The sequence below is a fragment of the Microtus oregoni genome, unplaced genomic scaffold, assembly GCF_018167655.1.
Source record: "Microtus oregoni isolate MIOR12 unplaced genomic scaffold, Mior012 000018F_ref0000195, whole genome shotgun sequence".
In the NCBI taxonomy this organism is placed as follows: Eukaryota; Metazoa; Chordata; class Mammalia; order Rodentia; family Cricetidae; genus Microtus; species Microtus oregoni.
Window position 1 is genome coordinate 12,395,139 of NW_024543077.1, and position 288,358 is coordinate 12,683,496.

Below are 288,358 nucleotides of genomic sequence, written 5' to 3' on the forward strand. Positions count from 1 at the left end.
ATATGAAATGCTTTCCTTATGCTATTCTTTAAACTTATCCATAATCAAGACAAGACAAAAACTAAGCGATATCTCAAATGTATTTTTTGTTTTTGGTAGTTTGTTGCTCTTTATTTTTATGCCATTTTGGTAATTTTCCTTAAAAATAGTGATGATCAAAGAAAATTTTCTCATCTAGAGAAATATATATGATTTCTAAAGATGGAAACTAAATATTTTCTATGATTATTATTTAAAATATTTACATATAAATAATTATGGTTTTTAGTAATTTTTAAGAGAGCCTACAAAATGATGAGATTATTTAGCATAGCATCTTCTATAATTTATATTTTCTGGAAAATTTCATAAACTCCCAATTCTCAGAGTAAGATGTACTTTATATCTCATTCCGTCCGAGTGAGAAGAATGTAGGCTTAGAAAACAGACATAAAGACTCTCTTAGCACTTTTGGTTAGAAAAGCTTTGGGGATGATTGGTTTCTCTCAACAATTCAAAGATGGGTGTCTACGCAACAGAATGTAACTAATTTAAGACCTATGACCTTGTTCTAAAGGAAGGGTTTAGTCAATAGGAAATAATCTAATCTCATTTTTCAAACTGGCTCCTATTTTCGCAGAGGAAGAAAATCCTATTGACTGACCCTTGACTCCAACTAGGGTGTAGGAAAGAACTCAGGCATTTTAATGACATGCCCAAAAAAACACAATTCAGAAGTAATAGAGGGACTCCACACTTTCTGCAATCATTGATGCCTGGTAAAAGCAAAAAAACTTAAGATCATCCTTATTTCCACCACTATTCGCTAATTGGAGGAGAGTGATAAGAATTACTCTCATTTTAAGTGACATGCCAGACAGGTCCTTTAAAACTGTAATCATAAATGCTTTCAACCTGGGCAGATATTGGAGATCTTCTAACTTGTAAATGTTTTTAAAAGAAGACTTTAAAAAGCTCCATCTTCATGTAATTTTTATTATGTCTTCAATTTACTAGATTTTCATTTCTCAGTAAGATCTGTGAATTTTAAAATATAGACTTCATATCCTCAGTTTACCCATCCATACTTCTCAATTTCATACATATTGAACTTTCCTGGAAAATATTTTAGCATTCCCTGTTAAGGAAATGCTATACTAACACTTTTATGAATGAAACCTGACAGAGAGAAAGTAAGCGGTTTGCCCTTAATCTGTGAGTGTCTATTCCTAGAATAGTTTTCAAGCCGTGTTTCCAAGAGAACTTTTCCACTACACTACACACGAGATGAGCATTGCTAAGCATTTGAGTCCCTCTATTGCTCTAAAGTGCAAAACATTTCTTCATAATTTAATGAAAATTTTTATTTATACAAATAAATGGAAGCAGAAAAGGTTTTATTTTCCTTGTACCTGTGTTTATCTATATTTACAAATACAAATATACACTTGTATATAAATAAATTTACTTAAAGGAATTTGAATCTAATATTTATCCACTATGGAAATGGAATCAGATATTGACTGAAGACTCTTTGGTGAAAATATACTTGCTGCTAATCAAAGTAAACATCTCTGTAAGATGCAGGGTCTGCTGGTGTTCCATAGGAATGGTCAGCTGTGAAAGTGCTGTTGGAACACTTGGCTAAGCAAACAAGACCAGAGAGCAACTGCAACAGATAAAGACTGAGCCCGAGGGACAATTAATAACATATTTATGCAGAAGACATTTGAACTTTCTTTTGGAGATCTCTTTAATTATGTAGCAAATTAAATTGTAAACAAAATTTTTACCAATCAGAAGATAATATAAAATCCACCAAAATCTTATTTTTCCTATTATTAGGGATTGACTTTAAAACCAAGAGAAATTTTTGTGAATTTAATTATCTCACACAGACTTATTGTCAAGTTTAATTGGAAAGGGATGTAGTTATTAGAGTTGTTGTAGAAATAAGTTTCAATTGAGTATCATAAACTATGCTCTAGGAAATAAAATTTCCATTTGTAGAATTCCAAGTTCCTAAAACCTGAGAGCAAGCAACAAGGGGAAGCCAGCTTCCGGCCCTCCCCTCTCATCCCTCCCTTAAACAGTTTCTCCTCTCCTTGCTGCTAAGGTTTCCCTTCAACAAATTCTATTTTATTGCCCAGCTATGTGTACCTCTTAAGTGTTTAGCCTTTAAATATTCCAAAACTTTCTTTTGGAATAATTAATTATTCAGCCCTATGAAGAGTCAGTATTAAGGAGACCCGTTGGTGTGAGCCATGAGACTGTAAGCTAAGAGCAAGTAAAACCCACCCACACAGCTGTCTGTATTCAGTGTATTGAGGGTTCTTCGGAGCTCTGTGAGGAAAGGGGATCCGTATTTATACCACTGTCCTCATAAACAGTGACCACAAAGAAACAGAGAATTGATATTTTATTTCTTGTGAACAATGGGTGACCACTAAACATAGTTTACATTGTCTTATTTAGCAAAATATATCATGCTTAAAATCCAAGTGCTTAATACATAGGGTTAACAGCTGTGTACATAGCAGTGGCTCTCAGCCATCTTAATGCTGCATCCCTCTAACAGTTCCTCATATGGTGGTGACCCTCAACCATAACTTTATTTTGTTACTCCTCCATAACTGTCATTTTGTACTGTTATGTATCATGATGTAAATATCTGATGCATGACTCCCAAGAGGGTCATGACCCACAGGTTCAGTGCCAGAGTATTGGTCTACCATTTGCAGGACCCTGGGTTTCAGTGATGGGGAAGGAGGAGGAAAAAGAGGGCAGCCAGGCAGGAAGCAGATGGCTGCTAGGGCAAGGGGTTAGTAGGCATAAACTGCGTACTGCCCAAGCACGAGCACCTTAGTCCCATCTCAGAAACCTACAGTGAGAGTCACATTTAGGGACACACATTTGTCACCCACTGGTTTAGAGGACTGAAGAGTTTCCCAGGAGACAAGATCCTGGTCAGTAAGCCCAGGACACCACAAAGCACATTGAAATGGTTTTTCAACTCTCACTGAACATAGGAAATATAAGATAAGGAAGGAGACAACAGAATCATTATGTCGATCTGAAGGGAGACAAGGTTTGTTTACTGCCCTGCATTAAACATATTGTTGGTGATTTTTTTTTATGTATTTTTACCAACACTAAATTTTTTTTAATTATTTGAGAATTTCATACAATGTATCCCATCCCAGTTGCTTCCCATCCCTCCCATGCCAAGTCACCCATCCTTGTTCTTTTCCCAATAAAGGAGAAAAAATACCAGTCCATTTGTATAGCCCTTGTACTCAAAGGAGCATAGTCAACAACTGCCCTGTGGCCATTCCCTTAAAAAATACTGAATCCTTCCCACCCATTCCATCCCTGCCAGAAACTATCAACTATGAAGAGTTACACTGCTGCATCTTTATCACAATTTTAAAGGAATTTCTTGAATGGCTCCTGTCTAAACTGTTTCTTTTTCAGGTGTGGGGGGAGACAGTAATGGTGGAGGGGTTGCCACAAAAGCCTTCAATGGCTCTCATTCTATATTATCAGACTGCAGTCCTCGATTCCACTGCAAAAGAAGCTTCTCTACCCATCACGGCAAGCAGCAGCACAGATCATGGACCTCCACATGGTTTTCACTGGCAGCACGGACCACAATCATCCAGAATACGGACCCCAACACTCTCCCTGGTGGCAGCACAGACCACAGACATCAGCCAGGTGTGCTGCCCCCTAAGACTATGTTGATGATATTCATGGTCCTTGTTACTCCCTGAAGACACACGGATGAATGTGATCTGAGTTGCTACCTGAGGACATTTTGGCCACATCTTTTAAATCCACTGGAACTCAGAGACCCTTGATGCCAGGTCCTTTCCATCTCTCTGCTTTTCTTAATTCGTGTAGCCCAGTCCCCTCTTAATGTACAGACATCCTGAAGACAGGTCTTGTTTCAGGATCCGTCTTTAAGAATTTCTTCTTTTTCTGTTTGTTAAAACTTCTAATAGTTCTTCTAAGATTATACTGAGAGCAAAAGGAACTTTGCTGCCACCCCCTCTAATTCTCGCATGCATACATTTTGAAATGATTTTTTCAGCAAATATTTTGACCAAAAAAAAGTGTCTCAGAGGGCAAAAGAACTTGTGTTGCAAGTCTGACAGCTTGAGTTAATCCCACATAAAAAGTCAGATGCTATGGTCTGCATCTGTATCTCTAGCACTGCTGTATGGAGACAGGAGAATTGCCTGGAAGCAGGCCGGCCAACTGGACTGGAGTACAGAGTGTAGCAGAATTAGCAAGAGAGACCCTGCCAAACCAAGCCTCCAAAGTCCTCTGAACCACAATCATGCCGCTATGTGCCGGCCTCCACTCACACTTCTCTCTCTCCCTGTCATGCACACACTGTCATTGAATGCGTATTAGGAATCCAGTATGTGTCAAGATTATTTAGACCTGGGCAACAGATAATCCAATGAATAAAGCAACAACCAAAAATTCATACATGAACCTGCAAACAAATATGTACAGAATTACCTTGCATTATTGGTTATAGTACTGTTCTATAAAGTCATAGTGAACATTGTATTAATAATGAACCATGGCTGTTGGGTGACATAGGGTTAGGTTTATGGAATTTTTAGTAATAGTAAAGCACTTTTGCCAGTCAGTCAATATATTTTAATTTATGTCTTTATTTAATGTATTAACTAATTTATATTATTTTTGTTAACCTTGGACACTTAGAAGCATGATATGCCAAAACAAACTTATCTATTTAGGCACAACTAATTGGGAAAGTGTTGTGAGAATTGATTTGGGTGATACAATTAAATTTCAATAAGTAGATCAATTCTCAAATGCAAACCCCACAAATAACAAGGATTCATTATAACTCACTTAAAAATATTTTGTGTGAAGAAGAGAAAATCTCTAAGGATGATGTCTGAAGAGTTTAGGGACGAATTCACAAAAAAAGACAATACTAACTCGTTTGAGACCATAAGAGGTGTTTCTGACAGCCAAACACAGGCACTAAGCAATCCAAATGTAAGAAAGATCACATGTACAGTGGGGGCATTGATAAAAGGGAACGTCATGCATTCTCATCATGAAGGATGTGGCCAAAAAGAATTCTGACTCTCATGATTATTGTAGTACCATTTATAACAACAAATGCATGACATCACTCCGTGTCTATAATGTGTAAATAGAAATGTGGTGTGTGTACATAATATGAAGGTGTTCTGCCTTTAAAAAAGTCAACCACTTGTGACAACATACATAAGCCTAATGGGTATTGTGCTGATGGTGAAAATAGGGGACACAGACAGACAAATTCTGCACAATACCATTTATAAATGAGATATAGAAAAGCCAACTCCATAGAAGCAGAGAGTAGAATATTGTTACTAGATGTTTGGGTAAAGTGGAAATTTAATGAGAGAAAAAAATAGTGAGATAGGAGGATAGGAAAATAATTTCAAGAGAACTATTATACAACATGGTGGCTATAGTTAATAATAATGTATTATATATTTGAAAATAGTACTTAGATTTTAAATGTTGCCAACATAGGAAAAACATGCCTGAGAGGTAATGGGTATGAAAATTTAGTTTGTTTTAGCCATTCAGTGTTGTATACACACATAATCTAAGTCAGGTTGTATATTATAAATATATAGTGATTTATTTTGTTTCAAACTGTAAATAACTCCTTACAACAAACAGACATGTTTGATTCAATTCAGCTGTAAAATTCATTGAGTTTGCCCGGTGGTGGTGGCGCACGCCTTTAATCCCAGCTCTAGGGAGGCAGAGGCAGGCAGATCTCTGGGAGTTCGAGGCCAGCCTGGGAGTTCGAGGCAAGCCTGGTCTACAAGAGCTTGTTCCGGGACAGGCACCAAAGCTACAGAGAAACCATGTCTTGAAAAACCAAAAAAAAAAAAAAAAATTGATTTGGAGATAACAGTCTTCAGTTTGGGAGGTGGGACCAAAATAATAGTGAGCAAAATATCTCTGCTGTACATGTTCTCTATGGTTTGAGGAATGCAGAGAAGAAAAATGTACAGTAATGTGTAGGGGCTTCACCTTGGAAATATAAGATTGCAGAGGCTGTAATCAGAGGATTAGTCAGTGATGCTGAAAATGAGAACGTTCACATGGCTAAAATGGATGACTTCAAGACCATGAGCAGACAGCCTAAAATTCCAAGGCATGTTTTGAATAATTGAGAATACATTTAGGTATAATACAGGTCAAGGGGAAGTTGAAAAATCAGCACCTGGCAGATTTTTCATTACTTTGGGGGGATGAAAAATGAATCGTATTTGTGTTTTAAAATTCTAATGAGAAATAGAAGAGTCTTTGCCCTCTTTTTAAAATCGCCACATTTTTAATCTTGGACATGCCTAAGCCTGGCTTCTAAACGGGACGGAAAGCTCCTTGTCACAGGTGCTTGTACCACTCTTTCTTACCGTGTTCTCAAGATTCAGGAATCACAGCTGTTGTTCTTTTTTTAAAAAATGCTCCAAGATCCCATCGGCAGTAGGCAGCAGAAATGCTATAGGTCCCAAATGGTGGCAGCGGGCCATGTGGTGGCAGGCAGTGGACTCTGGGAGCAGCCAGTCCCAGGCAGAAATGGCTACCGGTCCCAGAGTGGTAGCCTGAGAGGTGGCGGCGGGCCATGTGGCGGCAGACAGCAGGCCCTGGGAGCAGCCAGTCCCAGGCAGAGACATCTGCTGGTCCCAGAGCAGTGGTGGCAGGCCATGTGGCAGCAGGCAGTGGGCCCCAGGCAGAGACGGGTGCTGGTCCCCGAGCAATGGCTGGTTCCAGGCAGGGAGATACATGGCGGGCGGGCAGAAGACAGAAACATGGATAGACACGACATGCAGGGTGAGGTTGAATGTTTATTCAGGGGGTTATGGAGGAGGAAGGGTGAAGGGGGGGGGGGACAGAGAGAGAGAGGGAGAGAGAGAGAAAGAGAGAGAGAGAGAGAGAGAAGAGAAGAAAGAGACAGAGAAGGGGGAAGAGAGAAGTGGGGAGAGAGGCAGAAGCAAAGCTGCCTCTCCGAGAGGAAGATGGAAAAGAGAGCAAGCTCAGGCTGGAAGCTGAAGATCAGCCTGCCTCAGCGGATGGGGAGGGGGAATGGGTGTGGCTTGTCTCTTAAAGGGACCAAAACCATAACAACAGCTATAAATAAGTAGAGTTTTTACTAAAATAAAGACATTGTGCAGGAAATAAAATCAGCTTTTGGGAATTCCTCACGATGTCTTAGTTCAGTTGTTCTGAAACAACAAAGACTCTTTTCTAAGAAGGGAGAGTTCCAAGTTTCTGGATGCGCTCATGTGAAAGCAGGATGCACCACACTGAGACGCCTAGAGTCTCCCTTGGTAATTCGCCTGTGGACAATCTGACCTCCTCTTCCTCCCCACCGTGCTGATGGAGAGAGTATGACAGTGAGGACACTCCAGTAGCGCTGGGGGATACCATGGAAAGCTTCACACTCTGGCAAAGCTGGTCAACGTGAAATTTATCAACTCCCCCCCCCCCCCCCCCCGTGCAGTCTCCATCCACTCAGGGGAGTGAAATCTCTACACAGATGCTCCCAAATGGAAATTAGCTGGAGAAATTCCTTAGACAAAACTGGTTCTTTGCATTGTTTGTCTTGTGACTCACTGTGTGTTGATCATGTCTCTCCAAATGCCACTCATTACACCCTTCTTTGCCTTATGATCTGAACACTTGAAGTTTCCCCTTCTTTCTTGTGAAGGTTACCAATATCATGTTCACAGGTTAGTACATTTAACGGCTAACTGATTCAGGGCTTTTGACCATCTCTCTTTCTTAGACTCCCTTTGAAAGTAAATCTTAATCAGAAGGATGTATTATTTGAACCAACACATTTTAGGGGTACCTTTTACATTTGTGAGTACCTTATAAGAGGTCATATTGGTGATGGTTTAGGCCCACAATTGGAATGGATATAGCTTTGGTTAAAAAACAAAGAAGGGAGGCAGAGAGATGTCTCTGATGTTTAGAGCACTTGTTGCGCTTTCAGAGGGCCTAATTCTATACCTGGCAACAATATCAGAATTTTAAAAGAGAATTTGATACCCAAAGGTTGGTATTTGGGGAGAGAAACATTCATGACTAAGTAGAATAACTTTAAGGCCCTTTCTTCTAAGCAAACAAAATAATTATAAAGCATTGGAGGCACCATTTACTAAAATGGTCCAAAGAAACACATCTGCAAATTAAAAATAAAGCAATCTTTTTTTAAATTTTTTTTATTGAGAAAAGGAAAAAAAAGTTTCCCCCTCCTCCCAGCCTCCCATTTCTTTCCCCCTCCTCCCAGCCTCCCATTTCCCTCCCCCTCCTCCTACCCTTCTCCCCGTCCCCCCACTCCTCTCCCCCTCCCTCTCCAGTCCAAAGAGCAGTCAGGGTTCCCTGCCCTGTGGAAAGTCCAAGGTCCTCCCCCCTCCATCCATGTCTAGGAAGGTGAACATCCAAACTGGCTAGGCTCCCACAAAGCCAGAACATGAAGTAGGATCAAAACCCCGTGCCATTGTCCTTGGCTTCTAATCAGCCCTCATTGTTCGCCATGTTCAGTGAGACTGATTTTATCCCAATAAAGCAATCTTTCAAGTTTTATCTTAGCTAGAAATATTACCCTTGTTGTATTAATTGCGTGGACAGGTTATGCTTTGATATTCCTTAGGTCATGGTTGAATTCTTTGAGGAACTAGAAACAAGCATCCATCTAACAGTGATAAAAGAGAGAGGTATGATTGTCTGCCATCTGTGCCCATGGCTATAGACTTCTTGCCTTCAATACACTCGCCAACCCTATAATGTGCATTTGAGAGTGAATCATTTGATTCACACTTTGGCTTTACCTATTCTTTCTTCATCTTCTGGCAGTGGGCAATTACTTCAGCTGCCATGTCCAAAAAACACATTTTATAAAGTTCATCATTGACAACTGTACAGTTCAGCACAAAAAAAATTAAAAATATCACAATGTTTTAATTAAGTTTACAAATTTGCATTTGGCCAAACTCGTGGACATTCTCTGTCAAGTCTTTGGGTTAAAAGTTGAACATGGTTGCCAAAGTAGAATCTGTATCCATTGAAGCTAAATCAAACTTGGAACAACTTTTCATTATCTGAAGAAGTGCTAGATTCTCATATTTATTATGTATTCACGTCAGTCTGAGAATTGAGAACTCCATTTGAAGCCTTTATATTCTCCCTCATTGTCTTTAGTCCTTCTTTAGCTTTGACTTCTGTTGATTGTCTTAAATGTCATCTCTTTTTTTCATCAATTCATCTTCTTGTCCCTGTTCCCTTCCTCTACTCTCAAGATTTTACTTCTCCTGGAATTCTTGTTATGTTAAACAAAACAACACCTATTAGATGTGATCATATTATGTGTGTGTTTATAATATGGCAATGCAACTAATTACCTTCAGTAGATGTAATCATATTCAATTATGATAAGCTTTAGAGAACAAATGTCTTATTTTCCTCCAAATTCTCTATATACTGAAAACCTGTTTCCATCATGAAGACATTTCAGTGTGGGATCTTTGAGAGATGATTAAGTTCATGACAACGTATCTTTAATGAAGAGGCCCAATACTTTTATAAAGAGGCCTGAGAGATCCTTTGCCCCACTTCATATTATTCACAGGAAGAATATTGGTGCCAATGAGCAAGGACACCTGCCACTACTGGACAAGAGATATGCTGGCACTTTTGAGTTGGGCCTTTTCATTCTGCAGAAGTGTGAGAGTTTACTGTGAATTGTTTGCCAGCAGTAGAGTTCATAGAATCTTATTATTGAGAAGCCAAATGAAGTAAGAAAGGATGTACAAACACAATGAATAACTTGTTGGGCATTTGGAAGCTGCTAAATTGTGGAGAAACAGCCAGAAAAGATACTGTGGAGTGGGTATGTGTTAGAAGAAACCAACAGGGATCAGATGGGAAAATGATACCAAAAAGTTGGAGTGAAACCTTTTTCAAGTTCTGATTCCAGATCTGAACAAAGAAGCAATTTCTAATCCTTTCCCTGAGCGGATCCATTCATCGGCTCACATACACACAAAGCAGAACAGATCAGAATGGTGAACAAACCCTTTCTGTAGACATGCCACATAGCCCTCTATACAGTTTAGAGCTGAGATCTGCACTGGAGCAGATTGTTGGCCTATGGGAAGGAGGTCTAGTTCATTGTCTTGGATGTCTTCACTTCTGAAGAAATGTGGGAACATTCCACAGACAGGTCCAAGGGGAAAGTGGAAACATAATTTAATATACTTATCTATGGCTTTGCTCAGTTTCTAATAACAGATGATTGTAAAGAACATTAATTCACAATATGTGCATTTAATACATTCTTTGTAAATAAAACAATGATGGAGAGAATTTGCAAAAAAAGACAAAAATGATGATGAAAAATTGCCGCATGTCCCCCTACTAGGGATTCATCATTGTAACATTACCAGTAGCCATCTTTATAGCACTTCTTTCTCGAGTTTTGCTCTAGTAAGTCAGTCTCAGAACAAGGCATTCCCTCAAGTCCATTGCTTTAAAAATACTCATTACATGAAATGCCTGACACTTTCTTATGAAATACACTTTCCCGTGTGTAATCAGTTGAATTCTTCCTGTCCTGTACCTCAGTCAGATAGGAAAACACACATGAACATGTGCATAGTGCTCTTGAGAAAGGCACAGCCTGTTCCCACTGATGGCACTGCTGACAAGCATCCTGATTAGAAACTTGGCTTCCGGGACAGAACGTGATCTATGCCTAGCCTGAGAATGGAATCAAGTTTTCCAAGCCTCCAGCAGAGGTATTCTATATAATACGCCTTAAAGTAGAATCATAATTCATTTAACGTCTGCAGTTACTATTACTCTTTATTCTAGTCACAAGAGCAATAACTTTTAACTAACAGACTATCTCAGAGTTGGCAAGGAACCTTTATTTAATATTTATTTGATATTAACTCTGGTTAGCACAATTGATCTTATTTGCAGAAAATAATGTTAAACAAAAGCTACTAAATGTTTAAGAGAATGGCTGCAACTTCACATATGAAATTGAAATTTGACCAGCATATTAACAAATTTTTAAAAATATTTTAGCTGGTGTCATAACTATTACCCTGTAAACACCATTCCTTGTATTCTAAATCTATGAGAATGAAATGGTACAGAAAATCATTGAATTGTATATACATAGAGGGGATGAACATTTATTATTCCAGAGTTAAAGAAGCTGATGTGGGAGATAACTTCTCCTGTAAAAAAATATAAATAAAATAAAATACTTGTGTGTGAGAGTTTTGTTTTTTGTTTTGTCAATTCGATACAAACTAGAGTCATCTGAGAACACAGATGTAACTTCAATTCAGAAATTAAATCCATAAGACTGGCCCGTAAATATTGATGTCTGAGTATCCAGGGTGTTGGGTGCTGCCATTCCTGGATCGGTGGTTTGGAAACCAAAAGAAAGCATCCCAAGCATGGCAGGAGGGGCAATCCTTTGATTATTATTCCTCCATGGCTTCTTCTTTAGTTACTGCCCTCAGGTTCCTGCCTTTAATTCCTGCCCTGACTTGCATTAGTGAAAGTTCATAATCTGGGAGTTGTTTCATCAAGTTTCTTTTAGTCATAATATTTATCACAGCAATATGAAGAAAACAAATGCAAGAGTCAAATATAAGCACATGCTACAACTAAAAAGGTGTATGAGTGTCTACATTTGTCACCTCATAGTCAATCTAAGCACATCTTCTACCTGGATTGATTTAGTATACATGTTTGTCTGGCAGAGAAGTTAAGAATCGTCCTTGAGCTGGTGGTGGCGATGATAAGGAAGGTGATGATGAAGGTGATGATAATGGTGGTGATGATGAAGTTGATGAGAATAAAGATGGTGAAGATGTTGATGATGGTTCATTGCTGGTATCGGGTGATGATGATTGTTCATTGCTGGAATCTGGATGAGTTTTTCTAGGCTTTCATATTTTACTGAAAACCAGAGAAATTCAAGGTTTTCAAGCTCAGATTTAGACTGCCTATGTACCAAACACATGGACAGAGTAAACAGCAGGTTCATGGCTTTTCTAGTGTGACATACACAGGTGGGATATTCTAACTGTGGAAGCTCCCAGTCTCAAAGATTGGGCAGTTATCTTCCAGCTTCTCAGGTGTAATTCAGCAATTGTTTTTATTTCAATATGCATACAATTGTGCATAATGTATATATAAACTAATGTATTGCATGCATTTAATTTGTTTGTGTGTTTTATTCTCCAGAGAACATGACCATTACAATGTAATAACCATATTTTACTTATTCATTCATCAGTTAAAAGGAATTTAAGTTATATTTATGATTTTGGGCTTTTGTTGTGAATAATGTCAAAGTAATTGTTTAAATTATTATAGTATTTGTGGGCTTTTTGGCAAGCATTATTTTGAAATTATTATTAGTTCCCACTTTTATTCTAGTATGTTTTCTATGTGTTTACATTTTATTCATAGTTTTAGGCAAAAGAAATTCTCTCATCAACTTATTCTAATAAAACTTATTTAAATAAACGTTAAGTCAATTGCATAAGTTACTAATATTTTACTCTTCTCACAATTTATTTCATTGAATCCTATTCATGTATATTGTTTCTTTTTTTACTCTTACTTTTTTTGCAATTTAATATATTATAATTTTCAGTTCAGTTTTTTTTTTGTTTGTTTGTTTTGTTTTGTTTTTTTTTTGTTTTCGAGACAGGGTTTCTCTGTGGTTTTGGAGCCTGTCCTGGAACTAGCTCTTGTAGACCAGGCTGGTCTCGAACTCACAGAGATCCGACTGCCTCTGCCTCCCAAGTGCTGGGATTAAAGGCGTGCGCCACCACCGCCCGGCTTCAGTTCAGTATTTTTAAGGGACTCCTGAGTATGGGAATGAGTGGGTCTCTGATTCTCGTGTCTCCTTCTGTTAGTAGCTTTGTCCAACCTTCATGTGATGATTTTTCTTCTATTTTATGATATTTTTGTCTTTATATTAAAAAGCTTCTGACTTGAATATGTATTGTTTATAACATTTTCTAATTTATATTTTTAAATATTTGCTTTTTATTAAATTATTCTTCAAATTTGTTACATAAACTCTGCTTTTAAATGTTGACATTTAATTATACATATTTCTTAATGATTGTTTAAGAATCAGAGATATATAGAAAACTAATATATGTCTTCCAAAAGTAAAACTTTAAACTATTTTTAACACTCTCTAATTTGTATTACTTTATAGTAAGAAATATAATCTGTAGATTTAATCTTCGACATTTTTAGAATTTTCTCTATAGGTTAATATGTTATAAACTTTTTCAAATCTTTTTTGTGTACTTGAATATCATCTGTTTTTGTTATAGTGACATGTTATGTTATGTTCTTGACAGTATTCTGTATTTATTTTATGCTGTAGCAACACTCCTATGTTTAAAGTGCTCTTCTAGCTAACAAAAATTATAATCAACCTATTTTTCTTGAAATTTACCAGTTTTTCTGTGATCCTATGAAATATACTTTATATAATTATGAAATATGTGTTTGTATCTCTATCGTTATTCACAAATTTAATACCACTGTTTTTACTTACAAAACATTTAAAACATCATCACTAGGAAAAATTTTCAAAAAAGTAGAGAATGAATCAGAACTATATAAAAGCTGTTCAATCATTATATAGACAGTCAATTGTTTCAAACATGGTCCCTATATGCAAGACTGAACTGACCAAGCTATGTCTAGCCAAAGCTGCAATGCTAATACAAGATTTTAATTTCCTTTTTACTTACTTTCTATACATAATTAATCATTTCATCACCACCATCATCATTATTATTATTTTGTCTATCTCTTGCTGTCGTCACTCCTTCAGGTAAACTTGTGTAGGCCCCTTGGCTACTGGATTTGGTTCCAATGCCAGATGATTGTTGATCACTACTCTTTCTGTGAGTTTACCCCCTAATAAATAAATCTTTGTTGTATTCCATTCTGGGCTAGTGTGGAACTCTTTTGTAGGCAACAGTTTGGCACCCGTGTGGCCAGAGTCCACAACATTGCCGGGACCTACCCAAAAGGTCTGTGGCTTTCTCCCACTGTACCCAGCTGAACATTAATGGAAAAGAAAGAACAGCAGCAGAGAGACATTGGATAATAGAAAAAAAAAAAACTTCTGAATTAAATCATTTGGTGTATTTCAAGGATGTGGGGAACTCAGAATGGAAGCCAGAAGCTGTTCTACATTGGGGAAGGGGTTTCACTTTTGTTTCCACAAGAGAAGAAAAGAACGGATACCATCTAAATTAATGAAGATTCCGTTGGCTAGGCGGTGGTGGCACACGCCTTTAATCCCAGCACTCGGGAGGCAGAGGCAGGAGGATCTCTGTGAGTTCTAGACCAGCCTGGTCTACAAGAGCTAGTTCCAGGACAGGCTCCAAAACCACCAAAACCACAGAGAAACCCTGTCTCGAAAAACCAAAAAAAAAAAAAAAAAAAAAAAAAAAAAAAAGATTCCGTTTGAAAAAAAGAAATGTCTTAAGAAAGAGAAATTACAATGCTACAGGTTTTAAGGAAATTGCATAAATGTTGGGGCAGGGTTCTGTTCTTGTCCTTGCAGGAAAATACCCATCTTCAAAAATTCAAGAGACCTTGGATATCTAGAAGCCTAAAGAAGAAAAGATAGCTATCCAGAAAGACTCACCAAACAAAGAAAAGTCTGACTTATGGCACCCATATCTTTTACAGAGTAAAATTTCACTACCTAAACATACATACATATCTCCTTCCTCTCAGTATAATGATAGTCAGGATTCACTTAAAAATCAAAGCAGAAAAAAAAAAAATCAAAGCAGACTTGGAGTTGGAGAGTGGCGTTCCTTCTTTTCTAAATCCAAACATGTTGTTAAAAGAAAAATTCACAGTTTCTGTCCAATCTCAGGAGCCAATTGGTATGGAAGAGAAAAAGGAAAAAAAATAGGAAAAAATTTATTTCTCCAAATACCTATTTTTCTCTCTATGGTACCTTTCGTTGAATGTATGTCTATATAAACAATGCTTAAGTTTTCAACAATTAACACTAAATTTTCCTGGAGTTAATCATTGAAGTTTCCAGGAAGAGCCACAATTCCACCTGGTTGATATGATGTCATGATGCCGATAGCACCACTTTAAGATCGGTTTTCGGTTGCAAACAGCTCAAGATCATTCCCATTTGACTAGCTGACGTGATACACCTTCTTACAATGTTCTGGCTAGAACTTCAAATAAGAGCTTCAGAAAAGAAAAAAAAAAAAACACTTGACTACTACTCAGAGACTTTCTTCAATTGTACCAAACAGTAATCTTGAAACTTAACCATCATTTTAGTTTTTAAAGGACCCCATAATAATAACATTGTCCCCATGACAGCTGGAAGTAATTCTAGAAGACAACGTCTCTTCTCCCAACAAAGTTTGTCCTCAGGGTGAGGGATATCTATTAGGGTTTGATTATACATGGTGTGGGCTTGGAGGTGGAAATTAAGTAGACTCGTGGATCTCTTTTGAAAAAAAAAAAGAGATTGAATGTGATAGTGGGTAGCTTTATAATAACTCTTTCGTATGGCAACAATCTCTTACACATAATTTCTCACTGTCATTTTTAAATCCTATTCGGAACTCTTCATTTTTTAATTGATGAATGTATATTTCTTAAGTTTGTTATAAATAACATTTTAGACCACACTTACATTGTTTTATTTAATATTTAACACAAAATATTTTTTGTTTCTGCTCTTTTTTATTTTCTTAATTTTCCTTGAATAAAAGCCATTTTCTTCTGTTGTTCTAAGAGCTGTTTTGTATTGCCTTTAAGATACATTGCCCTATGTATTCACTGTCCTTGTTTCTCTACACACATTAACATCTGCCTTTGCTCACCAGTTTAATTTCATTTCTTTGGTTCCCTATAATCTATTACATTATCATTTTTATATTGTCTCATGAAGTGTCTTTGGGGTGGATAGGTAGGGACAACTTAGAACCTTACCTGTTTGCTGAGCTGGTATGAGATTCCAGAATTGGTTCTCTACAGGCTTTGCGATCCTCTGGTGAGATTAACTCAGAAACAAAGATGAATTGTTTAAGCACGTGCAGTGTGAAGCTCCTTCTTTCCCTTACAGGTACACTCAACAAATCATGCATAAGTTTTAATATATTGGAACATTAGAACGTAATAATTTTTATGTTTTTTATAAAGTAGTACTTATAATGTATATACTAAACAGTGCTTTACAAATAGGTTCAAATATTTAAGAAATATTAAATGTGAAAGTTTGAATTATTTTGCTTGTTGTTTTGTCCTTATAGAATTACAAATTATAAGAGATCCAAGGTTTGTGAATAAATAGGATTGCTCATTTCTACATGAGACTCAAAAGCTTATTTTTGCTTATTGTCAAGATGCAGGAGTAAGATTTAGTTCAAAGTAAAGTCAAACTTTCTCATGATAATATTTCACATTAGGTCTTACTGAAATAATGTACATTAATAGTTCATAGTGAGTGAAATGTACTGTATTTTTTACTATTTAACCTGGAAAATATGCAAATATGAACAATAAGCCCAATTCAATTATATTTTTGAGACAGCATAAATGCAAGAAAAAATGCATGAGAAATAGTGCTACAGAGATTTAGCTGACTCTCCTTCAGAACTGTAATTCAAAGACCAGTTTAATACTTATCTCTGAAGAAAATGCTATAACCCAAGACATAAAGTGACCTTAAGATAGACAAGGGAAGTTGCGGACATTTCATCAGTTCAGATAGAGTTTATAGTCAGAACATCATCCTAGATAATGAAGTCCAAGGTAAGACAATAAAAGAAAAGGTGGTAAAGGCCACCTGCCATAGAACAGAAGTAAACAGATACCATAGAGGTGGGCACACTGGGAAAGAGAAAACTGGATTGGCAGACCTTTTATTCCTTCTACTACTTATTGAAATAAAATTCCTCCAGAGTGACATGGGTCCTTACTACAAAACAGAATCTTTTTTACATAGACTACAAACTTTTAATATTGTTTAGGTTTGCCTAGCGTTCTCTTAGAAGTTGCTGTGTGCCACAGAACTCGAGAAGCATCTGGGGTAGAAAGAAATAGTAACTAAATGTGTGTGTGTTTACATCGGCTTCCCTTTCAGCTTTCTTAGCTTCAAGCAGGGAAGGGGATTCTGATTCCACCTACTGTCATCAGCTCACTTTGAAAACAGCTGAAACCCCTTGACCTTCTTCCGTTTTTAATCTTGAGATGAACTGCAAGCAAGCCGTGTGTACTTAACACTTACTGCAAGCTCAGTTTTATCTAGGAAGGAAAGGCAATGGTTGAATACAAAGAAAAGACAAATTGGAAAATTTTCCACTGTAGCATTTGGAATCTGTCTGCTTTTGTAACTTTCTGACTTTAGCTATACTAACAAGCCCAACATCATCACATATCTGCAGGTTTTTTGGAGGAGGAAATTGGGGGCGGGGGGGGAATAAAACACATTTCTTATTAAGAGGACACTTACTTTTTCTATTTTCTTTTTATCCACAAATACATCCTATTTATTTTTACTATTTGTTCTTGGACTAGTCTTCTTTTCATTGTAAAACAGAATTTTCTCTTTAATACAAGAAATCCCTTCTTTCCTAGTTGAAACACTAGAGTAAGACACGTACTATTCATGTATGTAGCAGGCGCTACTGATCACTGACCAGGTCATTTGTGTCAGGGGTACAGGCGTACTAAATTCATATATTCCAAATGGTGCCTGGGAACCAGATGGCTGCAATGACTTCTCATTCTCTCTCTTTCTGCTTAGCATCCCCACTTAGTTCTATTTGAAACTTATGTGCCCTTGAAGGTAAATCAAACCAGAGAATACTAGGGCAAAAAAGAAAACAATTCAAATTTTAAACAAGGATTGTCAGAAAATATCTATCAGAACTTGATGTGCCATGAATTTCAAGCTATAGAGCCTCCTTCAAAGACTGCTTTTATTAAGCGCCTGTGTATAAAGAAAAATCCATTACATATGATATGCACCTTGTGTCTATCAGTTTGAAGGTTGTTTATAGCGCCGAGCCCACCTGAATCAAAGGGGAGAACACAGAGAAGACAACGAGACCATTTTATAATTGTTCTCTTTAGAACAGATGAACGCTTCAAATAAAAATGGACTTTCATCAATTTACCAATTTGATTTAAGAAGGAGCACATGCGGGAGGAATTTTAGAAAATGCTTCCATTTGGTGGATTTTTTTTCTTAGTCATTTCTTAAATTATGAATCCTAATACTATTGAAGAAATCCCTTTGTTGCTTGCCTCATGGTTCAATTGCTGTTTGTTGCTAGAAATTGAAGTAGATATCTAAAGAAGAGACATCATCTCTAAGAATTTCGGTTTCTGTGACTTGAAAAAGAAAGGAAAACTCATACATTTTAAGCACTTTTATCCATTTCTGGAAAGTAAATGACTAACCTGAAGATGTGCTGTAATTTAGGGCTCGTTTTGACCATTGACAGTTTGTTTCCTATTTGCTTCTGTTCAGTGGGCTCATTATTACACTGTTTATTTTATCTAGAAACCAAAAACAACAGAACAATCTTGACTTTCTATACCGTGAACACCAAATCCATAAATCACAGTCTCTTAGCACCCGTCTTTACATTTCAGACTTAAGAGTCCATGACCTCCCGTCCCTAACAAGTTTTCCTACTGTGTTTCCTGTTATTTGTAAGTGAAACAGTGATAACATGGAAATCGTGGAGTCATTTTCACCATTTTGTTCTTATTTCTTGTAGGGATTGATAAAATTCTTTACACCATGTGCAAAAAAAAATACCAATATTTCTTTATCTATTGAATTGTATTAAATGTAGCCTTAGACAATTCTTAAGCAAACTGTTGCCCTATAGCTTGGTTCTCTGTAATTTCAACACATGAATGAAGAGCTCTTATCCTCAAATCTAACTTTTCCTCTGGCCACCGCGAATGTCTGCAACACTATAGCAAACACAGATCACCATGAAGGAGGCATAGTTTTTATTTATTTTTTAATAGCAAAACAACCAATAAGAGAGGGACGTAATTATAATATAATTAAATAATTGGAGATAATTGCCCAGTGGTAATTTGTTTCCACATATTAGAAGGTTAGCAGTATGTGGGCAGGAAATAACCCCCTTCCTGATTCTCGACAAGTACTTCCCATGTGGTAAACTGGTTTTAGTTTCTTCTTACATTGCAACACGTGTCCTGAGTATATGAGCTTATACAATGTGTTCAGCTGTGTAAACCTCTTACCAACAGGACCCAAGAACATAGAAAATTGACAAAGCACAAATTTTAGGATATTTGGCAAAGTCCTACACGTAGAATGCTTACTGTGACTTAGAATGAAGCAACGTCGAATCCTTCCTTAAGAATAGAATGATCTAAAAAACCACTTAGAGATATTTAGCAAAACACTGATATGGTTTTTCATCCCTTGAGTTACATTAAGAGCACGGATTGTGTTATATATTTACTATGCAAGTCAGGGAAATGTTATTCTACTTTTTAACATCAGCCTTGATTCTAAAATCTGCCAACTCATCGTTATGATTCTTACAGCATATTAAATGTGTAGTCCTGGATTTTTCCTGCCTTAAGCATTTGCATTCACAGTAGGGTGATACCTAGGAAAAGGCTTCATCCCTCGGGCTGGATTACTGATGTCACTGGGGTCCCAACTGACACACATCTAAAATAGCCAAATGTCAGAGGGAAATTCTGTGTTGGAAGAATAACTCAAGTTTCAAGGTCATGTTTCCAAAACCATGGCTGCAATACAAGCATTCCTGCATGAGCTTCTTTCCTCTCTTTCCTTTTCTCGAACATTCTATAGAATTTTCTGTGGAGGGATTGGTACCTTTATTGACGTTTTACCTCTTATCTACCATTTGTCTGTCTCTATTCTTATTACATATATCATCTATTTTCTTTTATGAGCTATTCAAATACATAAAATTGTGTTCAGAATACGTTTTCATCCAATAGTCAATGTAGTCAAGTTTCAGCATTTCAGTGTGTTGAATTTTGACATGTTTTAAGAAATTAAATGTTCCTGAAAACATAGCTTCCCATATTCTTATCCTCTGCTTTGCATCTTAGTGGAAACCCTGGCTTGATTTAAGTGTTGAACTTCACCAGAAACGTTTTATATGTTTACTACTTACCATATGAATATTTATATATGAGTGCAAACATTCATAAGCAGTATCATTTGCTTTTTTAAACTTGATAAATATTGTAAAATTCTGTTTGCATTCCTGAAATGTTTGAGTTTTTTTTCCTTTGAAGTTATGTTTCTGAGATCTTTCTGTTGATACACAGCACGTCTTATTTAAACGCCTGTATCCACTGTGAGACTGAACTTCAATTTATATGTTCTGTTTGACATGAGCATCAGGATTTTCCTCTCCTTGTTCTTATAATTAATCCTGCAGTATACATTCTTGAAAATATCCTCCATCCATTCCCCTACATGGAGCAATTATATATTACATGCAAAAATTCAGTCCTAAGATGATTTGCATTTTCATCCATGAACAAGATATGTGTTAAGAACTGATGCATACTGATATAAGTATATGAGCTCCTGTACTAATGGGAGGACCTTTTATTTATAGCTTTCTCTTCTGGGCAGGGGGTTCTCAATGGATTGTGGCACGTGGTACAAGCAGCAGATGCTCTGAAAGAATTTTCCATTCTCCATCTAATTCTACACTCTAGATTCTTCTTGTTAGAGAGTAGTCAAATATCTTCATGATCCAAACAGTCAACACTGCTTTTTCTCAATTCTTCACCATGGATTTTAATTATAACAATGATGTATAAATAGGACCAGGAGACCTGTTACACAGCAAATGTTACCTTCAGCCTGAACTCAGCTTAGATATTAAAATTCTAACCCTAAATCGATGGTATTATGAAGAAGCAAACACTGTGGTTAACTCATGAGTGACACGTTTATATAATCTTTATTAATAAAAACTCAGGAGTCAGATATCAGGGTAAGCACCTGATAGATCTGAGAAGAGGTGGAGCAGCCACCAGTGACTTTCCACTTCTTCCTTTCCTTCTTCCAGATGGAGTGAGATCCTCTCTAAGCCCTGCTTTACTATTTCCTAGGTCGTCTAAAACCTCTATGGTTAATTTTAGTCAGCTAATGGCCAGTTTTGCACTCTAATTCAAAACAAATTTTATGTTCAAAATGTAATCAAGATATCACATAACACATGCATGTAGGGTCTTGATAACTGAATTTGTGCCCTTTTAAAAATAGACCAAAGGGTTTGTTTGCCTCTTCCATCACATGAGAATACAATGGAAAGGCACAGAGGCCCTTGCCAGGCACAGGATCTACTAGTATCTTAAATGACGAAGACTTTCCACCACCTGGCCCCTGAGAAAAATTTCTTAGCTAACAAGCTACCTCATTTATGGTAGTTTGTTTCATATAGACTAAGTCAAAGGTCCTACCAATTATTTGTTACTATTAACTCGTTTGAATTTTTCAGGACCTTTGCAAAATTTATACTTTTCCATATAGTATAGCTAGATGTTTGTAGGAATATGGTACAATCATCTACTTGCAAAAATAAAATGCAATTTCTGAGTATGCCAAGTTGAAAATAAATCTGAAAAACTATAGTAAAGTCTCATCTTAACTTCTTTGATAAATATACTAATATAAAACTATATTGACTCACAGATGTCATTTTTATACTTTTACTTGTAGAATACCAGTTACTTCTGGTAATTTTGCTCCCTTTAGAAAAAATAATCTAAATATGTAGTAATAAAGTTTATAAAATTGTGTCAAGTGGGAGAGACAAGTTTTGTTGTTTTACAGATGATATTGTTGCATACTTACAGTTAAAATACCTAATAAAAACTCTCAGGAATATCTTCTCCTATTTTGTTTAATTCAATTTATTATAGAAAATCTGCTTGCCATATTTGGAGTTATGAAAAAAACATTCATACACAAAACACTGTTTATAATAATAGAACAAACACTAAAGCCTATGTTTTATTATAATACAAACAAAATATACATTTCATAATTTTAATTATCTTATACTACAAGACTACATTTTTTTAAAGTAGAAAGATTCAAAATTGATTACTAACCACTGACAATGTTAAAATTAAAATTAACTGTGGATTCTGAAAAGCTAATGTTTCTTTCCCAAAAAGTGATGTTTCAAGCTTTTCACAAATATTTTATATTACAAAATAATTAATCCAGAGTTACAAAGACTGTGTATTTTTCTGTACTTAAATTTCTGATTTGCAGAATCTGGGAATTTTAAATTGTATGCCTTTTTAACCTCACATACCAACTGAAAATTGTAATTTGTGATCATCTACTATGAGAAAATATATATTTCTTTCTATATAAAAAAGCCTATCATCCACACCGAAGATCTTTCAGTGAAAACACCCCGTGACAGCTAAGGCACTGCGAAGGTGACAAATGGGGCCGCAGATGTTATCCTTTGAAGACAGGGGCTTCCCAAGGCCACTTGCATCTGTCTTGGTGAAATGTGTGAGATACACCTTAGATACATGTGTAAGAAAAATCACAGTTTGCCGAGTGGTCTTGTTTAACTTTATGTTTTCATGTGAATGAAATGACACTGGCTGTCCTGGGAACTCAGTCTGGGTTGAGTTATTCCAGCAAGCAGTCATTCCTGCTCTTCTCTACCTGAAGCCCCCAGATTGGGAGGAATAGAATGTAAGAATATACAAGGAGTCACGCTATAGAAGACAGGAAAGCTCCCAATGTGTGGCCATATCACAGAGAGCATTTTGGAAGTAAATCTTACTGATTCTGGAATTCTGAAGGATACCTGGAGAATTCTTGTGGTTTCTCCAAATTGCTCAATTTTTCCTATAACTTTCTGCATTTTAAGTAGTCTGACTGTTTCTCCTGAAACAATTCACTCAATGACCTGAATGTAGGATTCTGAGCTCTTTGGGAAAGAAAAAAAAAAAGGTATTTTACATAAAATTATTTTTTAGATTATTCATTTCTAAACAAACTCTTAAAATTCCTAATAAATTAAATGCAAATGAGTTCAGCTGGGCACAGTTACATTTAGCAGCACAAAAGATTGGAATAAAAATTCAGCAAAACACACACAAGAAAATTAAAGACATGTATTGAATATATATATATATATATATTCAATACCTAGGTTGTTCTAGAGTCTCTTCTGAAATATCTGGTATCTTTGAATATTCAAAATGTGAGCAATAGTCTGCTCTTTCTTCACTTCAATAAGGGTTCTATTTCTGATGTTAAGGAGGTAAACATTGTATTTGTCAGTTTATATATTTACACTCTTCTAAGGGTTCTGGACAAGTAATAAAATGTCGTTTTTATTTTATAACCTTATCTTATGTAATCTTACTAGTAGGTTATATAATATATTTTATTCATCATTAGTAGTTTTGTATTCAAAGCAGCAAAAATTTTATTTTAAACCAAGGGTATAAAATAGATTTACAGAATGTTGATAGGAAACAATTACATTTGAGCTAAGTAATTAGCAAATGGTTTCAATATTCTTATCTAGATAAAATTAATTTTCAGAGGTCAGTACAAATATTAGAACATTGTATAATTCCATATTTGAGAATTACTTTTTGAAACACAACAATCTGAAAGTAATTTTTAAATGAAGCACGACCCCTCGGACTTGCTTTGAGTTTGCCATCAGTTTGTAGGATTCACAGTAAATTAATAAATAAACTCCCTTGTGTGGTATTTGATTACTAGTCTAACCATGGCACAAGAATTTGTATGTATTTCTTCTGGAGATGCAATTCATTCTGGTACACTTATTAAGACAGTTCCTTCACTTTTCCTCATCCTTAGTGTAAAACGTCTACAGATATTCATTATTATACCAGTCCCTCACAGCTGACTGGGAAGCCTTTGAGATAGGAGCCCAATGCAGATTAAATGAATAGAAGATCCTGATTCTGCATTGGACAAAGAGATTGACTCCCTAACACTGGTCTTTAATCACACAGGCTTCTCACAGACTTTTTTCAGAGCGTGTAGAATGCATGAGAAACAAGTAAGGTCTGTCGGTTTTCTAAAAAGCCACATTCTTTCTGAGGAAGTGGCTAATTGTTCATTTCACACTATAAGGAGTGTGAAAAGGCCAAACAGAGGAAGGCTACAGTCTTTGTGCTCGAGGAAGGAAAGGTGAGTTCTGCAGAGACTGGCAGGGAAGCAATGTTCAGAGGGAACATTGAATTTGAAACGTGCTAACAAAATACAAGTGGTATTCACATTAATGCTGTTCATTTTCTTTACAGACTTGCTTTGTAAAACTGCTAAAACAACACTGCTTGAACTCTAATGTATCACCCCAGAAATCCAGAAAATTTGTGTCAAGAAAAGGATGTCAAAGAGTTATGTTAACCCTTCCCGTCATCAAAATTCTTCACTTATCTATTCATTCAACAAATATATAGTCCCACTCCCCCTGTTGGTCATCTACTTAATTATCTCTGCATGTATTACATATTGTTTACTCCTGTTTACTCAAATACAACCAAATAACGATATAAATGCAAACAATATACAGCATATGATAAATACGTAGAAAAAGAGAACACAGAAATACATTGATTATAAATAAAATAGTGTCATCCCATAATTCTTTACAATTTTTACTTTCACTTGAGGTTTTGCTTACAGTTTGTTATAATCTAGACTCTTTTTTTAATGGCTACATTACAAGTTGGGAGATAGCTATGCTCCAGTGGAAAGAGTTCCGTTACATTCTATCTAGTTTGTTTCTGGCTTCCTTCCTTTTTGTGTAATATAAGTTTTCCCCAAAGTCAGCATTTATGGCTATCTTACTGTCTGCCTAAGAAGTCCCTTCTGTAATATAGTGCACACATCATGCCACGCTTACTATATATAAAATATTTCTCCATGTTATTAAAATGGAAATTGTGCATTCTGCATTCTAGAACACAACATTAACCATTAGGTTCTGTCTGTGAACCTGTTTCTCTTGACCAATCACAAGGACTCTTGTTCGGATCATTAATACCCTTTCATATAATCACTATTGCAGTGCACTAGATGTAGCCGGTGGCCTGAAAGAAGGGACATACTTTTCTAAGTTCTCATACCTGACTCCAAGTGTGGACTGATGGTTCCTTGTCACTAGCATAAGATGTTTTAATTCGTACCTCTCTTCCAATTCCTACAAGATCACCCGTTCTAGAATGGAATGATTTAGCTGCTCATCAAAACATAGCCAACTGCACTATAAACTCCATGTTTAATGGGCATGCTTAGGAATAAAGCACCTTCCACTGGACCGGATGATGTTCAGTTAGCTTACTTCTATATATGACTTAAAATTCAAATATAAAACATTTACAAATGTAAGGCTCCAAATTTGAGGACAATGCTTGACTTTGCTGATAAAAAGTTTTGTTCTCAGAAAACTAGTCCAGATGAATTCCTATCTACCACAGAGTCTCATTAAGATGAAACTCCATAGAAGGCATGCATGGATTGGCAATGAGGGATGTACAAAACAGAAGACAGTATTTTTCAGTCCGGAAAATAATTTTCTCTTTAAATTAAATAGAGAACTATGTAGCCATGGCTCTGTGGAGCTCCTCCAGGTCTCTGTGATGTCTTCGGTTTCGTTTCTTCTTTATTTCCTGCATGTGCTTCCATTTCGGGCCGCCCTTGTTGCGTTGTCTCCGCTTCTCCCTGTACCACATCTGTTCGCAGTACTGATCCAGGCTGAAGTTTGGGCTGCTAAGGATTTGGATGTAGTCTTTGTATCTCAACCGTGACTCAGCCAATAGATCCTTGACCTGCCCCTCCTGGTGTTCTGCCCTTTGGGTATTTTCCATCTGTTCATTCTCAATGACATTTAAAGTCAGCTTCACTATGGTGTGGACAAAAGTGTGTTCTTGTGCTTTGCAGTAATACATCCCAGAGTCCTTCTTCTGCAGGCTTCGGATCAGTAGCCCATAGTCCGTTTTGATGATCCTTTCATCGGGTTTCAACTGCAGGTTGGGAAAAAAAAAATGTAGGTAATAAATTAGAAACAGAGAGCCACAAGCAAATGAAAACAGACCACGTAGTTTTACTTAGATGAACCTAAAAGATATATTCTTCAACTTTCTGTCATCAAACATTGTCAGCTGTAGCTGAAGATTGTTTAAAAAAAAATAGCAAAAATAGTAGCCCCCAAGCCATACCCTGAATTCTGTATGTTTGTATGTTATCACATTCAAATGAACTTTGAGATACTGTTCATTTTTCTCTCCAGTGTAGAAATCAGAATGAAATGTGCTTGGAAACAATGAAGCGGAAGTGGTGCTATCAAATAACCTGTCCAGATATTCCAGATGGAAGTCAGTGCCTAAGCTCACAAACAGTTTCAAGGGAGACTTACAGAGTCCCTGTTAACTAGAAGAACTCAGAGTGTTTACCACCTATGGTAGAGAGGAGAACAATGTATTAGCTCTGCCTTCTACATATCACCATACAAATGATCTGCAGAGTCTGCGAGAATGAGAACCTGAATTGCAAAAACATGCCTAAGGCTTTGGGCTGTCACTGAGCAGGCCTGTACTGAGAGAGCTAGCCTCATTTAAAGCTAATTTCCCAATCATCATTGACTTGTTTAAGTGGTACTTTGGGGTGGTGTATTTGTGGAAATTATCACCATAGTTTGGAATACTCTGTCTAGCACAGTAATGTGATTTAAAGTGTGAGAAAGCACAATGAATAAAACAAACCTCCCCTGAAATGTGAAGCTCAACTTTTTGAAGGGGTGATAGTGAGAGACAATTCAAATGTTAAGCTTGCCTGCCTCGCAAAGGGTGGGAATAATGAACTATCTTCAATGTAGCAGGGGGATGTTCATCAACACAAGGGCCTTGTTGAAATACGGTGTATTGTTGGGTGGCTAGGCATGAGGTAGAACAACAACAATAACAACAACAACAACAACAACAACAACAACAAAGAGACCTGGAAGATTTCCCAGCTCACACATCTGTCCCGGAACTGCAGACTTTTGGCTGATGGCAACGAAAGAGACATAAAGACAGCTAAATTAAATTTATTCACAGTGGGTGGACTATACTTCGCATTCTTATGTGAAAAGTATGTAGGAGGAAAAAAAAACCTCTCTTATTCTGGAAATATGAGAAAAGGGAAAGAAACATCTTTGGCTACCAGCCCAGTCAACTAACAAGTATATGGCAAACCACCCTGGGTGCCAGAGAAGAGCAGCTGGCTGAAAACCAGTTGAGGCCAAAGGCAGGTCACAGCTCAGATTCGTGGTTAATGAGGCTGAATCAGGTCTGCCTTGCACTGTACTGAGCCTGCACCATCCAGGCTTTTGCTCGGTTACCTGGCTGTGTCCTTTCCCTGGACCTTTTGGCGAGCTGGATGTGTTTTCTTTTCCCGCTAGATACAATCACAAAGCCACAGCATCTTAAACTGCTATTTTAATACAAACTAACTAACCTCAAATTAATTTCCATTTTCAAACCATAGAAGCCTCCTGCCCAAAATAAATGTGTATATATGTTCGTAGACTTCTAAAGGGAAGCTGAACAGCAACAGCTGTCTCATATTTAACACAGAACATATTTGCCTTCCTTTTAAATACTTTTATTATAATTGTTTAAAAATAAAAATACAGCTTAGATCTCAAAAGGCTGGCTCAGTATATTTGAATGCTGGTTTCTCATCTGATCGTTCCTACTTCGATTAACTTATCTTCCCCAGTGTTCTCCCGCCAGTCAGTTCCTGGACAGCACATGGTGAGTTTGGAAGTAAAAAGCGTTATAGCTGCCATGATGGAGGAAAAGTTTAATTTCTGCAGTTTCTGTAGTTCTCATCACTGAAAGTGCCCTGAGGCCATCAGCATGAAACTGCAATTGTCGTTCATCTCTCCACATCACAGACCTCTCTTCAGTCTGTGTCTGATGTCGCTTAGGCTACACTCAATGTGACCATTAGACACCATCACAGTTTTGCTGGGTGCTGTCTCTTGTTTTCTTTAATCTTCCAGAAGGAGGAAATTATGACTGTAGCTTCAAGAGCACTGGATAACACCCCAGTGCTGCTGTGTCCTTCTCTTTCTGTATGCTATTTAGGAAGCTTTTTCCTGAGACTGACTGAGATCCCTGCCCCCTTTTCATGTTAGCTCAATCCTATAGGACTTTTCACTTCATAGACACCTGGGATTCCATTACTAGGGGAAGATCCTTCACCTTTCTTACCATCTATGGAATACTAAATGTTCTTTCGATTTTTTACCAATTGTTATAAAATGTGCTTTATTTTATGTTTTTGTTTTTGAGCTAGATGGATTTATCCAAAGTCTATCAGGTTGCTTAATGAATTTTTGTTTCTTTTCCAAAATTTCCAAATAAAGCTTACTGCAGTGGAATCATTAGTAGAAGAGATTTCTATTTCATACATTTGAGAAAATTCTTACAATTTATGGATAAAAATCTGTGATGCAGAAGTTAAGTAGTAGATTGGCTTTCACTGCTTTCCATTATTTCTCTATAATGCTTTCTTTCTCTGCTGGGACAGGACACATACTCAGCCTGTGACCCGGAGAGAAAAGGCATCACAAACAGCTGAGAAAATTGAGCCTCTCTTAAAGAGATCATTTCTGGCCACTGATGCACAAATTCATGGAATTTTCTCCAGTCTAGAAGTGCTAAGCACAAGTGACCCTAATGCGAAGAACCCAAACCATTCTTCTATTGGAGACAGCTATCCATTTGCCTAATGTGAGCAAGGATTATATGCTTGCTGTTGTTACCTAAAGCTTCTTAGTGAAAGACAATTCATTTCAAATGAGAAGAACAAAGACACAGTGAAGGTCATTTAGATACTAAATAGCAGGTGAAGATGAGAGGTGCTCCATTCTTTATTAAGAGCAGCTGGAAGGTCTAATGCATTCCTGGTGTCTTGGAAGAAATTACAACTTCAGGAATATTCTTTTCTCCAGAAAACATTGCCAGAGGGGAACTGGTATCAAATAAGGAAGAAAACCCTCATCATTAAAAGTATGAAAACCTATAAGCCTGTTTTAAAAAAAAATGTGTTTGTATTTAAGAAAAAAAAACACTAAATACTTTTCTAATTTAATATTGTAGAAAGCAAAAAATATTGTAAGAAAAAATATATGCATATTTTTAGGTTTTTCCAATTATGCTTCTAAATGCTACATAGTAAAACATTTATTAAAATAACAGAAAACCAATAATCATCTTAGGCAAAAAGCAAAAGAAAAATATTACTAAAATAACTGTTTTTTTCGTTAAAGAAATGAAATTTATACCTAACTGTTAGAATAACTTTTTATCTTTAAAAAATATAAACATAAAAATATAAGGTATAGGTATAAATTAATGTGGGAAATCATTGGTGCCTTATTATAGAAGAAGTTCCTAAGCAGAAGAGTTAGGAAATTGTGTACTTAGAAATAAGTAGATTTACCTTATTCAAATATAACACTTTCGTAGAAAAGTTAGAACTATTAGAAACAAAAGATATATAATTAAGTTAATTAGAATGTGTTACTGTTAAATTATTGATTTCTGTAATGTAGAGATGACTTGAGAAAAGCTTTTTTTTTTCCTTTTGGTTTTTTTGAGACAGGGTTTCTCTGTAGCTTTGGAGCCTTTCCTGGAATTAGCTGTTGTAGACGAGGTTGGCCTCGAACTCACAAAGATCTGCCTGCCTCTGCCTCCCAAGTGCTGGGATTAAAGGTGTACACCACCACCTGGCGAGGAAAGTATTTTTAAGTGAATCTGCTAACAACTTCCCAAATGATGGACCCCCTAAGATATGTTACTGAGATAATTAATGTAGGCACAGAGCTAAGAAACTTGAGAACATTTGCTCACACCTCTTATTATTGAAGGATGTAAATGTTAACACGTGTGTGTGTGTTTTCCAGATTGCTGAAAGCTTCTTAGATCTTATGTATAGTAGCTTTTTTCTGTGAGGTGCACATACCTCAAAATGGTGGCACTGATGGATAATCAAACAGTATAATGGCCAATGTCTCCAAGTTTTATTTTACTTTTCAGTAATTTGTCCGAGCTAAATAGAAAAATAAATATCTAGATATAAAGGCAACCTTTTTTATTACTAGAAAACATGATTTAAAGAGCGTCTATTTATTCCTGTGGATTCTGTGTGGATGAAAGAGAGACAATGGTCTGATGTTTATTTACAGGAGGAAGCAGGGAAAGTACTCCCAGGGTGGTGATGAGTACCGAAACTGAATAAACCCAAAATATCACTCATGCTTATCTGCACTAAGTGGTATCATGATTCTCTCTGTGTTGTTACAAGTTTAAAAGCATTTATTTGCTTTCATAACAAAAACAAAATGAAAGGGAAACAGAGCGCTACAGATGGAAAAGGCAGACGCTGGAAGATGCTTTAGAAACGTTCAGCTCCATCAAGAAAAAACAGTATGGCAAATGGCATGAAGGATCACTTTTTTTCTTCATTAAAGTTATCCCCAAAGTTCAACAGAAGCTCGGGACTGCCAATTACCATGCTAGCTGCAGCATAAACACCATCAGTTTCAACCAGCCTTATAAGAGAGTCAGCAGGCAACCTCCCCCAAAGCACCCAGCTGCTAAGTGGCTTGGTGAGGAAATGGGCTCCTCCTGGCACCGAATAACCTGGTGACAGCATCTGTAGCCCAGGAGGCCATGATCCATCCCCTGGGCTTTTTATGAGCAGAGGAAGGATTGCAAGTGGCGACCTTATGAGCGAGGACCAGAAGACATCCTGCAGGGCAACATGCTTCAAGTGCAGCCAGGATATTGCCCTGTTCCTCAACTCAGGAAGCAGCACTGCGGGTCCTGGACAATGGGAAACCACCCATTTGTGAAGACAGATGAAAATACCAGTTGAAACATTGCAGGGAACATACTTTCCAACAGAATGCAATAAATACATTATTTCTGCTCCATTGAAATTCATGGAGCATGGTACCATCGTGATATGTGATATAGTGCTGTTAGGTACATTAAAACAACGCATAGGAATCTCAGAAAAATGAAGAACATAAGTACACCATAGGCAAATGCGGCTATCTACAGCTGCAGGAATACCTCCAGCAGTACCACACTTTCAAGCTAAAGGTCAGATGGATTTGCTATGCAGGACAAATACCTCTCTAATTAGAGCTAATAGAAAGAAAAATCAAACCCCAGTAGCTATAAAATCTAAAAGTAGCTTCAATTCATTCATAATTAAAATATGTAAATGTAACTAAATTAAATCTGCACCTTAAAATGCCAACAGTATTCAATATTTCTTTAATAAAGAAAGAGGACTTTACTTTGAAGTAGAATAATTATTATGATATCAGATAATAGTTCAATATAGATTACAAAAACAGATATGATAATAATGTGGGATTCCTCTCTGTATGCTTTGAATATGTTTTATCACCATTGGTTAATAAAGAAAATGAGTTTGGCCAATGGCTTAACAGAACAAAGCCAGGCAGAAAATATGAACAGAGATGTAGAAAGGGAGTAGGTGGAGTTGAGGAGACACATGTAGCTGTCAAAGAAGACAGACGCCCTTCCCAGATCTGGAGAGGACAATAATCAACTTTATATGGAAAAACAAAAAAACCCAGGAGAGCCAAAACAATCTTATACAATAAAGGATCATCTGGAGGCGTTACCATCCCTGACTTCAAACTCTATTACAGAGCTACAGTAATGAAAACAGCTTGGTATTGGCATAAAAACAGAGAAGTCGACCAATGGAATCGAATAGAAGAAGCTGACATTAACCCACAAACATATGAACACCTGATTTTCGATAAAGGAGCTAAAAGTATACAATGGAATAAAGAGAGCATCTTCAACAAATTGTGCTGGCAAAACAGGATGGCAACCTGTAGAAGAATGAAAATAGATCCATATCTATCGCCATGCACAAAACTCAAGTCCAAATGGATTAAAGACCTCAATATCAGTCTGAACACACTGAACCTGATAGAAGAGAAAGTGGGAAGTACTCTACAACACATGGGCACAGGAGACCACTTCTTACGTATAACCCCAGCAGCACAGACATTAAGGGCCTCATTGAATAAATGGGACCTCCTGAGACTGAGAAGCTTCTGTAAAGCAAAGGACACTGTCACTAAGACAAAAAGGCAACCCACTGACTGGGAGAAGATCTTCACCAACCCCGCAACTGACAAAGGTCTGATCTCCAAAATATATAAAGAACTCAAGAAACTAGACCGTACAAATCTAATCAACCCAATTATAAAATCGGGCACTGAGCTGAACAGAGAATTCTCAACAGAAGAAGTTCAAATGGCCAAAAGACACTTAAGGTCATGCTCAACTTCCTTAGCGATCAGGGAAATGCAAATCAAGACAACTTTAAGATACCATCTTACAGCTGTCAGAATAGCTAAAATCAAAAACACCAATGATAGCCTTTGATGGAGAGGCTGTGGAGAAAGGGGTACACTCATCCATTGCTGGTGGGAATGCAATCTTGTGCAACCACTTTGGAAATCAGTGTTTCGGTTTCTCAGGAAATTCGGGATCAACTTACCCCTGGACCCAGCAGTACCACTCTTGGGAATATACCCAAGAGTGGCCTTATCATACAACAAAAGTATATGCTCCACTATGTTCATAGCAGCATTGTTTGTAATAGCCAGAACCTGGAAACAACCTAGATGCCCTTCAATGGAAGAATGGATGAAGAAAGTATGGAATATATACATATTAGAGTACTACTCAGCAGTAAAAAACAAGGACTTCTTGAATTTTGCATACAAATGGATGGAAATAGAAAACACTATCCTGAGTGAGGTAAGCCAGACCCAAAAAGAGGAACATGGTTCCTGCTTCATGAAAGAGTCTGCTAGACATTCTGTAAGATACAGATGAAAGTGACTGACGAACACCCAATACAGGTGAAACTGTCTTTGAAATTTTCTGATTCATGGAAAAGTCTGCTAGATACCATGGGCCTGTAGGCTGAAGATGGATACCCCAAGGTTACAGAAGAACTTTGGGTTACTGTCCAGACAGCAAGATGTCTCTTTTAATTTTAGAGTTTTAGAAGGTGCTCACAAGTACTTCCTGTTTACTTAGGTAATATTGTGTCCATTTGGAGTCTTTGATGAAATTGAAGAAAGATAGTTACAAATATAAAAGATATATTAGATATAAAACATTTGACTCACAAAGATAGGAGAGATGATAGAGTATTTTCCTTAATTTGCCAGATGTAAATAGACTAAATATTGTAACTATAATTCTTGTTAATAACTTTTGTTGTATGTAATCTTGCTATATTATAGTTAAAACCTTCCTTTTTAAATTAGACAAAAGGGGAGGTAATGTATGATTCCCTCTGTATGCTGTGAATACGTTTTATTGCCATTGATTAATAAAGTTGCTTTTGGCCAATGGTAAAGCCAAGCAGAAAGTCTGAACAGAGAGTAGAAAGAGATAAGGATATGCCATGTAGCTGCCAAAGGTGATAGATGCCCCGGAACCTTTACTAGTAGGCCACAGTCTTGTGGTGATAAACAGATTAATATAAATGGGTTAATTTAAGATGTAAGAGTTAGTTCATAAAAAGCCTGAGCTAATATGTCAAGCATTGTTGTAATTAATATAGTTTCTGTGTAATTATTTGGGTCTTGGGCAGCTGGGAACAAATGAGCAGCCTTTGCCTACAGGATGGACTTAAATAAATATTGAGTGTGTATATTCCCTGCCTATGTTAGAATTTATGTCTAATGATATCAAGTTTTGTTGATATGTGATATTGTAGAGAATAGAGTCAACAGATATCCTCAAATTTTGAGTTTCATATATTTACACATTAAACTTAAGTCAACACAGAGAAAAATGGTCTTTATTCTTTTATTTTTTCTGTTAATTTTCTTAACACTGACTTGTGATTGCGATATGTTATGAATATTTTATGTCACAGAATAATCTTATCCACTGGGACCTCAGGAGCATCTTTGAACTCTAAAAACATCTATTCTGAATTCTGCATTCAATCTTCCACTCATCACAGTGTCTTTTGTGTAATATAAGAATTGTAAATCCTAATAAAATATTATTAGATTCTTTAATAATATTATTTATTCATATATGTATGGCTCTGAGTGTACGCTAGGGCACAGAGGTCAGAGTAGGCATTAAATCCCCTGGAATTGTAGTTACAGGTAATTATTAACCACCCAATGTGGGTACAGATTCAGTAATCTGGGCCCTTCGGAAGAGCTGCCAATTTTTTTAACCATTGAATCATCTCTTAAGCCCTGTTACTGGGTTCTTTTTGTTCTTATTAATAAATATAACAACAATCAATTCTACAATATAGCTTTTATTTCACAATGCTTCCAATATTAATCTAAGATTTCTAAGACTGCCTAAAATAACCTCATTCAATTCTGTAACATATATGACTTATCTATGTCGTAAAATGTTCATAACATATCTCAGTCTCAAGTCAAGTGTTAAGAAAATTAACAAAATAAAATAAATAAAATAAAACAATTAATTTTTTCTCCTTGACTTAAGATTTATTATGTAAATAAATAAAACTGAAAATCTATACATTTCCAAATTATGTAATTTTTATCCACTTTCATCTTATGATATGATTTAATAGAAATTGGTATTTCTGGAAATATTTCATTTTGTGACCTAGACTAAACTCAATAGTAGCTGAAATTTAGTGACGTTACAATGGTTATGAAAAGATTGTGTTCTCATCTTAATCAGAAATTGTCTTGAAATTCCTTAAAAAATAAAAATTTGAAAAAAATCAGGTGAATATTTTTAAAATATGTATCCGTGCTACATGGGCACTGAATTGGCTTGTTCATATTCCCAAACAATTGCAACCACTGTTGTTGGTGAGTCTAAACTCTGACCTGTCCTTTCATCAAACAGCGGGGAGAGTGCTCTGTGACACTCAGTGTTGTGCAACTTTCATAAGGAATAGCTGACTTCAGTTTGAAAGCAGAATCCTTGCTGCTGACGGGCTTACCTCCTCACGATGCTCCTCTCCTGACCGCTGGATGTACCACTTAACAGAGGCTTGCTGAGATTTTGGTATACATTCCAGAAAGGTTGAATTAAATTCAATTCCAAAAATCACCTTTTCATCAGCTGTTTCATGACTAATGCCTAGAAAGCAAACATAGCATTGGAGATTAACCTTGACCTGATTTTAAAAGCAATGGGAAAATAGACTGATTCAGAACAGATGTCACCACGGAAGAACCATACACATTATTAAAGAGAATGGAAATTCATACTATAATACTGTTATCGAGAATCAGATACTATCCAACAAAGGGATGTTTAAACTACACCTCTATCATAATTTTAGTCTTTAATTGCTAAATTACAATTATTTTAAAGATGTAAAAATTTGAAATATGTAACAACTGATATTATATCTCTTCATTAAAATCTTTTTATGTCTTTCAATGTTGTTCATTCTGGAAGAACAATTTAGTTTTTATTCATTTAAATAATTTAATTTTTTTTTCATTTTTATTTTTCTGTATAGGTATTTTGCTTGCCTATATGCATGCATGCATACAATCCCCACAGAGACCAAAGAAGGTGGCAGATAGCCCAGGGCTGGAATTACAGGTGGTTGTTAGCTGCTAAGTGAGTGCTGGGAAATTGTCTCAGAATTTATCTAGAAGAGAAACCAGTGCTTTGTACTATTAAGCCATCCCTTCAACTCCAGCAATTTAGTTTGAGAAAACACAGACAGACAGATAGACACACACACACATACACACACACACACACACACGCACAGACACACAGAGGGAGAGAGAGAGAGAGAGAGAGAGAGAGAGAGAGAGAGAGAGAGATTCTACTTAAATTGGTACACAGAGTTGACCAGGTAATATTTTTAAAATTTGATATCTGCGATCAGGAAAGTAAGTAGAATCGTCTAGGCTTGATGAAATTGTGTGACAAGAGCAAGGTCAGTGGTCTGCTCTAGAATGGAGACCTTGTCTATATTGCCTGCCATTTTAGTTTTGTAGATACTCTATTAGGTACTTAGTACAAGTCATTTAATGAGATGCTAAGAAGTAGTTTCTCAGATATTTTACTAATTCAGCTGCACTATCTAAAATACATTATATCCAGAGTATTAAAAGGCTATGCCCCTTTTGGATATAAAATTTGTGCTCAAATTAATCAGTAAAAATGATATCTGCACAGATTGACTCAAATAATCACTTTCCGTAAAATATTCCATTCTACAGATGAACAATTTAGTGTTTTAGGCATCAGCACATGACTAAAGTTATGGAACCAGGAGGACCTAAGGCAGAACATACAAAACAAGTAACATAAATACTAGAGAGAAAGCAGGAAAGTCTTCAGCTAGGATGGCTGAGAAGGTGTCTCTGAGGAATCTCTGTATCAGAATAAAATCCCACAGTGTGAAAATGCAGCTGTGTGAGCTCCTGAAGCAACTATTCACTGCAAGTTGCAACAAGACAAGTAGACCCAAGGAAGGACATGATTGATCCCTTTCAGCATGTGAAAGTCTACCGGTGGATGAACAGTGAAGCCATAGATGAGGAAAGTTTACAAGTCGACTGGGAAGAGACAGCCAAACAGGATCCGATAGGTCAGGCTGGAAGCTGTAATTCCCACTAATTATATAAGAAGATGGGAAGATGTTTCTAGGATGGCAGCACCATATCTGACTGGAGTTTTTTCAAAGAAATTATTCAGGATATCGGTTGGTAATAGACTCACAAGGGGAACTACGGCAGCAGGGAGACTTGTAAAGAGTCTACTGGTGAAGAACCACAGCTTCGTTGTCACTGGTGGCAATAAGAAGTGGAGTTTGGCCTCAGAGACAGAAAGATTATCAAGAGGTCGGTGACAGACCATGAAAGAAAGAGAGGCACCAGGAAGATGCCTAGGAGCTTTTCACCTCAGTTCAGTGAATGCCGTCATTATTTAGTATGATGAAGTGGTCAAAAAACCATGGAAACAAGAAGTCTTTCTCAGTCACTCATTGTAGACACTAAATGGGCATTCAAGTGTAGTTTTTGAGTAGGACTGTAGGCACTCATGTCTAACATACAGGACAAGAAAGTTAACTATGAATTTGAGAGTTGAGAAGACTATTGCTACAGTACGGGAAAAGACAAACAAATGTGTGATGAAAAAAAATGAGTTGGGATGCTACTAAATTCTAAGTGTGTGAGAAAATGCAGGAGGTTCTACAAGGTAAGTGGTTGACCCGAAAGATACAATGTCACAGCAGTGCAAGTGTGCAGAATACTATCTCTCTGAGGCTTGATTTGTTGTTTCGGATGATTTTCTGATATAAATCAGCTATCATTATTGACTTCACTTAACAAGGATGTAGAGTAAGCTCACAAAACTTCCTAACTGGTAAGAATCCCTTTAGAGAATGAAGTGATTCAAAGAAAAAAGAATTGTAGATTATATATAAAAATCAAAAATGAAAATTGTCTATTGGATTTGAAATGGAAGAACTTGCAGGGGACCTCAACAAGAAGGGGATGGGCAAGATGGTGATTTAAAGAGATCTTGTGCAATGGTTTATAGAAGGAAAGGGGTGTGGGGAAGGGAAGGAGATTACTGTGAGTGACTCAGGGAACAATGTATTTTGTTCATTTCCTTTATGCCACCTGTCATCATTTGACATAGAACTTATTTTTCCTGTTTTCCATTTGTCCTTTCCTTAACAAACAGGTGAATATAAAGTCTAGGAATACATGGATAGTGTTCTGGTCATTCACACATCCTCAGTTCTCAAAACTGCCCCTGGTGTATCTTTTCATTTGTTGTGTCAAGGACTGAATTCATAGCATGCAATGAAGTTCACTAAAGTGAACAATGAACATAACAGTGAGTCACTTTCACATTAGAATAAAAAGGTTTCCCCACCCTATTCTATACCACAACTTTCTACGCAGAAGGATGAACTTATAAGTTAAAAACACTACTGTGAAAAAAAAAACACTACTGTGTTTCACAATCAAGAAATGATTTCTGGCCCACCAGTTACAAACTATGAAGAGTTAGGTCATTTTTGGTCAGTTACAAACAATATGAAGAAAGAGTGTGTCTTCCTTTCCCTATCCAAGTAGTGGTGTGTGTGTGTGTGTGTGTGTGTGTGTGTGAGAGAGAGAGAGAGAGAGAGAGAGAGAGAGAGAGAGAGAGAGAGAGAGAGAGAAAGATCTCAACACTCAGGAGGCAGATAGGAGGGTCTCTGTGAGTTAAAGTTCAGCCTGGTTTACAGAAGAAATCAAGCTTCAGGGCAGTATGCCAAAATACATAGAGACCCTGTCTCCAAAGAACAAAACAAAACAAAAAAATATGCATGTATATGTTTGGGGGTGGGAAAATCAGAAGACAATAAATAAAACCTCACAGCTATAGTTTTTAGAGTTAATTTTTTCCATATTCAAACACAATCACCAAACCTCCTTTCCAGCATCCTACCTCTTCCCTACTCAGATTTTTAAGATCATCTATTCTGAGGATTGTTTCTTCTGAACAACATAGCCTTTAGCGAACTCTCCATTTACTATATTTCTGTATTACTAATTGTACCCTATGACATCTCCTCCAAAGGGCATAAGCACTCTAAGGAATTCCTTTGTCTCGCAGTACACACAGATCAATTAAGGACATGTGCAACTTACTCAATGAGCATTTACTGCTTGAAGGTATGCAAGAGTAAGTGAATGAAAATAAAGTTCAGACCACCTAAAACTTTGTTCTAATAAGCACTAAATTCTTTTTTTTATCAGACTTTCCTGGGAGGTCTTCATGTTTCCTCAGGATTCTCAAATGTTTGGGGCTAAACCCTGTTTTGCCTCTAACAGAATCCTCCAACTTTAAAAGGATGGATAAGGCACTAAAGAAGAAACACGTTGTGGCTCAGGAATTTAAAAGACATATGAAACAAATCATGATTTAACAAAGGGTTATTCACTTAGGCAACTAGACAGGGAACTCGTTTATAAAACTCCTGTTGCTTTTCTAGAACATAAGCATTATACAAAATAAGATAGTCATATGTATGGTTGTTTAGATTCATATAGAATTTTTTAAAAGGCTCAGGAAGAGAAGGATTATCATTTTAAGTGGTAAGAAATGTGCATCAAGCCCATACTTACTGTCTTCTATGTCCCAGCACTGAGTGATTGGGTCCCCATATTTTACATCCTGGCGTCTAGCTCGCCTATGGAAAGAAAATTAAGCTAATTAAATCTTCAAGTATAATTGGAATATAGAAAGGCTGTGTCTCATGCTAACACTAACTGAGACGAACTGTACTTGACTTACTGTGCAACCTAAATACAGGTCAGGGTTCCCATCAATCAAACATTAATTTAAATTCTTGTGGTAGAAAAGTCCCAACACAACAAATCCTGTTGTGCATTAAGATGATCAGAATTTCATTTAACTACTGCTCTTTTTCCCTAGCTTCACAAGTTACTCAATAGAACAGGCTGAACATGACTAAGATCCAGGTTTATGCACAAGACACAGAAAAAACTCTTCTTCCCCTCCTGCCTGCCAAAATCATAATATACAAAAGTCTTCCAGTGAGTAGGAAAATGCATATAAACAAAAAATTTAATTGTGTCATTCATTACACACTTTATTCAATAAATTAGGGTCAGCCAGAAACAGAACTACAAGTTCAGTATGGCATGCATGCATATTTGTTATTATTGTCAATAAATAAGTAGCTATCCTGGTAATTATGAAAATAATACCAGAAATTTTACATCATATTATATGTTTCCCTTAAATTAATACCTATTTAAGAGGAAATGACACATGTCTACTTAATCTAAGTATATCTTACTCCTTAATATAGTTTCACTGTCTTTGTCTATTTTTAAATTTCTAAACAGAAAGTATTTCAATATGCACATAAAAACATTAAAGTTATACATATTAACATTCTACTAGATAATATTTTTATACATAGATATAACTGTGAGATGTTAAAATTGGGTTAAATGTATTTATCTCTTTGGATACTGCTTTGAAATAAAAATCTTCAAAATTCCTTCTGGTTTCTCTGAACTGTGCAGTCCAGTGTTATTATCTATACTCCGCATTATGACACAACACACCAGGATTTCTTACTCCTATCTAACATTATTGCTAAATCCTCTAGATCCCTTCTTCCCTGCTACGCTCTGGGGTCCATGTTGTCACTTCAGAGATCAGAGACACAGCAGTAAACTTTCTCAGATGCTTGGAGTGCTCCCCAGGGGCACAGCTGACCAGATGACAACCTTGGAAAAGAGTCATCCATTGTACACATCTGTAGCCTCTGATGGACATTATGTTAGGTGAGGGAGCACATCACAGTGGCATGTCTGTGAGATCAGAGATGCAGTCTTGGGAAACACAGGAAGAAAAAAATTATGATGCTGTAAGGAACATAAGGTCATGAATGTTTTTAAATCTTGGCTTCTTCAGGAACAGGATCAATTAATCAAAGAGAACATTTATTGCCAAGTAATGAACACTCTACTTTTCAGCTTCTAGAAAAGAAATCCCCAAACACTCATTAAGATGACTCTATTCTGGGCAGACAAGTTTTAACAAACTGTTGGCAACTTTTAACTCCGAATAATCATATTTACCCACTTATGCTCAATGTGTGGACTTAAAAGAATATAAACTGTGTCCCGGCTTTAACGAATATGTGCTGATGTACAAAAGACCTACAATTGTGGAGTCCTAATGTTTAGAATCGGACAGATTAGTGAAATATTTAACCTAAAATAAATGTAATACGTGATAGTGAAACTAATACATGTTCTTCACTTAGAGCACTAAAGACGCCCAAAGTGCCAAGATAGCTTAAAAATGAATGGAACCGAAAGCATGTTATAATTTCATAACAGTTTTATCTAGGACATATACTTTGAATAACACCTTAGCAAATAATATTACTACCATGTACATACAAAAATATGACATATGATGGTAAAATATCCATCTAACATGAGTATGATAGGCCGGCATTCATATTTTTTTCTAATGTTTTTCTCTTAAAAATAGTGTCAAAACGTGTATCTCATAACTCTGGATAACTTGTACTTGTGTGTGTAGAATAATGCAATGGTTGGGCTTTCCTGGATATAGTCGAGTATTCATAAAATAAAAAGCTACCAATGTCAAGGCAAGAGTTTATTGCTGAAGCTGATCTGAGTGACAGAAATTGACAAATTATAGCTATTAGAGTAAAAATAAAATTGCATCAAATCACTAGATGTACTGTGGTCTTTGTCCGCACTTCTGCAAACATGAGTACTTAGAACAACTTGCAAAATAATGGATGTGAATATGTGCATCTTTAGAAGTCCGAGAGAAGGAATGTAATAAAACAAGAACAATTCTGAGAAGTAAACAGGATATCACTATATAGCTCAGGCTATTCTGGAACTCACAGTAATTCTCCTGCCTCAGTCTCCTGTGTTGTGCAAATGCAGGCATGAACCACTATGGTTGGTTGTTAAAAATGCTATATATAATTTATCAGATTTTTTTTAAATTCCATATTTCACAATTTCAGAACATCTGTTCAGTCTTCCAACTTTAATATAAAGTGACTGAATATTTTAATTGTAATAATTCTTCCACAGGCCAAGTTTACTATTTGCCTTTAACTGAAACTATGAGAGAAATCATGTGGGAGGGAGGAGCATCCTGACCTTTTGGAAGTGGGTGCGTATCTTGAGCAAGCATTTCCATCCCAAGCACAGTAGGGGTCTCTGGCAAGACAGCAGTCTGCGCAGGCTTTCCCATAAGTGTCGCATCTGTGCAAGGAGAGCTGAACCAATCCATCCCAGGAACCAACGTACAACTGTTGCTGCAAACCAAGCAGAAGTGAATCAGCGCCATTGCTCACATTAGTCTTGAGAATCTCCCTTTTCTAAGTAGCATACAATAGCTCTAAACCCATTTGTAAGTGTCCTGTTATCTGTAAACGCTGATGCAGAATTGTGAGGAAGGATAAAGCAAGCAAACTTTGCCTACCCCTAGCCAGACTGTGATTTGAAGATTTCAATATGAAATCAATAACTATTGTGGAATATTAGTTTAAGATGTGTTACATTCGTTTATGCTGTGGAATATTTGTTTAATGATGCAAAGATGTGCTGCATTCTTTTATGTTACATTTGTTTAACTGTGAAGTTGTGCTGCTTTGGCTTCCGAAAATACCTGATTGGTCTAATAAAGAGTTGAATGGCCTATAGCTACGCAGGATAGAGAAAGGATGGGCAGGGCTGGCATGCAGGGAGAATAAATAAGGAGATAAAATGGGAAAGAGAGAGGAGGAGGAGTGAGAAAAGGAGAAGAGGATGATGCCAGGGCTAGCCACCCAGCCACAGAGCAGCACAGCCAGCCATGGAATAAGAAGTAAAGAAAGATATATAGATAGGATAAAGAAAGGTAAAAATCTCAGAGGCAAAATGTAGCTAAAGAGAAAAGAGATAATTTAATTTAGGAAAGCTGACTAGAAACAAGGCAAGCTAAGGCTGGGCATTCATAAAAAGAATAATTCTTGGGGCATTTATTTGGGAGGTGGGTGTTGGGCCCCTAAAGAGTAAGATCAAACAAACAAAATAACAACAACAACAAAAAAGCTCCAACTACTAAAAAGCTACCAACAACTACAGACAATATTTTAGAAGGCTGACACAGGCTAGGCAATAATTTAAGCTAATAAGCTGCTAGACTATGGAATTAAGACATCATTTCTTTCTCAGTAGTAGAAGTTGTACTTTGGTAGATGCAAATAGGCATAGATATTACAAGCAAAATTGATGGCATGCCTCTGCCATGGCTCTCAACAGGAGAATTGTCTAAAGGAGACCCCTGACACTAGTTTCTTTAAGATGAACTGATCCCTGATAAAATACAGGTTACAATTGGTGATTAAATGTTTGGTGTCTACATCATAAGGTATACTTAAACAATGCTATATCATAAAGCAAAGGCAGCAGGATACTGGAAACAGCAAATAAATTACACTTGGAAAGTTAGTTCTGAGATTCATGCAGTACTCCCCATATACATCCATCTGAGCGTCTGCAGCAGAGGAGATGAAGACAGAGGCATAGTGTCAGTGATAAGTCTCAGCCTATGATTCTCAAGAACTTAAAACTCTAGTGGACCATTCTCAGCTTTGAAATAAGGAGAAACCTCACAGAAAAGACTATAGCATAAAAGGCATAGAGGTTACCAACTTATGGGAATCTATTGCCTGTTAAATTCTGTTAAGACCTCCTTGTCATTAAACACAAAGCATTCTGTTATCTTTTTTTCCACAATTCTCTGAAATGCTTATGGCAAATGGCTACACTTTCCTCAGCACTCTCATCATCTTTACTAACTTCTTTTCCATCCATGAAGCTCGAACCTTTTTCAGCCTCTTACCTCTGCTGTGGCCTTTGTTTTGCTCTGAATCATCATTTGCATAAATTGTTTGCAAGGTTCTAACTAGTTTTCTAATGCCAGCTTTTCTTCATAACCCCCACCTCTGCAGAGGACCCACTTCCTTTTCCACAGACAGATCTTTCTAAAAAGATGGTCTTCTTCTGACATTCTCTCGCTTAAAAACCATAAGAGCTTTTGTTCTTAAGCTGTTAAACATCATGGGGGACAGGTAGAGCCTGACAGCTCACGCTTCCTTCTCCAGAGTCATCTCTAATTTCCTTTCACCTTAAGTACGTATGTTTTGGATCAACTTTTATACACGCTTAATAGAAACAGGTGTAGACCTTCATTTTCACATTCTTAGTTGCTCATTCTATCTAGTGAACTGTATCATTCATTTCTCAGTCTGTCTCTTTCTTCTCCTCCCAACCCCTGGTCTTCCTGGCTCACTTTCAAGTTACTTTCTGTCCTTTGTCTTTGTGGTATATGCTTCAGTTATTATTCTTTGTTGTCGGTGTGCATCCCCATGTCAGCTCTGTCCAGCTAATCTCCTGTTTAGCGCTACAGCCCTCATTCTTTTCTGTGTCTTCAATGCACAATAGCAGAGATTCAAGTACTAAAAGTTATTGAATGTGTAATTCAATGAAAAGAACTCAGAAGCAAACCCATTTAGACTTTCCTCTAATGGAACTACTAAGCTTAAATGTAGCAATGCCCTACTGTGGAACCTATATTAATAAATGAGTGTCTTAAATCCTGAGGGTTTTTGTAGTGTAGGAATAGAATGGTAAGACTAAATCTAGTCAATGTAGATTATACTATAACTGAAAATCATATTATATATATTTATGATTACTAAAATTGACCATTAACACTTACATCACTTTGCTTAAAATGTTGGCATATTGCATTCTGTTTAAACTTACAGCAGGAAGGGGATATCCGACCATGGTAGAAGAGGGAAAGTGCTTGTCTAGTATTTACAATGACCTAGTGTCAATACTTAGCACTGAAAAAAAGGAATCCAGCTTTTTCTCATGCCTGTCAATAAACACAGTACTTAGGAGGTAGTGTCTGAATTAGATTATAAGATCCTGTTGCCCCCTGCACAAAGTACAAATTAACTTTCTTAATAAGTGTAAAGCCCTAGGTTTGATTCCAAGTATTACTAAGCAAGTAGAATTAATTAAATAAACATTAAACTCATAACAAGCAAGAGAGTTTTCTAGTTGAGAAAATTGGTTCTGAGAGTTTGCTATTGAGTAAAGTGTTGAAGGTTGATTCTTCTGTGATGTGTACCTTGGTTCATATTTGAAATTCTAGGTTCCCTAATTAAAAAACCCCTTTCAAGCCTTGTGATTGGAATCTTAAATATGTGTCTTATGATGTGAGCAGAAATACAATTTCAGGAGAACAGACACACACTCATTTTTTTCAGAGGCAAAGAGAGCAACAATATTTACTATTCCATTAATATTTTTCTCTCCATTCTTTCAAGGCAAGGCTGAAATAGTGACTTCTGATCAATCAGAGGAGAAACAGACAAGCTTTAACTTTCTGCATTATTAATAACTTAACTTCCAGTCTCCAATTTCAATAGACTCAGCAAATGAACTTTGATTCAGGGAACTTTTGACATTTGAAGTTAATTGATAAACAGAAATTACAAAGTACCTGCTTCAGAGACAACTCCATGTTCAAGATGGCTGTTGGGTACTGCAAACAGAAGCAAAATGTCAGTAAATACATTTAGAGCTTTATATTAGTCAGTAGGCTGCTTTATGTCAAACTTGGTTGTCCAGACTCTCAATGAGAGGAGAACATGACCTTACTACTTGCCGGTTTCTTGCAGTGTGTATTCATTCTACCTTACTAGACACGAGGAAAATGCTTGAAGTATCTTATCAGAGAGAACCTAGCCAACTGTATGAGGAAATGCTGGGTTGAAATGCCTCCTAGTTATTAACAAGTTTTCACTGTGTTCTAAACCTGCGTATCTTCAGGTTGGCATATAATTCACATGAGTGTTGATAAGAAGATCTCCATGATTATTTATTGCTCCATTTTGATGTTACTTGTATCAAAGATTCAAAACTTGTTTAGGTAGCAGAGTTTGCAAAGCTAAAGTTCTGCTGCTGCTGAAAACAGTTCTTATGTGACTTCTCAGGCGACATTATTTGCGGCTTCATGATAAATTAAAAAATATAGACAGACAGACAGACAGACAAAAACATAGATGGATGGGAGGATAAGAGGAAGAGGAGGAGAAGAACACTTTGATCACAAAGCTAACAGTCAATTCTTGCCTTTAAGATCCATTGGGGAAGATTTATTATCTTACAATTATGTGTCTGTTCATGATAGAAATTCCCTGAACCTCTGTTCATTCACCCTTATGTTTGACATCCGCTTTTCCCTTAGGAGCCACCCAGGATTTTGTTTTGGAAGAGGCCAGATAGCAGGTCTTGTTCTTGTTAACTTCTTGACCACTATTATCATCAGAATGTAAACAGGATCCTGGAAACCTCAGCATGATAATTAACTTTAGCCCTTCACAGAGGAGGAGTCTCTCTTTCCAGGCAATGGATGTTTACATGGAAACAGTTTTTGATAAACTTCTTTAAGAAAACAAAAACATAAAAGAACATATTTCTAAGAAATATAACATTATTTCTAATGCCTTATTTTTCATGAAATAATTCTAAGTACCACAGAGTAGCTACAAGGAATTCCGGTCACACTACAATGTATTTATTGTTAAAAGAATAATTTAAAACAAAGAACTCTTCCTCCAGGCCTCCTAATTCCCTTCAAGAGGCAAGAGGATTGTGGCAAGCGTAACTTGCTATCATTGAATTTTTTTTCCAGTACAGCAAATCAGGACTTTTATACATGATTCATAAACCTTTCCAGTTCTCTCAAATTCATTTGGGGAAAAGTTGCAAAGTTCATACAGTAGAAAAGCATCTGGGTAATAGGAGATCCCAGGCTTTGACTCAATGTGGCCACTTGACTGACTATATGCTTGGAGAATGCAGTAAGAAGACGCAACCAAGCAGCTTCTTTCTGTCAGTGGCATTTAGCAGCAGAAGTGAGTGCCTTTCACACTTGCTTATGTCCTGTTCGAATGCTTGGCCAGAGAAACAGTGGAAGTACATTTCAGTGACTTCTCCAAGGAAAAAGAGAGAGAAAAGACAAAGTGTGTGTCACTGCGCAGTCTCAGCCTCTGTCCTGAGCCCTGAGCCCTTCTCACCTTGAACACCTGAAGCTCCTCCAGGACTACCTCTTCCATGTTCCACTTCTCCTTGGAAATGCTGACAACTTTGAGGACTGTTCCAATGTCTGAAAAAAGACACGGACTCCTAACACCACTGTTTAGCTTTCAATATTGAGTTGAATGAATATGTCTAGAAATCTTAAAATTTTCCTTCTCATTTGCCCAAATAAAGCCGTGGGAAATGAAGCCGGCTGTGAATGTCGTTTCCCTTTTAGAGCAGATTCTTATAAATAGATTAAAAGTAAAATACATAGTATTTTCGTAACTGCATATTTATGACTAATTTATTATTATTTGAAATAACAAGTAAAATATATTTTATTTTTTAAATGTTAAACTTCTAAAAGAAAAATTACATAAACCTTTTTATTTTCTCTTCAGTCAGATTTACATAGTGATTATATCTGTTCAATTATAAACACTAAGAAAAAGATATATATAATTTTCTAAAATGCTAAAAAATGGACCAGAAGACATTGGAGACCATTTCATGGGGAAGCTTACTAATATTTCAAATACCATGTGCTTTCAGAATAATTGTTAATGAGATTAAAATTTAAAGTTGATTCAAGTTATTTTGACTCAAACTTAAAAGAAGCTATAACTTTAGTGAAATATAATAAAAATGATGTTTAGAAAAGGTATCTTAAATAATCATATAATGAATGAAATGTGTCTCTGTAGCATGCCAGTATAAAAAGATAATGTAACATTCACTACAAACATAAAAAGAGAGTTAGCATTTTGCAATTAATCTATTGAAAATATGTTTTTAAAATTCTGATCAGGGAGCTTGAAAATAGAGACCTATAGTAATTGCAGAATGTGTAGAAAGTGCCAAGATTATTTAATTTTCAAAAAGTGACTCTAAGATGTTCAAAACTGCTAAATACATTTTTATAATACATAATATACTTTTGAAGTCCCCTTATTTTTCTCAGGAAAGGTTAGGTAGTACCATCTAGTGGCTGAGTGCTCTTTATGGTACTGAATTGCTAAGAACCTATGAATGAGCTTTGGATGACCAGTGCAAATTAAATTTAGCTCATGAGAATTAATAACGTACTAATCAAAGTTCTGACCCTTAAATAGTCATCTCGGCAGTCTCGGAAATGGAGCATCCCCTAGATTATCTGGGGTTTGCACTTGCCATCTGAAACATAATCAGGCTTGACAGCTGGTGACAAAGGCCCTAGCTATGCCATGATCTTTCTAAATAAGCTTAATTTCTGCAAAACCAGTGTAGTGCTTAGATGTTAAATGATTCTGTTTCACATCATTGAGAATTTGTTCTAATAAATACCAGCATTTAAAATTCACTAATTTCCTATTGCAAAAATGCTCAGTTCATTAGGTAGCATGTATATTACAATATCAAGTTCTGAGGGAACATGCTGTCTTTACTGCCACTAAAATGATGTTATTCCATAATGTTTTTCTTAATTTTGAGAATCACCAAATAAGCAATAATACTTTGTGTGAAAATGTATGTATATAAAAATATACATATAAATGTATACATGTATTTGTGATCATCATTTGAATGCACAGGCTAAACAATTTTAGGAAACATTGTATTAACCGATCTTTACTTGATTTTGGCTGACAAATATTTTGGAAGTTTTTGTTTTCTTCATCCATGAGTGATCACTTCAATTTCTTTGACTGTAAGTGTGGTTTGAGGGTACCTGTTCCGAGAAACATGACATCATACTGTCCGTCTTCAGCAACAACGTGATCCACCACTATCTGGGTCAGTCTGTAGTCCACATTGATTCTCTTGAAGGTAGGTGCTCCTGCCACTGGGTACACCGACTTATACATCACCGGGTGACGCCTTATGAAGCTTACAACATCGTCAGGGAAGTCTCGGGTGGATTTAATCAGTGGATCATAGGTTTTGCTTGGACACTGAAAAGAAATGCATGCAGGAATAAGGCACCTGAGAGCTGCATGCCGTGGATCATAGCAAATAGATGAGCGAGTGGAGGACTCGCACCAAAAAGCAACAAATACAGTCTACCTCCAATGGACTGAAATCTGAGTCTCTTCATGTAAACATCCATGATTAGGGGACGTTACCTGAATTTTCTAAACTTTCCCCGATGTAATCTTACTTTCTGAAAGAGATTATGGTTTTGAACAGAAATTAATTTTTCTAATCGGCAATTATGACACATCCCTGTAGTTCCAGAACAGGGTCCATGCAGGAGTATCCAGGCTCAGGGGCAGCCAAGACTAATGCAAATAGGTCAGCCCATCCTTTATGAGAAAATATCTCATGACCCAGCCCCCAATTTTCCAATGGTGGTACTAGAAACTTATATGGAAAAACTGTCATGAAAATTATCTATGAATTCAAGAATGTGATGGAAAACTTTATTTTTATATTTAAACAAAGTTAGGACTCCCTTCCGATTTAAGTACATTTATTAAAAAGTAGAAGGAACAAATCAACATGTCACAAAATTCGCTCCAGAAGAGCTTTAATGGTTTGAAATTACAGCTATACACTTCTGCACTGCAGCTGTGAAAATTAAACTCTGTCCCATCCTGCATGCTCTTCCCCTAAGCCTGGGCTCTGTGAATATATACCCCAGGCCACTTCCCACCTCTGCCTAAAACCGCTTCCTGGGAGCTCATATTGAAAAAAAGAGTTAGCATAAACTGCCCTCTGGTGGTCAAACTTAATTTATATCAAGCACCACTTGATATAAATTCACTGAATTTGAAGTGCAGTTATCCAGACTAGGGAAGGAATGACATTACCATTTGAACATTTTACAAAGTATGTGTTTTTTCGTAGCAGGAATTTAATTTACGTTTCAAAAGCTGTATCCTAGAAAGTTGCCTTTAGTAGGAAAACATTATCACATTTTAAATCTTAATGGACAATTTTTTTTAAAAAAAATAGAAACTATATTTAATCAATGCAAGTTTATAGAATAAAATGAAAGATATCAGAGAAAACACCCACTAAAGGTATTTTAGAATTATCAAAATAAAGTAAAACTAAAACGAAACAAAAATTGTAAAGTTTTATAAAAAAGATGACACAGAATAAAATTCCCACTGGTGAAAAGCATTTAAATTAGACATTAATTGTAATCGTACCTTTCTTCAAAGTCTCCTCCTTGACCAAGAGGGGCATTATTAGCTTATGATCATGAAGGAACTGATCATAAATAGCTTTTAACTCCAAATTTCATACCAATAAAATCATAATGACCCATTATGAAAGACAGTGTCTACCCAAGAAGTTGTACTAAACATTTAAAAGACCCGTTAATGATTTTCTAATTAATTTGAGAGTCTCTATCTTCTACAAAAGTTTTCATGTCTTCCACTAAGAAACTGATCCTTTGCTGATGTCTAGCCATTTGTCCCGGGTTCTCACGAAAGGGATATGTCCTGCATCGTCAGCCATTTGCATGCTGCCACTGAATGTCGGTCTGAAGATCAAAGTCTGTGTTTCCCTCACTGCCTTCTGCATTTCCCTTTCACCCAAGGAGAATCTGTCAACTGCACTGCGGAAGGAGCCCTTTATTAAGTAGACTGAGTCAGACTTCAAAAGGAGATAGGCACAGATAATACTAAGCTTTTTGCCGACTAGAGATGCACATTTGAGTTTTACTCGGTGGCTATTTCTGAAGGGTCTCATATCTCTTAACATCTTCAGTTCAATCTGATTGATTTATCGTTAAAAGCAAGATTTTGCCTGCATCGCATGTTGGAAAGAGCCCTTCGGCTTAACTTTGCATCTGTAGTTACACAGTAGCCACAGTTTCAAAGTACATAATTCACAAAAGAAGATGCCCAGCTGCTATGTAGGGAAAACATTAAAGAAAGTCACATAAAGGACAAACAAACAAATTGTAAAGAAATACCACATCTAAGAAAAGCCATATTTGGTTATTAATTTTCCTTTAAGGATTCCCACTGAAGCTGCATATCCTAGGTGTTACTGTGGGACATGCATATAATCTTTTAAATTCGCAACCATTGACATCATTCATCAAACTATCCCACCCCACAAAGCATCTTTAGTTGCTTCCTGTGCTTTCATGGCATGCATTTGCCGCCTATGAAAAACAGGAATTATGGTCGGTTACCCGATTTCTCTTTGCTCAGTTTAAACATCGAGAGAAGAAGAAGATTGAACAGAAAGCTCTCAGTCAGGCTTCAAAACGCCAAAACATTGCTGGATATGTGCCCGAATTGAAGAGAGAAGACAGTCCGCCTAGACAAACCCGGAGATGCTAGGGCACGGCCCTCAGCATCCCGCCCTGCTGTCTTGGCTGTGTCAGAGGGCTGCAGTTGGCTAGGTGTGTCCCTGTAATCATTGGCAGGTCTGGGTGGTTGTGTAGGGCTTTCGGGAGGGCAGCGGGAAGCGGTGGATAAGAAGAAAAGAAAAATGTTTTTTTGAGAGACCGTTGTTGTGGCAAGGCACCAGACAGCTGTGAAGTTTATCCGCTCATCACTGTCAGCTGCTTTCTGAGCTCTCCAGGTCCTGTTTTCTTCTTAAGGTAATCAGAGGAATGAGGAGCGTGAGGGAAGTCATAGCTCAAGGAGAGACCAAACCGGGGGAAATAAACAGGGCGATTTATGTGTGATAGGTAAAAGAAATACTTTTTTTTTTAGTTTGAAAATGCACATTTTGTAAGTAGAATTTTATCCCCCGATTATTCCTCTAAAGATCAGTCTGAAATAGATCTGTAAAGAAAAACCCTGTATTAGGAACTACAGATGGGGAGAGGCGATCTGATTAATATATAGCCGTTGGGGTGTAGTAACAAAAAAGACCCTTTATTAGTGATTGTGTGTGTGGGGGGTGGGGGAGATCTGCCTAATACATAGTCATTAAGGTGTAATAAACTATGCAAAAATTAATCCAAAGAACTTGAACTTTCTGAACCTTGCTCCCTGTCCATCAGATACCCTTTCCCTTACAGCAATTCCCATAAGAGAAAAACCAAAATATTATTGCATATAGTGGGTAGTTTGAAAATTGGGGACCCGGTTGAGAAACCAAGGTTGTGCCTTTTAAACAGCCGAAAACCAGGGTGAAAAGTGAATATATGTTTAAAATAAGGGGACCCTGACTGTTTCTGGAGAAGTAGCCTAGATCTAGTTAGTCGTGGGGTGGTTGTGATGTCTGTTGTGTCAGACTCCTTGAAGGTTCAGGTTTAGAATGATGTACATCTCGAGGTACAGTGCTATTGCCAACTTCGCAACCAAGAAATTCACAAAATTCTCCATGAACAGTGTCCACCTGGAAAACGAAAGCTATGAAAATCAATGATATTACCTTCGACTCCATTTAGTCTCAAACAACAAAAGAGAGGATTAGTCGGAAGAATCCTTTGTTTTGATAATTAAAAAGCAGCCAAGTAAGTTGACTGTAAACACAGTGGTCATTTCGGAAGTAATCAAAGGTGAATTACTATTTTTACAAAATTTGAAAACTGGCTAGAAATCGTTTCTGGGTAGTGGATCACATGTAAAAGTCAATGTTCTTTTCAGCTTTGGACAGAAGAATGCTTTAAAACTGAAATCTCCTTCTCAGTCAACAATGGGCAGCATTTTACATATTAATATGCAAATTACAAAAATTCCTTACCAGGAGTTGGGGAATAATTCAGTCCATAGAATGCTAGCCACACCAATGTGAGGAACATGAATTCCAATCCCAGGCAGCCAGTTTTGTTTGAACACACTTGTAATGCCAGCATTGGAGGTACAGAGAAGAGGATACCTAGGGCTTGCTGGCAAGATATAAGACAGTACTGGCAATTTTGTGATCTCCTCCAGATTCACCGAGAAAGCCTTCCTCCAAAATAATAATATACAGAGAGTAACAGAGAAAGATACCCAACACCAGCTTCAGAATTCCAGATGTACATACACACATGTATATACATAACACGTACAAAGTAAACACAGCAGACACACACACACACACACACACAAATTCCTTGTCAACACAAAGTAAAATTGCAAAATCAACTTCTTTATTTGCTAAAATTGTATTGAATTATTTCTAATAGATCAAATCTCAAAATTGAAATCATCCTTCACAGATCTTCCTGAGACTATTGTTTTTATCCTGCATTCAGTTTGGCTTTCATATCTGATTTGTACCATTCTTTGTTTAACTTCTGTTTTGATGTTTCATTTCAGTCAGAACCTCACTGCACCAAACAAACAAACAAGTTAAGATCCAACAAATTCACCTGAGCAAAACATGGTTTGCTAGCTGATCTTTCCAGACACCAGAGGGCAGAAGAATCACATGGGGAAAATCTCTGTGACTTTGCAGGTTTATTAACTAGTCATCATGGACTAGGAATTGAGATTTGGCATTGATCCACAGTGGTACAACATCCTACCTAAACCGAGGAAATTAAACAAGATAAAATGGCCCGTGCCTGTAAGCATTTAACTAAGGTCCCTCCTGGGATATAAACTCAGTGTTCAATCATAAAAGTAATATGGGTACAGAATATACAAAACCAAAGACTCTAACCAATGTACAAGAAGCAAATTCTGTATTCAGCAAATCTTTCACTGAAGTTAGAAGTATTTCCCTACGTTAAAATAAAAATATCAAGTGTTGCAAGACTACGGAGCCTCGTTATACTTGTCTAGAGGACAGACCAGGCCTAGCAGAAACAATTCAAGATTCTAGTTGTAAGTATTTATGAGAGTGTCAGTCATAAGCAATGTTCAGTTGCAATTTTAAATAAAATGTCTGAATTGAAGGAAGACCATAGCTGTATAGTTTTGTACTTTTAATAAGCACAGATAGGAGAGTACGGCAGAAAATGATATAAAATAAATATAGTTTTAGATAGGGTATGTTGGCATATATTTGTGAGGGAAATGTTAAGAACAAGGTAAATATTATATGACAGGACAAGGGAAGGACTGACTGTAAAATTCTGCCCAGCCAGCCCTTTCAGTCTGCTGCTTGAGTAATATGAGATTGGGTATACTATTTAATTATTTTGGACACTAATTTCCTCCAGTGTAATATGAGGGTGAGTTATGATGTCTCTATCACTCATTCTAACTCGTACATTCTCAAATTTTACAAGGGTGGTCACTTGATAGTCTGTGAAACCTAATTTCACTGACTTTACGAATGTGGTTATTTAAAGTGATAAAGTTCATTTGGTAAAAAGCACTTGTGTAATACATTTTCACATCAACTACATGATATTCCCAAATCAACATCAGCATTACAATTTAAATTAATTTATTTTCAATAAATAAAATATTTGCAAGGTAGAAACAGGATGATCATTAAAAACAAAGAAAATAGTAAAGAATCATTGAAAACTAACTGAGCAAATAAGGAAAAAAATTTAAAAACGTAGGCATTCTTTTCGTCATTTCAAAATTTGGTCATAACTATTTTGAGGGTAGAGCAGCAGATATCACCATATTTGACATATTTTGTTTTCTCTTTTATCACTGATGAAAAACACTAACCTATGCATCTTCTGGTTTGTGGGAGTCACTAATTGCCATTTCGGGGAACGACTGTATGCTTACAAGTGTCATGTAATAAGTATTCTTTTTTTAAAAAATTTATTTATTTATTAAAGATTTCTGTCTCTTCCCCGCCACCACCTCCCATTTCCCTCCCCCTCCCCCAATCAAGTCCCCCTCCCTCCTCAGCCCAAAGAGCAATCAGGGTTCTCTGCCCTGTGGGAAGTCCAAGGACCACCCACCTCCATCCAAGTCCAGTAAGGTGAGCATCCAAACTGCCTAGGATCCCCCAAAGCCAGTACGTGCAGTAGGATCAAAAACCCACTGCCATTGTTCTTGAGTTCTCAGTAGTCCTCATTGTCCGCTATGTTCAGCGAGTTCAGTTTTATCCCATGCTTTTTCAGACCCAGGCCAGCTGGCCTTGGTGAGTTCCCGATAGAACATCCCCATTGTCTCAGTGTGTGGGTGCACCCCTCGCGGTCCTGAGTTCCTTGCCCGTGCTCTCTCTCCTTCTGCTCCTGATTTGGACCTTGAGATTTCAGTCCGGTGCTCCCATGTGGGTCTCTGTCTCTGTCTCCTTTCATTGCCTGATGAAGGTTAATATTCAGGAGGATGCCTATATGTTTTTCTTTGGGTTCACCTTCTTATTTAGCTTCTCTAGGATCACAAATTATAGGCTCAATGTCCTTTATTTATGTCTCTTACATATCTCTCCCTTTTGCTTAATAATTCTAATCCTCACACTCCTGTCCTGGAACGTGCAAATTTCACCCAGGCTGGGCTCCAACAGATGTTGGCAAAACTTGCAGTTTACCACAGATGGCCCCCAACGTTTGGCTTACAACAGCAAATTAAGTAAGAAGTTATATCCCAGGCGAGGTGGGACTTTTTCAGTGACGTGGTTGCCTGAGAGTCACCCTGGCTCCTGAAGGAAATCTTCACTCATGTAAGTGACACCAGTAAACCCATTGATCTCCAATCTAGCTGGAGATTGCAGATATAATAGTTTGTTCTTTGTTTTTTGGTTTTTTTTTTTTTCTCTCAAGGGGCTCTTTCTGGTGTTTTCACATTTCCCCAGAAAAAGTCACCTTCTTTCCAAATATATAAATAAATAAACAGCAACATAATACAAATATAAAATTATCCACATAAAAAACAAATACCCTCCCAAATAAATTAGTTAATTAAAATAAAAGAATAATGAATACCTATTAGTTAAGACAAAATATCCTGGAAATTTTTCATATTGAGAAATAAAAATAATAATAGAAATAGCTGCATGATAATACATACAAGTTCAGTTATACTATGTAACATGAAATCAGGAAGATAAGAAAGCCCAACTACCAATATTTCACCTTAATAATAAGCACAAAAGGGCTATATAAAGTAGAATTTAAAAAGCTAAAATTTCTCTTGATGGTTATTTTAGATGTCTTGGTGGAAATATTTAGTTTTCCTTAAGTAGACATATAGGACATTAACCTTTTTGATACTAAGGTTTAAGGAAACTTGTTTATAAAGCATATATGGACGTGTGCTCTTCAGTTATTTTTGGGTACATGTGTGTGTGCTCATGTCTATGTTCACATGTATATATGTTCACCTGTATATGAAGCTCAGGGTCAATATGGGTGTCTTCAATTGCTTTATTTTTGAAGACAATGTCTCTCATTGATCCTGAAGCTCAGGAATTTGGCTAGATTGGCTGGCCAGAAAGCCCAAGGGGTCTTCCTATCTTTGCCTCCTCAGAAGTGGGAGGCATTACAGACGTGTACTACAGCATCAAGTTTTGTTTTTTTGTTTTTGTTTTTGTTTTTCCTGAGACAGGGTGGTTCTTGGTAACCCTGGCTGTCTTGGAACTCACTCAAAGACTGGCTTTGAACTCAGAACTCAGAGATTTGACTGCTTCTTCCTCCCAAGTGCTGGGATTAAAGGCGTGCATCATCATGGTTGGTGCATCATCCAGTTTTTTATCTGGTATTCAGGGATTTATCCACAGACCCTCTCGCTTTCACAGTTACTGGGAACCATCTCCCAAGCCCATTTTTAAGCAAATGCATAAATTATAAAATACATTTTACTTTTCCTCATCTGTCTTTAAATATGGTTTACACCATTTGAAAATAAATATGGACTAAGATGAGTCCTCCTCCCCTCCACCTCCCCACTCTTACCAGTAGCCTCCCTATGTAGCCTGCTTAGGGGCCAGCTGCTTAGGGACCGGCCTCAAATTCACTATCTTCTTACTACATCCTTCAGGCTGCTGTGATTACAGGTATATACCATTAAATTTTCTTGTACTCTAAGTTATTAAGAATTTCTTCTACTCTAAGAATTGTATATTATTTCAAAGTTCAGCATAATAAATAAAAAACAGATGCATATCAAGAGCTTTTAAAAGAAGAACTAAGAAATCCTAGAGGCATATGTAAAATATATGCAGAGATGAAGAAACAAAACAATTATTCATTTGACATTTTCATGTGATTTTGCATTCTGGACAACTAAATTGATATATCCAAGCAAAATTCTGTAATAACATCACAATACAAACACCAGAACCTAGTCCACTGTGTTCCTTAAAACTTAAAGTTGTCATTCAAAAACTTTTAACTTTACTTGAATAATAGAAATAATAATACATCACTATAAACAAATACATTATTTCAAAATCAACAGTAAATGCATGTGGTTTTAAGAAACGTCAGAGTTGGTAATAGGAGAATTAGGAGTTGAGTGGGAAATGAGGGAAATAATTCAGTTATTCAGTTGGGTACATACCGTTCCTGGTCGGGGATAAGGTATCCTTCCCTCATACTGGACCCAGCGATGGTCTGCACTTTCCTTATGAGCATAGGGGCCATTAAAAACAGCTCTGATGTCAGCCATACTATACACACACACAGCAGAGCCCTTGAAGATGGAGCTGAAAGAAAGGAACATGATCCAGTCATTCACCCTGTGTGCTCATAACTGCACCCAAGAGCTTTGTGGAGAACAGATGCACATTCTAGTTGATAAGCATTGCCAAAATATGTGTCTATGTCTTGAAGGAGTTTGTAGGCAAGTAATTGTGATTGGCATGTGAGGATGATAACTCCTTACAGGTGGGTAATGGAAGTGTACAGCAAGTAGGGTGCGGAAGTGGATCATCATGGATCCTCACAGGACAGGTTACAACAGTGGTTCTCAACCTTCCTAACGCTGTGTCCCTTTAATAGAGTTCCTCATGCTGTGGTGACCCCCACCATAAAATAATTTTCACTGCTACTTCATAACTGTCATTTTGCTACTGTTATGAATAACAACGTAAATATCTGATATGCAGGCTATCTGATATGTGATCCAAGAGGGGTCACAACGAACATGTTGAGGACCAATGATGCAGAAAAACTGTAGGCTAGAAATGATTAAATATGATGCTCACTTACATATTGTTTAGTTTTTTAAATCATTATAATACTTACAAAGATATTAAAATGTAAGAAGTTATTTATCTGTATTTAAAACAGTAATCATTTTTAAAGGCCATACCATTTATCTAAGGTTGTCAGACTCATTGCAGGTGTGTTTGCTGACTTAAACATTTTCTTGGCCTTTGTCATTCCACTAAAAGTGCGTGCATGTCCAGAGTTTGGATAAGGAATTTGTTGTTCACATCATTTTGTTAAAACCATTTTTAAGGAAGAAATAAACTTTCATTGCTTGAACTGGGCTTATGAATTGCAGTCGTCTACTTAATTCTTAATGTGGTCATAATCATGTGGTTTTAGCAAACATATTAAGCAGCTAAAATTTTCCCAGGAATTCTAAAACTGTACAAGACAGAGATGACAACTGTTAGCACCTTTCAGGGATTTCTTTTTTGCTTTATTCCTGGAAAGTAAAGTAAATTTTCTTTGAGGCTTACTCTTAAAACTAAGATGGACCTTTCTGACTGAATGAAGTTATTCCTGTTTTACACAAACTAATGATTCTTCAGCATTTGGAAGCTCAGTCATTAATAGTCTTGGAATGGTGTCAATGGGAAACACCAGAAGGTAATGGTAAGCAAGCAGATAGGAGGAAAGTGATATTGTGATAATAATCACATTTCTGTCTATTATATTTTAAATAAATAATGCACCATTATCAAAGGGTAATTATGTCTTTTCACTAGACAAAAGATATGACATGCATTCTAAAATGACCTCAGTCTTCAAGGCAGCATTAAAAATAAAACAAGATAGAACACAAAGGAACAAAGAGCTGTTTTGTAACTTTACACCCTGGGTGGGCAGAAATTTGATAGGAAAAAAATGAAAGAAGTATCTCAGGGCTCTGTCTCCCTGGCACATATCTACATCTGTGTGTGGAACACACATCAACTTCAAAGATGAATTTTGCATGGAAAGGGGCCAAGAAAACTAGAGCTGAGATACTTGAGCCACTGCAGGCAATTGCTCCTCTTGCATTTTTTTTAATGTTCTTTGCACATTAATAGAAAAATGGATTCCCAAACAGCAGCTCTTGGGGTGTCTTCATAATATCCACATTAAAATATTTTTCTCTTAGGTCCCACAATTGATCAAATATTCTTTGTTTGCTGATATATTTTGAATCCTCAAAAAATTCAAGCTTATAAGGGGCTCACCATGGAGAGAAAAATACGATAAATTTATTCAAATAGAGACACCAGAGTCATTTCTTTCATTAATAAACAGTTAAGGGAAGATACATGCAAAACCAAGAAGTATTCTAGACATACTGTGAAAAGGTCTGTGTCCCTTAAACAGAGTCAAAAGGAAGTCAATGAATAAAACAGGATGAAGAGAAAAGAGGCCACACCTTTATAAAGGGTTTGTAGATGCCACTACAAACTCTTGGAAGTCATGCAATCTCAACGATATTACAAGGCAGCACTATGCAGAAACCAGACAAGAACATAGGTATGAAAATAAGAACAAGCTTTAGGCTGGCGTTATTGATAGGAATTGACCACTAATCTTAGAGAGCAGTTCAGTGGACTGCACAGAGCAGCCACGTCTACTCGTTAGGGTGACAAGGGGGTTGTGATATAGATGGTTTGAAGTCAACAATGTTCTGTCCTTTGATGGATTACAGCTTCATCAATTAACTCGGTCCCTCATTCGTGTATTTCTTCCTCTATGGTTACACATATGGAAAGCACTAATTATGAATATTATATGCATATGTTTTTTTACCTAACCATTTTATACTGTGATTTCATATTAGAGATATGGCATGAGCACAGGTGAGTCACTGATGCATTGGGTATAGCAAAAAAAAAAAAAAAAAAACCCTGAAAACAGCAGGAATGTACTGGGGGCTGGGTGAACGTTATCTGTGGTAATTAGGATAGAGCTACCATGCTGTGATGAAAAGAACCAATATGAATACATTTCTAAGACACTAAAACCTGGTCCAATGATAAAAATATTTATGCTACACAACTATGAAGTAAAATTAAAAAGAACATACAGCTATTGTAATAGTTTGAACATAAGGTACCCGTAACAGACTCATTTTCTTTTACATAACTGTTCCCAAGTAAGTAGTGCTATTCTTTGAGGTTGGGAGGTGGGACCTTGCTGAGAAAGTAGGTGTCTGGGGAGTAAACCTTGATGATTATAGCCCCACTCTGCTTTTGGCCCTTGTCTTGCTTTGCTTCATAATTTTCTCAAGTGTGAGCAAGCTCCCGGGGCACGTCATAATGAATTACATCTTGGAAGGGTGAGTCATTTTGCTTAAAAATTGCTTCTTTTGAGTGTTTGGTCACAGTGATAACTAGAGTAGCTTCTAATGCGGGGCTAGAGATGAAGCATCGTGGGCGGGTATTAGCACACAAACGCCTGTGAAACAAACTAGTTGACAACTGTTTGGCTCCTATACATAAAAAAATTTCAAGGACAAAAGCATTCTCTTTGGGGCTGGAGAAATGGCTCAGGGGATTATATTTAGGTTTCCAACACCCAATGCAGGCAGTTCACAACTGCCTGTTAATCCAATTACAAAGTATATATCGTATCCGATGCCATATTCTGGCCTCTATGGGCATCCGCACACACTTGTATTGTATCTGATGCCATATTCTGGCCTCTGTGGGCATCCGCACACATTTGCACTTAAACACACATAGACACAAACACATGATAATAAAGTATATAAATAAGAAAGCTCTTTTTAAAGCTTGAAGTAAGAGTACAGAATGGACTGGCATCAGACTGGCAAGATATGAGAGTTTGACATGGCCACAAAGATCCTCATTATTCTGCCCAGATAAACATACACAAATCAAATAGGTAGCAAATAGGTGTGTCAGCTTCACCAGGCTAACATAGTCAACTATTCAAACAAAAGAATTATTACTCAGATGAATGTATTTAATAGATACATTCAAATTCCATGATCAGCTAATTTTAGTGAGATGATCTTTGATAATCTGGGTGAACCTGATTGAATAAATTCACAAACATTATAAAACCCAGCTAAAATATGCTCAGATTCTATCACTGAAGTAGTTTGTGCTATGCTGAGAATTCAACTCCCTACCCTTTCCCAATAGCTTGACTTTTGGTTTTTTGGAATTGCCTGGCAATACTCCTTAGAATAAATATCTTCATATGTTAGACAAAAAAAGACTTGTGTTCAACCTACCTGGTTGTGGTAAAGACTCCATATACTACAGGATTTCTTTCATCTCTCGTAGGGAGTAAATAAATGTCTTCTGTTAATGGAAAAATAATTATGCACCATATACTATTGTTTTGCAGTAGTACATTTGCTTTTTAATAATATATAATAGTTCAAGAACTCTAAGCAACACACAACATAAAGATGAATCACTACAGTATTAAGCACTTAAGGGTAAAGGCTTTCTCACAAGCTATGTGACATTACCTCTTAGTGAGATGTGTCAACCAAGGGTAAATGGGATGACTCAATTGGCAGTCTCCATGACTATTTCCAATAAAGGGTTTGTGATTCCAATTAAAATGGAAACCAGAGACCAAAGGTACATTTTACCCAACAGTTTAAAAACATGTTATGCTGCAGTGGGTTGAGCCTCGTCTGTCAATGTGAAAATACGAGCATGTGCAGTGGATACAGCATTAAAATGGCTTTTTAATTGAATTTTATTGAGTTCTACATTTTCTCTGCTCCCCTCCCTGCCTCTCTTCTCCCCTTCAAGACTCTCCCAAGGTCCCCATGCTCCCAATTTACTCAGGAGTAAAATGTTTTACAGAATTATGTGAGCTATGGGTGTGTTTATTTTCAATATGAGTAAAGCATATAATACTGAGGAAATAAGGAGAGGACGTAACCATTCTGCACGCTCGAAAATAAAATTAGAAGATAAAAACTAATGATGTTGACTTTATGTGTAACTAACATATTTTCAGAACTAGATTTTAGAGGACTAAAAAAAGAAGAAATGAAAAGAAATCTGTCTGCAGTCTCTCTAAATATGTTTTGAGTGGATGACCACGGTCAACAAATCTTCCACACTCCCCAGCAGAGGGCATCCTAGGAACAAGGAATCCACCCAGACTCTTTCCATCTGGAGGAAGTTGATTACACCAACGAAAGAGGAAAGAATGGTTGGACTTTCTAGCCTATTGGTCTAAATCTTCTAATTACTGCAATTATACATCCTTTATTAAATTTGAGGTTCTTTTGAATACAGACATACTTCGAATATTGTGCCTCCAGACTGAGGGCAAAACATAAGCTTTGCATGTGTGAATGTCATTTAGTAACAACAATTCCTTCAGGCTGCATTTAATTGTGAATGGATGTATCTGCCTGATGATGCTAGCATAAACACATGAAGAATTACTTGATGAAGTCCAAAGACTTTTCTAAGAACAAGGGACATGTGACTTACGCAGTTCATCAAAATGAGTATCAGCCCCATCACTTCCAGGAATTGAGCAAATCAATCTCGCCTTAAGAAAAGTTGTCCATTTGTTTATCAGACTTCGTTGCCCACCTACATCATTCTAAAAGAAAGGGAAACAAAAAGGTTAAAAAGTTACCGAGAGGAATCTACAACTAACTAAACCTGGCCAGGTTTACAGGTGGTACCTTAGGAACACGCCCTTTTTAAAAGGCACTACTCAGTCATGGAAAAGTTAGTTCCTCACTCAACCAGAAATGTTTCCTTACGGTTAAATGAAAGCAACACGAGCATTTTAACCCTGGTGAATGAGTGAATGCACACAGAGTGCAGTAATTAAAGCAGCCTGGGGCCAAATGCTGTGTCTGCCAAGTTTTCGTTCATGACCTATAAAATGCTAACACATCTCCAGTTTGTCATTGATAAAACATGCTTAATGTCTTGAAATTCAGCTATTTTGATGATCAAATGGAAAGTTTTGTGTAATGTGTTTAGTATAGTGCCAGGCAACTTGGGTTCAATAGTTGTTAGAATGACTTATATGTCATATTGGTACTTAAGAACCATGTTTTCATATTTTCAAAATAGGCTTAATTATAGAATAAAAATGGTCTTCCGCAAACTAGTGTAGTATTAATTAATTATCGAAGAACCATAAGTATACACACACATGCATATGAAAATAATTCTCAGTATTAACTTACATTTTCATACATTACTTCTTCTCAGAAGCATTTATTTAAAATAGTTTTAAACATTGAGCCAAACATAGACATCCTCTTCAAATAAACAGAATGACCAGAGTGTCCCTTTATACATTAAATTTATAAGAACATAAAAAATGTTTTCAAATAAGCTAGCTTTTTCCTGTGCTCATAAAGAATAGAATACAAATGATTCATGGAATGCATACATTAATAATTTATTTCAATCAAAATTATTCTTAGATACATTTTCCACTATTCTACTTACATTTAACAATGCCATATAAATCTTTTGTCTTTTCTCATCCCAAATTCTAGAAAACTAATGAAAAATTTAACTGAGAAGTTTGGTATTTGACTATCGAGTACATACCTTCTCTACTTAATGTCTTTAATCTAGACTAAATTGAAGGAGAATGTCTGGATGACAATTCTAAGTAAGAAAACTGAGTCCATATACAATATATCTACACACATATATCTACACACACACACACATATATATATATATATATATATATATATATATATATATATATGTACCCATATATACTGTGTTCTTCAAAAAATGAAGAGGACACAGAAGGAAGACCAATGAGCCTCCTGTCTTCAGAGACCATACACCAAGTGCAACTCACTGTGACTCATCTCTTTCATTCCTTCCTATTGAACAGGGATATCTCTTGATCAACCAAAAGAAGTATTCTTTTATTTATTTATTTATTTTAGATTTATAAGATACAACCATATAAATTAAAGGATAATTTTAAACTTTAAAGGCATCAATCTTGAATGAAATACTTCATGTACTTAGTCAACAAATCATAACATCTAACAGATTTTTGTCTCACTCGTTTTCCTTTTTAAAAATTTAACACTGAGTCTCATTTTGTGACCCTGACTGGCCTGGAACTCACTGTGTAGATCATCGTGGCTTGAGCTAGCAAAAAGCCACCTTCTTCTGCCTTCTGAGTTCAGGGATTAAATGTGTATCACTGCCCAGCAACTATCTCTTTATAGCTTAATGATTCTAAGGCATTATGAAGAATAGAATAGGTCTGTAATACACACGAGCTTATGGTTACATATATAAATAATCATACGTATATGCACAGACACAATAAAAATACAATTGTATAAACAGGAAGCCCTTAAATTCAGGGGAGACAGAGGAGGAAGGCTTTAGGTGATTTCGTTGTTGTTGTTTGTCATCCATGCAGTTCAGATTTTCTGCATTTGATAATAATAAAATCTGCAATAGCATTAAATTTCTAGCTAGTTTAAGCTAGCACTAGAAACTTCTTGGTGCCTTCGCTGAATAGAATATTCTTTTTTTTTTTTTTTTTTGGTTTTTTGAGACAAGTTTTTTCTGTAGTTTTGGTACCTGTCCCGAAACTAGCTCTTTTAGACCAAGCTTGTCTCAGAGACCCGCCTGCCTCTGCCTTACGAGAGCGGGATTAAAGGCGTGCGCCACCACTGCCCGGGCGATTAAAATATTCTATACAGTACCGCCAATCTGGTGCTTACTTAATTAATATATGTTTAATCGTTAAGAAATAAGTAGTTTTACAAAGAAAACAGGATAAATTCTTTAGAAAGGTTTGGAGAGCCACGGATGGAACCTCTGCTGGAGTTTCTGCACACGGGGAAAACGAAGAGAGGTGTTTGGGATGCGGCAGATTCGATTCTCCGTCTTGTTAGTGACAGGCAGCGCCAGGGCACATGTGGAAAGATGAGATGAAATAACTCGGGGGCTGGAAATTAGGGAAAAAGTACAACAAATAGAGCAATGCAAAACATACTGAGAGAACCAAGACAAAGCCTGTTTCAATGAAAACTGGGATCAATTAAACTAGTAAAGGAAAATGTTGGAAAAGTAAATTAGGGAAAGACCAAGAGAGGCTTTCATAGAAGGCCAAGGTGCCTGGATGTTATTAACTATACAGTGAGGAAGTACTCAAGGATTGCAATTAGAAATGAAATGTAAAAATCATATTTGTCTTTAAGAAAACCACATAGCAGACTATATAATGCCTCTCCACTAACAGGCATGTCTATAATTGCTCTTAAATTTCTATTGCGTATATTTACTCTCTGAGTATCATTGATCAAACAATATGCTACCTATTTGATGATTCTGATGCCTCTGAAGATGTAAAGGCAGACTTATCTAAATATGGCTTTTTGAATGATCATATCTCAGAGTATCATTCTTTTCTAATCCTGGTGTATCAAATGTCAACAAGAGCCCATATTCAAACATTTTCCCTATTCTACTTTCAATTCTTATCTATGGTAAAAATGAAAAAAATCTAACCCACTAGCTCCAATTTTGTTGATGAAAAGGGGAATGTTTATTGCTTAATCTGATGAATAAAAACGTGCACGTTTTTAAATGGAGCAATCTTGCCTTGTCTCTCTATCCAGCAATCCTGTCAAGTTTCTTAAGGAGCTCATGATAAAAACAAACAAACAAAATAAACCAAGTGAAAGCTTCCTGCTCTCAGCAGTGCAGTGAGCACAGCTTTGGCACAATGCTCTCAGTAAACACTGGAGGACTGAACATTGACTTTCAGAGAAACCTGGACCACAGCTAGGCAAGTCCAGTGCCCTAGACTTTGTATTTCTTCTGCAAGGAAGCATCAGTCAGACTTTCTTGCCCAGCTTTCTGCCCCTGTGTTTGTTTGCAAATCCACAAAATCCCCTTTGAGAACTTTTAGCCCAGAAGAAGGCTGAGCAAAGATAATCACATTTGTCCTAAATTGTCACAAGTCTACTCTTCTTTGTGAAGCTCTACAGAAGCCAGCGGTCTTACCAACACAAAAGATTTATTATTGAGATGTCAGACTGGGCAGCTCCTGGTCACCGGTCGCTTCTGTGTGCCTCCACTCTATTTATCAGGAGTGCTTTGTTGTTATGCCCTCTGCACAGAGATGCACATGAAAGTAACAAAGAGATGAGGGTAAACCAGCCTGAACTCTTGTCCTCCCAAGGGTGATGAAGGACAGGGCCTGTGTGTTGTTGTTTGCTTGTGGTTTAACAACAGATTATGAATTATTTTCGTCTAGTAGATTAGTCATCATATACCCTAATGGATAGAAATTCTTTCTTCTGTGTGAGCAAATTTAGGTTTATATCAACATTAAATTGCCATGCAGAGTAGCTCAGGGCAATCACACATGAGGTTTTACTGAGTGTGTCTTGTGACCTAAGACTCACAATACTGGGTTCATATGCTAAACAATTTTATTTGTATAAGCCACCCAATTTAAAGATCTCTCAGTACTTTATATTGCCACTTTCACTTATGCTTAGAAAAAAAAGATATAAGGAAATATATTAATTGACATTAAATTGTATTGCTAAATTCTGAAATCAATAAAATCAGGAATGTAATTGAGAATATATCGAAATTGTATGTTCAAGGGATGGAGATGTAGTGAGTTAGTAGAATGTTCAAATTGTATGTAAGAAGATTGTGGAATCTTAGAAATTATGAGTTCAAGAAGTCGCATGTGTTATACAGGCAAATGGCTAGTTTTCTTCTCTGCCCTTGTTCTTAGCGGCTTGTGTATGTATATTTTTATTTTGACTTCTAAGATATCTCAACTGTTAGCTGTTCGTAGGTAAGGACAAAAGATCTTGGCTGTCAAGCTACCTGGAACTTACTTGAGATTCTAAGAATCAGAACAGACTTCGGTGTCTTTGGATACAGTAGGGAGCAGGTCTCAATAGATCTGATGTTGGTCAAGGGAAGGGGAGTCACTATGAAAGGCTCTTTTTCTAAAGACACACATCTCTATAACTCCATTCTCTCAAGTAAATAAATAAGGCTATGTTTCATGTGGCATGTCACCCATTTCTGTGTGAGTTACTGAGGCTTCACCTTGGTTTCTACGACTCACCTGACAGGATTACCCAGTATAACATCATGTAAAGAGTAACTGAAGTAGTCTTCAATAAAATTGCAATTATCTCAGTATAACATAGTGGTGAGAACAGCTTTGTTATTCTCAAATGCACCAGTCACAAGAAACACAGTCACAACTGGCTGAAGACTGAGAGTAGAAAGCAGGAAGAGAAACATTGTTTCCTCATCAAGGCTTTGGTGACCTTATTCTAGGTTTCACTTTATTTCTCTAATGTTATGATTACAGTTTAAATCTTCCAAGTCTAACATCTTGGAATTTTCTTTACCATTTATATTTACCTACATAGAATCATGTAGACATGTTTTAAGTTTCCAAAAACCAGATTCTCTCCCTAGAAATAACTCAGTGCAGCCTGAGAAAGCACAGAGAGGAACCAGCATGGCAGTTGCTTTGCGGGAACCATCATCTTCTTGAACAGTGGCATTTTTTAGATTATTCAATAGCAAATCTCAACACAGAATTAATTAAAGCCTGCTAGATGCAACTTTTTATGGCAGATGGCACATAAGGTAAAGAATATGACATACTGAATTAGAGAACCCATTAAGTCAAAATCACAAAGGTACTGATTCCCCAATTCTTCATGCTATCTTTTTGCAATGGTCTGTAGATGGGCCTGTGTATTGGCCTCCAAGAGACAACATCAATGGTAGAATAATATTTTCATTTATTGAAAAAAAATGCTATGAACTTTACATCACAGTTCAAAACAAGGAGAGTTTTGCTAATTCCAGGTGTAATACAAGAACAAATATTACTGATGACAGCAACTGGAGAGAAGAGAACAGAGAAGATGTCTATTTTTAAGTGCTTCAGAAAATTCCCCTCTTTGTCCAAAAATACAAATGAACGGCAGTGGATAAACACTGAAATTTTAACCAAAGGTAAATCCATAACTCTAACTCTTATTGTCCTAATTTCTTGGAGTATATTACTCTTTGGAGGTCTAAGGATTGGGAAAATCTGAATTCCCTCAAAGTAAGTCCATTAACACTGAGCAGTGTTTTTGTTATTTTTGCTTGTTTGTTTGAGACATCATCTTAGCTCAGGCCAGCCAGAACTCACTATGCTGCAGAGAATGACTTTGAACTTCTGCCCCTGCCTCTATCTCCCCAAATCTGGGGTTACAGGCATGCACCACCATACCTAGTTTTATACCATGTTGGGTATAAAATGTCCACAGAGATTTTCAAGGAAAAGTTTTCTTTCTGTTTTAGGTTTCTTATTCGTTTCCTAAATAATATTTATAGTCAACTGCTTGAGATTTGCCATTGCAGAACATCAGTGCAAAAAGGAGAAAATATTTCTCAAGCTAGAGATCCAGGAGAGTACCAGAGATGCGGAATGTGGATGCCACATTATGCTAAAGAGCTTTGTTTCTAAGCACCAGCAGGTTAAGTTCGGCACAGGTAGGCATGCTCTCAGGTCCTGTCAAGGCCTCCTGATTGTCGCTTTACAAGCTACAGCCAACATCATAAATCCCTTCCCAGGAATTTCTCTGACGGGAAAAGCAGATGGAAGTGCCACAGAAGCACATCTGTAACTGTGGGCACTAAATCTCTCACTTAGGTTGTCAGGGACGCACCGAAAGTAAGCACGCAAACCACAGCCCTGTAGAGATCAATAAATACAGAGAGTGTCACCAGCCTTCAAAACAAATCTTCAAAGGCAGCGATTGTCCAAATAGGGCCATATATCAAAATAGACAAGGTGAGCGGAATGGAAGCAAACAGCTATTCATGAGACCCCTAGGCAAGTTATGTGAAAGGGCCATCCAAATTGAATTCCTGGCGTGGACACAAGGAAATGCTCAAAACAAAAAGGGAACTGGCATAGCCCGCAGCTGGAACCTAGACTGGGCTGCATAAGGAAGCCTGCCACAGTGCTTCCAAAAATGAAGGGAATCCACGTGTAATCAAAATAGCCTTGAGGTGCAAAGCTGCCAGCTAGCCTCGCTAAGGGACTGGCATTTCTACACATTAATAAGGGCATGCGCGCATGCGCGCGCACACACACACACACACACACACACACAGGAGTGCGGGGAGAGTGTGTATGTAGGTATGATGGTTTCTAAAAGTACTGAACTGCAAAGTTAATAGACAGAAGTCTCTCTGTCATTTTCCTCATCGGCTGTGCCTGATCATCCAGTCAGTGTGCAATTTCTCACCATGGAGATAGAAATAATCTACCACGAATGACAGAAATTCACCGGGGTGTAAGATGGCCCACTTAGTACTTCAAAATATTGACAGTTCAACAAGACTGAACAATTAAATAGAAATCAACAAGGATTTTAAAAATCACTTAAATCTCAGCACCCTGTTTTAAATTTGAAAGGCTTGCTAAATAGTTGGGCTAGAAAGTTATGATGTTACAAAAAGATCATTTTTTAGGGGATATGCCCTTGATGATGGAAATCATTCTTAATTTGAAAGAAAGTCTTCATATAAAGGTATTCTTCTGAGCTATTATTGATTAATAGTGTCATGTGAAATTAACATACCAGTTAATTGATACCTCTCCTTTCCACATATCTCAGCCAAAATTCATAGTTCTTATTAATAAATATTTATCAAATATGGTTTCAAGGTACTTCGATTGTGTTCAAAAATACTACACATTTATAAATATAAGTATTTTTAAAAATAAGAACAAAGCAGAGAGCTGGAAAGATGATTCGGTGGTTTAAGCATTTGCCGCTCTCCCAGAGGACCAGAATTTGATCCTAGCGCCCATCTCAGGTGGCCCACAACACCCTGAGTTCCAGCACCAGGGGACTCAATGGCCTTCTGGTCTCCCTGTGTTACTGCAGATATGTAGCATACACTCACACTGAAACACATTTAAACATAAATAAGAATAAAATGAATCTTTTTTTTTAAAAAAATGTGAGCAAAATAGCAGTAGTTTCTGCATTTACAATTAACAAAATACCAGCTAGACCTTATGTCACACCTCTGAATTCCAGCACTCAGAAAGTAGAGATAAGGGAATTGAGGGATTTTAAGGTCAGTGTGGAATGTACAGCGAGTTTCAGGCCAGCCTGAAAATACTATATTCAATTCAACAAAACAAATGGAAACATAATGCAATTCCACTGCTTGTCAAAATACTTTGGTACCTAATCCACAGGATACCACGGCCACCTTCTTCAGCTCATAAGAGATATTAAGTTGAATATGTTCTGAAACTATGTATGTATGTATGTATATATATATATAATTTATAAATACATATTATTTATCCTATACATAATGTGATATGTTTATATCATATTATTTTTATCATATACATAATGTGAGTGTGTATTTTCAAGTACTGTGGGCAGAGTTTACATTCATTACATGTAAGTCTCCTATATTAGATTGTTACATGCTCGCTCATACCCTGAAATCCATGTCAATCATCCATTGAGCATATGCCACATGTAAATCCAATGCTCTTATTTAAGCATTACATTTTTTGATGCAGTAGTCATAGAAGATGTGGGTGTTTGCATTGTGTCGCAGTATATACTGAGTTGAATGTTTCTATCCTCTGGGCAGAGGTTATCAGTTATATGTTGACTGTCAAATTCTGGAGTTTTTTTGGCCTGTAACATCATTGAAAACTGCTTTGGTTTCCTTGTTCTTTCTTTTCTCTTCTCCTCCCATTTATCCACATACTCTCTTCCCTCTCCGTTCTGTTTTATTTGCCTGCATCAGTGTCTGAAGGACACAGATTCTGGATGCGTGGTGCCCCCACAGCAACTGAGTTTTTATAAGGACATCATTCCAGTGACTTGTGATAGCTCTCCTACCCATCCCAACATACCACAGAACAAATTCTTCTCACATTGCTTTTGTGGACATTTATATCTTATTTAAAATTGCACTGTCCCTCTGGATTCTGTCTGTATTTCATCTTGCTACAAGTATTTCTGAACAGTTTTAGTTACTTCCATGACTCAAAAGCCGACACATACTGCAGATTTCACACTCGAGAGCTGAGATGCCACAGAGCCCCGGGCTTACACTTTTAAGTAGGTTAATATGCTAACACATTCCAGAGCCACATCAGCTGCAGAAGTCCCAATATAACATCTATGCTGTTTCCTCTCTCATCAGGGAATGCACCAGTTTGGATTTGTCAAGACCCCTGCCTTGTCTTCTAAAACCCAGTTACCAAGAATATAGGAGTGCTTATCTGTATGACAAGTGCCATCTAGAATGATATTGCCTATGAGGTGGTTATCACGTGATGAGGTCAATACCATTTTGGGAATGGGAACAAGGATGCACTGTAAATTCAGTTCTTCATCTTCAAAGCCATATTTCAACATGTGACCACATACTGCATTAATACTGCAGATAAGAACAAGACCATGGTCATGAACTGCACTTATCTGTACCAATCTACCAATGAGATACCAATAAGATATGTACAAACGGATTCTCTTTGAAATATCTCCTAAATGATCCTTCATGTCTTTTTTCATACTATATTGGATAAAACAGACTTCCTACTCACAAGTATTTCTCAATCCAGATGCATTCTTCCATTGTGGGCTAAATATATTCATCTTGCCCCTCTGTACCTCAAATATAGAATAACTCATTATTGCCTAGGGTCATGTTCTCAGTTGCTAACATGGAAACAAGACTTCTTATCACCTAATTTCCAACAAAGACATTGGTCCCCTGACACATGCTTTGAATTTTTAATACAAGATTCCAGCATCCTGTGAGCAAGATCTGCCCTGACAAAGGCTAATTGGAATGCTTGGCCTCTCTTCCTCCATGTAGTGTGGTCGTGTTCACACTAGAGAATTCATTTTACTCATTCCCTTCATATGATGCTTTCAAACGTCACTGATAGCTTAGAGGTCTCATATGTCGTAGTTATATCATCCCACTTTATGAGTGTCTTTTATATATTTTCCCTCAATGTAATTTAGATTTATTTTTAAAAAAGAATAACAGCTTGGTATCAGCAGTGTCTGTGTGTTCTAGGGAAGTCATATTTTGATGCTATTGGTGAAATATTCAAATATAAGGCATACATGGGTTATAATATTGAACATATCAGCCCTTCCCTTGGACAATCTTTAATCTCTTTGGGTGTTCAGAAAGAGAGAGCAAGAGAGAAGAGAAGAGACAGTAAGAGAGTAAAAGGGTAGTCTATTACCAAAACCTCTTACCAATAATTTTATGACAAATAAGTCAAGAAAACAGATTTCCCAGGTAAATATAACACCAATTTTTAAAGTTGAATATTAAAAGGGGCAGAATTTTTTTAAACTGTCAACAGTTCCATTCCGTGTCAAATTATTAGTTAAATATGAAAGCAAACAATGGCAGCAAGAACAAAACCTTTGTGTTTCCAAATACAGACTGTGGGAAAATGTGAGCTGAACTGGCAGGCTAAAGGACTGCCACTATAACAGAATAAAACCTGGGAATGTCAGAGGGCTTCCACAGCCTACTAGGAGATCTTCCTTCTATACTAATTTCTTACAATTATCACACTCAATTTTGTTTCACAATAAAGATATATTGTTTTCTTATTGCGTGACAAAAAATGTAGAGAAATAAATATCAAGACATTTTTGAAATAAGGGAAATAAAACAAAAAGAATAAATTGCAAATAATGCCAGAATTCGTTTATGTGAAAACAACATAAAAAGTAATGGTGACTATGAGTTGGATGTGCAGTAATTAAATTGTGAACAAAGAACTTAGAACCAGATTTCATGGACATTTGACCAATAGATTATGGCTATACCGTGAGCAGTTTTAAGATGTCACACAGGTAAAAGAACAATTAAGAGACTCATCTCTTTTCACACTAAGTGAAAAGTCTCTCCTTCGTTTCTCATCCATCATATCTTTATTTGATCTCATGATTTGATAGAACACAATCTTACTGTGTATTCTCAGAGGTTTTTGAGTTGGGTAAACTCCTTTCCTGCTTTTTTCCTGCCTTTTCCTTTCTGCAGGAATTTTCTCACAGCTTAAAAAGAACATTCCATGGGTAATGGTTGAAATTCTAACCACAGTTTCTACATAGATATTTATAGATATGACAAAGGCTGAGGTATTCATCTACCTTTATGATTCATTTATACCAGAATAAAATCTTTACTTTGTTAGAAATAAATTTCAGTCTAATGGATTATAGCCATTAAGTAATAAGCATTGAACTCCCCACAAACAGCGCACTTGTCATACACTGTTTTCAAAAGGACTCATGAAACGCATTTAGTGCTTGTAATCCCCCTTTGACACATTTAACAAACCTCACTTATACAAAGTGTCAGTCTACTGTTTGGCTCTCAGGGTCATTATACCATTGTTATGTGGCATGCTTCAGTACACTGACATACTAAGAGCACTCCGGGCATGGCCATTCATTCCTAGCAGGAGGCTTTAAAAGACGACTACAGATTTTTGGACTCTGAGAGAATGAGGATGCCTTTTAAACAATCTGTCCCCTCTGGGGTAAAAAGGATCAGTGGGAGGAACAGCATTATTGGCTAGGATGGTACATAAAGAATGGTCTGGCCTCAAAAGTCGGCTTCATTCAAAAGGTATGTTGTCATTAGCAATTTCAAGTGTGGTGATGGTTTGTATTCCTGCTCCTAGAACGGTTCAGAAGCCTGAGGGTACAGAATGCAACAAAAAGTGACAAGCTTAGATGGAAGAAAATGAAAAGTTTAAGACCAGAGAAATATTGCTGAAGAAGGTATTTATTAACTTAATAGCTCTTGTTCATCACTGATTTATGTCTCGTCGGGAAAGTTCTTCCAGCAGAGGCAAATCCAGGGAGAATGCATACATTCAGACATCAAGGGTTTGGCTCCAGTACTTTCTCAATTCTGTAAAGTCCATAGCCAATCAACTAAAAGCCTTGATGGAACAAAATGTAACTCTCCAAAGCAGTTTATGTGGTCAGTATAATTTATATAAAATGGCAATATTCAGATTCAATTGGTTTTTTTTAAATAAACATTTTATGCTTTTAGTTATCTTTTATTCTTCATTTTTCTCTCAGAACTTAATCTAGATTAATAGCATAGGAAGTATTTAATATAATAAAATAGAACTGTATTTCAAACTCAATTGGTCCAAACAAAAGGCATGGTTGTTATATGTGTGGTGTATATTTGTAAAAATACAGACATGATTTTGTTAGTGTGTAAGTTACTCTAGTGATTATTCAAATTGAGTTGAGATGATCTAATGTAACATGGAAACATTTTCCCTCTGGGGATCACGACAGTGAGTGGTCTTATTGGTAAGAGCATTGAATGGCGCTGAACATCAGCAGAGAACCAACAATCTGCAAGACCAGGGAGGTAGATAAGAACCAAAAATCAGATTGGAAAATAACTTGCTTTTGCTTTTCAAAGATGCATCTCAAAAATCACCCATGTATAGGAGTGTGAAGTGTGAACTAATTTTCAACTTTATCAATAATGCATGGCCTCCTTCCCTTCAATACTGAAGACATATTACTTCATGCACAAAGACATGGTTCTTAAGAAAAATAAATGAATCTTGCCTTACAAACTCTCCCAACTCTTGAAAGAATGCTTCTGTCAGATGTACTGCCTTCCTGGGATGATTCCCGAAAGAAGAAATATATTTTATCATCATCTGGATTATACGTGTCTGGAATGGGGAATGTTCCAATAAACTTTGCTCCTGTTTGGAAAATAAAGAGAGTTGAAAGTTAAAACAATAAGATAATCCAGCCAGAATCAACTCTGGGACCACTATATGTGAAAAATTAGCAGAATTTTCAGAAAGTGATCTGAGCGTAGCATTCAGGAAACAAGATGTGCAGATCAACATGGTCAGTGTGGGTGTAAGTGGCAGCAGAAAGAGCGGCTGAGCACGTCAGGAGTGGCTGAGAAAGTGTCTGGGGGATCCAACTATCAGTGATTTCTACTAAATCAGTCTCCAGCCATATAATCACAGGGATATATATATATATATATATATATATATATATATATATATATATTCTGAGAAATGCTTTATTCAATGATTTCATCATTACTCTGCAAAAACCATAGAAGTTAACTACAGGAATATAACAGGCCATGATGTCAGTAGGCAACACAATCTTAAGAGACTGCATTGTATGTAGAGTATACATGACCAAATGAAGCGCAGACGACTCACCTTCAAAGTCTTTTTCCATCTAGCAATGCTGTGATTTTATGTCCTCTTTATCACAAGACTACTCCTTTATCGTAACCATGTGATTTCAGTAAACTGAGGGAAACCTGAAATGTCATCGATCATGAAAACTGTGGTATTCTTTATTACACTGTGTGAAATTCATGGGAGGTGGAATGAAAATAACCAATACTGCTTAAATTCTTTCCAGCACATGCCCTGGAGATTCTCTTTCTGGGTTTATATCTTAATGGTGATATCAGGCAATTTTGTAGACATGGTCTTAGTCAAAATTCCAAGAGACTAGTTATGTGTTAGTATTTTTACATATAATAGGAGGCTTCTAATGTTATTTGTCTGGTAGAATCTATTAGTAGGTTAGTATATATGAAAGCACTGAGCAACTGCGAGTGCCTGATGTTCAATCAACATGAGTTGTAGTTAGTCCTAGCAGTGCTACTTTGTATTAGCAGGTACTCTGAAGCCAAAGGCTGGAAAATCACAAGTACAAGACATCCATAGTGATTTCCGGGCCTTCCTTTGCTATTTAGTGAGAATCTGTCTCCAAAATAGAAAACACAAAAAGGACTGGAGACACCTTGGTAGTAATGGAGGGTTTAAGCATGCGTTAAGTTTGGGTCCCATCACCAGGAGAGATCTCATCAATAAAGCAGTTCTTAAACAAAATCGCAAACCAAGGAAAAGGTCAGTGGGATTTGTTAAGGTGACAATAGTGAGTTTGGTGACTGCCCTGTTATGAGCCCCTGTGGCTCGGACACCTGAGCGCATCATGTACTTGTAGAAATGACATAAAGTTATTCAAAGTTAACAAAGCCTGCCTGTCCTGACCCAGAAAGCCATCCCTCATATATGGCCAGTGACAAAGTATTGCAGCATAAAAGGGGAAAAAAAAACCCAAAACAACAAAACCCTTTGTACTACTTCCAAGTCAGATAAAGTTTCCTAATGACTTGCTTAGATAAAGAATTGGTCAGTTCATGTTGTTGTTTGGTGTAACTGTAAGGCTGCCTGATAACACATCCTTACTTTGTTCAGAAACAATGCTTTGAATAAAAGCAAAGAAAATGAATACGGCTCTTGAGAAACAGAGGAAGCAGTTGAGTTCAACAGAATATATTAGGCATCTGCGGCAATCAAGACACTAAACGTTCAGGTTACAGAAGAAAGGAGATAGAACATCACATTGTTCTGGATCCTTTCTGTCCAAGGCTATGATTTCTATGCATCTTGGGAGTTCTGAAAAAAAAAAAACATCCTCCAGAAAATGGATGGCAAGTGATCAAAGGTCCCATAAAGTAGGCTTCTGCATACAGTATGGCACATACCTCTAATCCCAGCACTTTGTACGTAGAGGTGGGTCAGGATTTCAAGACCAAATATTGGCTCAAAACAAAACACACAGGCACACACTCAGGTCAACGCAATCACATGTACATTATTGTGTGCTCATGGAGCAATGAGTAGTTTTCAGCCCAGCCTTCCCTAACCATCTATTAGTCTCCTATTCCATCTCTTTATTTAGGCAAAGAGAAGAGAGAAATGCCTACACAAACATCTCCTTATTCCATATTCTTTCCCAGTGGATTCTTAAATTCCTCAAAATCCACCTTTGGTCAAGACTCAGAAAAAAACCTGAAAGTTATTTTTAGAAAAACACACAAGACTTGAAAATTTTACTCTTCAAATTATCTTAAATTGGCAAGGCTTCATCATCTTTATTTCCACTCAGGATTTGGACCTCCCCACTACTAGACACACATTCTAGATGCTGATGAATCACAATTGATTTTAGACCCTGGAAAAAGTAAAAACAGTCCCTTTTACTAGCTAAACTCTTCTGACTTGTTATTTAAATATATATATATATATTTAATATATACATTATATAAATGTATGTAAGTTTACTTTAAAGACACATCACAGATAGGTATCATTCAGGGCATCTCCGATTTCAACACAGAGGACGTGGGGGTCGTTTCTGCCTTAATTGCAAGTTTAAGGTCGATTTAATTACAAAAACCCTGTTTAAAACAAGCACTCAAACAAACAAACAAACAAGCATACTGGAAATCATCATAGTGTTTTCCTCTATCTGTGGAATTATATGTATCAAAATAAATAATTACTTGTAATCCCAAGGACTTCTAAGATAAAATTGTGATTAATCAATAAGAACTGACTTCAGTTTTCATTTGGAGTAGGTTAATATTTGCATATATAATGACATGTCTATGAGAACCAATTCTCATGTTCCAGTTGCTTTAAAAGAAGTATCAATAGTCGGCAGTAGTGGCATATGGCTTTAATCCCAGCACGCTGGAAGCAGAGACAGATGGATCTCTGTGGGATCGATACCAGCCAGGTCTACAGATTGAGTTCCAGGACAACCAGATTGTTTTGCAGAGAAACTCTGCATCAAAAATAAGAATATAATAATAAAAAGAGCACCAATACGAAAAATGATAGCATTCTTAAAGACATAGAGCTGGGGATTGATAACAAGCTAAAGAATGCTTTAACAGTCTTTAATACAATGCTGCCAAACTAGATGAAAATTCCCAGTTATAGTTTAGAATCATGGACATTAAAAGAAAGCAAGCCCTTGTGAGATGCGTTTACAAGCCGTTAACATGGATATGAGTTCTGTAGATGGAGAAAGAGAATAGCTCCACCTACTGTTAGCCCATGCCTAATGATGAAGATGTATGACTGGATGACAGAGACCAAGGATTGACTAAGTAAATATTTAGTACTTAGAATGAGCTCAAAGGGGGCTAAGACAAATGATTTGGAAATCCTCGGAATATGATTGGCCCTCTTCATTTAGATAAGTGCAGGATCTTAAACAAGACATTAGTGGGAACATCGTAGACTGCAGCACTGAAAAGCAAAGCAGGAAAAGTTACACATGTATTGTAGTGACTCCTGAAATGATACTGTTTTCATGTCTATGGAACTGACATGTTTATTTCTTAATATTAATTACATTCTATTTCATTCTATTCTAATTTATTATGTGCATGGGCATTTTGATAGCATACATCTGTGCACCATTTGCATGCATACTGCACACAGAGGCCAGAAGATGTCTCGGGTGCCCTGGAAATGAAGTTACCTTTGCTTGTGAGCTATTTAATACGTACTGCTAGGATTTGAACCTGAATTCTTTGAAAGAGCAGTCAGTGATCGTTATTGCTATGCCATCTCTCTAATTCATCTACATAAATTTACAATGAAAATTCCGAATCATGAGATATTACTTTACTTTACATTCTTTCCAGGTGTGGTGCTATGCACTTTTAATCCCAGTAGTCATATATAGGAGATGTGGAGGTAGGAAGAGACAGGAGGATCTCTGTACGTTTGGGGCCAACCTGGCCTACATAAAGATTTTTGAGACAGCCAGGGTTGTATAATGAGACTGTGTCAAAACAAAACAAAATAAGAACAAACTAAACAAACAAACAAACAAAACACCTCTGAAAATTTACAATCCTTTCTCTAGAAAGATGATGAAGACTCCATAATTACAAACTAGAGTGAACCCTCTAGTGAAAAATAAATTACTTAATTCTAAAACGTTTTTGAAGAGGGGCCTATGGGAATGCGGGAGAATGATTTCCTGAGCTGATCTGAGACAGTTGATGGTCACTTTATTTACAGAAACTAACTGTATGTAAAGAAGAGTAGTAAGCAGAGGAAGTTCTAAAGGAAGTACAGGCAACTGGGCCATGTTGAGGTGGGCTGCAGGCATGCACCGGGCAACCTCTGTGAAAATGAAAATCAGCATGTAGCTTCTGCCGGAGAGCACCCCAGAGATGACCAACAGGTAGAGTGTGACAGCAGCCCACACTTCAGGAATGTGTATGACACCAATGGAGGAGATTAGGATAGCATTGTAAGGACTGATGCTTTAACTGTGAGATAACATATAACAGGCAACATGCATGACTCTGTGTTAGTCAGTCATCACTGATTTTTACTTCGTTTTTAAATGTGGTTCTTTTATAGGTCTTGGAAGAAGATTGTTTTTGAGGGGAATGGTGGGAAAGTCTAAGCCAAATGTTTATTATATGAAGAAATCTAATTACAGAAAAGAAGTTTGAGTATCAAGTAGTACTCTGTTCTGTGATTTAAACAATAAACATCCTTACAAGCTAAAAATAAATACAAGTTTTGAGAATAGGGCCTTTCTTTCCTGTAGATTACACTGAGGTTCTGTCTTAGAGCACTGTTGTTAGCATTTTATGATAGAAATTCTTTCCTGATTGGCTGCCAAATTTGGGTTAAAAATAGCTATCATTTAATTAGTGCAAGGCTGTTGAATTCAACAATTTAAAATCATAGCAATAGACACCTGGGCTTTATTATAGCACAGCCCCACCCTCTGGCATTTAAAACATATGGCCTCACAGGGACAGTTTGAAACTATGCATTTTCACAACTGAACTTCTAGCATGACACCCCAAGATACTGCCAATTGAAGATGAGAAAGCCTCAGTCTTCAGAACACAACATTTTTCTTTCTCCCACAGGCCTCTTTTGCACAGGGTGATCATACCTACCCCTGTACTTAGTACTTAGCTGATAGTGATTTTTTGAATTGCTTTTTGTTTCTTCTTCCAGTTGTTTTAACTTCTCTTTCCATGTGGGAGAATTTACAGACAACAGAGAGTCTCAACAGAAACTTTAAATCAAAACCCCCTCTAATATGGTAAAAATGAAAATTTAAAACAAAAGTTCCCAGCTACTCCAGAAAGCAAACAAAAACACATGCATCCAAGGTTCATTAGTTGTTCCCATCTTCCAAATGGTGACATTCTTTCATCCCACCCTGAGATTCTAACTAAAGCTCAACCCTGTTTGAGCAACCACCCTGTCTTGTCCTTGAGTCCGTGTCTTGGTATTTAAAGATTATGATGTATTTAAAGGTTGTGTTGATGGGGAATGTGTCAGTTTGGACTTTACCTAGAACAGCCCAAAGGCTTTCCGTTTTGTTATTTCTGTATTCTGATAGCTCAAGAAGGAGGGAGCTTCAGATGGCAATGAAGAACTCAGCTCTGAGGAGTCATGCCTCTTGAGTCACAAAAAAGGGCTTGATCCTCAGAGAGTAGCGGTCCTACATGAGTCTTAACAGACAAAGAGAGAGATTAGCTGTTCTCATTCTGGCTGCTGCCAAGTGGGGCACAGGACACAACATGGTATGCATTTAAAAACGTCAAACTCCAAAAGCTGTCTAGCAGCTAAAATCTACTAAAGAAAATCCATGATAATTATGCTAGCAACAATTGTTCAGCATATATCTTCACAACTAAATACACAGTGAGTATTCCAATTCCTCTTTATATTTTACTTACTCTAAATGTTGTACCAGGTTTAAAAGAATTTAACTTATCACGTGCCTGTAAAAATGTGGGAATTTGAACTGAAAATGGAAGCAAGCACAAAAAGCAAACCTTGATATATGAAGTAAATGATACGCTAATATAACGACACAAACAGAAGTGGAAGCCGCAGTTAGCACGGAGCTGACTACTTGATAATAGATTATTCATATCTTCCTTCAACCCAACAATACATTGTAAACCTCAACACCAGGTTTTATATCCATATACAATGCAAATAATGAATAAAATTCACAAATACATTGCAGTATGTAATTGTAGGATATTGTATTGTACAAATACTAATAAGCAATGATAATTTAAACCAGAAATTTGAAAGATATCTGTGCCCTGATGGAAATTTTTTATGTTTGGACTCCTCAAAATGATTTTGTTCTCCAGTTGATATGGACATTGAACTAATGATATATGGTTGAAATAATAAGGAAGCAAATTTATTAGTCCTAGCGATTGAGCCTAGATTCTGGTGTATGGAGGATCTACTGCTACTGAGGAGCATGCTCTGCTCTGTCTGATTTTTATTAATACTACTTTAAATTGAAATCTCTACTGGTGGCCAGTGTTTATCATACTGGTGTCTGAATCTTATATAGGGTAGTCCATGGCTCTAGCTGTGCCAGATCCAGAGTTAAATCAGAAATGGTTTTCATTCCCGTAGCTACTATAAGAAGTCCATGTCCTAATTTAGAACAAACTAATAGACCTGGATACTACCCTCTGCCCACTGCATCTCAATTTGTGAAGTATAAGGCTAAGAAAATGATTTCTAAGTTAACATCCATTCCATCAACTAGCACAGTTCATCTGTGTTCTGATCTTTACACTTCTACCTCAGCCAGAAAACCCCACTAACCTTTGTCTTTGGGCCATGTTCTTAATGTGTGTACAAAATGGACATTTTTCATGACAGAGGATAGAAATGTTTCTTGAAAGCCAATATTTTGCCTTCACTCATCAGTTCTCTCCTCATTATTAGGAATGTTCCATTGTTTCTGCAATTTCTTCCTTTGCTCTGATCTGAGTTCCATGGACCAAGGAGTCTTGACTGGATCTCTGGAAGCAGTGGACTGATTTCACTCTGCTTTTCTTCCCTCAGCAAATGTTTGACCTGCTGTTCAGTGCAGCCCACACTCTGGTGGTCTCCCTCACTGCTGATCTAAACACATGCTCCCAGTCAGTTTTAACCTTAGCTGCCAGACCCACATCCTCCATTTGCTATAGCCCCACATGCAACTGGAATATGAAGACACTATGAAAACATGGGCTCCTGCTTGTGCACTTAAGCTTCTGTCATACACATTGGAAATATTTTATCATTCGGAGCTGGACAGATATATTCTAGTTGAACTTACTCGAACTTTCTAGCTATGTATCCAAGTATATGACTTCTAACATCTCCCTGAAAAGTAAGAAGCAAATAATAATTTTCTCAAGACTATGTCAATAAACAGAATTAAACAGATCATGTCTAACGTGTATGGTATCTTAAAAAAATGAAAAGGGAGAGATGAAACTGAGGTAAAATAGTAAACAATCAAATAGGGCAATAAAATCTCTATGAGGCAATGAAGCTTATTGGAGGACCCGTGGGCACAGAAAGATCAAGGTTAATAGCAGGTTTAAAGGAAGTAGAGTTGCTTACTGACAGATTAGATAAAGGAACTGAAGGGGAGAAAAGGATCACAGATAAGCACAAGGCAAATAGGTGGAGGAAGTTAAGAAAACCAAGACAGATAACATCAGGAAGCTGGCACTGAGGGGCAGTTCAAATGGAAAAGCAATGTATTAAAATATTACTTGCAGATATTTAGATAAATTAAAGTGAAAGGTCATTGAAGAACCAAAACCCAGAGCAAGTATGATGGTTAATCTGGATTGATATCTTGGTGGGATAAAAATACAGTTCCAGGAAACAGCACATAAAAAAACGGTGATCATTAGGCAGGATAGACGAGAACGAAGGAAAAAAGTAGTGTGGTGGTAAATAGTTTAAATGTTGAAGAGTCATGGGGAGAAGCAAAGAATTACGCTTTCTGTCCTGCCTCCTACTTCTCCCACTTTCAGGAGTGATGATAAGCGTGGTGGGTATTCTATTAAATTCAGCATGTGTGTGAGCCTTGCACGGGAGTCCCTGGGAATAACTTGCCTGATGCCTTATAAGTAAACAAAGGTTTAAATTAAGAGAAACTTTGGACCAAGTCCTCACATAAGTGATAGTAAAGATTTAAGAGCAGGTGCTTATGTTCAAAGAAAACAGGGTCATTTGTTTGTTTTTATGTGGTGGGTGGATGTGTAAGGCGATGCATTGAAGAATGGAAGGGTGACAGAAGCATATGGAAATGTCCTGGCAAACCAAGTATTTTGGTCACTTTGATTATTAACCAGTAAATATTGTCTTGATTAACTTTCCATGTGTGTAAGCTATCCTAATTCTTAATAACTTAGCTAAATGTATTCCATTGACACTTCTACCATACCTCTTTCTACTATCTTCATTGTCTTACTTCTTTGGCCTCTGTCTTAAACAACCTGTGCACTTTGGATTCTCCTATTTACAAGCAATTGTTGTCCCTCTCACGTCTTCTGTGCAGCAAGCAAACTTTCCCGTTCTGCTAACTATTGCTACCTGTTTCTTTCTTTCTTTGTGTGTGTGTGTGTGTGTGTGTGTGTGTGTTAAACAGCTTTAATCTCGGTCCTTGTGGCTTCTCGGCACAGTAAGAAATATTGCACATGATCAACATGCTTTGTTCTGGGAATGAGGACAATGGAAGGGGGAAAATCACCTTCTGAGAAAGAACAACCCAAATTGGGAGGGCACAGGGGTGGGGAAAATCCTCCCCATGCCTGTGGCAAAGTGCAGGAGCCCCCCACCCCAAACAAACCTGAGTCCAGCCCCTCTGGATAAGTTACTTCTGTTTCTAATCCCTCTCATCTGTTTTTTTTTTCTCTCAGTGAACTGATCTTCATACCCACACCACTGTCTTTTGATCTTTAGTGTATTACTAATTAATGTTAAGAACACACACACACACACACACACACACACACACACACACAAACACTTTCCTGATTAAATAGTAGACATCAATAACTTGCCTCGAATTCACGGGAATGTTTTCAGCCTCCTTGTTCACTACCCTGACACGCCATGATTAGCACACATTCCTTGTCCCTGGGGTCAGCCACCTTCGCCTGTCTGTCTATGTAGGACCATTGTGTGGAGAAACACACTGTATGAAAAAGACTTGGAGGTTGTTTATTGGGGAACTGTCAGGCCATTTGAAAGGTGTCTCATTGTGTATTTCTAGTCAAATAGCAATAACAATAATAGCGTCTAGGCAAATGAAAATGGCATAGATAGACTTCTTTATGGACATGTCATGATGAAGAATGACTTGACTATCTCCTAGCAAACTTTCTATTTGAGGACATTTGCCATTCCTAAGTAGATGTAATTTCATTTCAAACCCAGAGAATATTTACATAAGCAGGTGTCAAAGGGGGCAATCTACAAAGTTACTCTCAAATCAAGTAATTCCAAAACCCATTAGCTTTTAGGAAATTTTTCTTTTGGTCACTTTGCAAATCACTTGACCATGTAAACAAACTGATTTACAGGTTTTGACAGAAGGAATGTTTTTTAAAAGAGTCTTTCCTTTTGTTTTTATTGTCACTGTTCAAAAATCACTCAGAGATAAGAAGATAGGAGCTGAGAATGTCCGGCTTGGCTTCCTTAGCTAGACTCAATACTTTTGGAATGGTAAATGTGATCTGACTGTTTAAATAAAATTGTGGGCTATTTCCCCCAACACATGAAGAATAGTAAGCCAGTGGGTGAAATAGTTGTAATAGTTCTTTAAGTAAACACATGAATTCTTCAGGGATTTTTTTCCCTGCTTTTAAAGCCACAAATAGCTTATAAAACTTGAATAAAATTATAATAAGACAAATCAATAACATTATCAATATTTTACCATTTTGGAGTGCTGTTATAAATCAAAACATATATTTTAGCAGCAGAAGCAATTGAACTATTAACCTCGTCTAGGCTGACACATAAGAAAGGGAGAATGCTAATTACTCTGATCTATACAGAGTGCATACAGTTATTAAAACATATATAATTTTAGGGGGCAATTGAAACACAGAAAAGGATTTAGCATGCTATCTATTCCTTTCCATTGAGCTAATAAGCTTCATCATCAAAACACAGAGCCCAGGTTGCCAGCATCAAGCCCAGTTCTCTTGCTGATGGATTGTGAGGCCATGATCAAATCACTCAACTTTTCACACCTACACTTTACACATTTTTAAAAATAAAGTGTTAAAATGATAGTCTCTCAAATGTCATTGTGAACCTTTAAAAATTAACACGTTTATTATAACATAAGGACTGCCAAGGATATAGTATGTGGTAAATACCACCTACTCACACACACACACAGATGCACACACACACACACACACACACATGACATACATACTTTCAGATTTGTCTAATTTGCGGTGAAATCATTTCAAATGTATTTTTAAATGCCATATGAATCAACTCTCCCTAAACACATCTGAATGCATAATAATGAGCTCCTAATTTTTCCAAAAGCAAAGTCAGAACAAACAGAAGAGAAACATCACTAACCATTGAGCCAGTAGTGTTCTGAAATGTCAGTTCTGATGTAATGGTGGTCCTGGGTCAGCCCAAGGGACCTCGTGAATGCAGTGTCCTTGCCAAGGAAATCAGACGCTGTTCCAGAGTAGAGGTACTCGTCTGCAAGGAGGAAAGCAAACAGGACGGCTAAGACATAGAAGCGGAGGTCCGCACAGGATACAGCGGGCCACACAACACACAAGTGGACGGATTAACACTAGAACACGTGCTTCGTACATTTTTCAGATGTTGAAGAACATGCTTAGATGGGGAGATAACTCAACTAACTGATAAGCAGAGACTGAATATCCAAAAAGACCAAGAACTTCTGATTTGACAGGGGTACATACATCGACTTCTCTTTGGATATCCTCCAGCGTTTATCTACAATAAGCAGCTAAATATCATATTCAGGAGTTCATTTTTGTAGCAACTGTCACAGTATTAAAAATTAAATGCCAAAATAAGAACGGATGGCCCAATTAGTATTTACTTAAGTGACACAACCTCAGCATCCACAGCTTTTCCTTGTCCAGCCCCTGCTGAAAGGGAGTTTTCAACGCTGACATCACTCCTTGTAATTATAACATGTTGCATTCCTTGAGATGACCATGTCTCTAAAGCTCTGATAAACAAAGGGAAGATTGTCCGCTTGCTGCATCCTAAACTTTTGGTTCTATATGAAATGAAGTGAATGTTTCATTAAAGGGAGAAAAAGGAAAAATAGAAACAAGAGGAAAAGAGGGGAGAGGGGAAAGGATAGCATAGGAGATGGAATCAGGGAGAGGCTGCAGAAGGTGAGGAGGAGGAGGAGAGAGGAAGCACAGAAACAGAGGAGTAGAAGAAGAAAGAACAGGAACCGAGGGAGAGAGATAAGGAGGGGCAAGTGTGAGTGGGTTTAAGGGTCAATGTCCTCTGTTTGTACTGCTTGTCAGAGCACTGGGGAGGAGGCAGGAAGGAGGCTGTCCCTGCAGCTGATATGTTGTACTTCTAAGAGCTAAAACCCTGCTATTTCAGGAGACTTTTACAGGAAACTTCATCAGGTTACACCCAAAATATAGTAAAAATGGCTCATCTGTATAGATCATTTGAGTTTCTTATGTAACCCTACAATGGATAAAAACAATATCGTCATGGAAATATGACTTATTTTTCAAAGCTGTCTTCAAAAGCCTCTCTGCATGTGCAATGATGGAAACACTTTCAAGATCCTTTGCTTAAGGTCCTCTTGGGACGATTCAACCTAAATGTCAGTGGCCAAAGGCTAAAGAAAAAAAGCAAAACAAAACAAAAGGCTCAAGTGAAACCCAAGGACATAAGGTTGTCGCAGGGAGTACGTCATCTCCACCACTGGACACTTTTCCAACATGTCAGATAAATGTCAATTTTTATTGTGAAATAAAAAATTTAAAATACGGAGGAAAAATGATAATGCCAATAAGGATCTGAAGAGAAACCTAAGAGAAAAGGAAACAATATAATAATATGCCATTTGAAATATATATATAGTTATAGTTATAATTATACTTCAAGCATAGCAATATTTGACAAAGTGTGTTTTAGCCGAAATTTTGAACTAAATATTCAGGTTTAAAAATAGTCATGATTGTTTCTAGAGTATACACAGATAACAGATTTCTAAGAGGAGTAAACCATATCCACAATGTGCTTTTGTTTTTAAGACTACATCAGTATAGCTTAACAGATGAAAATCACTGTGACATCTATTGAGAAGAAATGAACATGGGTTGCATAATTTCAAAACACTCACTCACTTCAAAGCAAATTCCTGGTTGTAACCATGTGGAAAATACAATGGCATGGTGCTTCACTCTTATCATTTACTCAGACATTTGATAGAGGAGGTATATGTGAAGAGACTAAAGCCACGAACCAACCAGAGAAAGGCTTATATAGTGTTTAAGATTCACGGATCCTGCTGATGTTCTTCGGAGCATGATTCAAATCACACAGCATCTTTTCTATAAGAATTTAAGATATATACAAAGCCAGACAGGGCTACATGTGTGTGAGAGAAAAAGAATAAAAGAAAGAAGAAAGAAAGAAAGAAAGAAAGAAAGGAAGGAAAGAAAGAAGAGAAAAAGATCTGCAAATTATATGAAATATGAGAGAAAAAATGCTTAGACATTATATAGCTGTATTCTGTAGCTTGATGCATTGTTTATTCATTACCTACTTAGGAATTGCTTTATGTGACACTCTTCCTGAGTATATACAGATCAAAACTGAGTATTAGAAAATCCCAGGTAAGTAAAAGTTTTTTGAAACAATGAAGTGTGATATTTGCATTAGAGGGAGTTCAGTCAGACATTTGTGTAAAAAGCCCCTGTGCAGACATGAAGGAATTCTGTCTCCTCACTCACTTCACGGGTGACGATGCTCCTATAGAGAGACTGGCACCAACCAACATGTGGGGAAGGGCTAATCCGAAATTATCTTCAATTCAGTCAGAAAATGTGGTTTAGTCTACACAGGCCTTTTCAGAAAGTCACTTAGACATAAGCCTTGTTTGCACTGATCTTACCTGTCATTACTGAAGCAAAAGGCTGCTGAGGATCAAAGGGACATTTCAGTCTGCCAGACTCCAAGCTGTGCATGTCTAGTTTAAATATGAGTTCCTGTGGTAAGAAACACAATGACGTTTTCAAATGTATCTCGGTCAGCAAGAACAGAGAAGATAAGAATTGGTTCCCATTCATTAACTCAATAGAAATGTACTGAGCACACAGCACACGCATCGTGCTGGGACTTAACTCTTTCGGCACCGTTTCATCCTGCAAGACTCCATGCCAAGTTTTGTTTCCTGTTTCCAAAGAGATTCATTAAGTGTTCAGGCTGAAGGAACACTTACTCAAAATTCATTTTACCTGCTCAACTGTCAGTAAAAATACAACACAGAATACCAGTATTTTCAAAGATTAATCAGTTTCCCTCCTGGGTGCATTGGGTATGTGTGTGTCTGTTTTAGTGTGTGTGTGTGTGTGTGTGTGTGTGTGTGTGTACATATTCATGATGGTGCTTGCACTCTTGTGTGGTCATGAATGTAGAGGCCAGACGTTATTTTAGGTGTCTTCCTTAGTTGCCGTCCACATCAGTTTTTTAGGCAGGGTTTCCCATTGAATGTGGAGCTCAGCGATTTGGCTGGAGCGGCTGGCCAGCAAACTCAGCTATCATACTCTCCATTTGGTCAGTGCTGGATTACAGACGTGAGCAGCATTTGTGCCGTATGCACCTTGTAGGAACCTGAGCTTAGATCTTCATGCTTTTACAACAAAAACTTTACTGGCCGAGCCATATCCTCAGCACAGGTTTAATAATTTACTTAGGCTAATAAAATCAGAACTTATCTCACTATTTAAACCTCTCTCTCTCTCTCTCTCTCTCTCTCTCTGTGTGTGTGTGTGTGTGTGTGTGTGTGTGTGTTTGTGTGTGTACATGTGTATGACTGTATGTTCCATAGAGCAATATGTGTGGAGGTCAGAGGATAATCTCAGAGGCCAGACGTCATCTCTCACCTTGTCTGAGACAGGGCATGGACCATGAGCTTTGGAGGATACTCTTGTCTCCATTTCAAATCTCCCATAAAGAAGCCCTGAGATTACAGAGCTTCTGTGCCTGGCTACATGGGGGTCCTGGAGACCTGAACACCATTCTTCATACTTGTATAGTGATAATGTTTACCTAGGTAGTCATTTCCCAGTCTCCAAAATAATATTTAAGAAATAAATTTGCTCCCTGGCATGGTGGTGCACACCTCTGCGACTGGTACCTGGGAGGTGGAGGCAAGAAAATCAGGAGGTCTGAGCCACCTCTTGATCACAGAGAATTTTATAATACTCTGTCCAGAAACAAAATCAAACTAACTTGTCTCAAAACAAACAAAAAACAATCAACCCCCCCCGCAAGAATTTGCTTTGTAATATGTGCATTTCAGGATGATAATTACTGTTAGTTTAACTAAATATTTTTATGATACCAAATTATCTAAGACTGCTGACTTTTACAAATGCTTAATGGCATAAAAGTGTTCTCAAATCGACAGTGAATTTTCAGAGATGTTAGCAAGTGTGGGGGAAAAATCCTGTTGTAGTATTTTTGCTATTGTGAAAACACTACTCATGGAAGACACATAGTTATTTTGGCGGAAGCTTTTGTTTTATAATAGTGGCCACAGACAGAATGACATTGGCAGACTTTTGATATTCAGAAGAAAAATCATCGTATGTAGAACGTTTCAAGAAAAATGCGCATGCATAATGAACACAACCCCATGCTCCCTAGTGTCCGGTAACAATGACAACACCACCATCCAGCAGCTAGGGAGATGACTCAGCCTGTGTAGTCAGAGACACCCAAACTGCAAGCATTGTGGGAGCATATCATTGTTACAGCAGGTCACTCTTACATCAAGAAAGAAACACACACTGCTATTTCAGTGAAAAAAAGCAATGAAATGAAAGGGACAGAAGACACCAGGTTAATTCCTGAATTATGTTTTCATTTTTTTTTGAGAGCTCTTCCTCTTCTTTTGAACAAGGCTAATAGGAACTATTGTCTCACCCAAAAGTAGCTGCAGCAATTTCAATGACACTGGCTAGCAATTGCTATCTAATAAATTACAACAGGCATGCTTTAATGCAAATAATGACATGTAATAGTTGAAAGAGTATTAATGAAGATATGGGCACTTGCTCACATCGTCTACTGAATAACCACCCCAAATCAGCAGTGGAACTACGCTAATAAACCCAGCTTTGCTTATGGAAACATCAGGGCAGAAGGGCTATGTACTTGGCTATTGCTAGTAACTAATACAGTCTCATGGATTTAAAAATTTCCTGGATGCATAGTCAAAAGTGATCATGAGATATGATCAGACCCGACAGCCTTTCTCTGAGGTCACCTGAGGAAAAGGGAGAGTGACATAGTTAAATGTCCCAGCAAGAATGCACTTCTGCTTCCCAGCTGTGACTAGGGAGTGCCTGCGGGACAGGGGAAGACTGCAGATAGTGGCCATCCCAGATGTTTACTCATCATTAAAAGCACATCATTTTCCACTGGCTAAACAGACCGATTTACTGTAATCTCTTCGAGAAGTACACGGCAAGGGAGCAAGTCTTTCCAAACCAACTCCAAGAAGAGAAAATGATATTAACTGATGAATTAATGCTTTTTTTCCAAGACTACATGGTTTGCACGAGATTCTCAGTTTCTAACTGCCATTTTGTAGGATATACTTCTCACAATCCATTTAATTTAATTAATTATGAAAATGCACCTCTTTGGACTGCACAGACAGAAATAATGTTAGCTGCTGGAAGAGGACTCTGTCAAGAGGGCTCAATGGCACGAAGGTTGCAAAGCTTGACAAGAGTGCTTTCCTCAGCGCTCACATAATGGAAAGACCCAGCCCTTACCCCTAACGTTGACCTTTGACCTCTACACATGCTCCACAGTACATAAGTGGCACAAAACCCTGCCCACTCACAGAGATTTAAATGCAATTAAATATTTAAAGAAAAAAAAAACACTGTTAAGGAAGTAAACAGATAATAGGCTCACAGGAAATGATTAAATATCAGCATACACCCATTTGAAGATGAGCTGTTTCACCCAAAAGGGGCATCCTTTATTTCCAATTTCCTTTACTTCTTTCCTTTTTTCCTTTTTTCCTTCCTTCCTCCCTCCCTCCTTCCCTCCCTCCCTCCCTCCCTCCCTTCCTTCCTTTCTTTTCTTTCTTTCCCTCTTTCTCTTATTCTTTCTTTGTGTCTTTCCTCTCTCTCTCTCTCTCTCTCTCCTTGTTTCTTTCCTGTTTTTAAAATTGAAGCTGATTTTATAACCTGGAACTACATATGGAGTCCTGACTAGTTTTGAAGCCCTCTGACCCTCCTACCTTTATCTCCCCAACTACTAGTATTATAGGTGTACACCACAATGCAAGGCAAACACAGATAACAGATAGTCATTAAAACATTCTATATGTTATAGAACATCAATATAATTTTATGTACTATATATTAGGATATACTTATAGTAATCCATGTTATTTCACAAATTGCATATATATGCATATACATGTAATAATTTTATCTATAGCATTTTTTTTAAAGAAAAGCCAGAACATGACATTATGACACAAGAAATCTCCAAAGATGTCTCTGTGTTCATTTCTGTTGGCTATCTTCTGCTGGGCATGAAGCCTACCCTTAAGAGTAGTTTGTTTTCTCAGTGAAACTCCCTTGGAGGAAACTAAATTTTCCTTTGCAAGTGGTTATCAATTGGAGATAGCTTCTGGGTTATGGATGCAGTCAAGTGTCCATTTCTCTTTTCAGCTGTAGGAGCTAGCTTAATTGGTGCAAATCTGTGCAAGTCTTGGCTACCTCAGTCTCTGTGAGATCATATGTGCTGGATGATGTTGTCAATAACTTTTATTTGATACTTAAAATAACTCTCTATTCACTTGCCCTTTTTGTTATCACATGCTACTGAATCAACAAAATCTACCATGTGCACAAAGCTATGGAGCTGGTAAACAGTGAAACTTGAGTCTTGAAATTACTCTTTGAAGCTGTTGACAGCTGCCTTGACCTCTCTTCTGAGGTAAGAGCTACAGTAAGCCCCTTGGAGCAACATGGTTAAATGCAGTATGTGCAATTACTAACTCAGCACTTTCCCCAGAAGCTTGTTACAGTTCTTATAGCACTAAATAGTGTTACCTTCCCATCCCTTCCAACTCCTTAGTGTTCATCTTAACTTTCCCTTTCTTCCTTTCATTGTGCCAGACACTGACTGGCTGGCCCCAGTGGGGGTTTTCCTCTAGCCCTTTGCATACATTCTTCTCTCTTCTCATTTTCTCTCCAAGTAAGCTGGTCTATTTGAAATGGAAAGGGTCTGTAAACTTCTATAAATAAAATGTCTTGAAATGAATTATACATAAACATAGTGAGCCATAATGAAGCAGGTTGCCTGTTCTCCAGATCAGCTCAATGTACCGAGTCTCTATCCCTCTACTCTCAACATGCTTTTATTCTGAAAACTCGTAAATTGGACTGCCTGGACCTTCTTGATAAGTCTCTGGCTAAGTAATTAGCTCTATCCAAATTCCCTTCAAGGGAGCTTGACTTTAAGAGTTACGGAGCACCGTTTGCTTCCCTGGCAGGTTGTGAATTTGGCCTTTAGCCTTAGGCCTAAATCTACACACAAGTTGTGGTGTGCTCATATAATTATACCCTTTGCTACTGTTATATATTGCCCTTCATCCGAGCCAGGCTACAGAGCATTACACTGGCAACGAAGAATGATAGATTCCGTTGCCAACTCTCCGAGGGGTTCAGAATTGAACTGTCATGGTTGCTTTACTTTCAAGCAGTTGAGTCAAGGCTAGTTAGACAGTTGGTTAGAGGAGTCTGGTTAGTTAGGCTGGTTAGACAGTCGGTTAGAGAAGTCTGGTTAGTTAGGCTGGTTAGATGCATGGGTTAGAGAAGAAAATCTGTCTGGCCAAAGTTGTAGGTTTGACCTGGGCATGCATTCGCTAAGTTAAGATAAAGAAACCTTTTTTGTAAGCCCAGATTTTGCTCTCAAGCACAAAGACTGAAAATGCATACAGTTATACACAGGAAATACATGCATAAGCATGAGAATAGTGCCTACAAAGAAACAATATAGAATACACGACCAAAGCTCAACTGGTCATGATGGCTTTGGACAGACACTGTCTTGGTTCAGCTCATTGCTGTCCTGATTATGAAAGACCAAGAAAAATCATTTTCACTAACTTGTATATTAGGGATTACGATGGCTCTAATCTCTGTTGCTAAAATTCCAAAGTGTAAAAAAATGCATGCAGTACACATGCCAATCTATGACACTTGAAAAAAATTATTTTGGTTGAAATTCTGAAATCTGCATGCTTCTCATTTATTAGAAATGCTCATCAATAGTTGGAATAAATTAATCTTAACTAAATACATCTTTTATTTCCATCCCAATAGTTTAGCCCAGAAAATTCAATGACTTCAGTGTGAGTGAATGTTTACATAAAACCAAGAAAACTACTGATATTCATTTAAAGTCCATTGTTAACACATATATCAGCTAGTACATATCTCAAGAACATTTTTTATAATTATTTATAATATATAATAACACTATAAGATCATATGTGTAAAATGTATTTTCATAGCATTGTAATTTATAAACATATGTGTAAATGTGTATACAAATACTATTAGAAGGAAAACTGAAAGCACATGTGTTGTTCATAAAAACAATTGTTTATAATAGTTTATATTGCAAATTTTACTTCTCTCATTAAAACAGGTTTGATAGAAAACAGTATAATTTATAAAATGTTTAGAAACATGAACTCATGTTATATTTACTTAGACATGTATAATTTGTGCTGTAGACATTGTAGTAAATTACATTTTCTATTGTTTCATATTGTCAGGGTTTCTGTCCTTCCCGGTTCCCATAATCATTAAGTCCCAAAGAAATTACACAAAGGTCTACATTAGTTGTAACCTGACAGGCCCATTAGCTCAGGCTTCTTATTAACTCTTATAACTTATATAGCCCATTATTCTTGCCTCGGTACCTTTTTCAGCAAGGCAGTCACATCTTTCTGCTTCTGTGGTTGGGTCAGGACTGCAGAAGAATGGGCTTCCTTCTTCCCAAACTTCTCCTGTGCTCATTGACCCACCATTACTTCCTGCCTGGATGTCCCACTTAAACTTCCTGCCTGGCTACTGGTCAATCAGCGTTTATTTAAAATATAATTGACAGAACACAGACCACCATCCCACATCAGTTTCATTACCTCCTTGTTGAGTCCAAGATCAATATATCCACATAGTGGATGAAATGCTCCAGTTCCACACACATAAATGTGAGTCTTATTATAGGGTTGAAGTACTCGGATGAAATTCGCACATTCTGTCTATTGGGTAAAAAAAAGAAAACCATTAGTATATGGCTAATGGACAATGCTTCATTTTCCTTGTTTTAAGAAGGTATCAATTATTCAAGATAAGGAAAATATAGAAAGATTTATGAAAACAGTAGGACAATTTGACTTGAAAAATGGAAGGCAATATAGAAATTGTGGCTAAAGGAGTGGTATTGAAAAGTCTTAAATTTATACTTTTGCAGCTACCTAAAGTGTTGAGACACAGAGCTCTATAGATGTGTCCAGTGAAACCCAGAGAGTGGATATAAACAGATTGGGTATGACACAAACTATCAAAGAGCACAAAATCTCTCCTATTCTGTGGCAAACACAAAACCTAGCCCCTGCATGTCTTACTATCTACCATACCAACTGTCCAAAACCCAGCAAACGAAACAGTGGACATACCACATCTGTGTTCCTACCATAGAGTCCCCTTTATTTTTAAAACTGGAAAGTCTTTTAAATCAGGTTACTTCATGCTGGTTCTTTCCTCATGAACATTTTTATTCCAGCAGAATTTTGAAGACTCACATTTATGTTTTGCACATGCTTATATCAAAACATTTCTTTCCATTTTTACTATCTTTATGGTTATTTTCTATAATTGATTTACTGGTAAATATCAATTCTCTGTTTTTTCTTAGAAAATTTATTCAGTTTATTAAAGAAAATATTAAGTTTATCTACTATAAGTGAACCTTTAGCTCTAGAAAATTTTTGTGAGCAATTTATTTTTTCTTTGCTCTGAGAGAGAAAAATCTCACAGTGTCGCTGAGGCCAGTGAGGAATTGAATAAGGCTCCCCTTAAATTCAGGGCAGCCCCCAGACTGACAAGGACTGGGATTCAGAGTGAAAATCCTATCCTTAGATAGAAACAATTGCTGAGCCATAAATGCATGTTTCAGGACCCCGCAGATCCACAGAACTTTCAGAGCCACTCTAGACATTTATCTTGTATACAAGGCAGGCAAATGTTCAGTTAAAAAATAGGAATCTGAGGAAAAGTCTAGTTTCTCCATTCCTGACTGGCCAGGAACTCCTCATCAATAAAGCAAGGTCACTCATGGACAGTGGGAGATCCTACTGACTACAGAAGTTCCCAGAATCCATATCTCATGGTTCACAGCTGATAGAGTGCCCCAGGAGTAAAACAGGATTCATACAAGATTACAGACAGCCTCGACCTTGCCCAACTACTATCCTTTATCCCAGGAAGGAAACTCTGCCCTGTTTTAGGCAAATAATTTCCATAAGAAGAGGCTGCAGGAGAGACATGTGGACCCTTAAGACTGTAACATTTCTACATTATTAAGTTCATCACCACTATTTAGGGTCACCAACAGCTTTTACTCCTGGAAGACTCCTCAGTTTCCCTGTGAGAGAGGCTGCCTTCTGTTTTGTGTGCTGATAAACAGTCCCCACCTGTTGAAAGTCAGACTCCTATGTAGTTCTGTCCCTACCTGGCCATAGAAATCCACAACTGCTTATAACTCCAGCTCCAGGTGATCTGACACCCTCTTCTGGCTGCCATAGGCAACTGCACACACATAGTGAATATACAGAAAAGCAAGCACACAGGCATATACATAAAATAAAAACAAATCATATTTACAAAACCAAAAAGAGAGAAATGGTGGTTTACCTGGCATGCTTGTACTAGGATGCCAAATTCAGGAGGATGGATTCAGAAAGAAAAAATACTAATGGTTTAGAACAAAGGAGGCAATGAAATGGGGAAAAAAAGCCAATGCAAAAATGTAAAATCATTTGCGATCACCACATAAAGTTTAAGCATGGCATCCAGGTAGGAAGGGAGGTTTACACATCCCCAGCCTTTACTTAGCTTCTGCATGTCCATCATGCTATTTGGTTTTGGTTCTGCACCAACAAGGGTCCAGAGGCCTGAGAAGAAAGCCATCTGGCTAGAAAAAGACAGTCAAGTTCACTGCCAGTCATTGAAGCACCCTATCAAATGCTTCATTTTACCACATGGTCATTGGATTTAGATGTCAGTTTTGAAGGATCTTAAAGAGATACTTGCATAATAATTAAGACAGCTCCCTTCCAGGTATAGACTATAAAATCTGGATGATATGGGTCTATGTGAGGCAGCACTGTTTAAAAAGGCAACTAGGGGTCAGCAGTTTAACATGCAGTTTAAGATGTGTATGTGGTATTTTAATGATTACAGAACAACAACCACATATCCAGAAATATATCTAGATTGTGCCCCATCACCACCTTTTTTGGGAGGTGTTTTCGGATTAACACTCTGGCTAAATTAACATTAATTCAACAAAGCATGTTTGAGTTTGGAATTATCTGCTAGAGGTCAGAAAATGTCATCCCTGAAGTGTTGTGATTGTGTGTGTGTGTGAGTGGGGTGATGTTGGAAGAGGGCCTTTCTCTAAGGACAGTATTGGTTGCCAAAGGGAAGGAAGGCTGTGATTAGATTATAAAAAGATAAGATCTATGATTTTGCATTTTGCCCAGAGCAGACATTTAAGGCAAACAATCTTTATGGAATGTACTCTACAATGGCCTTTTAATTCATGTCTTCATGTTTTTAAATCTCAGAATTTATGTACTGCTTTTTTTTATGCACAAAGTTTCAAAGCTTTGTTTAAGTGGCATGATTAATAATTAACTTGGTTTAATTCACTCAGTGACTTGCTAGGCTAGTGATGGTGGCGTAATTCTCTGGGGCATGAAGAAAGATAACTTTGAGAAGCAGTTTTCTAAACTTTCCCTGAACCGGCTAGTTTGTCAGTCACTGCTCACAATGGCAGCTGTTGCATTTGAATGATATAGTTTATTGGATTTCTCCTGTTTTCTTTATTCCTCTCATCTAATTTTCCTTTCACTCATAACAACCTTCCCTGACTAGAAAGTGTGCGTGTGTGTGTGATGAGGAATTAATGAGTAATAATGACTAAATTATTTATTATTATATTAATATCATTTTTATACTTATTATTTTCTCCATTCAAGTGTAATGTACGCGTGTGTGAGTGCTAATATGAACTGCATTCCTATGGCCACTGTCCACGTGCGTTGGTCAGAGAACAGATCCTTGGCTGTGTTCTCTTCTCTCATCATATGGGTTTCGGGGGCTGAATTTAGGTCCTCATTCTCACTTGATAAAAAGCACTTTTTCCTGTTGGGCCAATTCACCAGTGCAATGGAAATTTCCTAATTATCTCAGGTAATACTGCAACTTTTAACATGTTGCACCTTATATGTATTTATATAAGAGTTAGGTAAATGTAAAATTAAATTAAAATTCCCAGAATAGCCTGGTGATGAAATTTTAAAGTTTTGTTTTCTATTCAGTTACTAAACAGAAATAACAAACCAGAGGTACTTAGAATCTTGATGCCAAAATTAAATGTAGTGCAGCTCAATGTGTAATTTTAACAACTAAAATATATTAAACTGAGACATCTGTATGAGCTATTGGAAGACACTCATGGTTGAGAAATTCTTGATGTGTTTAGCTCTATTTTGGCAGTGCCTGGAATTGAACCCAAAGTTAGGAGAAACTTGAGATGATACAGAAATGTTGTATCACTGAGTATTTCCCCAGTTACTTAAGGTTTGGTTTTATCTTTGGATTTAACACCATATTGTGACAATAAATTCTTTTACTTTTGTTTTCCTTAAGTGATTTGTTATTGTGCTTTTTTAAATTTTCATTTTGAGACTGAACTTTATGTATGTCAAGCAGACTTTAAATTTGCCATATGAATTGTGGAGTGTCCTCTGTCTCCCAAGTGTGGAGATTAAAAACATGGTTAACCACACCTGCTAGTAATCTCTTACAATCTTGTGATCATTCCCCAGATAAATTTTTAAGATGAAACCTTGTAGACAAAGAAGTTCTTAGGCTTCAAAATAATTAAAAGTATTTAAGTAAATTTCTACTAAATAAAATAAAATTCAAATATATATATTTTTTAAAAACAAAATCTATCAATGTAAATATCTATTAAGAAAATAATCTGTTATAGTAAAAGGACAAAGGAAAACATTTTTAAAGGGAAAAATTACAGATATACCTATGTCAATATTTAAAATCTAGACCTCAAGATAACTGCTTGTTGTGGTTTGGGGAAGCACAGCCTCACATAGACTCATGTGTTTGAGTGTTTGGCCCATAGAAAATGGCACTATTAGAAGGTGTGGCCTTGTTGGAGTAGGTGTGGCTTTATTGAAGGAAGTGTGTCACTGTGGGGGCAGGCTCAGAGAACTCAATACGTTCAAGTCACACCCAGGGAAACACAGTGTCCTTCTACTGCCTGAATATCAAGAAATGGTACTCTCAACTACTTCCCAGCACCATGTTTTCCTGCATGCTATCATGTTTTTCACCATGATGATAATGCAGTAAACCTCTGAAACTGTAAGTAACCCCAATTAAATGTTTTTCTTTATAAGAGTTGGCATTGTCATGGTGTCTCTTCATAGAAATAAAGCCCTAAGACAAGTGAATATTTTTTATGAGTGAAACTCAGTGTAAAAATAAGCTTTGCAACACATTTAAGCTTATAAGCACTTGTCAATAACATTAACACACGTATATGTCTTTTTTTTATAACTCTGTTAATCACCAGTAAAAAAATAGCAAAACATCTTTTAACCAAGTACTGCTGCTTAGGATATATTATCAGGTTCTTTGAAGTCAGTTTCAATACATGAACACAAGAAGCTTTAAGTCCTTAATTGGTAAAAGGTGATGATCTTCTCAATACTGATATGTGAGAATTCTCACACGTAGGATCATTTGTAACAGGAAATACTGGGAATGGCCAATGTTGCAACAATAGGACATTCATGAGATGATGTGGCAAGGATTGCAGAGCTACTTTGGAAACTATTGATATGGAAAAGGCTATGGTACTCTAAGAAGTAACAAAAATCCGTTAGAAGAAACTATGTATATAGTGATTTCATCCTGAAAATTAGAAAATAAGCTTCAAGAATGCACACATTGCAATGTCACCTGATGCCCCAGCTAGTGACTCCAGGCAAGAAGCACATTATTAAAGTGACCCTTCATTGTCTCACACATGACATATTAAACTTTTACAACAAACACATTTAATTTTATGCTTTCTTAGAAAGTAGAAGAATATAGAATTGCAGAATTTCATAGCAGGAAGCTATTTTTTTTCCTGTATGTAATGTTTCACTGTCAAAGCTGGCACCTCTGTAGCTAAACAAACAGATAGCCCAGGCTAACCTCACCTTTGCTTCCTTTTGCCTATACCAAGCAGTTTAATTCAAGCTTTATAAACAAAACTAAAGCATTTTCTTTATGTCTTTCTTTTAGCAACCTTCTTCAAAACAATGCCAGCCCTTTCCTGCCATTCTTCCCTCCCTTGGGTTAAACTGAATGACTGTTTTAGGGAGTATAATAGTTCCCACCCCACCTCCCTTCTCCCACCATCCCAATTAGTTAACTTTTGTTAGAGTGAATAATTCACTACTTTGTAGTTATATAGTACCTCGTTGTAAATGAAAAGTCTTTCCAAATACTTGTTAATCCCAAACATGTTCTTTGGAAGTGGGTAAAAATTACTAGAAAGGAGGGAAAGAGAAGGTCATGTAGAGGCATGAAGTCAATGAAACCAAAGACTTGCCTGTTTTCTGTTGATCAGAATCAATGCAATACTGTTTGAAATGAAAATCAATGTTATGGTAATATTAAAAAGAGACATGACTTGGAAAAAAAGATTGTTGACCTATCATGTAGATTTTATGGTGTTAGGAGCATAGAGGACGTGCCCAGACTTCTGGCTTCAGTTTCTGGTTTCAAGTGTGTAGTATTGAATGAGCCATTTGCTTTTGCTGGGTCTAGTCTTTTCATCAGAGAATGAGGTTAAATGAAATTATAACTATCGGCATAAGAAGTAGTTCTTTAAATAAGGTAACTGGTATAAAACTGACAGTCATTATCAGTAACTCTAAAAGAGAACGTAGGTTTAAAAGGATGCACTAAAAAGAAGGAGGGTTGTGATGCAGCATCAAATTTTATAGTCCTGTGTGAAAAAGGGAAAGGCTCTGTACACCTCCAATCCATGGTTAGCAGTGGACGAGCGTAAAAGTTAAAAGCGATTACCAGCTCACAATTGTGGGCTCAATGACAGAACATCCAGAGAAGTTAATCCCCCCTTGTCTTAACTGAACAAGGAAGTTACTGTGTAACTTAGTGAACAGACTGATGGGAAAATGCTCTCACAATGCAGTTTAGTTCCACCTCCTGACATTCATGGTTTATCCTTCCTCTAACTCATGGGAAAACTGACATTAACTTAGCTCTCTTTCCTTACTTCTTTATCAAGTACTAAACATAGATGATTCACAAAACATAAAATTATTCTCAGGGTGTCAGCCATACCACTACGGCTTATTTGACAAATAATTTTGAAAACTGTTGTTACCAAATTACTTTATGCCCACAAGTTCAATGAGAAATTGATTTCTTTCTTCTTCCATGAGCATCATCTCAGTGTGGAGATATTGAGCAGGGTGAAGCCCTTCATGGCACAGGAGGAAGAAAAATATATCCAGAAGTCCCATCCCCTGTTCACTATAATAATCTGTACAGAGAATGCCAGTTTAGTAATAGAAGTAGCAGACAATGTTATTATTCAATAAAAGAGAATATAAAAATTTACTGCACTGTTAGTGTCCAATTTGAGGAGGTCACTTTAAAGTTTCGTACTTACATTTGGATCTTTTCCAGCTAATTTACATAATTCCACCCGTTCTTTTGCAGCAGGCCAATAAATCTGAAAGAATATTTAAAGGTAGATTAGAACAAGCACATTAAAAACATCTTATTTGAAAAGAGACTAAGTAATACCGAAGAATAAACGTCAACTGCACCTTGGAGTCCAAACATAAATATTTTCCAAAACCCCTCTGAAAATCTTTCTAAATGAAAACTGCAATTTTCCTGGTTTTAATGATGTAGTAGCAGATAACTTATTTTCAAAGGCATGTATGCTCTTTTGCGATGTCAATACAACTTTGAGGTAATATTTGTTAAATTCATCATGCTTTTCTGCGTTTCTCCGAGTGGTGGTGCACCGTAGAAATGTGTGGTGAGATGGCAGAAATAGTTCTCTGTCATTCAGACAAGCTTCTACTCCAACCCGAATATTAGAGTCAATTTGCTCACCACACTTAGCATGCATAGAGTACAGACATATCTGGAAAGAAGCTAAATATTTTAGAATTATATCTTATTTAAATATCACAATATCCCTAAAAATAGATATACTTCCCTTCTTCATTTTCATATCAGAAAACTTAATCACATAGAAATGAAATAAAACATAAAATCCACAAAAATAAATCATGATAATCTGACCCAAATTTGATGTCACCAAATCTGAGAATCTTAATCAGTATGGAGCAAACATGGCTTTGGACCGAGGTGAAGAGCATCCTCCCCTTTGGTAAACAGCACTAAATTATATTTCAGAAAATATTTTACACATTTACTTTTATCTGTTTCTTTTCTTTTTAAACAGCTTTGAAATTATGTAAGGATGCAAAATTCAGGCAGTTTTGGTAGTCCATTATAGCTTATAGCAGATAACCCCTCTTAGCTGTGGGCAAGAAGAAACAGAGATTACACACTCAAGGGGGAGATGACACACGTTTCATTCGTATCCAAACTATTTTATCGTGTTTCACACTGATGCAGGAAAACATTTTAATGACTGAAGGAAAGGCATACTCTATGGTATTGTGATGAAGGGCCTGGTTAAACCAGAAGAATGAAAAGCATTTAGATATTGCCAGTGTTTCATGGTATGATCTTCATAATGTGATCTGGAGTATAGTATCTCTGAGCCAAGGAAAACAAAAAATGCCACGCAAAACCCACTCAAAATGGACAAATACAGTGAAGTAATGAAATTTCAAGACAAAGAAAGTCTGCTATATTTAGAGAACATTTCTGTAATCTACAAATCAGTGGTGTATGCAAAACAATGGGCGAGCAAACAGTGCGCTTAGGTGATGAACCCACCTGGAAGTGTGAGCCACAACAAGATTCAGAAATGCCATTTACTCAGAATTGTCTAGCCATAAATAAAGGACATTGAGCCTATAATTTGTGATCCTAGAGAAGGTAAGTAAGAAGATGAACCCAAAGAAAAACATATAGTCATCCTCCTGGATATGGGAAGTAGACATGATTGCTGGGCAAAAACTGGGAATTTCGGGGTGGGGTGGGATGGGGGTAAGGGGAGATGGGAAGAGAAAAGTGAGAAGGGGAGGATGGGGGGAGCTTGGGGGAATGGGATGGTTGGGATAAAGGAAGGGTGGATATGGGAGCAGGGAAGTATATATCCTAATTAAGGGAGCCACCTTAGGGTTGGAAAGAGACTTGACTCTAGAGGGGCTCGCAGGTGTCCAGGGAGATGTCCCCAGCTAGTTCCTTGGGCAACTGAGGAGAGGGAACCTGAAATGACCCTATCCTATAGCCATACTGATGAATATCTTGCATATCACCATAGAACCTTCATCTGGCGATGGATGGAGATAGAGACACAGACCCACATTGGAGCGCCGGACTGATCTCCCAAGGTCCAAATGAGGAGCAGAAGGAGGGAGAACAATAGCAAGGAAATCAGGACCACAAGGGGTGCACCCACCCTCTGAGACAGTGCGGCTGACCTATTGGGTGCTCACCAAGGCCAGCAGGACTGGGACTGAAAAAGCATGGGATAAAACCGGACTCTCTGAACATGGTGGACAATGAGGGCTGATGAGAAGCCAAGGACAATGGGTTTTGATCCTACTGCATGAACTGGCTTTGTGAAGCCTAGCCTGTTTGGATGTTCACCTTCCTGGACTTGGATGGAGAGGGGAGGACTTTGGACTTCCCACAGGGCAGGGAATGAGGACTGCTCTTCAGACTGGAGAGGGAGGGGGAATGGAGTCTGGGGAGGGGGAGAGGAGTGGGAGGAGGGGGAGGGAAATGGGAGGCGGGGAGGAGGTGGAATTTTTTTCAATAAAAAAATCAATAAAAAATAAAAATAAAAAATAAAAATAAAGTTATGTCATATCCCTCTCATATAATTTTAGCCAATAATTTCTAAAACTTTTTCATGTATTGGAAAATGTTTAGCCTGCATAGTGGTTCATGCCTTTAACTACAGCTCTTGGGAGACAGAGACAGGCTGACCTTTCTGAGTATAGGATCATTTTGAGGTCTATAGAGTGAGTGCCAGGCTAGACATGGCTATATGATGAGACATTGTTTAAAAAGCAAACAAAAGCAAACCACAAAGAACAGAAATGCTATATAATCTGTTTCTTAAAGCTAATTGTCACTTTTAGAAAGGTCAACAGTCTATCAGTCTGAAAGAGGATGTATACCCATGATCTATTTTTTATACTTCCTGACACTTATTTGATTGTTAGTTTAGACTAACATTTCTTTCAGTCATTTCAATAAATCAGTCTTTTTATTTTTATTTCAGTAATGGTCAGATTTATGGGTAATTTAGGAAGAAATTAATTACAAATATTTATAGAATTTTTCAGACCTATGTAGCTTGGTGATATTAATATATATAAAATGTATATTAAGTATATGAGTTCTGAAGAGCACAAAGATAATCATGAATTTCTACTTTTCTTTATAACACCAGTGAACTGAATGGTTAGGTTAATAAAACTTAAGTTAAAATCCACTTTCAAATAGAATTTTAAAATATTGTTTTATAGATCTAAAACTAAAAAAAAATATTCAATAATAACAAAATGTGGAAACAACCCTTTCAGTATCTGTGCACTCTACATGAAACTTTCAAGATTAATCTGGACTCAATGCTGTTTCTTTTGTACATTGGGTGCACATATATGAAGCCTTGTATATATCAGAATCAAAATAGTCTTAGTAAGAATTGCATTGTGGCAGTATTTAAGATATGCTCTCTTTACTGTGCTTAAAAGTGAACTTTTCTTTTACTTGTGTTGTACTTATTAGAATCAATGATTATATATTTAAATAATCTATTTAAAACTGGCATTTAGCAAAGAGTCATCTGTAACTACTGATCCTCTTGTTAAGGACTCAATAAAGCTGAGATTTGGCTTTGTGCCACCACACCAGCTTCTTGGGAACGGTAATTAGTAAATTCCTTAAGGAAAAGAAATATCCTTAATCCAGTCTCTATAAACTTAATGAGAGAGAAGTACTTACATATATATCCTAATAGAGTACACTGAACACAGATAATCACATAGAAACTTTGAAATGAAATTTAATGTGTGTACATACACATAAACTAACACTCTGATATTTATATGTTCGTGGGTGTGTCTTGTATGGTAGTGTATGCAAATATCCTAGCTGATATGATGTAAGGGCAGGAGGATAGACTACATAGACAATTTGAGCTCAACCAAGACTAGAGCTCAGAGAGAGAGAAAATGATAATATTGATATAGTCTCAATTTTAACATTTTTATATCTAAGTTCAAGATAATCTTAAATAAAATAAATAATTCAGTGGATATATATTAAAACAGCCCATTTAATAGAATCATGTTTAGGAATATAGTAGTATATTATCTATAAAAATCAGTTCTTTTATCATTTGGTAATGTGAATGGCTTTGAAACACTGGGTATCAGTATTCTTATGGCTCTCTAATTTTATTAGTAATAAGATATTGTGTATATCTTCTTGTACTTAGTATCTCAGACATAATCCTAATAATAGTAAAAGTTACATTGAGCAGGCTAAAACAAAGCACACATGCCTGTTTTACAAATTGGTGGCTCTCATAGAAAGTCCTCCACAGGTATTTCCTTCCACTTATCACAGATCCACACGGAAAGCTGTGAGGTCCTTTACATCATTTCTGTGTCTTGTCCTGGGTTATTAACACAGAGCTCTAGTGTGACTTGCATTTTGTACGAAGTATTTGCAGCTGTCATCGTCCCAATGGTCTTTGAAATTGCAGTTTTCCTTTACATCCCTGATTGCAAATGTATATCTGACTTCTTTCTCTTCAAGACAGACAGCAAAACTCAGAGATGTTTTCTGAAACTTCAGAGCAGACCAAGAATTTTTGTCTGCTTAATTATCTGCAGTGTAACCACTGACCAAACCACCAGTGAACAATTGACCTTAACTTCAGTGGTAATTCTTATACCTTTATTTGATAATAGAAACTGTCAAACAGAAGCAAGGAAATTTACAGAGTCTTGACTTAAGAAAGATAAAATTTTAAAACAACTATAAACAAGTACCCATATTCTAAAATATACTGACTTAAACACCTGAAGTCACTTTGTCTATAACCTTTAAAATATTTAATAATTAATCATTTTCAATGTATTTTATGCTATTTAGAAGGACTCAAATACTGATGTGTAAAATATTTATTTTGTTTCTATTTTATATTTATATAATATAGATTGTTAACATGAAGAAAGATTATTCTTATTAAGCAAAAATTATCTTTTATACCTTTTTATGTCCACTCATAACTCACTAAATTATCTTTAAGTATATTTTAAAAGAGATATCCTAATAACTTCACATATAAACTTGAAAATATGACCCATGCTTTAGTTGTATAAATATGATTTTTTAACAATAGCTTTAGTTTTAAATTCCTTGAATATTCATTTAATGTTGAAAAAAATTGTCAAGGAACTTACAAATAAAATATTACAATTATTGCTTCATTCATGAATTATGAAATTCATTTCTATCCTTTATTTACAACTCATATAATTCATTTAGAGTTGTCATTTTCTAAGGTGAAAATGTCACACAGTTTGTTTTAAAGTAGTTAATGTTAGGGAAATTAGAGAAACATTCAAATAATGATAAGTCCTTATAACAACATCCAGAGGAAATCCTAATTATATCTGCTCCTTGTTTCATCTTTAAGAGACACTTTAATTGACTCAAGTTAGCAAGAACAAGTTTCGTCCAATGTCCTTTGCCCTAATTCAGAGATGCCAAAAGACTAAACCAGAGAAAAACTTGCAATGTGTTCATAAAACCTAATTAAAGACAAAAATTCAGAACCCCAGAGACAGCATACATGTCTATCAAAGGGCATGACACAAATGTATGATTGATTGTAACAAAGATGGGAAAATGTTGAGATAATGAGAGGTAGTAAAGGATTTGAGCAGTAAATGGGAACAATGAAGACTATGGATCCTAAGGCAAAACTGAGGTAGACTTAAATTAATAAATATTGAAAAGCAAAATATAAGCGCTGCTGAAGTAAAGGTTGAGTTATTACAGCTGATATAGGTGTAGATTGTTACAGATGAAAAGTCTGACTACTCAATATTTTTTCTCTCATTTTAACCTCCATGTAAGTGCAGAGCTATAGGATTTTCCAGAAACCATTTCAGATCACAAGATGGATCTAGGCTTAGCTTGTCTACTGCCGCATGTCTAACCTCCTATGGATGATCTTGGTGTAGACAGCTGTCAATCTCCTAACATCTTCCCAAGAAACCTTCTTCCATGAGCAGTATAAGTAACTTTCCAGGAATACCACAACAATTTTGTGGAGACCCAAAAATGTGAGCACATTTCATCTTGCCTGAAGGTCAGAGGGTTTGAGGTTACTCAAAGTAGTTGACAACAACTGTGACTCCATACCCTGACATAATGTGGTTACTTGGTGTTTTGAACATTAATATGGGCCATAGAGGTAGATCTTCTCCAGCCTGACCAAAGGGCAGAGAATTCAAGCATACTTCTGTTCCTTGTTTTGAAATAGAAGGTTTGACCTAGGTAGTAACTGCCTTCAGGATACTTGGTGTAGGGTGGCTTCACTGTCTAAACAACAGGATTATTTTTTCAAGAGTTGATTGACAAAATTGGCTTGATGTCTTAAAGTATTGAGGCAAGTAACTATTCTGGTTGTCCTTTGTATTATGTTAAAGCATCTTTGACTTCCTCTCCCTTTTGTACTGGGGAATAAAAGTGTATGGAAAATTAAACATGGGCAGACTCAGAATACAAGGATGCAACTAAGGATGCGAGAGGAACTGAGCAGCCCTCCCACTACTATCCTATGTCTGTATGTTTCTTTCTTACCTCTGTTCCTTCTAGCTAACACTTCTAATCCTCATGGCCCTACCCTGGGGCTAGGATGGCGGCAGAAGTCACCCCAAAAAGGTGGCACTGGATGTATGGCAGCTCAACAAGGCACGGCTTGCGACACAATTTAAAATAATACAACAGTTTAAAAATACTTGTCTCCTTCTGTTTCTTCTTCATCAGCTCCTTTCTCCTCTAATCAGATGCACTGTGAAAACAGACAGCCTGACCTATTTATTCTCCTCAATACCTGCAGCATCCAGAAGAGGAGAAGAATACATGAATAGATCATCAAAAGTATATGTTGTGAGAAAGAGGGAAAAACATTAACAAACAAATTCAAAGGGATTTTAAGAAACACAATATGGTTTGATAATATTCTTTTTTTCCTTTTTAGAAGATTTATTTATTTATTATCTACACGGTGTTCTGCCTGCATGGTAGAAGAGGGCACCAGATCTCATTATGGATGGATTGAGTCAACATGTGGTTGCTGGGATCTGAACTCAGGGCCTCTGGAAGAGCAACCAGTGTTCTTAACCTCTGAGCCATCATCCAGGCCCGATAATATTCTTTTTGTGGTTAAATTATTCTTGTCTATGTACTCCTAAAAATCTGTATGGAATACTGTTTGCATGTTCCATTTCTTCTTTATTATTTCTGCAATTTTTCTAAACTATATTTAAAAATATTTAAGAATCACACACCTAAATCAACCATATCCAATTTCTTTACAACTCACTGAACTACTGTGCAGTGAGAATAGCCTTTGGAATGGAATTTGTGGTATTTCACATTAATTCTTAAAGGTTCTGTAGTGAATATATTTTAAGCACTTATCCATTAAACTACCAACTTCCATGACTGTGGAGCAGATAACGTGCTGAGTATTATTGACATGAGCACTGGCGTGTAGGGACTCCAGTGCCTCAGATCCATGGTACAGCAGTGCCTTCCCTGGCTGGAATCCTTACAGTGCATGCAGTGCATGCAGAAAATATCAACCACAGGTTTCTCCTCTCACATCACTGCAGCCTGAGACTGCTTCTCTAAAATTAGTAGCTTGCCTCCCATCCAGATGTATATAATGAATGAACTGAGTCCCCAGGCTGCTGCTTCATCTCCATCAGGGCATCTTGTCCACCCTACCCCTGCTTTTCTGTAGGCTTGCCTATAGATTCTTTAATTCCCATTTCCCCAGTCAGGTCAATCCCCAAATTGTGCAGGGTGTGGCCTATGATAGTTAGGACAAGAAAAACAGGTTCGTGGCTGCTTTCCTAACGAGTCTATTACTTGAGTTCAGTCCTTGTTTGTCGCATTATTCTAACCCCCCTTTGTGCCTTTTCTTCAAGTTATACTGCTCTATTCCATTACCTTTCTATCAGTCTATGACTTAATGACATTTGGTGACTAATGATGAACAGTGAAGTGAGCATTGCTCCTTCCTACCCTGTTTATTGCCTGCAATGTACACATACTGAGCACTGAAGAATTCTTTTTTTGTAATTTCCTTGGAATGGGAAACACAGGCATTCTGACCAGAGTTCTGGCAAGAGACTGGGTTGTCTGCCCGCAGTCTGACAGCCCATTACAGTGACCAGATGGGACCTGCATATCAGCACTGAGCTAAGGGGCCAGCACATCCATGAACGAGGCAATTGTTTTACAGCTCTGATTACAGGACAGCTTGCGCTCAGTAGGCGATAGGAGAAGATTAAACAGCATGAAACTTAAGTAGGGTGTCTCATATAAAAACTTCATTTATTGTGATATCTGCGTGGATCCAAGAATTTTATGTTCTCCTAATTTCAGGTGTTAAAAAAGGAAAAGCGGTGTCTTTCTTTCATCGGTAGCCACGTTAGCTGAAGAGGTTATTTACTCCAGTTCTCGTCTCTGTAAATAACAGGGACACAGAGTGAACCATTGTGGTCCATGACTTTATGCAGCCGCAGAGGGGTGAAGGGAATCTCAGTCAGAAGCCATTATTATTTATAAAGAATTTTTTTATTTCCTGGGCACAAAAAAGCAGAGCAGGATCCTTTCCTATAGAACTTTGTTATAAACTTCCCTGAGGAAAGGGAAATAACAAAAGGCCTTTTTCATGTTAGCAAAGAAAGAAGGGTGCTTAAACACTCCAGAAAAATTACTAGATTTATAACTACAAACTCAGTTATTTCAGAAGTGCTAAAAACATAAGGGCATGGTTTGATGAACTTTATATCGAGTACTTTTGTAATTACTCAGTTTTGATAGCAAGGACAAGGAAAAGGTTACACCATCTTTGGGATACAGAGGAAACATCTCTCATATGGATAAGTTTAGAATCACAGAATCACTTTATAGTCTAATTTAAACCTTCAATTTCTAAGAGTTTAAAAGTTTTACTTAAGTAATTTATCTTTAATTTTAATTCAGTAATTCATTCTGAAAGAGGTTGGTTTTATTTGTTTGCTGTTGTTGTTCAATAACCACAAAGATAAAGATCTTAAATAACTATCAGATTTCATGTTTTACTTTAGAAAAATAAATTGTCTCGGGTTGTTTAACAAAACAAGAAGTTCTGTGAGATTAAACATTCATGTTGTTTTGATTCACTGTCATCACACTTAGAAATCACAGGAAAGCGTTTTTATTTGTAAACCAGAGCACATTTATCATTTTGTCACATTGAACCATTTCTCCCAAATGGAGGAAACTATGCTTATATTAAAACAATACGTTTAAGATACTTTACACAGAGAAAAAAATTAAGTTCTATACTGATTTTGCCTATAATCTTATAAGTAGAATTTTCTAAGTATTAGGTTTTTTTGGGATACAGTAAACAAGCTTCACATTTTTCCTTAAAATTGTTCTCTCTCTCTCTTTCTCTCCCCCCCCTCTCTCTGCATGCATGTGTGCGTGTGTGTGTGTACATGTGTGTGTGCACATCTGTGTGCAAACTGTGTCTCACTATTTAGTTGAGGCTGACCTGATGCACCCAGAATCCTGCTGACTTATTCTTCCTAGCAATAGAATAATAAGCCTGCACAACTTACCAACTTAAAAAATTCATTTTTCTTTTATTTCTACACTTCATCTTAGGTAAAAGCCCAGGAGTCAATTCACGTTGAATTACTACTACATTAATTCACTGAACATTTTTATATATTTGATTTTAAAACCTCATTTTTAATGAGAAAACAGTTTTAAAAATCAATTGGATAAAGGGATAAAGATGACTAAGCATTATTTACAAATAAAGCAACTAATCTAATTCTGAAGATTGTTTTAAAAAATGGGTCAATATGCTTTTTTGTATTCTCTGTAGACAAAATTCCCAATTACACTTTTTATGGAATCCAGCAAAAATACTACTGAAAAATCATAGGTAACAAGATACAAAAAAGAAAACTGGATTTGATAGATTCTATTAATATTTCAGAGGTTAATAACATGGCTATTAGTATTTTCTTACCCATGTGATTCCAATGGGAAGACTTCATGAATGATGTACAATAACTCTTCCATGACATTTTTGAAATTAAAACAGCATTCTTTTGAGATCTTATTTTAGGGGTTGGATAGTATAATTTGATGATCAAAGAAAAATTTTAACTGAGGCAAAATCTTAAGTGAGGTATTGATCAAAGATGTAAAAATCTTCAAAATGATAGGCAAGATTCATTTGGATCATTTCATCCATGTCCAAACAATAACAGACTTGGGAACTGGAGATCTGAAATTACTGTTTCCCCTTGAGGAACGTGTTTTCATCTGAGCAAGCTCACTCGATGCTACAAGGCCACTCTGAGAATTTGTTAAGGATGAGTCTTGGGGATCCTCAAACAGCTCTTGGTCTTCAGCTTTCCTGTGAGCTAATGTCTGCAGGGAGAGGGCGGTAAATGACAGGGAAGATAGTGGACATGCTTATTGACCTACACATTCCGAGCATGTGCAGTATGACTGCTGCCTAAGGCATTAACCAGAGCCGTGGGAAAAGGCTTCCCAAGAAATACATAGAAGCCATGATCAAAAGTAAAATGTTGCAGGTAGCTCACAGATCTTCCTCTCTAATGCCCGCTTTCCTTTCTACATCTCTTTCCAATAGTGGAGGCATGCTTACCCCAGTCTTCTGTGCTTTATCACTCATCCTCTATAGTCCTCTCCCCAGTCCAATTCCATGCAGCTCTTTGCCAACCTCTACTTCTGAGTATGCTGGCTTTCTGAAATCCTAACTCAAAAGGGGGTGTTTTCCTTCCTCTTCTTCTCCTGGCAGTTGCTGAGATTTACAACTTGTCTGCCCCCCTTGTTTTCTTTGAAAGTCAAATAAAATTGGCCTCCAGCTTAACAAAAAAGGAGGAGGAATGATATTCCTCCTTAATCAGAGAAAGACAGGGCAGAGAGACAGAGAGACACACTTTAAAATAATGAAAATATATCTTGTATCGGGGTTATCCATGAGGTTATCCTAGGTCTCATTCAAAAAGGTCAAGTGAAAACGCTAGCAGTGAAGGCCCCAGTGATAGAATCCGTCTCCTGGCGAAGCCTCACGCTGCAGAGGAAAACACAGCCACCCTTGTGCAGAGAACCCTAAAGGACATAGCTTCTTAAGAGGAAATGCACAAAATTCACTGACCTGGAAGTTTGAACAATTTGCATTACTAAACAGAATGTATTGGATATTTCATTGTGTGGTCAGCCATGATGAAGTCAAAAGAGAGAAGTGAAATGAAGGGAGAAATTTAGTTTTGAATATTACTACTGAAAGTTTATGCATAGAAAGTTCCAGCTTTCCATCGCTAGTACAACTTCAAGTTGACTGTGGAGGAGGAGAAAAACGTTCATTTACTATCATCGTGACAGCTAATGTCTGCTTAGAAACCATAGTTTGTTAAACTCCTTTAAACATGCCAAGTATATTTCTGGGTGGTGGTGGCACAAACGCCATTAATCCCAGCACTTGGGAGGCAGAGGCGGGTGAATCTCTGTGAGTTTGCTGCCAGCCTGGTCTACAAGAGCTAGTTCTGGGGCAGTCCCCAAAGTTACAGAGAAACGGGGTCTTCGATAAATCAAACAAACCAAAAGCCAAGTATGAGCCAGGCAGTGGTGGCACCTTCCCTTAATCCCAGCACCTGGGAGGCAGAGGCAAGCGGACCTTTGTGAGTTGGAGGTCAGCCTAGTCTATAAGAGCTAGTACTAGGACAGGCTCCCAAAGCTACAGATAAACCTGTCTTGGAAAAAAAAAAAAAAGCCAAGTATGTGAAGTAATAAGGGCGGCGGGGCTGCGTCCCCAGCACCCCAGCCGCCTGCTCGGCTAGCTTATGCCCCAAAATAATTACACGGACACTGTATTCTTTTAAACACTGCTTGGCCCATTCTCTTCTAGGCTAATTCTCACAAATTAATTTAGCCCATTTCTAATCATCTGTGTATGGCACCCCAAGGTGCGCTTACCGGGGAGATTCTAGCCTAGTTCATCCTGGGTCGGAGCTTCATCCTGGGAGCGGGGCATGGCGTCTCTCTCAGGCGTCTGCTCCCGAGAGGAGAGCTGTGTAGTCTGAGCTCACTTCCTCTTCCTCCCAGCGTTCTGTTCTGTTTACTCCTCCCACCTATCCTCTAACCAATAAAATGGGCCAAGACAGTTCCTTTATTAGCCAATGACCTTCCTCCATCAAGTATGGTCATTATTATAATGTCTATGTTGATCATACTTTTAAAAATTATTTCTATTTTTTTCATTCACTTTGTGTGTTCTAGCCTGTGGAATGGTCTGTGAACATTTAGAATGGAACTCCTCTTATCTCAGTCTAACCTAAATGATTTCTTACAGGCATGCACAGAAATGTGTTTCCATGGTGACTTGAAATGCCATCAAGGTGAACCACTATATCCATCCCTTATCAATCTGACACCCCAATACATCATTTATTCCCCAACAAAATATTTTAATTGATACTTTGGAAATTTTCACATAATGCAACATGTTCTTACTGCATCATTAACAAAAGGTAATAAACTGTCCATGCCAGATTGGTCACCTGTCCCAAATGCCACTGACGGTTTTCTCTGTACTTTCTGACTATAGAGATGGGGTAGACTATTGATACCTTCGGAAGAAAATCTCAGTTCCCTTAATTTAGACAGGGAAGAGCAAGAACCTTTGCTATTTCACTTCTTAAACATGTTTTTCCCTATTCCAAATGAACAAAAGAAAACAATTATTATCAAGATTAATTTCAAACATGAGCCACATAAAATCAGTCAATTTCCATTATTTCAAAAATCTCTGATCTATTTTGAATTAACTCAATTCCAAGCATGACAGAGTTTTTCCTCCATTCTGTGTTCCTCATGTTATATATGATCTGTCTTTTCTTTTAGATACTTAAAAATCATCTGGTGTTTTATAACTATTTCATGCCTTGCATCCTTAACTAGAATTAATGAAGTTGATGATCATGCAGACATTTATATAAAACCTGAATTTTATATTTTACTACAGTTTTCATTCTAATATTCAAAGCTCAATGGGTATAAGAAATGAAAAAGAATGTGTCTTATAAAGGATAAAAGAAAAATATTCAAACTTCAGTCATCAATAAAACATTCTCATCTTTATTCCTGTAATTAACAATTGATTTTTAGGATCTGAGATTACAAAAACCAAAACAATACAAGAAAGAATTCTTGTATATGATTTACATTCTGCTAAAAATACATTCAGGGACTTCCAACCAAATGTGTTCTTTCTTTATCAACTGAATTTTGGTTATTTTAATTTTAGAAATAATGTCACCTATATTGTAAATATTCACCATATAAAACAAAAGTATTGTTATCAAGATATATGCAATTCTATTCTTCTATATCTTTAAATAAGAGTGTTTTATCCCACTGCAAGCATATTGTAGCAAAATAAAGATAATGCTAATGCCAAGTCTACCCCAGAAATGGACCATAATATGTGTAAAGCCTTTCTCCTGTTTCTATATGTTGATTTATCTGTGAACCATTGTGTTGTTGAAATCATCTTACACCAACTTGAGGATAACGTTGACATCAAGAATATCTGACAGACAAAGAGAACTAGAAAGACCTCAGTAGAAGGTGCCACTAAATTCTGGACTCTAGTATTATAAAGTAATATTTTTACTAAGATAAATATACCTGTAAAGAGGTTTTTTTTTAAAATTTATTTTTGTACTATACTTCTGCTCTGCAAAGTGCCCAGATGCTTAGTTATCAACCAACAGCATTACTGGGGATGTAGAACTTGATTAAGGCTACTGAGTTCCAGATCAGATTGACTTGCATAAGACCTTGGCTCACAAACTCAAAGGTGGGGAAAACAGTTGATTGGTAGAGAGACCAAGGCTCTTTTCCTCATACTTCAGTCTTCCGTGTAGTCTAAAGGAAGCAGCTGCTTCCACCAGGCACTTGGGTGTAAGAGCCTGAACTGCCACGGACCCGAACACAACTGGGTCAATAGAGTTGGAAGTGAAAATCCAAAGCTGTGCTGTGTTTGGAAAAGCATGGCAAGGCTGCCTTCATCGTGTGTAACTGTTTATAATTCTTTGATTCTTAGCTGATGAAACCTTCTTAATTAAATGAAATTTATAAATTGGTCATTCCTCAGAAAAAACACAGAAATTAACAATTCCTAAGACAGAATGAAGAATGTGAAATAACGCTACATTTAAGGAGTATGTAAGTAGATGGGGGATGTTTTAATAGTTACACAAGATGAGGAACCTGGCATTCCTATGAACACACTGACTGCCATAGTGAATTGAAAGCATAACCTGGAAGTGAGGCAAAGCTGTGGGGAGCAATCTGTAACAAGATACTGCAATCAGATGAATGCCTTCAGGATCCCAAAGGGGACAAGCTGGAGCGATAAGTCACAGGAAGGTTCAGCAAAGGCAAACCTTTGTGACTAGATTATTCATTTTGCAAAGCATTAAGGTTACTTGGAGGAAATAGAAGTATATTTGGGGAGAAGGAAAAGGAGGAAGGCTGGTAGGAGGAAAGGGAGAAGAGAGAGGAGACAGAGCGAGTAAAGCACCAAGGAGGAGCTTAAACAATGCGAGAAGCATTGGAAATAGGGTGAAGATGAATTGGAAGCCTTAGAAATCTGAGCGGCAGACTCTAGTTCCCAGACGATAAACAACATATAAAGGGGCAAAAATGCGGGAGAAAAATGATTTTTTAAATTTTTAATTTCTGCTGGCCATGGTGCATGGTTTGATGTGAGAAAAATAATAATATAAACACTTGGTTGATTGATATTTTATATCACTCCTATTAGGAGGATGTAAAGCAAGGTTTGCAACACACAGTCAGGTCTGCCAACTGAGGCTCTGTTAGAATTGTACTGTCTCTTTGCTGCTGATGTTTCCTGGTTCCCCCTCTCAGGGGCTGAATTGAAACACTCACTAATAATCCATAAACTAATCTTCATCTCAGTGTCGGTATAACTGAACGCACACACATAGACACAAGAGCTACGTGACTGCTACAATTCTACATTCTTTCCTTGAAGTGGGGTCATTTCTAGGTGGTTCTAAATATTGATTTTGATCTAGTGTTGAAGAAAGACAAAACTCAAAGTGTATTACCTGTTTGAAAACCTGTCCCAGAAGGAGTTCACAGGCTATCCCCTTAAGAAAGGACCAATTAGGGAAAATCCTAATTAAATTATAAGGCATCACATCCTTAACACATTCATACTTGCATGGAATTTTATTCAATACAGAAATAATCTTTCCTCTATAGAAACAAAGACAACACAAAAAGAGGAAGGGCATGTCTTTTGTCCTAAATGTCAAACCATTTAAAGAAAACAAAACAGTATTTATAACATTTATTTTCTAGGTAGTGAAAATGTTCCAAAATCTAAGTTTATGTCTGCATGATTCACTACGCTAGGCTCAAAAGCTAACCTGATCGAGAGTAAAGGCAGTGCAAAGGGAATCATTATCTACTTATTTCCTAGTTACTTGGTATATACATTTGTTGTGTTTTCTGCTCTTACTGTAATAAACAAATGCGTGTGTAAGTGAGAACGAGAATGGCTACGTTTCGGTAGGCACAGTCCTATTAGTATAAGACGTTGACATATACATTGTATGACAAATTTTACTTTCTTCAATTGAGCACTTTTCACAGCCTCTTATTTTTTTTAATTTCCCTTGGGAAAATATTAACAACCAGACACTCATAACTCAATTATGTGCTGTAGATTGCTGTAACTCTAAAGAGAACAAAGGACACCTTCAGCCCTCAGAGTCCCAACATGTGTGGTTGCTTTGCCCAGAGCAGTCCGGATCATTACCGAAGGGCACTGAGCCAATGCAAGCCCATAGGTCCAAACGCTGCTGAAGTACTACTTCTCAACACTTACCAGCTACCGTGGAGTACCTTTTAGCACTGGAGTGATTTATACAAGATGAAATGGTGGAAACCTACATAAACACAAACTGTTTCCAATGCATATATGACTTTCTTATGAATTACATGTTTTAGCGAAGTACAAAGGGATTTCAGCCATGTGAAAAACCACTAATTAAATAAAATATTCAAATAATCATTTGTTACAAGAATATAAAAAGTTATTTTACAACATTTACTTTATTAAATATTAGCACATTTTAAGCATGGAATATTGCCAAAAAAGTTATGCTTAAAATAGTCAAAAGGAAGTTGTGCTATCACAACTTATTTTAAGCAATGATCTAATACACTCAGTTCAGATAAATGAACCTTTTCTTCCAATCCCTGAAGGCAAAGAAGAGAACAAGAACAGATTCCCTTAAAAGCATGAATTGCTTTTTGTTATTATACTAAACCAAGACATATTTGGGAAAATGCATTAAAAGTCAGATTGTATAAAAGCAAAATTGCAAAATTCAATTTTAGCTTCGTTTGTAGAAAGTGTTATCTTCTACTAAGATATTTACTGATGGCTGAGATACCACCGGATATCATCTATCTATGTCAAGGTTATGGATGTTTTTAAAATAAATTCCTGAATTTAAAAATACAACCTTAAGAATTGATAGAATGGAACCACAGTATTAGAATGGAGGTTACTCCTTAAATTTTAGCATATAATCTACTTTTATTTCATGTTACCTTAAATAATAAATACATAGACCATAGGATAAGTCTAATTTTTAAAAGACTGCTTTCCAAGTAAATGAATTAAGAGAACTTGAGAAAAACTTCTGGAAATGTTTTTTCTCCCCACTTTTCTTGTAGAAACACAGCTTCCATTAATGCATCTGTAGATGATTGCTTTCAAAGACACTTAGCAAGTTTGAACATTCAAAATAAAAACAAAAGCTAAAACACAACCCATTTTTCCTTATGAGATAGCAAGACATATAGAATTACTGAAAAAATAAATGATATCAAGCAAGTCTTCCATCCAAGGGCTACCATCTAAGAAAATTATATAGGGTGAGCCTGTGGGCCTTATGTATTTAAATATATGTGTACACACACATACGTGGATTTTTGCTTGCTTGTTTTTGTTTAAAAAGAAGTAGCTGTCAGAGCTGGGGAGATGATTCAGATAGTTAAGTGCGTAGAGTCTGATCCCAGTAGTCATAACAGAGCTGGCTTGGAGATGTGCATCCTTAATTCCAGCATTGGCAAGGTGGACACAGAAGGATCCTTGAGGCAGGATAGCTTACAACACTAGGAACATCCATGGGTTCCATGTATACTGAGACATGTTTCATAAAGGTGAAGAGTGATAGAGAGCTTACACACGTTCACACACGTACACAGACACGAACCTGTATGCATGCACATACTCCCACAAACATTCATCAAACTAACAATTAATTCTTAGTAGACACAGTATTTCCTCTCTTATACTAATGTACGCTAGATATGTCATGATCATTTCCATGTATTTAATCTACTCTTTTATTTTGGTGTTACTTCGGATTGGACTCTGGGCCTAATGCATGCAATGTAAGTGCAATAGCACCAAGCTTCAGATCTACAAAAATGAACAGCACAAAAGACAATTCTTGTGCTGGGTTTGACATCTGACTCCTGTAATGCCAGCCTTCTGGAGGTGAAAACTGGAGGATTACCAGAGCTTATAAGCGGACTGAACTATAAAGTTAAGAAGCTATCTCAAAGAAGCCAAACCAAGCAAGTCAAAAAAGAAGAGGAACATACAAAGCAAATACATGTCTATATTCAGGTGTTCACCAAGCAACAATAATACATATGCAGATAAGCATTTACATGCAGACTAAAGTCTCAAGAACAAACCTTATTCAATTAACCAAACCACCGATATTTAATCATAAAATGTATTTCATACAAATAAGGATCAGAGAACGGTCATTATTGGTGAATATAATAAGATTGCTCAATGTCCCTGTAAACAGAGCTCAATACTGACTCTGATTTACCTGACTCTTACAAGAATTCTACCTTTATGAAAATAAATAAACTAATAATTACTGGTGCCTCGCAGGTTAAGAATACTTCACACATTTTGTATTTTAAATTTTCAATCCCTCTAAGCTTTGATATATCTAGGTTTCACTGTAGATAACAATATTTGCTAAACTCTTAGAAAATGTTAGGCGATAATACCTGAACTTTTATTTTCAGCATTGCTTATCTTGTAGGGTATAGTGGAAATTTTATTTTGGATTTTAATAGGTATTTCTTTTGCAATTTTAAAGATTTAATTTAAATTTAATTGAAATTGACACTCAAAACGTGACAATTTTATGAACCAGAAAAATATTATTTCATGTTTTACACATGTAAAAATTAAGTAGTATTTAAATCAGATCTAAACCTCTCTTTCTCCTCAGATATCACTTCTTTATTTTAGTAACTTTCAAAATTCCTTCCTCAACTTTATTTTTCAGATAATTTCTCACAGCTAACTTCTTAATTTTCTGAAGAGCCACCATACTGTTTTCATTAATAAGTTCTCACAGAGATCCAGCTGCCTCTGCATCTCAAGTGCTGGAATTAAAGGTGTGTTTTATCACCACCCAGCTCATTTTCCTTTCTCAATGAAGTTCCTTTACACCTGTTGAAAGACAGATGAATGTGGACCCATTGGTTATCTGTGATAGTTTTGTTTGTTTTGTTCATTGGTCAATTTGTCTGTTTTTATGAAAATGCAATGGAATTTTGATGACTCTAGTTTCACAATAAATTTTGAATTCAACTTAACCTGTGAGGCACCAGTGATTATTAGTCAGGTAGGACAATGCCTCTAGTTTTCTCCTTTTTAGTAAAATATATATATATATATATTATATATTATATATTATATATTATATATATATGTATGTATAATCCCTGATAAGATTTTAATTTCATATAACTTGTTGAGACTTAAAGTAGCCTACCATCCCACTTTAGTGTTTTCTGTGCTGATGAGAACACATAAGTCTGGGTGCAGGCTGGGCCAAACGTTCTGTGGATGTTTGTCAGACTGAGAATTCAACATAACTCCTAAATTTCTGCTCATTTTTCTGTCTGAATGATCTGTGGACTGACAGAATGGGCCATTAAACTCTTCAACAGTTTTTGAGTGGGGGTCTCACTCTTTCTTTAGTCTATTAATTTTTGCTTTACATGTTTGGGTGATTTTATATTAAATGCATTCATACTTAGATGACCATTTCTTTTTGTTGAGTCAAACTCTTTGTTATGTTTCTCATTTACTACTTTCATATAAACTCAGCTTTATCTGATATAAGTATGGCCACCTCCATTTCCTTTTGAATTTTATTTGCATATAATTAGATTTTCTAGTTTCAACCTAGTTTAGTCCATGCATTTGCTTTTAGGTAATTTGATTTTCTTATAAGGAACATATATTTGAAACTGACCCATATTCAATATGGCATTATATATCTTCTAAATATAGATATTATTCTCTTTAAATTTTAAATAATTGCTAATATGCAAAATCTTTGAGTAGTCATTTTATAATTCTTTTGTGTTCACTAATACTTTCTAATGTTTTTTGAGCATAGTTTCCTTAAACCTCTTAAAACTTGGTAAGTGTCAACTCGTCAGAAGAAAGATAATTGTTAGTCTTCAGAATTTGCCTTTCTTTGCTTAAACTTGTCTGGGAAGATAAGCTTATATTTCTATTTTATATATATTTTTTATATTTTTCAAGCTCATAGTTACTTGCACTAATTTAGCACTAGATGTTGTTTAAGTTCATGTTTGGAGTGTCTGATACTGATGGAGCGTATGGTCACTATTTTAGCATCAAAGGATAATGGACTCTAAGGCTCCCAGGTCTCTGTTCATTGTTTTGTTCAGTTGTAGCCAATGTGCTTGCTCCTTAAAATGGTAGTCCATTTCCCCATGCTTCTCCTGGGTTTGGAGTGTCTCAGATATCGACCTTGTCCACTGTAACCAGCTTGTCGCTTTGACATTGTGGGGTTATGTCCCATTTGCTGAGAATCATCTCTGAGTTAAAAACTCCAAAAACTATGCTTTGTGTATGGCCACCAATTGCATGGGACTTTATTATATCCAGAAACCATGTATGGACACTGGACCAAAAGCTTACATTTCTATTGATTGCCTATTGAAATGATGCTGGACAGAATAAAATTTCAATAGATTATGGTTTCATGCCGCCTCTTGATTCTATTTGATATTATTTTTCAAAAGTCTATCTGTTGACACCCTGATAAGGGTTATTAGGACCTGTCTGTAGGATAATGCTCTTATACCCTGTAAAGACTTGACACTCACATTGACTCAATAAAATGTTAATTGGCCAATAGCCAGGAAGGAATATTATAGGCAGAACAATCAGACTAAAAGAATTCTGGGAAGAGAAATGGCGGAGAGACACAGTCACAAGCTAGATGCAGAGGAAACAAGATGAGGATATCTCACTAAGAGAAGGTGCTGTGGGACAATGATTTATCAGTTGTATTGCTCTAATAAAATGCTGATTGGCCAGTAGCTAGGCAGGAAGTAGAGGTGGGGCGACCAGGCAGGAAGCTGAGGTAGGGCGATGAGAACTGGAGAATTTTGGGAAGACGAAAGAGTCAGTTACACAGACACAGAGCAAGCAAAATGTGATTGCCTTGCCTAAAAAGATACCAAGCCATATGAATAACATAGACAAGAATTATGGGCTAATATAAGTTATAAGAGTTAAGAGGAAATCTGAGCAACTAGGCCAACCAGTTTATGATTAATGTAGACCTCTGTGTATTTCTTTGGAACTGAACAACTGTGGGACCTGTTGGGACAAAAACCTCTGTCAAAAAGAAGGTACCAAGACATGTAGCTAAACATAGATAAGGATGATGGGTTAATTTAAATTATAAGAGCTGGTTAATAAGGCAGAGCTAATAGGCCATGCAATTTATAATATAAGTGTCTGTGTGTTTTTTTGGGACTGAATGGCTGAGGGACTGGGCGGGACAGAAAGTTCCATCTACAGACATGTCCATCCTAGAACTGAGTTTCAAGGCAAAGTAATGTGTTAATTAATTTTAATTTACTTCAGTGAATAGAGCTTTTCTCTATGTTGTAAAAGTTGGGTTATATAGGTAATGGCAGTTGTTTGGCCACTAAAGTTGATATTAAGTTGGCCAGTGCCCAACTGTCATAACCACAAGATAAGATCCACATAGTAACTAGTAAAGATACAGAGGAAATCCCAAGTACATTTCAATGGCACGTTAGTTTCTACTGGATATAGGATACTCTAAAGGTATTATCTTGGAGAAAAGTTGGAGAGAAGGTAGATACTTGAGATCTATTAAAAGACTGGCATTAGTGCAAACCCCAAATAGATTCTATCCCCTTGGCATATATTTTACATAGGTATTTTGGGGGTACAGACCTAGTGCACCTGTCTTTGAGCACTGGCATCAGTATGTGGTCTTTATATTCTGTCCAATCCTGGTTCTGGTGCAAATAATCCCAGAAGTGAACCACAGATACAGCCCTGTGTGAGCCTTAATGCCCCTACAGCAAGACAGATCACCATCCCTGCTGCACCATTTGTGGATTTGCAATAGATAGGGAAAGTTTCTGTGTTGACACAGTTCCACATTTTGGTCAATTGTATTATACAAGAGACGGAGTTTAGAATATTCTGTCCATCTCTTAATTTCATTAGTACTGATGAAGACAGGTAGGGTTTAGAATATTCTGCTCGTCTCCAAATTTCACTTGTTATTGATAAGTCTGTAGCCTAGACTTAGTATTCTTTCCCTGACAAGAGTGGGAGGCTTAGCTGAGCTGAGGAGGCAATATGAGATAGCACTTCCTTCTCAAGCCTTCTTCAATATGTCGTTTCTTTATATCATATTGAAACCAGGGTTCATGGTCACTCTTATGCAACTTTCTGGTTATGTGAATTGTTCAGATTGATGTCTGTGGGGTTACCGTTGTTGGGGGATTTTACTCAGACATCATCTTTCTCTTTCTCTATGTTTCTTTTAACTGGTAAGACTTTTTTGCCACTTTATAGTTGGAGCATTATGAGTTTTGATTAGCTCAGAATCATAGATCTTGGTAGAAATTTGTTCAGATGTGAAATAAAAGTATTAAGAAACAATGTAAAACATCATCATAGTCTTAAAACAAATGAGTATTTATTAATTAAAAATTAATAAAATTTTATTGTTGCATTTTCAGGAAAGAATACATGTTTACTTTTGACTAATTTCCTTGCAATATCTTTATTATAGATGCTTACTCTTCTAATATATAAGTAGATATTTACACATTTTGTTGCCCTCATTCATGTTTTCAATGGCTTCAAAATTATACTCATTGACACAAAATATGCATATATACTAAAACCCATAAAGACATAAAATGTTTTTCCCAGGGATTTTGTTTTTAACTGCCTTCTGTTGTTTTTGACACATGGAAGCCCTCCTGAGTAACACAAAACAGGCATAAGGCACAGAAAAAATTCAGTGAATCCAACAATATATATAAACTGACCTTCTTAAAGTTTTTGTTTAAGTCAACCAGATTGAGCAGGAAGACATGGTCCTTGACCCCTAGGAGCAGCCTGCCTCTCTCCTCATCTACAAGGAGCGTCTGGAAATCCAGTCCTTCCGACGAACCCAAAAAGGGAATACAGCTGTTTGAGAGCAGCAAGTCTGTGGAAAAGACAAAACAGGGAAAGGAAGGGGACGCTTTCAGCATGAAATGTGTTTACCTGCCAAAATACACATAATAATCCACTCTTTGAACATACTTATGCGGCATGGATGCTCCAGTGTTGACACATTGAAACAAGTTTAACTCCTTCAGAAACAGACACTTTTCCTTAAATAGTGATTGCTTCTATTCTCTGTATAAAATACATTTTAAAATTAACATAAAACTTTGAACTATGAAATACAAGATATTAAAAAACAGATCATAAATTATAATTTAAAGCATTATTCTTTTTTTAAAATTTGAAAAATGATAAACCTAAGATGCATCAACAAAGTATAAAAGTGTGTCATAAATATCATGGAATATTTTTCCTCTTGTGTTTTTTTAAAATTTTAATTAGTATGAAAAATGTCGACGTTATTATGGCATTTTCCTTCTTATTTCATATTGCCTAGTGTTTACATTCACCTCTTACCTACCATGGCTCTCCTTCCTCCCTTCTGATATTTTCCCTCTCCCTAGATAGCCCCTCCAACATTCAAGTCAAAAGCAAGTGATATTTGTTTTTCAGAGTACTGTTTCATTTTCTGTTTATATTGTAATTCATCCATTTACCCACAAGTAAGGCTAATTTGTTGCTTCCAAGTTCTGGAAGCTACAATAAATTATATGCATACAAAGGTTTTTGCACATATATTTTTGATTTCTTTGAAGTAAAGCAGAAGAAACAATTGTTGGTCACATATTTAGTTTTGCCAGAAATGGTCCCATATGCTTACCAAGATGTCTAAATCAATTTGCATTTTGATTGATGATGATTGCATGGTCCTATTGTTTGTATTCACATTGTTGTTGTCAGTATTTTAGATGTGGTCCTCCTAATAGACATGTATTGTTATGTCATCTTACTTTGAATTTCTCCAATGATACTGGTATGGTATATGAGTTCATATGCTCATTTGATATTTTATATCCTTATTGGTGAGGTGGATATTAATGTCTTTGATTCTATTCTTTTAAAATTCATTTTGTTTCTTATTATTGAATTTTAATAAGTTTTTTTTTTTTTACAGTTTGGAAATTTGTCCCTTGAGTGACAGGTGTTTTCAAATATTCACTTTCTTGTCTATAACGTCTAATTTTTTTTATTTTCCAGGACTGAAAGAAAAATCTTTTATAAGTAAAATTCTATTTGGAGAGCTGGAAAAATGACCTTGTCTTTGTTGCACCTATTCCTCTTTCATAAGGATGTGGGTTGGGTTTCTAGCACCCATGTGGTGGTTCAAAAACTCCTGTAACTCTGGATCCAAGAGATCAGGCACTCCCTTCTGGCCTCTGTAGGCACCAGGCACACATTAGTGCCCAGAAATACATGCAGACAACACATTCATAAACATAAACCACATGTTTTAAATGTAGCAAACTAGAGATTTAGCTTGTAAGTATGTGTGGTGGGGGTTATATGTATGTGAGTACTGTTCTTTCAGGCGAGACGTGCCAGATCTCCCTGGAATTCAAATTATGGCAGTTATGAGCCATGGATGCTAGGAAGGAAAGGCACGTCCTCTGCAAGAACAGTATGCATTCTAATTCTCTGAGCGAGCTCTCCTTCACCTCTTCCTCCCGTTCGTGATAGTGTTCAGCATGGAGCATTAATGGAATGCCTGGACTCTCACTACATTTTTAATTTCTTATTTTTTGAGATTATAGTACAATCAAATCTTCTCTCCCTTCCCTTTCTCTGCTCCAAACCATTCCATATATGTGTCCTTTTTTCTTTTCATGTTTGTGGCCTCTTTTTTCATTAATTGTTACTTGCATTGTGAACTTATAAATTTATATGCATATGCATCTCTAAATACCAATGTACAACCTGCTCTGTCTATGTCTGGATAATGTTAATTGTATGTGTGTTTTCATAGCTGGCCATTTAGCACTGGATGACAAATTGTGTCCTTTTTCCTGGGGAAGACCATTATTCTGTGCTCAGCCTTGCTTAGTTGTCTGTAGTTCTTTGTGTAGGTTGAGGTCTCCTGGGCTTTTCTCACTCACTGTAGCATGTCTGCTGCTCATACTTATGCAGTCATTTTGGTGAGTCTCTCTGTGTATTCTTTGCGACAGGAAAGCATGGTAGAAAACCAAAACCAATACAAAGGAAGAGCTGGGAAGCCCAATCTCAGTGAAAACATCTACAAACCAGCTTCCAACCAGAATGTTCAGGGACCATTATGTAAATTGTAGGAGCCAAAGTTCAGGGAGTTTTCTGTGAGATAGTGTCTTCTAGCAATGCACACTTCCTTACTATTTCAGATCTACATTTCTTGCTCAGATGCATGCTTCACACAAAGTTGTAAACAAAAAGTTGAATAAATCTCTAAAGTAGTGTTGCCTGAAACTGGAGACAGAATAATAAATGTAAAACTGGAAAATAAAAAAAAAATGGAAACCTTCAAATGACTTAGTACAAATGTAACTTCACAAATGAAACCATTTCATCTTGATGAAGTGAAATGCATATCCTGTAGTTATGGTCTTTGATATCAAACCTGGTAATTATATTGTATTTCCTAGTTTTCTTCTCTTTGAGACCTGTTTGTTAGCCCTGTGCATTTGGTTAAAAACAATCATAACAGACACTTCTAAGTAAACGAGATCTTTGTAACACATTTCTTTCAACCAAAGTACCTACTATAGTATCTTTTATTTCTGTAAACCTAGAGCACCACTGATGACCAATAAGGTAGTAGTAACAAACTTATCACTTTACTAAAGTTGAGGATGTGATAATTTAAAAACAGTTGGTAATTTTGACATAATTAACTATTAATTACGCTTTTCTTCATTGATTTATTAATTGTCATCTTGCTCAATTTAAAAAACAGACTTGAAAAATTATAATTTAAAATGTGAGAAAGGTGTAAAGGTGTAACACAACCAGGAATCTCAAGTGCTTGTGGTTACCAAACAAAACTCTTTCTTTAATATTTATAGAGGACATTTATGCAGAGTAGATGGACATTGAACTATATCTTCATTTTTATGGAACTGAGTGTCATTTTTCATATGAGAGGTACAATATTGCAATATAATTTTACAACTCCTAATGCTATGTTTTGGACTCATTTCCAGTGAACATTCCATACTGGCTGTAAGTAGAATTGAAAAGAAAGCAATGCATTAAGGGATGGGCTAGGACAGATATGATTAAAGCCTTTTAAAAGAATGCATTTCTCACTAAACTTCGCACAATCAGGCAAATCTGCATTTTCCCTGGGATTTCACTTAGGTAAAGTAGAAATGTGAAAAATTAAAAGTAATTGAAGAGACTCTCAAGAGTATATACTCACTTAACTAGTAAACAATTGTGTTTGATATAAACCCTCAATTTTTCAAAACTGATGGTTGTTCTGAAATATGGATTACATTGAAAATTACAACATACAATATGACATGGCATAAAGAATAATAGGACCAGGAATGCAAGAGTTAGATCAAAGCACCAGCGTCCTGTCTGTGGTTGGCAAATCATTGGCAGTGTGGTGTAGTGATCTAGGTTAAGTCCCTGGACCACCATGGCTCAGCTTCCTAAAACACAAGTGAAGAGAACAGAAAGTATATGGCAACTGCTGTTTGCTCGCAGAACGAAGGCATTAGTGTGAGACTGGCCTTAAAACAATAGGTGGTCCACACCCCATGCTGTGGATTGATCAACAACTACACGGATGATGTGTTCTTTTTTTTTTTTATTTTTTTTTTGATGATGTGTTCTTTTAAAATCTATGTAAAATCTATGTAAAGAAAGCATAACATTTGCACATTTATATTACTCTCTTGACAAGTAGAAGAGGTAATTTTTAGCATTTCTTAAAATTATGATGAGTAAGTATGAAAAGGTTAGTAAATATTGTTGTTCTTTTTTGTTGTTTGTTTTTTCTTTTTTCTTTTTTTTAAATTGATTTTATTGAGCCATGCATTTATTTTTCTGTCCCTCTTCCTTCCAACCTTTTCCATGGTCCCCATGCTCCCAATTTACTCAGGAGATCTTGTCTTTTTCTACTTCCCATATTGATTAGATCTATGTATGTAGTCTTTCTCAGGGTCCTCATCATGATCTAGGTTCTATGGGATTTTGAATTGTAAGCTAGTTTTCTTTGCTTTATGACTAAAAGCCACTTATGAGTGAGTATATATAATATTTGTATTTCTGGGTTTGGGTTACCTCACTCAATATGATGTTTTCTAGATCCATCCATTTACCTGCAAATTTCAAGATTTCATTATTTTTTTTTTCTGCTGTGTAGAACTTCATTGTGTGAATGTACCACGTTTTCCTTATCCATTGGCTGAGGGGCATTTAGGTTCTTTCCAGGTTCTGGCTATGACAAACAATTCTGCTATGAACATAGCTGAGCACATGTCCTTGTGGACATTGAGCATCCTTTGGGTCTATACCCAAAAGTGGTATTGCTGGGTCTTGAAAAGTTGTTTCCTAATTTTCTGAGAAATAGCCATACTAATATACAAAGGGGCTGTACCAGTTTCTGCTCCCACCAACAATGCAGGAATGTTCTCTTTACCATACATCATCTCAAGCATAAGTTGTCATCAGTGATCTTGGCCAATCTTACAGGTGTAAGATGGAATCTCAGAGTTGTTTTGATTTGCATTTCTCTGATGGCTAAGAATGTTGAGCATTTCCTTAAGTGTCTTTCATGTCTTTCAGCCATTTTAGATTCCTCTGTTGAGAGTTCTGTTGTTCTAAATATTAGCATTGACTTGCAATTTGGGCCAAATAAGTTTTTTTTTATAAACACATTATTGTATCTTTTTATAAACCATAAACTAGTAGGTTAAAACATATATGCCAATTTATGATATTCTGACAAGATTAAAGAATATTTATTACACAAAATTATATAGCCTAAGTGAGACACTTAGCTGGATGTTCACATTATTGTATTAGAGAATCTCGCCTGCAAAAACTATTGGATCATTGTGTGTGTGTGTGTGTGTGTGTGTGTGTGTGTGTGTGTGTGTATGTGTGTGTGAAAATAATAAATTTATTTGAAAATAAATCACAACACATGTGGATTACATTCTAGGAGAGGTCCATTTTTTTTTTTCTGAGCCATACCTTGTACAGCTTCTTCCTGCTGTGTCCTTTACCTACCCAACATCACCATGGCTTAAAGTCACTTAATGTAATAAGACCTGATGAATCATCAAGTCAGTGTAGAATAAAGCTACATTGTACCCCAATACTTATGCCACCCACAAGTCTTCATCATACCAGACCAACACTGCAACTTGTAATTTGCTATTTCATTACAATTTAGCCAAGTACCAGTCAATAAGATAATTTGGTAGAGACTGTACATTTACAGCTTTTAATGCAGCTTATTTTTATAATTCTATTTATTGATATTGATTATTGTGACCTATACTTGTTCCTACTTTATAAACCTTTGAGCATATATGCCTTGAAAGAAAATAATTTATGGAGGTTTCACTATTCCTGCCAATTTCATTATTCTGATTTTCTTGGAAATTATTTCCTACTTGTGTGTATTATGTGCTGTTGCTATTCCTTGGTATGTACTCAATTCGTGAAAAAGACCAGCCTTACTTGTATTGAAGTTTCCAGTAGCTATCTTTGTGTCGGAGAAAATTAAGTACTTAATGACTATTTGTAGCATGGAATTCAGTCTATTAAACATGGAAAATATGTGGAACCAGAAGAAGTGAAACTAGACACACAGACAGTGTCTAGATAGCTGAGGGCAGTGATGTCAGGCAGGGGAGTGAGGCTATTATGTAGGTGACTGGAAGGCTTGCACATTTTAGTTTTCAAGGAAGTGGCAAGGTCTCAAACTGAGTGTTAGAGAGATAAGTGTGCCTACAGAGCTCAGGACGGATGATGATGGGTCCTGGTGGCGTCAGGAAGACTACCCAGGAATCTCTAAAACAAGAAAAGTCCCTGAAATACACCCGGGCCCATGCAAGGAGACAGACACTTAAGAACTGTGTATTTCAAAGTTTTTTTTCTTCTACTTATGCATGGAGGAAAATAAAGTTGATATATTCATTTGCTGGGTTCTATTTCACCATAACAAATTCTATTTGGTTTGGTTTCAAACAAACTTAGCAAGAAAACAGCTGCAAAAATATTGACTAACCTGAAGCATCGTCATTTCCAAATGATTTAACGCTGTACTGCAACAATACTAGCATCAAAGTGATTAAAGCATGCCTCACCAACCCTCTGCAGCCAAATAAAATAATTAGACTGAAGAATTACATATGAACACTTCTCGGGCTGACAGACACGTTAGGAAGGGACCTTGGGACAGAGATTGGGACAGGTTCCTCTTCCCAAGCTTATCTTTCTTGCATTCTTGCCAAAACCAGCAAAGTTGTTGCTTGTTTCCATGGGATCATCAACTAAAACCTACACAATAACAACCCTAGAGAATATATCTTTACACCTAAAGCTGACACATACCATGAACTCCAGGAATCACAAGTGGAGACTTGGCTGTTCTGAGTGCCAACTGAGTTTTATGCTTTCGCCTAAATTGGAAATTCTCAGGGGTACAACTGTCAGCATTGTTCTCATCTGTAAAACCCTGTAATCTTGTCGGGTTTCTTCCCTCTCTACCTTTAGTGAAAAAACAAGTGTGTCCCTTCACATGTCCCATGCCGAGGTCTCTTGTGATCTTACTTACTCAGGGGCACCAATGTTTAGGGGTGTCATCAGCATTTACACTGGGACCTCACATGGCTTTTTTTGATCCACATAAACTCTGAGCTGACCCACCGAAGCTTCTAATCATGCCTTTTGACAGTGCATTCTTATTCACCTCTCACCCTTTTTCAGCCTTGGAATGTCACCCAGATGCTCAAACCATACTTCTGTACTAGAAACACAATGTTGGAAAGCAGATAATATAATTGCTTCCAAAATAGATGAGATAAATATATTAGTAATTGTCTAATATTTTTAAAACATAGACATTATCTTCTGCAGTGGATTTGAGAAAGACACCAGAGATATTCATGGTCTATAACCCATTACAGAGAATTGGGAAGGGGTTGTGAGAATCGGTAGCAACATAAAGGATTCACAATCCCAATTCTGCAGGTATATGCACTTTTTCTTTTCTTCCTTTACCCTCTCTTTCTTTCCGACTTTATTATCTTCTTTTAAAATCTACCCTCTCTCTGTGTGCACGTGTGTGTGTGTGTGTGTGTGTGTGTGTGTGTGTGTAATCAGAGGACAGCCTCAGCGGTTGGTCCTATACTTCTGTCTTCTATGGGTTTTTTGCTTGCTGTGGTGTTCTTCAGGTTAGCTAGTTCATTAGCTTCCAGGGCTCATCTCTGCCTTCCATCTCACTGTAGAAGCACTGGGATTAGAAATGCATTTCCTCCGGCTTTAAGAGTCTTCTGGGTAGGCCGGGCGATGGTGGCGTACGCCTTTAATCCCAGCACTTGGGAGGCAGAGGCAGGCGGATCTCTGTGAGTTCAAGACCAGCCTGGTCTACAGAGCTAGTTCCAGGACAGGCTCCAAAGCCACACAGAAACCCTGTCTCGAAAAACCAAAAAAAAAAAAAAAAATAAACAAAACAAAACAAAAAAAGAGTCTTCTGAGTATCTGTAATTCATCCTCACAGTTAGCAGAGTTCTTTCCCTACCTAACTCCTTTATGAGGCAGGTCTCCTGAAGCCCAAGTTGGCTGGAGCCAGCATGTTTTCAAAATGACCATGAATTATTGATCCTTTTTAGCTTTACCTGCCCGTGTTTGCTAAGATTGTTTACATGTGCTATGGCACACAATTATATGTGTATTTTTCAAAAGAGAGTTGTAAGTTGAGCTTCATCAACGTGTCTTATAACTGGGAAAATATGAAAAGAAAAATTGTGTTTCCCATACATACATAATGAGAATAAGAAAGTTAGTATTTCCTATGGGACAAAAGTCTTTTATCCTGGCACTTCAATTTCGATTTTAAAAGCTCTGACATTCTCTCCTGAGTACCATTCTTGTGCTGGAAAGTACTGATAGGTTGGTCAAGACACCCTGTCTAACAGCAATACCATGTGGAATGCACAGCCTGGTAGAGAAGAAAAGCTAAACCATAGGTGGAAAGAACATTCACTGCAACGGGAGTACTGAGATTAATCAAACACAAACTATCATTAGCAGTGAAATGGGAAGGACTTGTTTTCTATAATTAACCTAATGTAAGTAAACCAAATCATACTATTTCAATGTCTTCTACTCTGGGTGGGACTGGGTACCATGGTATTAGAACTGTTTTAAAATTTTGGTAAGACATATGACATATTGAATAACAAATGGACTCACATTTGAACTTCTGAATGCTTCTCCTGCTTTTAACAGTAGGGAGACCCTGTCCTTTTGGGAAAACACAACTAATTATAAATATGGGAGATCTTATTGGCAGTCTTGTATTAGTAACTGGGTGTCAAGCTACTTAAGGAGGAAATCATCACTGGGTTTCATATTATGGATTTCCCTTAGTGTTGAAGCCCTGAGACAAGGACTTCTCTTGGGCAAAATAGTCAGGTGCTCTCCCATGTGAAGGTCAGGTTAAGGACTGGGTAATTCCTGTTTATTAATGAAATAAACGCTCGCTTTTCAAATAATTCTTTGTATTTCCTTTTCAGTGTCGTTTAATACAATCGTGTATTCAGCCTGAAAGCTCGCATGACCTGATGATCTTCATTCTTCCTCTTCACCCCCTCAAAGGAAGGGAGTGGTGAGTAATACTGAATCTAATAAATTTAGGATTAAGCAACACAGACTTCCTCAGTTTTTGAGTGCTAAATGAACATGACCTTAAACCCTTGAAAAATTAAATTTACTGCCAGAGATCCTGAACTGGGTGGAGCTGGCAGTTTCTCTCATAAGTCTGCATGGCTGGGAAATGGCTTTGCACACCCTATAAATGGAGAGTCCTACACTACGTTTCACACATAAACACACACACACACACACACACACACACACACACACACACAAATGTTTTGAGAGGTAAAGATTCATCACTTAAAAAGAAAATCAGCTTTGAAGAAAGTCAGATTTCACCCCCTGCCAATCCGAAGGCCACACTTCTGCAGGAGGAAATCTTGCACATAAAAATTGATACAGCTCAATGCCCAGCCACCTCTCTCTGCCAACCCAGGAGGCTCATCACAAGTCCTTGCCCTACCCTCTCCTCTTTATCTTCAAGGGAAAGGCGTTCCAATCAATAGGTCTGAGTATATTTAGTGTCTTCCATGAAATGTATTTGTCATTTGCATTCAATGCTTTCTGCTTGCTTTCTACTCCTGCCTTGATACCACATTTCACTATTGTCCCAATTCTGAATGGCTTGGGCTTTACATATTGACTTAGTGGTTGTCCTAAAATCTCCTCACTGAGCTTGCTTCAAACAATTTGCTCATTTATCCTCAGTAAGTTATTGTCTTTTAATTAACTCCCAAGCAAAGTTTGGGTACAAAATTCAGCAGAGTCAGCAAAATATTTATTGTAAAATAAAAACTAGCCTTTGGTTCTGTAGTTTACTTAATTCCTTTGACATTACAGGTGTTTGTCTATTTCCCCAGTTTTAACTCTAGAAAGGCATTCCGTTTAATTCAAAACAGCAAGACTTAATCGATAATGGTTTGACTTGACTTTCAGCAGTTTTAAGATCAAATGCAGAGCTTTTGGCTGCCAAGTCACTCATTACTATCTACATAAAAATAAACAATTCCAGTCAACAAGTCTGTATTTAATTATACAGAGTCAACTGTCCAAACAATACAAAGCATACAAAAGAAAGAATGTTAGTCAAACCTAAAATCCCACACAGAACAACTTCAAATTGGTAGATGTACGTGATACTGGCCTTTTGCTAGATAATGTGCCCACTAGAAACACTTCTCTTTGCAAACGGAAGTCCAACAAGAAAGTAAGAACGAAGTCAGTTCTCACTTATTCTTCTGCAGTGGAATGTTGAGTGTAATTCTGTTCTCTAGCTTTAGAATGTTAATAAGGTAAAGGTGAATCAGATGATTTTACTTAGGAAAAGCTTTATTAGACTTAAAGTCTATTGCATCTGTAGATCTATGTTCTTATAAGGACAGGATGTGGGCTTGGAGTATATTAAGTCTACTTTGTCGCATTAACCATGTCTTTACTTTCAATTCACAGGTTTTTCCTAAGTAGGTTAGATTTTAATTGTAGATACTTCATATGGAAGTAAATCACATGAGAGTTGTGATTTATGAATGCACAAATCTATGGTTTCAAAAATGAGTCTTTTTAAATTCCTCCAATCATGCTGTGGTGTATACTTTCCCATTGTACTGTGACTAAGTAGTACTTCCCTGGGGACCAATGCCACTGATGTGGGATGTACTTTTGTATATGTCTTGCTTGATGAATAAAGCAGTTTTGGCCAATGGCTTAGCAGAGTTATGCCAGGAGGGAAATCCAAACAGAGATATATAGAGAGAGTAGGCAGAGTCAGGGAGATAGAATGCAGCTGCCAAAGGAGACAGATGTGGGAAACTTACTGGTAGGCTGTAGCCTTGTGGTGATACACACATTAAAAGCAATATGTTAATTTAAGATGTAAGAGCTAGCTAAGACTATGCCTAAGCTATTGGCCTAACAGTGTTGCAACTAATAAAGTTTTTGTGTGATTATTTGGGTCTGGGTGACCAGCAAACGAACAAGCAGTCTCTGATTACACTTCACAGGTATCTGGAGGAAATAGTTCTGAGGGAAATTGATCTTACCATAATTCTTTACATTGCTTCCTCAAGGCCTTGAGAATTTCTCCATTTTCATGGCATGCTTAAAATCAAAATTCTACCTCATTAATAAGTAAGAATGTGTTCTAGCCAAGCATATGAACTTAATCAAAAGAAAAATCTTAAACTCCACATCTTAATATGTTTTGCTCAGAGTTATTACGCAAATATATATATAAAAAAGATTCCTTATAGTAACACGTCTTCAAAACAGAGAGCAAGGGATTATATTTAAAAGATCATATTTTTAATTCTTATAATTTTAAATATCAATTTATCTTAAAGTTATACGAATGCATATTGCAAACAATGATCAAGTCATATGTGAGGCTTTGGTCACTGCTGAGACATTTCAAACCATCTGTACCCCAAGCCTTTGAACATGCCTCTTGTTTTTCCTGGAAGTTGTTCAAACCATGCGCTCACCCTTGCTATTATGAAACTTAAGCTAATTTGCCACATATATGTCCAGTTTTCATTTATCATGCTGGTCCCTCGTGAAATCTGCTCTTACATGTCCACTGACTAGGGGAAAATTTCACATTGGCTCCTCATTTAGATTAGATGTCCATCATCCATAAGGGGTGCCCCAGGTTTTCTCCAGATGATGGCCTCTGATCTTGCTAGAGGTGGTCAGAAGACTGACGTCATCCTTCTCACGCATGCCTACTAGAGTGCATTTCTCCAACAGGCGGTATTTATACCATTTAGACAGTAAGACAATAATTCCTTGTTCAACTATTATTTATTTCCATACTTGTTTATGCTCCTAAACTGTGTTGTTGGTCAATGCCTTCAAACACAAGTAAAGCCCTAGGACCCCTTGTGAGTCTTAGTTCAGTTTCTATGTTGTCAGTTTTACCTCTAAACATGTCATCCTTCTGACCTTAATAACTCCAGGATATAACCAGATTTTGTTTCCTTTTCTTATTTCTATATTGTTCTCGGATCCTGGTTAATATCTATCATTTCTTCTTATTCCATTTCATATCCTGGACACCAATATCCAGTGAAAACAGGAAGTCCAAAGTGCAAATTTCTCTCCTCTTCAAGTGTTTATTCTTCATATGGTCACACTAAGATTCCCACTGTTCTTCTAAATTACTTGAATATACTCAACAATGCTTTTGTTCTCCCCGTCACGGCAGTCCACACCATGCGATACTGCCTTTTTGAAGTTTCCCAATAATCACAAAGTAGGTAAAATTTGTAGTGAAAGTTTTCTAATGCTAATGGTTACTTTACACAAAATATTTTAAATTTTCTTTCCATATTCACATATCCATTTAATATTATATTTGAAATTCTTTAGAGCATTTTATTTTACATATATTACAACTCTCATCTTTCCAGTTATTTTATCAATCCTTTCATCCATCTGATGAGATGGCCCTGCAGGTAAAGGTACTCAGCATCCAGCTTTATCATCAATATTGGATCCCTTAGTCTCACAGGGTGGAAAGGGAGAACGACGCCAGTAAATCTTCTCTTGATCACCATATACATACTTTGGCAAGCACACAGAGAGAAACACACACACACACACACACAGACGCTAACACGTGTGTCTCTCTTGTCATCCAGGCAGACATTGTCACACACTGTTAATAATGTAGAGATGGACTTGTGCCATCTGGAATCCAAACTGTGGATGCCTGTGGTGACACCCTCATGCTCACTGTCCACATGCTCATGTTGAAAGGGAAGAAGAACAGGGGGAAGCAAAGCTGTCTAGAAGATTGTATTTCTGAATTTACCTTTCATTTAAGTCAGCTGTGATTCTGGTTAATATGTAGCCTGTCATTCAAAAGTAAGAGCAGGCCTGAGGTTCTGTATTTCTTAGATGTGCCCAGGTTGTACAGATTCTCTTGATGTCTGAATCCCACTTACAACAGAAATGCAGGGAAACACTGAGACCCCTTTGCCTCAGCTTGCTTGATTTAAAGAACTGAATTCTTTCTTTTTTACACAAAGAGACTCTCAAACTCTTAATCCTAACGTGTTAATTTATGCATTTTTATAGCACTGTGTTGTTGTGATCTGTACATCACTAAAATATTCCTACAGCTAAACCTTCCAAGCGGTAAATTACCTATTTCATTTAAACTAAAGAAGTAAATATACCACTAACTCAGGTCATCTAGTACTTCAGGGAAGTGAATTCCTTTTGTATGGAAAAACTATCCAAGAGAGATTGCAGAGTGGGAATTAATTGTATGCTTAAAAACAAATTGTCATGCTGTCTACAGCAACATTTTTGCCCAAATTCTGAAATTATGTATTTAAAGACCTTAAGTGTGCTTCATATGTGTCTTCAAAAATACATTATATTCAAACTGTTTCAGTTTTGTCACAACTTACATCCCACGATAACGTTTGCATTGTTTGTGTAATTAATATTTCAATTAGTCCTCAAGGACAATCTACTTTCCCAGAGACCCACTGCCCAGGTAGGAAAGCAGCGTTCAGGTGAGGAGCGCAGCGTCCAGGTGAGGAGAGCAGCCTTCACGTGAAGAGAGCAGGCTTAACAAGCTACTGCTTGGACAGAGCTTGGGAAAAAGCTCTGTTGCTTCGCCGTGCTTTCCATCTTTGCACCTCTGGCTGTGCGTCCTATTTTAATACTTAGAATTAACATTCTTTTATGCAAAAGACTATATACATTTATAGTTGCTAAATTAACATGATTTCATTACTACTGCATCTTCCACTTTAACCTGCAAGATATGATGTGTACTATGGCTTTAGTAAAACACCCCTGTAAAGTGCTAACTTTATTTGTAGTGAATAAATATATTTATTCTAGTTTTTGCATCTATTGAATCAGTGAAATTCAAACAGCACATTTAAAGATTTTGTTTTCTTTTCCCCTTTCTCTTTTCTTAATTTACTTTATTCTTTTCCTCTTCTTTTCCCGGTGATTCAGGAACTCGAGTAGAGCAGACTAGTCCTGAATTCCTGATACTCCTGTCTCTCCAAATATTTCACATACAATAAGAGCAGTCAAGATCTAAGTTTCATGCTTTCAGAATCCGAGACACTTACTGCTTTTTCATAGTGAATTGAAAAAAAAAAAAAAACCAGACATGTTATTGGATGAGTCAAACCAAACAGGTTCTATGAGCCAATCTGGAAGGAAATTTCTAGGTGAAAGACCTGTTGTACTTTATAGCTAAATGAATTAGTTTGTAAAAATGGTAAAAACAAATTTATATACTTATGCATTTCAAATTTCTTACAAAATAAAGTGTCATTCTATCAAATAAATCATGACATTATTGTAAAATGGCAGGTAAAAAAGTAACAGAGGGCTTCAAGTTTTCTTACTAATGAAAACTCATGTAAGTTTCAGTTCTACTATTTGGAGTTGTTGAAAAGAACATATTTACCAAAGAAGTAGTAACAACAGCTAGGTATTTATTTTGTCATGATATCTGTGCTCTCTCGTGTTACAGTCAGGGGATAGCATAAGGGTCCTTAGACTCAACGAATGTAAGCCTTCAACTAGGTTCTGCTCTTTCAGATCTTCTTTCTCTGGGACGTCCTTTAGACTCTAGGACCTCATGTTAAACGTGCCTGGAAGCAATGGTTTCTCCAGAGGACTTGCATGGAAATGCATTCTCTGCATTGTATTACTGTGATTTACACTTACCTGGACTGATGTTGGTTAGTGTCTTCACCTGTCATTTGTGCATTGATAAAATAAGTATGAAGTGGACAGTAACTTTTCTCTAACATAGAACATTACCTGACATATGTGTGTATGTGCACATATGTATTTGTGTGTGTGTGTGCATGTGTGTGCATGCTTATAGTACTGAGTTTCAAGATGACATGTTGTTATGTATTAGTATCCAAATTATAATGCCTGACAAAATGGGCACTGTTATAATAAAACATTAAATGTAGCTTTGATGAGTGTCTTTGCAAACAATAGCACATCTAAGTCTTTTGTATTCATTTATGTGTGAGTAGGTATTGTATGCTCAGAGACCAGAAGAAGGTGTCGTATTTTGTCACTCTCTCCCTTTTTCTTTTAGACAGTGTTTTTGTAAAAGCTATGGCTTGCACTGCAGCCCATCTAGAAAGCAGCAAGTCTCACCAATTCTCCCTCCTCTGTACTTTCACCGACCTCAGAACTGTGATTACAGAGAATTTCAAGGTGACCAGATTTATTACAGTGTTTTAAGAGCTTAGGACTTTTCGTGACAGTGAGACACATATCCTACTGGCAGTGCAATCCACTTCAAGAGGATGATGGGCATTGATGAGGCTTCTTATGAAGCTTGTTAGACATTTGAGGTAAAAAAAAAAAAAAAAACAAAACAAAACAAAAAAACTGCTCTTTCCCTGGACTTCTTGATGAACTGGGCATGCAGGGCCCATAGAAAATGATTGCTGAAGTTGCCTAAAGGTGAGACTATCCTTTGGGATTCCTGCTTTATAATAGAGACCGCCAGACATTTTGAAGGACAGAGAAGAGTACAAGGCATAAGAGATCCTGCTTCATAGAAAAGTCTGCTAGATACTATGGAACAGTAGGCTGAAAATTGGAAGCCCCATGTTACAGAAGAACTTTGGGTAACAGTCCAGGAAGTGAGGAAGTCTCTGTCAATTCTAGAGTTTTGGAAGTTGCTAACAATGCACTTCCTGTTAACTTAGGTAATATTATATCCTTCTGGGGTCTTTGATTGAGTTGAAGAATAAATATAAGTTATAGTTTTCCTTAGTTATGATAAAGATAAAGTAGATATAAATATTGTAACTATAATTCTTGCTTGGTAATTGCTTTGTTATATGAAGTTTTGCTATGTTAAAGTTAAAAACCTTCCTTTTTATTCAAACAGAACAGGGGAAATGGTGTAATAAGTTCTTCTGTCTATGTGTTGCTTTTTTCAGTTAATAAAGAAGCTGCTTTTGGCCAATGGCTTAACAGAATATAGTCAGGCTGGAAGATATATATATAGAGAGAGAGAGAGACAGAGAGAGACAGAGAGACAGAAAGAGAGAGAGTAAATGGAGTCAGAGAGATGCCTTGTAGACCCGCTGAAGACAGATGCCAGGGATGGAATTTTACTTAGTAAGCCACAGATTAATGGAAATGGGTTAGTTTGGGATATGAGAATTAGCCAAAAAATACCCTTAATCTATTAGCCAAACAGTATTGCAATTAATACAGATTTCTGTGTGATAATTTCATGTCTGGGAAGCTGGGAACAAATGAGCAGTTTCTGCCAACAAAAGTTATTTAAACTATAAGTTTAATTTTAATAGAAGATCCTTATAAAGTTGTTTGATTTTCTCAGCAGAATTTTTTAAACACATGATAAGAAGCCTAATACAAATCACAGGAAAAAAATAAAGTTTTAGACATGGAATTTTGGAAAAAGCTATTCACAGACTCAAACACCCACATAGTGAGTAACTATAACATAATGCTTTTAAATTACCCATTGATGTTCATTTGAATCTTTAAAACAATTATCTTTTGTTTTATTTATCTCCTTGGAATTTATGACATTCTTATTGATTTTTCCCACTACAAAACCTGTATAATTGGTATCTTAGCTATTGTGGACTGTGAAAGTTTTTAGGTGAAGTAACAAGTATCTTGCTGTTTTAAATAAACTTTAGCATATGCTAGTAACAGTAATTAGTAGCGGTTACATAGAATTTATTGAATTTTCTATTATTATACAATTTATTTTTAATGCAGCTGAATAGATCTTGTAGACTAAATTTATCATTATAATTATAAATATTAACTGAAAAATGTACTTGTGTAGTTTAAGTATCTTTTACTTCTCAAGAGTAATTAATTGTGGGCTGTGTTTTAAATAATTATTGACTGATGTAACTTTGTAGAAGTGAATATACATTTCTGGAAAAAAACGATAGAAGTTATTCAAAGAAGACATTCAGATATCCTAGGTACGCCTGTACATTATCTATTACTCACCTTTGTAAGTTAGTTTCAGACGAGGAATATTTTGTTTAGATGTTTCAGTGATGGGAAGAAAGAGCACAGTCATGATTAACATCATCCAAGTATGAAGAAGGTGAAGATCTTGACTTTTGAACCTTGGCTTCTCATCTTTATTAGTATTCATGATGAAAATATAGTCTTTAAAACAATGTCAACTCAACCTAAGAAGCAGAAAAAGAAAATAAAATTAGTACTCCAAGGCAATAGCTTAGATTTTCCTAGAGTTAGCAACAGCTGTTGGAATGTATGACATATTTCCTAAGTATAATCCCTCTTTTCTCTTGCTTTGTTTTTACAGACATTTTACACAGGGGCTGAATCAGATCTAACTAATAAAATTCAAGTTTGTCTTTAGTTGGGGGAAAAATACACTAGTAGAAATTTAACTATTTTGTTAATGAATAATTTTCTTCTCCTTAAATTGTTTTAATTTTCTTTCTGTTTTAAATGCAATCTGGGGAACTATCTTTTTTCAAAGCTTTGTGAATCTATCTGTTCATGAAGTAGAATTCTTCTTGTGACTGACAACAAGCCCAAAGGAAAAGATCCTCAAATGGGACTAGACATAAGACAGTATTTCCCCTTTGTTGGCTTACAAGGCTTTACAGATGTTTAGGTTGGTGAAATTGGGTAAGACCATGTTAGGGTAACATTGCAGACTGGAAGCTTGCCCTCTGCCATGACTGCGGGTGTAACTGCCCCACAGAGGACAAGACTGCACAGAAAATTACTTTGTAAAATATGAACATTTATGAGAAGAAGAAAATAGTTACTAACTCCATTCTCAACAGTAAACTGATTGGATGTTCTTTGTTAAGATAGATAGAAATAATAGAAATAATTGAAATAGAAACAATTCAAATGAAACCTGAAATTAAAAGTTACACTCAGTATTATATATTATATATAATATATATTATGTGTATGCATATATATACATATATCCCATATATATTAGATGTATTTGAAAATATGTTCTATATGACACAAATAATTTAACACTACTGACATCCATGAATCTTAACTCTTAATATCACTATTGAGAAAATGGGTATACAGGTAAAATAATTTCTCCACTGTCACATGATCAAGTAAGAAATGAGTCAGAACATCTGATCAGGACTTAATCTAATGGCTGCCTTCATGACTAAATCCTTGTTATTTTCTGTGTTGAGTCAGCTATCTTCTACTTATTAAAGGAGTCTTAGCTTCTTTTGCCTTATCATTAAGGTATCATTTGTTTTTTGAGTCAACATTCAATAAAAAAGGTATTGCTAAGTTGGAGCCCAGTAGGCATTCTTCATGTGGTGCCTGATTTTTTAAAATTATTAGAAAGACAACACTGCTCTTTCATTGTTAACAGTTTCATACATAACAGATGTGAACACTATGTTAAGTATTGTTATTAACTATTGTATATTCAGAATTAATATTTCAAGCTTATTTCTGTTAGATTTAGAATATTAAATTAAGGTTGTTTTTTGTTTTGTTTTTTTTTTTCCTTATGGGAGATTGGCTATTCAGGTTTCTAAAGTGTGTGACATACTTTCATTTGTTGGTTCAGCCTTGTTCACACTAGGAAAGTTTATGCCAGTAAGCTACAGCCCAGATCTGTTAAATACTTTCAAAATCAAGATTACTTTAAACCTCAGAAAGTAAAATTCATTCATTAAATTAATATCATGTCTTAAGGTATATGAATTTATGCATTGAGGATTAATTTCAATTTTATGCATTTTTAAATACTTTATGAATTTTGCTGAGCAAATTACATTTTTTCAATTACTCTCATTATCTTCAAAAGCAATACAACTGTCCGTTGTGTAGAATATGTCTTTAGTTTTTATGGAGTATTGCATACGAATAGTCACATTTATTTGTACATTTATTTAAAGACATTTTATTAAATGTGCACTTAGCACTAGTTAACTCACATTATCTTGACACTTTTTGAAGTTTTTACCCAAGTGAGTGCAGTGTAACAGATCAAAGATGTGGTAGCTTTTCTTAGTTGTCAACTTGACTACATCTGGGATTAACTAAAATCCACCTGTGAGGGCTTTTTCTTTCTGAATGAAATAATTAGCAGTGGGAAAACCCACTTCTAATCCATATCTTAAAAGGGAGAAGATAAACCTTTAATCAAGATCTTTTGTCATGTGAAGATCCAACACTAATCTAGACCACAATTTCTTCAGACAACCTATCTAAAGGACATGGAAGAGGGAAGCTCTCTCTCTCTCTCTCTCTCTCTCTCTCTCTCTCTCTGTCTCTCCATCCCCCTCTTTATCTTTCTCTCTCCCTCCCTCTCTAGCTCTCACTCTCTTGCTCTCCCTTCTTGTGCTCACCCTTCCTGGCACGTCCATTCCTTCATTGACATTAGAGTCTACATTTAGGATTTTGGCATAAATTGAAGCCAGCTGAGATCTCTATCCTCATGGGCTGAACAACTGCTGGATTCTTAGACCTTCTGTTATTAGCTATCCATTGTTGGATTAGTTGAACCACAGACTGCAGCTATTGCAATGAATCCCATATATGCATGTACACACACACACACACACACACACACACATATATATATATATATGTCTTATAATCATTGTTATTCTAAGAAATCTCAACTAACAAAAAAATAGTGGCCTCCTGATAAAAAAAAAGGAACAAAAAAATGGGATAATGGCATGGTTTAGTGGTTAAAACTGCTTTCAGCACAAGCCTGAGATCAATACCCAGCACCTACCTAAAAATCTGGATGCTGTTATGCTCATCTCTACTCTTAGCACTGCTATGGAAAGATGGGAGAAAAGGACATGAGTATCTTCTATAACCTTACGGACTATATCTGAATACAAGAGAAACAATGAGGGAGGAGCCTGTCTCAACAAGTGGAAGCCAAGAATTAACTCCTCAAAGTTGTCTTCTGCTCTCCACATGTACACCATGACCCTTGTAAATGATGTTGTCACATCGGTCACCCAAACTTTAGTAAACTTAAAATGATAAATAGAATATCACCCTTTATAAAAATTTGTTTTTCAGCTTATAATTATGCACATATTAATATAACATATTAATAAAAACCTTATTTAAATTGAAACACTCTCAAAATTAAAATTAAATAATTATTTTATTTATGTATTTTGTGTAAGTGTGCTTGTGTGTGTGTGTGCATGCTCACTTGTGAACAGGTGCATATCTGTGAGACAGCCAGAGGACAATCTTGCTTGTTATTCTTCAGACACTGTCCACATAATTTTTGTTTAGACAGGGTCTCTCACTGATCTGGAATTTACTGAGCAGGCTAAGTTGATGGGCCATCAAGTCCTAGGGTTTCTTCTCCTCAGACCTGGTATTACAAGTTCATTGCACCATTTCTTTTTTTTTTAATGTTTTATTATTGGGATTCTGAAATTTGAACCTGGGTCTGTATCTTACCAAATAATTTCTCCAAATTCATTTTTTTTAAATGGTGGCTTGCTTCCAGGTTGGCCTTCAGCTACTTTTCTTATACAACTCAGGTCTATTTGGCAAGGGGTGGCACATAGTGAGCTATGCCCATCTCCACCACCAAGCAATAAAGAAAATATTCCCACCAACACTCCCACAGGCACATCTAAGGGAGGTAATTCCACGGCCGATTTTCTCTTCTTGGGTAGCTCTAATTTGTATTAAATTGATAAAATTACCCCGCACAATGGACAAATGATTAAAACACAGCAAAAAATAGAAAACACTATCCTGAGTGAGGTAAGCCAGACCCAAAAAGAGGAACAGGGGATGTACTCACTCATATTTGGTTTCTAGCCATAAATAAAGGACATTGAGCTTATAATTCATGTTCCTAGAGAAGCTAAATAAGAAGGTGAATCCAAAGACAAACACATAGGCATCCTCAGGAATATTAACCTTCATCAGGCGATGAAAGGAGACAGAGACAGAGACCCACACGGGAGCACCGGACAGAAATCTCAAGGTCCAAATCAGGAGCAGAAGGAGACGGAGCACGAGCAAGGAACTCAGGACCACGAGGGGTGCACCCACACACTAAGACAATGGGGATGTTCTATTGGGATCTCACCAAGGCCAGCTGGCCTAGGTCTGAAAAAGCATGGGATAAATCCGGACTAGCTGAACATAGCGGACAATGAGGAATACTGAGAATTCAAGAACAATTGCAGTGGGTTTTTGATCCTACTGCACGTACTGGCTTTGTGGGAGCCTAGGCAGTTTAGATGCTCACCTTAGGAGACCTGGATAGAGGTGGGCAGTCCTTGGGCTTCCCACAGGTCAGGGAACCCTGATTGCTCTTCGAGCAGATGAGGGGGGGGGGGGGACTTGATCGGGGGAGGGGGAGGGAAATGGGAAGCGGTTGTGGGGACGAGGCAGAAATCCTTAATAAATAAATAAATTTAAAAAAAAAAATTGAGATATCAGAAATGTTATAGAAAACGACGTAAGGAAAGGAATAATCATTTATAAATAAATATGTCCTCATGGAGGAAAGAACAAATGATAGAAACAGTAAAGGAGAACTCAAGAAAACGTGATTCCTGACTTTGGGTTCTGGAAAAGCTAAACAGATGGCAAGACAGCTTGTGCTAGATGGCCAAGGCGGAAGGGAAGAAAATTGGAATACAATAAATTGGGACTTGAATGGAGGTATCAAAGAGAAACTTTAACTCTTGTCTCATTTGCTTTTGGAACCTAATATGTGCATTAATTTACTCTTTTTTTCTGTTGACTTGGTAATGTATGTTGCTTCCATCATTTCTATCAGGGTCTGTAACCTTTCATTCCCACAGCTGTCTCCCTTTTCTTCCTGTCTACCTATGAGGGGATTGCTGGAGTCTGGTTCCACCCTACCAGCAGACTCACAATGCAAGGACGGTACCTACACCCTCTGCAAACAGTGAGAAGTGAATAGACAAATAAACTGAGTAAATTAAAATCCTAGTTGGGTTCCGGAGATCCTGGGCATATGGAGGACTGCTTTTTTTTTTTTTTTTGACATGTAACGGTGTGTGTAACAGAGATGTGTGTTTACATGCAGAGCAAGAAAGAGGACACACCATATGTGCATTTTATTAGCAATAATGACCTCAGTTTGGGACATTTTCTGGAAATTAATGACTAGCTGAGGTTAATGACCCTTGGCAATGTACTGAGATAGCTACTCCTCCAACTGGCCATTAATCGCTACGACATGCCCTGGGCCTCCAGCATCGACCGTTAAAAAGATTGATGATTTGGTTTCACTGAACAGTGGCCATACTGTTTCTCATAAACCCACTCATTCATAAGATCAAATAACTTAAAAATCAAAGCATTGCTTGCTTTGCTATGATGACATCCTGGTAAGTGCCTACACGTGCTGAAACATATACCAAAGGGGAGAAATAAAATACAGAAAAAAGTGTTGGAAATGCTAGAGCTTTTTAAAAATGAATAATTTTCTACTCCTTAATGCATTCTCTACACTCTATTATTTCTGGTCGTTCTTTCCTTCCCAAAAAACCTTTAAAATCAGTGTTTTATATATTTTAATAGATTATGAATAGATGCTTTGTCAATAACCATTCTACTAATGGATTGATATTTTCTCTCTGTGTGTGTGTGTGCATTTGTATGTGAGTGTCCACATATACACACATAGATGTGCATAAGTCATACATCTGGGGGGAATTATGAATAAATAGAAGTAGGTGTGAGTTACCCAAAGTGGGTGGATTTAGTGAATTGCATAGGTTATACTACATGCTACTGTCTGTAACAAGCTCAACCTGGAGCCAATTAGCTACATATAATCTATTCCAGATGTTCATGGAGACAAACAGCACCCTTGGGGATCTTCAGATGTGGAGTCAATGGGGAGTGTTCTGATTATGAGATTTTTACACACTGTTCCACTAAATCAGAGATCCAAAGGCACAATCCAACCCTCAACAAGGTCTGTGCCATTTCCCTAAGGAAAATAAAATGTCCAAAGCTTATTATATGGATGGTAACTCATCAAAAATTTATTTGAGTAGCAAGAGATATAAAATTTTATGTGAATTTCATTGTTGTGACTTATTTATTTATAACAACTTGTTACTAAACTCATTAAGGCAAGATGATGAATTGTTACAACTGAAAATTGTTCCATATTAGAAGTAATAAATTAAGTATATAGTAATTCTTCAAATATGAAGACTTAAATGCTAGAACATTTAAATTTAGAATTAACTTTCAAACATGTGTATATATGGTGTGTTTTCATGTGTGCATCTAAGGATGAAGAAAGAAAAAAAGATTATTTATTTCCATATTTAATTTTGGTCAAAAAAGTCCCCTTTATATATTTTGGCTCAAGTCATGAGACAAGAAACTATAATCGCCAGAAATTAAAAGTAATAACTGAGCATTTTTAGTACACAAATTACCATACTAATTTAGAATACTGTAGACTATATATTAACTGACATCTTGACTATTTAATGGTAATGAGTTGGATTCACATGGTAACAACTTTTTAAAAATAAAAGTATCATCTCATCATTCTCCACGTCCTTTATCTCCCTTCAGTCCCTATCAAATAGTGTCTCCTTGCTTCCTCTCAAATTCAGACCCTCTTTTTCTCTTTCTTTCCAAGTGCTTCCCGTTCTAATCACCTTCCCTATGCATGCAATTTTAAGTTATTTGTTACAAAGTAAATGAAAATCCAATACAACAAAATTCCTAAAACCAAGAAAATGAAATAGAAGTATACCCCTAAAGAAAAAATGGACAAACATACAAAAAAATCACCAAACTGTGATTAAATGAAAGCACCAGAGCACACGCACAAACAAAAGAAAGCTCCCAAGCCCATGGAGTTCATTATATGTTATACACTACTTGTGAACACGAGCCTGTCCTGGATTGGTTTATATGCCAAGTATCACTCTATTGGTTGAAACTGATTTTCCATCTCCCACCAGGTGTAAGCGACACCTCAGTTGTTAACTTTTAACCTTGCCTCTAGGTTTTCTGTCATCCATCCATCCATCCATCCATCCATCCTTTCATCCTTCCATCCATATGTTCCTTTAGGTTTTAATATAACAAAATAAAATGGAATAAGATAAAACAAAAACTTTCATTTGGACTTGGACAAGACTTCTCTAGGCCTCTTTTATTATTAATATTGCTGTACGTACATACATGCATTTACATGTATGCATAAATACTAAGTTCAAGCTACTGAGTTCATTTAGTGTTAATTGTATGTATATGATTTCAGGACTGACCACTTAAGTCTTGGGTTACAAGTTATAGAGTTCATTTCTGAAAGAGACAAATTTTCCATTTCTCAGCTTTTATCAGTTGTCTGTAGCTCTTTGTCTAGGGTAGTGTCCTGTGAAATTTTCTCCTTACAACGATACAGGTCTACGGGTATTGCCATTTTCAGGAGCTGTTTAGGCAGCTATCTGGTTGAGTGATATTGTACATAGCTTCCCTGTCATTTTTAGAAGACACAATCTTTTATCAGATGTTCTGGTTCTCTGGCTTTTACAATCCTTCCATCCCTTTTCTGTGTTGTTCCCTGATCCATAGCAGTAGTAGTTGTGCTTTAGTTGGATCCTTGGGATTGAGCATCCTGTGATTAGTTGATTTGTGCCTCCTCCCCCACTTATGGTTTTAGGTAATGACCTCTGTCCAATGCAAAAAGAAGCTTCTTTGATAAGGAGTGGGAGCTATAACTGTCTGTGGGCATAAAGGTCAGTATTTAGAATGAAGTTAGAAATTATATTGGTCTGGTGAAGTTTAACAGTAGTAGATTTTCTAAGATTCCCTTGAACATCTGGGAGGCTAAGGACAATAGTAATAGTGTATCTGTTTTAGAAGTCTCTTGGTCTCCCACACAAACTTAAAAGAAGGTTTCTTATGCTTGGTATCAGTGTTTTCTTAGATATTCAATGGCTTGTGACATTGTAATTTTAAGTAAATATAAATATAAGTAAAAATAAATATAAATAATTTTAAGTAAATATAAAATAATAAAATATATTCTTGAGGCATCTGGAAAATCATATGAATTTTTCATTTACATTTTATCAAATGTTACTCTCTTTATAAACATCTTTGTTATAGTATTCAATGATCTTTGCCTATGATCTTAACTAATATGCACCTCACTTCACTATCATTCCTAGAGCTGAGCTAAACCCTTTGTTACTAAAGATACATCATAGTAGTTGTGCTATTATTGTGAAATTACTTAAACATGGTATTTTATTTAAAGGACATTGGGAGTATATTTTTCTATAAAAGCATGCTTAACAAAACAGCAATTCAGATTTAGTGGATTTACATTCCTGAAGTCATATCCTCATAGCCAGAAATATCTTTGGGAAATAAACACTTTTAGCAATTGAAGTGTTCCATTTCCAAAGGAAAAATAACTCAAATAATTAACTTGATAAACATAACACTATCTGTGGATGAAAATAGACAGTGTGTTCTCTGGGTTATCAAATGATAATGATGTGACATCATGTGCTTGGTAATTGGTAAGCCAAAGTATGTATGTATATACATTTGATTAAATATTATCCTAGCAGCAAACATCCTTATGATAATATCCAATGCCCTTGAGTGTATAAATATATGTTTCAAACATATGTTAGACATGAAAAAAACATGCAGAATTATCTTTTAAATGCAACATAAGCACTACTTTAAAGGACCTTAAAGTCACGTGGACTTCTGAATCCAAGTCTTCCAATCAGATTTGAATTTCAGGTGTCACAATACAGAACTATTAATAACCATGTTGACTTGACAATCAATGATTATGAAAAGAGATAGACTTTCTTAGCACTCAACAGCAATTGTGATTTAATGCTCATTGTTCATAGTTATAGCAAAGATGTTCGTTCACTGGTTCCACCTGAGATTTCAAAGCTTCAAATGCCATTTTTTCCAATACCATTCTATTTCTAATCAAATCTTAGATAAATATCCAATGCAATTTTGAAACATTCCTTATTGGAGCAGGGTCTCTGGGATTCAAGTATCCATAACAGAAATCTACCTTGTGCTCCAGATAATCTACTAGAATTCAAAGTTTTCAAACTTCTGACCTAATCAATGTCTCTTCTTAGGCTTGGCTCTGATGGTGAAGTCTAAGTTCAATTTCAAAAACAAAATTTCACATTGTGAATGATCCTAATACCACAAGTCTTGTCTTTTAACCTAATATCTTGGTATTACTAAATTCATCTAACCTAAACATTTTGACTATCACCAGTTGTAGTCTGTATAACTCACCTGGGCCATGGCAGCAGCAGATCTGCTTGTCTCCTGTTTACCTATGGTCTAATGGTAACCTAGCCTCAGGTGTCTCACCACCCCTGAAATTGTAGATTAACGGAATACTTAACACATTTGTTATAAGAACAATTTATGCATGACATAAAGCACTGCACAACAGTGAAAATAAGCCATACTCTAGTGTTAGTCATTTAGAATGGTCATATTCAATTCATCTTAATTTTCAATGAAAATTTATTTGTGAACAAGAACAACATATGCTTAAAACAATTCATTGATGTGGGATTTCCCTGTGTTTGCTGTTAATGTGCTTTGTTGCCATTGGTTAATAAAGAAGCTATTTTGGGCCTCTAGCAGGGCAGAATAGAGCAAGGCAAAAATTTCAAGAGAAGAGGTAAGAAGACAGAGTCAGAGAGATGAGATGCTGTGTGGCTGCTGAAGGAGACATATGCCAGAACTTTACCTGGTAAACCGGTAAACCACAGCTTTGCAGTAATACACAGAATAATAGAAATGGTGAAGGTTAAGATGTAAGAGCTAGTTATAAAATTAAGCTATTGGCCAAACAATATATAATTAATATAGTTTCTGTGTGATTATCATAGGTCTGAATGGCTGGGAAATGAACATGCAGTCTCTGCCTACAGAATGGTACCCGAAAGTTTGGGCTGATGCCTGCACCCACTTCAGGTCCAAGTGCTTGTGTGCCCGTTTAGAATTCGGAGGAAAGTTGCCGAGACCATCCTCATGGTTCAGTGATCATTGCCTAGGTAGGCAGCAGGACTTGGTCTTCTAGGAGGGCACAGGCAGGAGAGCATGGCAGATTCCTGCCACCATACACAGAGATATTTCCAGGTCATGCAGTGTGGCACATGGCAGATTTAGCTTTCACTCAGACAAAAATGTTTTATGTGCTTCATGGAGCTTCCCAGAGTTGAGGTGGTAAGGATGGCTCCCACCCAACAGTCCCAGAGCTGGCAGTGAATTCCCTCCACCATACTGAAAGCCTGGGAGAGACAGAGCCAGCATTCAGGACTGCTGTGACCAAAGCTGCTTACCATTTAAAAGTGCTCTTGTTTTGAAAATTATTACAGATATACAATAAAGACAGATTAAGATTTTTAAAAAAGACCTCTAAATGGGTCACAATATTTGTTGATTAAGTATGTAGTCTTGGGAGAGAGAAAAAATAGTTATAAAAAAGGAATAAAGAAAAAAAGCCACATAAAGATGGGATATACACAGGGAGTCTGCAGTATTGTGTTTTCTTTTAATTTTATGACTTTGAAGGACGTAAGTACATAGAGAGATATTTCATTGTACAGTCTGCTAAGCTAAACCAATATATATGTTTTAAAGATATCTTGACTTCAAAATTTGGGTCTAAAGATGTGTTGCTTTGGAAAAGTGGTTTTGTTATCCATGGACTCTGTAACACACAGGTATAACGTAGCCCAAGGTACACAAAAACACAGCTGTAGCATCATCTGTACAATTCATTCTGGCCTTTGCATAGCATCCTGTCTGCCAGTCCATCCCTTATCCTTAACTTCTAAAACTGACCCATGTTTGTCTCATGAACTCTTCTTAAAGGCCTTTGCTTTCAGGCCTCTTGAAGCAAATCACTAACTATAATGTTACTTAAGAACATTTTTCACTTTATATTTAACTGGTTGTGAACTCTTTAAACATATGTGCATAATTAATTTATACATTTATTTAAAATATCTATGACAATAAAAATAATCATGTTAAAACAACTATATTTAATCCAAGAACTTTTAAAGGCATTGTTTTGGAGATCAAATCTGAGACCATCACTCATGCTAGAAAATGACCTCTGACCTAGACAACTAGTTCTCAAAATCAGATTTTCTAAAATGCTGTATTTACATTGTGTTTGGCTTTCTTGATTTTTGGTGTGTTTTCTGACAAGGTATACTTGGAAATTCACACTAGTTTATATAAGTTAGGAAAACTTCATTGACATTTTAGAAGTATAAATTTAAGAAAAAGAACTGTGTTGGGAGCAGTGAGACCCCAGATCCTGAATTTCTTGTATTCACCTGATCTGAGTGCCTACAGCTGCTCTGAGCACGAGACCTTCAGGAGTTCCTGATGGCAAGAGAGTGGTTTCTGGTGGGTTTGGCTGCAGTGTGGCTATCTCTATATAATCTGCCCCAGAACACAATAAAGGGGGCATTCTTGGGGAATTCAAGGATGACACGTGTCGCTGTCGCTCTGTCTGTGCGTGTTTGTGTATTTTAAACTCCAGCCCCCTTGTCTGAAGCTCAAAACAGAGTGCAGACACAGGAGCGTGGCAGAACTGCACTATACAGCGGGGCAAAACCAATGTTTTCATAATATATATACATACAATGCTCTAGAGTCCACAATGAGAGAAGACATGATACTTGTCTTTCTTAATCTTAGTTACTTATTTACTTAATATAATGATAGTTGCAATTGTATTATTTAACAATATAATTTTATTTCTTATGACTGATTTAAATTCCATTGTGTATATGAGCCACAATTTTTTATTCTAGGAAATTACTGATGGATGTCTAGGCTGAAACAGTGCTGCAATAAACATCAAAAACAGTGTAGTGTGTTGACTTAGATACCTCAACATGTATACCAAAGCGTTAGTAGTTCTGTTCTTAGTTTTGAGATTGGAGACTCTCAGTAGAGGTTGGATCAGTTTACATTCCCACAAGCACTATAGGAGTTTCCATACCCTGCATTCTCACAAAACATTATTGATATTTATTTTCCTAATGACAGCCATTCTCACTGGGGTGAGACAGAACCTCTTTGTAGTTTTAGTTTGCATTTCTCAGATGGCTAGGGATGTTAAACATTAGCAATATTTTGATGCCATTTACAACCATTTCAGATCTAAAAACTTTCCAAGTATTATTTATAACAGTTTTCAAAGTGACTGGGTAGCCTAACAAAAGTTTAATGTTTTTATCCAACAGATTCCAAATCATCCTTAGATCATCATAGTAATTCTCTTTAAATACTCTAATATGGAATATCAAAACCACAAACTTAATTCCTTTTGTTCCTGTGTAAGTATTGAATGTTTCTGTAGCATGAATCTTCCAAATACAGTAATCAGTTGATGGGAATGATTAATTGATAAAACAAAGTTTTCAGGGTATGAAATCATTCTAAATCACATTATTAGTAAATCATTAAATACTATCATGTAGTTCATAAAGTTTTAAATTATATTTATATATACCTGTATATTGAAAAATCATATTTTGTATTTCAATATGTCTGTAACACTATATTGTGGGAAACCCTGAGCTGATGGTGAATAACATACTTGCAAGCTCAGCCTTGTTGGGGCTGGGGCAGGACAGTGAGATCCAGGACATCCTGGGCTCCATAGTTAGACTCTGTCTCAACAAACTATCAGAATTCATAAATTAAGCTAAATTTACCCCCTTTCCTTCCACTCTCTTAACACACCCAAGGAATCATTTCTTGTACGTACATATCTCTATGTTATTGTAACTGAATAGACCACTGTGCAAACAATATGCACAGAATGTGTTGGTGTCTTGTGACAATGTAACTAATGGTGTGCCATACTTTATCTCTTTTATCCTATTTCAGCTTCCTACCTCTGCAGAAGCCTACTGCTGCTTCCTAAACACCCCTTTTCTTGCCCGTGGCTGTTGAAACTATGTGCTTCAGGACTATTTGAGCTGTCTACATTTTACATAGCATCCTATCTATTCCTAGTTCCCTGGCATCATTTCACTGTGGTCTTCTTTAGTTACTGTTTAACAAATGGATGCAAAAATTCACCATAGACGTTCGGGCTTCCAACAAGATCCTGAGTTAGGATCTTGGGCTCTAATGGATGAACATACAGTTCTAAGAAGCATTTCTCCATTGTGTATGTATATATGGATATATTGTGTGTGTGCGTGTATATATATATATATATATATATATATATATATATACATATGTATATATATATATATTTCTACCTGAGAGTTTATAAGTTTATAATCACTTTTTACTATATAAACTTTTAAATTAGTTATAAGTTCAAAGGAGTAATGAGGTCTGGGATTTTAAATATTCAACTCAGTTTGCCAGTTAGTCTTTCAACTAATAAGTTAATTTAAACTATTTTCAACAATTAAACTATTTTTTTGCTATGTGTTATTATAACTAAAGTAAAGTTCTTGAGTAAAGTAAATTTCTTGAGTCATCTATGGGTGTCTCATGTTGCTGGCTAAGAACCAAGGTCTTGGTCATCTAACCTCTGGGTATAAAGCCTGTTTTGAGACTTACAGGCTTTACCCTGTCTTAGACTATACTTAATTTCTCTAAATCCAACCTTTGGATTTAGAAAAGTGGATTATCAGCTCACATTAAATGTGATGTTGATAAGAATAAAGTCGGAGGCCTCCTCCCTTGTTTGGCACATACATACAACGTTAGCTAAAGTACTGCTATTTCTCACACATACTTTAAGAGTGACTGTTTTTCTAAAGGTAGTGAGTGGCTGTGGAATGTAAAAGAAAAGCTGGAAACCCCCATGACGTCCTGTCACATTCACATATGTGTTTGTATCGTTTGGCGTTAATCCCCTGCAATCATCCTGCACCATCAAACTGCTTCCAATGCATAATGAGATGCGAGCCCTATTGCATCAATAGGGAGACACCCAATTTCTCTCAAGTTCTTTGTAGGGCCTAAATGGACTGCCAAAATTAAATTCGAGCAAAAAGAACACTGAAGTAATAAGAGCGGCGGGGCTGCGTCCCCAGCACCCTGGCTGCCTGCTCAGCTAGCTTATGCCCCGAAATAACAACACACAAACTGTATTCATTTAAACACTGCCTGGCCCATTCTCTTCTAGGCTAATTCTCACATATTAATTTAGCCCATTTATAATCATCTGTGTGTAGCACCCCAAGGTGCGCTTACCAGGGAGATTCTAGCCTAGTGCATCCTGGGTCGGAGCTTCATCCCGGGAGCGGGGCATGGCGTCTCTCTCTGAGGTGTCTGCTCCCCAGAGAGCTGTGGAGTCTCTGAGCTCACTTCCTCTTCCTCCCAGCGTTCTGTTCTGTTTACTCCTCCCACCTATCCTCTAACCAATAAAATGGGCCAGGGCAGTTCCTTTATTAGCCAATGACCTTCCTCCATCAGAACACGCTTACCAGCTTTATTGTGTGTAAATGTTAGAACATCAGAAAAAGGTAAAGGCAAAGTCAAAAGGAAATATCATTTAAAAATGTTTGAGGTCACTATATATCTTTGGAGGCAATGTTTTTGGAGAGGTATAGCACTCATAATATTTAGAAGCTGTTGTGGCAGGAAGCCAGCCTGGAGGTGAGTGTAATGGCTGAAGAGGGTGATACTAAATTATAACCCAACTTTAATTATAACTGTTGCATACTATTTTAGGAGTGTTGAAAACATTGAATTTCCCAAACTAGTTTTCAGAATGTTTCAAAATGATATTTATGGCATTTTCTGCCTTTCACAAAATCTATCTTCGTTACTTCTGAAAAAATTATAACCTCCATTACAGATATATTCTTTGTTCTTAAAAATTAACATTGTGTGTGTGTGCATGTATGTGTGTGTGCGTGTGTGAATCTTCTGATCCACACTTCCATGTATGGAAGTCAGAGGACAGCCTGTAGGAGTTCTCTTCTACCATTTGGGTCTATAATGCAGGGCACCAAATTAGGTGGCAAGTGTGTTATCCTCTGAGCCACCACATCAGCCCTCATCATTTCCTTCAGACCAGATGCATGCTAGACATCTATGATGGCTGAATTCCAAAACCCAGTGAAGAGCTAGACTTGTATTCACAAAGGAACCAAGTTCCTTCTGTTTCCTTCATCGCATCACTTCTGTGATCAATGGTGGAGATGAAGCTGAAATCCCACACAGCACAGAGACCTGAATACCTTACTAAAAAGAATGATCTATGAAGGATCAAGGTTCAGAACCCTCTGAAACTGGAGTGATCTCTCTCTCTCTCTTTCTCTCTCTCTCTCTCTCTCTCTCTCTCTCTCTCTCTCTGTGTGTGTGTGTGTGTGTGTGTGTGAGAGAGAGAGAGAGAGAGAGAGAGAGAGAGGTGTGTGTGTGTGTGTGTGTGTGTGTGTGTGTGTGTGTGTGTGTGTTTTGCTCAGGGACATTCTGAATATCCTCTTTTGTTTTTAGAACAGTTTTGTTTTTCCTAGAATCAATTGAGAATGTCTCAAGAGCCTTCTGTATGCAGGGAAAGGTCATGAAAAATGGAAACGATTTGGCCATTAGATCAGTATGTTTTGAATAAGAATTAAGTTCCAGTTTTACTTGCTTCCTGAGTAAGATTTCTTGAAATTTAGTAATGAGAGTTTTATTATAAAATCTCTATCCATTCACTGTATCCAAGCAAGCACATGACAGTATTTAACCTGTATTGTACATTGGCAAAACTCTGTTTTCCTTAGTTTTATGACCCACCAAGACATCTTGCTGGCACTTGCCCTGTATTTTCAGAAAGTATGCACCTAACTATATGAGAAGTTTTGTTAAGAGTCTCTCTTTCTTATTAGCATGATTTCAGTGAATAGAAGTTCATACTAGACAATTGTATTTTACTACAACTGTTTACAATGGTCTTTCTAGTCTTTTTTTAATCTTCCTTTCATTTGTTATTTGTTTGAAGAAAAGGAAACCTAACGTTGTATATAAGCATAGAGCGTGCCTATGTTTGGTAACTACTCATCAACATATAAGCTGTGTCTGCAATGCCCACTCCAGTTACAGTCACAGTACAGACCTATTCTAAATAAATCACATCCAGATTAAAAAGGGGATGGGAGAGCAGTGTCTAAATGGTAAAATATGCAAGCAATTTTGAGGAAAATCTTTGTGATATAGAGATTATTGCTGTCTTGGGCAAGAAGGAATGTGAAGCTCCTTTGCGGCAGTGCATACAAGCATCTTTTGGAATGTGAAAAAAAGCCCAGCAAATACTTGAGTATAAAACAATGAAGAGAAGCTGTCTTCTTATCCTTCACACGCCAATAAATCAAACTTACATACTTCTCCTCAATAAAAATGTTATACCGTATTACATTGTAAAATTAAACTTCTCCCTTAACAAACAAACCCTCGAGTACATTCCTGTTTCAGGTTGACCTTCAGGAACTGTGATAACATCTGTAGTCGGGAATCAAAAAACTTGGGTTTTCAAATTGTTACACGTGGTTCATTTAATATAAGCATATTTTAATAAAACAGCATTTATCTCAACTTCTATACTGAAATTTAGGAAATAGTTTTCTAGGGAACTTATTTTAATATGAAAATTATATTTTATAATTATATGAGTTTAGGACAACTATGCCATGTGTTTTCTTAATGTAATGAAAAATAAAATCATTCTTGTTACAAAGCAAATTATTCTTACTATTGCTGAAAATCCTTGTATTAACCGGGAAAAGAAATGGGGGTAGGGGAATCAGTTATCTGTATTATTTTCTATCTTCACACAGCTTGGCCTTATTAGAATGTGACTTTTGAACACATGTTAGGTTCTCTGGTCCAATTTTATTATAGACTAAGGTAGACAAGCATCACGTGTGCTTTGGTGAAAAGAAGGTTGAGTTAAGAGATTGAAGACCTTGCTGAAGTCTGACTTTAAATCACACAAGGCATGTATGTAAGTTTGGGGAATGTGATGAAACACTCAGTGGTGGGAATATCTATATCAATGTGTTATTAAGCTACAAATCATAAACATCACATTATGCAGAAAATATATAAATTGCTTAGAGATGAATGTATATGAGCCATAAAGATTTTTAAGAGATTAATTTTTTCAACTCAGCTTTACTCTCTTTGTAATAGATGCTACCAGGACATACCAGTTACAGTGATTCACAAAACACCTGCTTCAGATCTATTTAACTCGTTTCTGTGAAAGAAGAGACTCACAATTATGTATACACATGCACACCTCAGAAAGGAAGGTGAGCAAAAATAAGTTCTTTATCAAATTTGTCACCTTTCATGATATACACAGCTGCTGTCACTGAAGGGTAATTGCTGCTTGATTTTCAAGGGCAGGCCTGAGGCTGCTATGTGCTTTGTCTGTGTATGTGGGTTACCCAAGTTGATATTCTGGCCTGCGGCTGGATACGTGAATCCAAGGAGCCCTTCCAGTTTCCAGATATTTCAAGTGTTTTCTTTCCAAATGGCATTTCTAATTTGAAATATAAGCTCGTCAACTCGAAATCCAAGTTCTTTCCTTAACTCCAGCAATTGCTTTCTCTCTGTTCTTCAGCATGCACTCCGTGTCCCAGACAAAGTGGTCACGGAAAGCCTGCCATCCACATCATTTGCCTTTCTCTTCCCCTTGGGGATGTTCTGCTCTCCCTGATCCAGTCTCAGCCAAAAAGCATTTCTGGATAAGTTTCAGGTCAAAGCACTGATTCGGGCTTTGTCAAGACAGCTAAAGTCGGTTTTTCTTTACTATATTAATTTAGGAAATGTCTCATAAATGATCTCCAACTTGTGATGGTTTCAGTTAGAATTTCTCAAGTTTTGAGCTTTTCACGTGTATGTGTTGGGGTTCAGTAGAAAGGAGCATCTATTTGGAATCTGGATGTTTTCCCAGGTGAACACTCAAGGTCATGATACTTTTTCCTGTGCTGGGCAGTGGCAGCAAGCAACAGCTCCCTGTCCAACATCAATCACAGAAGAAAACAAGCAATGGACAGCCTTAAGCTGTCGCTAACCTGTAGTACTGGACTATTTGACAGGTTCAATATACTAAATACATTTTAACTTACAATGCTTTTAGTTAAAACATACATTTTTGGACCTAACTAGATCATAAATAAAGCTACATGTATCTTGACTCTTGTTTTCCCTAAGAATCGCCTGTGTTTATTTTAAAATTTCTAATTTGGAATTAGTTTTGACATCAGCTATTCTTAACTAACAAACCACAAGCCTAATCTATTCCTTTTTAAAAAAAAAATACTTGTTTGTGAGTGTGTCATTGTAGATCTTCTGCCCATGCCTAACCACACAACCTTTTCTTTATAAAAAAAAAAAATGCCCAGTACAGAAACAAAACCCACTAAAGTCACCTAAATAAAACAAAATAAAAAAGATTCCCCTCCACACACACAAGGAAGAATAACCCCACCAAGCGGTACACAATAATAGTACACAAAACCTGTGCAATCCATAATACGTTGGTTAACTACTTCTTAACATGAGTACTGTCGTGGTGTGAGTGAATCATCCAGTGTCATTTCCTTGCAAGAAACTGATTTTCCCACTCCTATCAGGTATAAGTAAACAATTCAGCTTTTAACCTTATCATTGTGGCCAGGTTTTCATTAATTCATTTTGAAAAATATAATAAGATAAAACAGAAATTATTATATTGAAGTTGGACAAGATAAAACAATCAAAGGAGCCCAAGAGAAGACACAAGAATAAGAGACCCACTTGTTTGCATACTCAGATATCCCATACAGCCTGGAAGTCATAATATATACTTGACTTTAAGGCTCCTCTACCCAACCAGTGTTTAGACGATGCTTGGATATTGAAAGCGAACATTTTCTTTTATTTATTCCAAGTAGCTAAAGAAAGCTTACAAGGCTCAAAACAAAACCTTAACTAATGTGTAAACAAGAAATTAACAAATAAGAAGCTGGAGATGTAACAAGCATCCACTCTTCTGATTCATTAAACACTAAACTTTGGGAAAAAAAGGATATAGAAAATTTCTTTGAAAATTGGTCTTATTTTATTACCTTGTAACATCAAAATATGTTGTGGAGAACTTGATAAAATGTACTTAATGAAGAGAAGGAATTGATCTGAGAAGTTATACTTTATGAATAATGAAATATGTTGAGGAATGGATGAGAATCATCACGTTTTTCAAGAGTCTGAGCACTGCTGGAACCATTTTCACTACATTTTATCTATTTCTTCAAGAGTTTTAGCTATGAAAATAATTGTGTATGTGAGTGTGTTGCCTGAATGTGTAGCATGTGCATGCCTGGTGCCCAGAGAGGTCAGAGAGGGTGTAAAACCCATACAACTGGAGTTACAGATGATTGAGAGCTACCATATGTGGGCTGGAATCAAACCCATGCCTTCTGCAAAAGCAGCAAGGACTTGTAACCACTGAGATGTCTCTCTAGTGCAATAAAATGAGAAATTTTGCTTTGAAAATTGTAAAACGAAATTCCTATTTGAAAAATGGATATGTTGTCAAAGTTTCATCTAAATATTTAGCCTTATAACCAGAGACTGGGCTATCATCAGTCTTGGTCAAAGAAGCTATTTGCTGTGAACACAGGTTAGTGTAGAGCCTCATGGGTGGCGAGAAGGTAATGAGAACAAGCGACTGTCATGACATTGACTTTAAAAGAAACACATATCAGGCCCTCTAATACTTAGAGAACACTGAGGAAGAACAGGCAGAAACAATGTAAGTGACATATGTATGATAGGAAGCAAAGGTCTAAAATGCACTTCTGTAGGTGTAACATGACCGTGCCCCACAGCTGAGCCTGTAAACATATAGTCATAGATGGGGGAAGATTTCCATTAGCACCATCACCTCAGGCCCTGCTTAGGGAGAGCTAGTGGCAGTTGGGGGATACTGAGGAGAGGAGTCATTCTCTTTAGTAATGTAACCAACCACTGATGAGCTATTTATACTTCCCTAGATAGCTTCACATCCATGCCTATTCTATCACATTGGTTAAACTCAGAGGCCACAAAGTAAAAACAAAACCAATACAGAAACAGATGAAAGTGGGAATGGGGCTAATGAGTTAGGTTTAGGAGAATGTTGGATGTGGGATAAAGGAGGACGAAGGAGATAAATGTCATCAAAGTGTGTTATTAATGTATATGGCATTGTTGAACAGTAAATTGTTTAAAATGATTAAAAATGACTACAAAAGACAAAAAGGAACCCTTCCAAAATGAATTAATTAAGATCTTCCAAACCAACCAAAAACATATGGTCACCAAGATAATTCTGATTTACATGCTTGTCTACTGAACAACTGCTTTGATTTTTTGATGATATATGGACCAAGTGAAAAGCTGTTAGGAAATCATAGCAAAAGTTAGCAAGTTGAGCCAGGCGGTGGTGGCGCACGCCTTTAATCCCAGCACTCGGGAGGCAGAGGCAGGTGGATCTCTGTGAGTTCGAGACCAGCCTGGTTTACAAGAGCTAGTTCCAGGACAGGCTCCAAAGCTACAGAGAAACCCTGTCTCGAAAAAACCAAAAAAAAAAAAAGTTAGCAAGTTATTTTTAACATTAAAATATCTGCAAGTTTTTAATTTTTTCCATCTTGTTATGGAATAGGCAGGAATGTGGCAAAACTACATATTACCTATCAGAATACCCCCTCTCTGTCATGTTAGGAATGGACTAATCCCAAATTTGAGTAGAGCCTGTCATAAATGCTTTATTTTTCACCCACAAAGCTAGTAAACTTCAGTAAGTTTTCATGCATTCTAAGTGATGTGTGAACTGTACTCGACACTTTTATAAATGAAATTGCTTGTGTCCATTCTCATTTGTCTTCCAGAGAAGAAGTCTGTAAAGAGAGTAAGATGCCTGTGACCCAACTGTGGTCAATTTGTAGCTGAGTGATAGAATCTGAGGAATTCAGAGGAATAGATTCACCGATCCATCCTGCTCCCTGCCTCCCTGCATGCGTGCATGATGTCTTTCTTCTCCTCCTATTCCTCTTCCTCCTCCTCATTCTTCATTTTGTTTGTTTTATGTATTTTCCTTCCTTCCTTCCTTCCTTCCTTCCTTCCTTTCTTTTTACTTTTGGAGACAGGGTTTCTCCATCTACTCCTGGTTGTTCTGGACCTTTCTCTGTAGACCACACTAACTTCAAACATACAGAGATTTCACCTGTTTCTGCTGCCCAGGTGCTTGGTTAGTAAATATGCATTTTTTAAAATTCCATTTTATTTGGTTTGTCGAGAGAGGGTTTTTTGATGTCTATTCCTTGGCACTTAATCAAAGCTTTTTATTGTGTAGTATTCTTAATAGCACACAAAAATGGTTATTTCCTTATTAGTTATCTTTAAACTATGTATAAATCTTGCAACATCATTTTATTCTTTAAAAGTGCAGTAAACACACCAATAGCACATTATGCTCCTGAATACCATTCTATTTCTGTCTACAGAGTCTGCCAAAGGCCAGATGTTGAAGCATTATGCCCTGGGATTCTGTGATGCAGTTGGGGGGTATACACAGTGTCCTGAGTACACACAGCCTATGTGAAGAGAGCTGGGTCACTGGAACACAGGGCTGAGGGAATATGACCTTCTTCTTCCTCTGCTCTCCAATTGTCATTATGTAAGGACGTCCTCTGGGTCACAGCTACTGTGTGAGGCCCCCAAACAACTGAGTCAACTGACTATGAAGTGAAATGTGAAACGCTGAGCCAAAGTAAAACTTTCTATCTTTTAATTGGATTTTTCTCAGGTGTTCCATAGCAGGAAGGCAACCTTACACAAATGTTTGTCTTACAATTATTAGAATGTAGAGTTTCAGTGCCTTGTGTTTGACCAGAGAATATGATTTAGCACATTATATTAATCTTTGCAAACTCGGATTCCTCTTGATCAAGCATTTTTCAACACCACCTAATAAAGTGTCCCGTTTCTGTCTTACCTTCAAACTAGAAATGATATTCTTTCTTTATCAGGTATGTGCTCCAATAGCAATGTTAATAATAGTGCTATAGTTAAAGTACTAATAATAAGTGGGTAACAAGGGCTTATAAAAATCTGATAATGATAATCAGCTCAGAACTGGTTAGAAGTTCAGACAGGAAGGGGACACCTGCAGAACACAGATGTATTTTATATCAGCCATTTGTAAATCTAAAATCATTATGATTGAAGCCACTCTGTATAGAATTCTCTATAGAAGAACGTGACAAAGGTATTTTGTAATTAATATTACTTACTAGATTTTTGTAAACAGTTAAATTTCTTAGAAAATAGTCAACTTAATATAAACTAATCATCTTATACTACATTCTGTGGAAATATTCTAAAGTGTGTCATGTACAATATATATCTACTTTGTAAGGAGTTATCATGAGCTTTGGGATACAGGAAACAAATTATGTAGTTTTGCTATAAGAAATAGATTCAATGGCAGGAATGTTGGCAGTTCTAAACTTAATCAACTCTTTTATATATATACATATATGTTTATATGTAATTCATAGTCTAACAGAGACTCTTTTAGATGTTAAAGATAAAACTCCAATATTGTCACCTTAAACATTATACAGATGTCATACAGTAAACAAGTGTAAATTGTGCAAAGAGGCCAGGGACTATTTTTACTTACGTTTTAGTTTCACAAGATCCCCAGAGAAAGACTTAACTAAGACTTTAAGCTGGAGTATAGACCTGGAGAAGTTCCTCACACAGCAGATGAATCAGCATTATATATGGAGGAGGCAAAAGTCAAGAGCAGATTCTTCATATGGTATAAAGATGGAGCTGGCACTATTAATAGAGAATTCAGACTCATGCTTCTCATGGGGAATATTTAAGAGGAGATAATTGGAAAACTATGATCTGAGATTTGGATAGGCTCTCTCTGTCAGAGAGCCTGCAGAAAGTATTGAGGAGGAAGCTAAGTTAAAAGTTGAAGAAGCAGACACCAACATAGTGGATGTCTATCTTTGGTAGTTACCCTAAGAAAGCAGTAGGACAGGAGGGGTGAGGTCGCCAGAAAAAGGGGTCCACATGGCTTAAAGAATAATAACAAGAACTGACCCTTGATGCAATCCAGTATTCAAAGCTTAAAAAAGCAAAAAACACCAATGACCGAGACCCAGAATAACTACTTGTGATTGAGGAACTGATCAGGTGTGTGTGGGACTCTGTATTCATGTGAGATCTTAGAAAGAAAATGAAGTGATATACTTAACTTATTCTATTTGCTTAAATGTTATTGATATGCAAGTAATATGTGATAACAGCATTGATCACTGTTTGTGAGCATTACTAAGGAATTACAGATTACTCAAAAGCACCAATTCCAATCCAGATAAATAGTTATATCATTTAAAAATTAACATATAATTATGTTAGTAAATGCTTTATATTTATGTTTTAAACTGCATAAAATTAATGTCATTAATTTGTATTTATTTCTTTCCATAAAGTGTTATAACTGCTTAAGAGAAAGCTCTTACTCATTCTGAAAGTAATTCCAAAATAATCAAATTCATATTATTTATTGTATCTTTTTACATTGAAACTAAGATTTCACATTAACACAAATAATCTTTATTTTTACGTTTACTGAGAAGAGGATGCTACTGAAATTATGACATATCATGGATTAATGGGGCTACTCATTTCAGAGTTGTAGGGACAGAAAACTGGCATCTTCAGATCTGAGGTATTATTGTATTATCTTCTGTAAACCAAGATATATATCCTAAATGAGAAGTTTTTAACAAACAACTATTACTAAAATTCAATAGCACATGTATTTAATCAATTCTTATTTTTTCTATAGATGGTGTTTAAACACTATATTTGGATAGAAGAAAAACAAGAAACATCAAAGCACGTAAAATTAGATACACTTGTATGTTACAAATAATTTTAAACAATTAATATATTATTATATCTTAATGTTAACAAATGTTCTATAATTTTAAAATGTCTATAGGAAAGTATTACTAACAGTCAAAATTCGTTCTCATAAGAATAGTTTTAATAATTTGTCCAATATGAGCAAAAATATTCACTTTGCTAAAGCTAATGCTAAGGGAACAGAGTCAGAGCTATGACTCAGCAGGTAGAGTGCTGAATTTGACCGCTTGAGTTCATTCTCAGGACCCACAGTGTAGAAGGAGAGAATCAACTCCAAGAGGGTGTCCTGTGACCTCTCTACAATGAGCTGGAGGGCCACACCCACTTTAAACAAAGGAGTAAACAAATGTCAACTTCTCAATGATTAAGTCCTAAGCCAGTCCTGTGAATGCTAATTTATTTATGAACCATTTAAGAAAATATTAACTGGGCAACTTTTAGTTGCTCCAAACCATTCTCAGTAGTGTGGACATCACAAGGAACACGTTAGAAGAGATGATATGTGATTTCCAGAGTATATGCAAGGGACAGAAAACAATCGACAGAGAGGCTATGTCATAAAGTGTAAGAATGTGACAAGTGTTACAAGCGAAATAGAAAAGATTCGTCACTCTCACCTAAAGCACAGCACCAATTCTCTCTGACAGATTACAGCCAAGTTCTTAGTTCTTATTTCCTGACTTTGACATCTATTATTTATTCCCTCAAATGCATCTCTTACAGCATGCAAGGCAAGCTGATTATCAGCCAGGTTTAATTACCTGGGGCTCCTTGTTAACAGCAAAATCCACTTAAACCAGCTTTCCTCTGATTGTCGCATGGGAATGGCTTAATAGTCATAATGATGACCTGGAATACTTATTCCTTCCGAGCAAGGTTTGTATGCTTGCTATCCCGTAAATAATTCGAGATTCACTGGGAATGATTGAAACAAAGAAAAGAAATAGTTTTGACCAGTTTCATACTATTTGGAAACAAATGTGATACTTCTCAGCAAATCTGAATCCGGGATGTTAAAATTACAGCTACACAAAAAGAAGAAAATTAAGATATGTTTTCATCCCTTCCCCAGTTTAAATTGTTACTGTGCAATTTTTTCTGTATCTGTTTGGGTGTTTTCACTTATACATGCATACATGGAGATCTATTTTACAGCAGTAAAATTGAATTAAACATTATAATTGATAAACTGCTTAAATGAATTGTACTTATTTTTCTTGTTCTTGCTGCAGCTCTCTCTTGTAAACCTAACACACAAGCCACTCACTCCCCTTTCCATCTTTTTCATGACAATCACTTCTCGACGAGAGAGAAGTTCAAGTTATTCCGTAGCGTGCTTTAACCTCCTTATGTTCGATCTCAAAATTGCCGCAGTCCATCATCTGTTTCAGAACTAAATGTTAATGAAGTGCACAATATGCTTCATTTCTCAAAGATTCGCTGGAATCCAGAGAAAATCAATCATTGCACTATTGGGTATTCTGCAATATTTTTAAAAGATTGAGTGCTCCCTTGATCTCTCACCCTTGGAAGAAGGACATGATGCTTGCCATCCCTGGCTGAGGATCACTGCTCTCCAGTAAGAATTGTGAAGGTGTCCTAAGGACACAGCTTTAGCTATGACTTAAATGGACCTTCTTTGTGGTTTCCATAACCAAATTCCCTCCTGAAGCCTTTTCTCCATCAGAGCAAATCTGAATAAGAACGTGTGCCTTTGCGCTGAGTAGTACCAAGTTTACCTAAACTAATGTTTATTTAGTATCTAATAATGTTTTCTGCTGAGACAAACTGGACTCTGTTTTCTCAAGGCCTTTGCCAAGTCTCATAAATCTGGGGCAAGGCATCCAGTGTTACCCCCACTAATAACCAAAGTGGCCACCCACAGAATAAACAAGGGCCTGGCTTTCCAGACATCACTGAGAGACTCTATGGGGGTACATTCAGATTTCTCGGTATTAATTTATGATGTGTGGAATGTACTTTGCACTCAAAGAATTAGAATTGGAAAAGAATACAAAGTACACATTTAAACAGAGTTTCAGCATATACTTTTTAAATTTAATAGGGAGCGCTCACCACAAGAAGGAAAGGTTTAAAAAAAAGAGAAAACTTTGTGTTTCTGTCAGGAATATAGAGAGCAGCATTACCCTTCAGTTTTTTTGTGGTACGGTAGAATTTCTAAGCAATTACACACCAATATCCCCAAAAGAAAAACCTTACAGTGTAATTTTTCCTCTGTGTTAAAATTAAGTAAATTATTTATTCAATTGGAGTTCATGAAGCTGTTTTTTTTGAGTAATATAATAGATTCTTGAATCAAATCTTTCTAGTAAAGAATTTTGCAAGTACTTGGGTTTAACTATAACATGGACTCAGACAGTTAATTCCATATGACTTTGATTGTTTTAACGTCCAAATTTCTTTCTCTGGACTAGGCATTACAGAGTATTTTAAAGTCTTTAATAAAAACTTTCTAAAGATGTCATAATTTATTTATAAAAGACACAGATCACATGGAGGGACTGAGGAATTCAGTTCATGGTGGTCCCATTTTAATTTAATCATTCTCCACGGTAATACAGCATTTCCCCCAATTTGCATTGAACTTGAACCTCAAGAGCAGATGCGGGCAAATTTTAGAAAGAAGGGGTAAAAAACTGATTTTGATATTTGTTTTATTTTAGAGATCCCAGAAAGAGTTTCCACAGAAATAGATATTCCAGAAGAGAGGAAAAGGAGATGGCATTTTTGAGTGTCTGAAAGCCCAATAGATGTTTTCTTTAATTTTATGGTTTCTTTGCTTTTTCTCTAGAAAGATTCCCACACACAATATGATGTGAATAGACTAACCTCTCTATCTTGGCTGGGTGATAGCTTCTCAAAATAAATATACATCATATACATTCTTTTCCGGAATGTTTCTTTCTGAACCATACCCATGAGCTAAGATGACTTTCTCAGGACGTGACAGAAGTTAAGACTGCCACCTTGGTAAGAAAAGTGACATCTTGGGCTAGTTCTAGCCCCAGGAACAGCCACGCCTTGCCCACCTTGAGTCAGAACCATTTGTATTAACACATACAAGAGTGTATCTTGTAACTTACTATAATCTTGAAATAGTATTCTGGAGTTTGTGTAATTGTGTACATTCGGGTTTTATAACATTTTATGCACAGAAAAAAATATTTATGCCTTTTCTTTTTATGAAAACGTACTTGCATTGTAACTCACAAAATTCTAGCAGGAAGTATTTTGGCTGTATATATGTGAAGAATGGGGGAAGGAAGGAGATGTACATACTTGTTATTCATGGATAAATACATTTCAACTACATAACGTATGTGTGTATAAAATAAAACACTGACTGCACATATATAAAAAAGGAAAGTGACATCAAAAGCTTGTCTGCTCCAATCAACTTGACAAATCTTTCTCCTTTTGTATATTAACTTGTCTCATAGGCCTCCAGCATGCTGAAAAGATTTCTAGCAAGCTCATCTTAGGAATCACTGCATCACCAGATGAAGAGTCACTTCTGCATATCCATAGAATGCAACTTGCAGCTGAGAATAAAGTTGAAGTGACACAGGGACCATAAAAACTCAGACCACACAAATGAAGTGTCTGATAATTAACTCTAAAGGAAAAAAATAATAATTAAATTATAACTCTAGTAAAAGCAGTTACCTACAGATTATGCAAAATAAGCACCATAAATACACAATATAAACACAGCATACTTCACTGTGTGATACGTTGTCTTACTTTCTGGTAAAATTAATGAGAGATATTTACTTCTAAGATTTACTAAGTTATAATAAGAAAAGTAGTAAGTCATAGGTCAAAGAAATATTTCTGTCTCAAGTCATGTAACACATCCAAATTATTATTTCTACATTACTTTATTTTTATTTATATTTTTAGTTTAATTGCTCATGCAAGCACGTGTGTGTGTGTGAAATGTGCATGCACGTTTTTCCACCTGAGTATACATGTATGAAGTTCAGAGGCAGATGCCTTGTGTTTTCACCTTTTGTTTTCCTCTACCATCATCATTATCATCACCATCATCATTATCATCACCATCATCATCATCACCATCACCACCACCACCACCATCATCACCATCATCATCATCACCATTACCACTACCACCACCATCACCACCATCATCATCATCATCACAAGAGTTGGTCTCTGAACCCAAGCTTCATTTCTGTGAGAGTGGCTGGCAAGGTTGGCCTTGGGTGCCCTATCTCCAGCCATCAGCGCAGAAGTTGTAGTTGGTGAATCTTCAAACTAAGGTCTCCATTATCATGCAGCAAGCACTTAACTATTAAGCTGTCCCCCACCCCAAAAACTATCACAGGAAAACATCATCCCATCATTTTTCTTTGTTAGCCTCGGTTTTCTTTTCAGCACTTCTTCATGCAAGCTCTATTTTGTGTTCATTTGTTTTTGTGGGGGTTTGATTGTGTGGGAAACAAGAATGTTCTGTGTAATGTAGGCTAGGTTGCAAAAGTGTTGTGTAGTCCAGGCTGACCTCAGACCCACAGCCCACTGCCTCATCCCTCCAAGTGCTGAGTGGTCTTACAAGATTGTTCTGAGGTAGGTTAGAAAAGTAAGGAAAACTATGAATCCCTGTGAAGAAGAGAATCACTTCAAGTAGATTCTGTTTAGAGATTTGCCAGTGAGAAATAAAGAATTTCAACACAGATAACACTTGCTGACGGCTAAAAGCCTTTTTTTCTTCCTAGCTCTTACCCTGAAATTTTAGGGATCTGGCTGAAAGTACCATTCACACTAAAGGACATGTCTCATTCCTTCCTGCAAACACAGTGGCTCCTGACTTTATCAGACTGTAATCCTACCCACGATTACATGTCTGAGGCCACCTTGTAGGAGAAGGGAAAAGAAATGAAAACATTTCTTAGCAATCCGTTCAGATATAACTGAAGAGGCACCAAAATGATATATCTGCCCACTCCTAAGACTAATTTAAATTCTTTGAGAATTCCACACCCAGGCTTTATTCTTTCTCTGAGCACCATTTTTTTTTCATTTTTGATAAACTCTAAGTTTATTTGTTTGTTCTGAAACTCTTTTCTGCTTCCAGTCTAAGGATAAGCCTTTTACCAGAGTTGATGCTCCAAAAGAGAAAAGCGAGTTCTTCGGATTGGTGTAGGCAACAAAGTGATGTTATGCTTATCTCTGCTGAAAACAGTGCCACGATGCCCAGTCTTGAGTGCTTAGATTTAATATAATAAATATATCTGATATATTTAAAATTTTGTGAAATTTAAAATTAAAAGAAGAGGTCAAATATACTTAAAACTTTTTAAAAGAACCTTCAAATGCTTACATACTAAAATGAAAAGTGTTTTGTGTTGTTTGCTTTTTTTTTACCTTGATTTTTATTTATGTTTTCTGTTTCTTGAGGGAAAGAAAAAAGAGGAGGAAGGGGGAGAGAGAGAGAGAGAGAGAGAGAGAGAGAGAGAGAGAGAGAAATAAAACCTGAAGTTTTTTTGAGTAGAGAGGTGGGGGAGATATGTGAAGAACTGGGGACAGGGAGAAAATGTTATAAAAATATATTGTATACAAACCTTACTAAACACAAATCAAACATTAGCTCATAAGGTATAACAAAATAATAAATTAAAAATTTATATGGAGAATTAAATAATATGGCCGGCACATCCTTCATGTTCCTTCCCAGGGATAGAAAATGTCTTGGTGTGATACGGATATAGTTATTCTTAGCATAGAGACATGAAGCAGATATAGGTTTATCTTACATTTTAAGGTTGATGTGCAACAATATCAATATTTATATTCAAATATTATATAAAAAGCAATACTTGCCACTATAAAAATAATAATTGGCTGCCTAGGGTTATATGTTATAGGTCAGTGATATATGACCAAAGAGAAAATTGCTACTTCACTAAAAGCTTTTTTTACAGGAAAGCAGAAGTGCTAAGAATGCAATGTAATGACCAATGTGAAAGGAACAGAAAATGATGAGGTAAATTTTCTCACTAAGCAAAACAGTAGTTAAGTATGCACCAACAAATGCACTGTATTCTAATAAAGAAAATATATGTAAGGGGATAATAAAATATTTACAATAAGACATTTATTACAAAAATACAAAATTCTGGAGGGTTTTAAAAACATAAAAATCATTTGTTAGAAATAGTTAAACTACTCCGTATTAGATAATGCTTTATAGTTTATTTTCTCTTTCTATTCACTTGCTTGCTTGCTTTGTTTGTATGAGTGTGTTTGTGTGTCCATGTGTGTGTTCACATGTACAATATACATCTTTTGTCACCATTGTGACATATTTTCTTAAATGTGTTGCTATTAATTAAACAACATTAAAATATTACTGTATGTGAAATGTGATGCCCAGACAGCTAAACACACAGTAAAATAAAAAATAACCATTAAAAATATGTATTTGTTATCCTGGTGTTGTGGTCATGTTTTTAACCCCACCACTCAGGAGGCAGAGGCAGGTGGATCTCTGTGAGTTCAAGGCCAGCCTGGTCTATAGCACTAGTTCCAGAAGCACTAGGATTACACAGAGAAACCTTGAATCTAAGGTCATAAGGATGGCATTGACAGTATTAATGTTAATATTTATCAGAATTGTTTATTATCTAAAATATTTTGAAAGTTTTGTACAGAATTTTCTGCCATCCCGTTTATTTTTTTATACTTAAAAGTGAACTGATTTTCTTGATTATCACTTTAACTTACTTTGCTTTTATATTCTGAGTTTTTAATGTGTGTGCTCCTGGGGCTCATGGTATATTGAACAAGCAGTAGATAACAAACACTGTTTTTTAAAGACTCTCATACTTGCGTTCTCTTATTAATTTATGTGAAAATTTACCAAGGTCTTGAGCTAAGAGTAAATACACATTTCTATTGTGTATAAGATATTGGTTGTTAAGGGGAAACAGTGTTTGTACAGTTAACTGGTTACTGCAGTGTGAAAATGAGATGAAATGGAAGCTCACTCCCAACCCCTCCTTTAGAGCACTGGAAGGTCACAGTCATGAGAAAGTAAACCCTCTTTTCAATGAAATACATCTCATACTGACTGCTAACAAAGGGAACTGACCTGAGTGAGCCATGAATCTAGAAACTAGGGGGAAATTTGGTTTAAATCTTAAAAGGCCACAGGTTTCATCATCAGAAGACATAATGACTGTACCTCTGTACCATCCCTGTGGGCTGTTCCTAGGTTAACATCAAGTTTCTTTTTATTGTATGTAATTTTAATTAAAATTTTTTTCAGACAATATATATTATAATTATGCTTGCCTCTTCCTCAACAACTTGCATGGTGTCTCCACATTCCTACCCACCCTGGAATAAGAGATTCTTATATTGTATATTCTGAGAAATATTTTTTAATTTGACTCAGAAAAGTGAAAAATTACCAAGATTAAACATTAAGATTCAGGCCTTATATGTTTGCTTTACAGTGTTACCCAGGTACTTCTGCTGTCATGGTCCTTCTGGTTTCCCAAGTTTAGGAATCAGGTCCATAAGTCAGTGTGGCAGTAAACAGTCTACATTGTGAATCTAAAACTGAACGCAAAAAGCAGCTCAGTGCTGATGAGTGATTTTGTTAGGTGTCCAGGGAGATACTTTAAGTGTTCCAGTTAAAAACAAAGTTGGACATTGGTCAGACACTACGTGGACTGGTCAGGCTAACTCAGTTTCCACATCAGTGAGTACCACATGGCTTGCCAGGTCATCCTAACCATGTGGAGCTGTCTTCTCAGCAGGGAATATGATGTAACCTGGACGTCTATTTGAGCAGGTCATGAGGTTCACAGTCTTCCTTCTGATCCAAGATGAAAGCTGCTGCACCATGTCTCATGGATACACTCACCTTGTTAGTATGTGGATCATAATTTAAGAATCAATTAATATATAGTGTTTTTTCAATAAGTTATCAAGACATCACTATTTACTAAGCTATTTGGTACTTTTACGTTGGTCTGCTTATGCCACGGAGGCAAATTACTCAACTGCTAAACACTGAGAACTGAAAAAAACATTTTTAAAGTTTTCTAAATCCTTTCTTTTCATCCTTGTGAAAATAAAAGAGAAATGTCTACTCATTGACCCAGCCCCTACCTTAATTCTGATGTTCAGTTTGATGTCTTCTTGCACTGCTCTATTTGCAACCCTTGCTAGATTTATGACCAGAAGTTTATAGTCACTAGGCTTTTCCGTGTTGGCCCTCTCTGTGTTAATGTATGAGTGCTCCAGGTAGGTAAAATCGGGGACAACAATGTCCTCATTGTAGTGGCATGATTACGTTCCATTGGAAAAAGCCCAGGACTGACCTGTTGTACACCGACTTTGTCCTTACATGAAGTGTGTTATTTTTATTCCTGTAAATTCTTTTCCTGATATGTGTGAGACAAATAAAATATCTCATCAAACAATGATTCTAAAGTTTTAAACTACTTGACTAACTCATAACATATAAAAACATACTATCCATCTTGAATGTTCTTCAGTTGCTAATCTATATAATGTTTAAATAGCAGTCTGATTACAGCTGTGTTTCCAGACGGTCACTCAAACACAAATAATTTAGAATGGGAGCCTGGAAGCAATGTTAAGCAATGTTAAGCACAAAAGAGACATTTGCAGAAACTCTAGTAAACCAACTCGTGACAAAGTGTTATTTAAAATCAGTTTTTATTTTCTTTTTGTCCTGTGGCATGGATGTTGATTCCTTTATTCATCCTTGAAGATATCTTAAATGTTCCTAAGTTTATGCATGTATATATAATTTGAAAACCTATTTTATCCAGACAAGATTAAAACAAAACAAAGCAAGCAAACATAGGGTATTAGCCTCAATAAAATGAAATTAATTCATTGTTGAAAATATATAATAATTAGCAAAGTTTCTCTTAAGATATGAGTAGGTTTCTCTACTGGAGATAAAAAGTTAGACTGTAGTACTGATGTGTGTGCATGCATGCATGCATGTCTGTGTGTGTGTGTGTGTGTGTGTGTGTGTGTGTTTAGAGAGACAGACATACAGAGATCTACAAAACACATATTCAGTCTTTAGTTTATTATGGCTCATATAACAATTATGTTTTCAGGATCCTGAAAACATCCTGTGCGACTGCAGTTAGAAGCAGTATCCCCCCTTTTTCTTTGTTTGTTTCATTACAGTGACTGAAGCATTCAAGAAAATCACAAGCTTTGTATTGCATTTAAATTTTTTTAAAAAGGTACTGAGAAATTAAAAGTCCATCCAAGAATTTCCATACTTTTAGAGTGTCTATAAAAAAATGAAGCCGGGTGGTGGTGGCGTACGCTTTTAATCCCAGCACGAGGGAAGCAGAGGCAGGCGGATCTCTGTGAGTTCGAGGCCAGCCTGGTCTAAGAGAGCTAGTTCCAGGACAGGAACCAAAAAGCTACGGAGAAACCCTGTCTCGAAAAATCCAAAAAAAAAAAAAAGAAAGAAAACTGTTTTATTTTGTTTTACTTGATTAAATAACCCATGGTTCGTGCTCACACACAATTTCTCTTGTTACTGTGTTGTAAGTCTTGACATGTCCACTTCTTTTCTCAGATACAGTTGCCTTATCTTATGGATTCTGTACCTGAATATACAAAAGGTAGGTACATATTCCTGACCTTATACACATTGCTTTCATAGTCACTTTATACATTTCCAGTCCCCTGTGATTTATTAACAGCTCAGCGTGACTTTAATCCCTCCCTTATTTTGTTTTACACCTCTACCTACATCTTAGGACATTCATTTATTTATTCAGAGTAAAAACCGTTAAATCTTAGAAGTTTTGTCTAACTCAAGTGTTTGCCAAACCAATTTCACTGCAACAAGTTATAGCTGAATTTCTTTTTATTTAATATTAAAAAACATAAGCAAAATTCCAAGTGAATCGGTCATTCTCTGTCACAAGGGACAGAAAAACAGGCTTCTGTCTCTAAATTTGACATTTTATCACCAAGTTAAAAGGTTTGATATACAACATGTGTATTTATTTCTGACCAAATTTGAATACAACTTTTTATATGGTATATGCAAGGCAAATTTGCTAATGTGAAAATGACTTCAGTCTGAATAAAAGGTTCGAAACTTAATCACAACCTTACAATGAAAGAAAACTGATAGCAATTCTGTGCCTTTAAGACACTGTAAAAACATGAAGTTGACAGAGCATACAGTACTAATTTCATGTATCTGGTAATATTATGGTACTAATAGAAAACTACAAAGGCTATGTAGCTGAAATATATTTTCAAATATATATATATACATATATATGTATATATATATATATATATATATATATATATATATATATATATATTCTCATTATCATAACACCTACCCAGGCTATGTTAGTGTATGTCATGATTAAAATTTATCATGCACATGCTATGGTATATTTTCTTATTCTGTAAACAAGATGGGAGATCATAGTTTTTGATCTCTAACTTTCACAGGGATGTCAATGAAAGTCTAGAGGCCTAGACAAGGGGACTCTTCCACTGTAAACAACTAGGCATTGTCAAAAAGTTAAGGGCCATTCAGTTTGGTATTTAGAGAACTATATCCAGATGATTTTGAACGTAGTAAAAACACTTCATGTTTATGGTTTAAAAAGCCAAAGGAACATTAAACCACTTTGTGTTATAAATTGACTGTTTCAAATAATCAGTGAAGTCATCCAGCAAAGACCGAGTTATTATTTGTGTTCAGGGTTTCTTGGAGTGATCATATTGAGGAAAACTTCACATGTGATATGAACACAGATCAACCAAAATTGTGCTGCAAATCATATTGGGTCTATTTCCATATCACAGACCATAGCCAGGTTTCTCCAGAGAAACAAGTGGATGTTTATTTGACTATGTACTGAAAGAGAGAAAATAGAGGGTTGCTTCAGTGTGCTGGCTCATGGGACTATGGAGATTGATGAGATTTCCTGGACTTTGCACTTGCTATTCAGACACTCAGCAGAACTGACAGTGGACAGCTAGTTTAAGTCAGCATCTCACATTCAGAAGAACAGAAATGTAGATCAGATCTAGTCACATGGCTTGTGATCAAGAAGACAAAATATGGTTCTACTTTAATCTATGCAGGTTCCATAGACAAATGAGATGGTTCAGTTCAAGTATATTGGAGAAAGAATAAGAAAATTATGTGTATAAATATTACAGCTCAAGTGATTCAGACAGAAAGAAATTCCATTTTACTCATGGTGTGTCTGACTTTTTGTTCTCCTGGATCTTCAGATAAACGCATGAATCCATCTAATGTTGAGAGGGCAATGTGTTCTGCTTAGTCTATTGATCAAAACATTAATCTTAATTAAATCACAAAAACCCTCACAGATACACCCAGAGTAATGTTTAGCCAAATGTCTGGGAATTTGGTAGTTCAGTCAAAATATCTTCCGAGAAATACATATTCTTTTTTCTCCTCTGCGGTGCCAGCCTCCTGATCCTGTGTAACTCTCAGTGTTCCAGACATCTGTGCCTGCTGTTCAGAAGGATGCCGCAAGGTTACACATGTCAGAGACAAGCTAATGCCATTCTCTGTTCACATGTGTTTTCTTAAGGCTGACGGGACATTACATTAGTTAAATAATAATTTATATGAACTATAGCACATGCCTTTCAATTGAATGCTTAAATATTTTCCTGATGTAAGGAAAAAAGCAAGGAGATTTCAATGGAAGGAAAACTCCAGGAATGAGCTGTTGGGAGTACTTTTTGATCTTCTGTTCAATCGCACACAGCCTCCACTATGTGGAGAGTATATGACTTTCTCAATACAAAGTCGACCAGACATTTTCTTACAAAAACTTTAAAAAAAAAAAGCAGGGAGTTATAAAATGCGTTTGCACAGTTTGTGATTTTTATTGCAAATGAAGTCATGGCCAGGATGTCAATGGTTTGAAATACAGCAGTAGGATTGTTTCCCTTCTCCTGGGGAGCTGGAGTGTAGCATAAAGAGCACTTCATGGAGGTTCCAGAGAGCCTTGGGAAGAAGAATAAGCCCTTTGACAACATTACAACATAAGGTGATAACTTTAGGTTAGTCCTACATAATAGACAACCATAAAAAGTAATTAGGATTGAACACATAATCTAGTGAAAAGGGTAAAACCTTTTTTTAAGGAAAAGTGTGTAAATTGAAAGGCATTTGGCTAAAACCTAAATTAAATTATTTTAAATTTTAAAGAGTATTTATTTTAAGAAGAACAGACTATCTTGAATTTTTCTGCTATACAATTGTATCACATTATTTCTGTCACCTCCCATCTTACCAGGATGACTGACTTTAAAATGGTACAAAAATCGTTCTTATCATAAAAAAGTCCATGATACAGAAAGGATAAAATGTGCAGTAAGCATTCATATAGGACCTGTATAGGGGTACTATATTCATTTTCACACATTTTTATGAACTAGCGCTTATTTAGTTTTTGTTTCTGTAAGGGGCACCACTTCTGTACTATGGTGGTCATGCCAGGTCAGAGAACAACTTGCAAGAGATCTTTCTCTCCTTCCATCATGTAGCCAAGGGTCAAACTCAAGAAGTCAGGTTTGGCAATTGAGTCTTTACTCTCTGATCCATAAATTCCACATAGCCATACTACCTTTCCCAACACTTGTGAGCAAAACAAAATCTTTTCAAAAAATCCAAGCCCCTTTACTTTGTATTACAATTAAAAGTATATTGCTATAAGATAGTAGTAATACCAAATATGTATCTTTCTGCTCATCCACTTACTTGAAAACATGTTCATTTCAAATGTGGTAAACGCTAAATGTAGTGCTTACTGTAATATGGACGATTTTTAGGTTTGGTTGTATTACTGTACATGTATTAGTGTTTTGTCTACATGTATGTATGTTCTAGATGTGTATGTCTTGTGCCCATGCTAATCAGAACAGCGCAGTAGATTTCCTGAAAATGGAGGTGAGGACAGTGTGAGCTGCATGAAAATGCTAGGAACTGAGCCTAGATCCCTGCAGAAACAGCAAGGCTTCTGCTATAAAGGCTGAGCCATGGCATTCAAGTCCTAGCAGATTGTTTAAGTTTAGTCTTTCTGCTGTGATAATTTGATATTTATTGTCTTTGTCTCAGGTGCATACTACATTGCTACAATAGTCTTAACAAAATGTTGTGCGTTTCTGACAAGAAGACAGCATGAGTGAACACATAAATCCTTGGGAAACATGATTCCTTAAGAAGATGAGAGGGTCATACTAATTAATCATTTTTAAACGAATCCCATGTAGTAGCTGAGGTGCAACTTTATTACTTTTAAAGGAATGAAATAATAATAGAGTAATGACCTTCTAGAGTTGGAATACTATAGCTATATATGTCTTATTTTATTGTAGATATATATTTATAGTGAAGGTTAGCTGAAGAAAATAAAATTATGAAAACATTCAATCTTACTGAAGTAATTGCTGAAACTCTCATAAAGTAATGAGCAAAACACCCTAGAGTTCTATGAAGAACCCTGTCAGTCACCTTAACTTGTAGAAATGAAAGGCTTGGCTGTTAAAACTCTGAATAAACAATATGAGTTAATGCAACATAAGGCTCTTTGTTTTAACTCTTGTTCTGAACCTAATTATTTTGAATTTACACCAGAAAAATCAGTAGCTTTTAATCATCTACTGCATGTGTGCAAATGGATTTTTGGATCTAAATGTGTGGGCTATGGAATTTTAATAGTAGACAACATAAATTTTAAGATAATATTTCAAATGCCAGTGAGAGGAATCTTTATGAAGATGGTAGGGAATCCACTGTATTCTAAAGAGTGTAAGAAATTTGTTTAACAACCTGAGTATATATTTGTATTCTCCATAATAAGTAATTGCAAAAAAGGTATCTCTTGAGAATCTCAAATCTCTTTAAGACCTATGGCTTTGCCAAAATTCCCATGGAACATAGATATTTTTCTAGAATGCACACTACTTGGGAACAGTTGTCATTGTTGACAAGCGATTTACTTTTCTCTCCGTGGTGAGTAGTTATAAGTGACCCATACTGATGGCGTAGATGTGCACCAACACGGACTGGTGAAGGACTGGCCTGCCTGGCAGACACTGAGACGAGAGTAGACACACCAAGTGAACATTGTATAGTCTCTGGAGGCTTCATGGGTATTCCCACAAGAGCACACTGTGTCAAGAAGGGCTCTAAATGGATTTTGTGTAGAATAGCAATGCCATTAACACTTGGCACTACAGCTCCCAAATGGAAGTGCTTCTGAATAATGGTTTATTTTATTCTTTATAAAGATAAACACAGTAGGTCACTGTTCAGAGAGGCTAACACATTTCATGAATAAATCCACTCTGAAAGAATAATATAGAAAAGTCTCACTGTCCCTAGCATAGACCTGCCGTTTCAGTAGACTTAAAAAAAAAAATGATCTTTGATTTTTGCATTCTTCTTTTCAGTGTTAAGTTGTGGTTCATAGTTGCTTCAGTTTACAAAGTCATACTAAACTCTTGGCAGTCAGTAAACAGAGTCTGTTCACATAAGAAAAGCTAAAAATTTACACAGTATTGTAAAATGTTAAAAAAAAACTCCAGGAGAGCAGGATAAGAATAACCAAATAAAAGATTCTAGTTATTTTGGAAATGGTGACAGGCTTTCAGTTAATTTCTCCAAATGAGAATAAGTTCCTGAAAAGATACATTAAGTGTTTGTTTTGTGTTTTGTGTGATTTTCTATCTCTAAACAGACTCTCAGTCTTCATATTTAAGCCTTTGTTTTTACAGAACCCAATCCTGTATATACCAGACATAGGATGCTCATTCTCATAGCTAGATTTTTGAACTCTTCTAATAAGCCCTAAGCTACCTTTCAGTTTCTCATCTAATATCTATTTTCTATGACTTATAAGTAGACAAAGGGTCAAATTTTGTCCCCGCACATGCATATAAATGGAGAAAACAGAGGAGACGGACTGATGGGGTTGTGCTGGCCAGAGCTCAGCCACTTGTGCAGTATTTGGTGCTCAGCACTTAACCTCAGTCTCCTGGGATGCAGCGATTTGTGGTAGTTACCATTTAGCATTTTATATTTTAAATAAGATCAGAGAACCATCATCTATGGCTCTACCAAAAGCCACTTGTGTTTTATTCCCTCATTCCTGATCTCCTGTGTGTCTGCGGTGTGCACTTCTCATCACCTTCATCCCGGAGCCAGATCTTTTCTGCCAGACCCCACATTCAAATCAGAAATCTCCTCTTACGTCCTTCTTTCCCTCTACTTACCATAACACTTGATTGTTTTGTCAGTAACTATCGTTTGGCTCCAAATTCTATAATAAGCTATAAGTATATAAAGCAAATGTGTGGGTTATTAAAGTTGTAGCTTTCCTGCTACCCATTCGAAATGGTTCATTTGGAAAGCCACAGAGGATGACCAGGAGACCTGATTTACTATGAAACTGCTCAAGATGGTAAGACTCAATCAAACCACTTTTTACTAATCACCAATTTTAAAGGTGGCACCTACACTATAGGACAAGACTCAAGTTTTCCTCCAAACTCTCATCCTCGTATGCCTTTATTTCCTAATCTCTAGACCGTTACATTGCAATATTTTCCTAGCTCCTTTCTATTCTCCATTACTTCAGACTTCCAGTCACACAGAAACCACATTCAATGGTGAAGGTGCTTTAGTAAGACTGCTCTTATTAGGATTCCTCTCTGTATGCTTTGAATATGTTTATTACCATTGGTTAATAAAGATGTTGCTTTGGCCTATGGAAGGGCCTAACGTATCATAGTAGGAAAACTAAACTGAAAGCAAGGAGAATGATGGCAGAGTCGGGCAGATGCTGTGTTGCTACCAAAGGAGAAAGACTCCAGAACCGTCCCAGTAAGCCACAACCTTGTGGTGTTATATGGATTAATAGAAATGGGTTAATTTAAGATGTAAGACTTAGCTAGGAATATGCCTAAGCCATTGTCCAAACAGCGACACAGCTAATATCGTTTTGTGTGATTATTCGGGTCTGGGTGGCCAGGGAAACCAACGTGCGTTCTCCATGTAAACTACTCTGGTACTGCTGGGAGAGCAAAGTGATTCATCTGTCAGAGATAAAAAACCATTTCAGGTTCAAAGGTCTTTCTCAGCCTACTCTCAGACTTCATTGAAATACAATCTTTCATTCAAAAACAAAATGCTGTCTTATTGTCGTTTAAGTATCATTTTGTTAAGCTCAACTCTTGTCCCAAATAAAATCACAAGTGATGGAGGAATTGTGCTTCATTTTAGCTATAAAACTGGTCATTTGGGAGCAAGATAGAAAACACAGGTGCTACATTCATTCCTTATCACTACATGGAGACTTGGGAGTCTCAGTAAACAGAAGACTTGAAGAAAGGAATAGGAAGGGGAGGATTGAAGAGCAGAATGCAAGAATGACAAACTGGTGTCCAAAAACTACAAACCACAAGCCATACTTACACACTGTTTATTTTAGAAGTGTCACACAAATCCTATCTTTCCGTGAATGATATCATTTATGAATAAAATATGAACCGTTACTATTTCAAACAGCAAATAATTTGCAGCCCAATTATCTGAGCAATTTTGATAGTTTCAAGTATAATACTATAAAGCCAAACCACGTACTTGTTTTTTTAAAGCATACACACATGTGCACACACTACACACACACACACAAAGCTAGGAAGAAATGAAGTGGATAAGCCTACAAAGTGTGGTGTGTGGGCAGAGCGGAAAGATAGTTATTATCAGAAGGGCAGAACTGTAGTATTTAGAAGACATTGGCACTGGATCAAGATAAATGACTGGGAATGACCAGAGTTACATCTATTTGAGTCAGGAAGTATGAATAAATAAAAATATCATACAGAGAAGGGGAGGAGGGGGAGGAGGAGAGGGAGTAAGTGATTAGGAATTGAGTTGAGATTTCGACTCTGGAAAAGGGATTAGCCGGAAGGCAAGTCAAGAGAAGAGTGTTGCAGCCATGCTTAGCCCTACCTGTAGAGACAGGCATCCTCTCTAATGAGTACCTCTGGGAACAAGAAGTCTCAAGCCTCGCAGCGGCACTGGAGGTAATGGGACCCTCCCTCCTAGGCAGGAATGGTAGGACTGCACCTGGTGTTCAGAAGTGGAACCGTGTTATCCCAGAGGTGCAGAGAAACTGGAAGGAGTTCAGAGGGAGGAGGAAAGAATGATTAAGATGCAGAGAAAGATGATTTGTGATGAAAGATTAAAGCACTAAACAAGCGCAGCCTGGCTGAGCAACAAGTTGATGGACAAAGCATTTATCTGTGAATAATCAACAATGTACACAGTTTGGAGAAAATGTGCTGTTTATCCTGGTATCTGGAGAAGGGTTATAAAGAATAACTGCATAGAGAGAAAAAAGGCAACTCTAAAATTAGGAAAAAGGAGATACAAGTGATAAATATCTTTTCCGAATAGGGAAGACACAGTGCTGAAGCAAGGATTATGTCAGTCTGATGATATGACTAAAATAAATCCATACAATACAAAACAACATTTGATTCCAGGACTCAGGAAGTAAACACAGTAAAAAGAAAAATCAAGGAATGTTTATATGACACTGCCAATTCAAAGTCACCATTCAGGTGAAAAATCTGGTTGGTTCTTCACATTTTCTTTATGCAAAGTCTTTATTAATTAATAACCTGAGCTGGTAAATTAGTTCATCATTTTCCATAAGGAAATTAAATGAAATAAGGAGATAGACCATTTTAATATTGTTCTCAATGATTTTTATGTGGGTTTCTAGTGGGGTATTTAAAATCGTGAATTATAAAGGAATCTCATATACAATCAGACCTAAGGGTAGATATGGTATCTTGAAGCACCTATCTGTGAGAGTAGACAGTACATCACAGAAGGAAGCAGGGAGTTCCCAGGCAGAAATTCGCCCATACTAACACATGCTGTTGCGTGCACTCGTGAACCACTGTGTTTCCTGGACAAATCACTCTGCAACGCCCATCCCCTGGGAGGAATCTGAACTGCTCATACAGATATTAGTTTTGGATTATGATATTTGGGTTAATAGCCACCCATGTTCCCAGTAACACATACTAGTTCTTCCTTAAAACTCAGAGTTCAGCTTTCAGTATTTGGGACAGAGCAGATACCCGATAGAAAAGTGAACTGATAGAGTTAAATTGATCTATCATGTATTGCTCTGTTATATTTTACTTGTTGAGAAACTTTTATTTGGGAGCTTTGAGAGCCAATGAAATAACAATATGTACTTGCTGTGTACCACACATGCCTTTCCTCTCTGGTCAGACACATCCCCTAGTTTCATGCCATTCGCCATTGGACAAACACTGGAGCCGAGGACGGAACACGTGACTGAGAAGCCAAGGTCAAGATGACAAGAAAAACAAGAACATCAAAGACCTGAATCTTCTTCCTGCTGATCCTGGTGTCTTCTCTCCACACTGATTCTTATATGATTTATAAACCCAATCATAGCAAAAGAATAAAATTATCTGCATACTCATTATACACAAAGCCACAGCTTTACTTCAAGGTTTTTGGAAATCTAATACACACAGTTATTAAGTGCAAAAAAGGATATATGACAAAATAATAATTAAATTTATTTACATAGCTATCCAATAATGTGTAAATATTTGTTTTCACAAGAAAACTTTTTCCCACAGAGTGATATACCAGAGGTGATGGGAAAAGACAAACGAAGGGTCCAATGAGTGATACATTCAGAACAAGCAGACTCTCTGAAGGTGCAGCTGGGTGGAGCTGAGAGAAAGGAAAGATAATCTGGAGAAGGTGTTCCAGGAGGGTGGGGCAAAACCTGAGGAGGAATGTAGAAAAACAGAGGAAGCCCTGTCAGGTTTCCAGACAGTGAAAAACAAACATAAGTACAAAAAGACATTAGGCAACAACTTCTCAGCTTTGCCAAGGAGCAATCTGCAGAACAGAAGGTCCAAGTAGCGGGAGGAAATTCTTAGCAGAGGCAAATAGCATCTTGGAACTGGCTGAAAGGAGAAGAGCATTTAAATGAAAGACAGGAGTAAAGAGACTGTGTCAGGCATTGGACATCCACAGCAGGGGTTTGGAGGCCGAGGACTTCCCAAGGGTTGAGCCAATGACAAGAGACAAGGGTGTCCACGTGGGACAGTGGGAGGTGGATGCATTCATAAAAACAAATTTCTATCTTGAAGGAAATAACAAAACTATAAATGAAACAAATAGATACCTGAATCAGAACAATATAAAACAACGAACACATAGAAAACAAAAGTAGCAACTATTCAAAATCCTCCATGAAAGCCAGCCAGTGTCCTGATTGAAGCAGTGAAGGTTGAAATTCCCGAAACCCAGCTGCCTGGTCCATGTCCCACTCACAGCCCTTGGCAGAAAGAATCTGGAAAAACTATTTCATCCCCGACCACCCCCCCCCATGTCTTAGTTTTTTCACAAGAGAACAGCAGAACGTTGTACCATTTGCCACAGAATCAGTAGGAGAATTAAGATCTCAAAGAGCTCAGAGCTTGTCAGAGAGTGAGGCGTCTGATAAAAGGACAATTTTCAAAGTCTTATGATACTGGAGAAAATGAAATGGGATACAGAAGGAAAAAAAATGTAAAAATAGTATTTTTTAAAAGGGATCCAAAAAAGAAAGATGAAAGGGGCGTGGGAATTAAAGGCTGCGCTTTTAAAAACCGATGAATAAGATGTCGCTTAACGTGCATCAGCTCCAAGGGTGTTTACTAATGTAAATTTGTGGAAAGCGGGCAAAGAAGTCACTTATTCCTGAAAGACCCAATTCAGAACTCCGTTTTCAAAAATCATTCAAAGAAGCTCTCTTCTTCCCCTTCCCAGAACTGCCTTAAAACAGCCAAGCGTTTCAACCCAGATCCAAATAAATAACGAAGCATTTCATGTCGGAATGCCATTCAAAGGCAGCAAAGTGACTCCTACTAGTCTCCCAATAAAGTCATACTCCCGGTCTTAAATATATTTACTTTGTGAATTTAACAATTAACCAATCGCCAAACTCTGGGGTAGCTACTCTAAGGTAAACCTTACAGGTCTCATTTCAGACTCTGGAGGATAGATATTCATTTTAATCTCCATTAACTTGTGTGAAAGCCGATGCTCAAAAAAAAAAAAAAAACTTAAGCCAGTGTTTCAAGTTTTCAGTCAAGCAGATGCAGAGCCTGGGCTTGAATGGAAGTCTGTTTGAGGAAAAAGCTGAACTTTTAACATGGTAATGTCTTCAGCGAAGGACTCGAACTGAGCCTCTACATCCTTTCATCAAATAGCCATGCAGGATTTAAACTAGTTATGCCAGCCAGTTATTTATTTTTCAGCTCACACTTCCATCTATGCCTGTGCGTATCAATCTATATGTTTGTCTGAAATCTTGTAGAACTTGAAAAACCACATTTCTTGGTCACTAAGTGGCTAGACAGAATTTGAGAGAAATTCTCTTCTCTGGTGATCAAGCAAAAGCCTCAGCCATGACAGATAAGCAGTCCACCCACTGATAGAAAGCGGGCCTCTGGATCACGGAACATTAAGATATTTTTAAAAAATAAAGTATTCTTATTCATTCTCAGTTCTCATAGTCTGAGCATCCCCCCAAGCTGCATTTGATTTTCGTGTTTAATGACACGTGGATCATTTCATACAACGCAGCCTCTCACGGCAAGCCAGTTACTTCATCTGTGGCTAAAGTGAAGAAAGCGAGTTGATGTAGTACAGAAAGCAAACTTCAAGTGCACTGTCTTGAGAGACTAAATATCAATCCCCAGGGTGGAGCATAAATAATGCAAAATACCTGCTCTCTCTTGCCTTAAGATCCTTTCAGGACATTTTTGGCAGTGTGTAATTTTAACTTTAAATATTGACTTTAAAACAAAGCGTATGTAAGATTAAACTCCAATGTATTTATAGCTGGTGAGCAAATGCAATCTTTCACTGAAAAAGATAATGTACGCTGAAATAAAACATGTTCACAAAGATCCAAAATTGAAGCAGAATGTAAGTGCTACACAAGATACATAAAACATATATGAAATAATAATAATAATAGTAATAATAATAATAATAATAATAATAATAATAAGCTTTGTGACTTATGAAGAGGGGAGGGTTGGATAGAATCAGGGTGATTTCATAGTAGGGATGCTGTTTTAGCAGAAGTCTGAAAGTATATAATATTTCAAGGGACATATGAGATAGGACATGAGAAAAGAATGATGTAATGGCTTCATAAGGTTAAGATAAGCATAGACAGACTACAAAGTCAGTTCTCACCACAGTCAGGAGAAGACAAGTTGTTTACACTGGGTTCCGCCAGCATCCATGTAGGAGCAAACAATGACAATGATGTGTAAATGGGACAACCAACTTATTAGGGGATCTTCATCATGTGATACAGCACCCACTGTCAGCACAGCAACAGCTCCATAGTTTTCTAGTAACTAGGTAGAGACAGAAGCTGATTTTTACAAACCCATGATACAGAGCTTTCAATTCATCTGAGCTCAAAGAATGGCATCAAATGTTCTTGATACCTTAGCGTGAATTGAGAACAAATGCAGTGGTTAGGTTCACAATCTATTGATAGAAGATGTAGCTGAGGAAAATATACCCTCAAAACTGCAATGTTTTTGTAAGGAATAGATTCGCACAGAAACACTTTGTTTAACAGCAAAAGAAACAAAGAACCGGGCATACCATTTCACACGAAACACATAGGCTTCTTTTCTTCAATTTTTGATCAGAATAAACATAGATTTATTAAGTAAAAGTGAGAAAGAACTCCCAAGAGTGGGAGGGTCTGCAAGGGAATAAAACCCACATATGATCTTCCTGACATAGAATCACATTACTACATATATTATGTTGTGGGCTTAAACTGGAATCTGTTACATACTTCAACAACTTAAAAAAAAGCATGAGGTACAAACAATACGTTTGTTCGATTCTGCTTTCTGTTGCTATGATGAACATGATAACCAAAACCAACCTGGGATAAGGGTCTAGTTGACTTACACATCCCAATAACAGCCCATCATTTAGAGGAGTGGTTCTCAACTTCCTAATGCAGGACACTAGAATATAATTCCTTGCATTGTGGTGGTCCCAACCATAAAATGATTTTCATTGTTACTTCATAACTCTCATTCTTTCTATGAATCTTAGTGCATATATCTGTGTTTCCTGATGGTTTTAGACAGCCTTTGTGAAAGAGTCATTCATACCCAAAGGGATCAGTTTGAGAACTACCAATTTAGGAGAATTAGGGCAGCAATTCAAACAGGAGTGGAGGCAGGGATAAAAAGATGCTTATTGGCTTGCCCATTTTGATTTCCTCAGCTAGGTTTCTGATACGCCTAGGATTACATACCCAGGTATAGCTCTGTCCTCAGTTGGCTGGGCCCTCCTACATCAATTAACAATCAAGAAACTATTCAACAGACATTTCCACAGGCCAGTCTGGTAGAGGCATACAGACTAAGGCTTTTATTGGCAAGGTGTGTCAAGTTGACAACCAAGATTAACTATCTCTATGGCTAATCACGTGATGAGGTTTAATTGCTTTAAGGGAGATAATTTTCATCCCTCAGTGGCAAAACCCCATATACATAGTCATATAAACCCGTATGAAAATATACACCTAATTGTTCATTATTATTTTTAATTCTTTTTAATTGTATAGCTTTCTGTGAGATGATAAGCACACAGAATGAACCATTTCTGACAAAGACAAAGATTCTGGAATACTCTATACCAAATTAGACATGTCTCCTGATTAAAGATCAACAAAAGTAAGAATTTGAAAAGACTACTAAAACAGCATAGACAAAATATTGCAAAGGTTTAACATAGTAATACAATGAAATGGAAATGAGAGAATGGTTAGAAAAACTCTCTAAACTAACTGAAAATAAAGATAAATGAAAGTGATAATAACAACGCTAACATTGAGTATGGGTCATTCAAAACAAGACATTAATTAGAAATATGAACACAAATCGACTCATTTAACACCCCTGGTGACCAAGCCATCTAATACCATTACTACTGTCATTTTTCTGATGTTAAAATGCAGGCAGAGGGAACCATGGTGAGTTTTTAAAGGCTGTAAGCTGGCAAGTAGCAAAGACTGGATGGGAATTGGGACAGAAAGGGCCTGTCTTACCTTGTGCTACAGAAGACTGATTAGTCTGTACCCTTAAGAGTACTTGTATATACTGCCAGGCAGTGGTGGTGCATGCCTTTAATCCCAGTACTCGGGAGGCAGAGACAGGTGGATCTCTGTGAATTCGAGACCAGCCTGGCCTACAAGAGCTAGTTCCAGGATAGGTTCCAAAGCTATAGAGCAAACTCTGTCTCGAAAAACTTAAAAAACACAAAAGAGCACTTGTATATGATAGTTATAGAAATAAAGATGTCAAATAGGTCACAAAAATAAATAAATAGAACTGGTTTATTCTTGCCCTTTTTGCTTTTGAAGCCCTTGGAAAAAGTGAAAGGCTTTAATAGAGACACAAACCATTTTGGCGTGAATGAAGAGATGAGAAAGGATAAGTGGACAAATTATTAGAAATTCTTCTTTCACTATAATTCCCTGTGGAGATGATACTGTCAGTGAATAACCATAGATTTGCACATTTGTGAGAATGTGACCGTCATTTTAACATGAAGTTGGGTTAGTTTTATATAATAAATGCACCCTTGAGAACTCTACAAACTGTCAAGTTCTCCCTACATAGATATAAAATGAAAATACAGCTATGCAGAAGAGAGTGTTTTCTATCACTTCAGCAGATTCTTTTAAAGTTCATTTAAAATTTAGGAGATTATTATTCCAGGAAGGATGGAATTTCCCCTTGACAGGAAAATATCCACAACTGAAAGACATAATGTAATAAATAAGTACACGATTTCAAAGGAAAATAAGAGCGAACACCTGCTTCCTGTAAGGGTTCTGATGAGCACACTGGGAAAGGCATCCGTTGTTTCTATTATTAAAGGTGACCACACCAAGAAAGAATGATGTTGTGCAGGAGTGTTATCTTTTGCTTTGTTCACACCCAGATGAGACATTAAAAGCATTAGGTTCAGATAAATCCATACCTCCCACAGACAAAGAGTTACGGAAAGCAGATTGTGGCTATATTCTTCCTCACTGAATTTTTTTAATAAGGATGTTCATTTTGCACTGAAGCACAACTACAATTGAATAATTTGAAAGTGTTCTCTACATTTTTTACTACAGTTCAACAGCAAAAATATATAAATCAATGTATGATACTTTGGAAAACAAAAAACAAAACTCTGTGACAAAAGACTAACCTCTGTAATCATGCAAACTCTATTCATTATTTCATATTTTGTGTGTATGTATATTAATATAATTGAGCATCAGTCTTTAGACAACTTTATATTTTACAAGGTAAACAGTAAAACATTCTCTCAGCAATATTTAATAGCAAATAATACTTAAATTCAAACCAATTTGTCTTTAGCTTGAGTCTCTTAAATGAAAGAAATTCTATAAATTTAATAGCAATATAAAAGTGCATATACTCACATATGACAGGAAAGTAGAAAATGAGTTTACATTGGTTAGTTTCGTAGAAAAAAAAATCTTTCTGACTGTCTTAAGTGATTCAGAACACCATGAAAGACACCTCATGAAGCCACTGAACACTTGTTGATAGAGCCATTGAACACTTATAAGTTGTGAGTCTACTCTGAGTACATAAGGGCAATGCCTTAGAAGAAGCCAGACTTGTGTCTGATACCCTTGAGCTCACTGCATAAGGGATGGCACAGACCAGGGAGAAGGCAATTTCAAAGGCCAAGTACACAACCAGATAAGGCAACTCTAACACAACTTGTACTTTTCTGACATTTACTGCAATATATATGTGTGTGTATATGTGTGTGTGTGTGTGTGTGTGTGTGTGTGTGTGGCAAAATAGAACTTTCTTGTTTTGTCCCAGAAGTTTCATTTACTTAAAAAATTTACTTAACTCTCCAAAACATTGCTACCTTCTATCTACAATTTAACTCATTAAACTTATCATTTATAACATTATCTTCTTTGTAAGTTATAGTATATGTAATGATATATAAATACATGAAATCATATATAACCTTATGTTCTATACAGAAATGGACAGAGTTAGATTAATTAGAAAACATATAATTAATAAATCATACACATTTAATTGCAGTCATTTATTGTAATGGATCAAAGCTGAATACACTCCATGAATGTACCAGGAAAGATATTTTGTTCTTCTGAAAGTTGTCACTGAGATGTGGGCATTAGTTCAGCCTTACCTGGCTACAGGTTTCAACAACTCCTGCAGAACACACCACATTTGTAAAGTACATGCTGCCTTCACCAAGAAGCAGAAAGATTGCCTTCTCTAGCAGTGAAGACTCTTTTACCATGTGATGTCTCAGTGTGTACCTCTGAGCACACTGCTGCCAGTGTGCCATGCCTACAGAGCTGAAGCCTGGGGCTATTCCACTTTGAATTCTCAGCACTGTCTTAAAATAGACAAGTTGTCCATTCATGTTTAAGGAAGGAAGGATGGGAGAGGGAGCAGGAAGGAAGAAAAGAGCGTGGTGAAAGACACACAGAAGAAATTTACACCAGCACATCCCTAGTCTCTCTGGAGTTAAGAAATTTGAGGAGACGTTTTCTCAAGATGTTTTTTAAAATATCTGAAACACAACAACTACATGAACCAACTTAGACAATTTTACAGTAACTATTTCTTAACTAGAAAGATTTCCAAATAGATTTGCTAAGATTGACAGGTTACTAGGCCTACATTTCAATCTCCAGGGTTAGAATTTTAAAAAAATGAAAAAGAGAAGCAAAAGTCCTCTGGACCTCATCCTGAAAAAGTTCAACAAGTGCAGTACTTAAATTTTACCCATGGTTTATAAATTTATCAATACAGAAGATAACATTTCTACCTTCAGAAAATATCTTTTTGGAGGGACTGGAGAGGTGGCTCAGCAGTTAACCATCCTTCATGAGATCTGTAGCCTTCCTTTCACCTACAGGCCTACATACAGGCAGAAAACTGCATACCTAATAAATAAATCAATCCTTTTTTTAAAGAAAGCATCTTTTTAAAAAATCAAGACAGGACCAAAGAGACTTTTCATAGTTGTCTCTAAAACATATCCTCTTGGAAATACAAAAATCCCATTTGCAGTTGTTTAAAGATGAAGTAATTTAGTGCACGGTGCTCGCATGTATGTTGAGGTAAATGTTCAGGATATATGTTTTCTGGATTGGCACACTTAAGGACGAAGAAAGACTTGAACTGACTTTTGAAAAACTGGATATCGGCGTACAAAGACAGGATGAAACAAATTCCATTCCGAAATGATACTGTGATAGGTGTTGGACCCAAGGTTTCATTTTAAGAACAAATTTGGTATTGTTTCCCAAACTAAATATGTGGTAAGGGAGTCATGGCTGTGGCTTCTCTTTCCATAGTGTGTCAGTAACAGCCTGGCATGAGACATCATTGACTGCACACCAGTGATGACATTGACTGTTTCTCATCTCACGGAGCAACAGTGAAGACGGAGCAAGGAAAGGATCCAATGGGGACAAGGAAGTAAGTAAGAACCACCTAAGTCAGGACTCTGTTAGCTTGGTGTGGCCACTTTCCCCATTTAATCCTGGGTTACATATACGGAACAAGAACTGTTAATCAATTGAACAATGCAATCTTTTGTTAATGACTGAAACTACCCCAAAACCCCACAAATAGCCTTGCAGGTTGTATGGGAAAATTCTAACATTATCATTTGAAAACAGATTTCCCCACCAAATACTTAGAAATCAGTATGACTTAAATCATTTCCTAAAATACCTTTGGAGAGGCAATTCGTTAGACTTATGCAGACTAGCACAACTAAAGGATAAATAAAATACCACAAAGAAAATGTAAAATTATCTTTTAAAAGAAAAGAACAGTAAGGATTCTGAAAAGTCATAAAGTAGCATATTATTTTGAAATATATATGAAAGCTATATATTATACATATACATATATGGGTGTCTTTGTGTGTGTGTATGTAAAGAATGCTGGTGTATCTGCACCTTAATAGGTATCAGGATGAACAAGCACAGTCATGTATATTTCCCTAGGCAGTAAGCCAAACAAGCCAGTTGCAGCCTCTTTTGGGCCTGCGATTCCTCTGTTGTTTCCATATGAGGATTTTGCAGCATTTAATTCTCCTTTATCTTGGTTTTGTCTTCTTTTGTTGCCATCACAGCTCCCAGCCCTTAGCTAAAGGCTCCTTCCATTCACTACATTCACTCAGACCCAGCAAATCTTTTCTGAGGAATAATTTTCACTCCAATCCTACTCACCTGTCCAGAAGAGAATTCCCTCCCTCTCAGTTCTTCTGAAGCCACTGACCAAGCTGCTCTAGGATAAGGACTCAAGGGTGCTTGGCTATGTATCTTTCCTCCATCATCCTGTCAGCAATTCTCCGCAGCTTTGGCTTGGACGACTCAGTCTGTTACATTCACACTGAAGGTGATCCATTCATATTCTACTTCCTTTCCTTTTTCATGTCATGACTGAATGTGGAGTGAATCATAGAGCATAGTTTACAATGCACTGCTTATCCCACACATATATTTGCTTTGTGTTTTTCTCTGCCTGAAGCTCGTCTGTCTCCATTCATGTTCCATATTTTATTTATCTCAAGAAATATTTATTGAATGGGTGTCTGTTATATATACTGTGTGAGAGTCATTAATGGAACAAAATGTAAAAGTATAGCTACTATTCTTAGGTAGACATTTACTACCAAGAAGCAAGGCAAACTTCTCTATCACATCTGACAAATGTCTTTTGAGTCTTCGGTAAAAGTGGTTCCCTAATCTTCCCAAATACTGCAGACTAATTCCAAAATATTCATTACTCCCCAAAATCTGATGGTAAGACCCTATTGCTGAGAAGACCACATGCAGGTGACATAGATCATGGAGAAATCTAGCTGTTATCCATCTTGAAGTTTCACCACTACTGATTAGTGTTCATAGTGCTAGAACGTGTTATACAGACTCTCAGAGGAGAAGAGTAAGCCACACTCAAACCCAGCTATGAACTCTTATTTAAAATAGTAACCTGCCTGAAAGATATACCTAGCCCCCAGTGGCACAATCATTAGAGTGAATAGCCAATCAGTTTTTAAAATTAATTTAGTCCCATTCCATGCTATGGAACCCATACACACTTTGTTAATGAGACCACACACCAAGAATCACCAGCAGGAAACCCACTACTATTATTCTCCTAAAAAATATAGAAGGAAAATTATTCCAAATGGCATAGAGTTGTATCTATAGGTGAGTCCGTTCTCAGCCCTTATCAGAGAAGTCCTATGACGTATTCTTTAATTCTGTCATTTTCTTCCTTACCCTCCACTGTGAGTTACGAAGAGGGTATTCCCAGAATTTTCTCCCTTATGCTGAATTATTTTGGGTCTCAGGCATTTCACTACAACACCACACAGCCTAACTCGCCATCTGAGATTAGTCTTGGTTGCTTAGCCCTTTTATTATAAGGGAAGCCACTTAGTTTTGGAAGTAACACTTTTAGAGTCTATGATTAGTATAATTTGTTGAGCATGGATTTGAAGTGTTGGAGAGAATGTGGTGCAATGGTTTAGATGATGAATTATGAGAAAAACTAGTCAGAGTGAATTTCATAACTATATCATTAACATGGGTTGCATGATGTCTTAGTTTGGGTTTTTATTGTGAAGAGACACCATGGCCACAGCAATTCATAAAGAAAACATTTATTTGGGGTGGTTCACCTATAGTTCATCATCATCATGACAGGTAGCATGGCAATGGGCAGGCAGATGTAGTGCTGGAGGAGTAGCCCAGAGTCCAACATCTTTCAGGCAACAAGAATTGGCAAAATACTGAGCATAGGAAACCTCAAACCCACCCCTTAGTGACACTCTTCCTCCAACCAGGCCATACCCACTCCTACAAAGTCAAACCTCCTAATAATGCTTTTCTTTATGAGATTGTGAGGACCAATTATATTCAAACTACTGAGAATATGGGACCCAGTTACATTCAGACTACTCCCCATTCTTGTCCATTTCTCCATTTGTTGGGGTTCATAAATCACACTAACCTCAGGAATATTTTTAGAAATAAATGTTTAGACAAACCAAACACTATATGGCACATTAAATTATTGTGTCACCTTGACTTGTCTTATACAAGCTGTACCTATTACACATTTGTATAGATTTCCATTTCATCTATGTCATTTGGAGTTGCCTTTTTTTTAATCTGATGAAATAGTTCAAGGAAGAATCTTTAGGTTGCCAATTCAAATATGCAGTTGGATAACAGAATAGTATTTCAAAACTGATCTTCCTCAACCTTTTCCAACTCCTGCTCCTGCTCTTGCTTCTTCCTTGCTAAGAAGTTTGAAGACACATAATAGACAATCGCATATGTTCCCCACAGGAACGTGCCTCCATTCAAGCAGTCCAGAAGAAGGAGTTAGTTATAGACACTAAGCATTAAGTAACAGTGTCCTCAAGCATCCCCTTTTTAGTTCCACCCTGCTTTAATGACATTACCCTGTTTGTCTTTCCACTGTTGGGTTTGTAACATTGCCTATTTCCTTGATGTAGCTTTCCATCCCCAAATACAGATACAGATTGTTGAATAGACTACTTTAAAAATCTCTACAAGGATGCCCTGTTTTCCTCTAACATGTTCCTGTTCTTATTTCTATCCTTTGGCCCAGAATCTATCCACCGTGTGGCCACTACTTTGTCCCTTTACATTCTCCTGTCAGGCTTTATTCTTGGGTCCTTTTCTCAAATGGTCTCATTCTCATGATATTTCGAGCTAGTCTATTTTAGTATGCTTCATAAGAAAGTGAAAGGAAACAAAATGATCTAATCCACTGCTCTTTCACTTGACGACCTGGAAATAATCCCAGAATCAAGCAGTCTCATGCCCAGAGACTAGACTGTTTCTAGACCACACACCAGTGATGTACTGGCCGTACTTGAACTGTCTGGCTATGAAGGGAGCCCTGGAGTTTTTCTCTCTCTTTATTAAATGTTCAGGGCACTCTGCAGGAAGCCTCAATGCTGCCCTTATGGAATCAAGTTACCTAAGGAAAGTTCAGTCCCCATCTGCTAAGAAACAGGGTCAAGGAGAGCTCAGAGATGAATCTCAGCCCTGGGGATCTCCAAGGACATTAGTACCAAATGCAAGTCTCTATCCAGTGCTGTATCATCTGCTTGACAATTCTTTAGTGTGAAACTAAACAGTAGTGGCAAATATGATAATCAATGATATTTTCCTGAACTTGAACTTTAATGTCATGGTTGTTTCTGAGCAAATGGAACAGAAACTGAATAGTGTTCTGAATTACTTTGGGAAAATACTTTTGAGTGTCTTTCTTGATGTTACAAGCTTGTCTGTTCTCACAGTTAGCACTTTTGCTTATTAGTGCTTATCAGAATAAATTGTATGAATAATTTATGAACCTATTCACAAAAGTAAAATGCTTTGCAAATAGGGTAGACATGAATTCTGCCACATGGTTTTCATAGGAATATTCAGTATTACCCCCTGATTACTATGATGCTATTATCTATATGAACTGGATTTTAAGACATCTATTGGCATCTATAACTCTTTTCCCAACTCATGTAATAGAAATGAACCACTTGCTGCATATAAAGACATTTCTGCACTGCCTGGTCAGATAGTAGTTGTAAGACTCTCCTCATAGAGTAAGAATCTTAGCTTGGAAAAAAGAAATTCTCTGCATAGAGACCAAGGCACTGGGCCAGGCATGGTGGTTTATACCTGTCCTGTACCCTCAAGAGGTGGCAGCAAGAGCAGGAGGAGTTCAAGGCCATCTTTGGATACATGATACATGGTGGATTTGATGCTTTTTGGGGTTACAGAGGTCCTTGTCTTAAAAGAAAGAAAAACAGCCAGAAGAGCAGGAGGGAGAGAGGGAAGCACAAGATAGGAAGCAGATGGAGAAGAGGGAAGCCAGAATATGCACACAAGCCATTCTGAGCTCCCCTGCCTTGTCTATTAGAAGTTTACCAATGCAATGGAGGCTTCACAGCCCAGAGGACAGGGGTTAGGTTGGACAGTTGAACACATGGAGGTGCTTGGTGGGTGGTATGCCCAGAAACTTCAAGGTCTGTGCCTGTTCCAAGACACACAGTACATGCATTTCCTTCATTTATCTTTGGCCTATATAGCCCTTTGTTTTAAATCAGTCATTGTCTGGGCCCAAGCCCCATGCATCATCATAAAAATTTATCCAACCCAGTGAAGTTGTTGTGGATTGTAGATTTGTAGGCGGTTGATCATGAGCACTGGAAAAGAACCTATGGTTTGCGACTGGCATCTGATGTATATGAGATGACCATAGACTTGGAAATTGGACCTTCAGCATGTAGGATCTGGCACTCTCTCCACATAGAGAGTGTTAGGAATGGACATTAGATGTACCCATTATGAAATTGCTTGCTTGATAGTGGAGAGAAAGTCCTACTATTTCTCAGGTAACAAAAGTGATTTTCTTGTGAATACATAGGAAAAACATTGAACGGTTTTGGTCCAACCATGAGAATTTGAGAGTAGATTAATACACAATATTTCATTTACTTTTTATATGAAGAAGAATATATTCATATGTATATTTATACACAAATTTTTAATGCACTATTTATACATACAGATATATAAGTTTATACACATATATTTGTGTATGAACCTTATACAAAATTTATATTCGATGGAAACCTTGCATTCTAAGTTTTTGAGGATAACATTTGTTGAGAGAAGCCAGAGAAGGAAAACTTTAAAGATTGAATCCCTTAGGACGGTATGACGGTACACACAGGCTCAGTACTCTGGAAGTAGAGGATCAGGATTTTAAACCCAGCCTCGGTAACACAGCTAGTCTAGGTTTGTTCTGAGCTCATGAAATCCTGTCTCAAAATATAAACAATGAACAAAATACTGAAGCAGTCAATACAAAGTCTGTTTAGTTTTACCCTTCTCTTCCTTCCCTCCAGGCCTTTCCATGTACTCTTCTTGTTCCCTCTCAAACTTATTGCCTCTTTTTCATTTTTTCTATATCCATTCCATATTACATTCTTGGAGTTATCATCTCATGCTGGTCTTTATTGTGGTTCATAAGCATCATAGTGCTAAGACCACTGATTACTTTACCCACATGGGATCCTGCATTGCTCAAAGCCAGTTCTCAAGATGGAGCTGTTAAAGTCAGATTCAGCAAGGATCCTCTGACTTCTGTGTCAGATCCTCTGGAGATAGGATCAATGTACATAATATCTTTAGCAACAGAAGCTACCTTCAACATTTGGGGGGTGACCAAGTGCTACAGCAGTATCCTATAACGTTTCTGGAGTCTCTTTCACAATCCTGACTAACAACCCAAAAGAGGGATTTTCCTGCCTGGTGTTGGGGTTTTGTTAGATAGTCTGTGACTCTCGGAGGAGCACTGTTACCTTAGATAGGAAAATTTTATATTTACTCTGCTTGGGTATGTATACACAGATGTATATGTATATATATGTATATATATATATATGTATATATATATATATATATCTTTATACCAGACCTTGAGGGTAGTTCAGCATCTTTACTTCTGACTATTGTAAATAACATAGTATTACAGATAAACAAAAAGATGATTTTTGGTTGTCATGGACATTATGTTGTTTGACTGCTAAAAATTGGGGAAAAGGAAACCTCAATAGAGTTGTTATTTTAATAACTCTGGAGTGAAGGTTACAGGATAGGAAGTGACTGTTCACTACACACTAATACCTTTTGAAATATGAATAATAATACTGCTTCCTGAAATATGAAAAGAAGTGTGCTGATAGGGATACAACAAAAGAAGGCTTTGAAACAATCAGGGTGCTGAGCCAGGGTGGAGGGTGGGGTAAAGCAAACCCATAGTACGTTAGCCCAGGCGCACTGAACGTTTATTGAGTGCACATGTGTAAGCAGCACATTCCTTTTCTATGCAAGTTATTCCTGCCAAAAGCTTGCCCTTTTAAAAACCTGAACAATGAATGCTCCCTGCCAAACCTCATCACAGAGAAGTCTAAGACAACAATCCTCACGGCTCTGCAAAACGTGAATTGAGCCAAAGACAGGGAGATGGTGTTTGCTCATCTGACTATCTGGCATCGGTACTTTTGAACAGCTACTTTACAGGTGATAAAAGCCCTCACTTCAAATAGAGCACAAGATTCTTGATTTGAATTGACTTCCCAGTTTGAGATGCAAGCATGTGTCTGATATTCTTTTATTGTGCGGATAACTTTGCATCCAGAAGAGTCTGGGTACCTTTATTGTCTACTAATCTGTATTAAAAACAATATGTAAACACTGACTAGGTTATAATATAGAAATATAACAAAAAGGAATGACAAAAGACAATGTAGCCAAAATCAACTCTATATTGAAAAATACATCAAGGCCAAAATCAATAATTCTACAATTGTATTAATATTCAGAGAATTTGTGCTCTGGTATATAAATTAAAATTTCAGATAGATGATATTTGAAATGATTATTTTCATTTTAAGGATATTTTTAAAATATTAATTTGGTTATAATTACTTTTCAGAAGTCAACAGAGATAAGAAGAACAACATGATGATCTTTTCAAAATATGAATTAAACATGTCTCCATCATTGAAATTAAACATTTAAGAAGTTTTCACAAAATATTGTTTAAGTACTCATTTTGACTAAGGTAACTTATCATAGGTCAGACGACTTTTGTTCATCTGGTTTTTGAAGACACTGTCTCATGCTTCTAACTGACCTTGAATCTGTAGTTTAGCTTTGAACTCTTGATCCTCCTGCCTCCAGCTGCTAAGTGCTGGGCTTCTAGGCATCTACAATGGGTGCAGGACAATTGTCTATATTCTGTCAATTATGTTTTAAGTAAACGCTGATTGGCCAGTAGCCAGTCAGGAAGTATAGGCAGGACAACCAGACAGGAAGTGGAGGCGGGTCAATGAGAACAGGAGAATTCTGGGAAGGAGGAAGCTCATTCCTCCCCAGTCCTGTCCAGACACCAAAGAAGCAGGATGTGACCTGCCCCGCTGAAAAAGGTATTGAGCCCTGTGGCTAACATAGATAATAATAATGGGTTAATATAAGTTATAAGAGTTAACAAGAAGCCTGAGCTAATGGGTCAATCAGTTTAAATCTAATGTAGATTCTCTGTGTGATTTTCTTTGGGACCTAAAGACTGTGGGAACTGGGCAGGACAGAAACCCCAACAAGCATGCCCTCATGTTACATACAGTCATGGATCAAGAACAAATATTAAGAAAGTTTTCATTTCTTTTGCCACAGGGAAAACATAAATTTATAATTTCATTGAGGGTCCAAATAATATTAGTCATATAATGTCAGTCTTTTTTACAAGTTTATAATACAGCGTACTGTCACCAGAGGTAGGCTTAATCCTGTCTCCTACAGCCAGGTAATCAGGCTTTTCACAGAAAAGTTCTTGTGTGTTTCATATTATGACTCATATAAAATAACACCAGAGGAAGAAAAGTTTAAAAAACAAGAAATGCTAAGTTTTTAACTTTTGTCATGTTAAAACACAAGTTCAACCGAGACTCTAAAGCAGGTCATCACTAAACAATTATAAATATGAAGAAGGAGTAAAGAGCAAAGCCATAGACATGACAAAACGACACGGTTTTTGGCTCAATTGTAGAGGGAGCTGCCCCACAACAATAGATCAGGTTTTGTGGGCTTGTTTGCTGTTGTTTATTCGCTTGTTTATTTCTCTCTCTGAACCTAGAGATTGAATGCACATGACAGATGAGTGTCTTGCATTTTGTTTTGAAATGGGGTCTTGTTAGTAAGCAACCAAAGCCAGTCTTAAGATTTGGCAATCTCCTGCCTCAGCCACTCAGTTGACTGGGATTACAGGAATGTGCCACCACATTTGACACTTATGTTTGAAAACACAGCAAATTCTTCTAAGTACACATCAAAACAAAACTCAAAGCACCAACAGCAAAATTGTACCAAATGTAGACAAGAACATTGTGAGAAAAAGTAAAATTTTACATTTGAATCTCTCTCCTTGGAGAAGGAAATAAAGATAAGAAGGAGCACTTGTATTTAGGAGTATGTGTGTGAGTACATACATGCATGTAGATATGTGTGAATGCGTAATATAGACTCGTGTAATATGCAAGTACATGAAAATATATACATGTGAGTACTCATATATATGTGTGGGTGTGGGTGTGTAATAAATATAATTGATCCAGTGGCAAGAGGCAGTCCTCTTTGCTGTCACTAACATTCGCAGAAATACAAATATGCCTCAGCTTCTAGGAAGGATTACGGAAGGTAGAAACTCCCTAGGAATTCTAGAGCATACAACATAGTGATGCATAGTTATTGCACACATAGAATTTGATGAATAATAATCTTTAATGTATTTGACAGAGTGGGTTCCTTGAGGTTGAAAGAAAGAGGAAAGTCTACGTATTCATTCAGTGACTTTGATAAGAATTTTGGAAGGCTAACCTTTATCTAGAATTGAAGACATCTGGGAACAATGATGGATCTCAGTAAAGTCAGCAAGCAGCAGAAATACAGAGAGAAAACCCTTCTCTATGCCTTTAAACACTTAAGACTTATTCATTGATTGCTAACATACAGCTTTATTTTCATGACAAACTACAATAATGTGATTTAGGAGATTTTGAAAATTCAGTATTCTGTCTTACTTTGGAAAGAAATAATTATAAGGATAGCCAAGTCACTGTATTTTTTTTGTGATGATCAGATTTATTATCATTATTATTAACAGAAGATGCTAGCAGCATTAATAGGATACCCAAATTAAAGAAAGTAATCAAACATTCAATTAAAAGATCTTGGAACTTGAGAGATGACTCAGAAATTAATATTTAATGGTCTTGCAGAGGACCCAGGTTCAATTTCCAGCACTCACATGACAGTTTACAACCATCTGTAATTGCAAGAGATCCTCTCCTGATTTCCTTGGCACACGTATATGACAACTGCACAGACATATATAAGGAAAAATCCTATATACATGACAAACACACGAACACACACACACCCCAGAGAGAGAGACAAACAGAGAGAGGGAGAGAGAGACAGAGAGAGAGAGAGAGAGAGAGAGAGAGAGAGAGAGAGAGATATTAACCCTGATGGGTACAAAATAGCTCACCTTCAGTCTGCTTTCTCAATGCATGCTGTGAACACAATGATTCAGAGGGGTTTTAGATTTCTAAAAACACTTAGAAAATAAAGCAGTTTCCCCAAAACTCACACCAGCTTTTGCCATTATCTATATTTTACATTGGTATGGATAATCACTACAAATAATAAACCATTAAGGAAATATTATCATTTCCAAATTTATTTACATTTTTACAAGAAGTCTATAGGACATTTTCATTATATCCTTTAATCTGTAACAGTATCTCAGCTGTCCTAGTGATTGATGACATTGGAGGCATGAGGATTTCTAAATTTTCCACTAGTGTAATTTGTCTCAAGTTTTTTCTCTGGTCTTCATAGGATTACAGATTTAAGAAAGAGCCCGATTTAAAAATCCACCACTTTTACTCACTCACATGAAGAGTACATTCCATCCATGAGATCTATGGCTGTCATTTTAAATGTGACAACGTGGTAGACACTGGCAGTTAGATGGGGTTCGTGAGAATTAATTCCTGCGCAGTGCTCTCTTTCTTTGCCCCTTCCACCCCATGCTCTTTGGGAAGAAAATTGTTCTCACCCCACGGCTATTTTATTTCTCTTTCTCACCTCAGTACAGAAATTATTTGAAGTTCTTCTGCACAGGGAACCTAAATTTTCTCTTATGTTTATTATTTGATAAAATTATTAAAACTATTATAATTTCATGAATATTTATTTTGTACTTGTTTCATAACTATTGCTACAGCTTTGATTGTTCATATTATTAGAATTTTGATCATTGGGAGTTCTAACCATTAGTTCCTGTGTCTTTTTGGCATACAGCTACATGTGTGAGTATGAATGTGTGTTTGCATATATGTGTGTAAGAGCATGTGTGTGTTTGTGTGCATCAGTGTGTGTACATACGTGTGTGTAAGTATGCATATGTGTATGTTTGTGCACATGTGTATGCATGTGTGTAGACGTGTGTATGAAGACATGTGCGTAAGGTTTTGTACAAGTGACTGCTTGTGTATGTGTATGTACATTTTTCTGTGAGTGAATGTATGTATACATATATGTGGGGGTATATGTATGCACATGCATGTGTGTGCTTGTGTGAGTATGTATGTGTGGGTGAGTTAGTGTGTGCATGTGTGTGTGTATGTACATTAGGTGTGTTTGTGTGTGTTGCTTAGTGCTCTTTTATTTTCTGATATTACAAGGTGGTTTTAGAATTAGGCATTTCTCTAAGGAAACTGGGTTCTTTCTACTGAAGAATGGTATTAAAAAGCAAAATGCAGTTGCTTTGTTAAATATAAAACAACTCTAATTTAAACTTACTCGTGTCTTAGTAATTACCACATATCTTTGAACGTAGTGGATGTATGAAAAATGATTCCTGACCTTTCTACATTTTGCTTCCCAAAATTTATTAATTTTGGAATAGTGATCCTGAACTATTTTTGCCATGAAAGCTGTCAAAATAAGAATTTTTGAAATCTCATAAAACTATACACATTATTTCAACAAGTAAACTTGAATTAGTGGCATTCCTACTAATCTAGAAGTTACTATTTAAGGTAATTTGGAGCCTCAACTATCTATCTGTGAAATACAGTATCATATTTTCAAAACTAAAAGTGCTGTCCATTATAAGAATATTGTTCCTTTTAAATTTTTTAAAGCCTTATAGAACTCTTGTTACTTTCATCGATTAATTACTTTATATGAGAACCAAATATACCCTGGGAATAACAACAATAAGAAATATCATACTTCAGAATATCTGAATTTAGTACTTATAGTTTATTTTTTATGATAAAGATAAAAAGAAAAACAACTTATGCTAGTTTCATACATGTCATAGGAGCTAGGTTATGTAGATTCAATTTGACATCATTCCATCATTAGGCATGGATCCAGCTATGCCTTTTTAATATTTGAAAATTCCATACGTGAGTACTCTATTTGTACTATTTTCACCTTTTCTTCTCCCGGCTCCAGCTCCCCTTTCCTCTGTTACCTCTCCCACTCATGACCTCTTCTTGAACTGATGCTACACATGTATGCATTCAAGCACAGAGTCACATACACAAGCCACTGAGTCCATTTAGTGCTGCTTGTAAATACATGTGCCTAGAGATGACCACTCATAGTTGGATAACTCACTTGGAAGCTTTCACACCCTGGAGAAAACGGATTCTCCCTTTTCAGCAATAGTTGACTGTAACTCTTCACCTAAGGTCAGGCATCATGAGATGTCCCCGGTCTATGTTGGCCTTTAGCTGGAATTCTCATCATGCAGGTCTTGTTTAGGCAACCATATTTTTAAGAATTCATGATACAACCTCTAAGGGACTTTTAAAAAATGTACTTAGTAGGAGGCCTTACTCTGAGACCTCCTTTTCAAAGTTAATACAAGCTGAAGATAAATTGGCCAATATTATTTCTCAGTCTCTTTATTCTAATGAGTCCAGACAACATCTCTACTGAGAAAAGTTCTATTGCAATTTTTGTTATGTAATGTAGTTATAGTTATATGTTCTCAGCTCATTTATTTAAATGGCAGCCGGGAAGCTCATCTGGATTACAAACAGCACCATAATCTCCAATGTCTGTTTAAAGTATTCAAGAGTCTTAATTAAAAGGTGTAGCAAAAAGCATGACTCATTTAAGATAGATGATCAATGTGTTACTTTGATATAGTTATACAACTTTATTTACCACATAAGTAATCTTGCTTTATTTTAAGAAGCTGAATAATTTATTTTTTGTTTGTATTGTGCTTGCTCATTTGTATGTTTGTGTGTGTGTGTTAGCTTACTACTTTAGGATGCGATAGTTCTATTAGGACAATTTTTAATTAACTGGAAGCACATTGCACATTCCTGTGAGTTGCCGGTGAAAGCCTTGCTCACCATTACTTATTGAAATACCATTTTCTAAAATTACTAGACTGTCTCCCAGAAGAAATAAGGGATGTAAAAGAAGTGATTCCTCTTTACCAAAGCAGAAGGGGATGCAAGGTGAAGGATGATGGTCTACGCAGGAAGAAGAGATTAATCCAGATAAGTCTCTCAGGGTCAATGAGCCCTTTCACGCTTTGCTTTACTCCTCCCTTTCAGTTTAGGGGAGGTGTATATGGCTTATGGAGTGTTACAATTGAATGAGCACACTGAAAGGACTTACTAATAGAAGATTAGTAAGCAGCTTGAAAATGCACTGTTTCAGTACTATTAAAGTGGTTTAACCTAAGTGTAAATGTAGAAATGCAAAATCAAATAATTACATGAAGGGTCAAAATAATTAAAAAGAGCCCTATGTTTTAGCACATGGACTATCTTCCTAAAAGCACTTGTATGTACATGTTGCTTGATAATTTAATTCATGTAAAAATGTCAGTAATGAATCTGTCTCATTACCAAAATCCAAAATAACTTCCAAAGTGTTGTAGCTGCTTATTAATTTTTATTTACAATAAATTGTCTCTTTTTCTCAAACACTTTACTGATTAAAATTAAACTACCATTTTCACAGATGACATAGATTAAATCATTCTTAATTAATTAGTTTCTTCCAAAAAGCCCACGAATTTAATAATTTTGGCGTACGTAACTCTTTTAAGTGCATGAGTGTATTCCCTTCCTATGTTACTGCACATTTACTACATGCTGGGAGCTAAATCCTTTAAGTGAATAGGAAAAATCCAGAAACGAGAAAAATATCTACTTATTATAATCAAGACAAGTATGAATGTGGAATGATTTTGTCAACATTATAGATATTTAAATTACTATCTGTAGAATAATTAATTAGATTTTAATAGTATGTGATAGATGCTTTGTACAGTATTAATTAAAGGTATTCAAAATTAAGAGAAGACAAATTATTTTTCTCCAGATTTCTATGATCTAGGCAGGGATTATAAACAACATAAGCACAGAGAAACAATTGAAGTATTTCAGTATAGTAAGGATGGATTTTAAAGACATAAAAGTAAGGGAGAATCTGGCCAAAGTCTCCTAGAGGAAGAGAAGTTTTAAAAACCAACATTGTGATTTTGTGGTCACCAAATATCGTCCAAGTATCAATCATCATTTCTACTGTTGTTGTTGCTTAGTCCCTAAATGTGGCAGCTTGCTCTGGTTTAACCTCAAGGCTTGTGATAGGAAAGCCTCAAAGACATTTTCACCTTCCTTGGATACTCTATGAAGCTGCATGTGTTTGTAGCAAAATACTACTACTACTAATAACAACATAGACCATTGGCTACTCTTGTTTATTAAATGAAAGGGACAATTTCCCATGAACATGTCATAAAAATATTAAATCTTCTAGATGAGAGACCAAATTTCGGTCAACTTCCTTTTTTTTTTTTCTAGATAATGAAGCTGTTTTAAACAATCTGAAGATATCCTACTACTTTTTACAATAACAGTCACTGGAAGACTTTCTATTTAAGATGACTTGATAGTCCACATTCATAAAAACTTGCTTGAAACTTAGTCCAGCAACTTGATTACCTCTTTAATAAGTGAATGCTGAGCCAAGAGATGCTTCTAACCTTAGGAGATATCTACCTAGACGCATGATAATTTCTGCAAACTGTATGACAGATAACGTGCCATGTCCACACAATGAACCACATGAAAGGTAAGAACTAAGACTCATAAAAGATTCTGCCTTAATTTAACTACAAGTATGGATGAAGTATGCCCCAGGTCTGGAAAAGAAGATACAGTTGTTGACTCACATTCAAACCTAAGGCACCTTGTTGTTCTGACAGATACTCTTCCTCCTCCTTTGTCATTATGCCATCCTTGTTTTCCCTCACACAAACACAATCTTCACTCTGATACATAGCAATAACAACAATAATAACAAGTTTATCTTTGTGCAGCTTTCCCCTACAAAATGGAGAACAAGTTCATTAGGTAAACTATCACCTACAAAGGCAGTCCTGTGAAAGGGAAATCCCAGTAACTATTTTTCTATCATTCACCTGGAGATTCTACTCATGGTGATTGGCTTCCTGACTGTCTTCAGACATTTGCCTTGACAGACATTTTTCCCCAGACTTCTCCCTCAGGAAGTCAGCAAGAGGAGCCGGGAGCCCAGTCTTTATCCTTCTTTCTAATGAAAGTGTCTTCTTTCTTCAGACACTTGTGAAGGTAAAACAGTGGCCAAAATAGGAAGCTTTCTGATGTGCAGGTCGTGGGACCGGGGACACTTGCGTCGAAACAGGTGTTCTCAACTTCAGAGTTGCTGTCAGATAAGGTTATTCTTTTGCTTTTAGAAATATGTTTAAAGTCCCGATAATTTTGGTAACGTGTTAAACATATACACTTGGAATTTTGATATTATGAACATTTATAGGTCTGGAGATGAGTTGTTCTGTCCTCTCCAACCAACTTCTCTAGTGCTTTACTCATATAGACCTCGGAAGAGACTTCCCTTCCAGTAGAGTCATGGTTCCTGAAGGGAGAGCCACAGCCAAGCAATTGAGCCCCTACAGCAGCCTTACCCCTTACAATGTATATTTGTTCACACAAATCATCATCATTTTGATTCTACTCTCACCTCCAAAATGAACAGAGTGAGGATTTAGTACATTCTCCTATTGATGTAACTTTTAAAAGTATGATTATTCGTACCAATATAAATGTCCAATGGAACAATATTAATTTTTCCTTTTTAATCATCAAAAGACCACTTACACAATATTGAGAGCAATAAAGCAGAATACAGAGCACATGGACACAATAGATATTTGATAAATGTCAGTTTCCTTTTCCAGCAATTTTCCATTTCATAAGTGGGTAAATTCCATGTGAAATTTTGGCAGGTCAAATTAGTCCCGTTTCATTGTCTCTCTGTTACCTCTTGATCCTCTGATTATCTCTTTGCACATCATTTCCTGACTGTTCTTTTTAAGGGCCAAGGTCTGTTCCCATCTCTTGACCCCTGCATGGCCATCACTTAGTAGTCTGTCATTGAAAGCCGCGCTAGCCAGGACTCCAAGACCACAGGGAGCTAAAGCAACTGCCAGCTATGGCTGGTCACTCCCAATATTGATCCTTCCTGCACTTTAGATAGAGAGGGAGGGCGAACGGCTTCCACAGAGTGATGGCTTGAGCCTCCTTCCCTTCTGTATCCTTCATATTTTCCTTTCCACGTGTCAGATGAAGAAGGCTCTGATGGCCCTCGCCCTGGCTGTTGTCATGCCTTGCACAAAAGCAGCAGAGATATTCCAAGGTGCAGGGCCAAGGGTGGGAGGTGGGGGTGGGGTGGGCATGGTATCTCTTTATCATGTAAACTCCTTTCTCCAGGTTCAGTTCTCCATCTTCCCAGTGCTGGTGCACATATTCAAGAGAACCCTTTTCCTTGGAATTTGAGACTTTAGGTCCTTTCCAGTTACTGGTACTTTCTGCTTCTTTTTATGGTGCAAATAGGAACTCGCGGCTAGAGTGGGGTGTGATGCCAAGGGTTTGGGTGGAGAAAAAAGAATCCACGTAGGGATACTGCATTCTGTTAGGGTTTGACACAATATGGTGAAAAGTTCGCCAACTGAGCTCCTGCATCCTTAATACCTAATGGCTGAGGTCAGCAGCCTCAGTTGCCGGGCGTGTGTCTCCAATCCAGTCCCCACATTCCAGATAGCCCAGCCAGAGCACAGGGGTGTCTCCTCCTCCTGTCAAGTCCTTCCAAGGGCCTGGACTTAGGCAAATCAACTCATCTCATCCCACGAGGTTGAACAGAAGTCATCGGGAAAGGAATATCGTTTCAGAAAACAGTCCTCGAGATTGCCAGAGCAGTTGGCGAATCTGAGAGAGCCTAGGTAGTGCCCTCGGGGTTAAATGCACAGAGGGGGTCGTAACCGGGGCCACAGAATTCCCTGGTTGCAGCACACTTGCCATAACCTTATTTCACAGTCAGCAGGCTCAGAGGCTGTTATCTGGCTTCAAAACCTCCTACCCCACCCCGCCCTAGCAAGAGGGTTGCGCTCTCCCAACAGACCGCCAGTCGCGATTTCTTTCAAAGAAAAAAGGTGTTGTAGCTCCCTTTCTCAAAGTGCCACAACCAAAACAACCATCTTGCTCCTACCTTCTGTGTCCCCAGGCTAAAAGGAAAAGGGGCGAGCAGGACGCAGTTACACTTTGCTTAATTCATTCTGGACCGCCCCTACCACTGCTGCTCCGAATGAACCTGTAGTTGTGGGGAGTTGGGAAGCACGTTCCCCAAGTTTCTTTGACTGTCAAGCCTAGGAAGGGGGACTCTGAAAGGGGTATCCAGGAAGAGGGTAAATTTCTTAGGCGCGGCACCCCGGGAAGCAAACTTTCAGCAGAGCTGAAAGAGTGCGATTCTGAAACACAGCGGCGTGGTGGCACTGCGCCCCAGTTGTCGCACAATCTCAGAAGCGGAGTTCCTGGGCTCCCCAGTCTGTCCCGAGGCGCAGCTGCTCCCGGTGCGCTCTCCGGCGCCTTCTCAGACTCGGTACAGGTCCCCACATCCCGGCCTCCGAGGGTTACCACTTCGGATCCACAGTCGCGCTCACATCCCACCATCCCCGCTTAACATTAAGCCGCCAGAGCACCCTCCCACTGGAGCGGCAGGTGACCCGAACCCAGACTTACCTCCCTGCTGGCAACTCTTGTCGCTTTTTCTCTTCCCTCCGACGCTGTTTCAGGAGAGCAGAAGGGACAGCCGGCGATGGCCAAGAGGACCGGGACGCCCGGCACAGGCGCGAGTTCTTAGGAGCCGCAGCCCAGGCTGAGCCGCGGAGCGCGGGCGGCCCTGGCGGAGCGCGGAGGCGCTGGCTTCGGCGGGGCGGGAAGGCAGGGGGCGCTCCTGTACCCCCGCGAGCGTCTCTCCGCGCGGACAGCGACCCAACCAGTTGGCTCCTTGGCCGGGGAGCGTGGTGAGGAAAGGCACGCTCCAAGCAGGAGGGCGGCTTTTAAGTTTGTGGTGTGACCGCAGCAGCTGTCCTGGGAGAGACTCCGTCTTTCTAAAAAGGGGATGCTCAGAACGCCAGGGATTACCTCTCCCTCCAATCTCCTCCCCCAGCTCCGGGCGTCTTCCGATGTGCTGGCAATCCCTCCAGAGCTCACAGACCTTCCCTGTCTGCGCCTGGCTGTCCTGGGTGGGTTTGGGGGTAGTTCCGGCCGGATCTACGAGTGCTTTGGGGAGGATGGGGTGTTGTGTCAGTCAGGAAAGCCACCCCTGTCGTCTCAGTCTGGGCCTGGGTGATTTAGAGAGCCTGCATTCCCTTCTCTTTCAGAAAGTACCCAAAGGACTCCAGGCAGAAACAACAGGGGCGATGGTTGACCACAAACGCCATCCTAAAAATTCCAATTACCCTGGGAAAAGTACAGGTGTTTCTCTGGTAAACTCCAGCCTACATTTAGTGGCCCGGAAAGGTTGAGCGAATTAGTTCTCCTCAGTGACCGACCCCTGAGGCTTTGCAACGTGGAATCTTCACCTTTATCCTCACAACTGGCCCGAGGTGGTGGGCGCGGCCCTCCTTCTGGGTTCTTTTGCACATTTTTGCAAACTTTGATCACACAACAAGAATAATTTGGAGAAATACGAGCACAAACCCTGGACATAGATTTTGAGGAAACTAAAACTCCCAATTTAAGGGTAGAATCCTAAGAAAATCATGTATAATTAATAAATGGCTTACTTAGACGAATTTCTTAAAAAGCAAAGGCTAGGGTAGAGCCACGCACACGGACGTGGGAAGGGCCTGTACAATTGAGTCTTGTGGATAGAGACATGGCAAATCCTACCATGAATAGAACTCTACTTCTAACCATGACCTTAGTTGCCACCTAGAGCTCCCTTGAAGTAGTCCCATAGAAACCAGACAGCCAGCGCTTCCTGCCTGTGTGCTGACTTTAAATATAGGCGCCGCAAAGTTTCGGTGCAACCTTAGGAAATGACAAGGGGTCTGTTTGTTACTTGGGGATGGTCAGAAGGCTAGCACGGTGATGGGAGAAATGAAGGGCGTAAAAGAACTCTTAATTCAGCCTCCTACCAGCAGAAGACAGGGGACCACAGACGTGAAGTGAGTCACTTCACATTGTAGGTGGCTGGTGGCAGACTCGGTCTAATGAGGGGCTTAGGTTTCTTAACTCTGACCAAGGTTCTGTACTGTGTCCCATGCTGCCCGCCTCTATAACTTTGATTTTGTCTGTCACCAGCCAACCCCATAATTTTTCTCTTTTCACATAGGAAAATTGAAATCTTCACAGACTATTTCAACCCATAGCTACTCCTTTCTGAAGTTTCCTTGTCAATGTGCCATTTCTCTCATAATTAACCATAACCTTAGTGTTTCTTGCATTAACCTCTAGTTTTGTATTTTTATATTTGTTTACATTCTTAACCAGTCATCAAGAGTCCAAAATCCTCTTGTGGACCCACTACCTCTTTCTAACTCCCACAGCATGTTTGTGAGCTTTCTCACTTGGGGGATTCATGGTAAGGAGCTCTCTACTTAAGCATTATTCATGAAGTTTTGAATGTTTTTCTTGGCTTATTGACTGAAATATTATGTCTAACGAGAATGTCTGTTAACTCTGGATTTCCCCTTTCCCTCCTATCTAAATCATTCTGTTTAGTGTCCTCACACTAAAGGATGCCTCCTCGTCGATACCATTACAACTCTGTCTACAAGCCCCTACAGCATTAGTCATTCCCTCCTGTTTTTCTAAAGCACTTTGATATTTGGTATTACTAGAAACCCCTTTCATGCTATATCATAATTAGTTAGGTATGTGCCTACATGCAGTACGTGTAGGCTTTTTGTGTGTTTATTTCCGTAGATCCTAATACAAGGCCCAAGAAGTAGCATTGAACCATTTTAGTCTGCAGTACCCTCACTTAGAATTTAGGTTGGATTTTCTAGAGCCTCCTGAAGGTACCATGAGAAAAGAGCATCTGGGATATGGCTTCTGTGCCTTCTTTCCTCTGAGCATGAAGCAGGCAAAATCAACTGCAGAGTCTCAAAATAAGGTAAATGGTCTGAGCTGTGCAGCTTACTAAGCCTTCAAGATCCTCCTAGTTATCCTGAACCTGCTGTGTGTTCAGCTAATCTGTGTGGGTGTGGATACGTTCAGGAAAAAAGTGCAGGTGATGGGGATGCTCAATTGTTGAACTTTTCCCACCAGAATGTGTGTTAACTGTATTGTGTCCCCATGGGAAGGCTTTAAAAACTCCAGGACTCAGATATTACTGTCACCAAAGGACACTGGCTCCCTGTCCTATGGAGACACACACTACCTGAACCATTGCAGGAATCCTTAGGATAAGGGGAGTCATTTAGATTGTTTTGCTAAAATATGAGGTTCATTATGCAGTTTAACTTGAGTCCAGGGACTGCCATTGAAGATTCCACAAACAACCCTTAGTTACAGTGGAAACATGTACGTCATCATTTAGATATATTGAATTGCTGCTAGTGTGTCTGCTTCAGTCTAAAGGGAAAATGGAGGGTAAAGAAAACACATATTTTTCGGGTGTTTAAGTAAATTGTATACGGAGAACCCCTTTGTACAATGTTCCTCTGACACAGAGAAGATAATTACTGGGTTCAGAATGTCATCCTAACAGCATCTCATAATTTGGGCGTGTTCTCAGAAGCTGCTAGATTGTTACTCTTTTCATCAAATGTGCTGTTTTAGCTGTATTGCCCCAAATAAGTGCAACCTCAAAGATTTTAAAAGAAAAAAAAAAGGAATGGAATAGATACTGGAAAATTTATGCCCACCCAGAGACAATTAAAGAAAATAGAAAGTTAAAACAGGCCATTTAATACTCATGTATACCAAACCTGTTCTAACGTGATCATACATAAAACATTATAATAAACACTAATTTATGGATGTTCTTTCACATATTAACACGTCAATACAGGAAGATAAGACTGATACTGGGACTTATGATAATTTATGTTTAAGCAAAACAAGTGATGGCATGAGCTAAAAGTGGCTCATCTACTTTATCTTCAATAAGGTTTTTCTCTTTAATAGGCACCAAGCACACCCCAACACACACACACAAACACACACACACTTAATCACGTGCACTGTTTCACTTGATCTTAGAAATTCACTCATTATCAATTCATTAGGCTTTTACATCATCAAATCATTAGATATATAGTTAGCTGGTAGTTGAGAGGAGCATACCTAACTTTATCTTTTACATACATCTTAGAGATACACAACTGCTCGTCATCCATCAGATAAGAGCAGTAAATAACTTATGGTTAGTCAGTTGGAATGCCAAGCTGTCTGGATCTCACTTTAAGAGTTTTTAATCGGGACTGGTTTTCAGCATGAGTATTCACAGACATTCACAGAGAGGAACAGTCTTAGAGACTGCCTACCGAGACATCTTCTGGTGAGGAGAGCAGAGCCAAGAGAGATGGAATGACCACCCACCTCCTTCAGGTTCCTGCCCCAATGTCCTGTCTGGAATGTTTCTTTCACTATGCTATAGGGTCTTTAAAAAAAGTCAGCTATTTTTCAAGACTTTTCAGACTGGAATCTTAGGGTTATATTTACTTAGCTGGGTTGGGGTGTGGTGAATAATTAAATTCAGCAGGAATGTGTTTCAAAATAAAAATAAAAACACAACCCAGCCCCTTTGGCACAAATCCTGAGACCTCGGAAAAGAAAAACCTCCTTGACTTTGAAATTCTCCAGAAGCTGGAAAGGTTTCCCACATTTGACCACTTGACGTGGGATGTTGTAAAAGGGGGGATTTTGAAGTTAGATAAATGATTCATTTTTTTTTTATTTGTAACATTATACTCATATCAATCAACAATCCTCAAGAAAGGAGTTTACGGAAAAATAATTTCTCTATATACCACTTGTAAAAAAATACCTTCAAGTTTGCTTTACTTCCCATTTTTATCATTATCATTCTTTCACACTTAGAGTCTATCTGAGGCCATTGTGTTCTTTTAGGACAGTGATGGAGATGGTTTCATATGCTACCTCACTGAAGTCGTCCTTGTTTGTACAAGGCTGATAAAATGAAGAAAAATATGCCCTCTTGTGGCTTACTTGTTCTGGTTCAAAACTAACTGACAAAGCTATGTTATTTCCGCAACCCCAAATATACCTGTATCCCAAGTGGAATTAAACTGTTCTTTGTGCATTCACTGGTGAGCCCAGGCCAGTCCAGCCAGCAATCCGGCATTCCACGGCTTCTGCTTTCTTTAAGGTCATAAGCAGCTGCTCACCACAAGGAAATCAGTATCCACGAAAACATGGGAGGGTTTTCCAAAATAACCCCAGATTTGTACAGATATGATCAAAATGCCTTCCACATAAATGTATTAGATAGAATTTCTCTCTTTATACAATGAGGTTTGTTTTGGACAAAGTTGAACCATCGGTTTCCACAAATAGGAGAAAATTCATGATTTTCTTCACTACTGTGTTTGTGCCTCTACTGTTTCCTTCACTCTAGAACCATGCTTATTTTTCCATTAAAATATTACAGTATATAATAAAACAATTATGAGAATAGTGATTTTCATTCCCTGCCTTCTCTCCTTTTCTTTCCCCACCATTTTATTCTTTAAAAAGGATGTAACAAGTGTGTTATAGATACTGATTCTAAAATATAGCTTTATAATATCACACAAAAAGTTACTCATCCCTTTTTCAAAAAGAAAAAAAAAGACACAGGTTACTAGGAAATGGTACCTGTGTTAGTTTTCATTGATTTTAACAAAATGCCGGAGACAAGGGATACTTTGTCTCCTGACTGGGAGGCTCCCGTTTGTGATCACCTCTGCTCCTTGCCTCTCTGGTGCCTGTGAATAGGCAACACGTGCTACAGTGTGAGCGATGGAACCAACTCACGGGCTTATTTAGTTTTACTTCTTATCACTACTTTAAATTTACTGCCTCCCGGGCTTAATATGCCATGCTTAAATTATCACTGTTTTGCAGAAACCTCGCTATTCCGTTTCCTCGTTCCTACCACTTTATGACTAGGAACTGAAACAGGGAGGGGGGAAAGATACTGGAGTCTCACAATCCTCTTAAGGTCGTGGCCCCACGCACCAAAAGGCTTTTCTCAGTTCCTTGCATTTTAGAGATTTCACTGCTGCTGAAATGGCTAGGGGCTGAGTATCAAGTACTTACTCAGGAGCCTTACGGGAACATCCAAGAGCCACACCAGGCAGCCTGAGCTGTTCAAAAAGAACAGATTGCATACACGCTGTGACTGAGTAATTTAGTGACTAAGTGGATGCCAGCCGTACAGACCAGGCCAGATTGCTGAATCCCTAGTCCAATCTGAAAAAAAAAAAAATCATTATCATTAACAACAATATCAGTATTTAGGGAACGACAGTAATTTTTAAAATCGCACCACTTGACTGGATCTGCTTTGTGTAATAGTGGGGTAGTTGGCTTGCCTGATCTACATCCTTGCTTTGGAAAAGCCCAGCTGAAACATCATCCAGATCTTACTGATATGAATTTATGAAGGCGATTTTTTTTTAGAGTCCTAATTTAATGTTTGGAAGCACTTTTCTAAGCTACATGGAAACAGGAAATTAATTTTTCTATCTAGAATCATTAAACAGGTGTTTAATGTTAATCATTAAACATCCAATAGAATTACCATTAGCAAAGAATGTTAATGAACTATGTATGCTTTTTTTTAAAAAAAAGTAAGTAATAATGAATCGTTATAATACTTTTACAAGTTCTATTCTCCTTTTAATTGATTCTTCATTAAAATTATCATTATCTGAGTTGAAATGTTGCTTCCCATATTTTACTTTTTTTTTTTTTAAATTTATTTATTTATTAAGGATTTCTGCCTCGTCCCCACAACCGCTTCCCATTTCCCTCCCCCTCCCCCCGATCAAGTCCCCCTCCCTCATCTGCTCGAAGAGCAATCAGGGTTCCCTGACCTGTGGGAAGCCCAAGGACTGCCCACCTCTATCCAGGTCTCGTACGGTGAGCATTCAAACTGCCTAGGCTCCCACAAAGCCAGTACGTGCAGTAGGATCAAAAACCCACTGCAATTGTTCTTGAATTCTCAGTATTCCTCATTGTCCGCTACGTTCAGCTAGTCCGGATTTATCCCATGCTTTTTCAGACCTAGGCCAGCTGGCCTTGGTGAGATCCCAATAGAACATCCCCATTGTCTTAGTGTGTGGGTGCACCCCTTGTGGTCCTGAGTTCCTTGCTCGTGCTCCGTCTCCTTCTGCTCCTGATTTGGACCTTGAGATTTCTGTCCGGTGCTCCCGTGTGGGTCTCTGTCTCTGTCTCCTTTCATCGCCTGATGAAGGTTAATATTCCTGAGGATGCCTATGTGTTTGTCTTTTTTGAGCCTGTCAGAGAAACATCTACACTGAAGGTCTATCATAATCCATATCGTGAAAAACTTGTCTCCAATTTTATGATAATAGTTGCACTTCTTAGGAGAGGACACAGTTGTTAAAGGCTGAAGAAGAATACAAAAGGTGGGCAAAATCATGTTAAAGTGGTAGTGTAGGGCTGATGAGAGGTCTCGGAGAGGAAAGTGCTTGCTAAGCAGTCTCATGATTTGAACTCATTCCCTTGGACCTATGTGGTGGAAGAAGCAGAGCAATTCCAACAAGCTGTGCTCTCCCCTCCACATACACATCATCTCCGCAAGTAAGTGAAGTGAAATACATCAACAATTTAAAAAGGTAATATAAAAGTTTATGTGCATGCAGTTTCTTCTTGCATTGCTAACCAGTCATGTGTCTGATATGTAGTGCTTAAATGATCATTTCACAGAAACGTAGCAATGCTGCTTCCCAATTTCTCTTTCTTTTACATATTCTAAAGAAATAGAAAATCTTAAATCTCAAGAGAAGGTCCAGACAGGTTGCTGAAACTACAAGGTGGAAGGTGAGAATAGACTGCTGTGAGTTGTCTTTAGACCTTCAGACGCATGTGACCTCCTAAATCCTAGATGTATGTAAAGAACAAAAGGTAACCACTTAACCTCCCTTCAGTCTTGCTATTAAAAAAAAAAATCTCTGAGTAAGAGGTCTTTTATTTTAAATGGTGTTATCTTTAAAATCTACCAAAGTCACATAAAAAGTGCCATGTATATTATTTAAAATCAATTTGGAGCCCTTGACTTGGTAAATGTAAGTGTGGTTTCCATGATATTTGGACACTTTAAACTAAGGCACTTACATTGTTACCCTATTATAACAGCATTGTACCAAAATCTTATATGTATATATATATGTATGTATGTATGTGTATATATATATATATATATATATTTACTGCATACTTATATGTCTACATAATTTATAGTTCACTGGTAATATAGAGCTCAACTCAGCCAGTCTTAGTGGTTTTCTTTCTCTTTGGTATTTAATACATGTTTTTCCTATTTAGCATTCGTTGTTCACTAGTTCATATAGAGTTTTATATATTTATTAGATGTTAGAGTGTTTAGCACTACAAATTTTACCTTCAGTGCCTTCTAACCTAGTCTCCCTTTTCTGTCAAGAGTATATCAACCTGTACTTTCTATGTTATACTTTTATGGTGCACATCTGGTCGTCCCTTACTCTCTAGCCTATCAAGATCACATTGTTTTAGGTTTGCTTCATCCATTCAGCATAAAGTGAGCTTTCCTTTGAGCCCGTTTAAAAATCTTTATCCTTTAATAGATGGCTTAATCCATTACATTTAATATGACTGATGTATTTGACAAACCTCAGTCATTCACGTGTGCTCTCTGCATATATAATGTTACCCTACAATAATCTTTTCCTTATGCAGTTTGGTTTTCTTATGTTTTGTCCTTTAAAAAAAAAAATGAAGTTGTTGGATTTGAATGGGAATGACCTTGAAGTAGCTTAATGTTCTTCATCACATAGAAATAAGGAAAAGCAAGGAAACACATGTAGAAGAGAAAAATGTTATGGAAAATTCCTCTTTACACAACCGGTCCTCACTGTATCTAATCCAGTCATGCGAGGAGACTGTCAGTTTGCACCAGCTAATGCAAAGGCTTCTAAGTAGTCAGAAAATGAACGGGATATCTACATTACATTCTCTTCTTCCACAGCTTAGGAACTGTCTCAAAATAGAGGACATAGACACTGTAAAAACTAGAACCTGAGCGGGACAGACTACAACAGTGTCTTCTGGATATGACAAGACCTCTGAAATCATGAACTCAGCAGCTGCTATTGCCCACACCAGACCTGCTTCAGATCAAACCAGGAAGCATTTCAGAATGGAGCACGGAGGGGCTCAAGGTTCCCATCCCTGGGTGACGATGTACTGACATGATGGCTGGTTCAGGAGAGCAAGTTTTTACTGAAGGGTGAGGTCTTCGGTAGATCACTATGTTTTAATGGATGACCATACTCTCATGGGCATACAAGTATCATGAGATAGACTCAGTGGGGGGATGTGGGAAGATATGGGAGGAATTAGGAGAGGAGTGTGGGTAGAATGTGATCAAATGCATTGAATGCATATATATACTTTTCAAAGATTTAATACAAATATTATATTAATATTATTTGTATTAATATAATATCTATAACATAATTATAATAAAATAATGATATTTGTATGAACATAATATTTAATTAATACAAATATTATACGAATATTTAATTAATACAAATATTATATTCACCCTCACTATTTGAAGAATCAACCTGGCCAGAAAAGTACCATTAATCCACTCATGAAAGCACAAACTCCATTGGTTGATCACATCTTAAAAGCTTTATAACCTCTTTCATCATTACATCGGGCATCATATTTTATTACACAAGGAATATAATTCTGGAAATTTGGATGGGAACTTCTGGATGATAGAAAAGAGAGGTCCTTGGTAAGTTGAAAAGTTATTGTTATTGAGAACAAGTCAGTTCATCTGTGGTAAAACAAGAGAGGACAAAGCTAGGGAACTGAGAGGTAGGCCGAAGTATAGATGATTCTACATAACCTTGTGAAAGATTTATTGCAGGTTTTCCCCGGGATGTAGAGCAATAGTTCATACCTTGTGAGAGGAGTGTAGAGTATAACGCAGAGTGAAAAATATATGCAACATACACAGAGAGAAAGCTGTGAATGTGGTATTCAGCTAGCCACAACCATTCCATGATTTTATATTCATTTATCTTGGACATATCTGTGCAATGTACATGTTCTATCTCGTTCCAGACACTAATGGAGAGAGTACTAGAATTGACTGCAATTGTTTTGTGATTTGTGCTGAAGAGTAAATGAATATTTTAGGGAAAAGCAAACACATTTGTGCTGAGTATAAAAAAATGGTGCGTAGTTGGAGTTGTGTAAAAGAGAACATTAGGACAAGTATATAGGTTGGATGCAATTAGCATGAGTTTTGAGCAAGATCCTGCAGGATTTGCAATATGCAAGCACCTAGAAAGGTAATGGTCTGGAGTAGGTGGGAAGGTTTGGGAGGTGAAACTACTTCATGATCAGAACACCTGAATTATGTAAAGCACCGCAACAGGCCTATAGGCAGTGTGCTGTGGGAAATCTGGAAGTTCTCAATTTTTCTCAAATGAGAGGCTCCATTAGTAAACCGCAGTAAAAGAGCATGAGAAAGAACTTGCAATTTGTAGGTGGTAGACAAAGAAAATAGAACCTCACAAACTGAATAGGAGAAAGGCATTGAAGAAAAAATAATAAAACATGTGTGGACAACAAGGATACGGTGTCCCCTCCCTAAGGAATGTCAAACAATGCAGCTAAAGCAGGACAACTGAGTCAAAAGCATCCTTCCTAGAAAGTATTGAAATAGTCTAGAATAATAGGGATGTGAGCATACGTAGTTATCCTCAAAATGAGAGGGAGTTTCAGCTAGGTACAAGGGATGGTTAAGATTTAAATATTCTCTGCATTTTAGATTTAAACTAGAAGCATTTTTTAAATAAACACATTTTCATGACTAGTAGTAAAGAACTCTTTAAAATATTTGGGCTCCTTAAAAACTGAATTCTTGTTTGGCATCAGCAGGGAATAGATTCTTGCCAGACCAAATAGACTATAATTTAACTGACTTTCTCTGTTTAACTCCTTCCAAACAAGTGACTTTTCCAACTTGGTAAAGATATTTGAAATTGAGTGAGTACCAGTCTAAAGTGCTTGAATGAAGAGGTCCTTTAAATTACAGCTATTAATTTCATGTAGGAAGAAATGTTGACTGTTTACAAATGGCCTTTTGTGTCATTTGTTTATTTAGTTGGACTCACTGAACTTCTTTCCATAAATTAGCTTTTACCTGCTGGTGAGTCTTCCACATCTAAGGCCAGCCCTACCTTTATGTAGTTGCACTGCTGCAGAACCAGCCTATTTATGTTTTCCAGTGCAGGGTGATGAGAGGAAGGATCCAGCCGTGAGGTGTCTAGAACACTGGCCCGTGTTGCTGTTAGTCATCATTACTCCAAAGCTATTCATCTTTCATGATAATAAGACTAAAAAAGTGCCCCTGTGTCCTGAATTGAAGCTTTTGGAAATGAAGAGACCATCAAAAGAAAAGTTTTTTTCATCTGACTCACTATTATTTCCCCTAGCCTTGGGGAGTGCTCTTCATGCATCTTCCTCCCCTCATCACTCTTGCTTGTCATCATTCTAAACTCATTAAGACATTTAATGCACAATTACAGCTTTTCTTGGTGGTCTCTAAATCTTAAAATAGCACAGACATTTTGAAGTCGTCCAGTGAATGACAACATCAGTAGCCACAGCAAGTGAACTTCCTTGCTGGTGACAGCTGCAGTAACATGTATGAGGAGTTAGCTATGTCAGTGCCTCCTGGTTTTATTTTCTACATAATTTAAATTATTGATATCCCCCCTCCATAATTGCTGCCTATTGACTCATTGCACACAGAATCTGTACTCACTGTTGCAGCCCAGCATCTCAAGGGCAGATGATAATGAATTCATAATTTGAAGAAGTGTTCTACTGAATCTGTGTAGTTTTTACTACATCCTTGTAACATTAAAAACCTGTGTGATAAAATGCTTATATTAGAACTGGTATTTATGTAGATTGTTATTACTGTTTTAACCATGAGGTAAAAAAGTAGATAAGATATGAAAAAAATCACACTGCACATTGATAAAGTGTTAAGGTTCCATAGGGAATAGAAAAAGGAAAGAGTAAAACTCGATAACCCAATTAAATACATGCACTGACCTAAACAAACATCCTTGGCTTAGAGATACTTAAGTGTTCTCACAACAAAATCAGGTAAATAGGTGAGATAGTAGATTTATTAATCAGCTTGTACAATCATTCCAAATTATATGTGTATATATGTAAATATATTATTTCACAGATGTCTATAATTATGATTTATTATTTAAAAGTCTCCCCTTTTTATTTTCTTTACTGTTTTCTCCTTTTTAGACCACCCTTTCTACCTTCCTTTCCTTGACTTACCTCAATAATAATTATTTAACCCTTTCTTTTAGTCAAAAAAAAAACAAAGAAAGAAAAGAGGAATCTAGGCAATCTGTTCTTCCTTTTCTTCATAATGTCATAATATTTGTACAAGCTACAGCAGAAGAAGCATATGAAAATCTTGGGGTTCATCTATAGCCTTTTGCCATGAATTTGTGAATTTTTATCTATTCTGGAGTCTTTCCAATCTCTTTGCTATATCCCTTTGTTGCGTTCTATGGAATCCATAGTTGGGGGACAAGTATGATCTCAGCAACTCACTCAAACAAGCAACAAGCTGCTGCAGGTGAGCAGAGGTATATGGAGATGGAGCAGAATCGCCTTCTGTGGAGCCTCTTTAAGCATTGGCTTATCAGGCAGACTTTCCTTTCCCTGAGTCTGAATTGGGATGCATTTGAGAGCCTTTTTCTTTCACTTTCATTACATCTCTCACTTCCTATCTTCCTTCCTTGCTTCTTTTCTTCCTTTCTTCTTTTTTATTCTTCTCTCAAACAATAAATCCCTCTCCTTCTTCCACCCCTTCCAGCCTCTCCAACCTCCAGTCTCCCCAAGATTCCCTGTTCTTCCATTTCCCTTGTCAAAAGAGCGGGCCTCCCAGGGATATCAACTAAACATAGCATAACAAGTTACAGTATTACAGTAACTAGTCACAAAGCCTCATATCAAGGTGAATTGGGACACCCAGTCAAAGGAATAGGACCCCGAGAGCAGACAAAGAATTCAGAGACCACCTCCCCACAACACACACATGGACACACTGTGAACTCTTTGGAGTCAAACAAAAAAAAAAAAAAGCTAAACAACCACAGGGTGTATGCAGAGGAACTAGCACAGACCCATGAATGCTTCTGGTTGCTCCTTCAGTTTCTGTGAACCCTATTGACCTCTGCTGAGTTGATACTCTGGGTTGTGTTCTGGTGTCTGCAACCCCTCTGGCTCCTTCTGTCCTTCCTCTCCCTCTGCACCGAGGGCTGCCTGAGCTTCACCTAAGGTTTGACTGTGGATCACTGCCATTGCTCCCATTAGTTACTGGATGAAGCCTTTCTGATGGACAAGGCATTGATCAATGAGTATAGCAGAATATAATTAGTAATCCTTTCACTGGCTTCGGTTGAGGAGCATCTAGGTTGTTTCCAGGTTCTATTACGAACAATGCTGTTATGGACATAGTTGAGCAAATGTCCTTATAGTATAAATGAGCATCCTTTGGATATATGCCCAAGAGTGGTAAGATCATTATTCCTGAAAATTATATGTATCAGGTTACTTATTTATAAATTATATCTGAAAAGTTTTTGAGCACTCCATAACACAGGCACTGGCTATTTTACAAGAAGACCAAGGGATCACAAAGATAAAAGGGAAGCAGAGGGATAGATCTTAAAGCTTTAGCCTTATCCAGACAGAAACAGGACAAGACTGCAGGTATTGAAGATGGTGTTTCTCAGCAGCTGCTGCTGAGGTTGTGAGGACTTTATCTGGCTTCATTTGACCTTCCATCATGAAGTGTTTAGTAGAACTGGAAGACTGTGGGTGCCAGCGCCAGGTGAGAAAAAGTTCATGAAAAGTGGGATTGCCAGAGCTGCAGAATGTGAAGCTCACAAGTCCCCCATGATCCAAAATGTCTGTCCAGTGTCATCACTTGCCCAGATGCAGGAGCTAAATGTGTGAACTGAAGCCTTGGCACATGCTATGTTGTTGAAGGACATTAAGGAGATCAATAAAGAATCTAAGAATCCTTTGGGAGGGAGAGAACATGAGTCTGAATTCTATGCTAGAAGCTTGACAGAGACCCGCAGGAGGCAGTGATCTCCTAGGTGAGTGGTAATATGTGATAGTAGTAATGGGATCAATTACAGACTGGGAGCCGGGCTCTTCTGCTGGGTGGGCATATAGTGCAGAGCTGTGCTGTGGTGTGACTGTGGAGAGAAAAGGAAGGGGCTGAGCATCACTATGATGACTACCAGCACATGGGGCTCCTCTGCTCTAAAGGAGACAGGCCTGTGGGACCACTCTCATCATCCAGGCTATTATTGATTCTGAAAGTCCCAAACCGTTGCCATTCAGAATTATTGTTCCTTCCTCCGTTGGTGTAGTCATAGAATATATGGATAAGGAGAGACAGAGTTGTGGATGAACCGGTGTCTTTTCTTAAAATGAGAGTATAAAAATAAAAAAAAAGAACATTTAATGCTTAAAAACTTTATCCTTGTTACATATGCATAAGCATCTATGGTCTGACTTAAAGCTCCAAAGATTAAAGTGTGAATCCCAAATGCTTAAAATAATTTACCTGTTTGGAATAAGATGGCTAGGAGATTATCTACACTGCATGTCTTCACCTAAGTGTGACTATGTCTTGCTACTTGATGTGGGAGTGTCATATATCAATCTGTTGATTTCATTGGTTAAGCAATAAAGAAACTGCTTGGCCCTCATAGGTTAAAACATAGGTGGGAGGAGTAAACAGAACAGAACGCTGGGAGGAAGAGGAAGTGAGTTCAGAGATGCCAGGCTCCTCTCTCCTGGACAGACACAAGCGATGAAGCTCCGACCCAGGATGGACGTAGGCTAGAATCTTCCTGGTAAGACCGGTGCTCACTAAGACTGGTGCTCACAGATTATTAGAGATGGGTTGATCGGGATATCAGAATTAGCCAGTAAGGGCTAGAGCTAAAGGGCCAAGCAGTGTTTAAATGAATACAATTTGTGTGTTGTTATTTCAGGACATAAGCTAGCAGGCGGCCGGGGTGCTGGGGACGCAGCCCCGCCACTCTTATTACTACAGCTACTGTCCTGGAAAAAGGTAGTCTGACTGTGACAAGGGCTCCATCTCCATGTTTGCTACACTCTGCTTTACAGATACACCTACATGGTCCTTCAGTTCACGGCTGATAGACCACCATTATACTCAGTACAGTCTGCCTCTGCTTCAGTTCCTTAATGACAGGTTTCTTGATCTTGTCTAAATAAAGCAATATAAAGTCTATTTTAAAGAAATTCATAGGAGTGGAAATCAGTCACGACTATATACTCGTCACAAATAATAGAACAAACACAGCAAAGGTTACAATTCTTTTAGAAATTAGAGTCTCAATTGTTTCCTTTCTCTGATTAGACATTTAGATAGTGGTTAAAGTGAATTATGACAGGATTAGTTATCAAAATCAGAAAACTAGAGAGTGTTTTCTCCTTCTCTTTCAGCAAGACACCGTAAGGACCATGGACTTTATCATTGCTTTGTCCTCTGTGTGTGCAGGAGTGTCAAGAAGGTATAATAACAACTGCCATGCTAACAAGGGACCACAACAAGTATCCTAATATCAACGTAGTATTTTCAGTTACCAGATAATGACATCCCATAGTTGTTCGCAAAGAAAGCATCTAGCTAAAACCAACTGGAGAAAAAAAAATTGCATGTCTTCAGACAGCAAATGTTTCTGATATATCATTTGAGAAGGCTGATAATTGTTCTACTTCTGAAGAGATAGTGAAAAATGTATATTCAATGAAATTGAAGGTGAAAATATTTGGGTTTTGTTTGTTTGTTTTCAAGAGAGGGTTTCTCTATGTATTTCGAGCTGTCCTGGATCTCACTCTATATACTCATATCTTTGCTCTGTTACTGTATATCTGGATCCAAGAATGAAGGCTGTTTTCCCTAAGTGGTGTTTTGTATTTGACAGTGCTCACAAATATAAATGAAAAGAGCTATCATACCAACATTGTAAAAAAAAGTAGTAAGTATATGTTTTATTACTAGCAAGTGTTAATTGGAGAGTGCTCCAATTGGACACCAGCTCGGACAGGTTTGTATAAATTCTAAAACTTAATTTTCCTTTACTTAATTCTTTTCATACAATATTTTTCTTCTCCCCTGACTCATCCAGATCTTCCCCACCTCTCTATCCAACTTGATGCTTGTCTCTAAAGAGCAATAAACTAAACATCAACAAAATACCCAAATACAAAATTCAAAGCAAGGAAACTTTAAAAGCCCAAAACAATTACACACACTCACACACCAAAAAAAAAAAAAAAAAAAAGAAAGAAAGAAAAAAGAAAATCAAGATGAAGCAAACCAAAAACCCTACCCCACGGAACCATGGAGTTAGTTTGATTGACTCCTGTACAGGGACTCCTAGAGTGTGGATGATAGATCAGTGACACTCTACTGGAGAACACAGATCTCCCCTTTCCCGCTAGGTATTAATTGCAAATAGCTTCTTGGTTAGGAGTGGAAGCCCATGTCCATTTCCCTCCCCAGTGCTCAGGTTTTGTACTATTGGAACCTGTGCAGCGGTTCTTGTCACAAGAGTATTAGTCCTGCGATGTCCTACGATGTCCTACGATGTCCTACGATGTCCTGCGATGCCCTGCGACCGTCTGCTGCCTCTCTCTGGCTCTCTCAATCCTTTTGCCCCTCCTCTGTAGAAATCCCCAGGCCTTGCGGGAGAGGGCTGTATAGAGACATTCATTTAGGGTTCAGAGCTCCAAAGCCCTTCATTCTCATCACATTGTTCAGCTGTGGGCCTCTTTGTTTATTATCATCTACTGATATTTAATTTTCAGAGTTAGCACGAAGACAAACGCTTTATCTTTATTGTTTACTTGTCAAGAAAAGTATATAGGTCAGAGTGTCATCAACTGCAGTGCTCCCTGAGGACTAGATGAAGAAAGCTTGTTTCTTTCCCTAACTTCAGGAGATAGTATCTGTTTTTCAAAATTTATATGTCAGTTGCGTAAAATGTTGGCTCCTACCTTACTCACATTCAAAACTCATAAGTACCATGAAGTAAAGTTTACTCACATTTAAAGCCATTGCAAATATCATAAAAGTTTAATTTATGTAATTGCATTTACCAAATTAATTGTAATTTTTGACTTAAAATTTACCATATTTATGCCAAAACAAATTGATATACTTTTACTTTATTTGATCACTAAATTATAAAAAAATTAAACATTTCTTAAGATCTATTATAAAAATCAACAAGTTTGATTTTAAATATCCATATGATAACTGAAATTAAGCAAAATCAAACAAACAAACAATACCCCTTCAATAACAGAGGTGCTATAAGATTATCAAGGGATTATTAGTGTATTATTATATGAAGATGCATAAAGAAAACTTAACCTCTCTGCACTTTTATGCAAGTAAAACTTTGAGAATTCTCTTTCTTGTTTTCCCGAGATTGATTTTGTGAAGGTGAGATTCAGCTTTAGCCTGGGGTTAAATTTTGATGTTTTTACTTGTTCATTTGGCATTTTTCCAAAACATGAGTTCTGCAAGTCTTTTTTCTTTCCCTAACTTTTCTTTCTCCAAACTGGAAATTCGAGCCTGCAGAAGCAACCTTGTTAACGTATGGAAGACATAAGCTTCCTCACGCTCACCTCCTCCATCAGGTCTCGCCCTCCTTCATCGGGTCTCACCCTGCACTGCCACTGCGAAACGTGAGAAGCGAAGACATCAGGGCAATGGCTGTTACCCAAATCCTTCTCTTACTCACATGTATGTTTATTTAAATGAAGCTTTAAATAGAAACAAATCAGCACATCATTACAAAACTCTAGGTACTTCGATTGGAAAGGAGCAACTGCATCATCAGTCTAGCACAGAAAGACAAGTATACACTATGAGCTAAGCCGAAGGAAAAGTGCAGTGTTGCAAGCCTTAAGACACATTCAACCCCAGATCAAAGTTGCAATATTTTCTATGGCCAGTATACCAATATAAATAATGATGAGCAGCATCAGTTAGCTGTGATTAGCAGACAGCACTGTTTAAGCCTTGGATATCTTAGACATAATGAGCTTACCACTTGTTTTTCCTTTCTTCAAAATAGTTTTTTTTTTTTTTAATGCAATGCATCTCGGCTACTGTTTCTGTCCCCCAATCCCTTTCTGTTCCTGCCCACCTCCCCTCCTCTCCAGATCTACACCTTCTCCCTTTTGAGTTAGGAAACAAACATGCATTTAAGGAATAAAATAATAAAATATAGCCAAAGACATCAGAGTAGAACTAAACAAAAAGAAGCAAAATAGCCAAGGACAGTGCATGAGAAACAAATGCAGACGCAGAAACATGTGTTTGAACACATAGAAGTCCCATAAGAACAAAAAACTAGAAGCCAGAATACGTATGTAAAGGGGAGTTCTTCAGGAAGCTGGGAATCCATCTACCACAAGATCCAGATACAGCACTTTTGCGCATATTCCCAAAGGAGGCTTCAGACTACTACAGAGACACTTCCTCAACCATGTCCACTGTTGTTCTGTTCATAATAGTGAGATGTAGGGTCACCCTAAGTGTCTGTCAATGGATGAATGGATAAAGAAAGAAAATGCGATACAGCAACACAATGCACTAATATTTAGGTGTTAAAAAACTGAATCATGAAATTTACAGGTAAATGGAGAGAGCCACAAAAATAACCACTTTTTTTTTTTTTTTGATTTTTCGAGACAGGATTTCTCCGTAGCTTTTGGTTCCTGTCCTGGAACTAGCACTTGTAGACCAGGCTGGCCTCAAACTCACAGAGAAATAAACACTTTTTAAACCATATATTGTCACTGCTGCTGTGACAGAGTCTTAATTTTGGAAAATTATAACATTACAGATTTCAGACATCATATAGTCTGATGAAGAGATCATCCTCAGGCATCTGTGAATGTGGAGTTGGACTCAAGGGACAGTAACAATGGTTGAAGGACATCGTCAGTGCAAAATTCACTATGTGTTCTGAAACTCATCAATCAATCACCCAAAGCTTTTAAGATCAAAATGAATTAGTATTCTTCATTGATTAGCTCCTTGTCTTATTCTCCTCATTCCACCTTTCTTTTTATTCATATTTTGTTTCTGAATATATTTTATATAAAATAGTCATCCAACATAACAAGTACAATCCGAGCTCTTTAATGCAATATATAATGTTAACAATCAATTAGTATTTTTATTTCAGATTATTTTACACACACTGTAGACAAAGTCAATTTTGTGTATATCCACTAAATATATCTTTAAAAAGACAAAAAAGAAAATCCCATTCTATTGTTTCAATTATCTATCTTGACTGTGTTATTCTTAAATATTGCAAATATTTGCAACATATTCAAGTTTACCTTTCAAAACTGTATGAGAATATCAGTATTGGAGTGGGAAGTTGGAAGCGTCACAGAGCACTGTGGAGCTTTGGATTTGAAGTTTATTGATCCAATCTCTTCAGTCACTGATGAAAACTCTGAGGGCTGGCATTGTTTGTCAAAGGTCACATTTGCTAATGGGATATTCTGAGGAACATCTATTTTGTGAAAATTCTATTATACACCCAAGTCATTCCCAGCAGATGTCAATTAGCTAATTCCACCACAAACCTCCTTTGTGATCACAAAATATGGTTCTCTGCACTTGGTGAGATTAACTATTGATTATTTTGTCTTTTTCTTCTATTAAGACTGGTTAATCATTATGTCGTCTTAGCATAAATGTTTCACATTGGAAATCCTCTTCTAAAACTTTCTTATTTATACAAAGTACAATTTCTCCTTTGTATTTGGCTAATACTGTTAATGGATTCTATGAGTGGCCCTCATTTGACATTCTGAAACGTATTGAAAAACATCCATATGTGCACAGACATTTTAGGGTAGCAGGAGATTTCCCATGGGAAAAGCGCAAGGAGCAGTGATTCTAATAAGTATAGTAATGAAAAAATATATATCACTGACCTATTTTATTTTATATTAGTACCTTCACAATTAATATAAAACATGCAATAGTGCAAAAGGTTATTATATTCAAATAATTAAGTATTAGGCAGAATTATAAATAGAATCTATTTTTTTTCATCTTAATATCAACAGACATTTGGCAAGTCTATTCCAAATCTACTTTGCATAATTTGCTTGTTCTGAAATGGCTATATGATTTAACCAATGGTATAATCTTTAGTGTATTAGACTAAACAATTATTATAATATTCAACAGGACTCGGAATAATACCTCTGCTTTCATTCATTTATTCTGCCATTGAATGTGCACTGAACATCTACTGTGAATTAAACAATGTTATAAGTGCCAAAAATAAACTGATAAGAAAAAATAATCGTTCAACTCATTATCTATTGAGAAAAATGGGTATTTTCAAGTTAACTCACAAATGATCTTCAAATCAGAGCTGTTATAAACATTATAAATTAAGGTACATAGTGCTATGAGCAACTTTAAAAGCATTTTATGTATTCACTACAATTCAGTGCCCCACAGAGAAGTCATCAATGTTATTAAACTAAAATAATAAATAAATGTGATTAAGCACAATGAGATAAAAAATTCTTAAGGGATTTCTAAATATTTCTAAAGATAAATTGTTCACTAAACTTAGATTGAAAAAGAATACAAAACTAAATAAGATCCAATTCCAAATCCTGGTTCTGTTTCTGTTCTCTACTTCTCCCACAGTGGTCTTTGGTGATGGCCATTACTGGTTTTGGATCCTTTTTCTGAAACTTCTCAGAGGTAAGATATAAGAAACGAGCAACTTTTATACCACCGTTTGCAGCATGAACATAGTCGCAGTCCCCCAGAGTGGAGGGAGACCTGTATGCACTTATAGCAAGTCAGTATTTCTTCCCTTCACCATTGGTACGTTTGTAGATATGTACCTACAAAAAAAAACAGGATAACAAGAGGAAAATGTAAAAATGCACTTCAATAAGGAGCTTGTGACAGGAATTTTCAGGGAAGATGGTTTAATGAGAAAGAAAAACATATGTTTTTAGGATTAGGTAGGATGAAGAGGTACAGATCATGGAGCATGCTCAGTCAAATGGAACATGATCTAATGGTTCTAAATTGAGGGAGGGAGGAGACATGACAGGGCCAGTTTGTTCAGATTCCCCTGAATACTGTGTTTTAAGAGGCACAATTGTTTTGCTGTTCTTTCTTTCTTTTTTCCTTATTCCATAAGCTGGGCACATCTCAAATGAAGGTCTAATGATCTGTTTTCACATAGAAAGGAGTATGGAGGTGAACCTATGTAGTTCCTGAGATTTAGGTTCTGCTTCTCCTGTTATGTCTGGTGCCATACAGTTTGTGCCTGTAACACTTACATCTTTTCTTAGGAAACACAGCAGCCTCCCAACGATGGTGTGCCTGTGCAAGCCAATGTTCCACCTGGAGTAGTACTCAGTGATTATGGGTTCTTTCCATGAGAATATTGTAACCACATGTCTCCTTCTCCTGCTTTTTACTGAACTTAGGTTAAAATGCAAAGAACAAAAGCTATAAATTAGTGTGTGTGTACATACTTTACTATGGATATATTTGTACTCTTAGACTTTAGAACATATTTTTACTAGAATGATATATTATTAAAACCAACTTTGGGGGCTGGAGAAATGACCCAGTGGTCGGGACGACTCTAAAGGATGTGGATTCAATTTCCAGCACCCACAGGACAGTCCACAGTGTTTGTAACTCCAGTTACAGGGTATCTATGGCACCAAACACACGTTTGGTACATACACAAGCACAAACACACACTATCTATATCTATATCTATATCTATATCTATATCTATATCTATATCTATATCTATATCTATATCTATATCTATCTATCTGCATGCAGGCATATTACCCATAAACATAAAATACAAAATTATAAGAAAAAAACACAAAATTTTTAAAATTATAAATTAATATTCTTTTGGTATAAATATCTCACACTTTTAAAACTAACAATACTTCCAAAATACACATAATTTGCTCCTTTCTTAAGGTTATTTTTTAATTCAATTTGTAGCAAATTTTTATCAATTTCCACAGCTGGGTGATGTGTGATATGATGCATTTTTAATTGAACCTTAATAACATAATGTTTTGCATAGATCATTAAAAAGATGATATTGTTGGCTAGTATATTACGCACAGAAAAATTCCCTATGTTTAATAATAGAAGGACACTCTAATATAATGGGCATATTCTACAACATTAAAAACCTCAGTTCATAACAATATGTAAATTAGAATGAATGTATGGATTCCATATGACAAGTGGGTCTGATCAGACATCTTGCAATTGTAGTACCAGTTTTATAAAACATAATTGCAGTGATTTTAATTGGAATGATAACATTATTATCTTGTCAGTAAGCAGTATTAACAACATACTGCATCATCACGTATAAGTACATATAAAGAATTAAACATATTTTGTATGGGGATTAAGAGATTGTAAAAAGATTTTACTGTGCTTATATAATTTTTACAAATGCTGAATGTATCTGAAGTACTCCTAAGTTTTAATGTTGAAAATTGCTTTAAAATGTAGACATTTAAGATCCATAAATATATTCCTTATTCTATTCATATAAATTATTAAATTAGGTAAATATATATTTTAAGTCAAACAGGGTGTTTTATACATTTGTTTGTTTCCAGCAAATACCTCATTAGTAGAAGTATAAATAATTAATTTTTAACAAATTCTGCATCTTCAGGGGACTCTGAATATTCAGTATATTTATAGTTCTGCATCTGCCATAGTGTATTTTTCTATTGGTGTGTAAGTAGAGTTCTTCTGAGTTGAAGGACTTTTCAACAGGGCTGGAAGACACAATATATGAGGTTTTTCATCAGCAGGCATAGGCCTAAACTTCCTTAATGGAAGAGTGTGAAGTATTTCACCTCTGTGACCCACAGAATGTGAGAAGTACATCAAATGCATTGAATACATTGGTTTTATTTGGAATTCTCATTTTGTTTGTACAGTATTATGCTAAAGTTAATTTAGTATACATCAGCAACATTTCAAGATGTGGCTCTGCTTGGCTGCCGTTCAGTCTCATGGGCTATATAAAAATACATAAATTATTAAGCTTAGCATCATTGAAAACATGTGCATCTATATAAAAATGTCATACATTGAGGGGCTACCATCTGTGGGTATGGTAATATAAACCCACAAACGTGCACAATCCTGTATATTGATTCAAATAAACAAAATCCACTTGGATACATAACCTGATATTGTGGTTTGGGTAGGTACCATTTCATTTTGTCAAACATCAAATGGAAGAGTAATAGAATACACATATTGTTTCGGTTAGTTTGGCACTTTCTATATCCAACAAACATGATCCACCCTTTAGAGAAAAATCATGAATTCAGTGCTGCAAAGTGATAGCACCATAGATCTCTTGAACATTTCAACATTATCATCATTAGAAAATATACTTTTTACTGTGCACAGAATATAATGCAATATTTACACTGTGTTACTGGTGGTGTTTATTGTGATGTCTCTAATATCAGTTCAGGGAAGACAAGAGACAAGACTACTCAATAGAAACATGTTATTTAATTTTAGTTGGGATGAATTAAAAGAGAGTCAAATAATTTATTTTACAACTTCTAAAGTGATAAGTTAAAAGATGATTTCTAAATATCAACTTTATAACAAACATTTCAAGGACATCTCAGAATATGTATATTCATACAAATTCATGTTTTGCTTTGGGTCTTTACATGAAATTTTTGTAAAATTACCTATGAAAAGAACAGAAACAATTTAGTTGCTCCTTATAAAGATTAGTTATAATTTCTGTTTATCTTTGATAACTTAGGAAAGATCCTGTAGAGAGATGTAGATTTCTATGATCAAATGAAATTTAGGATTATGTTAAAATCTACAGGAAATTCCATAAATACTTTTAAACTCCCCACTACATAAAAGCTTTAATGTTTGGGGTATTTGGTTGATGTTCACTTCTGCGTTAGTAGAACATTGGCGATTATGAATGCACTTAAATTCACATGCGGATTCACACACAGTAATCTGGAATAGTTTGCATTCTTATGTAGTACCACTCTAAGGCATCTGGATATCACTGTTTTGTTTCTCAAAAGAAGATATTGGCATCAGAGAAAGGGAAAGATAACTAACACCAGTCTCCTCCCTCACTTTCTTCCTCATAGTGATGGCTCTAATACATTTTGTCTAAGGAACGCTTTATATGTTAAAAAAAAAAAAAGTTACTAAAGATTCTGATAGCTTTTGCTTCTGAGAGTTCTGTTTACCTTGAAGAAGCAATAAGTTCTATTGAAATGACTCTTTTGCATTTGTTAACATTTGTTAAAATTCTTTTAACTTGGGCTCTATTCATATTCTGCTTAAAGTATTTGCTTCAGAAACATGATTATTTCAGGAATTTTTACACCAAGGACACCACATAACCCTGAATACCTCAAGACCGAGCTCTAAAAACAAACAGAGGTTAATCAAAACGTCTCTGTCAAAGAGATATTCTAAGGCATGCTTGTGTTCTTCACCTTGGATGACTATTGAAACAATCGACTCCAGAGGATTAAAATTTCCCCAGGAATGCCTGCTGAGAGAAGGAAAAGTGCAAAACCCGGTGATAGCCCAAGAAAGAGTTTGTTTTGGAAGAAGAAATTCCACACAGCTCTGAGGAGAGTCAGGGAAGACCAGGCTTACACAAGTATGGGACAGTGATGGGCACGAACACCCTTGAGTAGCACCGCTTAGTTAACTGTGCACACTTCTGGTCTCCACTCAAACCAAAAACCTCATGTAAGGACTCAGAAGATGGGATGGGGGGAATCACTGAACCCCTTCATTTGCTACTCAGATTTTTTCACTTTGAATAAAACAGGTTTTTTTTTCCTCAAAAGAAAGAAATAAAGAAAATCGGTTATGAGAATAAGACTATCTTATATATCTGCAAATTTTAATAGCCTTATTTTAGAAATTATGGATAATTTTTCTTAAGACGGTACCTAAACCGTCAGATAACAGTTCCATAAAGGTTGCTTTCAGTGGGAAACGAGATCCTTCAGTATATGTTTCAGTTGGAATTTTTCATCTGTTTAGTTATATAACATCTTCTAAAGGTAAACCTATTTTACTGCTCAGTTACAAATAATTAGATTTATCACTATCATTTCAAATTTCATCAGAGGAGTCATAAGTGTTCCAGATGCAGGGTGGAAGCAAGATTCAGTCATTTTCGATGGGGATTCTAGTTTATCAGTGACTAGATATTGAGGAAACAATCTTCCTTCAGTCTGAGAAAACATTGGCTAAGGCCTCAGACCCAAGTGAAGGTCATGTGTCCATCACTTGTCTTTCCATGTAAAATTATGTTGTTAATGAAAAAGCATTAGTTCATCCCTGCCAAGTATAAGTGTTTTTCTCAAAGAAATCAATGCATTTCAGGTGCTTCTCTTTTACCAAATTATATGCTAAAAAGATATGTGTCCAAAGGTTGAAATACAATAAAATTATTCCTAAGTATATGGTAGTAAAAACATAATGCCTCTTAGTAAAGTCTGATCTCTGACCTGTTTTCTTTCATGCTGAGACACTAGGAGTTTTAGTACTTTAGATTATTCAGTGCTGATAACTATTAATGTAAGACTGACAAAGTTGGCTACCAAAAGTTCTAATGAAAAATAAAATGTTCCCTTTTCGATTTCAAAACACAGTATTTGGTTATTATCCACAAATGCAATATATTGGCATTTCTTATCTCATCAAAACACATTTATTTTTTATGTGCACAACTTCATGCATGCACACGTGTGGATGTGCACATGTATGTGGATGTGTTTTCACTTGTATGCATGTGTCTGCTGACCAGAAGTTGACACTGATGTCCTCCTCAATCACTTCATCTTATTTTGGAGACAGGGTATAAACTGGAGCTCTCCAACTGGTTAGACTGACTGTTCACTGAGCTCTAGGGGTGCCCCTGTCTCCCTTCCCAGTACCAGAATTACAGGTGCACATTGCTGTTCTGAGTTTTTTTTTCTTGAGTACTAGGTATCCACGCTCCAGTGCCCATGCTTGTGCAGCAAGTCCTTCTTAAAACTGAGCATCTAACCACTGCAGGATTTAATCATAGTTGATTTTCTAATCATAATATTGAATTATTTTTCTTAACTTCCATGTGGAGCATGGCTCCAGGGAGTTAGACCTGACCAGGGTATTGAGGGAAGGAAGAAAAAACAGACAGGCAGAAGCACAAACACACAGAAAAGCCAAGATCAGGTAGAGCTCCAGCACTCTGGGAGCTCGTGTTTTTATAATATACAGTTGAGCAGGGAAGCAAGTTTATTACATACAGATAAACAAGGAGGCAGGTGTGCAGGCAGATCAAGGGGTGGGTTTAGCTAATCTCATAAGGAATCATGTCTGTAATGGAACAGTCTCCACGCAGGAAATAACTGGGTGTGTGAGGGGGCTAGGGAGAATATTCTACATAGACTATCCATACCCACAAATGGATCAGAGGAAGGCTTTACCATTTTCTTCTGAGCTTCACCCCAGCAAGGGGAGGGGGGAGGGGAAGGGAGAGAATTTTCTATTTTCCATGGGTCTGAAGCTAGGGCGCTTGACATGGCCGTGCCTTTATCAACAACACACATTCACTTAGGACTTTACTCATTCAAGAATTCCTCCATTCTGCATACTTAAAATCCCCTACCTCACTGTACAAGCTTTGGGCGTCAGCAAACTGAGATTTACTCACATCTCTCTGGTCATTAAGTCCAATAATGTACTTGAATTTCTTAGTGCGTTGTTTGGACTTAATCATCTTATTCAAATGTTCACTATCTTATTTGTGATACAAAAATAGAGCCACAATTATTTAGCCTTGAAAGTTTAATGAGGTTATAAAGTTATATAAAGTTTGTAATGGATGCACTCCAAAGCATTACGCAATTTGTGTATGATCTCTTTATTGCCTTGCTGTTATCTGGACTTGTAGCTGTAATAGTATAACAAATGACTAGGTAAACACTAAAAACTCAAGCCCAAACTAATATTTATATTAATTCTGTATAAATAGCTAGTTAATAGTTTCATAGGCATATTACTAGGTTAGTCCAAAATATATATTTATGTATTCGTCAAGTATTTCCTAGGTACCTTTTATGCATTTATAGCAATATAGCTCTGAAAACAATAAAATGGAAGGGAACTGGTTATTGCTTCCCCAGATACCTAGTTTAACAGCAATAGAAATAGGAGATTAAAGACAGGTAATAAGTCAAGGAGTTGGAAGATAAATGTTTTGGGCACTTAATGAATAATTAGGAATGATAAATGCAGAAAAGTTGCTACCATGCAAAAGAGGGGAGAGGGAACTGCGATAGGTCCCACAAATCACCATGAGACCTTGCTTTTGCTGTAGAATCTTTCCTGGGAAACAGGTTTTGTGAACACATCTAGGTTGTAAGCTTGGGATTTCCCTACTTATCTGTCATGTGGTGGTGGTGGTGGGGTTAGAGATGTCCCAGATGTCCCACTGCTTACTCCTCACCTCCTGCCCATCAACAACTGAGATAGGTAGAGGAGCTGGCCCTAAGGTCATAGGAACTGGAGGACTGTCCCACGCCTCACCAGCTGTAGCACTAGAAAGAGTGGACTCTGTACCTCTTCTGGGCAACACACAGAGCTGACCTTAAGGTATAGATGTTGGGGAGCCGATCCAGAGGGCATGTAAACAGGAGAACTGGCCCCACCCCTCACTCTTTGGTGCCAGAGGTGAATTAGCCAGAGCAATGCTGGAGAGCTCACCCTGGTAGCGAGAACAAGAGAGAAGTGTCTGACTGGTGGACCAACTCTACAGATGCCCAGGCCCAGCACCAGGATTATGACATGGCCACCCCAACATCCACCCCATCTATGATTTGCTGGAGCACATGAAGGGACCTGACAGGGCAGATCCAAAGCTGCAGGATCTACAAAACACAGGGAAACAACAGTATATCCAAGAGTTGTCCTAGTGAGGACCCTTCATCAATAGTGTAGTAGAAACCAGAGACCTCTAACCACCCAAGTGACTCTTTGCATTGAACAATTGCAAGTAAAGATACGTGGATAAAAGAGTTAACTGTGTGACCCACTGTGTCGCACTGTAGCTTCCATGACAAGATTTTTGTTTTTTCCTTTTTTCCCTTTTTTCTCTTAAGTTTTGTATTATTTTGCGGAGGTGGATGCAATGGGATGGGAAGTGAATGGGATCAAGATACATAGAATAAAAAGAAAGAAAGAAGGAAGAAGAAAGCAAGGAAAGAAGAAAGGAAGGAAGAAAGAAAGAAAGAAAAGAAAGAAGAAAGGAAAGAAGGAGGGAGACTGAATCCTTTGAGGCTTTCTTAGATTGGAAGATTCTGGTGTGTTTTATTTGTGTTTCTATTTAAAATACTTTATCAATTCTTTCATATTAGTCCATATGTACTATGTAAGATATTTTATCTTATTCAGTAATAAACTATATGACTAATCACTAATTCTACAGTTATTCCCTTTTATAGTAACTATGTTGACACACATGCACAAACATACATACATAAATAGATATAAATAAATATTTATTTCAAAGATGTCATATGGCTAATAAAATTGATTAGATAGATTAGAATGTCAACTTTTACGTACTGGAAATATACAGAATCATCCAAATAAATTCATAAAGAGATGATAAATACTATATTCTATAAAAGTCCTTAAATGATATATGTGTGCTTTTAGAAGATGGTCATCAATGAAGAAAAAAACATAATGAAAATTTTCATGATCCTATGATTAAATATGCAATAATTTAAATTTCCCCTAACAATAATCTCTAATGATTCCATTTTTTCTCTGAAGAAAATCAACAAAAATAATTGTAAAGTGGTTTGAATTACTCAGTCATAAATAAGTGGCATTTTGAACGTTTCCAGTACATAAATGTTCACAGGATTTTGTGATAAATATCAGTTCAGTTTTGTTGATAGGAACTGTCAAGTCAGCCAGGTTAAACAATACTTTTGATATGACTTTAATGAACTGTCAAGAAGTTCTCCAATCCAAAATATGTCACCTTAAGCTTTAATATAGATAATAAACTTTGGTCTGCCATATTTTTGGGTCATTGTGTTCCTTACATTAACAATTGACATTTGTTCTACTTTGAGTCAGGTCTGGGTACCATATGCTGTGCAGTGCACCTAAACAATTCATGCTTTGACTGACACTGGTTCTTTGGCCTATGTCAACAATCTGCCCAGAAATATTTCCATAAAAATACATAAAAGTACTTTAGCTTCTATAATTTTTCACTCTGAACAATATTATATGTTCATTTTATCAATATTTTATTTCTGACACTATTTCCCTCCCCCACTAAAGGAAATAAGTTTCTTCATTGGCAATCTGTCTCTCCCTATTTTGACTCCTATTTTACAAACAGCTAAAATCCATAATATAATTATTGGGAACAAAATCAATAGCTTCTAAATTTAAAAAGCCTGAGACTATATAATCTGCACTCTGTAGCTTTCTAACTTTATAGATAACTTTAGGGAATTGATTAAATGACTTTGTTTCTTGTAAAATTAAAACAATACTATTTCTCTTAAAATAATGGATATATCTGAGCTTTACTGAGTCTCAGAAGGGACTACAAATTTAAAAAAGATATTTCATTTCTGTCTAAAAAGGAGATAGAAGTTAGGGAAGACAGTTTTTAAAATAGTGTCAACACACCATTTAAATAAATAAGGAATAAAGGGGTCTCTTTTCTTCTTTGGTCTAACTTGAGTGATCATTTAAAGCCATGCTACAATCATTTGGTTCAGGTCGGAAAGGCCAAGACCCAACTATAGAAAAATATGTTACCCAGGCCACAGGGCAAAGATCTCAGCAGAAACGTGGGCTAGGATAATGTAGAAGTCAGGCAGCAACTGAAGTTCTTTTTCTAAATGAGCATCAGGGTCAGGTGTGAAAGTGATGGAGCAGAGCAGAGGCCTTGGCCTCAGATCCTCTCAGGCAGAAATATGCTCCAATGTCATGACCCCAGCACAGAAGCAGACAAAGCCAGCATGAATAGTGTGGAGTCGTTAGGGAAGGGAGCGTGAGTCCCTGTGTAGGCTACCTGTTGCTGTACTCGGCAATTTCATTTGAGACAGTACAGGCCCGTGTTAGAAAAAAAAAAAAAAAAAAAAAAAAAAAAAAACAACTTAAAAGAGTCAGCCAGTAGAGAATATGGTTAACTTTCTAACTAAAATGCAGACTACAGGGAACAGAAATTCAAATAATACTTCTCCGTTTGAAGAAATTGCATATTTTAAAAGATAAATTTACTCAAACCCAACAGTGGAGAAAAGCAATATTCAAGAAAATGCTATTGGTCTCATAATGACGTCAAATTCTCTCTGACATGAAAGCCCGTGTTCCTGAAACTGTGTGCTGTCATATGTGATTATTATGATGTTCTCATCTGCTGTTTGTCAGTGCCTATGGATAGGACACTAATTTAAGTAAATATAAAATGTAGTGGAGAGTATGTAATATTCATTCACAGAAAAGTTATATACTGGTACTTGCTCACAGATAGAATGTCTACTCAAAATGTTACAAAATTCCATGGATATCATTAGGGAAAATAAATGAAATAAATATCCATTAAAATAAAGTTAGGGATTAGTCCTGAAAATAGAACAAAAATGTGAAGAAACAGTAGCATTAATTTAATGTCATGTTTTCCTGACTAACAAAAGTTCATAATTACAGAATTTCAACCTAGTTTTCTTTATGCCACTTGAACGCCTAAGATATAGTTACTAACACTAAAAAATTCCCTTCTGAAGGCAAGATACCAAGGCAAACATAATCATATGCCAAAAATTTTAATAAACCTGAAGTGGTTGACAAACCACTAATCAGAAATAGCTGTCAGTTTTGGAAATATGTACATCACTAATCTGAATATCTTCATACAAATTCTCAACTTCGAGTACAAGCCCTGAAATTTCAAATAAATTCTGAATGTCTTCATTGCTTTAGAAACCTTTATTTTCTACAACTCTCACCTTCTAAGATTCTGAACATCTTCATGCCTTTATTAAAGCTTTAGACAAATTGGATTTTTTTTAATGAAATTCTCTTTAAATACCCGAATGAGAAAATTGTGTGAGGTAAGAATCTGGTGATACAAAGCTAATCATTTCAATCAATTTCAATAAATATGTTAACATATATGACTATAGCAATGCACACATTTTTGTTATTTATTGGCTTTCTTTCTTTCATATGTGATTTTTTTAAGTTAGATTAAGTTTTCTGTGTGTGAAGTATAAAAACCGTTATAAAGTCAACAGAACGGATGGATTTCTGAAACCTCGACATAGTCCTCCTTTCGCTGTGGGCTCATCATTGTGAAAGCAACTCTCCCTTTTCTGGATCACCAAAGGGAAGGAGCCTTGTGCTTCAGGCTCTGATGGAGACATTGCCCTGACAGCTGATCATCAGCCAGGAATGTGACCCTCGTGGGGGAGTAGGGCTCATATACATTCGAGCTTCTGCTGTGCTTGCCACGCATTTGGGGTAAGTGTTCTCCGACTGCAACGATAAGCGAGGAAAGTGAAGTGTCACGGCCTCTTAAAACTTAATTTTGTGTCAACGTCTTTGCCCACATTTCTGATAACACTGTGTGAAGAAGCTGTGTTCCCCGCTCAGAAGCTTACTGCTGCCATGTTGTCCATTTCTGCCAAACTAACCCCAGGCAGTTGCAGAATGCAGCAAAAAGAAGGATTTCATCCTTACTTTTATGTTATAGATATGCAACCTGGCCAGAAACTTAAATAACCTTTCCCAGTACCTGTAGGGATTAGTGAAAAACACTAAAATCCTGGTGGAAAACTCATAACCTGTGTGCTTTTTTTTTCCATTGCACAAACCTTTCCTTTGGACAAATCCTAATTCACCTTTCAACTTAGAAAACATAACTGCTTGTGTCAGTGGAAATATAAAAAGGGGGTGCTAGGACATGCAGTTACTGCGTGGTTACTGCCTGTCCTGGCATTCTTATTTTTCAGTGAGAAAAATGAGAACAATTTTTCAGAGCTCAAATAGAGAAATTGCCTGAAGTAACAGTGCTGGATGTGGAAGGAAAGGATGCACACGAATTAGCTCATTCAGCGCTTACGAGACCATGGTTTGGTGGATCATTCTCTTGACAAGTTAGCAAAAGTTCAAGGACATTGTCTTCATCCTTCTTCCTCTTTGTGCTGCACACAGCCTTTCCTCTACCACAGGTCACTGCTTCGCATTATGTTAACAACCATTTTTAAATAGTCATGAAATTTCTTTACCATAATCTAATTAATTACTACCAGCATGACAGTTTGATATTATTGTTTGTCGTCTATGAGAAGCTTTTTGCTGCTTGGATATTTAAACCATCAGGCTTCTTTATGTCCTCTTGTGGCTCCTTTGGGGCCTGCTGAAGCTTACAGATCAAGGCATCCATCTGGCAGAATGGAAGTGGAAATGGATATAGCCCACTCTCTTTAAATGCTTTTTGTCTGTAAATAGCACACATCTACTCTGCTTACGTTGCATTAGGACAAGCTAGCTAAGTAGTCTTGCACAGATATGATGAAGTGGGTGGCATTTACCATGATCCCACTACGTGGTAATGGGAAAATGACTGATTCTAGCAGACAGCTATTCATCCCTGCTGTACGACCACATATGGAAAGGGTTTCCCTCATTTTGCGTTTTGACTTTTTGTTACTCTAAAAGCTGCTTCCTAGGGAAAGTAGCAGATTTGACAATCACAAGGCTGTGTAGTAGTACATTTTGTAAAATACTTCCATTTTCAGTATTTGTTTAGATATGAGAATACAAGAGAAATAAAATTCATTACTTTATATTTCAACGTTTTAGTTGCTTAAAACTAACAATTTTTTGAAACACTTCTTTGCTGTAAAAAATACACTGCAGGATGACAAAGTTAACAAGTTTATCAGACTAGATCTCATATCGACTCCGTTGAAGCTCATTATACACACACACATTTGTATCTTCAACTCATCATTGCTCCAAGCAATGAATAAAAGAAAAGATTGCAATGTTTTCCAGTCTGAAGGAATACATGCCTTCATGTGAGGCTCTTTATGAGAGTTACAGAACTGGGAGAGTGCAGTGAGTCTCTTCCGGTCTACTCTACACTTTCAGTATTGCTTTGGAGCCACATAGGCAGGACACCTACACAGAATTCACATCAAGCAAAAGAAAAGGGAAGCCCAAAAGGACTTTTGCATCCTTTGTGGATGAGTCAAAGTGACTTTATAGCTTGTATTTGAACTGTAGTATCAGACCACAATATTTACTACTGCAGAAAAATAATATTTAACAAGGAGATTTCATGAGGTTTTTTTTTGGATAGGTACACAAAAATCTAACCAAATAATGCCATGCTTATTTTTATGAAATAGAGAAACATTTGCAAAAATCTATTTCATCATTACCGAATTTACTGATGGTCTTGCATGTCAACTAGCCACAAGCTAGAGTCATCAGAGAGGAAGGATCCTCAGTTGAGGAAAAGCCTCCATGAGGTCCAGCTGTAGGACAATTTCTCAATTAGTGACCAATGAGAGAGGGCCCAGTCTATGGAGAATGATGCCATCCCTGGGCTGCTGGTCCTGGGTTCTATAAGAAAGCAAACTGAGCAAGTCAGGGGAAGCAAGCCAGAAAGTAGCACCCCTTGATGGCCTCTGCATCAGCTCCTGTCTCTAGGATCCTGTGCTGTTTGAGCTCCTGTCCTGACTTCCTTCAGTGATGAACAGTGACATGGAAATGTAAGCCAAATAAATTCTTTCCTCCCCAACTTGCTCCTTGGTCATGTTTTTTGTTGTTGTTGTTGTTGTTGTTGTTGCAGCAATAAAAGAACCCTAAAATATCTATCAATAAGAAAAAAATAATACTTATCTAAATAAGAACTCAAATCAGTATATTTATTTACATTAGAGAAAACAACTCTTTAAATACCAAGCATTGGTATTGAACAACTTCTAAATTTGGAAGAAATGAGCATACCAATGACCCCTGTAGTGTCCTGCTCCAACAAGCGGCTCAGTGCTCTAGAGTTAAACAGGAAGGACAGAACCCTTTTCCATGGTGCTCTCCTCAGTCCGCATATGACTGCTGCGTTTCTCGTCCTCCTGTCTTCGCTGTTACTGTTAATGAACGAGATACCTAAGACAATCGGTAAAAAATAAATGTTGCATAACATGGCTATTCCCTTTGAACCTTTCTGTAACTACAAGAAATGTTACAATGTGACAATTTGTCTGTAACCACCAGTCAAGCTACTTTTCAATAATCACTGCACATTTCAAATAATCTTCCTGATAACTTAAGTAATATAGAGACAGATGTAGTCAATCTTGTCCAATATGTTTTGAATTGAACTAAGTAGTAACATAATACTTTACTAGAAATTGGAAAATGTCACGCTTAAAATTAGGACACGGCGTTTTAGGCGTTTTTAATCCCTTTGGTTTGGATGCGATGGCAAAAAGGATTCACTGTGCTCCTTCAGCTTAAACCCACACATTCCACAATCTCTTCAACAAAGACTTTTAATTTGCTCAAAGACAAAATTTCTACCATTATTGTTTCTCTTGAATTTTCTTATTTGAAAGGTCAAATTCAAGGGACTTACTTTGTGCTGAACTTTAGTATTTCCATGACTTCTTCCATCCCCGGTATAACTTAGCATGTCCAAGGATGTTTTCCCAGGTGTCTATGGACAGTTATAAATTAAAAGGCATGACATTTGTGCTTATGTAGACAGATGACTAAGGTGTTGAGCTGCCTTTTATTTAATAGAAGCAAATTTTGACCTTTGAGCATATAAAAATACAGAATTAATAAAGCCTTCTTCTAAAAATGTGGAAAATTATAAAAAGGAAACATTAAAAGATGAACATTGAATAAATTGTTATCCACAACACATGATATTTTAATTTTTACTAAGCAAGATATATACAAACACAAATATATATTTGTGTGCGTATTTATCTACACATATTTTTCAAAAACTAAAATTTCGCTTATATTTACCAATACATAATAGATTTTTTTTAAAAAAATAGGTGTTTACAAGCAACATCTACTTTAAATCATTTAAGCAATCATATTAGACATGCTACTTGTTTAAAGATTAGGTGATTTCTATCTTTTCATTTTGTAGCTATATAACCTTATTAGTGTAGCTTCTGTCATTCCTAGGAAGCACACTCAAAGAAAACCCCCAGAAACTCGGGCTTTTGCAGTGCTTCTCCCTCTTTTTTGCTGTGTTCCTCGAGCATTTGGTTCAGGAGCTATAATAGGGGTGGATCATTGGAAATGGGCTCCTGAACTCTGACTAGTGAATGGTTGTGACCTTTTCTAATCGTCTGCATCACTTGCAAAGAGAAGTTTCCCTTATAAGAGTAAAGGACAGAGGGAAATTATTTAATTAAATTATACTCCAAAAATAAAGAAACATCCTTTTATTTCTTGATCCAGTCATGTTGATACATTTCAGCATGTAGGTGGTAAGACACAGGTAATATCTGTGAGCTCAAGGTCAACCTGGTCTAAATAGTGAGTTTAGACCAGTTAGAGCTACTCAGCTTTACTCCATTAGACCACTGGCCAAAAGCAGCTTCTTTATTCCCCAATGACAATAAAACATTTACAGCATACAGAGGGGAATTCCACATCACTACTCCTTTTTTGTCTAAATAAAAATGAATCTTTTACATTTAACATAGCAAGATTATATACAATAAAACCGTTATCAAGCAAGAATTATAGTTACAATATTTATAACACCTTTATCTTTTATGAAAATTAATGAAAACTATAATTATAACAATATGTTCTTAAACTCCATCAAAGACTCCGGAAGTATATAATATTACCTGAGTTAACAGGAAGTGCATTATAAGCAACTTTCAAAATTCTAGTATTAACAGAGACATCTTGCTGCCTGGATAGTCACCCAAAGTTCTTCTGGAACATTGGGGCATCCAATCTTCATCCTATAGACCCACCCATAGTATCTGACAGACATTTTTAGAAGCAGAAAATTTCAAAGATAGTTCTACCTATACTGGCAGTGTGTCAGTGATTTTTTTTTTCTGTGTCCTGCAGAATGTCTGGCAAACTCTTTTATAAAGCAGGAACCCTGAAGGACCACCTCACTTCCTTCAGGCAGGTTCAACAAACATTTTTTGTGGGTCCTGCATGTCCAGTTTATACAGCATAACATTAAGCAGTCCAGATAAGAGCAGTTTCTTGCCCAAATTGCTAGCAAACTCCATAGGTAGGTTCTTTGATGCCCATTATCCTCTTGAAGTAGATTGATGTTGCCAGGAGCAGATGTGTCTCATGGTCATGAAAAGTCCTAAGTTCTTAAAGCATTTGAAATGCCATATTCCATAGATCTTTGAAAGGTTTGAAGAATATCTATATAACTGAAATATATCTCTATATATCTAGAAAACCTAACTAACATGAGTACAAGCTTGACTATTATATATTATTATCTATTAACCTGTAGTTCTTAGTTATACATTACATGTTTAAATGATCTGTACAAGATCAATACCTTAAGTGAGAGCAGAACAATACATATAATAAAATTGACCTTAAATTTGTATCAATAGACCAAGATCCATACCAATGCAAAGTATTCACCTCTATAGCAAATCCTCATTTAATATAAACAAACATTTGTAAACGATATTTGTGAATTTGGGCATAGGTCTCTCCAAACTGCTTCCTGATTTTTATTGGACAAAATAATTTAAGGAGTTTATGGAGACCTTTCAGGGGATCTTGTTCCATCAAACCACATTAGTTTGCAAGAAATTTACAGATTCTTATCATCTGTGGAAACAAAAGCAGAACCTCTTTTCCAAAGCATCATATTCTTAGACCAAAATTTTGAAGTCAAGATACCTTTAAAATATTTATGTTAGTTTAGCTTAGCAGCTGGTACAATGAAATTGTCTTTCTGTACTTACATCACTCACATTCAAAAAATTCAAAGAAAACACAGTAAGATATATGATCTAAACTCTCTGTTTATATTCCATTTTTCTGTGGCTTAATTTTCTTACTCTAGTACTTTTTCTGCAAGTCTAATATTTATTTTATTATCTTTACTCCTTTAACCTATGACTGTCTGTACTCTGTTATATTACTTTTTACTGTCACTTTACTCTTCTCTTTCCCAAGCCTACATACATTTATCCAACACTGTGACCCATTTAGAAGGCTTTTTATTTGAATATGTTTTTTATTGTGTATCTGTAATAATTTTCTGAAAAGGAGCACTTTTAAAATGGTAAGCATCTTGATCACAGTGGCCATGAATGCTGGCTCTGTCTCCCTCAAGCTTTCAATACGGCAGAGGAATTCACTGCCAGCTCTGTAACTATAAGGTGGGAGCCATCCTCAGTACCTCAATACACTGATATGTAATATATACATATATTTTGTATAGTATCTATCAATTTGCACATATTATGTGAGTGTGTATTGTATGTTTATATACACATGACCTAGTTAGTATTCAGTATAACAAATATATATTATAATTTAAAGAAACAGGAAACTTCTTTGTTTTATTTGTCATCTCCCCTTTTACCAGAAAAGATAATTTACTTTCTTCCTACAAATTTTATAAACATTGATCAAAGCAAAGCCATCAAAAGAAGTAGACTGGATAAAATAAAATATTTATTCTCTATGGCAACATTTTGAAAACCATGCTCCAATTCTGTAATCATGAAAGTTGTCATTCATTCTTCCTCACAACAAGGTCCAGACCCTGATTCATATTTATTGTTTCATTTTCGTAAGTCTGACATTAAGTGATCAAAAGTTTCCTTCAGCTCTTCACATTCATAATTTCAAATGTGTCTATAAATATGTTCTTAGATTCTTTCTTACAGTACTGTTTATTTAAAATTTTATGGTTTCCATATGTTTTATGCAATCTCCTGTAAGTATTCTTTACTTATTTGAATAGGATTTAGTAGTTAATTAAACATAAAACTACTTTTTAATGAATGTATCAAGAGTTTAATTTCAATGGTAACGTCATGGTACAGGTGAAATTTGTAATCATTTGAATAATTTTTCCACCTAATGCAGAGATGATACAATATTTATATTTTAACACAAATTCTTTTCATATTTATTGAATGACACAGTTATTATATACTGGGTGACCCCACTTTCATATCATGACACAAAGCAATGAAAATATAAACAATAGAGAAATTTACTTTGATTTTGTAGCTGTCATAAGACCCCAGAAAGCACATTTTCCAGTTTTGTGGAAGTGGTAGTAACAAGAGGATTTTGAACTCATAGTTTGCTGAGAAAATAGCTACAGCCAAGAGAAATCCATTTTTCTAGTTGTGTAATTGAAAATGTAGGCTATAGAGATTTTCGCTATGCATGGCCAGGGAAAGACTGTATTATAAAACTAAGATTTGCGTCAAAATAGTATCGTTTAAAATGAAGGCTAAACAGTCTCGTTTTAACTAAAGAAACAATATAGATTAGAAGACAGATGTTTTCAGAGTGCATGCCCTCTACTCCTTTATTGAGTTTATATTCTGAAATTTATGGTACCGTAAAATTTATCTATACATCCGTAGACAAGTGATAGCAACTGAAAAAGCCTTGTAGTTCCTTATAAGGCAGAAGCATTAAACACAGTGACCTTTATGCACTTTCCAATAAAAATAATTTTGACTTGTAAAGCAATAATTGAAATCTTATTTTGAAGTTTAGTGGGGTTTTTTTGGTAAGTGATATTAATTCAATTGACTCCTTTTCCCCCTTTTAATTCATATCTTTTACGAGAAAATATTTATCCTGCTGAAAAGAATTTCTTTAAAACTTGTATGTGTACTACCTGTGAAATATAAGATAAAGACAGAGCATGTTTGAACACATTCTAAATATCTACATGATTACTCACAAATATAGTTTTAATGTTTGTATCTCCTCAAAATTCATATCCTGCAGCCTAGTCACCGATGAGTGGTGCTGGGACTATTGAGAAATGATCAGTAGATTGACAGAAATGATTCAGAATAATCAGAAGGTGTTTTGCCTGAATCAGATACATGAAATTATTAAAGCATCTCAAAAAACTGCTTTTCGCTATCTAGTAGGTAATTGTGTATAACCAAGGAAATAGGTTCTCTCTTGGGGTAGAAAACAGCCTATTTGATCTTGTACACATAAGGTTCACGTTGCTAAGAAATGCAGCTCTGTTGTTTTAAGATACACAGTCAATGGCATCTTTTATGAGAACCCAAGCACATTAAAATAAATTTTAGATTTAATTAATATGAAATGTATAAAACTATATTAATTCTATGGAAATATATCTAATACTGAACTGCAGATAAATATCGATGTTCCTTTACTATACAGCTATTAAGTGATCAATTTTATAATTAGGGTTGCACTTACTATTTCTTTTTAGAAATTTTCTAAACTGTCACTAAGCACAGATTATTACAAAGACAAAGATTTTCACTACCCATTCATATCTCTGCATCTTAGTTGACATTTTTCTTTACACACTGTTCACTTCTGCCACAATCTCTAATCAGAATTTATTGCCACAGGCTCCTCTATATCTCATTCACGAGCTCACCTGCTTAGAACCTTCCTAAACGCCCTACTTGTGATCAGTCGTTTTAGCAAAGGGATTTTCTGAACCCTTAATTTTTTTTTTTGTTTTATCACCTAAATGTGTAAAAATTAATGTTCACAGATCTCTATACAATATCTTGCATTGTTAATTTGGGCTTGCTCTTTTAGTTGCAGAGAGAGGGTGAAAGAGACAGACAGAGAGAGAGAGAGAGAGAGAGAGAAAGGAGTGTCTTCCTTGTTGATAAACTACTATATTCTTAATAGTTTTTAAAATCAGTTTTCTTCCTGTAGCTTTTCTCTAGCCTTACTTATACATTCAACATATCTCACTGTCTACATTGTAGATATTGTAGATATGGAACCAATCTAAATCATATAGTAGTTCTCTTTTTTTTTTTAACAATCCTAGTTTTCTGTATTATGATCCAATTCCCTGTTAAAGTATTAAATCCATGTTCTAAGTTCTGACACCACCTGTTTAATTTGACTTTATCAATGCTCATACTTCATTGCTCCCTTCTTCTCTGGCTGCTTGCTACTTTGATACATACTTAGATAATTCTTTCTTACATAGAAATACTGCTCCAGGAACGTTTTACATCTTAACAGACATCGAATCACTCTGTTCCTCAAAGTGCCAGTGCATATGATGAAACAGTTTCTAGCTTCCTTATATGTGCTGAACACTCATGATCCAGGAGACCCAACATATGCCACACATCACCAGCTACCCAGTCATCTTAGGCTTTCAAGTCAGTCCTTGAAGACCTTGAAGTCCACCTCTGTATTTTTTTAAACATTTCCAGAAGGATTGCATCTGCATAATAAGTACGTGGTGCTCTTTTAAATGGCGTCCAGTTCCTTCACTGGCAGTTTTTTTCTTTTAGTTTTCTCATTTAGGTCTTTAATTGCTATGAAGGGACACCATGACCATGGCAACTGTTATAAATGGAAACATTTAATTGAGATGACTCTCTTATAGCTTCAGAAGTTAACTCCATTATCATCATGGAGGGGAGCATGGGAGCATGCAGACAGAGTTGATGCTGGAGCTGAGAGTCCTACATCTTGACTCAGAGGCAGCAGGAAATTGACTGCTTGTCACACATGGAGTGAAGCTCCAATAAAGAGATCTCAAAGCCTACCCCTGCAGTGGTACACTTCCTGCAACAAGATCACACCCACTCCAAAAAGGTCAGAACTCCTAGTAGTGCCATGCCTTTGGGGGCAATTTTCTTTCAAATCATCTTAAGTTTCTTTCTGTCTTTAATAAAGATATTACAAATGTTAATATCTTTGGAAGAATCATCTTATTTTTCTTACAATTTGGTGATTTTTTTAAAAAGTAAAGCACATGAAATATTTACATCCAACAAACTGGTAACAGTGTTGGAAAGGAAAATCTTGAGATCCATACATGTTTAATGAGGGACAATATCCTCCTACATGTGAGTCACCATGCAAATATGTTAGCTTGTGTATTCAAGGCAGTGTTAGTTTTATTTCAAGCTTGACAGCACTCCTAAAAGAGAAGTAAATATTTCTTTTTCTCATTTATTGTGTTTTTAGTCTTTAGAAAGGTCGTGGATATTCTGGCAACAGAGTTAAGCTTCTAATGAAATATTGATGGTAGTGATACCTACTAACTAAGTCTGTACAGGATGAAGGTTAGCGTTCTCTTGAAAACAGAACCAGATGAACATCAAACTACTTTTAAGAAAATGAAGCTTACTAAAGACAACAAGTAAACAGTAGTCAAATGTGTCTCTTTAGAATATAGACAGTTTGGTATACCAGATAGTATAAGCCCCATATGAAATATAACGCTTTTATCCCTAACAACCCTTTATGAATTCTTGCACCAATATGGAAAGAGAGAGAAATATAAAATGATACTTAAAGCAGTATCATCCAGTGCTATGAAAATGCTCTTCATTTATTGAGAGAGAAAAGCATCTTTACTTATCAGCCTCAATATGGGAATCCCCTTAATGTAAACATATTTTCAAGTAATGTATAAATATGATATCATCCCGAAAGCATTATATTGAAAAGATTAAAATGTAATGTAAGGAAGATGTATTGAAGTTCCTTTCAGACCTTTCTGTACTTTCAAACCTTTTCCTGTACTTGGTAAGAGGGTTTTAAGCCGTTTCCAATGTGAAGGAATCGGATATTTGAGTGCTAAGTAATCAATTTCAGGAAAAGTAATGAACCAATGACATATTGCAATTATCTTTTTCTGAGGTAATTAAAACTCTCAGATAAAAGTGGTATTCAGTGATCAAGCTAGAATGCTTCTGTAGCCCTAAAGGAGTTTTTGATGAATAGAAAATATTACTTCTGAAGTGTCTGAGAAGGTAAGTAATATGCACATATGGAATTGTGATCCCTAATCTCATGAGACATCAGAGAATAGAGACTTAATACAGGAATGCAAAGCTTAAATCGGTCTTTGTCTTATGGTTGACATTCTGGAGATTCCCTCTGGAGCCCTCACCTTGTTTGACTTTGTTCAGTTACTAATTGACATTAAAAGGAAAAAAAATTAATTGTAAGCATCATCGCTGAACGATTCATCCTGTGTTTACTAGTGTAATCAACACTGGCAGCTGCTATAGCAGAAATGTTAGCAGCAAGAAGAATGAAAATAAGGAAAGCTCCTACTCCTAGAAATGGTTCTCTCTTTCCACACCACTATGATTATGAAAGACCAGGGAAATTTTCAGACCTTTTCCAGACGAAAAGAGAATAAGGTTGCAACATCACCAATGACAATACAAGGGTTTGCAATGGATCAAGATCACAGGAAAATACTGGCAATGATATCATTAGGGCATGTTAAAACAGGAAGAGAAAAAATATAGGATAATTGATAGTTGAACTTCTTCAATGTTCAATTTTCCCAATTTGGTAATTTAATATAAAGTTCTTGCTTTTACAAATTGCAAGCTGAAGTTTTACATGACAAAGGAAAATACATTTTATAAAAGTGCCTCTTCAGTGCTTAGGACAACTTAATAATAGCTTCCACAGATTCTTGGCTCTTACCTTAGTGATGGTACCTAGTTCCTACCTGTTGTCTTTTCAGGTTAAAATGGTGAGTATACCCTGCAGGCTTCAATAAAGACAGGACACCTGGAAGCAGCCTTGCTTTAACAATAACAAAACAGAAAAGAATCAGAAAAAGCACGTATTCCCTGAGAAAAGCCAGAGTAGGATGGGTTCACACTGCCCACTAGAGTATTTTCCTTTAGCGCTTAGAGCTGAGCAGGAGCAGTTGTGAAACAGAAGTCGTTAGGGGAGAAATGAAGATTGTGGAGAGGTTAGTGGTCCCGAGACCAGTGACCCTTGCTTTGGACTCGCTCACTGACAAACACCTGAGTCATCCTGAAATGCAGTCGCCAGAGAAAGTCAGGAAAGGAGATAAAGTATCTCACTCTTAACCAGAAGATAAAGCAGTTACCCAGTATAAACTTCATTTAAGGTTATAGTAAGAGATTGCAATATATTTTAAAAGAAGAAACCTTATTTATCATTTGAAAAGTTAATGAGGTACAGTAATATTTATTCTGAGTAATCTTTTTAGATTCTATAGCTTGACAAAAACAGACAAAAAAAAATGGAAGGAAAGACGGAAGCTCTCTTTGCCCCCAATAAGCTTTCTGTTAGATTTGGTAGGAATTTCTCAGAAGTGCAGCTAATAGCCCTCGGAGCTACAGATAAACAGGAATGCTTAAGAAATTTCTCAGCTGCTAGGGAGTGAACTGAGTTTATACAAGAGCTGGCACAGGTGTGTATGTCATTAACCCCAGTTCAAACATCAGACTGAGAGACCAGATCTGCTCCAGTGTACTCAGGAGTACCTTTTGGCATATCAATAAAGATAAAAATGATAAAAAAAATACAGTGTTAAATAATGGCATATAGTTCCTTATTATAAAATGCCCTGACTGATATAGATGATGATGATAAAAGATAGATTATAGATGATTGCTGTACATACTAATTTACATATGTAATGCTGTTTTTTGCCAAGATTTCTTTCATCTGAGTTCTTCTCATTGTATCTAACTTTTTCATAACCATTAGAATTTGATGATTTATTGATCACTGTGGATGGGGAATTTACAAACCTAATTTTGAGTGCTCCTATACTGTCTGGTTACCACTTTAAAAACAAATATAATCAGATGAAGCATGCATTTAATGCCAGCACTGGGGAGGCAGGCAGGATGATATCTCTGAATCTGAGATCATCCCACTCTACATAGTGAGTTGAAGGCCAGCCAGGGCTGCAGAGTGAGACCCCACTTCCAATTCAAAAAAATGGGTCATTTTTAAAAGCATTGTTCAAATAGACATTATTTTAAAAAATAATCAAATTTACCAATTCACCATGTGTTACAAGCATTTTAGTTTCATAGCTATATTTCAAAAGGAGAGTGTGTGTGTGTGTGTGTGTGTGTGTGTGTGTGTGTGTAACTGAAGCCTTTCACCTCATTTATGTGTTGCTTGACTGAAGGCATCTGAGGGAAATCTCCTGAGGGTGAGAAGCAGCCTGTTATACAGATGTAATGTGTGTTTGGTAACAGAGAAAATGTGTCACACTGATAGAAACTTTTTCAGATAAGGAGAGAGTATGATAGGAACATGAATGAATGGTTAAGCCTCTGTTGATGGATTTCACCATCCTAGATTGAGGAGGGTGGCACAGTATCAGGTGAACTACCTCTTTTGTGCAGGATAAAAATTCCACTGGGAGCCAAGGCTAGTTCAAATAGAGTAGAGATGCCAGGTACAGGCAAAGACAGTGGGATTAGATACTGGAAAATTGAAATAGATTCTGCTGGAATTCTCTTGTGTCTAATTTGTTTAATCCATCAATTTAAATGGCAGTTTCCCCTCATTAAAAAAAATGCCATCACAAAATGTGGTGCCCTAAGAAGGCCTACACAATGACACCAACGGTGGATATGACAATATAGACCGCGGAAATTTCATAATGTCCTACCCACTGAGTAAGAGCTGCAGGCAAACACTGGCTTCTAAGAGAAGGAATGTCAGGTTTTTTCAACCCCTTCCCCACCCATAGGTTATCTAAGACTAAACAGTCTGCCTTAAACACATGTCTACACCACCAATCCTAAATGTACTCAGAAAGTTCTGTGTGAATTTGAAGTCAGTTTATGAATTTGAGTGGACAATAGGAGAGGAGAGTGAAGAGAAGGAGATGGAAATTATGTGAATATAGTTCTCATATACAAAATTCCAAAATATAATAGTATTTCTTTTAAAAATTCCTAAGATAAGAGATTCCTTAGAACCACTAATTTTTTGTAAGTTTTTTTTCAGGGCTTTTAGACTTTCTAATAGTCTTCGTTGCTTACTCCGTTTTCATTCATGACATCAGCCATCCAGAAAGGTACACACTCTATGTATTGGTGAGCAATAGGTCATGGAAGGTACACACTTTATGCATTGGTGAGCTATAGGTCATGGAAGGTACACACTTTATGCATTGGTGAACTGTAGGTCATGGAGGGTACACACTCTATGTATTGGTGATCTATAGGTCATGGAAGGTACACACTCTATGCATTGGTGAGCTGTAGGTCATGGAAGGTACACACTCTATGCATTGGTGAGCTGTAGGTCATGGAGGATACACACTCTATGTATTGGTGAGCTATAGGTCATAGAGGGTACACACTCTCTGTATTGGTAAGCTATAGGTCATGGAAGGTACACACTCTATGTATTGGGGAGCTATAGGTCACCATAACAAAACACTTGATGCAGGCTACTCCTAGAGTAAGCGATGTTCAGTTAGGCTCGCAGTTCTGCAGATATAAGATCAAGACTGGTATGTGGCCCCACTGTTTAAATGTGTGGTAAGTGCCTTACCTTGCTGTAAGAACACATGTTTAAAAAAGTTCAGATCCATGCTTAGCAGAAATAAAAGAACGATCATACGACCTCACAGCCTCCATTATATCTACCAGAAGATACAATTACAAAATTAAGTTTTTTAAGGAATCTTAGTAAATATTCAGTCCTTCCCACTGTGCTTTTACCTGTCAGTATGGCTTGTAGATTTTTGATGAAACGTAGACTTGAAGAATTAAATTAAATGGATCATATCAATGGGCTAATAGAAGCATATCACTGAGATTTAGGAAAAAGGGGTGTTATCATGCTCTATAAAGACTGTCTTGCTTTGGAGCAAGTTGGTGCATGGGAAAGGTAGGATGGAGGAAAGGAAAAGAGCATGTGATATAAAAATATTATAATTCCAAATAAACATATATTGTTGAAAACAAACAGGGTCATGCTGCAATTAAGAACTGTTGTTGGTCCACCTGACGAATTACATTTATTAAACAGGCAATAATTTGGAAAATACTACATGATCAAACACATTTAAGGAATGGTAACATTACAAGCCTTCTCCTCAGAGAGGACAGCATAACACAAAATAGCATATTATTTATTTCTATAACAAAGTAAAACATCTTTTAAATTTAAAATATATAAGACTGTCTTGTTTGAACCTGTCTCTTGATTTCACCAATTCCTCTCAATACCCACACTCTATCCAGTGGGACAGAATGGCTGCTGTGTCCCAACGCTGGGCATTCTTCATCCATGTAATTTAGGCATTTACGGCATTATGGAATGACTTTCAGATCTTGATGTGATGTTTGAAACTGTTAATTCACTTTTCTGACATGAATAAAAATTTTAGATTTTTGTTTGGTTGAACATTTTTTTCTGTTAAGATCTTTAAATGCTTGACTAAAGATCAGAATTATTTTTAACTAACCAAAAAATGGATCATCTCCCATGAAATATTCATTGTAACTTTTTTTCAGGACAGTATTCTACTATTCTACTACAGTACATCTTCCTACTGAAGAGTGTATACTTTTATATTTCAAATTTTATAAATTGTATGATATTTACATCATTTTCACAGCAAACATTTGCAGAAATAGTAATATTTCACCAGTATTTCCCCAAGAACACGAACCATTACTTTATTAATTAAGGAATGTAATAAGGTTAGTGGATTATCTTAATTATTGTATATTCTATATTTTTTTCTATTCTTTGTGCTAGCATTGAGCTTATAGGTTTATTGTGAAGGCAGTATGAGCTTGAGCATAAAATTGTTATGTAATTGTTTTACTATCTGGAGAAATTCTTTAATCTGAAGTAAGAAAAAGCAGAATTACAAGAGTAGAGCCTATATATTTCAGATATACTTAAATCTAAATTATTTTTGTTTGTGAAATCCTGAGGCATAAATATATCACATAACTGAAGCATCTAAAAAATAAGGCCTTTGTTTGTAAGGAACATCATAGGAATGTCCAGTTCACTGACTGTGTTAACAGTGCTTATATGGCTTTTGAAGATATATGACCTATTTTATGAATTTTAGAATAAGTGCCAATCCTTGATGAAATCAGTAGACCTCAAATCATAGGACTGAGATGTGAGCTCTGTAGAACTAGAAAGGTCGAAGAACCGGACATAGTCCAAATGAAGACAGTAGCAATTTAGTAGCTACACTGTGATATAAAAAGAAATAATTCTTCACAAAATTGTGCATGAATACGGAGTAGAAGAAATAAACTCATAAATTTTCAAACAGACATACTGTGATGTTAGATATCTGTGTGCTGGTTTTCAAGTCACAGAACCAAGAAATAAAATTTTTGTTAAACTCATGAACAGCTATAATTCATGATATATGGAAAGAAGACTCACAGTGATCTCAATGCTCTATTTTCACTCTTTTTATTTTCTTAAAATCAATATTAACCTTTATAACCTTTGCTTCCTATTTCCAATGCATATACAAACCTTTATAATTTGTTTTACTTAGGACACGGTTGAGTTTTACAGTATTTCTTGCCTGAGAAAGCTCTTTCTATTAAAGTTATAATATTGGATTTTTCCACAGAACAACAAAACGTGTATGTACTGTCTAGTCTTTTCAATTACTCTGGCTAAGCCATGGTTTTACACCACTATACAGAATGGAAAGATGAAACACACCTCAGTAAATCTACTGGAGCCTACAGGTAGATAACCTAATGGAAAAAAGCTCAAAAATGTAAGCGGACAAATAAATTTATAAAATATTAAAATTGAGGTAATAATAGATTCATTTTATCACCACAACAAGGTGTAAATGTGGCATCATTTTGTGTTTATTAATTATGTAAACATGGTCATTCATGCTATGGCATTTGGATTTCAGCCATTAAAACTTTAAGTAAGTGTTTTTCTTTCATTTACATTTGAACATGGGGAAAGCTTCTTTGGTAGTACATTTTAAAGAGGAGCAAAAGTGATATTACTCTAGCCATATTTATGTACACTTTATTCAGTTGAGTTTCCATGCTCAACAATGAGAGCAGGAGTAAATTGATGAGCTTCACACCAAGCAGCTACAGAAATTTTCCTCATACCTTTCACAGAGGTTCAAAGTACCTATAGGAATTTTACCTTTTCAAAATTTTTTTGTGTGTAGATATGAGCAATTTTCTGTTACTTAGAATGAAAATGTACCATGGCTATACATATCCTAGTTAATATTTATGTACCAGTTTGTTTACTTTAAAAATGTGAATTGCCAGCATCTGTGAAGATTTGTAACAGTAAGAATATTCATTATATGAAATAAGAGAATTTATTTTTCTACGAACTGTGAAAAGCATTCTGAAAATATCTGGCAAATTTAAAATAATCATTGTCTGTAGCCTCACAATAGCTAATCTTTTCAACCTAATAAAATTTCAAATCACTATAGGAACAAACCTGTTGATATGTTTTAAAGAAAGTAAATGATAGATACCTAATGTGAGGAGAACCAGTCCATGAACCGGAGTTCAAGAAGCAAGAAAGAGACCAAAAGTAAAGCATCAATATTCATTGCTTTCTGCTTTCTGGCTATGCATGCCACGTGCCAACTGACTCATACTTCTGCTGCAATAGCTCCACTAAGAGGGACTATTTCTGCAAACTGTAATAAAAATAAATAAACCTAGCTTTAAGTTGCTTTTGTCAGGTATTTTCCTACCAAAATTGACTTCAAACTAAAATCAATCAAAAGAGACAAAGAAGGACGTTTCATATTAGTCACAGGAAAAATCCATCAAGATGAAGACTCAATACTGAACATCTATGCCCTAAATACAAAGGCATCCTCATATGTAAAAGAAACACAATGTAAAACTTAAATCACACATTAAACTCCACATACTAATAGTGGAAGACTTCAACACCCTACTCTCACCACTGGACAGAACTACCAGACAGAAACTTAACAGAGAAATAAAGGAACTAACAGATGTTATGACTCAAGTGGACTTAACAGACATCTATAGAACATTCTATCCAAACAAAAAAGAAAATACCTTCTCCTCAGCACCTCATGGAACCTTCCCCAAAATGACTACATTTGAAGTAACAAAGCAAACCTTAACAGACACACACACAGAGAAAGGAATAACCCCCTGTATCTTATCATACTATTTTGGCTTAACACTAGAATTCAACAGCAACACTAATCTCAGAAGGGCCACAAACACTTGGAAATTAAATAATGCTCCCCTGAATCACCAGTGGTTCAAGGAAGAAATTAAAGATTTCCTAAAATTTAACAGAAATGACCACACAACATACCCAAATTTATGGGAAACAATGAAAGCAGTGTTAAGAGGAAAGTTCATACCACTAAAGGCCTAAATAAAGAAGCTGGAAAAATCCCACACTAGTGAATTAACGGAACACCTAAAATTTCTATAACATAAAGAAGCAAACTCACCCAGAAGAATTAGAAGGCAGGAAATAATCAAATTGATAGCAGAAATCAACAAAATAGAAAGAAAGAACACAATATAAATAATAATGAGACCAAGAGTTGGTTCTCGAGAAAGTCAGTAAAACAGACAAAACTTTTTCCAAACTAAACAAAAGGCAGAGAGAAAATATCCAAATTAACAAAATCAGAAACAAAAATGGGGACATAAAACAGACACGGAAGAAATCCAGAGAATCATCATGACGTACTTTGAAAACCTGTACTCCACAAAACTGGAAAACATAAAGAAAATGCACAATTTTCCATATAAATAAAATCAAGACCTGATAAGCAAATTAAATAGATATATGTGTTAAAGATATATAAATAGTCACCAAAAGTCTCCAAACCAAACCAAAACAAACAGAGAACCATATTTTTTCAGCACAGATATCTACAAGATTTTCAAAGAAGAACTAATACCAATACTCCTCAAATTGTTCCATAAAATAGAAACAAAAGGAACATTACCAAACTCATTTTTTGAGACTACAATTACCCTGATATACAAACTATACAAAGACATTACTAAAAAAAGAAAATTACAGACCAATTTCCCTCATCAACACTGATGCAAAAATACTAAATAAAATACTGGCAATCCAAATCCAAGGACACATCAGTAAAATCATCCAAATGACCAAGTAGGCTTCATCCCAGAGATGCAGGGATGGTTCAACATATAAAAATCTGTCAATGTAATCCACTATTTAAACAAACTGAAAATAAAAACTACATGATTATCTCAATAGATTCTGAAAAAGCCTTCTTAAAATACAACATCCCTTCATGATAAAGGAGGGATATAACGAACATACCTAAACATAATAAAGGCAATATGCAGCAAGCAAACATCAAACTAAATGGAGAGAAACTCAAAGCAATCCCACTGAAATCAGGAACAAGACAAGGTTGTCTACTCTCTCCATATCTATTCAATATAGTTTTTTAGACTCTAAATAGAGCAATAAGACAACAAAAGGAGATAAAGGGGATATAATTCGGAAAAAGAGAAGTCAAACTCTATTTGCTGATGATACAATAGCTTACATAAGTGATCCCAAAAAGTCTACTATGGAACTTCTACAATTCATAAAGAACTTCAGTAATGTAGCAGAATAAAACATTAACTCATAAAAAATCAGTAGCCCTCCTTTATACAGATCATGAATGGGCTGAGAATAAAAACAGAGAAACATTGCCCTCTACAATTAGCCATAAAACATAAAATATCTTGGAGTAACTTTCATCATACAAATGAAAGAACTGTATGACAAGACCTTTAACTCTTTGAAGAAAGAGATTGAAGAAGACACAAGAAAATAGAAAGATTTCCCATGCTCTTGGGCAGGTAGAATTAACATAGTAAAAATGGCAATCTTACAAAAAGCAATCTACAGATTCAATGCAATGACCATCAAAATCTCAGCAAAATCCTTCAAATACATCAAAAGAACAGACTCAGCTTTGTATGTAAAAGCAAAAATCCCAGGATAGCCAAAACAATCCTGTACAATAAAGGAACTTCCGGAGGCATCACAACCGGTGACTTCAACCTCTAACACAGAGCTACAGTACTGAAAACAACCTGGACGACCAATGGAATTAAATTAATTAAATAAAATTAAATTGAAGACACAAATATCAATCCATAATCCATACACATATGAATACATAATTTTTGACAAAGAAGCAAAAAATATAAAATGGAAAAATTAAAGCATATTCAAAAATGGTGCTGGCATAACTGGATACCAACATGTAGAAGAATAAAAATAGATAGAGCCATATCTATTGCTATGTACTAAATTCAAATACAAATGGATCAAAGACATCAACATAAAACCAATCACACTGAGCTTCATAGAAGAGAAAGTGGGACATACACTTGAATGCATTGGCACAGGAAAACACTTCCTAAATATAACCCCAGTAGCAAAGACAGTGAGAGCAACAATTAATAAATGGGACTTCCTGAAACTGAGAAGCTTCTATAAAGGAAAATACATGGTCAACAAGACGAAACGACAGCCCAAAGAATGGGAAAAGATCTTCACCATACATAGGACAGAGGGTTGATCTCCAAAATATACAAAGAACTCAAGAAATTGGTCATCAAAAGAACAAATAATCCAATAAAAAATGGGGTATTCTGAACAAAGTACTCTCAACAGATGAATCTAAAATGGCTGAAAGACCTTTACGGAAATACTCAACCTCCTTAGTCATCAGAGAAATGCAAAACAAAACAACTCTGATATCTCATCTTACACCTGTAAGAAAGGCCAAGATCAAAAACACTGATGACAACTTATGCTGGAGAGGATGTGGAGTGAAGGGAATACACCAGCATTGCGGGTGGAAGTCCAAATTTGTACAGCTGTTTTGGAAATCAGTATGGCAAATTTTCAGAAAATTAGGAAACAACCTACCTCAAGACCTAGCAATACCACTTTTGGGTATATACCAAAAGTATGCTCAATCATACCACAAGGACACATGCTCAACTATGTTCATAGTAGCATTATTTGTCATAGGCAGAACCTGGAAACAATCTAAATGCCCCTCGGCCAAAGAACTGATATAGAAGATATGGTACATTTTATACATGGAATACTACACAGAGGGAAAAAAATGAGATCTCAAAATTTTCATGCAAATTGATGGATCTAGAAAACATCACATCGAGTGAGGTAACTAGACTCAGAAAGACAAATATAATATGTCCTCACTCCTAAGTGGCTTTTCGACATAAAACAAAGAAAAACCAGCCTACAATCCAGAATCACAAAGAATCTAGACAACAAAGAGGACACTAAATGAGACATTGTGGCTCTAATCTACATAGGAAGTAGAAAATGACAAGATCTCCTGAGTAAATTGGGAACATGGGGATCATGGGAGAGGGCGGGGGGGGGGGGCTGAGATGGGAGAAAGAAACATGGATAACTCAATAAAATCAAGAAAAAAAATAGAAAAAGAATAGTAGGAGAACAAAGAGAGGGAGAAGGAGACTATCAAACACATTTGGAGAATATTTGAGCACAAACACACATCAACAATGGAATTTCCTTAGTAAATATAAAGCCTAACTCTTACAAAATAAAATAAATTATTTAAGAGAAATAATGAGAGAAAACACAAATCAAAATAGAATAAAGAGATTAAATTTGTGTAAAAATGGTCAAGGTTTTAAATAATTAACAATGTAAAGTAACTATATTACAAGTAAATTTACAAAATTGTACACTAATATTATAAACATTCCACAAAACATTGAAATGTTTTGCTTCCTTCCTCAAACAGTAATGATTGTCAAATGTTGCAAATTCAATAATAATAATTATGGAAAATGAAGTGTTTTCTTTTATATTACTGCTTGTAGTAGATTAAAGTTAACACAATTTACACATACATATTCATTGATTTGGACATATATTCTCTGAAGAGAGTCACAAATGTACACAAGGAAACAATTGCAGTAGTGGTGATAACTCTATGTTTCAGTGTTTTTAATGTTCTTTCATGATTGAATGAATAAACACAATTTGAAAAAAGTGATGCACAAGGAAAACTAGGGGGTAACTACACAGGGAAATCAAAGCAAAGTATGGATGAGGAGGATCAACTAAAACAAGTTTTGTTTCAAAATGTCATAATGGTCTCTAAGATGTTGTGTACCAAGTTTTTAAAAGGTAAGAGATTTAAAAATGTACTAAATACTGGATAAATGGTGAAAGGTTAGCAAGCTAATAACGAAGTCAACATTGTTACTAACTTAAAGGAGAAAATAATAAATATTTAGCCTGATGTACAATGGTTTAGTCTTCTGCTCTTTCTCATTTGTGTCCGCCCTTCACCTACACAAATACCAAGCAGTTAACAGTTCTTAGCATAATGAATACTCCTTTGATGTCTGTGATTTTATACTTCCTGTTTACACTGACAGAGCAAATTCTATTCCATTTCCACTTTGTAAAGCCTATTTATCTTATTTGAATCCTTTGAATTAGTCAACAAATACTGAAAACTTGTTTTATCTCAAAAGCTGTTTTTATTCTGGGGCTATTACGATTATGCAAGCTAGAACAAGCCAGAGAAATAGTCAAAATCATAGTGTTTACATCTATGTGTAGACAAAAAAGAAGAAGCAATTGAGAAGAATATCACATAATTACATAGTTTCATATGATTCTAAATAGAAATCCTCTAAGTGATGTGCTAGAGAGTGCCCAGCAGGACAGCAAAAGCTTACCATTAAATCAGCTTAGACTCCAGTGTTAGGAAAAGGCAACAATTAAGAATTTAAAGACAAAGAACCAGAAAGACAGAAATGTGGAGAGAATTGCAACACATAAGCCCTGGGTTGTTAGCACTGTAGGAATTAAAAGCAGCTGGTTTAGGGATTTAGGGTAGGCTGGTGTATGGATTAAGGGCAGGTTAGTGCTTGAGTAGATGTGGCATGTAACGGGCTTGTAAAGGAAGTAGATCTTACAATTCCTTGTTGGCTAATTATTTAAAAGGGATACAAAGCAATCCAATGAAAAGAAGGACAAAACAAGACTTAAGATAGTAGAATACAGATATGCTTCAATATAAGGATAGGACAAGATACTAAAAGTCACGGTACCATAGTGTAGAAAATAAAACTGGATGTAGACAGGGTGAAGGAAAAGTTAAGAAAAACTCAGTTTTCTGGATATGGTAAGTAGGTGGAGACCCTATTGCTTACAGCAGTGTGGGAAAGTATTTACGTATGCAGGGGCAGTCAGGCTAATCTCTAATCAAGACTTTTGTTTTGTATAATTTGACTTTGAGGTTCCCTAAAGGTATTCTCCACTCAAAACTTCAAAGGGAAAGTCGGTTAGATAGAAATTAGAGTCTCTATGGTGATGTTGTAATCAGTCTTGAATTTGTAAGAACCTTACATGAATCTATTATTGAGAGCTCTGGGAATGGCCTCATCACCCAGGTGGAGATGTAAATAGGCATGACAGGAAGCCAGGGCTGCTGCTGAGGAATCCCAGTGTGGCTACTTTTAGAGAGAGCAGGCCAGGAAATGAGTGTCCTTGGAGACTGGAGACAAATCAGTTCAGAACACCACAAGAAAGGAACCTTAAGAAGGAGCAGGAGGTCAGACTGAATAATCTATTCCCAAGATGATGGCTTTATAATGTCATTTTAATTGGCAAGTTACTGAGGCTCTGACATCAGTGAAGTAACAGCGACTGGAGATGGAATGGGTTGTGCTGAAGAGCCAATGAGTATTAGTGAATTGTGTTAAAGGAGAAAAAATCCCCAGCGTTCAGAAATAGGGAGAAGAAGAAAGGGGAAAGGGAACGAGAGAGGAGGCACAGGAGGAAGAGAGGGAAAGAACTTTTATAGAACCATATTATACGTACCTCAGTGACAGAGTGTGTTCCAGGCACATGGAAAGTCCTATAATTGGTTCTAGAATCACATAAACGAAGTGGAACCACACAACCAAGAAAGAGAGGAATTATGAAATGTGAAAAAACACTTGTTTGTTTCAGTTTTTTTGTCTGGTTGTTTGTTTTGAGACAGAATTTCTTTGTAGCTCTTGCTGTCCTAGAACTCACTCTGCAAACCAGACTGGCCTCAAACTCACAGAGATCCACTCCCCTCTGCTTCAGAAATGCTGAAAATAAAGGTGTGCACCCCCACTGCCCAGCTATGAAATCTACTTTTAAAAGATTATTTTGAGAAGAAAAATAGAGGAAACTCTGAAGTGCAATAAGTTATAAATTATCACTTCCACATTAAACTTCCTAGTGCTGGCTGGGCCTGCGTATGCGGTGAACACTGTGTATCCCAGCAAGAGCTGCTGAACAGGCAATTCTGAGAATTATTTGACCATAGCAATTTCTTGAGAATTTAGTGTAAGGGGACATGGTTTGAAGAATGGAAGGACATTTTCTGGAAAACCATATGCCTCTGCAGGTTGACTTGTTAATTCATTTGAGAAAAGATAAAGGGTTTTTATTTTAGGCACAAGATGATTAGACAGAAACTAAGAGAGGAGGTGAAAATCACAAAGTAGAGACTATTGTTTTCATTGTGATTGGAGCCTTAAAATTCTGCAAGCAGTGGTCCTGAAGTATAAATCTTTAAAATATGAAACATTAGTAAAAGAACTTTGAAGATGCTCAAGTCAGTATTTTACCTGCACTGTTTGTAAAAATTAATTTTAAGTAAATAACTTAGTCTTACCTTAGTCTTATCTTTTCTCCCCTCCCCCCCATTTCATATATACTTTCTTTTTTTGAGACAGGGTTCCTGACGTCCTCGAATTTGCTTTGCAGACCAGGTTGACTCACAGCAATCTATCTACCTCTGCCTCCCTTCCAAATACTGGGATTAAAGGCATACACCACCACTGACAGGCTATCTTACTTTCTTAATTTCATTTATTGGGTTCAAGCATGGATCTGAAATGAGGGCTTAATTGATTGTTTTGTTGATGTAATTATGCCACAAGTAAAAGGATCTCAAGACACTAACAAATTTTACATTCTGTGATTAGACTAACAGATTATAGTATTCTAATCCAAGAGAAAGTAGAAGTTAATGGACAAGGAGAACCAGGAGTAGCCTAGCTTAAGGTCATAGGAATGATGAACTGTTACAAGTGGGGAGTCTTGGAACGATTTAGCTTCAAGTGAACTTGCAGAGTCAGATAATTAGATAAACAATGTGTGATGTTATATGTTCATATGGTCACAGTTAACATGATTAGGCGTAACACCGTGATGAAAGGAAGAATTAGCTATGAACACCAGGGCATCTAAAAAGAGTCTCTAAATTCATTGCCTAATGTTATCTGTACTCACAGATCCCATGACACTTCACATGAAACACGTTAACTCTAGTCCAGAAAGCCCACTTGGATCGTGCTTTCACTTTTAAAGTGTCTGGCCAAAGAACTTGGCGATCCCACTGGATTCCTACAGCCCTTTCATGCACAGCCACCTCATTAGTAACTGAGTTCAATGATTCATGATATACACGTATCTCATGTCTGTCCCTCACTGTCCCTTCCCAGCAGCACTTAGGCAAGAAACACCCTAGTATTTTTTTTTTTTGCTGTGCATTTTGTAGTCTGTTTCCTTATGTTTGTAGCTTCCCTTCCCCATATCTTCCCAGATTGATTTCTCACATTAGTATTATATCTGAAATGGGAATATTATCACGTTCTTTTTTAGGCTCATAATGATCACGGGGTCTTAATCTCGTAACATTTCATCTTTGTGATAGTACGGGACTTAAACCACAAATAGCAGGATGTGTTGGTGACTTGGTAATAGAATTTTTATCTCCCCAGTTAAGCTTCCTCTACTATTTGCGCCTTCCCATTGTATCACATTTCAGGCTTATTAAAATGTCCCCAGTCACTCACTGCTGTGCCCCTGTGATTGTCTCTTTTGTTCTAACTTTTTCTAATCTCCATATAATTCACAGCTGGCTTATCTACTATTATTCACTATCCTATATCTTCTTTCTTCACTTTAAAGTATATCTTCTTTTAAAATTTGCTTTTGAAATTATAATACAATTACAATATTTCTCCCCTTTTCCTTTACAAATATCCTTTATGATGCTACCCACTCTCCTTAAGTCCATGACCTCTGTATTCATTAATTGTATTGTATATGTATATGTACATACATATATATCCCCCCAAACAATCTTTTCAGTTTATGCATTAATTGTGTGTATATTTTCAAGGCAGGCCACTAAGCACTAGACAGGAAATCATCTCTTCCACTCCTACCTTTCTTCAGTTGCCTATAGATCATTTTATAGGGTTGAGGCACTGTGGACATTCCCCATCTATCTGGCATGACCCTTCTGTCATTCTTCTTTAGCTTGTGTTTGGGCAATCACATTAGTGAGACTTTATGAATATTGCTTCTGACATTACTAGGAGACACGTTTGTATTCTTGAAAGAATTTGTGTGCGTCTATTCTACTTGTGCGTCTCAGTACTTACTGAAATTCACTTGAAATCATTTGATTACTTGTGTGTTTTCCCTTAAGATGAACTTTTCAGAGAATGCACTGTCTGTTTGTTGTTTAATCACACTAATGGTGTAATCATAGACATCAATTTTTACAATAGAAAGATAAAAAATCTCTTACTTCATAGATGGTTTTGTTAATATCCTATAGTTAAATGACAACATTTAATTCTTAATAGAGTAAATCTGTTCTACCACAGTAAGTGATGATCTATGTAGGCTAGTGAAATCTTTATTAGTTATATTCTAGAAAGACATTATTTTGATATGATTGTTTCTAGACAACCTTTCTAATTTAATCTATCATTAAGAAAAAATGTCTTTAGCATCTTAAATCATGTTATTCCATTATGCTAGAAGGAAATTATAAACTGTGTCTATAATTTTGTGAAAACCCCAAAGAAGTTTTGTATTTATTGTAAGAAATTTTATCCATCAAATTTAAAGGCAATAGCATTGTGGTAAATATTTTTAAAAACTTAGATGTGTAACGCTGTCATTGTGATATATAGCAAAGGTAAAATTAAATTAAGTCATTATACTAAATGCAGCAAGATGATCCAGAAATAATAAGAGTTCATGAACAGTTTTGTTCCATATGCATAACTGGGTAGGAGGGAAGAACTAAGATGTGAAGGGATGGGATCAGCTCCAGGCCGTGCCCTGCATACCAGACATTGCTTTACAACTGACGCTTTGTCCAATCTTCATCCTTAACAGTTTAAAATCCTTCTGCACCTTTTGGGTCCAGATTGGAATGCCAGCAGAGCCCTTATGACACCATTAAAAACACATTAGCGAAACAAGTTGTTGCTTGTTATGTTGAAACAATAACAACTCATCGTGACTGATGACTATGTCTTATTTTTCTTTCAAATATCTTGCCACTAACACACCCTTTCTTAACTATGGTACAATATTAGCAGTACTCTGGGTTGACATTAGCACACTTATATGTCACTAACAGAGGAGCATAATCCCTTGTCCTCAGTCTCAAAGAATTTTCAGTGAACCATAGTGAATCAAAGTTCCTATACTTTGTCAAGGACAGACTCAAGTTCTATTTTACAAATCTACCTCTTTAGAATTAAATATTGCAATAAATTCAAATGCTTTTATCTAATAATTTCAGGTCCCTTAGTATGAAGGCTGTGGTATTTATTTATTGAAACTTTAAGTCTAAATGGAAAAACATTCACAGGTATGACCACATTATTAATATTATTGCTGTAAAGACACAAAATCTCAAGTATTAAGTTTGAGATAAAATAATAATGTGTGTTCTATACTGGATATTTCAAACAAGGGAAATCAAGATTAAATGTTATGAGACTAAGGTAGTCAAATAGTGGTCTGCACACAATTATTTTCTTTATGGACCCAAGATAGGAAGGAATTAAAATTTTATATAAATATGGTAAATGAAAGATTTTTATATTGTTAATAAATACGAACAAGAGAACCAGACAGGTGAAAAAAATTAACACTGTATTAAAATAACAACATAGGAATGTTGCTATTTTATTTATGGAAGTTATGACAGGTAATAGTGGTATTATAAAATAATGCACCTATTAAAAATAGAAAATTAAATACATATAAAAGGACTAATTGACAATCATTAAATACCTTTATAATCATTAATAATTAAATAATGATTTATTGAGCAAAAGATTTCCATGTTTGTTTACTATCATTTAATGATTAGTTCTTTGGTATTAAATACTTAATATCTTATTGACAAATGTGTAAATACCTTATTTCCAAATATTTTCCAATTCTTAGAACTGAATGTAGAAAATGGAATTATGGAAACACTGTTTTCTACTGTTTAATTATGTATTTTTCTTTAACCCCTTTCTCTCTCTCTGTTGATCCTTGATTTTCCCTGTTCTTCCACTAATACATTTTCCATCCCTGAGTTTCTATCATTTTCTTGGATATACAGTGATTTAAATAGATATTATATTTTTCCTTAAATGCCTTTAAACATTCCCAATAAAATGTTGTACAAAATAATATTCCTACTCAAAATGTATACTTGTTAAACATTTGTTAGGAAATATCCTAAGGTCTTTTAAATTTATAGAGTCTGTCTTATAGTTTTGTGTAAACCCATTAATTTATTCTTATTCTATCTTTTATAATGAGAAATAAGACCTGTAGGAAGAATCTGAAAGCAATATGTCATATAATTTCATTACTTATTCTTTTATTTACTAATTTCATAATACTTTACAGTATCCATTCCAGGATGTTCGCCATTTTACATTTCTAAGCTTACATGTACTTTGGCTTTGATAACAAATCAGAGTAGAAGCCAGTTTTATCCTGATCCCAGGGAGGACATTATCTGTCACATCCTAGTTCTCTTAGCTGAGCTTTGGGTTCATGTGTCACACAATCTATGGACAAACAAAAGTAGGTAGGCTTTTAGTGTTCGTTATTTCCAACATCCTGCTAAATGAAGGAGTGGGAGAGGGAGATTACCTTTATTCAATTTTCCATCACACAATCAAGGAAATTTTAACTCCTCATCAAAGGAATGAAGTTTGTTAATTTTTATTAAGAGCTATAAATTTTATTTGAGAATAGACAAACTTTCATTCTATAAATGAGTATAACAATATTATTATTTGAATGTTTTTGTAAAAAAGATATCTAAAATATGGCAAAATTAAATTGAGATAACAATTTTCATACAAAAACTTAAAATACAACAGTAAAGTCAATGAATAATTTCTGAATTCACAAAGTAAATTAGCTTAATGGTTTTGTGCATTTGGATCTAGTCTTTGCTTTCTCATTCATCTGCATCTTCACTCAGATCTTTGTATTCTGTCTATATATTAGCGAGCGTGCATCCTGTGTCTGCACTTGTAGATGCTAGTTAAACTCTGAATTATCCATGGCTTTGCCAAGTGTTTAAATTTAAGCTAGTTAAGTTAGTTTCTCTCCACCTCTTATACAGCCTGTCTCAAGGATAGGGGGATCTTGGGGAGAGTTTCTTAAGAGAGTTATACAATGTATCACTAGTTAATGAGAAAATGGAACAAATAAAAAATAGCAAAGATTAAAGTAATTATGGAGTATAGGTTCACCCAAACTTTGTGGATTTGAATTTACTTCCTGAAACCTAAAAACCTGATAAACTTTGCAAACTTTGCAAACTCTCAAATTAGACATGTGGTTTATTTTTGTTAATAAGAGTGCTTGCAAAATATCAGATTTGTTTCCAAAATTTCAGATTCTTTGACACCCATTATGCTTGTGTAGGTTTTAGTCTTCATGTCCTCAAGCAAGTAGTATTGCATATTTCACCTATTTCCATACCTGGGTGGAAAAACAAGTTTAATTTAATTTTATTTTATTTTATTTTTTTTATTTATTTTATTTTTTTTAGAGATGGGTGGCAATTCCAGGGCTTCCACACAAATCAACTTGATTACAAGATGCACTGGCTTTGTCTCCAGTAAAAGACAAACTGAAGATAAGGGAAATAAGATGTTCATTAGGCAGCTGATGTTAAACAAAGCCTCCATAACATTCTTGTGATTACCATCTGAACTTGTAAACAAACCGGGCTCTGTAAACTTCATCAACAGCATCGAGGAGTCAAGACTTGAATGATTGTAATTAGTTCATTCTAAACATTCTCAGTGGAGAGAGATGGTGTAGGGCAGTTCGAGCTGGGAATAATACCAAGAATTCCATGGGGGATCTGAAAACATCAGGGCAAAAGGAGCATTGCCCCAAGCAAATGATGTCACTGAGGACCACAGCATCGGAGGAAAATGTGAAAATATGCTCAAACTGGTTGCCAATAAACATGTGAATCATACCATGAAATCCAGGCTCCCAAGAATTTTTAATCTGTCTCCCACGTAGCACAATGAACATATGCAATGGTTAGATGAGGCAAACATTCCAAGATCAGGTACAAAGGCATCGAAACTAATATGGGGCTGGGGGAAGGGCGAGAAAAACACTGAGAAGACCTTTCAACTTGGAGAAGTGCAACCACACAGAAGAGAATGTCAGGATGGGCTGTCCACAGCTTCTGCTGCAGGGCTGACCTCAGCTGAGGGGTTTTCCTGTGGTGTAAAACAGTTCCCCTGCAAGCTGCAGTTTAGACCCCTAATGGCCTCCCTTGTTGGTTTCAGAAGAGTTGCAGGGCTCAATATACCTTCATGTGTGCTGTGAAATGTGTCTAATAAAGAAGGGTTTGAATTCTTCATATTTGGAAATGTATGATGGCGGTTTAGTTCTCTAAAGAAATGCCTTTACCCAAAAGCAGTATGGAAGGCAGGCTACGTAGCAATTGTCGCTACTAGTGTTGATTTAAAGGATGATGAGCACAGCACTACTTCACAAAATTGCCTGTCTCTGAATTTCATTAGCAAACTATGAGTCTTAACAATGAACCTATGAAATCTGGATGATGGAGGAAGGTCATTGGCTAATAAAGGAACTGTCTTGGCCCATTTTATTGGTTAGAGGATAAACAGAACAGAACGCTGGGAGGAAGAGGAAGTGAGCTCAGAGTCTTGACAGTTCTCCTCTCGGGATCAGACGCCTGAGAGAGATGCCATGCCCCGCTCCCGGGATGAAGTTCCGACCCAGGATGGACATAGGCTAGAATCTTCCTGGTAAGCGCACCTTGGGGTGCTACACACAGATGATTAGAAATGGGCTAAATTAATATGTGAGAATTAGCCTAGAAGAGAATGGGCCAAGCAGTGTTTAAATGAATACAGTTTGTGTGTTGTTATTCCGGCCATAAGCGAGCAGGCAGCTGGGGTGCTGGGGACGCAGCCCCGCTGCCCTTATTACTACATCTGGATCCTCTCCTGGCGCTTCCCATGTGCTGTCTTTCTTCTCTCCATCCCTTAGCCCAAACTATTGTTTCTCGTAGTCTGCAGGTCTTCCTCCTTTCTTGAACTTTTTTGACAAAAAGACTATGAGGTCCCAATTTCTTCAACAGGACAAAACTAGAAAAAGTCTTTGATCCACAGAATTCAGAAACGTAGAGATAAATGTTCCCCTCTTTTTCCCTCAAGAGGAAATTCTTAGTGGTACACAGCCTTGGTAAGACACAGGCTGACATATTAGCACATCTTGTTTGAATGGGCTTTTTGACCTTTCTGGTTTCACCTATCCTATTTCCCCTCTTCTCTTCCTCAGAATCACCCCCCAGGTAAATTGTTAGCATTTAGGCCGCCATGTGAGCCTATGCTTTTCAGAGAAGCAGTCTGTTCACCATGTTGGATACTGAAGGAAACAAAAGCAGCTAATAGACACTTAGCACATTTACATTGCTGGCCTCTCAAAAAGTGCTTTCACGCATAGTGCAAGCTATCCTTCCAAATAAACAAGATTGTTTGCATGATAGACATGAAATAAAACTGCTTAGCAGATACTGTTTTCACTAATGAGTGTATTTATATATTTTATCATGAATTTATTCTTCTGTTCCCTTGGTAGACTTTTTATCTCAATACTTCATAAAGACCACTGTGATCATCACTATAGTATCTTCTTTCTGTTCTATTTTAGAAATTGGAATTCCTATTAGTCTGCACATAACTCTGAGCTATTTTTCAAATCATTTAAACTTACATTTTTTATTAAAATATGAGTTTGTACTATACACACTGAAACTAGAATTTTCATATGTTGTTACATTATAACTATCTTAGACTTTGAAATGGACATTACAACATAAATCAAACTAAACAGTTAAAAGGGAGAGTTGAAAATTGTCCAAAGACAAGAAATAGTAAAGCACGAGGCAAGAGTCAAGACTATGGCTCGCAAGACAAGAGTTCAGAAGGTTGACTGGATAGGTAGAGCCAGAGATTTGTTGAGGGAGTAATTCAGTTATGCCTTGCGAGATAAGATAGGAACCAAGTGGGGAGGACACTGGGTATCAATCTAAAGATTTGTTTAAATTTAGGAATTAATGTGATGCTGCTGACTTCTCTCTCTCTCTCTCTCTCTCTCTCTCTCTCTCTGTGTGTGTGTGTGTGTGTGTGTGTGTGTATGTGTGTGTGTCTGTATGATCAAATGATTGACATGGTAAGGCATACGATAAGAGCTTCTAAGGACAGCTCACTTGACTCTGATATACAAAATGAGCCAAGGAAACAGCGAATACAAGGAATGCAAGGATGTAAATGAGTAGAACTTGAAATAATGTCCGAAATATTGTCCTACTTCCTTCTTTGAAAATAAAACTATACAGAAGAGGAAAGACTGGTAATTTCTATTGTGAGAAAACAACACGATGCAGCAACTCTAAACTACACGAGTCTACTAAGACAGCAGAAGGTAAACACAGCATCATCGCTGAGACCAGTGCCCTGAGAGACCAGTAGGAAATATTAGGAACAGAAAACCTATAATATTTCAGCTGCATCTTAGGACGAGAATCAAAACCAGAAATGATTTCATTTTCAAATATTGACACAATGCTTGAGCTTGTGGTATTAATATTGCTTGAGTTAGTAGAGGAACAATAATTGAAAATCATAAATAGCTACGCTATGAGTAGCATTTCCCCCATGAAATCTGAACACATAAATGGTGTATGCTGTCAAGAGTTAAATAGAAATTTTTAGGTTCATATGATTCATTCATCACTCTGAAATTCTCTTTTCAAATCAGCGTATATCACAAACCTATGTCACTGAAAAGTGAGAAAACAGTAAACTCTGTTTTTAGGTTTTTTTAGCAAGTGCATATTGCATTTATAAGGATACTTTAAAACCATGTCATAACAGAAACATTATAGTTAGCTCCTAATTATGTATATTTAAACACTGTTTTCTCTATGAATTTTATGTGAAGAAAATTTCTGCTCATTAAATTTATTGAAGTGGTAGGCAGTATGAATGGCTGAAAATGATACTGTATAAAAAGAAAAGCATATTAGAGAATGCCAGTTGCAATGCACTTGAGGTAATGGCAAGGGATTAGAATATGAACCCTAGTTGGCATCTGTCAACTGAAACTTAATGTACACTCCCTTGTTTGCTCGTTGTCCTCTGAAGGGCGAGCAACTTGATTGCCATTAATCAGTGTTCTGCACAGGTCTGGAAACAGTCTTCAGAGATCTCCCAAGTCTCCTTTAACATTTGTCCTCAGGGGGAAAGGAGTAATTATACTGGGCTCCTGTCCCAGCAGGTACCCATTAACCTGTGCTTAAAAAAAGAAAGGAAACAGAGATTTGCAGTCAGTTGCTTACAGAGCTCATAGATGAGGAGCCTTGAAAGTGATTTCTGCGATCAATGATAAACACATTATCTTCTGCATCTCCCTTACCTTAACTAGGCATTAACTTGAGTCATTCTGGGAAAAAAAAAAAGAACTAAAATTCAAAGGAAAAAAAAAATCCAGTTTTGTCTTAGAAAAATGAGACAATTGATTCTGTAATATATAATGTTTTTTTCAATTTTTTAAAAAAAGGAAAAAGAGAGAATTCTATTGTCTTTTATATTTTAAGTAAGAGGGAATTTTGCTCAATAATTTCTACCTCTGTAATAAGAAATGAAATGCAGCTATAAGAAGAGTGAGAGTCAGGCCGTGGTGACACACGCCTTTAATCCATCCCAGCACTTGGGAGACAGAGGCGGGAAGATATCCATGAGTTCGAAGCCAGTCTGGTCTACAGGACAGGCTCCAAAGCTACAGAGAAACTCTATCTTGAAAAACGAAAAACAAAAGCAAACCAACAAATAACAGTGTTGTGGCACATTCTATCTTCCCTTGCAGAGTGAAGGAGAAAGGGGAAAGAATTCCCTGAGTATCGTTTTATATAATCTATCATATAAAACCTACAGACGAATTTAAATCCAAATTTGCTGAAGCAGTGCAATGAAGTGAGGGACCAAAGCAGAGCATGTGAATACTCTGGGTTGTCTACTGCAACTTAAAATGCCGAGTTCAAAACATTAGCTCATTTGTCAAAGGGTCAATATACGCATTTATTTTTAACTTTCTTACTGTTAGAGTTTTATAACGGTTGAGCAGTAACACATACATTCATGTGTTTGTGAATTCTCTGCTTCTTCTCTCTCTCGTTGACTCTCTTATTCCCCCTCTTTCTTCTTCAGCATCCACAAGTACTCAATAATGATGGTTCTATCTTGATAACCTCATCTGATACAAATTCTCCAAAGCCTCAAATGTGTGTGTGTGTGTGTGTGTGTGTAATATCACAAACCATTCTGTCTGATTGGGTTTAATGGCACCCATACCTCACACAGAGCTCAATAAAAATCAATTAAGTAAAAAGAATCAGAAAGATCACAATGCAGGGAGTTAGGACTCTGTAGAGTGTTTCTATGAATGACTTGCAAATGGAAAGAAATAAATGAGGAGATAATCAGTTAACTAGGTAAAAAAAAAAAAAGAACCTGAGACTGGATTTCTGCCTAAATACTATCGTTCTACTAAAGGAACATAACTATATATATATATATATATATATATATGTGTGTGTGTGTGTGTGTGTGTGTGTGTGTGTGTGTGTGTATAATGGTTCCTAATATAATTATAATATGATTGTGCCCCTAGATCACTGTCTCACTCAATCCTCATGAGTAGAGTTTCTTCCTGAAGTAGATAGGATCTAACACTGAGATCCACAACTGAGCATTGTTACTGACCAAGAGAGAGATTGGAAAATTCAGTCATATATGTGCTGTTTTCCTTAAGTCCTCCCCTGAGGACTAAGGAACCTATAGGGAAGAGTGGGCAGAATGATTAGAAGAGCCAGAGAGGATCGATGACTCCGAGGAAGAAAGTGTCTTATAGCCACAGCAGAACTCGTAAACATAGGAACTCACAGAGGTTGTCACAGATGCAGAGACTACATGGCCTCTACCAAGTGGAGTCCCAGTGCTGAGAGAGGCAAGTAGACCTGGCTTCCATCCTACCTAAGAAGATAGCTACAGTTGGTACCCATTTGCAATGGGAAAAGATAGTTTTCTCCACTGGAATCCCATTGAGTATCTTAAGCACACTTCAGTGTAGGTCCCATGGCCAGAAGTACATGGCCCACACAAAACAAATTCAATAGGATTTTTCTAACCTTTTCATCTCATGTCTTGTCTTTTGCTTGTATATTTTGGTTACCAATTTTATGTTTTTCTGGCTATGTGTGTGTACATGTTTTTTATTTTGTTTTGTTTCAATTGCTGGTGTTTTGTTTGTTATTTTATTTTACTTTTATTGATTCATTGTGGATTTCATATCATGCATTACTATCCCACTTATCTCCCTCTCCTCTGGGTCCTGCCTCTGCCCTTTCAACATCCCACCTCCTGCTCCTGAACAAAACTAAATTTAAGGGAAAAGCCAAAACTCAAACAAAGCAAAGAAACAAATGAAAAATAAAAACAAACAACAGAAACAACAAAAGAATCTTGTCCTGGAAGTGTAGTGTGGCCTTCTAAGACACACAGTTTACCCTTTAGTCCATTCATCTTTATATGAAAGTTTTCATTGCCATTGTCATTGTCACTGGTCTGACTGGAGGCCTGTGGTCTAAGCAACAACACCACCACCAATAATGGGGTCTCACTGGGGCTCCTCTCGGACATCCTGTTGTTGTCACATGTCATGGAGATCCTGCTGCTTTGGATCTGTTGTGCCTTCACTGAGGGTATTAGACCAACAGAGCTGACCCTACCCCTACCCAGAGAGAAAGATGCCCTTACCACTGTTTTTCATGCTGCTTGTGGCAGATGAGCACTGTCCCTACCCCCACCAGTCACAAAAGTGAAGGAACCAGTTCCGCCTTGCATCAGCAAGAAGAGGGGGCCCTGCACCCAGTCTGATCAGCACAGTAGAGCTGACCTGGTTTTTGGAGTTGCAGGGAAGCCATCCCTGAGGGCCTAAGAGCAGAAGAACTGACCCCGCCCTCCCACCCTTTATGCCTCCTACAGCAATCTGCAGAGATGACCCTGCACCTCGCCTACAAAAACAGTAGTATGAGTGTGGGTGAGCTGGCCCCAAGGACCTGAGAGCGGGAGAAATGGCCCCATTCTTTGTGGTAGGTTGCATTGGGTGAGCTAGCCTGGGCAATGCTAGAGAGCTCTACCAGACAGTGGTGAAGAGGGAGAGTTGGTGGGATGACCAACCGAACTACCACCCATGCCCAGAACCAGAACAACTGTAAATAAGTTGCAACAACTCTAAATAAGTTCAAAAACAAAATGCCTATAGGGACTAATGCATACATTGGCACAGGTGTAGAGTGTGAAATGCAGCATGTAATCACTGAATGCTTTCTTCATGCACTGTTCTTCATGCACTATTCTCCACCCCAAGATCCACTGAATCTATGAGAGAGAAAGATAAGGTGTGGATTTAGGTAGGGAGAGAAGTGTGGAGGATTTGGAAGGAACTGACTGAGGTGTAAAGCAGGATCAGAATGTAATGCATGTGATATTTAAAAATAAAATATATGAAAACTATTTCAGATTATTAATTGTGTCAAGATGTAAAATTTGATACGATTTCTACATTTTCTGTTTTCAGATTCTCAATTAAAATATAAATTAGAAATAAAGAAACTAATTTCAAAGTAAAAAATGAAAATGGCTTCTTAAATATTTACATGAAAATATGAAAGGATTACTCTGCTTACTTTTACTAATCATTTCACAATTAAAGGGGTGTCTAGTTTTCGTAGAAACACCGCAAGCTAAACAAGAAAAACGAATCTGAGATCTCTTACTGTTAAGATTATTAACTGACACATTAGTAAAGATAGAAATGTTTTTCCTGTAGGAAAAAGAGGCATGTTTTCAGCCCTAATTTTATATGTGACTATTTGATGGTTTTCTTACTAGGCTAAACCACAGGAGGAAAAAAAAATCAAATAAATGTGTTCACTGTTCTATTTTCCTAGGGTTTCCATTTATGTAGACAAATCTACTGTGAAATGTAAAACAGAATATATTTCCAAGTTTAATGCAGAATTTTAGATAGCAATACAAAATTTGATAGCAATGAAAAGCTAATGTAAACATTTTCCTAGGAGCCTGATTTGCTATGATAGCCATGGTACCACTCAGTGAGGTTTGCCATATTAAAATTCTGCATTTGCCAGTTGAATTTTGACAAGTGCCTAAAAATACCATGATTCTATTATGACTAAAATTCTCATCACTTCTGGGTATTTTAACCTCATCTTTGACTATTTCTAATGACATGAGTGGTTACATAAACCAGAAACACATGAGGGCTGTGAGCTCCAGAAGAAACTGCAGATCTTAACCCAGGATTATTTACTTCTGTGGAACTAAGCTGTAAGCAAGTCCGAGCTTGGTGGTCCCCAAAGAAGGATTTTGTTTTTGAGTCATGTGTTTGTTTTGTGTAACTCATACACAACGTCAGTGAAAATTATCTAACAAAATATAAGCAAAATTTAGGGATCCAGAGGCTAGTTTGGAAACTAGGGTTTAAAGAAATGTGTATCGGTATTTTGGATAGGTAACTAACTACCTGAAGTTGAATTTTTGTTAAAAGAAATGTTTTTTTTAATTATTACTTATGGATGTTAAAGTGTGTGGCTATGGTGATGGTCTTCCTAATACCAGAATCCTTACATGGTTCTTCACGTGGTGAAAGACTAGAGACTCATATGTACAAGTGTGTGTGTGTGTGTGTGTGTGTGTGTGTGTGTGTGTGTGTGGTATGTGCTCTCCTTCCCCTTTTTCTTAAAAAATCCACTCATGCCCAATCATGAGTGTTCGGGCCCTATTACCTCCTTTGGCTCCACCTCTAAATATCATAGTCACATTTAATAGGGACTGTATTTCAGTATAAAATCCTTGGGGAGACACTCAAGTAGTATCGAAATCATAACATACTGATTATATAATCAGATCTTTGTTCTTCGTTATAGAAACTTAGAGAAAAACAACTCACCAGTGTATCCAAGCAGACATTTTCCATGCTACAATGAAATGTTTTTACCTCAATAGATGAATTACAATTTAAAAGATCCAAGAAAAATATACATAGAGAAGGAAACACGTGCGCTCTCGCAGTATGCCTATGGTATTCATTAATCTGAAGCTATTAGAACAGATTTCAATAGTAAATTTCCTCAGTGGATCATCCCAATAGAAAAGGCAAATGTTGTCTATCGCCGGAGAATTGAACAATTGAATCATAGAACAGTTAGTAAGATGAGGCTCATTTATAACAAATACAATTGAATCATAGAAATTAAATCTAGACCAGAAACCATATGGGTACTCTGAGATTGTCCAGGAACATGTAATGTTCTAATTACAAAGCAACGGCTCTAAATAGGTTCAAAGACAAAATGCCCATTGGGACTAATGCATATATGACAGAGGTGAATAGCATAAAATGCAGCATGTAATTCACTGATTATTTTCTTCATGCATTGATATGAATTCAATACATATTCATTGAATTACTCATATATACATGACACTTTCACCCAGCTCAGGGAATATCATGGTTAAAAACAGAAAGATCTATATATGCCAATTTGGAGGTAAAATTTATACTACTAGACCAGACCTTTCAGGGAAGCATTAGCATTTGTAAACTAATTGCTACATGTGAAGAAGGCATAGTCTACATAAAGACCCCTCATAAAGCAGAACACAGCGAGGTGTAAGGTAACATTGCAGCACACGGAGTACTAGGCAGCTTCCACACACTGCAGCAGACTGGCTGCTCCTTCCTTCCTGGGAACACTGCATTTCATTCTCTGTAACTGTCCGTACTGCAGCAATTGGATAGCAATATTAAAGTGACTCTGGATGAGTGAAGACTGCTGACGGATGTACTGTTGAGACTACTAACACTCAACCACTTTTGGTCAAATTTTCTTTTTCCAAATGAGGAGCAGAAGGGTGAAGGGGAGACAATGAAACAAACAACAAACAAAAAACAAGTGGAAAACAAAGACATGTGTCTCTATTCTAAAGCAATTACTGGAACGCTTTGTTGGACATCATCATCATAGATACGTGCACTGTGTTTATGGTGACATACGTGTGTGTGCACATGTATCAAAACACACATAGCTTCGCATAGTTGTATGGTACAAGCTTCTCAATAAGCGCATTACTTAAACAGTGCTGGTTCCTGGTAGTTCTGCTGCGAAAATGCTGAAAATAATCATACTACTCTTTACTTCTCAAATAAAGAAGTGATGGTTTATTGATATGTTACTATCAGATATGTCTTCTTCTTTTTAGCTATCCATAGACATATAAATAAGACAAAGCATCCTTGATGGAGAAAAGCAGTTTGTATGCATATATATGTCTATTAACCTAGAATGGTTTATTTGATGGCTAACAGTCTCTTTTCAAAAATGTTTTTCTTCAGCCTATGTCATTTTTAAGGTTTTGTTTAGGTCAGGGGTCATTCAAGCACGTGCTTACCAATGCACAACACTGAGCAACATTTTTTTCTCCCTTTTATGTTGAAGAATCTCATGTTTTTACAAGGAAAAGCAATCCCTTTAAGGATCAGTTCTACATCCCACCTCTGGTCACACCAACATTCTAAAGAACTGGGTGGAATTGCTTTTAAAAGTACGAGAAGAATTTTCTATGATGTTGTTTGGCCTCTGATGAGTGGGAACAAAATTCACTGAAGTCAAATATTTTCATGATAGAGGGATGAGAAGGAGTGTTTTATTTGATGGCCAGGAAGACACCCTTGATATTTACTTTAATCTGGTAGCCAAATCCACTGAACTTTGAATTCCTGTTTAGATGTTCATTTGCTCAAACTAAAACCAGACATGAATAAGACTCTCAGAAATGCTGGGGTTTGCTCAGGTAATGCCCTCTCTTGCCAGTCTTCTCACACACACGGAATGAAGGAAGATTTCTATGCTTCTGGTTTACTAACGACATCAGTGAAACCCATGACGCAGGAGGCTTCTCAATCTCGGTGAGTTGTTCTGGATATGGTTATGCTGTGCTAATTGACTGACGGTTAAGTGCATAAGTGATTTCCCAGAAGGACACATTCTCTAGGACAATGATGGCCAGGGATATTTGCAAAATAGCCTTTCTCGATCAGTCATGATTATTAGTCTTGTGTAAAAAACTCATAAAAATCAGAGTAGATAGAACTTCCCAGAAGGGACTTGTTATATATCTCCTGTGGAAAATCTATATAATCTAATAAGCTGTTCAGATCACAGGGCTAAAATTTTAAATCTGACATTTATCAGAGACCATTCTTTTAAAAATGCTTTTCTCCATTGAAAATGAATTATTTTGACTTTAATTATGTGTATGTGTGCCTACATGTGGAAATATGCAATGTAGTACAAGTGGCCACAGAGGCCAGATAAGACCTCTCATCCACAAAAGCTGGAATTACAGATGGTTTTGAGCTGCCTGACATGGTTGCTGGGAAATGAGCTCCATCTTCTGCAAGAGCACTGCATGCTCTTAAACAGAGAGCTGTCCATCCAGCCTCTGAGAAAAGATTCCTGGGTGGGTGTCCATTCCCTTTGTGTCCATTGCTGCAAACTTTAAACAAATATAATGTATCAATTTCTTTTCTGTTTCCTAGTGTTACCTTATTACAGAGAAAAGAAAACATGACATTTTGAAATTTTCCTTGCTTCATATCATATATGATTTGAAAGAGAATTATACAACTTTTATTAATGTGTAAAAATATACAAATTTGTCAACACTGTGTGAAATTAGTTGTTTTTACTCAAATAAACAAAAATATAATATTGTGAAACATGGAAGAAAGTGAAAAGCTGGATATTACATGGATGACCAACTAGAACAGATCATGGTACTAACAGATTGTTTGAAATTTCTCTGATTGGACTTACTACTAAACACACTGGTTTGTAATACTCATATGTAAGTTTAATAAATTGCACTGATTAATATGTGTACTGAACATGTATTAAAAATATTGTTAGAATAGATTTTGTATTCTGTGTGTAAACACTTTTAGAATTTTTTTTTGTTTTTCTATAATGTCAGTAGCATGATTAAATATCAGTTTATATAAAGATATTGAAACAATCCTGTATTCTAGTTATTGGGAAAAATTTTGCATGTCTTTTGATCATTGTTTTTTCTTTTGCTTTGTTTTGCTTTTTGGAACAGTTTTGCTGTGGAATTTAGGTCTAAACTAGACTGGGGATCTCTCTGCCTCTGCCTCTCCACTGCAAATATGACAGGTAGGCTCCACTTCCTTGGGTTTTGGCTGCAGAAATGTGCACATGATTCTTTAGGAAAAGAAAATGAATTGATTACAACTTTTATATGATAGTGTATGTCAAAACAGAAAATGAATTATATTTTAATGCAAATTAAATTGAGTTTAATTTCCTCAAGATCAACATAAAAATAAGCTTATTCTAAGCTTTTGACATATTACTACAAGAAAATAATTGTTGTACACTACAAAATAGTTTTTGAGTGTCGTGGCAAATTTTAATTTCTTAAAACTTTGGGGTTTTGACACATCTGAGTTCCCACTGCACACATTTATCTACTAAGTGTGGCATGCTAGCATGTCCTGGCAACAGGTCGTACTTACAGCTGAAACTTTCGTGCAATAGGATTGAGAAGCTGAGTTTCAGCAGCAAAACCTGGAGCTTCAAGAAGCATCAAACACAAGTCATCACAACCTCAAAATGGATATGTGCCTAAAGAAGAAGGAAAAGATGGAAAGGTTAAGAAAGCCATAAAGCATTGTGTGAATGTGGGCTCAGCAGAAGCACAAATTGGAGGCATGCCTGGAGAGTCAGCAGAAACCCTGAAAGTCAAAAATTACCCCCAAAACCTAACACTTTAACCAATGAAGAAAGAGCAGCAACACCATATCCTGATTCAGAAACAATAGAAAGACAGAGAGAGAGAGAGAGAGAGAGAGAGAGAGAGAGAGAGAAAAAAGAAAGCAAAAGGAAGAAATGACAAATAAGAAAATAAGACAGGGTCTGACACCAAAAGAGCAAAAACTGAAGAAAGCCAGCCCCTTTTTAATTTTTTTTACTTGTTTTATGTGGTGAAAAAAATCTATTCTAAGATAATATCTTCCCTTTGCGTTGGAATTCCTATAGAGGAAATTTTGGAAGGCAATAAGACTAGAATGTATTAAGATTTGAATCTACCTGATCCATATATCCCTTCTGTAATTTTTCTTCAACCAAAGTTTATTCTTTCTCAGGTTCAGTGTTAATTATTTTGGAACTATTTAAGTCTTTGCCACCAACTAAGGTTTTGTTTAAATGAATAAGTAGATCAGGTGTTATCCCAACAGCTGGTTGTAGATTAGAGATATCTCCTAATAACCATTAAGAATTCACAAATGGTCTCTCTTAATTTGTACATTTTGTGTTCTAAGTTTTTGTAAACTTTTTTTATAAACTAGGTAATTGACAGAATCTCCTTTTTGCAATTTTTCAGGAGCAATTTGTAATCCCCATTTAGGTAAAAGATTTTTTTTTATTTTTTAAACATTTTTAAAAATATCTACATTAGAATCAGATAGTAAAATATGATCCATGTAATGTTAAATTATAGATTTATGAAAATGTTTACATATTATTATCAATGGCTGACTTACAAAATATTGGCTCAGAGTGGGGCAATTTCCTATAGGACAGTCCATTGATATCTCCTAGTAGACTGAGAATTATTATAAATAGGCAATATGAAGGAAACAATTTTTCTGCTCTGTTCTTGTAAAGGTATAGTGAAGAATCAATCTTTTAAATCAGTAACTATAGGAAGCCATCCTATAGTAAAGGCAAAGGATTTTCAGATCATAGAGGCCCATAGGCTGAATTACCTTATTAACAGGTCTTAGATCTGTCACTATTCTCCATCTTTTATATTTTTTTAAACAATAAATACAGTAGAATTTTAAGGGCTGGCTGATTATTTAATATGGTGAGCATCTAGTTTAGCTCCTCTACTAGCTATTCTAAAGCCTGTAGTTTTTCTTCTGTTAAAGGCCATTGTTTAACCCATATGGGTTTCCAAGTTAACCATTTTAAAGGTAGGGCCATTGGTGCCTCTGAAGGATTGTTATTTGTTTTGTGTTTTTGTACAGCCTGAATTGTTGGTGACCTTTTTTAAATAATTATATAATTATAATAGCCATGTTTCTGGGACTGCAGGGATGTTAATCTGGGTACTCCACTGTTACAGCGGGTCACAATCCCATAAATTTGCTGGGATATTAGCCATATATGGCCTCAACATTTTTGGTGTGTGTTTTTGGCCCTTTTGCATTTAACCTACCTTGTGTTTTGTTTCACTTGAGATAGGGTTTCAATTCCTAGGAATTGAACATCTGCCTCTTTAAGAGGCCAATTTGGATGCCAAGATTTTGGAGTAATTAAATCCATGAGTGTGGGGAAGCCTTATTGCTTGAAGCCCTTGCTTGTCTTTACCATCTCCCTAGCAAATGGTGAAGTAAGTCAATAGATACTACTGCTTGCCTAATTTTCTTTAGATTGTTTATACATATAGGGTTCCATTTACATTCTTTGAAAATTTTTAGATTTTTATTACAAAATGGTTTGTCAGGGTGTTTATGGAGTAAATAGCTAAAACTCTTGGTAAGTCATCTCTGACTCTTATAAATACCTGTGATGTTAAAATCTTTCCTTGAACCTTCTCTCCCTGCTCACCAGTTCCAATAATTTTCTCAATTGTTTTAAACTTTTTGTTACTTTTTTAGAGCTTAAATTTATTGACCTGTTAATATTTTTAATGAATTTAACAACTCACATAACCTCTTGTCCTCAATTTCCACATATGATTTCAAGGTATGAAATTTTTATATTAATAATAATTGTAATTTTGGATATTATTTGAGTGATGTGCAGAGTGCCTTTTTGAAGAGATGCTTTTATCTGTTAACTTGCCATTAATTTTTAATAAATATTGTCAATTTTAACAGTATAAGTTTTTAAAGTAATTTTTCAGCACCTTTTTGTAAGGTTTCATAATTCATTGATGTAGACTGAATTTTGTTTGTCAAATTGATATTATCCTTTTTAATTGTTTTAATTTTTTTCAGCTAACATCTGATTTTAAGTAGTATAAATTTTATCAGCTGGTTGTTCTGATAATCTGTAAAGACTGTATCATTTCTAAAAGTGTCTTATTCTTGACTCTGGTGTCAAACCATCTTTTCAAAGATAAAATATGAAGTTCAAAACTAAGTCCGAATACCAGAAAAAGGGATGTATAAGAAAAATCACATCAGAATTTCATCCATAGTATGAGCAAAAAGATTATGAAATTTCTAGGTGGTAATATTGTCTGTAATTATTTAATTTTGAAATTTATTGATTTATTTTTTAGTTAAATGAATGTACCTTGCTATGGGTCTTCTGTAAATTGTTCTAGGTTTATTTAATAATCTGATTCCATACACAAGAGGGTTTTTTTTTTTTTTTGTGACCAGACTATCAGGGAACCCAGTGCTTGCTGGCATTTGCGACCATAAATGAGGCCTGAGCACAGCTGGCAAATGGGACATGGTATGGATTATGATGGGAGAAAAGCATGTGTGTGTTGTAATTGGAGCAGCGGGGCTGTGTCCCCAGCACCCCGGCCGCCTGGCTAGCTTATGCCCCGAAATAACAACACACAAATTGTATTCTTTTAAACACTGCTTGGCCCATTCTGCTTGGCCCATTAGCTCTAGCCCTTACTGGCTAATTCTGATATCCCGATCAACCCATGTCTAATAAACTGTGTAGCTCCGGTCTTACCAGGAAAGATTCAGCATGTCTGACCTGGCGGCTTGCTTCATCGTGTGCGTCTGCCAGGGAGAGCAGAGCATGGCCTCTCTGCTCCAGAGAGCAGAGCTGTCAAGTCTGAGCTCACTTGCTCTTCCTCCCAGCTCTGTTTACTCCTCCCACCTATGTTTTAACCTATCAGAGACAAGCAGTTTCTTTATTGCTTAACCAATGAAATCAGCAGATTGATATATGACACTCCCACATCACTTCCCCTTTTTCTGTTTAAACAAAAAAAGAAAGGCTTTAACTTTAACGTAGCAAAATTACATATAACAAAACAGTTATTAAGCAAGAATTACAGTTACAATATTTATATCTACCTTTTCTTTTATCATAACAATGGAAAACTATAAGTAACCATTCTTCAAGTTTATCAAAGACTCCAGAAGAATATAATATTACCTAAGTAAACAAGAAATCCAAAACTCTAGAAATGACAGAGACATATCACTGCCTGGACAGTCACCCAAAGTTCCTCTGTACCGTTGGGGCATCCATCTTCGGCCTACAGGCCCATAGTTTCCAGCAGACATTTCCATAAAGCAGGAAATTTCAAAGGCAGTTCAGTCACTATCTGCTGTGTCCTGAAGAATGTCTTGCAGACTCTTTCATGAATCAGAAACCCCAAAAGATCATCTCAACTTTAGGCAAGTTTAGCAGTCCTCTCTCTGTGGGTTCTCTGTGTCCAGTTTATGCAATAGTCCAGGCAAGAACAGTTTCTTGCCCAAATGGCTATCAAACTCCATAAGGATCCTCTTCGATGCCCATCTTCCTCTTGAAGTAGATTGGTGATGCCTCATTGTCATGAAAAACCCTAAGTTATTAAAACATTTAAAATGCCATATTCTATAATCTTTGAAAAATATGAAGAATGCCTAACTAAAATATATCTATGTACATCTAGAAAATCTTAACTAACATGACTACAAACTATCTATTAACAATCTATATTTCTAATTATACATTACATTTTTAAATGAACTACACAATCACAGTACCTTAATCAAAATCAGAAACACGTATACATATAACAAAATTGACCTTAAATTTAAATCACTAAAACAAAATCCATATCAATGTAATTTTTCATATCTCTATCATATCCCCCTTTAAATGTAAAAGAACATTTATAAACAATATTTGGGAACATGGGCGCAGTTTTCTCTCTCCAAACTGCTTCCTGCTGAATGGGGGCATCGTTAATTAGGTCTTTCATGGTATAACCTGTGTGCTAATTTCATCTCAGTTGGCAGTTGAGCGAAGCAATTTTCTGAAGATGTTCACAGCAACCCTCAGGAGGGTGTGGTCCATCATACCATATCAGAATAGAAGAAATGAACAGGGTCTCATCCTCTGTGAAAACAAAATAAGAAACTCCTTTCCAAAGCATCATGTCCTTAGATCCAAATTTCAAAGTCAAGGCATTTTTAAAACATCTATGTTGGATTAGTTCAGCAGCATTTATAAACAAATATCTTTTAGCAGCTGTTGCTCCTTCCTCAGCATTCAAACAATTCAAAGAGAGCATAATAGCATACAGTATCAAGATTCTCTGTGTATTTTCCATCTTTGTGTGGCTTTATTTTGACCTCTATTTTGTTTATTTTTACTTTTATTTTTTGCTTTTTGAGACAGGTTCTCTGTATCTTTGTCCTGGAATAACTCTGTAGACCAGGCTGTCCTTGAACTCTCAGAGATCCACCTGTCTCTGCCTCCCAGGCATTGGGATTAAAGGTGTACGCTACTACACCTTGAACTCACAGAGATCTGTTTGTCTTTGCCTTCTAGGCACTGGGATTAAAGGCGTGTGCTACCACACCTTGAAGTCACTGAGGTCAATCTCCCTCTGCCTCCCAAATGTTGGGATTAAAGGTGTGTACTACCACACCCAACAACTCTCTTCCTTTTTTTTTTTACTTTAAGAACTTCAACTTTTATCCTGCATATATTTTTAACACACAGTAAGCCATTTAGAAATTTTCATTGTCTTTGAATCTCTCTTTACTATATATCATGTGTGGGTGGGCAAGACATGGGGACTAGGCACCAGCTGGAGAGGCTGCAGCGGTGGGCTATAAGCAAAAAGAATGCCAGGCTTGCGGGCCAGAGAATGGGGGGCGTGCATGGACCTTTTGGGCCAGTCCCAGAAGGCATGGATTCATGCCCCACATTGGGTGCCGTTTGTAGATATGTGTGATAACGTGACCACACAGTAGCTCAGAATGGGGAATAATAAAAGATTCTTTATTTAGAGGTAGACTTACATATCTGTAGTCCTTTTCATGAGCAGGGAAGAGGAACTAAATCCAGCTACCAAGAAAGAGAGAGAGAGAGACAGAGAGAGAGCTCAAGTGTACACATTTCTATACACAAGTCTAGTATATAAGGCCATGCCCAACCTGGTCCAGCATTGTTGTAAGAGAGCACAAGGCCCCTTTGTTCCATCCTGCCTGGCTAGCTTATACCCAAAATAATCACACAGAAATTGTATTAATTAAATCACTGCCTGGCCCATTATCTCTAGCCTCTTATTGGCTAACTCTCACATATTAGTTCAACCCATCTCCATTAATGTATATTGCCACATGACTGTGGCTTACTGGAATGAGTCTAACCAGCGTCTGTCTCTGGCAGGAGAACCATGGTGTCTGCCACTCTGTCCTTCTTTTCACCATTATGTTCTGTCTACTCCACCTATCTAAGTTCTGCCCTATCAAATGGCCAAGGCAGTATCTTTATTAAACCAATGAAAGCAACACATAGACAGAAGAACCTCCTATACCACAGCATCATAGACCATTGGCTGTAGGAGTTCCCCCAGCATTTCTTCATAAGTCTGCACAAGAATCATAGCCTACATACAAGCTTATAATTCCCACTTTCTCAAGCAGATCTTCAACATGAACAACTTAAATTTGCCACAAGTGGCTTGGTCTTTTGGTTTGATGGTCCTTCCTTTCATTGATTTGAACATGACCAGCCATAATGGCAAGCTTAAAAAGAAAGGAGGTAATGGTGGATTCAGCTACAGAAAAACACAAAAAGGGTTCAGCTACTGGAAACCACAAAAAATGTAGAGAAGTCCAAGACCTTTAAACACATAAGCAAGAAGATAGCTGTCAGCAGGCAGTGCTCTCCCTGAAGGAACTGGCTTTCTACCTGGACTGACTTTGCCCTAATTTCCCCTTTCTCTTTAAAAAGGAACTTTTTAAACTCACCTTAGGATCTTTTTGTTTTTAATATGATGATAATGTTTTATTTTTAAATACTCCCATTAAACAAATAAAAAAGTGTTGGCGTTTATGGAAAAGTGGAACGGTACAAAATACCTGGAGCCAGGAAAATCATGAGTCCAAGATGTGCAACACTGAGGTTTTCACTGATCGGCTGGTTTGGCTTTGATTTGAATGTAACTGTGCCATAGTTTTTCCATCTTTGACTAAGAATATAAGTTTATTAATATTGTTGTTGCAGGAACACACAGTTAAGATATTCTAATTTTTAAAATCCTTTGGAGACACCACTTAGTCATTCAAGAAGCAAAGTGTGAGGTAACAAGTCATCAGTCTCGTGGTAAAATATAAAATAATAGAAATGAGTTAATTAATGTGTAAGAGTTAGCTTGGAGTATGCCTGAGCCATTGACCAAACTGTGTTGTAATTATTATATATTTTTTGGATTATTTGTGTCTGGGTGGCCAGGAAATGAAAATGTAGTCTCCATTTATATAATGGCACCAAAATTTTGACAAAGTAGATCCACATTAAGTCTAAGAAAACTTAAAAAAAGAGGTCTTCTATACCCACAAAGATGGGAGCTTGATTGGTGTGAATAGACCTAGTCCATAGTGGGAATACTGTCATGCCTAGGTATTTGGTCTTCCATGGTATACAAAAGCAGGCTCAAAAAGTCATGAGGAGCAAGTCAGAAATCAACACGCCTCCATGGACTCTGCTT

The 288,358-nt window shown here is 36.7% G+C and overlaps 1 protein-coding gene and 1 long non-coding RNA gene across 2 annotated transcripts; one reads left to right on the forward strand and one right to left on the reverse strand.

Moving 5' to 3' along the window:
- Nucleotides 1-23,314: 23,314 nt before the first annotated feature.
- On the reverse strand, nucleotides 23,315-208,348 carry LOC121458931 (semaphorin-3D-like). Its single transcript, XM_041668359.1, has 18 exons — nucleotides 208,274-208,348; nucleotides 140,230-140,417; nucleotides 123,285-123,445; nucleotides 100,933-100,995; nucleotides 94,070-94,189; nucleotides 87,776-87,869; nucleotides 85,222-85,350; nucleotides 74,534-74,676; nucleotides 62,340-62,454; nucleotides 61,109-61,178; nucleotides 57,233-57,377; nucleotides 48,643-48,865; nucleotides 46,931-47,019; nucleotides 45,352-45,393; nucleotides 41,949-42,106; nucleotides 39,384-39,448; nucleotides 35,231-35,370; nucleotides 23,315-26,178 (listed from the first exon to the last, which is right to left on the reverse strand). The coding sequence occupies exons 2-18, from the start codon at nucleotides 140,378-140,380 to the stop codon at nucleotides 25,753-25,755; spliced, it is 2,334 nt and encodes a 777-aa protein (XP_041524293.1). The 5' UTR covers nucleotides 140,381-140,417; nucleotides 208,274-208,348; the 3' UTR covers nucleotides 23,315-25,752.
- LOC121458932 lies at nucleotides 157,528-173,903 on the forward strand. Its single transcript, XR_005975891.1, has 3 exons — nucleotides 157,528-157,565; nucleotides 170,196-170,257; nucleotides 173,858-173,903. It is a non-coding gene; the product is annotated as an uncharacterized LOC121458932 (long non-coding RNA).
- Nucleotides 208,349-288,358: the final 80,010 nt, after the last annotated feature.

What these genes read in the sequence shown, in the direction of transcription:
- LOC121458931 (XM_041668359.1), bottom strand. Translation starts at nt 140,380, where the DNA reads ATGAATACTAATAAAGATGAGAAGCCAAGGTTCAAAAGTCAAGATCTT. An exon ending in TACGCACCCACTTCCAAAAG is followed by an intron (nt 39,449 to 41,948) that starts GTCAGGATGCTC and finishes TTCTTTCCATAG; the next exon opens with GCGAGCTAGACGCCAGGATG. An exon ending in GAGAGGAGCATCGTGAGGAG is followed by an intron (nt 26,179 to 35,230) that starts GTAAGCCCGTCA and finishes CCCAACCTGCAG; the next exon opens with TTGAAACCCGATGAAAGGAT.